The sequence below is a fragment of the Carcharhinus amblyrhynchos genome, chromosome 35 (genome assembly GCF_965287045.1).
Source record: "Carcharhinus amblyrhynchos chromosome 35, sCarAmb.v2.hapA, whole genome shotgun sequence".
Taxonomy (NCBI): Eukaryota; Metazoa; Chordata; class Chondrichthyes; order Carcharhiniformes; family Carcharhinidae; genus Carcharhinus; species Carcharhinus amblyrhynchos.
In genome coordinates this window covers 6,068,431-6,356,788 of record NC_137358.1, presented here as the reverse complement: position 1 = coordinate 6,356,788, position 288,358 = coordinate 6,068,431, and the positions used below count along the sequence as shown (strand labels likewise).

Sequence of the window (288,358 nt, the reverse complement as noted above, 5' to 3'; positions counted from 1 at the left end):
TGCAATGAAGTTACTGTGAATATTCCCCTACTCGCCACACTCCAGCGCCTGTTTGGGTACACTGAGGGGCAGTTCAGCATGGCCAACCCACCTAACCTACACATCTTTGGGCACAAAGGGGCAATTTAGCGCAGCCAATCCACCTAATCTACACATCTTTTGACATGAAGGGGCAATTTAGCATGGCCAATCCACCTAATCTACACATCTTTTGACATGAAGGGGCAATTTAGCATGGCCAATCCACCTACTCTACACATCTTTGGACACTAAGGGCCAATTTAGCATGGCCAATCCACCTAATCTACACATCTTTTGACATGAAGGGGCAATTTAGCATGGCCAATCCACCTAATCTACACATCTTTGGGCACTAAGGGGCAATTTAACATAGCCAATCCACCTAACCTACACATCTTTTGACATGAAGGGGCAATTTAGCATGGCCAATCCACCTAACCTACACATCTTTGGACACTAAGGGGCAATTTAGCATGGCCAATCCACCTAACCTACACATCTTTTGACATGAAGGGGCAATTTAGCATGGCCAATCCACCTAACCTGCACATCTTTGGACACTAAGGGGCAATTTAGCATTGCCAACCCACCTAACCTGTACATTTTTGGACACTAAGGGGCAATTTAGCACGGCCAATCCACCTAATCTACATATCTTTGGACACTAAGGAGCAATTTAACATGGCCAATCCACCTAACCTGCACATCTTTGGACACTAAGGGGCAATTTAGCATTGCCAACCCACCTAATCTACATATCTTTGGACACTAAAGTACAATTTAGCATGGCCAATCCACCTAACCTGCACAGCTCTGGAGTGTTGAGGGACAAGTGTTGGCTAGGAAGAATTTCTCTCAAATGCCCACCTGAGGGGGGGGAAATGAGGGCACACATCCCCTCGATGTAACATGCTGGTTAAAGAAAAAATGGTATGCCATCTCTCATTGCACTGCACTGGAATGCAAGCCCAGATCTCGAGTGCCAGTCCCTGGGTTACGGGGCTCGAACCCACTTCTACCTCGCAGTGACCCACTGAGGCACGGTGTAAACTACACTTCAGAAAGAGGCAAAGAGCTTTGGGACGTGACGGGAATGAGAGAAGTACTCTGTAAATGCGAGTTTCTTTCCATCTTTTTGCACCCAGCAAGCTGCAGCTCCTATTACAAGCAGCAATTAACCTGGTCATGACCTCAAAATCTATTTAAATCGCTTCTCCCCGGGGGGGTGCCTCAGCAGCGCTCTTAAAGGGCCAGGCCGGGTCAAATACTTGACATCTCAGCGCACTCTCCAGGGCCAATGCCACCCCAGGCGCAGGCTCCCCAGAGAGCAGCTCGCGATATGAAACAGGGCTGCAAAGAAATCTCACTGAGGGGAGTCTAATTCCAGTTACCTCGCAGCGTGCATGTGGTTAGCACTGCTGCCTCACAGTGCCAGGGACCCGGGTTCGATTCCCGGCTTGGGTCGCTGTCTGTGTGGAGTCTGCGCATTCTCCCCATGTCTGCGTGGGTTTCCTCCGGGTGCTCCGGTTTCCTCCCACAGTCCGAAGATGGGCAGGTTAGAGTTGATTGTTTAAAGTTTCAAGTTGTTATTTACTCACATCACAAGGTTTCCATTAACACTGCAATGAAGCTACTGCGAAAATCCCCTAGTCGCCACACTCCGGCGCCTGTTCAGATACACAGAGGGAGAATTTAGCACGGCCGATGCATCTAACCAGCGCGTCTTTTGGATTGTGGGAGAAAACTGGAGCTTCTACACAAAGGAAGACTTGCGTTTATACATCCGTGGCACAGTGGTTAGCCCTGCTGCCTCACAGCACTAGGGACGTGGGTTCGATTCCCGGCTCGGGTCACTGTCTGTGTGGAGTCAGCACATTCTCCCCGTGTCTGTGTGGGTTTCCTCTGGTTGTCTCCCATAGTCTAATTAGGTGGATTGGCCATGCTAAAATTGCCCCTTAGTGTCAGGAGGATTAGTTGGGGTTATGGGGATAGGGAATGGATGGGATGGTGGTCAGTGTAGACTCAATGGGCCGAATGGCCTCTTTCTGCACTGTAGTGATTCTGACAAAGGGTCATCCAGACTCGAAACACTGGCTCCATTCTCTCCCCATGGATACTGTCAGACCTGCTGAGATTTTCCAGCATTTTCTGTTTCAGATTCCAGCATCTGCAGTGTTTTGCTTTTATCTTAGGTTTACCAGGATGCTGCCTGGATCAGAGGGTATGAGCTGTAAGGAGAGGCTGGGCAAACCAGGGTTGCTTTCGCCGGAGTGGCGGAGGCTGAGGGGAGACCTGATAGAAAACTATAAAATTATGACAGCCACAGATCGGGTTGAGGGTCGGAATCTTTGAAAAGTCTAATACTAGGGGGCACGCACTTAAGACGAGAGGGGGAAAGTTCAGAGGAGATATGAGGGGAAGTTTTCTTTACACAGAGAGTGGTAGGTGGCTGGAACGCATTGCCAGGGGTGATAGAGGCAGATGCAATAGGGGCTTTTAGATAAGCACATGAATTTGCAAGGAATAGAGGGATACAGACTAAGGGCAGGCAGAAGGGATTAGTTTCATTTGGTGTCATGCTCGGCACAATATTGTGGGCTGAAGGGCCTGTCCCTGTGCTGTACTGTTCTATGTTCAGATCATAGAATCCCTACAGTGCAGAAGGAAGCCATTCAGCCCACTGAGCCTGCACCAACAACAATCCCACCCAGACCCCATCCCCTTAACCCCACACATTCACCCTGATAATCTCTCTTCCGGGTCACTAACATGGCCAATCAACCTAACCCGCACGTCTTCAGACTATGGGAGAAACCGGAGCACCCGGAGGAAACCCACGCAGGACACGGGGAGAATGTGCAGGCTCACACAGACACTGACCCAAGCCGGGAACTGAACACGGGTCCCTGGCGCTGTGAGATACAGTAAGAAGTCTCCAGTACCAGGTTAAAGTCCAATAGGTTTATTTGGTAGCACGAGCTTTCGGACTGCTGCTCCTTCATTAGGTGAGTGGGAGTTGTGTTCACAAACAGGGCATATATAGACACAAACTCAATTTACAAGATAATGGTGCGTAATTGGAGTCTTTGCAGGTAATCAAGTCTTAAAGGTATCAACAATGTGAGTGGAGAGAGGGTTAAGCATAGTTTAAAGAGATGTATAACGTCTCCAGCCAGGATAGTTAGTGAGATTTTGCAAACAACAGTTACAAACATCAATGTAGAATGTGGTCCCAGAGGAATCCAAACTCAGGTTCAAAGAAATAAAGGCAATTCTCTCCGAAATCCAACGCTGCAACTTTCTCCGAAGAATAATTGGAGTGGGGGTTACAGAGAGTGTGACATGAACTGTAAGGCAGCAGTGTTCACCACCGTGTCACCGTGTCACAGGGCTGATGTGAACCAATGCTACTACATAAAGGTACAGCTGACCTGTAGGAAGGATGAAAGGGGGAGATTGCACCTCACAGATGTTCAAGTATTGCTTAAACTGACAGAAGCAAAGCGATCATTCCTTTCACAAGCTTTAATCAGGCCAGAAGAAGCAAAGTATGGTGGCACAGTGGTTAGCTGCCTCACAGCGCCGGGGATCCAAGGTTCGATTCCCGGCTTGGGGTCACTGCCTTTGCGGAGTGTGCACATCCTCTCCGTGTCTGCGTGGGTTTCCTCAAGGTGCTCCGGTTTCCCCCACAGTCCAAAGGACATGCCGGTTGGGTGCACTGACCGTACTAAATTCTCCCTCAGTGTACCCAAACAGGTGCTGGAGTGTGGCGACTAGGGGATCTTCACAGTAACTTCACTGCAGTGTTAATGTCAGCCTACCTGTGACACTAAGAAATAAACTTTGAAATAATTTGAGATTCATCGCAGCCCCTTTCGCAATCTGAGGATGCCCTTTAACCAGGTACCTCCGAAAGTGGTGTCACTGATGGCGTAGTAAGTGTGCCTGGAAAGGTGCCCACACACTCCAATTATTCTTCGGAGAGAGTCCCAGCGTCGGATTTCGGAGAGAATTGCCTTTATTTCTTTGAACCTGAGTTTGGATTCCTCTGGGACCACACTCTACATTGATGTTTGTAACTGTTGTTTGCCTCTCTCACACAGCGCTAACTCACATGACGATGAAAGATGTTGTTCCTTGTACATAATTCATAACATTCGCTCAACTATTCCCCACATTCTGCTCCTTTGAATCTGCATATCCTCCACGGTTATTTTCATGTAGATTTTGTCTTTGATCCCTGCGTTTAGCTCCAACATTGCCGTCTCATTCACAAGGGTCGGTTAACATTTTGTTCGTACAAGATCTGTTTCCAGCCTGTGGGCCACCTTCATAAGGCACAGGAGCAGAATTAGGCCACTCGCCCATCGAGTCTGCTCCACCATTCAATCATGGCTGATGTTTTTCTCATCCCCATTTCCCTGCCTTTTCCCCGTAATCCCTGATCCCCTTATCAACGAAGAACCTATCTATCTTTGTCTGAAAGACATACAGTGGTTAGCACTGCTGCTTCACAGTGCCAGGGACCTGGGTTCGATTCCTGGCTTGGGTCACTCTCTGTGTGGAGTTTGCACGTTCTCCCCATGTCTGCGTGGGTTTCCTCTAGGTGCTCCAGTTTCCTTCCATATTCTGAAAGGCGTGCAGGTTGATATTCTTCTGCACCCCATCTCTAGTTGCCCCTGCGGAGGCGACACAGTGGTTAGCACTGCTACCTTAATTTCTATTACAGCCAATCCCTCGAGTGCAGGAGGAGGCCATTTCGGCCCATCAAGTCCTGCATCATCCAGGCTCTATCCCCAGAGCCCTATGCATTTACCCTGGCTAACCCCCCAAGTACTAAGAGACAATTTAGCACGGCCAACGCACGTAACCCACACACCTTTGGGGCTGTGGGGAGGAAACCGGAGCACCCGGAGGAAACCCACGCAGACACGGGGAGAATGTGCAGGCCTCCATGCAGACCCAAGCCGGGAATCGAACCCAGGCCCCTGGCCGCCGTGAGGTAGCCGCGCCAACCGCTGTGTCGCCCCCGCAGGGGGCAACTAGAGATGGGGTGCAGAAGAATATCAACTCTGCCGCATGGCGAGAGAGCAGTTAATAAATAAAAAGGAATTAGACTGCTTGTTGCAGAGGTGGGTTAACCTGGGCTGTGACACAGTGACTGGAACCATTAATATAACCCTCGCCGACAGGCAAGCTAATTGTCTGCGTTTATCTCCTGGATGTTTCAGAGTTGGATTATCAGAAAATTGTTGGAACATTGAGTTCATGCTCCCAAGGTGGATTACGCTGAGGCAGGAGGTTCAGAAGGAGAGGGAAAATCTTGGCCTTGCTTTTTTTTTTAAAACTGTACTGCTGAAGATCTGATGGATTCTCAATGACTGGATGAGGCTTCAGCGTTCTAATTGCACAGTAATCACGGGTAATTATAGTAATACTGCCCGCAACATGGGAGTGCTTGACTTTCTAGAGCTCTCGAGAATGCAACGCTGAGCGTTATCTGCTGGGACCACACAATTGCCAGGTCCTTGCAGGCAGGGAGAGGACACAAGGGCAGGCGATGGCCCAGTGGTTTTGTCGCCAGACTATTAATCCAGCTAAAGTTCTGGTGATCTGGGGTTCGAATCCCGTCACGGCAGATGTGGAATGAGAATTCAATAAAAGAAATATATCTGGGGTTAAGAATCTACTGATGACCCATTGTCGGAAAAACCCGTCTGATTCACTAATGTCCCTTAGGGAAGGAAATCTGCCATCCTTACCCGGTCTGGCCTACACGTTTATCGGTAGACTATTACTCCAGAAACTCCCGGGGACCCGGGTTCGAATCCCGCCACGGCAGGTAGTGGAATTTTAAATTCAATAAAAAAAATTAAAAATCTACAGATGACCACGAAACCATTGTCAGAAAAACCCATCTGGTTCACTGATGTCCTGCAGGGAAGGAAATCTGCCGTCCTTACCCGGTCTGGCCTACAGAGCCACAGCAAGGTGGTTGACTCTCAACTGCCCTTGGGCAACTAGGGCTGGGCAATAAATGCCAACCCCGGCAGAGAGGCCTGGGTCCCAGGAATGAATAAAATTAAAAAGATAAGAGGTTCCCCTGCTCAGCGCCTCCCCGGGACTGCCCCAGGCTGCTTTCAGAGATTAAGTCTGGTGTTTCGAGAGAAGATTTGCACAGGGCGGGTGGTTGGGTGGGGTGGGGAGGGAGGTGATGACGGAAAAGTTTCGGCTAGGATCAGCAAAAAGACAGAGACAAAAAGAAATCGATGTGCTTTCTTTCCCTTCCTCAATCTGTCAGAGAGCCTTAAATTGTCCAGATGGATTTATTAGCTGTTAAGCATATCCCTCTTTGATTAAATCGACGCGCCAGCCTGTCATTAGACGGGCGATTTTGCAAGTTCTCGGCCTTGAGAATGTGTGTCAGGGATTTAAGTCATTCTGAGTGTCAGCGAGATTTGTTCCCCTTTTGATAGGCTGCGTTGCAAAGCAGCACGGCATCGGGAGAGAAAGCTTCACTAATCACTCAATAAAAGAGCTGCAGTCATCGGAATCACACAGTCCCTACGGTGCAGAAGAGGCCACTCGGCCCATCGAGCCCGCACCAATCAGGCCCTAACCCCCTAGCCCCATACATTTTACCATAGCTGGTCCCACTGCAACTAAGGTGCAATTTAGCATGGCCAATCCACCTAACCTGCACATCTTTGGACACTAAGGGACAATTTAGCATGGCCAATCCACCTAACCTGCACATCTTTGGACACTAAGGGACAATTTAGCATGGCCAATCCACCTAACCTGCACATCTTTGGACACTAAGGGGCAATTTAGCATGGCCAATCCACCTAACCTGCACATCTTTGGACACTAAGGGACAATTTAGCATGGCCAATCCACCTAACCTGCACATCTTTGGACACTAAGGGGCAATTTAGCATGGCCAATCCACCCTAACCTGCACATCTTTGGACACTAAGGGGCAATTTAGCATGGCCAATCCACCCTAACCTGCACATCTTTGGACACTAAGGGGCAATTTAGCATGGCCAATCCACCTAACCTGCACATCTTTGGACACTAAGGGGCAATTTAGCATGGCCAATCCACCCTAACCTGCACATCTTTGGACACTAAGGGGTAATTTAGCATGGCCAATCCACCTAACCTACACATCTTTGGACAGTAAGGGGCAATTTAGCATGGCCAATCCACCTAACCTGCACATCTTTGGACAGTAAGGGGTAATTTAGCATGGCCAATCCACCAAAACTGCACATCTTTCAGACTGTGGGAGGAAACTGGAGCATCCGGAAGAAACCCACGCAGCCACGGTGGGGGGAGAACATGCAGACTCCGGACAGACAAGCCGAGATTCGAACCCGGGTCCCTGGCGCTGCGAGGTAACAGTGCTAACCAATGTTCCACCCCAAGATCGGGTATGAAGCCTTCATTTGTCAGGCTGCCTAACAGCTGCCTGCCTGGCTGTGTGACTCAAAGGGTAAGGGGGGCTGTGGGGTTTACTGCAACCATTTACAGGAGGATGGAGTGTGAGGCAAAGGAACAAAGAAAATTACAGCACAGGAACAGGCCCTTTGGCCCTCCAAGCCTACACCGACCATGCTGCCCCGACTGAATTAGAACCACCTACCCTTCCGGGGACCATATCTCTCTATTCCCATCCTATTCATGTATTTGTCAGGACACCCCTATCATACCTGTTTCCACTACCTCCCCTCAACCGTGAGTTCCAGGCACCCACTGCTCTCTGTGTAAAAAATCTGCCTCGTACATCTCCTTTAAACCTTGCCCCTCGCACCTTAAACCTGAGCCCCCTAGTAATTGACTCTTCCACCCTGGGGAAAAAGCTTCTAACTGTCCATTCTGTCCATGCCCCTCACAACCTTGTAGGCTTCTATCAGGTCATCCCTCAACCTCTGCCGTTCCAGTGAGAACAAACCAAGTTTCTCCAATCTCTCCTCATAGCTAATGCCCTCCATACCAGGACAACATCCTGGTAAATCTTTTCTGTACCCTCTCCAAAGCCTCCACATCCTTCTGGTAGTGTGGTGACCAGAATTGAACACAATATTCCAAGTGCAGTCGAACTAACGTTCTATAAAGCTGCAACATGACTCGCTGATATTTAAACTCAATGCCCCGGCCGATGAAGGCAAGCATGCCGTATGCCTTCTTGACTACCTTCTCCACCTGCATTGCCACTTTCAGTGACCTGTGTACCTGTACACCCAGATCCCTCTGCCTATCAATACTCTTAAGGGTTCTGCCATTTACTGTATATTTCCTATCTGTATTAGACCTTCCAAAATGCATTACCTCCCATTTGCCCAGGATTACATCGCACTTGTCCGGAAAAAGTCTCCCATTTCCAATGCTGTAAGCGGGCAGCCCACTGATAGTGAACAGATATTCTGTTGGGAACTACAAAAGGTTGTGAATGTAGCCCAACCCATCTCGCAAACCAGCCTCCCATCCATTGACTCCGTCTACACTTCCTGCTGCCTTGGCAAAGCAGTCGGCATATTAAGGACCCCCACGCATCCCGGGCATTCTCTCTTCCACCTTCATCCGTCGGGAAGAAGTTACAAAAGTCTGAGGTCACGTACCAACCCACTCAAGAAGAGCTTCTTGCCTATCAGACTTTTGAATGGACCTACCTCGCATTAAGTTGGTCTTTCTCTACACCCTAGAGATGACTGTAACAGTACATCCTGCACTCTCTCCTTTCTTTCTCTATGAATGGTATGCTTTGTCTGTATAGCGCGCAAGGAACAATACTTTTCACTGTATTTTAATACATGTGACAATAATAAATCAAATCAAATCGAAGGATTAACCTGAATATTGTCCTGTATTGATCTGCTGTGTTTGCAATTTTGAGCCAGCATTTGACGCTCGTAACCAAGGGAGAGAGTTAAGTCCGGGTGCTATTGATCGGAATCTACATGTGGGTCAGCATAGACCAGAATAAATCTGCATCTTTCTAAATAAAGAGTCTAACCCTTCGGAGGGAATGAGTGTGGCCAGCTTGGGGAATGCAGCTCCAGCCTGTCTGACAGGTGAGACCTTTCCTGTTCAAAATGTTCACAGGGAGGTCGATTCACCTTGGCAGCACTTCAGCCAATGACAGCCCATCGCATTGCAAAGAGCGGCGACTCCAGGATAATTGGGAATAGCGATCGAGGAGAGATTACAGAGTGTGCGGAGAGAGAGGGAGAAAAATCAGGGCCTAACTCAGCAGGACAGCACTCATGTTCCAGACAAAGGGAGAGAGAGGGCAAGAGAGGATTGAAAGGAGACAGAGAGGGGGGAAGAGTGGGGGGAGAGGGAGAGGGGGGGAAAGAGGGGGTAAGGGAGGGGGGAGGGAGAAGGGGAGAGAGAGGGAGGAGTGGGGGGGGGAAGGTAGAGGTGGGAGAGAAAGGGGGAGAGAGGGGGAGGGAGAGGGGGAAGGGAGAGGGGGAAGAGAGAGGGGGAGAGAGAAGGGGGAGATCATGGGGGTGAGAGAGAGGGGAGAGAGAGGGGGGAGAGAGGGGAGAGAAAGGGGGGAGAGAGAGGGGGAGGGAGAGGGGGGAGCGAGAGGGGGGAGGGAGAGGTGGGGAAGAAAGGGGGCAGAGAGAGGAGAGTGAGAAAGGGGAGCGAGTGGGGTCAGGGAGTCGGCAAGAGAGAATTGAAAAGGGACAGAGAGAAGGGAGAGGGAGGGGGGGGGAGGGAGAGGGGGAGGAGAGGAAAGAGGAGAGAGAGGAGGAGGGAGAGGAGGAGGGAGAGGGGAGGGGGGGTGGGAGGGGGGTGGGAAAGGTGGAGGGAGAGGTAGAGGGAGGGATAGAGAGAGATAGAAGGAGGGATAGAGAGAGGGATAGAGGGAAAGATAGAGGGAGAGATAGAGGGTGAGAGAGGGAGAAGGGGAGGGAGAAAGGGAAAGGGAGAGAGAGAGAGATGAGAGACCAACAGAGGGAGAGATGGAGGAACGGGGCGAGAGAGAATGAGGGAGTGAGTGAAACAGAGAGCAAAGGAGAAAATGAAAGAGAGAGTGAGAGATGGAGCAAGCGATAGAGCGAGAGAGAGAGAGAAAGAGAAAGGGTGGCACAGTGACACAGTCCCAGGAACCAGGGTTCGATTCCCGGCTTGGGTCACTGTCTGTGCAGAGTCTGCATGTTCTCCCCATGTCTGCATGGGTTGTCTCTGGGTGCTCTGATTTTCTCCCACAGTCGAAAGATGCCCTCGTTTGGTGCATTGGGATCGGACCTGAGTAAGACACTTTATCAGAGAGGCAGTGCAGACTCGATGGGCTGAATGGCCTCTTTCTGCACTGTAGGAATTCTATGATCAAGACCCTAGAGAGGCAGAATGTAAATTAAGCAGGAGAAGAATCGTGGCTAATCTTTTAAGAACATAAGAACATAAGAAATAGGAGCAGGAGTAGGCCATCTAGCCCTTCGAGCCTGCCCCGCCATTCAATAAGATCATGGCTGATCTGTCGTGGCTCAGTTCCACTTTCCCGCCCTCTCCCCATAACCCTTAATCCCTTCTCTTATCAAAAACCCATCAACCCGCGTCTTAAAAATATTTAGCAAGGCAGCCTCCACCACTTCAGACATTAGTGACCACACTATTCCCATAATCCCTCGATTCCCTTAATGTCCAAAAATTAGCCAGTCTCAGTCCTGAATGTACTCAAAGAATATCCAGGTCTCGCAAGAGAATTCCAAAGATTCACAACCCCCCGAGAGAAGATACCTTTCCTCATCGCTCAGTCCAAAATGGCCGACCATTGCTCCTTTTCTCTGACCAGAGAAACTGGAGAGAGAGGAGGAGGAGAGAATGCGGAGGGGTACCCGGGATAGAGGAAGAGGCGCAGGGTAGGGAGGAGAGAAGAGGGGGAAAGATGCAAGAGAAGCCAAAAAAAGGAGAGAGAAAACGGAGAAGAGAGATTGAGTGATTAACAGAATGGGAGGAGAGAGAGAGAAATAAATGGAGTAAGGAGAAATAGGAAAAGCTGAAAGGGAGAGTTTTTTTTATTCATTCATGAGACATGGGCATCACTGACTAGGCCAGCATTTATTGCCCATCCCTAATTGCCCCTTGAGAACATAGAACATTACAGCGCAGTACAGGCCCTTCAGCCCTCGATGTTGCGCCGACCAGTGGAACCAATCTAATGACCCTCTAACCTAAACTATTCCAATGTTATCCTTATGCCTATCCAATGACCATTTGAACGCCCTTAAAGTTGGCGAGTCCACAAGAGAAGGTGGTGGTGAGCTGTCCTCTCGAATCGCTGCAGTCCACGTGCTACGGGTTGACATGCTAGGGAGGGAATTCCAGGATTTTGACCCAGAGACTGTGACGGAACGGCCGATATATTTCCAAGTCAGGATGGTGAGTGACTTGGAGGAGAACTCGCTGCTGGGGGTGTTCCCATGTATCTGGTGCCCTCGTCCTTCTAGATGGAAGTGGTTGTGGATTTGGAAGGATCTTTGGTGAGTTGCTGCAGTGCGTCTTGTCGATAGTACACACTGCTGCTACTGAGCGTCGGGAGGTGGAGGGATTGAATGTTTGTAGATGTGATGCAAATCAAGCGGGGCTGCTTCGTCCGGGATGGTGTCGAGCTTCTTGAGTGTTGTTGGAGCTGCACCCATCCAGGCAAGTGGAGAGTATTCCATCACACTCCTGAGTGTGCCTTGTGAACAGGCTTTGGGGAGTCAGGAGGTAAGAGAAAGGAAGAGATAAAGACTAGAAAGGAAATAGGGAGGTGAAGTGTGATGGAGAGAAAGAGGGAAAGAAAGAAAAAAATAGACTTATTGAAGATGCAGAGAGTGGAGGAGAGGTGCAGAGGGGATTCACTCGGTTGATTCTGGAGTTGTGAGGGTTGGCTTATGAGGAGAGATTGAGTAGACTGGGGCTACGCTCATTGGAATTCAGAAGAAGATCTTATAAAAAATGTAAGATTATGAAGGGAATAGAGAAGATAGAAGTGGGGGGGGGGGGGGAGGTGTTTCCAGAAACCAGAACTAGGGGGCATGGCCTCAAAATAAGGCGGAACAGATTTAGGACTGAGTTGAGGAGGAATTTCTTCAGCCAAAGGGTTGAGAATTCCCTGCCTAGTGAAGCAGTTGTGGCTACCTTAATGAGATAGGTCAATGTTTGAACAGTAAGGGAATTAAGGGTTATGGTGAGCGGGCGGGTAAGTGGAGCTGAGTCCACGAAAGGATCAATAATGATCTTATTGAATGGCGGAGCAGGCTCGAGGGGCCTGGTAGTCTACTCCTGCTCCTAGTTCTTATGTTACTGCACTGCGTGACAGAGATGGGGAGCTCTCAACAAAGCAACACATTCATTGCCAAACACCCAGACCAAAACTTGGCTCGGGCAACCAGTCATAGAAACCAGCCAACTCAACTGGAACTGAAAGACAAACCATTCCTCCAGCAGGCCGGACAATCTGGTGACCCCACCCCCTCCCCATGCGCACAGGGGTTGGCCACCCACAGGAACCAGCTTTCATGCGATGCCTTCCATAGTGTAAGAGCTTTCCAATGTGCACCACCAGAATGGAATAATAAATGGTCCGCTAGCATGGAACTTACTCTGGGCAGGTTGGGTGAGAGTTGCTCCTTGTACTTACATGAGGGCATGTCCGTGCTTGGCCATTTGTTTTGCATCAAGCATTGGGCGATTGGGATGCTTAGAAGAATTAGAATGCTTAGAATCCCGACAGTGCAGATAGAGGCCCTTCGGCCCATCGAGTCTGCACTGAACACAATCCCACCCACTTCCTACCCCCATATCCCTACGTATTTTACCCACTAATCCCTCTAACCTATGCATCTCAGGACACTAACGGGCAATTTTTTAGCATGGCCAATCAACCTAACCCTCACACCTTCAGACTGAGGGAGGAAACTGGAGCACCCGGAGGAAACCCACGCAAAGGGAAGCTCTTCACAGAAGGACACGGGAAACGGGAAACTGGATCAAAGTGCCCCCCCAGCCTGCTCTGCCATCCAATACCATCATGGCTAATCTTTGTCTTCAACTCCACTTTCCCGCCTGACCTCACAGTGGGTTAGCACTGCTGCCTCTCAGTGCGAGGGACCTGGGTTCGATTCCCAGCTTGGGTCACTGTCTGTGTGGAGTTTGCATGTTCTCCCCGTGTCTGCATGGGTTTTCTCCGGGTGCTCCAGTTTCCTCCCGCAGTCCAAAGATGTGTGGATTAGGTTGATTGGCCGTGCTAAAATTGCCCCTTGGTGTCCTGCGATGCTTAGGTTAGAGGGGTTAGTGGGTAAAATGTGTAGAGGTATGTGGTTAGGTCCTGGGTGGGATTGTGGTCAGTGCAGACTCGATGGGCCAAAGGGCCTCTTTCTGTACTGTAGGGTTTCTATGATTCCTTCTCACTCTTCTAAACTCCAGTGAATATAATCCTAACCAATTTAGTCTTTCCTCATATGACAGACCTGCCATCCCAGGAATCAGCCTGGTAAACCTTCGCTGCACTCCCTCTATAGCAAGGTCATCCTTCCTCAGATAAGGACACCAAAACTACACACAATTCTCCAGGTGTGGATTCACCAACACCCTGACAATCATATATCTATGGCCCTGGTTCCAGCACTCCCTACAAATGGAAACCATGGTTGGGATTTTCCATTCCCTCCGCACTCCGTGTGATGTGTTTCGTGGTGACGGAAGTGACCTGCCATTGGCTGGAGGTGGGATCTTCCAGTCCCGCCCTTGTCAGAGGGAGTTTCCTTCGGCTCGCATCCTCTGCGGCCAGGGAACCCTCGGCAGGGGCGAGACTGGAAAATCCTGCTGGCGGGATGAGCTGGAAAATTCCCGCCCTGACCGTCTACATCCATTCCATCAAGCCCTTTCATGGCCTTCCCACATTTCCCTTCAAAGGGTGGCACTGCCAAGGCTGATGTTCGCTGCCCATCCCTGATACCCACAATCGGGATGGCTTGCTCGACCCAGGGCAGTTGAGGATCACCCACATCGCTAGGGCAGGATGGCAGATTTCCTTCCCTAAGGGAACCAGATGGGTCTTGACAATAATCCAGGAGTCTCACCATCACCCGACACTTGCTTCTCAATCCAGGATTCTTCAATGAACAAAATTTAAGCCCCTCCGTTGTTGTAAGAACATAAGAAATAGGAGCAGGAGTAGGCCATCTAGCCCTTCGAGCCTGCCCCGCCATTCAATAAGATCATGGCTGATCTGAAGTGGATGGGATTGTGGTGGGGTTCGAACTCACGGAACGGGTTTTTTGCCCCAAGTCCTGGAGACCCTGTGGCGGCACAGTGCCCAGCACCGCAGACTCACAGTGCCAGGGACTTGGGTTCGATTCCCAGCTACAGTCCGTGTCCGCACAGAGTTTGCACCCTCGTGTCTGCGTGGGTTTCCTCCGGGTGCTCCGGTTTCCTCCCACAGTCCGAAAAACGTGCTGGTTAGGGTGCATTGGCCGTGCTAAATTCTCCCTCAGTGTACCCGAACAGGAGCCGGAGTGTGGCAACTAGCGATTTTCACAGAAACTTCATTGCAGTGTTAATGTAAGCCTACTTGTGACAATAATAAGTAAAACTTTAAGAATGGGGGCAGGGTCTGGATTCGGAAATCCTGCCCCCATTTCCAATCGATTGCATTTCCCCCAGTAGGTGTGACTCACACAAGGGAACCCACAGAACTGGGCCCCGTTCTCCGTCCTGTAAATTCCGCAAGTGACCTGACTGACTCTTCACTTGCGCTTCCCTGTGGCTGTGGGGCCTAATTTAGCACAGGTCAAAGGTCAAGCAGACTCCATCCCACACCCGGTCTCCCCCAGCCCAGAGTCAGAATCATGCCAATCAGGGAACTGTCCCTCCCCAAAGATGTGCAGGTTAGGTGGATTGGCCATGCTAAATTGCTCCTTAGTATTCAAAAATGTGCTGGTTAGGGGAATTGGCCATGCTAAATTGTCCTTAATATCCAAAAATGTGCTGGTTAGGTGGATTGGCCATGCTAAATTGCCCCTTAGTATTCAAAGATGTGCTGGTTAGGGGAATTGGCCATGCTAAATTGTCCTTAATATCCAAAAATGTGCTGGTTAGGTGGATTGGCCATGTTAAATTGTCCTTAATATCCAAAAATGTGCTGGTTAGGTGGATTGGCCATGCTAAATTTCCCCCTTACTATCCAAAGATGTGTGGGTTGGGTAGATTGGCCATGCTAAATCATACCTTAGCGTCCTTAGTATCCAAAAATGTGCAGGTTAGGTGGATTGGCCATGCTAAATTGTATCTTAGCAGCCAGGGGGATTAGTAGGGTATGCATATGGGGTTACGGGGATAGGGCCTGGGTGGGATTGGGGTCAGTGCAGGCTTGGTGGGCTGAATGGCCTCCCCTTCTGCATCGTAGGGATGCTACGATTCGAACTCTGTTTGCATTCCATGAATGGACAAAAAAGAAATTAAAGAGGCTTTGCTTCAATTCATCATTTCAAAACGATAAGGTTTTTGTAATCGCTTTGTGAGCAAAGACAAAGGACTGCCTTTGGCACGTTGTAATAACGGTATAGTATCTTTGCTTAGTAAAGCTTCATTATCCCTTCGAATCTCTGCATAACCCTGCGTTTCTAAATAACCCCTCGGCTGCAATGTGGCACATGCGGTCTCCCGGGGGCCAATTACAGACCAAGGTCCAATTATGCCTCACATTCCATTGGCGGCTCCTGGTTCCCAGCTCCTGCTGAAACTGCTTTCTGCCCTTCCCCAGTGGGGCTGCTGCTAATGAAGCCAAACTGCGGAACATCAAATCAAAACCGTAGCCCAGAACAAAGGAAATCCATAAGCCAACCTGAAGCGGTTGCTAGGAGACACGGCTCCCATCGCTGTGCAGTCAGGCAGCAGAGAATGTGCAACGCCAGCTGATGGCCGGAGCAACGGGTTCGCGCGGCGACGCCAGGCCTCGAGTAGAGACTCTCCCCATCAGCCTCCTCCACCCCTCACAGAGACGCAAGGGTTTGATTTGCCCCCAGTGACCGACGTTCGCAAAGTGCTCCGGGCGCCGGGTAGAGTGTGACCCACACAAGGGGCCTCACCAAGGCAGGTCCAGTTACTCGCTCGTGGGGGTGTCGAAACAAGCAGCGGAGGAGCAGGCCCTCCTCGGCCTGCCCCGCCATTCATTTCGATCTGGGACGACCGCCACGTTCGATCGGCGAGATTTTACGGTTTTGGGACGAGCGAGGCCATAAAATCCCACCCGAGGTTAACGGGACCACAGACTGCCTCTCGCCCCCTTCCAATTGCCATGGTAGGCAGGAAGGCAGAATTCCGGCCAATATCCTGATCCCCCCCCTCCCTTCTCCCCGACATCCCTTGATCCCTTTAGAGCTATATCTCATTTCTTCTTGAAATTGCACATTTTCATAGAATCATAGAGGCCTACAGTGCAGAAAGAGGCCCTTCGGCCCATCGAGTCTGCACCAAACACAATCCCACCCAGGCCCTACGTCCATATCCCTACATATTATACCCACTAATCCCTGCTCGGGGCAATTTCTTAGCATGGCCAATCAACCTAACCTGCACATCTTTGGAGTGTGGGAGGAAACCGGAGCACCCGGAGGAAACCCACGCAGACACGAGGAGAATGTGCAAACTCCACACAGACAGTGACCCGAGCATGAGAATCGAACCCAGGACCCTGGCGCTGTGAAGCAGCAGTGCTAACCCACTGTGCTACCGTGCCGCCCAACTACTTTCTGTGGGAGTGAATTCCACACATTCACCATCCTCTGGGTGAAGAAATCTCCTCACCTCAGTCCTAAAAGGTTTACCCCTTTTCCTCAAACTATGCCTCCTAGTTCTGGGCTCCCCCCACCATTGGGAACATTCTTTCTGAATCTACCGTGTCTAACCCTGTTAGAATTTTATCAGCTTCTATCAGATCCCCTCTCACTCTTCTAAACTCCAGTGAATATAATCCTAACCGACTTAATCTCTCCTCATACGTCAGACCTGCCATGGGCGTTGCTGGCTGGGCCAGCATTTATTGCCCATCCCTAGTTGCCCTTGGAGGGCAGTTGAGAGCCAACCACATTGCTGTGGTTCTGGAGTCACATGTAGGCCACACCGGGTAAGGACGGCAGATTTCCTTCCCTAAAGGACATCAGTGAACCAGATGGGTTTTTCTGACAATGGTTTCATGGTCATCTGTAGATTTTTAAAGTTTTTTTATTGAATTTAAAATTCCACTATCTGCCGTGGCGTGATTCGAACCCGGGTCCCCAAGAGTTTCCGGAGTAATAGTCTAGCGATAAACGCCACTCGACCATCACCACCGACATCAAATTAGTTAATACATGGTCAAAGAGGTAGGTTTGAAGGAACATTACGCAGGAAAACAGGGAGAGGCGGAGGGCTTTAGGAAGGGAATCCCTGGGCTTAAGGCATTGTTGACTGAAGGTTTAGTGAGTGAACGTCTTGTACAAAGTGACACGCTACAGTCAACACTCAGAATAATGATTAATCACAAAAGGATTTATTTCAAATGGCGATCGTTGGGGAAGAGCTGGAAATTTTGCTCCTAATTTGCTAACGAGGATAGTGGGATGGGCCCCGCGTCCATCTGAACGAGACGTCAAACCAGCTCATTTGCCTCAATCTAACATCCCCTCAAACGGAATGACAATTGCCTACTCTGTTTTGGGTGGCGCGGTGGTGCAGCGATTAGCACTGCTGCCTCACAGCGTGAGGGAACCAGGTTCAATTCTGGTCTCGGGTGGCTATGTGGGTGCCCCCATCTGTGTGTGGGTCTCCTCTGGGTGGACCAGTTTCCTTCCAAAGTGCAAAGATGCGCAGTTAGGTGGATTGGCCATGCTAAATTGCCCCTTAGCATCCAAAGATGTGTAGGTTAGATGGATTGGCCATGCTTAATTGCCCCCTAGTGTCCAAAGATGAGGAGGTTTGGTGGATTGGCCATGCTAAATTGCCCCTTAGTATCCAAAGATGTGTAGGTTTGGTGGATTGGCCATGCTAAATTGCCCCTTAGTATCCAAAGATGTGTAGGTTAGGTGGATTGGCCATGCTAAATTGCTCCTTAGTGTCCAAAGATGAGGAGGTTTGGTGGATTGGCCATGCTAAATTGCCCCTTAGTATCCAAAGATGTGTAGGTTTGGTGGATTGGCCATGCTAAATTGCCCCTTAGTATCCAAAGATGAGGAGGTTAGGTGGATTGGCCATGCTAAATTGCCCCTTAGTGTCCAAAGATGAGGAAGTTAGGTGGATTGGCCATGCTAAATTGCCTCTTAATATCCAAAGATGTGCAGGTTAGGTGGATCGGCCTGTGCATCTTTCTCTGCACAGTTGGGATTCTATGATTCAATGATTCTCTGACATATTCCTGGAGATTCAGTCAGGTGACATTTGACTGCAACGTGAGATCATGTGACAGCTCATCTGATGTTTAATCAGTTGACGTTTGCCCACTCTTTGCAGATGTCTGTGACATATAATTGAGTGTTTCTGTGTTATCAAGCCCCGAATAAATCATCTGACATTTTGTTATGTACTGGAGTCAGTGACACTGTTTGTACTTTATCAAAGAGAGGCAAAAAGATTTAAGGAGAATTAAAATAAAAGTAAGAACAGGCTCTGTGACATTTCGACTGAATTGATGACACTGTAGAACATGGGGAGATGATGGCCTCGTGGTATTATCACTGGACTCTTAATCCAGAACATAAGAACATAAGAAATAGGAGCAGGAGTAGGCCATCTAGCCCTTCGAGCCTGCCCCGCCATTCAATAAGATCATGGCTGATCTGTCGTGGCTCAGTTCCACTTTCCCGCCCTCTCCCCATAACCCTTAATCCCCTCTCTCATCAAGAACCCATCAACCCGCTTCTTAAAAATATTTAGCGAGGCAGCCTCCACCACTTCAACGGGCAGAGAATTCCAGAGATTCACCACCCTTTGAGTGAAGAAGTTCCTCCTCAACTCCGTTCTAAACCGCCTCCCCTTTATCTTGAGGCTGTGCCCCCTAGTCCTACTGTCTTTTTTGAGCGGGAAGAGTCTCTCCACCTCTATCCTATCCATCCCATTCATCATCTTATACGTCTCAATGAGATCTCCCCTCATTCTTCTAAACTCTCTGGCGACCCGGGTTCGAATCCTGCCACAGCAGATGGTGAAATTCGCATTCAATAAAAAAAATCTGGAATTAAGAATCTACTGATGGCCATGAAACCATTGTCGATTGTCCCATCCGGGTCACTGATGTCTTCTAGGGAAGGAAATCTGCCATCCTTATCCTGTCTGGCCTACATGTGACTCCAGAGCCACAGCAACTCTCAACTGCCCTCTGAACAAGGTGGTGGCACAATGGTTAGTATTGCAGCCACGCAGCACCAGGGACCTGGATTTGGTACCTGGCTCAGGTCACTGTCGGTGTGGAGTCTGCATGTTCTCCCTGTTTCTGCATGGGTTTCCTCCGGATGCTCCAGTTTCCTCCCACGCTGGGTTAGGTGGATTGGCTGCGCTAAGTTGCCTCTTAGTGTCCCAAGTTGTGCAGGTTAGGTGGATCGGCTGTGCTAAATTTCCCCTTTGTGTCCAAAGATCTGTAGGTTAGGGTGGATTGGCCATGCTAAATTGCCCCTTGGTGTAACCAAGCAGATGACAGAGTGTGGCAACTGGGGGATTTTCACAGTAACTTCATTGCAGTGTTAATATAAGCCCACTTGTGACACTAATAAATAAACTTTAAAACCAAGGATATTTTGGAATGGACAATAAACACTGGCCAGCCAGCAATGTCCACGTCCCACAAATGAATTAAAAAGACACTGATACAATTAACGGATCACTGGAAATACATTCCGACGGAGATTTGTTGCAGTTCCCTCACTTTCTATAATCGAGTCAATTAACCTAATTCAATCCTCGGACTCCCACACACCCTCAATGACACCAGCCTCATGGGGTTTGACGTTCAAAAGGCCACCCAGTGCCTGGGCTTGAGGATATTACACGTTTCAGGTTAACACTCTGTCGCCCACCCACTGTTTGCTACTTCTCTTCCTCTCCCTCCTCACTCGCTATCTCTCCATTCTCCCCACATTCTCTGACACTCTTTCACAGAATCCCTTCAGAATGAGGCCAGTCGGCCCATCGAGTCTGCACCGACTCTCTGACAGATCATCTCACCCAGGTTCCCCTCTGCAAAGGAGACAGAGAGCGAGGGAGGGGGAGAGCGAGGGAGGGGGAGAGAGCGAGGCAGGGGGAGAGAGCGAGGGAGGGGGAGAGAGAGAGGGAGGGGGAGAGAGAGAGCGAGGGAGGGGGAGAGAGCGAGGGAGGGGGAGAGAGCGAGGGAGGGGGAGAGCGAGGGAGGGGGAGAGAGTGAGGGAGGGGGAGAGAGCGAGGGAGGGGGAGAGAGAGAGCGAGGGATCGGAAGAAAGAGCGAGGGAGGGGAGCGAGAGAGAGCGAGAGAAGGGAAGAGAGAGAGCGAGGGAAGGGAAGAGAGAGAGTGAGAGAAAGGAAGAGAGAGAGCAAGGGAAGGGAAGAAAGAGCGCGGGAGAGGGGAGAGAGAGCGAGGGAGGGAGAGAGAATGAGAGAGGAGGAATGCTTGGGGAGAGACAGCAAGGGAAGGGGAGAGAGCAAGGGAGAAGAAGAGACCGAGGGAGGGGAGAGAACGAGGGAGAGGGAGAACGTGAGGGAGGGGGAGAGAGCGAGGGAGGGGGAGAGAGCGAGGGAGATGAGGAGGGAAAGGGGAGGGAGATGAGGAGGAAAGGAGAGGGAAAGGGTGTGGGGGAGGGTGTGGGGGTGAACAAGGCAGAGAGAGAGTGAAGGAGAGGAAGAGTGAGGGAGGGAGAAAGGGAGGTGAAGAGGATGAGAGAAGGAGAGGGAGAGAGAGGAGGAGGGAAAGAGGGAGAGAGAGGGAGAGGTGAGCAAGGAAGGGAAAAGGGAGAGAGGGAAGGAGGGGGAGAGGAGAGGGAAGAGGAGAGAGGGAGGGAAGGAGGAGGAGGGCAGAGAAAGTGGCATTGTTGGTTAGAAAAATGCTGAGGGTTCAGGACGAGGGCAGAGACCCGACACAAGAGTCAGCCCCTGTTCCGGAATATCAGAGACCTGGAAAGCTTCATGTGAAGCTTCAATCGGATTCTATAACCGTGCGATCAAAGTCTATCCCTCAAAGCGGGGGCCTATTGAGTCAGGCAAAAGACGGCAAGCCTAACTCCAATCTGGGAGCGTTCCACACAACAGAGAAACCAACTCCCAAACTTCATCGGAGACCCTCCAGGAGCCGAGCGCACCGTGCTCACAACACAAAACTGATGAAAGCTCAGAGCATTAAAAATTCAATGGCTGTTTCTCTGCGTGGCTGCCCGCGAGACACTCGCAACTGAGGCTATGTGTACAGATAATTGAGGACACGGATTACATCCAGGCCACATGGGACCAGGAGCTCCAGTATGACAGTGGGGAAGTTAGAGTCTGCAGCTAGAATTATACTCCGGGCTGTTAAACCCAAGGTTGGACAAGGTGGTGTTCACTTGAAGTCTGGGCTTTGAAGTAGGACAGGTGGATTGTTGCTTTATATTGACCTTGGCTTCCAATAACCTTGCCAAGGATGTACGGATGAAACAATCCAGACCTCACCATCAACATCCACGTCACCAGCATGGTTTGAATGGGTCTAAGATTGTCTGATCTTCTCTCGCTGGATCTTATTATCCCTGCTATCTTTTTTCTCATTCATTTGTGGGACCCCTGGTTGGGCCAAGCACTTGTTGCCCTCGAGTCCGTCTACACTTCCCGCTGCCTCGGCAAAGCATTCTCTCTGCTGGTATCACAGCTTGGTACGGGCTCCTGCTCTGCCCAAGCCCACAAGGAACTAAAAGGTCGTGAATGTAGCCCAATCCATCAGGCAAACCAGCCTCCCATCCATTGACTCTGTCTACACTTCCTGCTGCCTCGGCAAAGCAGCCAACATAATTAAGGACCCCACGCACCCCGGACATTCTCTCTTCCACCTTCTTCCATCGGGAAAAAGATACAAAAGTCTGAGGTCACGTACCAACCGACTCAAGAACAGCTTCTTCCCTGCTGCCATCAGACATTTGAATGGGCCTACCTTATAAGTAAGCTGATATTTTTCTCCACCCTACCCACAATTGCAATACTACATTCTGCACTCTCTCATTTTCTTCTCTATGAACGGTATGCTTTGTCTGTATAGCGCGCAAGAAACAATACTGCATGTTAATACATGTGACAGTAATAAATCAAATCAAATCAAATCAAAATCAATGTCGTTTGGAACCAGGGTGTTGTACGCACATCCCTACCAGCTCTGGAACTGAAGAGGCTTGTAGGTGCTGAAGTTGAGGGACCACAGAGATAGTCTCAGCCTGTGCCATGATGGAACCACCCCACTTCCCAAAATTGCACCTCCTTCTTAACGGTGGCACAGTGGTTAGCTCCAGGGACCTGGGTTTGATTCCAACCTTGGGTCACTGTCTGTGCAGAGTTTGCACGTTCTCCCCGTATCTGTGTGGGTTTCCTCCCACACTCCAAGGAGGTGCAGGTTCGGTAGATTGGCCATGCTAAATTGCCCCTTAGTGTCCAAAGATGTGCAGGTTAGGTGGATTGGCCATGCTAAATTGCCCCTTAGTGTCCAAAGATGTGCAGGTTAGGTGGATTGGCCATGCTAAATTGTCCCTTAGTATCCAAAGATGTGCAGGTTTGGTGGATTGGCCGTGCTAAATTGCCCCTTAGTGTCCAAAGATGTGCAGGTTAGGTGGATTGGCCATGCTAAATTGCCCCTTAGTGTCCAAAGATGTGCAGGTTAGGTGGATTGGCCATGCTAAATTGTCCCTTAGTATCCAAAGATGTGCAGGGTTGGTGGATTGGCCATGCTAAATTGCCCCTTAGTGTCCAAAGATGTGCAGGTTAGATGGATTGGCCATGCTAAATTGCCCCTTAGTGTCCAAAGATGTACGGGTTAGGTGGATTGGCCATGCTAAATTGCCCCTTAGTGTCCAAAGATGTGCTGGTTAGGGGGACTAGCGAGGTAAATATGTGAACTTACAGGAACAGGGCCTGGGTGGGATTCTCTGTTTGAGAGTCAGTGCAAACGTGATGGGCTGAATGGTGTCCTTTTGCACTGTGGGGATTGTATGATTGCTGTGGTGCTTGCAGTGGGGTTAGCAACCCTGTCCCTGTGCTTAGGGTTCGAATCCCACCCCAGGACTTGGCGGCTGAGGAAGTTGGGTTCATAACGCGGCCAAACAGGTGGAGTCTCAACCTGCAAGATCCTTCCAAACACACCAATGGCTTTCTCTAAGACCGGGAGAGACTCCTAGACAGGTGGAAAGAACAGTGGAGCCTCGACCATCGCTGTCTCCAGGGCTGCAACGTGTAGAATTGTATGTTGCCACGGCAACTCGGACTCTCTGACCGGTATGACGCCACCACAGAGTCTGTAGCCCAGATGCACCCAGCCCAGTTCCTCATCAAAAGCCATTACCAGTAGCGCAAATACTGTACTCTCCCCGAGCTGGGATGGAATTGGGAGCTTGCCTCTTGAAAATCAGCGCCAGTTCCTTCTCGCTGCCTCCAGCCAGCCACTTCACACTGGGATAGGCAGGACATGGAGAGAAAAGAGAACTCTTCCTTGTAATGGCTCCAGGCAAAGTGAGCGTCTGCCTCTCCTGCTTCTCAAGCGAAAGACGGCAGGAATTGAGCAAGTGTGAGCCTATCCAAGAGACTCGTACTGATCGCACTTAAACCCTTCAAGTTAATCTCCTGTTCTGTCTCACACCCTGCAGTTACAGCTCTTAACTTTTAAGAGCACGCTTGTAACTTAAGGTTCACTACACATGTTCAGACTGCGCGCACAGCAATAAAGAGATTTATTTGGTTCAGTTTGGTATCGTAGAGCCCGTGACTCTTGGGGTCAGCTGCTGCACATGTATCCCACACTCAACAGCAAACATGATCAACTCCTTGCCATTTAGTTCTGGCCCACCTCTGGGTAGCTTAATGCAGGCTGTAGCATCTGCATCATTGTACATAGGGCGGCACGGTGGCACAGTGTTTAGCACTGCCGCCTCACGGCACCAGGGGTTCGACTCCCGGCTTGGGTCACTGTCTGTGTGGACTTTGCACATTCTCCCCATGTCTGCGTGGGCTCCCTCTGAGTGCTCCGGTTTCCTCCCACAGTCCCAAAGTAAAGTATATTTATTAGTTACAAGTAGGCTCACATCAACACTGCAATGAAGTTACTGTGAAAGCCCCCAAGACGTGCGAGTTAGGCGCATTGGCCATACTAAATTCTCCCTCAGTGTACCCAAACAGGCGCCAGACTGTGGTGACTAGAGGGTTTTCACAGTAACTTCATTGCAGTGTTAATTAAAATAAGCCAACTTGTGACACTAATAAATCAACTGAAGCTTAAGAGAGACTCCTTCCTGCTCTCCTATTGGCCCCTGCTGTACAAATGGATCGAACCCCCAGCAACAGCTGCTGGAATGAAATTCAATTAATATCTCTGCACTAAAACTAGTTCCAGTAACGCAATTACCATCAATTGTTGGGGAAACCCATCTGGTTCATTAGTGTCCCCTTAGGGAAGAAAATCTGTCGTCCTTACCCACTCTATCCAATGTGTGACTCCAAATAGAGGCAACCTTGGAGTGGAATTCATAGAACCCCTACAAATGCAGAAGGAGACCATTCAGCCCATCGAGCCTTCACCAACAACAATCACACCCAACCCCATAACCCCACGTATTCACCCTGCTAATTCCCCTGACACTAAGGGGCGATTTAGCATGGCCAAACCACCTAACCCGCACATCTTTGGACTGTGGGAGGAAACCAGAGGAAACCCACGCAGACACGGGGAGAATGTGCAAACTCCACACAGACAGTGACCAGAAGCCAGAATCAAGCAGCTAAATTGTCCCTTAATGTCCAAAAACGTGTAGGCTAGGTGGATTGGCAATGTTAAATTGCCTCTTGGTGTGCAAAGATGTGTAGGTTAAGTGGATTGGCCATTCTAAATTGCCCCTTAGTTCCAAATATGTGTAGGTTAGATGGACTGGCCATGCTAAATTGCCCCTTAGTGTCCAAAGATTTGCATATTAGGTGGATTGGCCATGTTAAATTGCCACTTATTTAACTTTATTGCCCCTTAGTGTCCAAATATATGTAGGTGAGATGGATTGGCCATGCTAAGTTGCCCCTTAATGTCCAAAGATTTACATGTTATGTGTATTGGCCATGCTAAATTGCCACTTAGTATCCAAAGATGTGCAGGTTAGAAGGATTGACCATGCTAAATTGCCCCTTAGTATCCAAAGATGTGCAGGTTAGAAGGATTGACCATGCTAAATTGCCCCTTAGTGTCCAAAGATGTGTAGGTTAGGTGGATTGGCCATGCTAAATTGCCCCTTAGTGTCCAAAGATGTGTAGGTTAGGTGGATTGGCCATGCTAAATTACCCCTTAGTGTCGAAAGATGTGTAGGTTAGGTGGATTGGCCATGATAAATTGCCCCTTAGTATCCAAAGAGGGATGACGGGGATACAGGTGGAGTGTTCTGTCAGAGAGTCAGTGCAGATTCGATGGGCCGAATGTCCTGCATTGTAGAGGTTCTACGAAATATAAAATGCATTGCTCCCGTTACAGCAAAACTAAAACCCAAAAAGACACTTGGGTCTTGCATAGTCGTAGCCAAGTCTCTGTTTTGCAAGAATGTCCCAGTGACTAACCTATAATGTATTATCCTCCAAAAAAGCATCTCTGCTAACTCAGGCTTGTTCCATCAAAATCTAACTGCTATAAATAGATCGCTGGTTGATTAGAGTTGGATTGCCATTACTGAGGGATGTTTGTCGGTTGCCAAGTGCTTGTACATTTCTGGCTCCGACTCAATTTGGACCAAAAGGCTTTGGCTCCCCCTCAATGTTACTGACACTTCAAGCCTGCTAAACAGCAATCAGTTCTGTTCATCTCTTCTCACTCTTTGATGGGATGTGGGTGTCGCTGGCTGGCCCAGCATTTATTGCCCATCCCCAGTCGCCCTTTGAGAAGGTGGGTGAGCCACCTCCTGGAACCCGCTGCAGTCCCTGAGGTGTAGGTGCACCCACCATGCTGTGAGGGAGGTAGGCCATAAGATCATAAGACACAGGAGCAGAATTAGGCCACTCGGCCCTTTGAGTCTGCTGTGCCATTCAATCATGGCCGACATTTTTCTCATCCCCATTCTCCTGCCTTTTCCCTATAACCCCTGATCTCCTTATTAATCAAGAACCTATCTATTTCTGTCTTAAAGACACTCAATGACCTGGTCTCCAGGATTTTGACCCCAGTGACAGTGAAGGAGCGGCTGAGATATTTCCAAGTCAGGCGTGGCTTGGAGAGGAACAGCAAAGAGAATTACAGCACAGGAACAGGCCCTTCGGCCCTCCAAGCCTGCACCGATCAGGTTTAGTTGATCAACTAGACCAACCACTTCTATCCCTCGATTTCCCATTTGGTCATATGCCTATCAAAATAAGTTTTAAATGTGGCAAACATAACTGCCTCAACTACATATTTGGCAATGCATTCCAGGCCCCCACCTTCTTCCATGTGAAAAAACTTTCTCCCACACATCTCCACTGAACCTTTGCACCCTTACCTTGAACTTGTGCCTTCCTTGTAATTGTCAGTTCTGCCCTGGGAAAAAGCTCCCAACTGCTCATCCTATCTATACCCCTCATAATTTTATAAGCTTTGATCATTCCTTCAGCCTCTATCTTTCCAGGGAGAACAATCCCAGTTTATTTAATCTCTCCTCGTAACTAATACTGTCCATACTAGGCAACACCCTGGTAAACCTTTTCTGTATTCTCTCCACGACCTTCTGGTAGTGTGGTGACCAGAATTGGACGCTGTATTCCAAATGTGGCCCAACCAATGTTTTATACAACTGTAACATATTTTGCCAATTTTTATACTTGGTGTTCCCATGTTTCCGCTGCCCTTGTCCTTCCAGGTGGCAACACTTCTGGGTTCAGAAGGTGCGGTCTAAGGAGCCTTGCTAAGTTCCTGCAGGGCATCTTGTAGATGGCACACACAACTGCGTCAGTGGTGGAGGGAGTGAACGTTTGTGGATCTGATGCCAATCAAACCAAAAGAGAAATCGCTGGAAAATCTCAGCGGGTCTGGCAGCATCGGTACGGAGAGAAAAGAGCTGACGTGTCCAGTCCCAGGTGACCCTTTGTCAAAGCTAAAAGGCGTAGAAAGTGGGAGATGCAGGGTGTGGGAATGGAAGATGAGTCATAGCCACAGAAACTAGGGGAAAGGCTGCTAATGGCAGCCCACAGAGAGAATAGAAGGTGCGAATGGCCAAATGGCAGAGAGGCTGAAATGTGAGCTGTGGCAGGTGGGGATGTGGGGGGAGCGGGCAGGTGGGTGGGAGAAATTGAGAAGAAGGTGGAAAGGGGAAGCAAAGGGGGAGAAAAGGTAAGGAAAAGGGGGAATAAAATAGCAAGAAAGAGTGGGGGGGGGGGAGAAAAATAAAGAAAGACAATAAATAAAAGGTAGAGAACAGTTAAAAATGAAATGAGATGAAAAAAAAGGGGTGGAGGTGGGGTAGAGCTAATTATCTGAAGTTGTTGGATTCGATGTTGAGATGGGAAGGCTGTAAAGTGTTGAGCCGGAAGATGAGAGGCTGCTTCTCCAGTTTGCGTTGAGCTTCACTGGAACTTTGCAGCAGGCCAAGGACAGACACGTGGGCATGGGAGCAGGATCGTGTGTTAAAATGGCAAACAACGGGAAGGTCAGGGTCCTGACTGAGCACAGACCGAAGGTGCTGAGCAAAGTGATCAGCCAGTCTCCACTTGATTTTGAATTGATCTGATTTCTTATTCTCACATGTATTAGTATACAGTGAAAAGTATTGTTTCTTGCGCGCTATGCAGGCAAAGCATACTGTTCATAGAGAAGGAAAGGAGAGAGTGCAGAATGTAGTGTTACAGTCATCGCTAGGGTGTAGAGAGAGATCAACTTAATGCGAGGTAGGTCCATTCAAAAGTCTGACAGCAGCAGGGAAGAAGCTGTTCTTGAGTCGGTTGGTACGTGACCTCAGACTTTTGTACCTTTTTCCCATCAGAAGAAGGTGGAAGAGAGAAAGTCCGGGGTGTGTGGGGTCCTTAATTATGCTGGCTGCTTTGCCAAGGCAGCAGGAAGTGTAGACAGAGTCAATGGATGGGAGGCTGGTTTGCGTGATGGATTGGGCTACGTTCATGACCTTTTGTAGTTCCTTGCAGTCTTAGGCAGATCAGGAGCCCATACCAAGCTGTGATACAATAAGGAAGAATGCTTTCTATGGGGCATCTGTAAAAGTTGATGAGAGTTGTGGCTAACATGCCAAATTTCCTTTGTCTTCTGAGAAAGTAGAGCTGTTGGTGGGCTTTCTTAACTATAGTGTCGGCATGGGGGAGACCAGGACAGGTTGTTGGTGATCTGGACACCTAAAAACCTGAAGCTCTCAACTATTTAAAATGTCGGTATCCACGGGTTAAGCGCAGGATTATTGGAGGATAGCTCATGTTGTTCTGTTGTTTAAAAAAGGCTCAAAAAGTAATCCGGGAAATTATAGGCCAGTAACTTTGACATCAGTAGTAGGTAAATTATTGGAAGGAGTACTAAGAGATAGGATCTACAAATACTTGGATAGACAGAGTCTTATTAGGGAGAGTCAACAAGGCTTTGTGCCTGGTAGGTCATGTTTAACCAATCTATTAGAGTTTTTTGAGGGGGTTACCAGGAAAGTAGATGAAAGGAAGGCAGTGGATGTTGTCTACATGGACTTCAGTAAAGCCTTTGATAAGGTCCGGCATGGGAGGTTAGTTAGGAAGGTTCAGTCACTAGGTATACACGGAGAGACAGGAAATTGGATAGAGAGAAGAGAGGGGGGGGGGAGAGAGAAAGAGAGGGATGGGGGAAGAGAGAGAGGGGGGGGGGACAAGAGAGAGAGGGGGGACGAGAGAGAGAGGGGGGATGAGAGAGAGAGGGGGGAAGGGGGGGGAGAGAGAGGGGGGAGGAGAGAGAGGGGAAGAGAGAAGGGGGGAAGAGAGAGAGGGGAAGAGAGGGGGGGGAAGAGAGAGGGGGGAAGAGGGGTGGGGGGAAGAGAGAGGAGGGGAAGAGAGGAGGGGAAGAGAGAGGAGGGGAAGAGAGAGGAGGGTAGAGGGGGGTAGAGAGAGAGAGGGGGAAGAGAGAGAGGGGGAAGGGAGAGAGGGGGAAGAGAGAGAGGGAGAGAGAGGGAGAGACAGATGGGGAGATGAAGAAAGAGAGAGAGGGAGAGAGAGAGATGGAGAGAGAGAGAGAGAGGAAAGACAGGGAGAGAGAGAGATGGGGAGAGAGATGGGGAGAGGGAGATGGGGAGAGGGAGTGAGACACAGCATTGTCAATAATCAGCACCAACCGAAGCTGGAAGCAATCAGAGGAGACGTCACTGGGATACTGGGTCAGGGTCGCTCGCTGTGCTGTGTAGTTGGCAGCACATTCGAACAAAGCTGGCATCATCGCAACTCAATCTGCTCCAAGTAGGCTGTGCTCGAGTTTCCAACCTCACCCTTTCTTCAATCAAAGAACAACCGTAATGAAAAATTTAAACCGGAATAGGCAGCCAGCGAAGAGAAAGTGCTGAGCGCCTGCCCCAGTTGGTCACCCTGTCACCGAACCCGGCACACAAATTAACCATTCTTCAGGGTAATGTCCGCAGCGGGTGTGACTGACTGCTTCCATCAGCACAGTGCACCAGACACACACACTCACATTCTCCTCAAATGACTATTTCCTCCCACCATTCGGTCATTTAATTCCTACTAGCACACTGGCAGCGGCCTTGCGGGACAGGGATTAGCTTCCCTAACACCGAACTAGGAGCTGCGGGATCCAGTCTCACTCCAGGATTTGATGGACGGTGCGCTGGCCACAAGAATTGATTCTAGAATCCCTACAGTGCAGGAGGAGGCCATTCGGCCCATCATCACCTGCACTGACTCTCCAACAGAGTATTTTACACAGACCCTCACCACCACCTCATCCCTGTAACCCTACACATTTAGCATGGCCAATCCACCTAACCTGCACATCTTTGGACACTAAGGGGCAATCTAGCATGTCCAATCCACCTAACCTGAACATCTTTGGACACTAAGGGGCAATTTAGCATGGCCAATCCACCTAACCTGCACATTTTTGGACACTAAGGGGCAATTTAGCATGGCCAATCCACCTAACCTGCATATTTTTGCACACTAAGGGGCAATATAGCATGGCCACTCCACCTAACCTGAACATTTTTGGACACTAAGGGGCAATTTAGCATGGCCAATCCACCTAACCTGCACATCTTTGGACACTAAGGCACAATTTAGCATGGCCAATCCACCTGACCTGCACATCTTTGGACTGTGGGAAGAAACCGGAGCACCCGGAGAAAACCCACGCCGATATGGGGAGAATGCACAGACTCCACACTGACGGTCAACCAAGCCAGGATTCGAACCTGGGTCCCTGGGGCTGTGAGGCAGCAGTGCTAACCACTGTACCACCTTGAAGGGTGATTTCTTTTGTTGGGGGAGTGTATGATGAGCGCCAACGCTTAACAGGATGAATCATTTTTAATGTCAGCCAACAGGAGTGATGGAAAGGGAGGACAAGTCGGTAATGGGGCAGAGAAACGTTTTAAAGTTTATTTATTAGTGTCACAAGTAAGGCTTACATTAACACTGCAATGAAGCTACTGTGAAAATCCCCCACACTCCGGCGCCTGTTTGGGTACACTGAGGGAGAACTTAGCAGCTGACCAGCACATCTTTCAGTGGGACTGTGGGAGAAAACCCACGCAGACATGGGGAGAACATGCAGACTCCACACAGATAGTGACCCAAGCTGGGAATCGAACCTGGGTCCCCTGGCGCTGTGAGACAGCAGCACTAACCACTGTGCCACCGTGGAGCCCAGGCTGGGGGGGGGTGGTGTTTGGTCTTTCAGCCGTGGCTACTGTACGGACAACAGAGGAGGCAACGAGATCCTCCAGGGTTGCGAGCACTTAAGAAGCAAGTCACTTCACTTCCGTTCCTCGTATGGATACCCGGTGGAAGGGAGAGGACGTCGAGGTCTAGATCCAGCTGAAGAACCAAGGGGCTTTTAATAAAGCTTCATTCGGCAGGGTAAGGGTTACGTGCTGTATAACTGTGCAGAGTTTCTGTTCCTTCTGTGGGCTGAAGGTTAATCAATGTGTGTGTGTGTGTGTGTGTGTGTGTGTGTGTGTGTGGGGGGGGGGGGGGGGGGAGAGTTCTCTCTCTCTCTTCTCTTTCTCACTAGAATGAATCAATGATTTTCTGCTCTCGTGGAAGGAATATTCTGCAACTCAGCAACTATAATAGCTGTAGGAATTATTAATGGCCTTGCCCTCTGTAAGGTGAATGCTGAGTGTGTTGGGGAATGCCGCACTCCCTGTTTTTATTCTACTCCCAGTTCAACGGATTAACATTAATCTTTAATTTAATTCATTCATTGGGACACCGGCATCGCTGGCTAGGACAGCATTTATTACCCGTCCCTAAGTTGCCCTCAGAGGGCAGTTGAGAGTCAACCACATTGCTGTGGCTCTGGACTCACATGTAGGCCAGACCGGGTAAGGACGGCAGATTTCTCTCCCTAAAGTGAACATATTCTTCCATGAATAGGATGGGAATAGAGGGATACGGTCCCTGGAAGGGTAGGGAGTTTTAGTTCAGTGGGGCAGCATGGTCAGTGCAGGCTTGGAGGGCCGAAGGGCCTGTTCCTGTGCTGTAATTTTCTTTGTTCGGATTTGTTTTTCCGACAATTGACAACGGTTTCACGATCATCAGTAGATTCTTAATTCCAGATTTCTTTTTATCGAATTCAAATCCCACCATCTGCCGTGGTGGGATTCGAACCCGGACCTCTGGAACGTTAGCTGGGTTTCTGGATTAATAATCTAGCGATAATACCATTAGGCTACCTCAAACGATATCCACGTTTCTCACCTTCCAGCCAACCTGGGACAAGTTGCTACGTTTGAGGGAGAATTTAGCACGGCCGATGCGCCTAACCAGCACATCTTTCAGAGGAAACCGGAGCACCCGGAGGAAACCCGCGCAGACACGGGGAGAATGTACACAGACCCAAGAAAGGAATCGAACCCAGATCCCCGGCGCTGGGAGACAGCAGTACTAATCACCATGTATTTTTGATTCGGTTGGTACGCGATCTTGGTATGCTTTTCCCGATGGAAGCGGGAATGTCCGGGGTGCATGGGGTCCTCCATTATGCTGGCTGCTTTTTCGAGGCAGGGGGAAGCGTAGTCAATAGATCGGAGGCTGGTTTGCCAGATGGACTGGGCTACGTTCTTGCGGTGTTGTGCGGAGAGGGAGCTCCTGTTGGTTAGGGAGGGTGGTGAGTGGTTGAACAGGATCAAACCCAGTGCCTAGGCCTGAAAGGAAGATGTATCGACCGACTGAGCACGGAGATGTGCCTCACATTCGGGGGAATGGGACTGCTATTAAATCCAGTCCCGTGAGAATGGTGCGGTCACACGACAATAGTGAGAAAAACCATCCCGGTATATTCTTACCGATAATTCTCAACATTCCCACCTCGTGGCATCCAGATCTGCAGGTGAATCATTCCATAGTTTGTGGCCTCACTTCACCATCCCGGAATCCGATTTCCCGTGCTCAACGCGCACTCTGTGGAGAAATTCCCGACATCACTGCATTTTACTCATTTCAACCTGTTCCTCCCTCCCCCAGTTCCCTCCCACAATTTAATTTAAAGCAATAACTATCTCCTCAAGATACTTATCATCTCGAATATACCTTCCCACCCCCTCCAACACCCACAAGGTTGGTCAACCAAAATTTCATTGACTCTGGGGCCCACAAGCGCTTGGAATTCATTTATTAGTCTCACAAGTAAGGCTTACATTAACACTGCAATGAAGCTACTGTGAAAAATCCCCTACTCGCCACACTCCGGTGCTACATTGAGGGGCAATTTAGCATGGCCAATCCACCTAACCTATACATCTTTGGACACTAAGGGGCAATTTAGCATGGCCAATCCACCTAACCTATACATCTTTGGACACTAAGGGGCAATTTAGCATGGCCAATCCACCTAACCCTCACATCTTTGGACACTAAGGGGCAATTCAGCACGGCCAATCCACCCTAACCTGCACATCTTTGGGCACTAAGGGGCAATTTAGCATGGCCAATCCACCCAACCTACACATCTTTGGACACTAAGGGGCAATTTAGCATGGCCAATCCACCTAATCTACACATCTTTGGACACTAAGGGGCAATTTAGCATGGCCAATCCACCCAACCTACACATCTTTGGACACTAAGGGGCAATTTAGCATGGCCAATCCACCCAACCTACACATCTTTGGACACTAAGGGGCAATTTAGCATGGCCAATCCACCCAACCTACACATCTTTGGACACTAAGGGGCAATTTAGCATGGCCAATCCACCTAACCTGTACATCTTTTGACAGTGGGAAGGAACTGGAGCGCCCGGAGGAAACCCACGCAGTCACGGGGGAGAACGTGCAGACTCCACACAGTGACCCAAGCCGGGAATCGAACCCAGGTCCCTGGCACTACGAGGCAGCGGTGCTAACCACTGTGCCACCGTGCCGCCCACTGACCTCTACTGCAAAGCAGATGGGACAGCCCCCCAAACGCCCACCCCCGGCGAACTTTTCAGCCAAAAGACGGAACCTCCGGCAGCGCGGCAATCCCCTCAGCACCGTCCCGGTGAGTTGTCGGCCTCTGTTTTTGCACTTAGTTGCTGGAAGGGGGGTGGGGAGCGGGTGTGGGACTTGAACCTGGAAGTTGGTGAGTTAGAGGGGTGGTGGGGCAGGGTGGGGAAGTGGGGGACGGAGGGGGGGGTTGGTGGTGTATGGAGGGAACAGAGAACTGCCAGACATGAGACAAAGAACTGGACAAGTAGGAACCAGAAACAGGACCTTTACTGACTGCCGGAGGGGTTAAGAGTTCCTCCCTGCCCGGCGCTTCGGGTCCCCTCCCGGTAACACCCCACCTCCCCAGGCACTGCCAGAGGGCTGCAGCACTCCATGGACATGAATGAACTGGAAGAGCTGCCTGTTTGCTACGAGTGTGAGCAGAGCAGCTGCCGCCTCCCCGAGGTGTTCTCACTTCCTGCTCCCCAGGCTCTCGGCAGATGGAGACGCTTTTCCAGCTCTTTTCACAAGTTGCTCGCTGTACACAAGCGTTCCCACAGCCTGGCGGCACTCCGGCCTGTGCCAGGCTGGCCCTCACCTCTCGCTCGATTAACAACTCTCCCTGCTACACGAGCCAGGGAACCTTTAAAACAAACAATCGTCCTTTTTATTTTCTTTGAACAGGACGTAGCCGTCAATTGCAAGGCAAGCTCACAATTTAGGAACTAGAAGCAGGAGGAGGCTATTCAGCCCTTCGAGCCTATCCCCCATTCATGGCTGGCCATCAAATACCATATCCTGATTCTGTCTCCCCTGCCGCACCCTCCCTCCATATCCGTTGATCCCTTTAGCCTCAAGAGCTTAAGAAAGGTAGAAACTGGAAGCAGGAAAAGGCCATTCAGTCCTTCAAGCCTGCTCCGCCATTCATTCTGACCATAGTAAGAAGTCTCACAACACTGGGTGAAAGTCCAACAGGTTTATTTGGAATCACGAGCTTTCGGAGCACTGTTCCTTCATCAGGTGAGTGGGGGAGCAGCGGCGCTCCGAAAGCTCGTGATTCCAAATAAACCTGGTGTTGTGAGACTTCTTACTGTGCCCACCCCGGTCTAACACCAGCACCTCCACATTATGATCATCAAATTCAATATCCTGATCCCCACCTTCCCCCCATGTCCCTTGATCCCTTGAACCCCAAGAGCGATATCTAATTTCTTCTTGAAATCACACAATGTTTTGGCCTCAACTACTTTCATGTGGGAGTGAATTCCACACATTCACCACCCTCTGGGTGAAGAAATTTCTCCTCACCTCAGTCCAAAAAGGTTTACCCCTTATCCTCAAACTCTGACCCCTCAGTCAGCATTTATTGCCCAACCCGAGTTGCCCGTGAACTGAGTGTCTCACTTGTCCAGTTCAGAGGGCAGTTGAGAGTCAACCACATTGCTGTGGCTCTGGAGTCACATGTAGAATTTACAGTGCAGAAGGAGGCCATTCAGCCCATCAAGGTCTGTACCAACCACAATCTCATCTACACTGTATCCCCATGATCCTAGCCAGTCTCCCTGACACTGAGGGGCAATTTTAGCATGACTGAGCAACCTGACCCACATATCTCCAGACTGTGGGAGGAAACCAGAGCACCTGGAGAAAACCCACACAGACATGGGGAGAACGTGCAAACTCCACACAGACAGTGACCCGATCTAGGAATCAAACCCAGGTCACTGGTGTTGAGGCAGCAGCGCTAACCACTGCACAGCCCTAATTTTTCCTTCAAAAGGAAATTAGGGATGACCAACATCTCAAGAATTTAAAAAGACAGAAAGATGTTCCTTGATCCCTTTAACCCCAAGAACTATCTAACTTCTTGAAAGCATGAAATGTTACTTCCTCATTCTGCAGGATGCACAACCTGCATTGAAATACTGTGATACCACAAGCTCTCGAGCAATATTATTTGTACAAACGTATTTAAGAATTTAAAAAGTGGACAGGTCCCCAGGCAAGGTCAGACCGGGTAAGGATGGCAGATTTCCTTCCCTAAAGGACATTAGTGAACCAGATGGGTTTTTCCGACAATGGGTCTTAATTTTTTATAGAACTCAAATTCCACATTAATGAACGAGGTAAGGTTTTTAGAACAATCAAAGATAGTTTCTTTTTCAGCCAAACCAAGCTTCACATCCCAGGTTTTTTTAAAAATTAGTCAAATTTAAAATTACACCAGCTGCGATGGTGGGATTTGAACCCATGCCCCTTGGATAATGCGCTAGAGCCTCGGGATTACTAGCTCAGAGACGTTAACACAATACCACCATCTCTTTTCGAAATCCCCAACCAAATAGCACCCTCTACCACCCCACCCGGGCCCCAGTGTTGTGTGTGTCACTCCACAAGGAAGCCTGGGAGTGTTGCTGGCCCCCTCCTTATTAACATTGTCCCTCCATACATGGATTTTGAAGGGGTTGTGCATAGTGGCACAGTGGTTAGCACTGCTGTCTCACAGCGCCAGGGATCCGGGCTTGATTCCTGGCTCGGGTCACTGCCTGTGCGAAATTTGCACCCTGTCCCCATGTCTGCGTTTTTTCCAAGTGCGTTGGTTTCCTCCCATAGATGTGCAGGTTAGATGGATTGGCCGTGCTAAATTGCCCCTTAGTGTCCAAAGATGGGCAGGTTAGGTGGATTGGCCATGCTAAATTGCCCCTTAGCATCCAAAGATGTGCAAGTTAGGTGGATTGGCCATGCTAAATTGCCTCTTAGCATCCAAAGATGTGCAAGTTAGGTGGATTGGCCATGCTAAATTGCCCCTTAGCATCCAAAGATGGGCAGGTTAGGTGGATTGGCCATGCTAAATTGCCCCTTAGCATCCAAAGATGTGCACGTTAGGTGGATTGCCCATGATAAATTGCCCCTTAGTGTCCAAAGATGTGTGGGTTAGGTGGATTGGCCATGATAAATTGCACCTCAGCGTCCAAAGATGTGCCGGTTAGGTGGATTGGCCATGATAAATTGACCCTCAGTGTCCAAAGATGTGTGGGTTAGGTGGATTGGTCATGATCAATGCGTACAGTTATGGAGAAAGGGAGGGGGGGAGGTGAGTTGAGGTTGAGTGATATTTCAGAGGGTCGGTACAGACCCAATCGGCCAAATGGCCTCCTTCTGCTCTATAGATGTTTCGAAGCATCTGGAACAGTGATATGAACATAGGACTTGGGAGCAGGAATAGACCAATTGGCCCACTTGGCTAAATTCAGGCTAACCTGATTGTGGTCTCAACTCAACTTTCCTGGGTCTCCGCCAATCCCCCCTTCACCCCTCCCCGCCCACCACACTCATACCCTCGAATCCCTTCATCTAATATCTGTTGTGTAAGCCTCAAATAGCCCAGTCCTCTGAGAGAGAGAATCTATCCATCTATATATAGATCGCAGCTAAAACCTTCCAGTTCCCACCTGAGCCAAACACAGCTCACGAGTGAGTGAAATGCTAAGCGGGTGATGCAAAGAATTAGCGACTGCAGGCTCCAAATTTGACACGTACCTCAGCAAATTAGCACAGCCGTGTGCGCAAGTTCTATCACCCGATGTTCCATTCTCCTGTGTTGCATCAACCCAGGCCTAGAACAACTCTCCCCTCCGTGCATGCTCAATGCCACCCAGCCCCAAAGTAACACTTCAACCCCCCTTCCCAAATCTAACACCTGATTTGTCAGGGTGTGGGGGTGGGGGGGGGGGGGGGCAGGGAGGGGGAAGGAGGAGGCCATTCAGCCCATCGAGCCTGCACCGACAACTAACCCACCCAGGCCCCATCACTGTCACTCCATATATTTACCCTGCTAATCCCCCTGACACTAGGGGGCAATTTAGCATGGCCAATCCACTTAACCCACACATCTTTGGATGCTAAGGGGCAATTTAGCATGGCCAATCCCCCTAACCCACACATCTTTGGATACTAAGGGCAATTTAGCATGGCCAGTCCACCTAACCTGCACATCTTTGGATACTAAGGGTAATTTAGCATGGTCAATCTACTTAACCTGCACATCTTGGAACACTAAGGAATAATTTAGCATGGCCAATCCACCTGACCCGCACATCTTGGGACACTAAGGGGCAACTTAGCATGGCCAATCCACCTAACCTGCACATCTTTGGAGTGTGGGAGGAAACTGGAGCACTCGGAGGAAACCCATGCAGACTTGGGGAGAACATGCAGATTCCACACAGACAGTGACCCAAAGCTGGGAATCAAACCCAGGTCCCTGGCACTGTGAGGTAACAGTGTTAACCACCGTGCCACCATGCCAGAGCGGCAGGAAGCAGTGAATTAGTTTGTAACCCGGGCTGTTTCAGCTGCTACAGACTGCTATCTGAGACTTAGTATTAACTCCAACGCAAATTACAATGGGATGTACCTATGTAAACACCTCGCGTGACCTTTTGTCATCTCTAATCTCTGCCACCTTAACAACGTCAACCTCGCTCATGTGTTTCATCAGTGCTTTACACACACACACACTCCCTCACACACACACACACACACACACTCCCTCACACACACACACACACACACACACTCCCTCACACACACACACACACACACACACACTCCCTCCCTCACATCTCTCTGCCATCCCAGTCATTTCAAATAAACACTCACCCTCACCAGCGCTTAACCCTTAACACTTTGCACTCTCAGAATCCTCTTCTGTCCCGTAAATCTTGCTCCTCCAATGTAAAATAAAGTGTTTAACATCCAAGGTCAGGGTCTGATACCCACCCCCATGCCCCATTTACCGGTGTAAATCACTACACACGGAGCTGGGCGATCTGAAGGGCTGAATTCCCTTCCGCTGGAATTCTGCTTGACAAAGCCAGCTGAAAATCAGCACAAAGAAAACCCAGTGAGCAAGTTCCAAATGTGGGCGCTGTAACCAAGAACTTGTCCCATGAGCACGGAATTACCAGATTCACGTGAAGGAACAGGAGGGAGGAGATCCTCAGCTGGGGATGGTACAGGAGATATTACAATGAAGAGATGGGGACTGCTGCCAGCCATGCCATCTTAGTACAGCCCACCTAACCAACATCCCTGTCTGGAAAAGCACACACACACACACAGGTGCACACACAGGTGCACACACACACACACACAGGCACACACACACACACACACACACGGACCACATACACACACACACAGGCACACACACACACACAGGTGCACACACACACACACACAAGTGCACACACACACTCACACACAGGCACACACACACACACAGGCGCACACGCACACACACACAGGTGCACACACACACAAGCGCACACACACACAGGCACACACACACACACACAGGCGCACACGCACGCACACACACACACACACACAGACACACACACACACTCACACACAGGCACACACACACACAGGCGCACACGCACACACACACACAGGTGCACACACACACAAGCGCACACACACAGGCACACACACACACAGGCACACACACACACACAGGTGCACACACACACACACACACACACACACAGGTGCGCGCACACACACACAGGTGCGCACACACACACACAAACACGCACACACACACACAAACACAGATATACACACAGAGATACATATACACACATAGGCATATATATACACAGATACCGATATACACACACAGATACAGATGTATACACATGGAGATGCAAGTATACACACATAGGCACAGATGCACAGATACACACCTCACACACATACACGGGCACACAGAGACACTGAGACAGACACACAGATATATACACGTACAGGGGCACACACAGACAGAAACAGAGACATATGCACAGATACAGACACATACACAAGCACACAGAGACACTGAGACAGACATACAGATATACACACATACATGGACACATATATGCACACATACATGGACACACACACACACAGCTGTTTAAGAATCTGACACATTCAAATAGCATTTCCCCTTCAACCTCCGCTTTGCATCTTCAATGCAATGACAAAGTGTGAATGTTGAAGCAATAATTCATGTGTAATAGTGGAAAAGAGAGGGGAGGGTATGATCCGCTGTAACAAGAGCACTCCTGCATGAATACCCCAGATAACCCACTCTCAATAAGAAATCCAATGGCATATATTCATTACACACATGATGCTTTTTTTAAAAATAAAAAAATCAGTTTAACCCTTAAAGTGCCGCGTTCAAGCGTGATGAGTTTCCCAAACTTCCAAAGGGGGGAAAAGAGACTAAAGGAACACAGAAGGTGGAATTTATTCATTCACAGATATTAATAAACTGCTCCCCACCCCCCTCCCCCCTGCAATATTCTCTCCCGCCCCAATGAAGACAATTTCAATTAATAAAAAAAGGTTGGATGACACAATTTCTTACCTGCTTCGATATCAAAATGTTTTTTTTCCTCTCCTTTCTCTCCCCCCTCCCCCCCCCTTTCCCACAGAAATAAATGGTTGCGTTTAGTAGCTCCTTCCCTCCCTTCTCAGAGAGAGAGAGAGAGAGAGTAAGAGACAGAGGGAGAAAAGGGATTCTCGCCTGGAGAGCGACAGATGATACGGTAGTGAATAAAATATCCCGATCACAATCCTGGTACTTTAACAATGGAACATCTCCCTCTGTCTCTGTCTCTGCTACAGAAATGGGGGTGTGTTGGGGGGGAGGGGGGAGCTGAAACCCCCTCAGATTAAGGGAGGCAAGAGGTTCACCGTAGACATTGACACCAAGAAAAAAGAGGGGTGGGGAGAGAGAGGGAGAGAGACAGGAGATTTCAGCGACCCCTCCTAGTCGCATCCCTTTGAACAGAGCTGTGTCTGTACAATTCAGCGAAGAACACCTGAAACCCCGCGTCAAAAACCCTTTTTCCCCAATAATGCACACCAGATCCAAACAAAAATGAAATACAAGCGATTTAAACACAAAAGTTTTGTTTTTAAAAAATGTAGCAAAAAAAATGTAGCAAAAACATGTAGCAAAAAAAAATGTGGCAAAGAAATTGACACATCTTCAGCAAATTAATAATCAGGAAATAATTACCTCTCCTCCAGACTCTTGGGCAGTATTTTTTTTTAATTTTTAATAAGACGGGAAAATAAAATGGGGAGGGAGGCAGAAATTCTTAACTTCCATCAGGCAGCGCCGGGATCCGAAACATCGGCAGTGATCAGAGGCACCATTCATTCCCTGGGCAAAGTTACACTGAAATTGACACACTCCCTTTACTTGCGTGAAACGAGGTCAGAAAGAGACTGTGTGCGAGGCTTGGGCTCCCGGGATGGTGGTGGAGGAGTGGGGGGAGGGTGGAGTAACAGGTCTGACCCACATTTATTCCCAAATAGGTTGATTCAGAAAAGGAATGCGCCCATACAAAATAAAATGTCCATTTAAATTCAAATCAAATCAAATCAAATCCAATCATACAGTGGGTTCTTTTTATTTTGTGGTTGTTTCCTCACAAGGTCCATCCCACCCCCCCCGCAGTGCCCCTCCTCCCCGGTTCAATTCCGGCCTCGGGGGTCGCAGAGTCTGCACATTCTCCTCATGTCTGCGTGGGTTTCCTCCCACACTCCAAAGACGGGTCAGGTGGATTAGCCCTGCTTAAGTTGATCCTTAATGTCAGGGGGGTTAGGAGGGTAAATATGTGGGGTTACAGGGATAGGATAGGACTGGGTGGGATTGTTGGTGGTGCAGGCTGAATGGACCGAATGGCCTCCTTCTGCACTGTAGGGATTCTATGATTTCTAAAGAACAGACCCCCTCCCCCCTCCTCAATCCTGGATGACAGTTTATAACCTTCCCAATTTGTTATCATAGAATCTACAGTGCAGAAGGAAGCCATTCGGCCCATCGACCTGCACCAAGAACAGTCCCACCCGATCCTGTCCTATCCCCGTAACCCTACTAATTTACACCGGTAATCCCCCTGACATTAAGGGTCAATTTAGCATGGCCAATCAACCCAGCCCACACACCTTTGGACTGTGGGAGGAAACCAGGACACCCGGAGGAAACCCACGCAGACACGGGGAGAATGTGCGGGCGCCACACAGACAGTGACCGGAATTGATCCTGGGTCCCTGAGGCAGTGGTGCTAACCACTGTGCCTGGAATTATTCCTGCACCTTCTCCATTTCCTTTGGAACAGAACTGTGTCATTCTCCCTAATTGAGTTTTCCCATTATTGAAGGAAGGTAGGAGTGGGCCAGGTGGAGTGGGGGGGGGAGGGTAATGGGATCTTTGGTTTTGGCTGCCTCCCCACACTCCCACATTTCCCCCACCCGCCAGTTTTTATCTGGTTCATTTGTGGGGCGTCGCTGGCTGGGCCAGCATTTATTGCCCATCCCTAGTTGCCCTTAGAGGGCAGTTGAGAGTCAACCACATTGCTGTGGCTCCAGAGTCACATGCGAGGCCAGGCCAGGTAAGGATGGCAGATTTCCTTCCCTAAAGGGACATTAGCGAACCAGATAGGATTTTCCCAACAATGGTTTCACAACCATCAGTAAATTCTTAATTCTAAATATTTTTTTAATTCAAATTCCACCATCTGCCGTGGTGGGATTCGAACCCTGGTCCTCAGGACATTAACTGAGTTCCTGGGTTAATAGTCCAGCGATAATACCATTGGGCCATCGCCTCCGCTATCATTGATTAGCTTTCAGTGGCATGGTGAAGGATGAGTCAGTCAGTTGACGCTGATTAGCCTCCTAATGGCTGAGTCCACCAGCTCCTGGAAGCCCTCATCAATCATGCTCCTGTGTGGCTGACAGGCAGGGCACAGGGGAGGGGGAAGGGCCAGATTAGGGGTGGGCATAGTGGCACAGCGGTTAGCACTACTGCCTTACAGCACCAGTCTCTCATCCATTGACTCTGTCTACACTTCCTGCTGCCTCGGAAAAGCAGCCAGCATCATTAAGGACCCCACGCACCCCGGACATTCTCTCTTCCATCGGGAAAAAGATACAAAAGTCTGAGGTCACGTACCAACCGACTCAAGAACAGCTTCTTCCCTGCTGCCATCAGACTTTTGAATGGACCTACCTCACATTAAGTTGATCTTTCTCTACACCCTAGCTATGGCTGTAACACTACATTCTATGCACTCTCTCCTTTCCTTCTCCCCTATGTATTCAATGAACGGCATGCTTTGTCTGTATGGTGCAAAAAACAATACTTTTCACTGTATCCCACTATAAGTGACAATAATAAATCATATCAAATCAATAAATCAGGGATCCAGGTTCAATTCTAGCCTTCGGTCACTGTCTGTGTGGATTCTGCACATTTTCCTCAGAGTGTTCTGATTTTGTCCAAAGATGTGTAGGTTAGGTGGATTGGCCATGCTAAATTGTCCCTTAGTGTCCAAAGATGTGTGAGTTAGGGGGATTGGCCATGCTAAATTGCTCCTTAATGTCCAAAGATGTGCAGGTTAGGTGGATTGGCCATGCTAAATTGTCCCTTAGTGTCCAAAGATGTGTGAGTTAGGGGGATTGGCCATGCTAAATTGCTCCTTCGTGTCAGGGGGATTAGCAAAGTAAATATATGGGATTATGGGGTTAGGGGATGGGTGGGATTGCTGTCAATGCAGGCTGGATGGGCCGAATGGCCTCCTTCTGCTCTGTGTGAAAAACAACTGCAGGTCTGTGTTTAGGAATAAAGTGTTGCTCCTTTAAGATGGAGATGAGGAGAATTTCTTTCTCTCGGAGGGTGGTGAGTCTCTGAAACTCCTTTCCTCGAAAGGCAGTGGAAGTAGAGGCTTTGAATATTTTTAAGGCAGAGATGGAAAGGCTCTTGATCAATGAGGAGGGAGGGATGGAAGGTTATTGGGGGGGGGGTGGTAGGCAGGAATGCGGGGTTGAGGTGACAATCAGATCAGCCGTGACCTTACTGAATGGTGTGTCTGGCACAAGGGACCGAGTGGCCTTACTCGTGCTGCTGACTCGTATGTGAGAAGAATTCCATAGCGAGGACAGGAATCAGCAAACTTTCCGCCTCATTCAGTAGTTGTTACTCCTAATGGAATCAATAGAACTCAACAATCAACCCAGATTACATTAGCTTCTAAGATGCATTGAAATTGAGAGATATTGGGCAGGATTTTGCTCGGGCGAAACCGGGAATTTCCACCTGATGGAGATATCCGTTGTCCGACCCTCACCCGATTCCACGGTGGGCGAACTGATAGAGTTCCATCTGATTTGATTTGAATTGATTTGATTTAATTTATTATTGTCACATGTATTAACATATAGTGAAAAGTATTGTTTCTTGCGTGCTGTACAGACAAAGCATATCGTTCATAGAGGAGGAAATGAGAGAGTGCAGAATGTAGTGTTACAGTCATAGCTAGGGTGTAGAGAAAGATCAACTTAATGCAAGGTAGGTCCATTCAAAAGTCTGACGGCAGCAGGGAAGAAGCTGCCCTTGAGTTGGTTGGTACGTGACCTCAGGACTCTTTTTCCCGATGGAAGAAGGTGGAAGAGAGAATGTCCGGGGTGTGTGGGGTCCTTAATTATGCTGGATGCTTTGCCAAGGCAGCAGGAAGTGTAGACAGAGTCAATGGATGGGAGGCTGGTTTGTGTGATGGAACTGGGCTACATTCACGATCTTTTGTAGTTCCTTGCAGTCTTGGGCAGAGCAGGAGTCCATACCAAGCTGTGATACAACCAGAATGAATGCTTTCTATGGTGCATCTGTAAAAGTTGGTGACAGTCGTAGCTGACATGCCAAATTTCCATGGCCTTCTGAGAAAGTAGAGGCGTTGGTGGGCTTTCTTAACTATAGTGTCGGCAATGTCGCAATTAACAGCAGATTCTCCGCCCAGACTGTTATTGATTATCTGCTTAAAATTCTGAGCTGAATAACTCACATCCTGACCCCACTCCCCACACTCCTCCGCTCCCTGCATCCCCCCACAAAGCTTGTCCATCATCTACAAGTCAGAAGTCAGGAGTGTGATGGAATACTCCCCACTTGCCTGGATGGGTGTAACTCCAATGCTCAAGAAGTTCAAGAATGTGACTCACACCCCCACCTTCTCACAGGGCAATTTAGCATGGTCAATCCACCTAACCTACACATCTTTGGACGCTGAGGGGAAATTTAGCATGACCAATCCACCTAACTGCATATCTTTGGGCACTAAGGGGCAATTTAGCACGGCCAATCCACCTAACCACACATCTTTGGGCATTAAGGGGCAATTTAGTATGGCCAATGCACCTAACCTGCACATCTTTGGACTGTGGGATGAAACAGGAACTTCTGGAGGAAACCCACACAGACACGGGGAGAATGTGTGGAAATGTTGACCTAGCCAATGAAACCTATATCCCAAAAAACAGATAATAATAAAATAGAGAAACACGAGAAGGTTTGGTGATATGAAAGACTGTGGAAAAACTAAATATTTTATTGCTTTGGATTGACGAGATGCATTAAATTCCGAGATGTGTCCTTTCCCCCCTCTGTACATGATTCTATTAATATGCAAATTTTTCATTCAGCTGTGATGAACAGATGAGAAGGATTAACCTGTTTCTTTCTATCTATAGATCGCGACGGATCCACAGTGGATCTTAATCTCTTTCTTGTCGTCTGTCCCACTTTGAAGCCAGCTGGCCACAAAACTGACCTCACAGCTGTTCCTGCACAAAGACAGCCTCATTTCTTCCTGTCTCCCAGGCAAAGTTCTTCAGGTGACTCAAGGTGACACGTTTTCGAGCATCGGGAGGTTCAAGGCCAATCCCAGGGAATTTAGCATGGTCAATCCATCTAACCTGCGCATCCTGCACTGATAGGTCTCTCCTCCCTGGAGAGATGAAGGATGAGAGGCAACCTGATAGAGGTTTATAAGATGTTGAGAGGTATAGATAGGGTGGATTCTCGGAGGCTATTTCCCAGGACTGAAACGGTCGCTACAAGAGGACACAGGTTTAAAGTGCTGAGGAGTCGGTACAGAGGAGATGTCAGGGGTAAGTTTTTCACTCAGAGGGTGATGGGTGAGTGGAACCATCGGTGGTGGTGGAGGCAAACTCGTTGGGGTCTTTTAAGAGACTTCTGGATGAGTACATGGGATTTAATGGGATTGAGGGTTATAGATGGGCCTGGTAGGTAGGGATATGATAGGCGCAACTTGTGGGCCGAAGGGCCTGTTTGTGCTGTAGTGTTCTATGTTCTATCTTTCAGACTGTCGGAGGATTCTGGAGCACCCGGTTGAAACCCACGCAGATACGGGGAGAACATGCAAACAGCACGCAGTCTCCCAAGCCAGGAATCGAACCCGGGTCCCTGGCGCTGTGAGGCAGCAGTGCTAACCACTGTGCCACCGTGTCGCCCCTGTAGTCATGTATAGTGTGTAGTCTTAGCTGAGAGTTGTCTACATGCTTGCCGCTACACACATCTCCGTCCAGTGCAACACAACCCTCTAGACTTGGGTCACCCGTCCCTTTGCTTCACACTGTGGGCAGGTACTGCATCCAGTGCCACATTAACCCTTTCAATGCTGGATCCTCATTCACCTGATGAAGGAGCAACGCTCCGAAACCTCGTGCCACCTAATGAACTTGTTGGACTTTAAAGTGGTGTTGTGAGACTACTTACCGTGCCAATCCCAGGGAACAGAGTGTGTAATCTAGGCCAGCTTTCCCCCAGCAGTTACGAGGAACTGCCCTTTAACTGAGGCCTTACCCACAATCTTGGGCGGATGTTCAGGATCCCACGGCACTATTTTGAAAAGCAAGGCAGTCATCCATTTGATGTGATTTGATTAAGATGATAAATGGTAGGGATAAAGTAGACTTGGAGCGGATGCTTCCTCTTGTGGGGTGTTCTAGGATGAGAGGTCATAGTCTTAGGATAAGGGGTAGCAAATTTAAAACAAAGTCGAGGAGAAACTACGTCTCCCAAAGAGTTGTGAATCTGTGGAATTGGCTACCCCAAAGTGCAGTGGACACTGGGACAGTGAGTAAATTTAAAGAGGAGTTAGACAGATTTTTAATTGGGAATGGGGTTGAAGGGTTATGGGGAGAAGGCAGGAAAATGGGGATGAGGAACATATCAGCCATGATCGAATGGCGGAGTGGACTCGATGGGCCGAATGGTCTAATTCTGCTCCTATATCTTAAGAACTTATGATTTATTGTTGTCACATGTATTGGTACACAGTGAAAAGTATTATTTCTTGAGCGCAAGACAGACAAAATGTACCATTCATAGAGTAGTGGGCTGCACGGTGATTAGCACTGTTGCTTCACAGCATCAGGGACCCAGGTTCAATTCCCGACTTGTGTCACTGTCCGCGTGGAGTCTGCACATTCTCCTCGTGTCTGTGTGGGTTTCCTCTGGGTGCTCTGGTTTCCTCCCACAGTCCAAAGGTATGGTGGTTAGGATGCATTGGCTGTGCTAAATTCTCCCTCAGTGTACCCAAACAAGTGCCAGAGTGTGGCGACTAGGGGAATTTCACTGCAGTTTTAATGTAAGCCTACTTGTGACTAATGAATAAACTTTTTTGACTTTTTACATAGAGAAGAAGGGAAGGATAGAGTGCAGAATGTAGGGTTACAGTCATAGCTAGGGTGTAGAGAAAGATCAACTCAATATATGGTAGGTCCATTCAAAAGTCTGACAGCAGCAGGGGAAAGATGTTCTTGAGTCGGTTGGTACGTGAGCTCAGACTTTTGTATCTTTTTCCCGACAGAAGGTGGAAGGGAGAATGTCCGGGGTGCGTGGGGTCCATGATTATGCTGGCTGTTTTGCCAAGGCAGCGGGAAGTGTAGACAGAATCAATGGATGGGAGGCTGGTTTGTGTGATGGACTGGGCTACATTCACATTTTGTAGTTCCTTGCGGTCTTGGGAAGAACAGGAGCCCACACCAAGCTGTGATATAACCAGAAAGAATGCTTTCTATGGTGCACTGGTTAAAGTTGGTGAGAGTCGTAGCTGACATGCCAAATTTCCTTAGTCTTCTGAGAAAGTAGAAAAATTGGTGGGCATAATGTTCTGGTCAACATTTCTCGTTGAATCCAACATCAGATAAGCAGATTATCTGGTCCTTATTGTAGTGTGAGGATCCGGCATCGAAAGGGTTAATGTGGCACTGGGTGCAGTACCTTCACATAGTGTGATATAAAGGGGTACATGACACGTGTCTAGAAGGCAACTTTGCACTGGGCAGAGATGTGTGTCGTGGCAAGCATGCAGACAGCTCTCAGCTAAGACGATATAGTATACATGACTACAGGGGTGACAGGGTAGCACAGTGGTTGGCACTGCAGTCTCACGTGTCTGTGTGGAGTTTGCACATTCTCCCCATGTCTGCGTGGGTTTCCTCCGGGTGCTCCGGTTTCCTCCCACAGTCCAAACAATGTGCAGATCAGATGGATTAGTCATGCTAAATTGCCCCTTAGTGTCCAAAGATGTGGCACAGTGGTTACCGTTGCTGCCTCACAGCGCCAGGGACCTGGGTTCAATTCCTGGTTTGGGTTAGTTTCTGTGTGGAGTCTGAACATTCTCCCCATGTCTGCGTGAGTTTCCTCCGGGTGCTCTGGTTTCCTCCCACAGTCCGAAAGACGCGCTGGTTAGGTGCGTTGGCCGTGCTAAATTCTTCCTCAATGTACCCGAACAGGCACCAGAGTGTGACGACGAAAGGATTTTCACAGTACCTTCATTGCTGTGTTAATATAAGCCTATTTGTGACATGAATAAATAAACTTTAAAGAAGCTTCTTCTGACTCCTGTGTAAGGTTTCCTGATGACGATCTCCAAACTAACACCCTCTGTTTTGACTGCTTCCTACAACTGACAACATTGGCCCAAAGCTGCCAATCTCCATTTAGCCGGAGATCGGACGTTCCCCTCAAGGCGCACTTTGGGACTCCAATAAACATAGAATCCCTACAGTGCTGAAGAAGGCCATTTGGCCCATCAGGTCTGCACCAACTCTCTGAAAGAGCACCTTACCTAGGCCCTATACCTATAACCCAATGTATTTGCCACGGCTAGACCCCCTAACCTACGCAGCTTTGGACACTAAGGGACAATTTTGCACGGCCAATCCATCTAACCTATACATCTTTTGACATTAAGGGACAATTTGGCATGGCCATCCACCTAATCAACACATCTTTGGGCACTAAGGGGCAATTTAACATGGCCAATCCACTTAACCTGTACATCTTTGGACACTAGGGGCAATTTAGCATAGCAAATCCACTTAACTTGCGCATCTTTGGACACTAAGGGGCAATTTAACATGGCCAATCTACCTAACCAGCACATCTTTGGACACTAGGGGACAATTAAGCATGGCTAATCCACCTAACCTGCACATCATTGGACATTAGTGACAATTTAGCATGGCCAATCTCCTAAACAGCAGGTCTTTCGTATTGTGGGAGAAAACCGGAGCACCCAGAGGAAACACGCACAGACACAGGGAGAACATGCAAACTCCACTCAGACGGTCATCTGAGACTGGGAATCGAACCTGGGTCCCTGGCGCTGTGAGGCGGCAGTGCAAACCACCATGCCACCCTACACTATCCTCCTTTACACAGAGAGTGGTGGGGATGTGGAACTCGTTCCCACGTGGGAGTGGTTAAAGCCAATGGTGTGGGCGGATGTGAGGGAAGGTGAGATGGGCATTTCTGAGGGGGGAAAGGAATCGGGGAGGGAATGGAGTAAAACTGATGAGGCAGTACGGGAGGAGGCTGGAATGGACCGGCTAGGCTGAATATCAAGTTTCTGGGCTGCGTATTCAGTAGCTCAGGAGGCAGAGCGCTGAGATAACTTTTCAATCTCACACTATCAGCCAGAGAAGAATTGACTTTTAAACTCAACAGAAAATAAAAAACTGGGTCAACCCAAACCCTGTCAGAAATATCAAATTGCGTGTCCCACATACGAGGGCTGGTGAGCAGTGTGTATGTGTGTGTGTGTGTGTGTGTGCGCGAAAGCTCAGCTTGCTCTGACCCAGATGTAGAAACAGAAGGAAGCTACAAAACGCCATCAATCCTGCTCCTCTCACAGCCCCCTGCCTGATCCACTTGGGTTCGACCCAACCCAGTTAATCTCCTGGAGAAGAATTCTTCCCTCCTCCCCATCTCCCTCCAGACCCTGAGCTTAGCCGGAAGTTACACCCCGTAGTGTCCCCTCGCCCAACTTGCCCCTGAGTGTCGGAGGGACGACCGGGAGTTACGGGACAGGGCTTGGACGGGATAGTATTCAGTGCAGGCTCGATGGGCCAAATGGCCTCCTTCTGCACTGGAAGGATTCTATGACCTAGTACCTTCTGCGTAGATAACCCGTGGTATTATTCCTTAACGTCTGCAATGATGAACAGCAGAATGTGTGAGTGACACTGGGCTGCGCTTGCTGTGTCACTCTGCTGTTGTGACTGTCACTTTATGAGTCCCATTTGCTCAGTCAGGATCAGGGATAGAAGGATTGGGACTGGGGATATGATTGGATTTGGGAATTCTCAGGGCGGGTTTTCCATGAAAACCAAACCTGTGGAATCTATTTTGTTCATTTACGGGCCAGCGTTTATTGCCCATCCCTAATTGCCCCTTGAGGAGGTGCCGCCAGCTTGAACCCACTCCAGTCCCTGTGGTGTAGGTACACCCGCAGTGCTGATAGGGAGGGAATCCCAGGATTTTGACCCAGCCACTGCTCAGGAACGGCCGATAGATTTCCAACTCGGGATGGTGAGTGGCTTGGAGGGGAATTTGCAAGTGATGGTGCTCCCATGTATCTGCTGCCCTTGTCCTGTTAGAAAAGTACAAGTTTATTTATTAGTCACAAGTAAGGCTGGCATTAATATTTGCAATGACGTGACTGTGACAATCCCCTAGTCGCCACACTCCGGGGCCTGTTTGGGTACACTGAGAGAGAACTTATCATGGCCAATGCACCTATCCAGTGGTCACAGATTTGGAAGGTGCTGTCTAAAGGATCTTTGATGAATTGTTGCAGTGCGTCTTGTAGATGGTACACACTGCTGCTACTGAGCATCGGGGGGGTGGAGGGAGTGGATGTTTGTGGATGTGGTTCCAATCGAGTGGGGCTGCTTTGCCCTGGATGGTGTTGAGATTCTCGAGTGTTATTGGAGCTGCCCCCATCCAGGCAAGTGGGGAGTATTCCATCGCACTCCTGATTTGTGTTCTTGTCGAGGGTGGACAGGCTCTGGGGAGTCAGGAGGTGAGTTACTCGCCGCAGGATCCCCAGCCTCTTGACAGCCACACTATTACCAAATGCAATCATACCCTAAGCATGACAGAGCTGCACCCAGCGCTCCGAGTGTGGTCTCGCCAACCGGGGGCAAACCCGCCCAACTTTTAACTTCATTCTTCTTGCCACCAATAAACGCCACCATCCCGTCATCGACCAGCAGACTAACTTTCTACTGTTTCGTGTGCCAGGCACGAAGTTAGTTTAGTACCAGGGCTGCAGCCAGCTCGGTAGTGCCATCTGAGGTCTCTCAGCAGTACTGCAGCAGGTAACATGGACAACCGTACTCATCAGAATCACAGAATCCCTACAGTGCAGAGGCCATTCAGCCCTTTGACTCTGTACTGACTCTGTCTCCAATAAGGCCTGTCCCTCTCCCTCACCCTATCTCTGTAGACTCGTGCATTTACCCACTAATCCCCACTAATTTTGGGACTCTAAGGGGTGGCATGGTGCTGCCTCACAGCACCAGGGACCCAGGTTCTATTCCCGGCCTTGGGTCACTGTCTGTGTGGAGTGTGCACGTTCTCCCCGTGTCTGCGTGGGTTTCCTCCGGGTGCTCCGGTTTCCTCCCACAATCTGAAAGATGTGCGGGTTAGGTGGATTGGCCGTGCTAAATTGCCTCTTGGTGTCAGGGGGACTAGCTGGGGTAAATGCACGGGGTTATGGGAATAAGACCTGAGTGGGATTGTGCAGACCAGATGGGCTGAATGGCCGGCTTCTACACTGTAGGGATCCTATGATTCTAAGGGAGAATTTAGCATGGCCAATCCGCCGAACCTACAACATCTTTGGACTATGGGAGGAAACCGGAGCACCCAGAGGAAACCCACACAGACATAGACAGTGATCCAAGGCTGGAATTGAACCCATGTCCCAGGCGCTGCGAGGCAGCAGTGCTAACCACTGTGCCACTCTACCATACAGCACTTTATTAAAAAATTCATCTTAATGCACGTGGGCATCGCTGGCTGGGCCTGCATTTATTGCCCATCCTTAATTGCCCCTTGAAAAGGTGGTGGGTGAACTGCCTTCTTGAATCGCTGCAGTCCCTGAGGTGTAGGTACACCCACAGTGCTGTTAGGGTGGGAGCTCCAGGATTTTGACCCAGCGACTGCGAAGGAACGGCCGATATATTTCCAAGTCAGGAGAGTGAGTGACTTGGAGGGGAACCTCCAGGTGATGGGTGCTCCCAGGTATCTGCTGCCCTTGTCCCTCTAGATGGTAGGGATCGTGTGTTTAAGCAACATTGGTGAATTGCTGCAGTGCATCTTGTAGTTGGTACACACTGCTGCTGTGTGTCAGTGGTGGAAGGAGTTTGTGGAAGGGGTAACAATTAAGAGGGGCTGCTTTGCCCTGGATGGTGTCGAGCTTTTTGAGTGTTGTTGGAGTTGTACCCATCCAGGCAAGTGGGGGCTAGACCATCCTGACTTGTGCGTTGTAGACGGTGGACAGGCTTTGGGGAGTCCAGAGGTGAGTTACTCACCGCAGATTCCCAGCCTCTGATCTGCTCTTGTAGCCGCAGTATTTATATGGTTAGTCCAGTTCAGCTTCTGGTCAGTGGTAACTCCCCGTGGTGGTAATACTAAACATCATGGGGCGATGGTTAAATCCTCTCTTGATGGAGATGATCATTGCCTGGCATACGCGTGGCATGAATGTTACTTGTCACTTGTCAGCCCAAGTCTGGGTACTGTGCAGATCTTGCTGCATTTGGACATGGGCTGTTTCAGTATCTGAGGAGTGGCGATTGGTGTAGAACGTGGTGAAGTCTTTGGCGGACATCCCCCACTTCTGACCTTATGATGGAGGGAAGGTCACCGATGAGGCAGCTCGTTGTGCCAAGGACCCTGAGAGACTCCTGGAGGGATGTCCCTGGATTGGGACCTCCAACCACTCATCATTACTGTGATAAGAGAGTCTTTCCTCTCAGTGGAAATTGCGAGTGAGAGATGGTGTAAATGTTCCAGTCGCTGCGCAGGGCGATCACCTCTGATGTATTTTATGCAGTAATGATTCAACCTTCAATCTATCTCTTTCTTTGAAGGAAGGAGCTGCTTCCTCCCAGGGTTAGGCTCCAAGGGCAGTAACAGGCCTCACCAAGATGGCCTTTCTTCACGCCCGCGCCCAGAGATTGCGTTGCGGGGGGTGGGGGGGGGGGGGGAACAGAAGTTTCACAGCCCACAAATGAATAAAAAATAAAATGACCTTCTCTCCCATCACTACAAAACACAAGGGTTCAGAGGAAGTGAAAAGTGGTGCACATTTCATCTTCACGCTGATGATTTTTCTCAAAGATCAAAGAAAATTACCTCACAGGAACAGGCCCTTCGGCCCTCCAAGCCTGCACCGACCATGCTGCCCCAACTGAACTAAAACCCCTGTCCTTCTGGGGACCATATCCCTCCATTCCCATCCTATTCATGTATTTGTCAAGACGCCCCTTAAAAGTCACTATCATATCCGCTTCCACTACCTCCCCCGACAACAAGTTCCAGGCACCCACCACCCTCTGTGTAAAAAACTTGCCTCGTACATCTCCTTTAAACCTTGCCCCTCACACCTTAAATCTGTGCCCCCTAGTAATTGACTCTTCCACCCTGGGAAAAAGCTTCTGACTATCCACTCTGTCCATGTCCCTCAGAATCTTATAGATTTCTATCAGGTCGTCCCTCCACGTCCATTGTTCCAGTGAGAACAAACCAAGTTTCTCCAACCTCTCCTCATAGCTAATGCCCTCCATACCAGGCAACATCCTGGTAAATCTTTTCTGTACCCTCTCCAAAGCTTCTGGTAGTGTGGCGACCAGAATTCCAAACATGGCCTAATTAAGATTTGATAAAGCTTCAACATGACTTGCCAATTTTTAAACTCAATGCCCCAGCTGATGAAGAGAAGCAGGCCGGATGCCTCCCCTTGTGGTTTTCCTCCCACTGACCTCTTCAATTGCCAGAGACTCCAGGTCTGGTGCTGAGGTCTGCTTGGCTAACCCAGGATAGGCCTCAGGTCTGTGGCCCTGTCGCTCCCCGAGGCTGGCATTGGGTGGTGCAGATTTCACTGAGTCACTGGGATGAGTTTGCTTGTTGTTTGTGTAAACAGAGCAAGATGTGCTGGCTGGGTTGGTGAGGTGCAGAGAACACTGAAGTAAAAAACAACACAACAAACCCTGAGCAACCAGTCTGTGTGTTTGTGAGAGAGAGAGAGAGAGAGAGCATGTGTGTGTGTGTGTGTGTTTGTGTGTGAAAGAGTTTGTGAGAAAGAGAGAGTATGCGTGTGTGAGTTTGTGTGTGTGAGAGAGAGAGCATGAAAGAGAGTATGTGTGTGTGAGTATCTGAGAGAGTGAGTGTGTGTGTTAGAGTGTGTGTGTGTGTGTGTGTGAGAGTGTGTGCCTGAGAGAGTGTGGCTGAGTGTGTGTGTGTGAAGGGGAGAGTGTGTGTGTGAGAGAGGGAGTGTGTGTGAGGGTAAGAGTTGTATGAGAGAGAAAGAGAGTCTGTGTGTGAGAGAGTGTGTGAGTGTGTCTATGCGCGTGAGAGTGTGTATGTCCAATGATATGCAGATTAAATGGATTGGCCATACTAAACTTGCCCCTTAGTGTTGAAGGATGTGCAGGTTAGGTGGATTGACCATTAGAAATGAGCAGGGTTGGGGAATAGTGAGGGAGGCCTAATAGAGTGCTCTTCCGGAGGGTCAGTGCAGACCCGATGGGCCGAATGGCACTATAGGGATCCGTTGAGTTGCACTTTGCTACTGCACCCTGGTGTCAAGTCTTAGACTGGATAAAATGTATTGACCGTCCCCAATATGGGAATCACATGGAATCATTGCGGAACGAGAGAGTGAAAGGATTAGCAGGCCCCACAATACCCCTGAAAACACCCACAAATCTGTCCCCTTCAAGTCTGTATCCGATTTCTAATGTCCCTATGGAAACCTTTTCCATCAATGTTCAGGAAGTGTGTTCCAGGTCGTAACGCCGTCTGTGTGAAGGAATCTCCCCTCACTTCCCCTTCAGTCCCTTTGTCAATAATTTTTAACTTCTCTGGTGAGGAAGAGGATGTTCTGATGTCAGCTGTAGCTTACTTCCCATCAATGCCTCTCCTGTATTCAATAGGCCGGGTGCAGCAGAGGTTTACTAAACTAATTCCTGGGACGGCAGGTCTGTCATATGAGGAGAGACTAAGTCGGTTAGGATTATATTCACTGGAGTTTAGAAGAGTGAGAGGGGACCTCATAGAAACTTATAAAATTCTAACAGGATTAGACAGGGTAGATTCAGAAAGAATGTTCCCGATGGTGGGGGAATCCAGAACGAGGGCTCAGAGTTTGAGGATAAGGAGTAAACCTTTTAGGACTGAGGTGAAGAGAAATCTTTTCACCCAGAGGGTGGTGATAGTGTGGAATTCACTCCCACAGAAAGTAGTTCTCCCAAACATCACTCAAACCAGCCTCCCATCTATTGACTCTGTCTACACTTCCCGCTGCCTCAGAAAAGCAGCCAGCATCATTAAGTTGAAGTTTATTTATTAGTGTCACGAGCAGGCTTACATTAACACTGCAGTGAAGTTACTAGTGGAGTGCCGCAGGGATCGGTGCTGGGCCCTCAGCTATTTACCATTTATATAGATGATCTGGAGGAGGGGGCTGAGTGTAGGGTGTCGAAATTTGCTGATGACACAAAGATGAGTGGAAAAGCAAATTGTGCGGAGGGTTTAGAAAGTCTGCAGAGGGATCTAGATAGGCTGAGCGAGTGGGCGAGGACCTGGCAGATGGAGTACAATGTTAGCAAGTGTGAGGTTATCCACTTTGGCAGGAATAATAGTAGGAGGGATTACTATTTAAAGGGCGAAAAGCTGCAGCATGCTACGGTGCAGAGGGACCTGGGGGTCCTTGTGCACGAGTCGCAAAAACCCAGTCTGCAGGTGCAGCAGGTGGTCAGGAAGGCGAATGCGATGCTGGCCTTTATAGCGAGGGGGATTGAATATAAAAGCAGGGAAGTCTTGCTGCAGCTGTACAGGGTACTGGTGAGGCCGCAGCTGGAGTACTGTGTGCAGTTTTGATCACCGCACTTGCGCAAAGATATTTTGGCCTTGGAGGGAGTGCAGAGGAGGTTCACTCGGCTGATACCGGAGATGAGGGGGTTGGACTATGAAGAGAGACTAAATAGACTGGGTCTGTACTCGCTGGAGTTTAGAAGGATGAAGGGGGATCTTATAGTGACATATAAGATAATGAAAGGGATGGATAGAGTAGAGGTAGAGAGATTATTCCCACTCAGAAAGGACAGCAGGACTAGAGGGCACAGCCTCACGATAAGGGGGGGCAGTTTAGAACGGAGTTGAGGAGGAACTTCTTCACTCAACGGGTGGTGAATCTCTGGAATTCTCTACCCGTTGAAGTGGTGGAGGCTGCCTTGCTAAATATATTTAAGTCACGGGTAGATAGGTTTTTGGTAGGCAAGGGAATTAAGGGTTATGGGGAGAAAACGGGAAAGTGGAACTGAGCCACTTCAGATCAGCCATGATCTTACTGAATGGCGGGGCAGGCTCGAAGGGCTAGGTGGCCTACTCCTGCTCCTATTTCTTATGTTCTTATGTTCTGTGAAAATCCCCCAGTTGCCACACTCCGGCACCTGTTCTGATACACTGAGGGAGAATTTAGCATGGTCAATGCACCCTAACCAGCACGTCTTTCAGATTATGGGAGGAAACCGGAGCACCCGGAGGAAACCCACGCAGACACGGGGAGAACATGCAGACTCCACACAGGCAGTGACCCAAGCTGGGAATCGAACCCGGGTCCCTGACGCTGTGAGGCAGCAATGCTAACCCACTGTGCCTCCGTGCCACCCTCACACAGCTTGGACATTCTCTCTTCTACCTTCTTCCATTGGGAAAAAATACAAAAGTCTGAGGTTACATACCAACTGACTCAAGAACAGCTTCTTTCTTGCTGCCCTCAGACTTTTGAATGGACTTATTCTGTATCAAGTTGATCTTTCTCTACACCCTAGCTAAGACTATAACACTACAATCTGCATTCTCTCCTTTCCTTGTCTGTGAACGGTATGCTTTATCTGCATAGCACGCAAGAAACAATACTTTTCACTGCATGTTAATAAATGTGGCAATAATAAATCAAATCCAAAATCAACTTAGGACTGAGGTGAGGAGAAATTTCTTCACCCAGAGGGTGGTGAATGTGTGGAATTCACTCCCACAGAAAGTAGTTGAGGCCAAAACATTGTGTGGTTTCAGGAAGAAATTAGATCTAGCTCTTGGGGCTCAAGGGATCGAGGGATATGGGAGGAAGGTGGGATCAGATATTGAATTTGATGATCAGCCATGATCAAAATGAATGGTGGAGCAGCCTAGAAGGGCTGAATGGCCTCCTCCTGCTGTTGTTTCCTATGGTTCTCACTCCACCAGTTACTCCTGCTCACGTCCCAACATCCGTCTCACCAATAACCATGATTGGAGGAGGCTGAACCGCCGCTGGCTGGTCACCTTACGAGATCTTCGGGTAAGCCTCTGATCTTCGGGTAAGCGTTCTCCAAGACGGCCTTCACGACACACGACAACACAGAGTCACTGAGCAGAGACTGATAGCCAAGTTATGTACACATGAGGATGGCCTCAACCAGGATCTTGGGTTCATGTCGCACTATCTGTAACCCCCACAATTTGCCTGAGCTTGCAAAATCTTGCTAACTGTGCTGTCTGGAGACAATACACACCTCTTTAACCTGTGCTTGACCCTCTCTCCACTCACATTGTCTGTATGTTTAAGGCGTGATTACCTGTAAAGACTCGCATTCCAACCATTATTTTGTAAATTGAGTTTGCGTCCTTATATGCCTTGTTTGTGAACAGAACTCCCACTTACCTGATAAAGGGGCAACGCTCCCAAAGCTAGTGGCTTTTGCTACCAAATAAACCTGTTGGACTTTAACCTGGTGTTGTGAGACTTCTTACCACCTTAAGAGAGGCAGAGTTGAAATGTCAAAGGTCAACTGTGCAGGGATAACCTCAGGGCAGTAGAGGGCGACGGGGGAGAGAGGATAAGGTCAGTCACACCACAGGCTGTTGGGTGAGGGCCAATTTGTGTTTGGAAATTTCGAAGGCTGATGGACAGGTTGTGAAGGAAATAGAGATGCGCAAAATCAGAGCGAGGCAATCACCTCAGGCCTCGGGAACACCCTTGTGAGATTTGGCAACGTCAACAGCTGGCATCAGAGCTGACTCACCTGTCAGCCATGGTAGCTTGAATCCATTCCAGATGTTTGTACATGTGAACTGGGCTGACACTGCAGCGCAGAGGAGGTGCTGCACTCTCAGAGGTGTCTCTCGAATGTGAATCAAGGCCTAGTCAACTTTTCAAAATGGAGGCAAAGGATCTCATCGTCACCGCTGGGATCGAGAGCAGTTGGAGGGGGTGTGAGTTCTCCCCGGTACACATGAATATTTAACTTAAGAGATTGCACGTTCTCCCTGTGTCTGTGTGGGTTTCCTCCGGGTGCTCCGGTTTCCTCCCACAGTCCAAAGACGTACAGGTTAGGTTGATTGGCCATTTGAAATTGCCCCTTAGTGTCCTGAGATGCGTATGTTAGCAGGATTAGCGGGTAAAAATATATAGGGATTTGGGGGTAGGGCCTGGGTGGGATTGTGGTTGGTGCAGACTCGATGGGCCGAAGGGCCTCTATCTGCACTGTAGGGTTCTATGATCTATGATCTAAACCAAGAGTGTGGCACGGTGGCACAGTGGTTAACACAGCTGCCTCACTGCGCCAGGGACCCGGGTTTGATTCCTGGAGGATTTAGCATGGCCAATGCACCTAACCAGTCTTTGATATAGGAGGACTGTGGGTCACTGTCTGTGTGGAGTCTGCACATTCTCCCCGTGTCTGCGTGGGTTTCCTCCAGGTACTCTGGTTTCACATTACGGAATTATACAACCATAGAATCCTACAGTGCAGAAGGAGGCCATTCAGCCCACCGAGTCTGCATCGACCACAATCCCAAACAAGCCCTATCCCCATAACCCTGTTTACCCTAGCTAGTTCCCCTGACACTGAGGGGCAATTCAGCACCAATCAACCTAATCTTTGGGAGGAAACCAGAGCACCCGGAGGAAACCCATTCAGACATGGGGAGAATGTGCAGACTGCGCACAGACGGTGACCCACAGTCCAAAAGACATGCTGGTTAGGGTGTATTGGCCATGCTAAATTCTCCCTCAGTGTACCCGAACAGGTGCTAGAGTGTGGCAACTAGGGGATTTTCACAGTAACTTCATTGCAGCGTTAATGTAAGCCTTCTCATGACAATAATAATAAGTAAATGAACAGTTACATCCTGTCCACACGGTCAATAAAGCCATCCTAATGTTTCAGCAGCTGCAGTAGGTCTGAGGAGGACACTGGATAATTGTATAAAGATCCCAGAGGTGAAGGGAACCTTTCATTTACTGAGCTGTTGTGATCTGGAAGCAGATTCCACAGGAACTTTCAACAGGGGGATCGGATAAATATTTGATGGAGATGGAATTTTGGGATGGGGCAGAGGACTAATTGGACAGCTCTGCCAAAAGTGCCAGTACAGACACATTGGACTGAATGGCCTCTTGCGGTGTTGTACGATTCTCTGCTTCTAAGCTAATTACAATGAAAGGTGCTTTGAAGGTTAATGGCAATGTGAAATTCCAGTTAAAGCTTTGATTGCTCAGACTCAGCAGGTTTGACTGGGAACTGTTTCCATTCCCAGTTACAGAGCAAAGGCAGCTTCAGTTCAGTGAGTTGGTGACTGCAGCAGAGCTAACAGCACGAGAGTGTTCAAACTCTTCACTGGAGTATTAGAGACACACACACACACACTCACTCACATACATTCAGACACACACACTCACTCACTCACACACACACACACTCACACACTCACACACACACTCACTCACACACATTCAGATACACACACTCACTCACTCACTCACACACACTCACTCACTCACACACACACTCACTCACACACATACACACACACTCACACATACATTCAGACACACACACTCACTCACACACATACACACACACTCACTCACATACATTCAGACACGCACACTCACTCACTCACACACACACACTCATTTACACACACACACTCACACACACACATACACTCACACACTCACACACTCCCTCACTCTCACACACCCACACATTCACTCTTACACACACACTCAAACACATACACACTCACTCACACTCACACACACATACACTCAGACACTCACACACTCAGACACTCACACACACATACTCAGACACACACACACACTCGCACACACACACACCACTCACACACTCAGACACACACACACTCATTCACACACACACACACACAGATACACACACACTCACTCACTCACACACTCACACACACATTCACTCATACACACACACGCACACACAGACACACACGTAGACACACACAAATATATACACTCACACATTTACAGACACAAACACATACACATATACACACAAACATACAGACAATCACACACATTTATACACATACCTACAGACACACACATGTAGAAACACACCCATTTATGCATGTATGCACATATATATACACACATATTAACACTCACAAACAAACATATATACACATACATGCATACACACACATACATGTGCACATGCTACCCATTAACCTTCAAGTTGCCTTTTGTCCTGACAGCTGTAGCTGGGTGGGTAACAATCTCACTGAGGGAGGCAGGTGGCAGTGAGTGTAAATCCCACTGCAGAGAGTTGAGTGTGAAGATGGAGACTGAGATTATGCAGCAATATTGAGCAATGCTGCACTGCTGGAGAGCTCCACTCTCAGCTGCAATGTTACACAGAGCTTCCTATCCTACCAGCAGCTTGTGTACCTCCCTGTGGTGTTATCTGGAGGGGGAGCTGGCCGAGTTAATCCCCCGGTGTCCTGGCCAATATTCATTCCGCACCGCCCCCCCGACCCCCAACTCCTTTCCCCCAACCAACCAATCGGGATCTGTAAAACAGGTCACCTGATCATCAGCACAGTGGGATCTTGCTGTGCACACATTGACTGCTTTTTTTCCTAAAAAAAAAATAAACATTTCAACGATTCTCTTGAGGAGGTCCTGCGGAGGGTTAGCGTCGCTGACTCTGAGTTCTGAGCCAGAAGATCCGGGCTCGAGTCCCAACCCCAGGACTTGATGGCCGAGGAAGGCGGGTTCGTCAGGCGGCCAAAATCCTTCCAAACGCGTCAACGGCTGCTGGTAAGAGCGGGAGAGACCCCCTGGTCAGCCACGGATTGAGAAGAACTCCCCCACCATCTGCCTGCCTACAACAGGCAGGCGAAAGTACGCATTGCCGCAGCGACCCGGTCTCCGGGGGTAAGCTGCCGCACGCCACTTGCCACCACCCACCCCCCCCACTCAGGCTGCCCCTTCCTCCTGTGCCAGGGGGCATTCGTCCTTGCCCACTCCCTGACCGGCCTGAGAGCGCCGCAGCTACGGAACCACCGGGTGCCAGTGTTTGTGACCCTGGTCTTCCTGTGACTCAGGGAACGCTGGCGTCTAACAAGGTGCCGATGGGCACAAAAATGAATCCGTTCCAGAGGGTCTTCAGGCACTCAAATCCATCCCTGTACAGGCGGAACGCCCAAGGTTTAAAGGATAAAAAAGAAAGGTTTGCATTCGTACAGCGCCTTCGAGCGAATCAAGTACTTTTAATAGTAGCCGTATGAACAAGAAACATTAAGAGGCCATTCAGCCCCTTGAGCCTACTAGCCATTTAATAAGAGCAGGGTCGATTTTGATTTGAATGTAGAAGATAGGAGCAGGAGGAGGCCACTCGGCCCCTTCGAGCCTGCTCCACCGTTCATTACAATCACGGCTGATTGGCCAACTCAATAGCCTCATCCTCGCTTTCTCCCCATAACCTTTGATCCCGTTCGCCCCAACTGCTATATCCAGCCGTCACTTGAATACATCCGATGTTTTAGCATCAATTACTTCCTGTGGTAATGAATTCCACAAGGTCACTACTCTTTGTCCAAAGACGTGCTGGTTAGGGTGCATTGGCCATGCTAAGTTCTCCCTCAGTGTACCCGAACAGGCGCCAGAGTGTGGCGACCGGGGGATTTTCACAGTAACTTCTTTGCAGTGTAAGTTAGAAACATAAAAACTTTGAAACCCTACAGCACAGAAAGAGGCCATTCGGCCCATTGAGTCTGCACTGACCACCATCCCACCCAAACCCTACCCCCATATCCCCACATTCTTACCCACTAATCCCTCTATCCTACGCATCTCAGCTCATGGAGGGCAATTTTAGCATCAACCAATCAACCTAACTCGCACATCTTTGGACTGTGGGAGGAAGCCAGAGTACCCGAAGGAAACCCACGCAGACATGAGGAGAATGTGCAAACTCTGCGCAGACAGTGACCCAAACCAGAGCTCGAACCAGGTCCCTGGAGCTGTGAAGCAGCAGTGCTAACCACTGTGCCACCGTGCCGCCCCACTTGTGACTAATAAATAAACTTTTACTTTTCTTTGCTCTTTGGGTGAAGAAATGCCTTCTCACCTCCGTCCCAAATGGCCTACCCCGAATCCTCAGACTGTGACCCCTGGTCCTGGACTCCCCCACCATCGGGAACACCCTCCCTGCATCTACCCTGTCTAGTCCTGTTAGAATTTTATAAGTCTCTATGAGATTCCCCCCCTCATTCATCTGAATTCTAGCAAAAACAATCCTAACCAATCAATCTCTCCTCACATATCAGTCCTGCCATCCCTGGAATCAGCCTGGTAAACCTTCGCTGCACGAGAGCAAGAACATCCTTCCTCAGAAAAGGAGACCAAAACTGCACGCAATACTCTGGGTGCGGCCTCACCAAGGCCCCTGTATAATTGCAACAACACATCCCCGCTCCTGTACTCAAAACCTCTCACAATGAAGGCCAACATACCATTTACCTTCTTTATCGCCTGCTGCACCTGCATGCTTACCTTTGGCGACTAGTGCACAAGGACACCCAGGTCCCTCTGCACACTCCCCTCTCCCCATTCATTTGATTTGATTTGATTTGATTTATTATTTTCACATGTACTAACACACAGTGAAAAGTATTGTTTCTTGCGCGCTATACAGACAAAGCATACCATTCATAGAGAAGGAAAGGAGAGAGTCCAGGATATAATGTTACACTCATAGCTAGGGTGTAGGGAAAGATCAATTTAATGTGAAGTGGGTCCATTCAGAAGTCTGACAGCAGCAGGGAAGAAGCTGTTCTTGAGTCAGCTGGTACGTGACCTCAGACTTTTGTATCTTTTTCCCAACAGAAGAAGGTGGAAGAGAGAATGTCCGGGGTGCGAGGGGTCCTTAATTATGCTGGCTGCTTTTCCAAGGCAGGGGGAAGTGTAGACAGAGTCAATGGATGGGAGGCTGGTTTGTGTGATGGATTGGGCTACGTTCACAACCTTTTGTAGTTCCTTGTGGTCTTGGGCAGAGCAGGAGCCCATACCAAGCTGTGATACACCCAGAAAGGATGCTTTCTATGGTGCGTCTGTATAAATTGCTGAGATTCATAAGTGACATGCCAAATTTCCTTAGTCTTCTGAAAAAGTTGGTGGGGCTTTCTTAGATCTGATAGTATCTCGAATCTGCATCCGGCCCGCCCCCAACAACTGATCACCCGCGCCCCTGGCGCTGAGAGGGCAGCAGCGCCCGGAAGGTTTGGGGGGTTTTAGTTCTATCGGGCAGCGTGGAGGCTTGGAGGGCCAAAGGGCCTGCCCCTGGGCTGATTGAGACCTTGCCCAAAGATGGGTCACCAGGAACACAGCCCTCCTCTGTACCGATCGAGAACCCAGAAACCTTGGACTCCTGGTCCACTTCCATTTCGTATCTTATGAAGCGAGATTCTCTCATTACCTCGCTCTCCACTGCAGAGGATCAGAGGGCTAATTTCAGACTTTAATATGGGCAAGGAGAAGATGTTGATAACCACTGTGTTATTATAAACAGCCAGCTGACATGCTGTAAAGTATTATCAAATGCCTGCCTTTTGGGAACCTCTGCAGAGCAATCTGGCCTCCCTGTGTTAAAAAAAAGAAATTAAAAATTTATTGAGTTAACTCTCGTTGGCGGAACATTAGTTGGTTTTTCTACAAACGCTGATCCGCTGGGCACACACACGAGGAATTCCATCGGGCCCCCCACAACAAGAATTTGCATCTACATAGCACCCCTAACGTGGTTAAGAACCTCGAGAGGCTGTGCAGGAGCGTTCATCAAATGAAATTCAACTCTTGAGCAAGAAGTTGAGGCTAAAGCTTAATCAGAAAAGCAGAATTTAAGAGGTGCCTTAAAGGGAAAGAGAGGCTGGAGAGATTTGGAGGTTTAAAGAATGAGATCTGCAGATACAGACAGCAGCCAGCCTCCTGTCCATTGACTCTGTCGACACTCCCCGCTGCCTCGGCAACGCAGCCGGCATGGGGGAATTTCACAGTAACTTCATTGCAGTGTTAATGTAAGCCTTACTTGTGACTGATAAATAAACTTTACTTTAGAATAATCGCGCACCCCGGACATTCTCTCTTCCACCTTCTTCCATGAGGAAAACGCCACCAAAATCTGAGGTCACGTACACCCACCGACTCAAGAACGGCTTCTTAGAAACATAGGAAAACTACAGCACAATACAGGCCCTTCGGCCCACAAAGTTGTGCCGAACATGCTCCTACCTTAGAGATTGATTAGAGATTACCTATAACCTCTATCTCACTGAGCCCCATGTACTTATCTTCCCTGCTGCTGTCAGACTTTTGAATGGACCTACCTCATATTAAGTTGATCTTTCTCTACACCCTAGCTATGACTGTAACACTATATTGTGCCCTCTCCTCTCCTTCTCTATGAACGGTATGCTTTGTCCGTACAGCGCACAAGAAACAACACTTTTCACTGTATGTTAATACATGTGGCAATAATAAATCAGGTCAAAAGCAGTTGATGCTGAGGGGAATGGAAAGAGTGAATCAGGAACAGCTATTCCCCAAGGTTAAAGTGTCAATCGCAAGGGGAGATAGGTTCAATTTTGATATGATTTGCTTTATTTGATTTAGGCCTTTCGAGCTTGCTCTGCTATTCAATAAGATCATGGCATATCTGACTGTACCCCAACCCCACATTCCTGTGGGCACAGTGGGGCACAGTGGTTAACAGTGCTGCCTCACAGCGCCAGGGACTCGGGTCACCGTCTATGCAGAGTTTGCACATTCTCCCCGTGTTTGCATGGGTTTTCTCCGATTCCTCCTGTTTCCGCCCACAGTCCAAAGATATGCATGTTAGGTGGATTGGCCATGCTAAATTGCCCCTTAGTATCCAAAGATTTTTGATTTGCTTTATTATTATCACATGTATTAATATATACATGTGTATATTAATACATGTGTCAATATGCTACACAGACAAAACATGCCATTCATAAAGAAGGAAAGGAGAGGGTGCAGAATGTAGTGTTATTGCCATAGCTAGGGTGTAGAGAAAGATCAACTTAATGCAAAGTATCATAGAAGCACTACAGTGCAGAAAGTGGCCATTTGGCCCATCAAGTTTGCACCAACCACAACCCCACCCAATCCTTACCCCCGTATCCCTACATATTTACCCACTAATCCCTCTAACCTATGCATCTCAGGACACCAAGGGGCAATTTTGGCACGGACAATCAACCTAACCCGCACATCTTTGGAGGAAACCGGAGCACCCGGAGGAAACCCATGCAGACATGAGGAGTATGTGCAAACTCCACACAGACACAAGCCGGGAATCGAACCCAGGCCCCTGGAGCTGTGAAGCAGTGGTGCTAACTACTAATGGCCACTAATAACAACTAATAACCACTAATGAGCAGTGCTAACCACTTAGCTAACTACTGAGGTAGGTCCATTCAAAAGTCTGACAGCAGCAGGGAAGAAGCTGTTCTTGAGTCAGTTGGTACGGGACCTCAGACTTTTGTATCTTCTTTGTTCACGGGGGGGATGTGAGGGAACTTGTGTTTACCCAGAGGGTGGTGACGGTCTGGAACGTGGTGGAGGCAGGATGCCTCACATCCTTTAGAAAGTACCTGGATGAGCACTTGGCACACCGTAACATTCAGGGCTATGGGCCTAGTGCTGGTAAATGGGATTAGGCGGAAGGTCGGGTGTTTCTCACATGCAGACCCGATGGGCTGAAGAGCCGTTTCTGTTCTGTATGATTCTGGAGAAGCCAGTTAGCCCAACTGGCCAATGCCAGCGTTCAGACCCAGAGGGAAAATCAAAACAGTAATAACAAGAAATAAGAATACTGGTTTGAACTGGTGCTGGTTCATTAAGAGCCTCCTCCCCACCTTCTTCTGCCTCACCCTATCATCAGAATATTCCATTCTTTTCTCCCTCATGTGTTTATCTAACTTCTTTTAAGAGCATCTATGCCATTCCCCTCAATCAATCCCTGGAGTAGTGAGTTCCACATTCATTCGTGGGACATTGGTGTCTCTAGCTGCCCATCCAGGACAAAGGTGCCCCCTTGATTGGCACCACTTTGGCAAACATCCACCCCCTCCACCACCACCACTCAGCAGCAGCATTTATTGCCCATCCCTAGTTGCCCCTTGAGGAGGTGGCGGTGAGCTGCCTTCTTGAATCGCTGCTAAGGGTTGACCCGCAGTGCCGTTAGGGAGGGTATTCTAGGATTTTGACCCAGCAACTGTGACGGAACAGCCGATATATTTCCAAGTCGGGATGGTGAGTGGCTTGGAGAGGAACTTGCAGGCGGTGGTGTTCCCATGTATCTGCTGCCCTTATCCTTCTAGATGGAAGTGGTCATGGGTTTGGAAGGTGCTGCCTAAGGATCTTTGGTGAATTGCTGCAGTGCATCTTTAAGATAGTACACACTGCTGAGCATCAGTGTGGAGGGATTGAATATTTGTGGATGTGGTGCCAATCAAGTGGAGCTGCTTTGTCCTGGATCGTGTCAAGCTTCTCAAGTGTTGTTGGAGCCGCACCCATCCAGACAAGTGGGGAGTATTCCATCACACTCCTGACTTGTACCTTGTAGATGGTGGACAGGCTTTGGGGAGTCAGGGGGTGAGTTACTCACTGCAGTATTCCCAGCCTCTGACCTGCCCTTGTAGTCACTGTGTTTATGTGGTGAGTCCAGTTGAGTTTCTGGTCAATGGTAACTCCAAGGATGTTGACAGTGGGGTATTCAGTGATGGTACCACCATTGAATGTTGAGGGGTGGTGGTTAGAGTGTCTCTTATTGGTGATGGTCATTGCCTGGCATTTGTCTGGTGCAAATGTTACTTGCCACTTGTCAGCCCAAGCCTGGATATTGTCCAGATCTTGTCGCATTTGAACATGGACTAGATCTCTATCTGAATAGTTGCGAACGATGCAGAACATTGTGCAATCATTGGCGAACATCTCCACTTCTAACCTTCTGATGGAGGGAAGGTCATTAATGAAGGAACTGAAGATTATTGGGCCTCAGACACTCCCCTGAGGGACTCCTGCAGAGATGTTCTGGAGCTGAGATGACTGACCTTCCATAACCACAACCATCTTTCTTTGCACCAGGTATGGGGCGGCACGGTAGCACAGTGGTTAGCACTGCTGCCTCACAGCTCCGGGGGACCTGAGCTCGATTCCTGGCTTGGGTCACTGCCTGTGCGCAGTTTGTACATTCTCCTCATGTCTGAGTGGGTTTCCTCCGGATGCTCCGGTTTCCTCCCACAGTCCAAAGACGTGTGGGTTAGGTTGATTGGCCATGCTGAAATTGCCCCTTAGTTTCCTGAGATGCGTAGGTTAGTGGGTAAATGTGTAGGGATATGGGGGTAGGACCTGGGTGGGATTGTGGCCAGTGCAAGGGGGGAGGGTGGGGGGAGGAGGGGGCGGGGGTGGAGGAGTGGGGGGGGGCGAGGGGGAGTGGGGTGAAGGGAAGAGAGGGTGAATTTGTCTAGAGAATCATGGCCAAAATCTTTCACTGTTCCCTCTGATTTGCCAGCTGCGGTAACATGGGAGATCTGTAATGGGGAGCGATAGAAAGTGATAGAGAAAGACAGGAGGAGAATGAATCATGGCCACTGGAGAGGAATCTACAGCGAGTGACCCAGCCTGTCTCCTGTCCCCTGCTTTCAGTCACAATTTACTGAGAAAATTAAATCAGGATTAATTCCCAAGAATAAATAGCCTCCCCGCCAGCCCTGACCGATCCAGAATGAGAAACCAGCTATCAATGACCCACTCCTTAAATGGCAAAATGTCCATAAATTATTGACCCAGACGGCTGAATCAATTAGCCAGCGATCAGCTTAAAATCCACGGGAGGCTCAGATCGATTAGCTACTGTGTCCCGCACAAGGAAGACTTGCCTTTGTCAATCATTAGACAGGGTCAAAGGAGGTCGTTCAGCCCATCATGGAAGAGTTAGCCCATTAACAGCAACTCTCCTGCTCCTGTCCACGTCCCCGCGTCTGGGTCATCTAGACTCAAAACGTTGGCTCTGTTCCCTCTCCACAGATTGCTGTCAGACCTGCTAAGATTTTCCAGCATTTTCTGTTTTTGTTGTAACAAAAAAACATCCTTCAGGGATGGAAATCTGCCATCCTTCCCCAGTCTGGCCTACAGGTGACTCCAGAACCATTGCTATGTGGTTGACTCTCAACTGCCTTCTGAAATGGCCTAGCGAGACATTCAGTTCAAGGGCAGTTAGGGATGGACTGGCCCAGCCAGAGACACCCACATCCCACAAATAAAGGAAATTAAATGCAGGATTAGAAAGAGTCGATGCAGGAAGGATGTTCCCAATAATGGGGGAATTCCAGAACCAGGAGTCACAGTCTGAAGGTATGGGGGAAACCTTCTTGGACAGAGAGGAGGAGAAATTTCTTCACCCAGAGACTGGTGAATCTGTGGAATTCACTGCCACAGAAAGCAGCTGAGGCCAAAATACTGAATGTATTCAAGAAGGGGTTAGATACAGCACCAGAGGCGCATGGGTCAAAGGCTAGAGAGGAGAAGGCAATGGCCTAGTGGTATTATCACTCAATTATTAATCCAGAAACTCAGCTAATGTTCTGGAGACCGGGTTCAAATCCTATCACAGCAGATAGTGGAATTTGAATCCAATAAATATCTGGAATTAAGAATCTATTGAAGACCCATTGTCAATTGTCGGAAAAAACCCAGCTGGTTCACTAATGTCCCTTCAGAGAAGGAAATCTGCCGTCTTTACCTGGTCTGGCCTACACAGCCACAGCAATGTGGTTGACTCTCAACTGCCCTCGGGCAACTAGGGACGGGCAATGAACGCTGGCCCAACCAGCGACGCCCGTGTCCCACAAATGAATGAAAAGTAGGTTGAGTGATCAGTCATGATCATAATCAACGGTGGGATAGACTTGAAGGGCTGAATGGCCTACTCCTGCTCCTATTTTCTCCCCTCCCTATCTCTCCCCAGTGCTGACTGTCATTGCGGTTCTGGTAAGGCACAATGCCAGACCCAACCCTGCATCCAATGGTCCCTGCCCTTTGCCAGTGGAAGGGTGTGACCAATTGGCATGACCTGGGTAAATATGAAGTGTTCCTGCTGTTGTCACAAATTTTTGTACTGAGATGACCCACCCCTTGGCCAAGTATTTCCAAAGGGTGTTCAGTGACTCACCTGTCACTTGAATACGTAATTTTGGGTGTCAGTTTCAGGCTGGAACCTATTTAAAGAATATGATGTTTCCTTTGTCAGGATAAATTCTTGGGACTAGATCATGAAGATTAAAGGACATACCAGCCTTTGTGTATTTCACATAGTAGGTGTGGCCGTGTGCAGGAGGGGCCTTTGTAAACATTACAAAATAGTGAGTAACTGTAATATCTTGCACTATCTGCAGGAGCATCACAGAATCTCTTTACCAGCCAGAAAGTGCCATGCGGCCCATCATGTTTGCACCACCTCTCCAAAAGAGCACCCTACCCAGACTCTATCCCACCAATCCACCTAACCTACACGTCTTTGGACACTAAGAGGCAATTCAGCATGGTCAATACACCTAACCTACACATCTTTGGACACTAAGGGGCAATTTAGCATGGCCAATCCACCTAACCACACATCTTTGGACACTAAGGGGCAATTTAGCATGGCCAATCCACCTAACCTGCACATCTTTGGACACTAAGGGGCAACTTAGCATGGCCAATCCACCTAACCTGCACATCTTTGGGCATTAAGGGGCAATTTAGCATGGCCAATCCACCTAACCTACACATCTTTGGACCTTAAGGGGCAATTTAGCATGGCCAATCCACCTAACCTGCACATCTTTGGACCTTAAGGGGCAATTTAGCATGGTCAATCCACCTAACCTGCACATCTTTGGACACTAAGGGGCAATTTAGCATAGCCAATCCACCTAACCTGCACATCCTTGGACACTAAGGGGCAACTTAGCATGGCCAATCCACCCAACATGCACAGCTTTAGACACTAAGGGACAATTTAACATAGTCAATCCACCCAACCTGCGCATCTTTGGACACTAAGGGGCAATCTAGCATGGCCAATCCACCTAAACTATACATCTTTGGAGTATGGGAAGAAACCGGAGCATCCAGGGGAAACCTACGCTGACACGAGGAGAACATGCAGACTCCGCACAGACAGTGACCCAAGCCAGGAATTGAACCTGGCACTGTGAGGCAGAAGTGGTAACCGCTGTCTGTGTGGCGTTTGCACATTCTCTCTGTGTCAGCGTGGGTTTCCTCTGGGTGCTGCTGTTTCCTCCACAGTTCAAAGATGTGCAGGTTAGGTGGATTGGCTGCACTAAATTACCCCTTAGTGTCAGGGGACTATCGGGGTAAATATGTGGGGTTACGGGGATACGGCCTGGGTTGGGATTGTGGTGGATGCAGACTCGAGGGGCCAAATGGCCTCATTCTGCACTGTGTGGACACTATGATTGCAGAAAGTGAATGAGGCCAAAACAAATGTTTTCCAAAAGCAGTTAGATAGGATACTTGAGGTGAAGGGGATCAAGGGATATGGGGGAAAGGCAGAATCAGGATATTGAATTTGATGATTAGCCATGATCATAATGAATGGGACAGAACAGGCTTGAAGGGCCAAATGGCCTCCTCCTGCTTTTATTTTCTATGTTTTTAAGTTTGTGAAGCCTTTTGCCTCTCTCTCTTTCTCTATCTCTGTCTCACTCTCCGTCTCTTTCTCTTTTTCTCTCTGCCTTTCTTCCTCTCTCTTTACCACTGTCTCTCTTCTCTCTATCTCTATCTCTCTTTCCCTATCTCTGCCTCTCTCTCTCTCTATTTCTTGCTTGCTCTCTGCCTCTCTCTATTTCTCTGTCTTTATCTCTGTATCTATCTCTGTCTCTATCTATCTCTCTTTCTTTCTCTCTCTCTCTCTCCTGCTCTCTATCTCTGTCCCTACCTCTCTCTCTCCCACTCTCTCTCCATCTGTGTCTCTATCTCTCTCTCTCTCTATCTATCTCTCTCTCTCCCGCTCTATCTCTCTTTCTCACTCTCTCTCTCTCTAGCTCTGTCTCTCTCTCTCTCCCACTCTCTATTTCTGACTCTCTCTCTCTCTCTCCTGCTCTCTCTCTATCTGTGTCTCTATCTCTCTCTCTCGCTTTCTCTCTATCTGTGTCTCTATCTGTGTCTCTATCTCTCTCTCTCGCTCTATCTCTCTCTCTCACCCTCTATCTCTGTCTCTCTCTCTCTCCCTCCTTCTCCTGCTCTTTATTTCTGACTCTCTCTCTCTCCCGCTCTCTCTCTGTCTGTGTCTCTCTCTCTCTCCTGCTCTCTATCTCTGACTCTCTCTCACTCTCTCTCTATCTCTGTCACCACCTCTCCCTCTGTACCTCAGATTGACTCTCTCACACAAACAAATTAACTGTAATTTTTTTGCACACAGCAGGCAGGTAAATACAGTAACTCCTGATATCCAATCCTGTCTCACGTGGCAAGAATTCCACAGCCAGTCCTGTGACCCACACCCTTTCCAAACATGCACATACCCAGGTTTGATGTGAGGTATGTAAACATTCCCCGCATGTAAGTGACATTTAATCCTTCTGCACCCTGTAATTAACACAAAGGTGCTTTGCTCCTTTACCATTGCCACATTTACCCAGTCACCACATTCCCTGGATACTTTCTTGGGAGACTAAGGAAATTTGGCACGCCCGCTATGACTCTCACCAACTTTTACAGGTGCTCCATAGAAAGCATTCTTTCTGGTTGTATCACAGTTTGGTGTGGGCTCCTGCTCTGCCCAAGACCGCAAGGAACTACAAAGGGTTGTAGCCCAGTCCATCACGCAAACCAGCCCCCCATCCATTGACTCTGTCTATACTTCCCGCTGCCTCGGGAAAAGCAGCCAGCATAATCAAGGAACCCACGCACCCCAGACATTCTCTCTTCCACCTTCTTCCATCAGGAAAAAGATACAAAAGTTTGAGGTCGACTCAAGAACAGCTTCTTCCCCACTGTCATCAGACTTTTCAATGGACCTACCTTGCATTAAGTTGATCTTTCTCTACACCCTAGCTATGACTGTAACACTACATTCTGCACCATCTCCTTTCCTTCTCTATGAACAGTCTTCTTTGCCTGTGTGGCGTGCAAGAAGCAATCATTTTCACTGTATGCTAATACATGTGACAATAAGGGCAGTACGGCGGCACAGTGGTTAGCACTGTTGCCTCACAGCGCCAAGGACCTGGGTTCGATTCCCGGCTTGGGTCACTGTCTGTGTAGAGTTTGCACGTTCTCCCCCCGTGTCTGCGTGGGCTTCCTCCGGGTGGTCCAGTTTCCTCCCACACGCCAAAAATGCCCAGGTTAGGGTGCACTGACCATGCTAAATTCTCCCTCAGTATTACCCAAACAGGCACTGGAGTGTGGTGACTAGAGGAATTTCACAGTAACTTCATTGCAGTGTTAATGTAAGCCTTACTTGTGACATAATCTTTACTTGAACTCAGATCAAAAAGCAAATCAAAATTTCGCCCGCACTTCGAGCAAACCACGTGACCCCGCAGTCCTTGCTTGTGTGACTGAGTGTGTAGGGCAATGGTTCCCAACATGAAGTCCTCTCCCCACCACCCCTCCTCTGAAGTGTGCCGTGATTCTAAATTCACGCGATGAACGTAAGACTAATCTCTGGTTAGCCATCTCCAGGATCCGCTCAACCTTTGGCCAGGTTTGGCATGTGCGTTGTTTCGATATTTTGTTTCGGGGGGGGGTGGGGGGTGATGCAGCTGAAGGCAAAGGCCCCACACACACGCCCACACCGAAAAACCAAACTCTCAAAAAGAAGCGAGAAAGCCAGAGAGAAAGAGAGAGGTTCAAAAAGAACAGGCGAGAGGACAGGAACCAGGTTCCCAATCAGGGAAGAAGGCAGAGAAAATAGGTGTGCCTCAGAATATTTCTATAACACAAAGGTGTGCCGTCACATATAAAAGGTTGGGAACCATTGGTTTACAGTTCCTTTTTCCAGCTGACCAACCTCCCGTCCCATCTTCAGAACCAGACCTCACACAAGATGTAGAACCCCCACCATCTAGTTAAGAAAGCCCACCAACGCCTCTACTTTCTCAGCACTCTAAGGAAATTTAGCATGTCGGCTACGACTCTCACCAACTTATACAGATGCACCATAGAAAGCATTCTTTCTGGTTGGATCACAGCTTGGTACGGTCTCCTGCTCTGCCCCAAGACCACAAGGAAGTACAAAAGGTTGTGAACGTAGCCCAACCCATCGCGCAAACCAGCCTCCCGTCCTTTGACTCTGCCTACACTTCCCGCTGACTCGGAAAAGCAACCAGCATAATTAAGGACCCCACGCACCCCGGACATTCAAAAGGTACAAAAGTCTGAAGTCACATACCAACCGACTCAAGATCAGCCCCTTCCCTGCTGCCTTCAGACTTTTGAATGGACCTACCTCACATTAAGTTGATCTTTCTCTACACTCTGGTTATGACTGTAACATTGCATTCTGCACTCGCTCCTTTCCTTCTCTATGAACAGTATGCTCTGTCTGTACAGCGCACCAGAAACAATACTTTTCACTGTATCCCAATACAACGTGACAATAATAAATCAAGCCAAAATCAAGAATCTGCTTGGAAGTAAATATGAAAGAGTCCAGAAGGGGAGAAGCAGCCCTCAGGAGTCCTTGGGTGACACGATGGTACAGTGGTTAGCACTGCTACCTCACAGCGCTAGGGACCTGGGTTCAATTCCTGGCCTTGGGTCACTGTCTGTGTGAAGTCTGCACATTCTCCCCGTGTCTGCGTGGGTTCCCTCTGGTTTCCTCCCACAATCTGAAAGAGGCGCTGGTTGGCTATGCTAAATTCTTTCTGGGTGCGCCCGAACAGGCGCCAAAGTGTGACGACTCGGGGAATTTCACAGTAACTTCGTTGCAGTGTGAATGTAATGCTTACCTGCGACGCTAATAAATAACCTTGCTTTCCCCCCAGGCTGCCGGTTAATATTAAACCCGCAGGCTGAGGTGGGTTGCTTTTACAACTCTGATTGCGGAATGACAGGTACAGGTAAAGGGGCCCCCTTTTGTTCCAAAGCCTTGCGAGTGTTGGAATGTGGTTAAGAATCCAACAGCCAGCAAGATAAATGACAGGTCACTCGCCCTGTAAAATGGGGCGTGTATCTCTACACTGAGTCATGAGGTCACACAAAATCCACACCCTTCCTACGCCAACATAGAAAATAAGGGAGAAAAAAGTGTACACGCACGCAGATCAAAACAGTTCAGCCCCTCCGAGCAAAGCACTCGCGGATCCCTCCTCTCACCGCAGGTGTGTGCGTGGATTATTCTTACTGAGCTTGTTATAGACGGCTGCACTGATCGTAAGTTCGTATCTTGTGGAAAAACTCTTTAGCTCTCAAACCAGTTCTTTTACTCAGCAGAACTAAGTGACTGGCAAGCAGAGTTGTTCCTCTGCAGTGTGGAGGGGGGGAGGAGAGGGGGAGGGGGGAGAGTTTAACCCCCTCATGCTGCGAGGGAGGAACCTTTCGCTTCCCTGGTTCTGATTTTGATTTGATTTATTATTGTCACGTTGTATTGGGATACAGTGAAAAGTATTGTTTCTTGCGTGCTGTACGAAGCATACCGTTCGTAGAGAAGGAACGGAGAGAGTGCAGAATGTAGTGTTACAGTCATAGCCAGGGTGCAGAGAAAGATCAATTTAATGAGAGGTAGGTCCATTTAAAAGTCTGATGGCAGCAGGAAAGAAGCTGTTATTTGATTTGATTTATTATTGTCACATGTATTAGTATACAGTGAAAAGTATTGTTTCTTGTGCGCTATACAGTCAAAGCATACCGTTCATAGAGAAGGAAAGGAGAGAGGGCAGAATGTAGTGTTGTAGTCATAGGTAGGGTGTAGAGAAAGATCAGCTTAATGCAAGGTAGCTCCATTCAAAAGTCTGATGGCAGCAGGGAAGAAGCTGTTCTTGAGTCAGTTGTAGTATAGATGTCCATTCAGCCTATCATGTCTATGCTATCCTTAACTTACAATAAGAGCAATGCAGCTGAGTGAAGCTCCTCAACTTTTGGCCTGTGAACTTTTACTTTGCCTTTCTTTGCACGCCTCTCTAATTCCTCTTCAGCAGCCTCGAGGTGTCCCAGCCTCCAGCATTCAAAATCCAGACCACCCGCAGAAGAACCATTCTCCTCATCTCGCTGCCCTCAAATCGGTACATGCTGTCTTATCTCTCCAGCAGCAATGGGAGCAATCTCTCCCAATCTCTCCCGGCTTGATCCCATCTCAAAAAAGGCCTCTCCGCCCTCTCTTCCCTCAGGAGAACAGTCACATCTTCTCCATCCAATCCACATAGAACTCTTCATCACTGGCCACCCCCCTTGAGAAAAGTTTCTCTGCTCACTCCAACACCCTCACATTGTCCTGAGAGTGCACGTCACCAATAGACGATCACCTTTCCCCAGCCCCGAGGTGCTGACGGTAATCCTAACACCCAAACCAATGCTGGAGATCAAATCATAAAAACGTGCGGTGCAGAAGGAGACCCATTATTGTCAGGGACATTGCCCGTGGCACAGTGGTTAGCACTGCTGCCTCACAGCGCCAGGGACCCCGGTTCTATCCTGGCCTCAGGCGACTTTCTATGCAGAATCTGCACATTCTCCCCGTGTCTGTGTGGGTTTCCTCCAGGTGCTCCAGTTTCCTCCCACAGACTGAAAGATATGCAGGTTAGGTGGATTGGCCATGCAAATAACTCCTTAGTGTAAAGGTGTGTAGATTAGGTGCATTGGCCATGCTAAATTGCCCCTTAGTTCCAAAGATGTGCAGGTTAGGTGCATTGGCCATGCTAAATTGTCCCTTAATGTTCCAAGATGTATAGATTAGGGGGATTAGTGTGATAAAAATGTGGGGTGATAGGATAGTGTCTGGTTAAGATGCTGAAGAGTTGGTGCAGATTTGATGGGCCAAAAAGCCTGTTTGTGTACTGTGAGTATCCAGATGGCCTTATCTTACAACATCTCAACAGCTGGGGTATGGGGTATTTTGACCCAGCGACAGTGAAGGAATGGCCCTCTTGAAAAACCAGCGTGAGAATGTTGGGCGGAATGGCCTCCTTGGTATGTTTTTATGATTCAATTCCAGCAATGCCTCTGGGCTAAGGTAGGGTGATCGCTCATGAGATGACCTTTACAAATTAGGCTCATTTAAGGAGGCCTGGTCGTTAAACTGCTTGTTAGGAAGGATCTCAAGTCCTTGGGGCGGAAAGGAGATTGGCTGGGCAGGAAGGTGGTCTCAGTGTGCCATGGACAGAGTAGTGGAGCTGGGATAGTCCTCCTTGAAGCAGAGAGAGTCATGGGGAGATTGAATCGAGGAGTCCACAGCAAGGAAAGGTTGCAATAGAATAAGTTGTCCGCAGGGGGTTTGGTAACCAGAGGGACACAAATTGGGAGCGATTGGCCGAGAAACTGATGGGGAGATGAAGAGAATTATTTTAATGGCATGAGTAATTGTGATCTGTCTGTGTGGAGTTTGCACATTCTCCCCGTGTCTGCGTGGGTTTCCTCCAGATGCTCCAGTTTCCTCCCACAGTCCAAAGATGCCCAGATTAGATGGATTGGCCATGCTAACTTATGCCCTGGAGTTCAAAGATGCGTAGATTAGGTTGGTTGGCTATATTCAATTGTCCCTGAGTGACCCAAGATGAGCAGATTATGTGGATTGGCAATGCTAAATTATCCCATTAGAGTCCCAAGATGTGTAGTTTGGGTGGATTGGCCATGCTAAATTGCCCCTTATTGTCTAAAGATATGCAGTTTAGGTGGATTGGCCATGCTAAATTGACATTAGTATCCATATATGTGCAGGTTAATTGGATTTGCCATGGGAAATGTGTGGGGTGGCAAGGATAGGGCAAGGTGGAGAGAGGGGCAGGAAAACATACTCCATCAGAGAGTCGGTGCAGTCTCAATGGGCCAAATGGCCTCTTCCACACAGTAGGGAATCTATGATTCTATAAATTTATAAACATAAAGAAACATACGAACGAGGAACGGGAGTAGGCCATTCAGCCCCTCGAGCCTGTTCTGCTATTTGGGTAAGATCGTGGCTGATCTGAGAGCAACCTCAAATCTCCTTCCTATCTCCCAATAACCTTTCACCCCTGTTGCTTGCCAAGAATCTAACCACTTCCACTTTAAACATTTTCAAAGATTCACCACTTTTTGAGGAAGAGGCAACACTCTGAAAGAGGGAAAAATTCTCCTCATCTCCGTTTCAAATGGGGAGAATGCCTTATTTATAAACAGTGACCCCTTGGTTCTAGATTCTCCCAGAGGAGGAAACACCTTTTTGACATCCAGCTTGTTAAGACCCCTCAGGTTTCGAACAAATTGCCTCTTACTCTTCAATACTCCAATGGAAACAAGTCTAACCTCGTTGACCTTTCCTCACAAGACAATGGTGGAAACAACCTCAATCATGAGGGTAAATTTTTGCCAAGACAAGATTTCTCGGGGCAAATGGGAACAGTAGAGTGGGATTAATTGGATTGCCCTTTCAAAGGGCTAGCATGGGCTCAGGGCCTGAATGGCCACCTCTTGTATGGTTTCAGCTGGAATGTCTACAGGTAAACACGAGGATCAGAGGGAGTTTTCACTTATATAAGGTTCTCAGGCTTGATCAGCCAGTGACGCAAGTTGGAAATATCGTCGCTGCTTTTGTTTAGTCAACATTACAACATTCAACAGCCACCAACACAACACATGACATGCTGATTTGACCCCTTTACCCAGTGCTGCAGGTTTAGGAAGGAATCAGAAGGTTTAGTATCCTGGGATCTTTAACAGACACTCTCACCGCTTGAGGTGGCACGGTGCCACAGTGGTTAGCACTGCCTCCTCACATCGCCAGGGATCCGGGTTCGATTCCAGCCTCGGGTGATTGTCTGTGTGAAGTTTGCACATTCTTCTCGTGTCTGCGTGGGTTTCTTCCAAGTGCTCTGGTTTCCTCTCACTGTCCAAAGATGTGCGGGTTAGGTTGATTGACCATGCTAAAATTGCCTCTTAGTGTGCTGAGATGTGTAGGTTAGAGGAATTAGCGGGTAAAATATGTAGGGATATGGGGGTAGGGCATGGGTGGGATTGTGATTGGTGCAGACTCGATGGGCCAAATGGCCTCTTTCTGCACTGTAGGGTTCTATGATTCTTTGTACAAGTTAGCTGGATTGGCCATGCTAAATTGCCCCTTAGTGTGCAAAAATGTGCAGATTAGGCAAATTGGCCATGCTAATTTGCCCCTTAGTGTCCAAAGATGTGTAGGTTAGGTGGATTGGCCATGCTAAATTGCCTTTCAGTGTCCCGTGATGTGCAGGTTAGGTGGATTGGCCACGCTAAATTGTCCCTTAGTATCCAAAGATGTGCAGGTTAGGTGGATTGGCCATGCTAAATTATCCCTTAGTGTCCAAAGTTGTGCAGGTTAGGCAAATTGGCCATGCTAATTTGCCATTTAATATCAGGGGACTAGTTAGGTAAATGCATGGAGTTACAGGGATAGGGCCTGGCTGGGATTATTGTCAGTGTGCACTCAATTGGCTAAATGGCCTCCTGCTACACTCTAGGGATTCTATAATTCAGTGAAAACAGGGCCTATGTTTGAGGATTTATTAGAGAGATGGCACCTCAGGCAGTGCAGCACTCCTTCACTACGGCGCTGGAATGTCAGTCTAGACTACAGGCTCCAGTTTCTTCAGAATCGCATGTGCAAGTTGGCACAGACTGGTACTGTTATTAGGGCTGGCGTGTTGGTGGCTGACGTGGGAACGGGGGCTCCGTCTGGGTGATGGAAGGGAGCGGGGGAGGCATGCTGGAGATGCTTTCAAAATTGCCGCTAACAGCACATGTTTGGGGAAGAGAAGGGAGGGAGAGAACATGGAACAGTACAGCACAGAAACAGGCCTTTCAGCCCACGATGCTGTACCGAACATGATGCCAAATTAAACTAATCCCTTCTGCCTGCCCTTGCTCCACATCACTCTATTCCTTGCAGATTCATGTGTTTATCTAAAAGCCCTTTAAAAGCCCCGATTGTATCTGTCTGCCTCACTACCCCTGGCAGCATGTTCAAGACACCTACCACTCTCTGTGTAAAAAAAAACTTACCCCTCACATCTCCTTTAAACTTCCCCCTCTCAGCGCACAGTGGTTAGCACTGCTGCCTCACAGCGCCAGGGACCCCCGGGTTCGATTCCCGGCCTTGGGTCACTGTCTATCCGGAGTTTGCTCATTCTCCCCGTGTCTGCGTGGGTTTCCTCCAGGTGCTCCGGTTCCCTCCCACAGTCTGAAATTCCCTTCCACGCTCTGCTGACTAGATGCGTTGGCCTTGCTAAATTCATACCAAGTGAGGCTTACATTAACACTGCAATGAAGTTACTGTGAAAATCCCCTAGTTGCCACAATCCAGCACCTGTTCGGGTAACACTGAGGGAGAATTTAGCATAGCCAATGCACCTAACCAGCACATGTTTCGGACTGTGGGAGGAAACCAGAGCACCCAGAGGAAACCCACACAGACACGGGGAGAATGTGCAAACACCACACAGACGCTGACCTAAGCTGGAAATCGAACCTGGGTCCCTGGTGCTGTGAGGCAGCAGTGCTAACCACTGCGCCATAGCCTGTCAAATCCACCTAACTTGGACATCTTGGGACACCAAGGAGCAATTTAGCACGGCCAATTCATTCAATCAGCACATCTTTCGGACTGTGGGAGGAAGCTGGAGCACCCGGAGGAAACCCACGCAGACATGGGGAGAATGTGCAGTCTCCACACAGACACTGACCCAAGCCGGGAATCGAATCTGGGTCCCTGGCACTGAGAGGCAGCAGCGCTAACCCACTGTGCTACAATACTGCCCTAACTGGAGGAAACTCATGCAGACACGGGGAGAACTGGCTCTGCACAGCCGGTGACCCAAGCCAGTGATCGCAATGAAATATGAAACATTCTGAAGGGTTACCTCCATCCCTAACCAAAAGGCACAAACTCAAAAATCTCCTGGGAATAGATGTCTTCTTAGAACAAATTTGCACAGTACACCAAGAACACACTCGCTTCAGACTCAGAATTCTGCCAAGGCACATAGTGTGTTTACATTTCTCCACACTGATAGCTCCATCTATTTAATTAAACAGATCTAATAATTAATTAATCTCACCAACATTTCCCACTGATATCTCAATTCTGCTTTCCACTTTGCAGTTTAGTGTAAAAACCCTCCCATCTTATCTCAGAGAATCTGAGGGAGGGTTCAGTGGCACAGTGGTTAGCACTGCTGCTTCACAGTGACAGGGATCCGGGTTCGATTCCCAGCCTCAGGTCACTGTCTGTGCGGAGTCTGCACGTTGTCCCTGTGTCTGCATGGGTTTCCTCCAGGTGCTCCGGTTTCCTCCCACAGTCCAAAAGATGTGTAGGTTAGGTGGATTGGCCATGTTAAATTGCCCCTTAGTGTCCAAGATGTACAGGTTAGGTACATTGGCCATGCTAAATTGCCCCTTAGTGTCCATGAGTGTGCAGGTTAGGTGGATTGGCCATGCTAAATTGTCCCTTAGTGTCCAAAGATATGCAGGTTAGGTGGATTGGCCATGCTAAATTGTCCCTTAGTGTCCAAAGATATGCAGGTTAGATGGATTGGCCATGTTAAATTGTCCCTTAATGTCCTAAGATGTGCAGGTTAGGTGGATTGGCCATGCTAAATTGTCCCTTAGTGTCCCAAGATTTGTAAATTAGGGGGATTAATGGGATAAATAGATGAGATTGGGTTGTGGGCAGGGTCAGTCTTGGGTAAGATACCTCGTCAGAGAGTTGGTGCAGACTTGATGGGCCGAATGGCCTCCTTCTGCACTGTAGGGGTTCTGTGGGAATCTGGAACAAGTGGGGGACACAGTTTCAGGGTGTGGCATCGGTCATTTTGAACTGAGATGAGGAGATCGTTCTCCAGAAGATTGCGAATCTTTGGAATTCTCTCCTCACGGCCTGTTGTGGGTGCTGTTCTGGACAAGGGGAGCACTCTTGCCCCTTTTCTCCCATCTCGCAACTGAACCCAACTGGATGTAATATTTTTGAGGGAATGTTTTAACCCCTTGAGGATGCTGTGACCTTAAAACAAAAAGAGACAGGACAGGTTTTCTTGTACATTTGAATCTCACACTGAACAAATACAAATTGAGTACTGTCTGCAGTTTTGAATTGATTTATTATTGTCGCATGTATTAACATAGAGTGAAAAGTATTGTTTCTTGCGCGCTATACAGGCAAAGTATACCATTCATTGAAAAGGAAGGGAGAGGGTGCAGAATGTAGTGTTACAGTCATAGCTAGGGTGTAGAGAAAGATCAACTTGATGAAAGGTAAGTCCATTCAAAAGCAACGAAGAAGCTGTTCTTGAGTCAGTTGGTATGTAATCTCAGACTTCTGTATCTTTTTCCGAATGGAAGAAGATGAAAGGGAAAGTGTCCGGTACATTGATTCACTAATATCCTTTAGGGAGGGAAATCTGCCTTCCTCACCCGGTCTGGCCTACATGTGTCTCCAGAGCCACAGCAATGTGGTTGACTTAACTGCCCCAACTAGGGATGGGCAATAAATACTGGCCCAGCCAGCGATGCCCATGTCCCACAAATGAATAAACAAAGTCCTTGATTATTCTGGCTGCTTTCCCGAGGCAGCGGGAAGTGTAGGCGGAGCCAATAGGTCTCCTTATCTAAGAAAGGATGTAAATGCGTTGGAGGTCATTCAAAGGAGGTTTACTAGATTGATACAGGGGATGGGAGGAGGTCTCGGATCAGCACATGGGAGAACCCAGCCTGGTAATCTTTGACCAGGGAACCAGAAAGTGCCGCTTGCCAATTTCAGCACAGAGAAGGGAGAGTAAAACCTTTCAGTGTGGAGCCTTGGAATTTCCAAATCAAGGATTGATTGTAGGAGTGACATTATAGAACATACACATAGAACAGTACAGCACAGTACAGGCCCTTCGGCCCTCGATGTTGTGCCGAGTTATGTCCAAACCCAAGATCAAGCTATTCCACTCCCTGTCATTCTGGTGTGCTCCATGTGCCTATCCAATAACCGCTTGAAAGTTCCTAAAGTGTCCGACTCCACTATCACAGCAGGCAGTGCATTCCACACCCCAACCACTCTCTGAGTGAAGATTCTACCTCAGACATCCTTCCTATATCTCCCACCATGAACCTTATAGTTATACCCCCCTAGTAACAGCTACATCCACCCGAGGAAATAATCTCTGCACGTCCACTCTATCTATCCCCCTCATCATCTTATAAACCTCTATTAAGTCACCTCCCATCCTCCTCCGCTCTAAAGAGAAAAGCCCCAGCTCCCTTAACCTTTCCTCATAAGACCTACCCTCCAAACCAGGCAGCATTCTGGTAAATCTCCTCTGCACTCCCTCCAATGCTTCCACATCCTTCTTATAGTGAGGTGACCAGAACCGAACACAATATTTCAAATGTGGTCTCTCATTTGGACTCTTTAATGTATCTAAGTGCATAGTGCATCATTTCTTGTGTGCCTGGGTGTGTGTATGTGTGCAAATGCATGTGTGTGCATGCATGAGTGTGTATTCGCACCCTTGTGTTTCGCATGTGTGTGTATTTGTGCCTATGTGTCTGCATATGTACGTGGGTGGCACAGTGGTTAGTACTGCTGCCTCACAGTGCCAGGGACCCAGGTTCAACTCCGGCCTCAGGTCACCATCCCTCTGATGAGGGAAGGTTGGACAGACTGGGATTGTTTCCCCTGGAGTTCAGAAGAGTGAGGGGGGAGTGACTTGATTAAAGTTTATAAGATTCTCAACAAGGTGGACATTGAAAAGGATGTTTCCTCTTGTGGGTGAATCTGAACTAAAGGACGCTGATTTAAAATTAGGAGTCACCTTTTTAGGACAGAGACAAGGAGAACTTTTTTCTCTCTGGGAGGTCTATCCAACCTTGGAACTCTCTACCTCAGAAGGCGGTGGAGGTGGGGGTCACTGAATATTTTTAAGGCGGAGGTTGATACACTCTTGTTAAGGAAGGGGATCGAAGGTTATCGGGGGTAGATGGAAATATGAAACTCAACACAAACTAATCAGCCATGATCTTATTGAATGGTGGAGCAGGCTCGAGGGGTCGAATGGCCTACTTCTGCTCCTATTTTGTATATTTGTATGTTTCTAAATGAAAAGATAAGCATTCATTCATCCCAACACCTGGGATGTAAACACAAGAACACACCTACTCCTCACCTAGACAAGGCGCGTACAACACACACGTGCACACATGCATATACACACACACACACACGCAGGCACACATGTACACCTGTACCTGTGTATACACACAGGCATAAAAACACACTCTTGTGTGCACAAACACACACATATCATAGAATCCCTACACTGCAGAAGGAAACCTTCAGCCCATCAAGCTTGTGCCAACTACAGTCCCACCCTGACCCTATCCCCATACATTTACCCCTCACACCAAGGAGCAATTTAGTATGGTCAACCCACTTAACCATCTTTCAGAGACTGTGGGAGGAAACTGGAGCACCCAGAGGAAACCCACGCAGATATGGGGAGAACATGCAAACTCCACACAGATAGTGACCCAAGGCTGGAATTGAACCTGGGTCCCTAGCACTGTGGGGCAGCCGTATTAACCACTGTGCCACCCAGGTACACGTGCTGACACACAGGCACAAATACACACACATGCAAACACACATGGGTGCAAATACACACTCGTGCATGCACACACATGTATTTGCATACATGCACACACACAAAAAAACGATGTACTGTGCACTTAGATACATTAAAGGGTCAACAATGTCACTCCTATAATCAGTCCTTGATTTGGAAATTCGAAGGCTCTATGCTGAAAGTTTAGTCTCACTTCTCTGTGCTGAAGTTAGTAAGCGGCACTTTCTGGTTCTCTGGTCAATGATGACCAGGTTCTCCCCTTTGCTGATCCAAGACCTCCTGCTCCCAGGCCAAAGTGTTTATTAATCACAAACTGCCTTCGTCCTGTGACCATCCCCACACCATCACTTGACATAGAACACTACAGCACAAACAGGCCCTTCGGCCCACAAGTTGCGCCGATCATATCACTACCTACCAGACCATAGAACTGTCTATAACTCCCAATCTCATTAAATCTCATACACTCATGCAGAAGTCTCTTAAAAAACCCCAGCGAGTTCGCCTTGACCACCACCGACAGCAGCCGATTCCAATAACTCACCACCCTCTGAGTGAAAAATTAAAATTTTGTGCCATCATCCACACCCCAGTCATGAATACCAACAGAATATCCTTGCATATAGTTTTACGCGTATAGGACTAATAATAATGCTCCATCGTAGATATCTAAGAATTGAGATTGATTATTGATCTCTCAGGGAATTAGGTGATATGGGGAGTGGAGGAGTCAGTGGAGTTGAGGGAAAAGACCAACCTTGATCATATTGAATGGTAGAGCAAGTTTGAGGCCTAGTTCTTGAGGCCTGGTCCTTGAGGCCTGGTCCTTGAGGCCTGGTCCTTGAGGCTGGTCCTTGAGGCTTAATTCTTGAGGCCTAGTCCATGACATCTAATCCTTGAAACCTAGTCCTTGAGCCCTAGTTTGCGAGGCCTAGTTCTTCAAGCCTAGTCCTTGAGGTTTTGATTTGATTTGACGTATTGTTGTCACATGTGTTAGCATACAGTGAAACATATTGTTTCTTGCATGCTATACAAAGTATACCCTTCATAGAGAAGGAAACAAAAGAGCGCAGAATGTAGTGATACAGTCATAGCTAGGGTGTAGAGAAAGATCAATTCAGTATGAGGTAGGTCCATTCAAAAGCCTGATGGTAGCAGATAAGAAGCTGTTTTTGAGTCGGTTGTACGTGACCTCAGACTCTTGTATCTTTTTCCTGATGAAAGAAGGTGGAAGAGAGAATGTCTGGGGTACGTGGAGCTCTTAATTATGCTGGCTGCTTTTCCAAGGCGTGGGGACATGTAAACAGAGTCAATGGATGCATTATGGACCGGGCTATGTTCATAACTCTTTGTAGTTTCTTGCAGTCTTGGGCAGAACAGGAGCCATACCAAGCTGTGATACAACCAGGAAGAATGCTTTCTATGGTGTATCTGTAAAAGTTGGTGGAGTCGTAGTTGACATGCTAAATTTCCTTAGCCTTCTGATAAAGTACAGGTGTTGGTGGGCTTTCTTAATTAGAGTGTCAGCATGGGGGGACCAGGACAGGTTGTTGGTGATCTGGACACCTAAAAATTTGAAGCTCTCGACTATTTCTACTTCGTTCCCATTGATGTAGATAGGGGCATGTTCTGCATTAAGGCCTGGTCTTTGAGGCCTGGTCTTTGAGGCCTGGTCTTTGAGGCCTGATCTTTGAATCCTAGTTCTTGAGACCTAGTCTTTGGGGCCTAGTATTTGAGGCCAAGTCTTTGAGGCCTAGTTCTTGAGGCCTAGTCCTGCTCCTGTCTCTTATGGTCCTACGGTGATGATATGTACTCTTCATGCTGCATCTCCACAATTAATATCAATTTTTGAGCAATAACCTTTCCAACCTGTTTTTTTAAAATGAAGGTTCAATTTGTGTCAGCATTTCAGATGGACATGGCTGCCTGGTTTCCATGGCAATGCTAATTCTGTCAACCCGGGAGTATGAATAAACACCTCAAGGGGACCTGATTGGCTGTGAAGTTGCTTCACTGAGGTGGGAAAGGGCCCTGTTTAAATTTCTAATTGAGCTCCAGCGAACGGCAATGTCAGGGCCTAGACAGGGGAGAGAGCCACTGGTTGCCATGGGGACGCAGTGGACACTCGGAAACAAGAAGATAGGGGAATGACTCACTTCCCCAAAATATCTGAGCCGTGTTTTATCAAGCTGAACTTTGAACTGCCCAACAATTGGGTCATTTGGCCAAATAGAATCACTCCCACCTAATGCAACCACATCATGTTGACAGGACTGTTCAGAGGCTACTGTGTATTTTCCACAACTGGATTGCAAAATCTCAGCCCTCTTGGGTGTAATGAACCTGAAACGTTGAGTCCAATGTAGCATTTCACTCAGTCCCTTCTGTTTCATCACTCCTCACTTGCATTGCCACCACACCCTATGCCTCGAGGTGTTTGCTCGGGAGAAAATTCTATCTGTGAGAAACAATTCACTCGTATGTGGCCCAGTGTCAGCTCCCAGAGTGTGTACAGTAAACACCAGGTACAAAAGGAATCGTTCACTCCCATCTGGTGATGTGTCTGAGCTTGCCACTGTTCTAAATCAGACAACAGGACCACCCCCACCCCCAGGCTCATCCATTAAGCGAATGGAATGTTGACATTTGTAGCTAAAGGAATAGAATGTAAAGGTAAGAAAGTATTGTTGCAACTATACAAAGCTGGAGCCCGATTAGAAAGTTAAACACACTTGGAGTTTCGGTCCCCTGATTTGAGGAAAGTTATACTGGAGGCAGTTCAGAGGAGGTTCACTAGATTGATTCCAGGGATGAGGGAGCTGTCGTACAAAGAGAGATAGAACAGATAAGGCCACCCGTGTCTGCGTGGGTTTCCTCCGGGTGCTCCGGTTTCCTCCCACAGTCTGAAAGACGTGCTGGTTTGGGTGCATTGAACCCAAACGGGTGCCCAGATATGGCGACTAGAGGAATTTCACAGTAACTTCATTGCAGCGTTAATGTAAGCCTTACTTGCGACTAATAAACTATTTCTCCCAAAAGGTTGTGAATCTGTGGAATTCACCTCCCCCAAAGTGCGGTGGATGCTGCGAATAAATTTTAGGAGGAGTTAGACGGATTTTTAATCGGTAACGGGTTTATGGGGAGAAGGCAGGAGAATGGGGATGAGGAGCCTATCAACCACGATCGAGTGGCAGAGCGGACTCGATGGGCCGAATGGCCTAATTCTGCTCCTATGCCATATGAATTTATTAAATATCACGCCACGAATAACTCTGAACAGTCAATATTTACACAGCTGGATAAGAAAGTGGTGAGTTCAGGTCCTACTCCCAAGTGTGAAATCTCAGCATTGGGTAAATAGTTCCACTGTTGTCTTCAGGCTAAAAACACCAAGTCAGATTTATTTACCAATGGCATAGATACAAAGAAGTAGAAAAATATTCAAAAACTGGCACTGCACAAAAATAATAAGGAGAAAATCATATCACAAGATTTCAGTAATATTGGGTGGCACAGTGGTTTACACAGCTGCCCCACTGCGCCAGGGACCCAGGTTCGATTCCCAGCTGGGTCAGTATCTGTGTGGAGTCTATCGGTTTCTGTATGAGTTTCCTCCAGGTGCTCCGGTTTCCTCCCATAGTCCACATGCTGGTTAGGTGTATTGGCTAAATTCTCCTTCAGTGTTACCCGAACAGGTGCTGGAGTGTGGCAGCCAGGGGATTTTCACAGTAACTTCATTGCAGTGTTAATGTAAGTCTACTTGTGAACTAAAAAAAGCTTAAAACAAATTTCTTTAGCCTGTTTGATAATAATAAGGCTTACATCTGTCAGAAATCATCATCAAAAAATCATAAAATCTAAACAGTGAAGAAGAGACCACCCGGCCCATCGATTCTGCACTGGCTCTCTTCCTCCTCCACCCCATCCCCATCCCCATCCCTACAAACCCACACATTTCCCATGGCCAATCCACCTAACCTGCACATTTGGGACACTAAGGGACAATTTAGCATGGCCAATCCACCTAACCTACACATTTGGGGCACTAAGGGGCAATTTAGCATGGCCAATCCACCTAACCTACACATTTGGGGCACTAAGGGGCAATTTAGCATGGCCAATCCACCTAATCTGCACAACTTTGATCACTAAGGGACAATTTGGCATGGCCAATCCATCTAACCTGCACATCTTTGGACACTAAGGGACAATTTAGCACGGCCAATCCACCCTAACCTACACATTTGGGGCACTAAGGGGCAATTTAGCATGGCCAATCCATCTAATCTGCACAACTTTGATCACTAAGGGACAATTTAGCATGGCCAATCCATCTAACCGGCACATTTTTGGACACAAAAGGGCAATTTAGCATAGCCAATCCACCAACTTGCACATCTTTGGACACAAAGTGGCAATTTTGCATGGCCAATCCACTTAATTTGCATATCTTTGGTCAATAAGGGGCAATTTAGTATGGCAAATCCACTTAACTTACACATCTTGAGGCACTAAGGGGCAATTTATAATGGCCAATCCACTTAACCTGCACATCTTTGGAGGAAAGCAGAGCACCTGGAGGAAACCCACACAGACAAGGGGAGAACATGAAAACTCCACACAGGCAGTCACTGGAATTGAACCCTGGTCCCTGGCGCTGTGAGGCACTGCGTTTCTAACCACCAAATTCAAGGACATCCTGAGTTCATAGCTACAGGTGGACAATGAGGCCATGGCAGATTCAAATAAAAATTGAGATGGACTAAATATTATTCTAAATAATTAAATTCTTACTCAAATTGCTTTCAATCTCAAAAACAGTGTCGACCCCTCAGGAATAAAAATGTAATGTGAAAGATAGGACAGTACTTCAATAAATAAGTTAACACCCATTTTCAGAGTCATGTTTCCACCAAGTTTCACACAGTGTGCATCTGAACCTGTACAGAATGATGGCTTAATCTATTTAATTACCAGATCTATTAAATAATTAATTCATCTGCCCAGCATCCCTATAAATAGCTCGAAGATCACTTTTCCGTTTTGAAATTGAAATCACACAAAAAAAAATCCCCTTCCTGATGGGCGCGTCTAAAAGCCTTCTCCCCAAACAAGAACGTTTCTGTTTCGATTCGAGATCAAAGTTCTGCTTTTGCGATAGGGCGATTGCGAATCTGTGCTGTGCAGTCACTGCTCTCCTGCTAAGACGGGCGTTGTGGCACAGTAACAGTCTAATCAGCCCATGCATCAGAATGAAATGCACACGCAGTTCTCAATAATGAAACGTGACTTGTTTTTCTAGAACGTCCGCTGTCTGCGGGAATGATATGAGGCTGGGATTAGCCGCTCTCTGTATGATGTACAGTGTACAGGCCTGCAGGAAATTCAATTTAGCGCGAGTGAATGATGGGACTTTTTATCCATTAGGTCTTTTCCACAATGACAATTAATCTCATTTTTCAAAAGGCATTTCTATTGTGCCTTTCACAATCTATAAAATGTCCCAAACCGCTTATCGGGTAATCAGTTACTTGTGAATTGTAATTACTGTTGAAATATATATGGGAGGTCATACAAATTAGGAGCAGGAGTAAGGCCACTCAGCCCCTGTTCTGCTGTTCAATAAGCTCATGGCTTATCTAACTGTAGCCCCCACGCCACATCCCTGGTAGCACAGTGGTTAGCATTGCTGCCTCACAGCGTCAAGGACCCGGGTTCGATTCCCGGCCTCAGGTGACTGTCTGTGTGGAGTCTGCGCATTCCCCCCATGTCTGCGCGGGTTTCTTCCAGGAGCTCCAATTTCCTCCCGTGGCCCAAAGATGTGCGAGTTAGATGAATTGGCCATGTTAAATTGCCACTTTGTGTCCAAAGATGTGTAGGTTAGCTGGATTGGCCATGCTAAGTTACCCCTTGGTGACCAAAAATGTGTGGGCTAGGTGGATTGGCCATGGTAAATTGTCCCTTAGTGTCCAAAGATGTACAGATCAGATGGATTAGGCATATAAAATTGCCCCTTAGTGCCCAAGGATGGGTGGATTGGCCATGCTAAATTGCCCCTTAGTGTCCAAAGATGTACAGATCAGATGGATTAGGCATATAAAATTGCCCCTTAGTGTCCAAGGATGGGTGGATTGGCCATGCTAAATTGCCCCTTAGTGTCTAAAGATGTGCAGGTTAGGTGGATTTTCACAGTAACTTCACTGCAGCGTTAATGTAAACCTACTTGTGACACTAATCGATAAATAAATAAGATCATGGTTGATCTGACTGTAACTTTAACCCCACATTCCTGCCTACCCCCAATAACCTTTCACCTCCCATGGTTAATCAAGAATCTTTGGAGAGGGTGCAAAAGAGGTTTACCATGATACTGCCTGGATTGGAGAGTGTGAGCTACAATGAGAGGCTGATAAACTAGGGTTATTTTCTCTGGAGCGATGGAGGCTGAAGGGAGATCTGATAGAAGATTATAAAATTATGACAGGCACAGATAGGGTTGACAGTCAGAATCTTTTTCTCAGAGTTGAAAAGTCTAATGCTAGGGAGCACACACTTTAGGTTAGAGGGGAAAAGTTCAGAGGAGATTGAGGGATAAGTTTCTATTCGCACAGAGAGTGGTAGGTAGGAATGTGTTCCAGGGAGGGTGGTGCAGGCAGATGAGATAGGGGCATTTAAGGGCCTTTTAGATCAGCACATGAATATGCGAGGAATAGAGAGATATGGACAAAGAGCAGGCAGAAGGGATTAGTTTAATTTGGCGTCATGTTCTTTTGCTTAAAGTTTATTTATTAATCACAAGTAGGCTTACATTAACACTGCATTGAAGTTACTGTGAAGTTCCCCAAGACGCCACACTCCAGTGCCTTTTCAGGTCAATGCACCTCACCAGCACATCTTTCAGAGGGCAACATCATGGGCTGAGGGGCCTGCTCTATGTTCTCTCTGACTCAGCCTTAAACATATTCAAAGTTCCGCTTCCACCACCTTTCTGAGAAAGAGAATTCCAAAGGATTTCGACCCTCTAGAGAATAATGTATCATAGAATCATTACAGTGTAGTAGGAGGCCATTTGGCCCATCGGGTCAATACCGACCACAATTCCACCCAAGCCCTATCCCCATGCATTTATCCTAGCTAGTCCCCCTGACGCTACAGGGCAATTTAGCACGGCCAGTCCACCGATCGCGCACGTCTGTGTGGAGTCTGCATGTTCTCCCCATGTCTGCATGGGTTTCCTCTGGGTGTTCTGATTTCTTCCCATGATCCAAAAGGTATGCTGGTTAGGGTTCATTGGCCATGCTAAATTCTCCCTCAGTGTACCCGAACAGGTGCTGTAGTGTGGCGACTAGGGGATTTTCACAGTAACTTCACTGCAGTGTTAATGTAAGCCTACTTGTGACTACCAAATAAACTTTATCTTTGGACTGTGGGCGGAAACCCACATAGACACGGGGAGAACATGCAAACTCCATATAGACAAGAATCGAACCCGGGTCCCTGGCACGGTGAGGCAGCTGTGCTAACCACTGTGCCACCCGTTTCTCCTCATCTCTGTCTCAAATGGGTGACTCCTTATTTTTAAACAGTGACCCCCTAGTTCTAGATCCTCTCATAAGAGGGAACATTCTCTCCACATCCACCCTGTCAAAATCCCTCAGGATCTTAAAGGTTCCGATCGACTTGCCTTGATCAGAAAGGAAGCAACCAAATTATACACAGCAAGCCCCTACAAATGCACCACGACAATAATCAGGTTCAGTAATGTTGGTTGACAGAACTTCCTTTCTCTTCTTCACTCTCGGGTCTTTTACGTTGCCTGAAAGTATAAAAGTTATATTCCAGCATATGTTTCTTGTGCACTATACAGACAAAACATATTGTTCATAGAGAAGGAAAGGAGAGAGTGCAGAATATAGTGTTACATAGCGAGGGTGCAGAGAAAGATCAACTTAATGCAAGGTAGATCCATTCAAAAGTCTGATCGTAGCAGAGAAGAAGCTGTTCTTGAGTCGGTTGTTACGTGACCTCAGATTTTTGTATCTTTCTCCTGACGGAAGAAGGTGGAAGAGAGAATGTCCGGGGTGCGTGGGGTCCTTAATTATGCTGGCTGCTTTGCCTAACTCTAACCCTAACCCTAACCCTAACTTTAACGGGAAGTGCGGATAGAGTCAATGGATTGGAGGCTGGTTTGCGTGATGGATTTGGCTACAATCACAACCTTTTGTAGTTTCTTGCGGTCTTGGGCAGAGCAGAAGCTGTGATACAATCAGAAAGAATGCTTTCTATGGTGCATCTGTAAAAGTTGGTGAGAGTCGTAGCTGATATGCCAAATTTCCTTAGTCTTCTGAGAAAGTAGAGACATTGGTGGGATTTCTTAACTATAGTGTCAGCACGGGTCTGGGGGGCGGTGGTGGGGGGGTGTGGGGAGTGGTGTGGATGGTAAATTGTTAGTGAGCTGGATGCCTAAAAGTTGAAGCTCTCAACACTTTCTACTTTGTCCCCGTTGATATACAGTAAAAAGTCTGACAACACCAGGTTTTAGTCCAACCGATTTATTTGATAGTAAACTTACAAGCTTTTGAGGGGACTGCCTCTTCGTCAGGTGAATGGAGAGCTCTGGCCTCAGACAGAGCATATAAAGCACAGACAGTTTAGAGATTACTGATTAGAATGCAAATCTTTACACCTAACCTGCTGTTCAAGTCTTAAAGTGGCCAACAATGTGTGTGGAAGGAGCACTGATCACAGGTTTACAGAGATGTGTATTGTCTCCAGACAGTACAGTAAGTGAGGTTTTGCAAACCCAGGCAGGTCACGGGGGTTACAGATAGTGCGACATGAACCCAAGATCCCTGTTGAGACCGTCCTCATGTGTGTGGAACTTGGCTATCAGTCTCTGTTCAGCGACTCTGCGCTGTCGTGTGTCGTGAAGGCTGCCTTGGAGAATGCTTACCCGAAGGTCAGAGGCTGAATGCCCGTGACCACTGAAGTGTTCGCCAACAGGAAGGGAACAGTCTTGCCTGGTGATTGTCGAGCGATGTTCATTCATCCGTTGTCGTAGCGTCTGCATGGTCTCCCCAATGTACCATGCTTCGGGACATCCTTTCTTGCAACGTATCAGGTAGACAATGTTGGCCAAGTTGTAAGAGTATTTACCGTGTACCTGGTGGATGGTATTCTCACATGTGATGATGGTATCCATGTCGATGATCCGGCATGTCTTGCAGAGGTTGCTGTGGCAGGGTTGTGTGGTATTGTGGTCATTGTTCTCCTGAAGGCTGGGTAGTTTGCTGCGAACAATGGTCTGTTTGAGGTTGTGTGGTTGTCTGAAGGCAAGAAGTGGGGGTGTGGGGATGGCGCTGGCGAGATGTTTGTCTTCATCAATGATATGTTGAAGACTCCAGAGAAGATGTCGTAGCTTCTCCACTCCGGGGAAGTACTGGACGATGAAGGGTACTCTGTCCACTGTGTCCTGTGTTTGTCTTCTGAGGAGATCGGTGCGGTTTTTCGCTGTGGCGCATCGGAACTGTCGATCTATGAGTCGAGCGCCATATCCTGTTCTTATGAGGGCATCTGTCAGCGTCTGGAGGTGTCTGTCACCATCTTCCTCATCTGAGCAAATCCTGTGTATACGGAGGGCTTGTCCATAGGGAACGGCTTCTTTAACATGTTTAGGGTGGAAACTGGAGAAGTGGAGCATTGTGAGATTGTCTGTGGGCTTGCGGTACAGTGAGGTGCTGAGGTGACCATCCTTAATGGAGATGCGTGTGTCCAAGAATGCAACTGATTCTGGGGAATAGTCCATGGTGAGTCTGATGGTGGGATGGAACTTGTTGATATCATCATATAGTTGTTTCAGTGATTGTTCACCATGAGGCCAAAGGAAGAAAATGTCATAAATGTATCTAGTGTATAGCATCGGTTGAAGATTCTGTGCAGTGAAGAAGTCTTGTTCGAACCTGTGCATGAAGATGTTGGCATATTGAGGTGCAAATTTGGTCCCCATGGCTGTTCCATGTGTCTGGATGAAAAACTGATTGTTGAAGGTGAAGACATTGTGGTCCAGGATAAAGCGGATGAGTTGTAAAATTGCATCTGGAAACTGGCAGTTGTCAGCATTGAGTACTGAGGCAGTCGCAGCAATGCCATCGTTGTGGGGGATGTTGGTGTAGAGCGCCGAGACATCCACTGTGACGAGGAGTGTCCCTGGTTCAACTGCTCCATGTGTGATGAGTTTCTATAGGAAGTCTGTAGTGTCGCGACAAAAGCTGGGGGTTCTTTATACAATGGGTTTCAGGATGCCCTCGACGTAGCCAGAGAGGTTCTCACACAGAGTCCCATTGCCCGATACGATGGGACGGCCAGGTGTGTTTGCCTTGTGTATCTTTGGGAGGCAGTAGAGATCTCCAATGCGGGGAGTACGTGGAATGAGAGCACGGAGGGTGCTCTGAAGGTCCGGATCAAAGGTCTTGATCAGATTGTTGAGTTGACGAGTGTGTTCTTTGGTCGGATCTGTGGGTAACTGTCTGTAGTGTTCCTCATTGTTTAGTTGTCGGTACACTTCTTTACAGTAATCCGTTCTGTTCAGTATGACGATGGCCCCTCCTTTGTCTGCTGGTTTGATGACAATGTTGCGGTTGGTCTTGAGAGCGTGGATGGCGTTGCGTTGCGCTCGGGTGTAAGGATTCGCATTCTAATCAGTAATCTCTAAACTGTCTGTGCTTTATATACTCTGTCTGAGGCCAGAACTCTCCATTCACCTGATGAAGAGGCAGTCCCCTCAAAAGCTTGTGAGCTTACTATGAAATAAATCGGTTGGACTAAAACCTGGTGTTGTCAGACTTTTTACTGTGTTTACCCCAGTCCAACGCTGGCACATCCACATCATGACCCGTTGATATAAACAGGGGCATGTTCTCCTTTACGCTTCCTGAAGTTGATGATAATCTCTTTAGTTTTGTTGACACAGAGGGAGAGATTATTGTCACCGCAGCCGGTTGACCCGAATCTCTATCTCATTCCTGTACTCTGTCTTATCATTGGTTGAGATCCGACCCATTATGATGGTGTCATCAGCAAACTTGAAAATTGAGTTGAAGGGGAGTTTGGCCGCACAGTTATAGGTGAATAAGGAGTATAGTAGGGGGCTGAGAACACAGTCTTGTTGACTGTTGGAATGGGTGAGGTGGGAATTGGTAGGGTTTTCTGTGCCCCTCGATGAGAAACTGCCATCCAAGTTTAACGGACCTTTGAACGATCTGCCAAGTTTTCTGTCTCGCCCCTACAATTCCCGTAGCAGATGAAACAGGAGGTTCCCAGCTCATGAGTTTGACCAGAGGTGCATCCATTGGGAATGAACGGATCTGTTCAAAATACAGAGGGTAGAATTGAACGAACCGGAGTGAGCCTTTTGGGATTCTGCATGTTGGGAGCCAATGGGAACGGATTTAAGAATGTAGGCGTGCCTCAAAAGTGCTTGAGAAGGAATACGATGGGTGGGATTTTCCAGCCCTCCCTGCCAGCAGGAAGAGTTTGAAACCGGCGGGACTGGAAGATCCTTCTGCCAGCCAATGGCGGGCACCACCACAAAACGAACCGGAAAATCTCGCCCAATTTGTTCTGATCCAGAGGGAAGGAGCGGGATGAGATGGCTGGTATGGTGGCACCGTGGTTGGTACTGCTGCCTCACAGCGCCAGGGATTGGGGTTCAATTCTCAGCTTGGGTCACTGTCTGTGTGGAGTTTGCACATTCTCCCCATGTCTGCATGGGTTTCCCCTGGGTGCTCCGGTTTCCTCCCACAGTCTGAAAGATGCCCTGGTTAGGGTGCATTGACCCAAACAGTTGCCAGAGTGTGGCGACTAGGGGATTTTCACAGTGATTTCATTGCAGTGTTAATATAAGTCTTACTTGTGACTAATAAATTTCTTTACTATTCCATTCACTATTCCAAACCGAGGAATGAATGAAAAAGCGGTTTGGTCCATTGGGATCCTGGAATCTGTGACTGGGTCGACTGGGTGTGAAACAACTGAACGAAAAGATGTGAGAGAGTCTGAGAGCGGCTATCAGTCTGCAGTTGCAGTGACCCAGATTCTCCGATCTACTCCTGCTGCCAGTGAGATCAGAATTTGGTGCTTAGCCAAAACTGCATTCACTGCTGCGGGACTGGAGAACCCCAGCCCGGGGTGAGGTTGAAGAATTCCAGCCCAGAAGCTGTTTTAAAGTTTATTTATTAGTGTCACAAGTAGGCTTACATTAACACTATAATGAAGTTCTGTGAAAATCCCCTAGTTGCCACATTCCAGCGCCTGTTTGGGTACACAGAGAGAATTTAGCATGGCCAATCCACCTAACTTGTACATCTTTGGACACTAAGGGGCAATTTAGCATGGCCAATCCACATAACCTATATACCTTTGGACACTAAGGGGCAATTTAGCATGGCCAATCCATCTAACCTGCACATCTTTGAACACTAAGGGGCAATTTAGTATGGCCAATCCATCTAACCTGCACATCTTTGGACACTAAGGGGCAATTTAGTATGGCCAATCCACCTAACCTATATATCTTTGGACATTAACATAAGAACATAAGAACATAAGAAATAGGAGCAGGAGTAGGCCATCTAGCCCTTCGAGCCTGCCCCGCCATTCAATAAGATCATGGCTGATCTGTCGTGGCTCAGTTCCACTTTCCCGCCCTCTCCCCATAACCCTTAATCCCCTCTCTTATCAAAAACCCATCAACCCGCTTCTTAAAAATATTTAGCGAGGCAGCCTCCACCACTTCAACGGGCAGAGAATTCCAGAGATTCACCACCCTTTGAGTGAAGAAGTTCCGCATGGCCAATCCACCGAACCTGCACATCTTTGGACATTAAGGGGTAATTTAGCATGGCCATTGCAAGTCTTTCAGACTGTGGGAGGAAACCGGAGCACCCGCCGGAAACCCACGCAGACACAGGGGGGACATGCAGCCTCCACACAGACAGTGACCCAAACTGGGAATCGAACCCAGGTCCCTGGCGTTTGTGAGGTAGCAGTGCTAACCACAGCGCCGCTGCCGCTCCAGGTGTCTGATACAAAATCAACTCGCTAACCTGTGAAACAGAGTTCTGTACAAGTGCCTGACGTACAGACATACCCCAAATTCCAACCTACACCAACGCCCCAAGTTGGAATTCGTAAAAACCAGAAACAAAGGTTCTCCTGTTCTTCAGATTGCCCACACATCGCTGATAAACATACTTCAGCCTTGTAGCGGGAATTGTGAAATTGGAAAATTTCTTTATCTGGATTAATGTGAATGAAAGTGCATGCCAACTGACACTAGTTACAAAACAGAGCAATGTCTAAAGCAAAACCAGAAATGGATTTAGGGATTGGTAAGCTGTGTTGAAATCAAAGCCCTACCTTTCTGTCTCATTCCTCCTTAGCAGCAATGTTCAAACTATCATTCTCCGTGTACTTCTTAATGTCCCAACCACTTCTGTTTCACGGTGGCACAGTGGTTAGCACTGCTGCCTCACAGCACTACTCGATTCCCGGCTTGAGTCACTGTCTGTGTGGAGTCTGCACATTCTCCCCGTGTCTGCGCGGGTTTCCTCCGGGTGCTCCAGTTTCCTCACACAGTCCAAAGGTGTGTGGATTAGGTGCATTGGCAATGCTAAATTGCCCCTTAGTATCCAAAGGCGTATAGGTTAGATGGATTGGCCATGCTTAATTGCCCCTCAGTGTACCCGAGCAGGTGGTGACTCGGGGATTTGCACAGTAACTTCATTGCAGTGTTAAAGTAAGCCGACTTGCGACTAATAAATTAACTTTTCCACCCGTCTAATGGCTACAACATTCTGGGGGGTGACCTTGTAGAGGTCTATAAAATAATGAGGGGCACAGATCAGCTAGATACTCAATATCTTTTCCCAAGGGTAGGGGAGTCTAAAACTAGAGGGTGTAGGTTTAAGGTGAGAGAGGAGAGATACAAAAGGGTCCAGAGGGACAATTCTTTCACTCAGAGGGTGGTGAGTGTCTGGAACGATAGTAGTAGAGGCGGGTACAATTTTGTCTTTTAAAAAGCATTTGGACAGTTACAGGGGTGTAGAGGGATATGGGCCAAATACGGGCAGCTGGGACTAGCTTAGGGGGTTTAAAAAAAGGGGCAGCATGGATAAGTTGGGCTGAAGGGCCTATTTCCATGCTGTAAATCTCTATGACTCTATTCCCTCTTATCCTTGATATTTCTCGGTTTCACTATTCCCACTCCAGCCTGGCCTTCAGCACTCGAACTGTCCACCTCCTCCTGAAATAAGATTAGTTCCCGACATCCCTTGCACTCTGTGGGAGTGAATTCCACAGACTCACTACCCTTTAGAGTCACAGGCCGGAAATCTACCACTATGCCCACCACGGAATCGACGCAGGCCAGGGACCATCATCAGCAACCTCCATCGATCTCGGGCAGGAGTTTCCGGTCTTAGAGCTTATCTGTTAAGGCTTACATTAACGCTGTAATGAAGTTACTGTGAAATTCTCCTCGTGGCCACAGTCCGGTGCCTGTTTGGGTCAATGCACCCTAACCAGCGCGTCTTTCAGAACGTGGGAGGAAACCGGAGCTCCCCCCAAAACCCACACAGACATGGGGAGAATGCGCAAACTCCACACAGACATTGACCCAAGCCAGGAGTTGAACCCAGGTCCCTGGTGCTGTGAGGCAGCAGTGCTAACCACTGTGCCACCCCAAATGGTCTTGCCCGATCAAGGCAGTAAGAGTCACAGAGGGTTTACATATGGAAACAGGCCATTCAGCCCAGCTTGTCCATGCCACCCAATGTTTAACCGCCGATCATAGAATCCCTACAGTGCAGAAGGAGGCCATTCGGCCCATCGGGTCTGTACCGAACATATTCCCACCCAGGCCCCATTCCCGAAACCCCACGCATTTGCCCTGTTAATCCCCCTGATCCTAGGGTCAACTTAGCACGGCCAATCCACCTAACCTGCCCATCTTTGTACCATAGGAAACCCACACAGACACGGGGAGAATGTGCAAACTCCACACAGACAGTGACCCGAGGCTGAAGTTGACCCCAGGTCCCTGGCGCTGTGAGGCAGCAGTGCCAACCACTGTGCCACCGTGCCGCCCTTAACTCTTGTTCCAAGAGTCTTTCCTGTTCACCTAACGTCAGGGCTTTTGTTTAAATGATAACAAAGTTAAATGTTAAAATCTAGTTACTTTGAGTTGCCAAAGTCTGCTGTGCAGAAACAGACCATTTGGCCCATTCAACCCCACACTGGTCCTTAGGAGCCTCCTTTCGCCCCTCTTATAGAATCATAGAAATATACAGTACAAAAGAGGCCCTTCGGCCCATCAGGTCTGTACCAACAGGCAAGAAACACCTGACCTCCCACCTAATCACACATGCCGGCACTTGGCCCATAGCCCTGATTGTTACAATGTGCCAAGCGCCCATCCAGGTACTGTTTACAGGATGTAAGGCATCCCGCCTCCAGCACCTTCCCAAGCAGCGCATTCCAGACCCTCACCACCCTCCGAGTAAAAAAGGTTTTCCTCACACGGTGGCACGGTGGTTAGCACTGCTGCCTCACAGCGCCAGGGACCTGGGTTCGATTCCCGGCTTGGGTCACTGCCTGTGTGGAGTTTGCACGTTCTCCCCGTATCTGCATGGATTTCCTCCAGGCAGTCCGGTTTCCTTCCACAGTCTGAACCAGTGCTGGTTAGGGTGCGTTGGCCGTGCTAAATTCTCCCTCAGTGTACCCGAGCAGGTACCGGAGTGTAACAACCACGGGATTTTCGCAGTAACATCATTGCAGTGTTAATACAAGGGACATTTCCAGAAGGCGTTTGATAAGGTGCCTCACAAAAGGTTGCTGCAAAAGGTTAGGGTGCACAGAGTTGGGGGGTAAGGTGTTAGTGTGGATAGAGGATTAGCTGTCTAATAGGAAGCAGAGAGTTGGAATCAATGGGTGCTATTCTGGTTGGCAGTTGGTGACTAGTGGAGTGCCGCAGGGATTGGTGACTAGTGGAGTGCCGCAGGGATCGGTGCTGGGGCCTCAACTGTTTACCATTTACATAGACGATCTGGAGGAGGGGGCTGAGTGTAGGGTAACGAAATTTGCTGATGACACGAAGATGAGTGAAAAAGCAAATTGCGTGGAAGGCACAGAAAGTCTGCAGAGAGATCTGGATAGGCTGAGCGAGTGGGCGAGGACCTGGCAGATGGAGTATAATGTTAACAAGTGTGAGGTTATCCACTTTGGCAGAAATAATAGTAGGAGGGATTATTATTTAAAGGGTGAAAAGCTGCAGCATGCTACGGTGCAGAGGGACCTGGGGGTCCTTGTGCACGAACCGCAAAAACCCAGTCTGCAGGTGCAGCAGGTGATCAAGAAGGTGAATGGGATGCTGGCCTTTATAGCGAGGGAGATAGAATATAAAAGCAGGGAGGTCTTGCTGCAACTGTACAGGGCACTGGTGAGGCCACAGCTGGAGTACTGTGTGCAGTTTTGATCGCTGCATTCGTAAAAGGATATATTGGCCTTGGAGGGAGTGCAGAGGAGGTTCACTAGGCTGATACCGGAGATGAGGGGGTTGGACTATGAAGAGAGATTGGATAGATTGGGTCTGTACTCGTTGGAGTTTAGAAGGATGAGGGGTGATCTTATAGAGACATATAAGATAATGAAGGGGATGGATAGGGTAGAGGTAGAGAGATTCTTTCCGCTTAGAAAGGACAGCAGAACTAGAGGGCACAGCCTCAAGATAAGAGGGGGCTCAGTTTAGATCGGAGTTGAGGAGGAACTTTTTCACTCAAAGGGTGGTGAGTCTCTGTAATTCTCTGCCCGTTGAAGTGGTGGAGGCTACCTCATTGAATATATTTAAGTCACGGGTAGATAGGTTTCTGACAGACAAGGGAATTAAGGGTTATGGGGAGAAAGTGGGAAAGTGGAACTGATCCACTTCAGATCAACCATGATCTTATTGAATGGCGGGGCAGGCTCGAAGGGCTAGATGGCCTACTCCTGCTCCTATTTCTTATGTTCTTATGTTCATTTTTAGCATGGCTAGTCCACCTAACCTACACATCTTTGGGTTGTGGGAGGGAACTGGAGCACCCAGAGGAAACCCACACTGACATGGGGAGAATGTGCAGACTCCACACAGACAGTGACCCGAGGCTGTAATTGAAGCTGGGTCCCTGGCGCTGAGAGGCAGCAGTGACACTGATTTTAATTCATCCATTCCACTCCCAATGTTGACAGCACTCCACTTTTTGCCCTCTCTGTCATTGTGGTTTGACAGCATTGCTGGTTTCTGTCACATGAGCACACCTGACATCAATCACATCTACCTGACTCAAACAATAAATAATTCACACTTTAACCATCTAAAATCTCAACAGCCTACCACAACTTACATCGAGGTATCAATCACCTGGACACAGCCACGCCTAGGGCAGGTTAACCACAATTCTAGGCTGCACAGCGGTTAGCACTGCTGCCTCACAGCACCAGGTATCCGGGTTCAAATCCAGGCTCAGATGACTATCTGGAGTTTGCACATTTTCCCAGTGTCTGTGTGGGTTTCCTCCCATGGTCTGAAAGGAGTCGGAGTGTGGTGAGTAGGGGACTTCCACAGTAAATTCATCGAAGTGTTAATGTAGCCCACTTGTGACACTAATAAATAAACTTTAATTTGAAGCTCCTGTTCAATCAATTAAATCACTCTGTGTAACAAATAGTAAAGCTCCCTCTACACTGTCCCCGTCAAACACTCCCAGGACAGGTACAGCACGGGGTTAGATACAGAGTAAAGCTCCCTCTACACTGTCCCCATCAAACACTCCCAGGACAGGTACAGCACAGGGTTAGATACAGAGTAAAGCTCCCTCTACACTGTCCCCTGTCAAACACTCCCAGGACAGGTACAGCATGGAGTTAGATACAGAGTAAAGCTCCCTCTACACTGTCCCCATCAAACACTCCCAGGACAGGTACAGCACAGGGTTAGATACAGAGTAAAGCTCCCTCTACACTGACCCCCCATCAAACACTCCCAGGACAGGTACAGCACGGGGTTAGATACAGAGTAAAGCTCCCTCTACACTGTCCCCCATCAAACACTCCCAGGACAGGTACAGCACGGGGTTAGATACAGAGTAAAGCTCCCTCTACACTGTCCCCCATCAAACACTCCCAGGACAGGTACAGCACGGGGTTAGATACAGAGTAAAGCTCCCTCTACACTGTCCCCATCAAACACTCCCAGGACAGGTACAGCACGGGGTTAGATACAGAGTAAAGCTCCCTCTACACTGTCCCCCCATCAAACACTCCCAGGACAGGTACAGCACAGGGTTAGATACAGAGTAAAGCTCCCTCTACACTGTCCCCCATCAAACACTCCCAGGACAGGTACAGCACGGGGTTAGATACAGAGTAAAGCTCCCTCTACACTGTCCCCCATCAAACACTCCCAGGACAGGTACAGCACGGGGTTAGATACAGAGTAAAGCTCCCTCTACACTGTCCCCATCAAACACTCCCAGGACAGGTACAGCACGGGGTTAGATACAGAGTAAAGCTCCCTGTACACCATCGCAACAGACATTCCTGGGACTGGGACAACAAGTGTAAAATATAATTCTCGGTTCTCTAACCCCAGTCTAAATAAACAGCTGTCACTAAATCAGAGTGTTTTCCCACCGATTTCTAAACCTGACCACAGTACAATCAGCAGGATAAGGTTGGGAAAATCCCAGGATAAACCTGTGGACGGTGAGTATTTTGGGATGGAAATGGAGATTGGAGTGCGAGTTGCTTTCAGATTTATTATTTGTTCTAATTGAAGTCCCTTTCTTTATTTTTCTTCAGAATTTAGTCAATCAGAAGATCAACAATGAACTATGGCTACAAGGATTTGCAAGTTCTCCCGCATGGGTAGGTGGCCCCTTTCATTCCTCACTGTTGTATCTGCCGTGGTAATCAGTGAGTCTTCCCAATATACAGAGAGAATGAGTGGCATCATGTGCGCACTCAACCAAGCCTCTCTCTGTGAATGTGTTGATGTAGAATTAGACAGTATTAGATGGTGTGTGTATATATATCACAGCGATTAGCACTTCTGCCTCATAGCACCAGGGACCTGGGTTCAATTCCTGCCTTGGGTCACTGTCTATGTGGAGTCTGCACATTCCCCCCATGTCTGTGTGGGTTTTCTCTGGTTTCCTCCCACATTCTGAAAGACGTGCATTGACCCAAACAGGCACCAGGCTGTGGCGATGAGGGGAATTTCACAGTAAGTTCATTGCAGTGTTAATGTAAGCCTTACTTGTGACTGATAAATGAATTTCAATGTGAGTGTGTGCGTCTCGAGAATCAAATGTGGTTAAATTAACATTCAATTAAGGACGGCAGATTTCCTTCGCTAAAGGACATTAGTGAACCAGATGGGTTTTTCCAACAATGGGTCATCAGTAGATTCGTAATTCCAGATTTCTTTTTATTGAATTCAAATTCCACCATCTGCCGTGGAAGGATTCGAACCCAGGTTCCAGGGACATGAACTGAGTTCCTGGATTTAAAGTCTACCTATATATAATACCACTAAGCCATCACTTCCCCATGGACTCAGTGAGACCTCGATGTCCTCGTGCATCAGTCAGTGAAAGTAAGCACGCAGGTACAGTAGGCAGTGAAGAAGGCAAATGGTATGTTGGCCTTGATAACAAGAGGATTTGAATACAGAGATAGGGATGTGTTGCTGCAATTGTACAGGGCGTTGGTGAGGCCACACCTGGAGCATTGTGTGCAGTTTTGGTGTCCTTATCTGAGGAAGGATGTCCTTGCTGTAGAGGGAGTGCAGTGAATGTTTACCAGGTTGATTCCTGGGATGGCAGGTCTGTCATATGAGACAGGACTAAATCGGTTAGGGTTATATTCACTGGGGTTTGGAAGAGTGAGAGGGGATCTCAGTGAAACTTATAAAATTCTAACAGGGTTAGACAGGATAGATTCAGAAAGAATGTTCCCAATGGTGAGGAAATCCAGAATTGGGGGTCACTGAATCCCTACAGTGCAGAAAGAGGCCATTCAGCCCATTGAGCCTGCACCAACAATGATCCCACCCAGGCCCAATCCCTGTAACCCCACACAATTACCCTGCTAATCTCCTTGACACTATGGGGCAATTTAGCATGGCCAATCTACCTAACTTGCACATCTTTGGATACTAAAGAGCAATTTAGCATGGCCAATCAATCTAACCCACACGTCTTTCAGACTGTGGGAGGAAACCCACGCAGACACGGGGAGAACATGCAGACTCCACGCAGATAGTGACCCAAGCTGGGAATCGAACCCAGTTCCCTGGCTAACCACTGTGCCACCAAAGTTGTGGTAGAATGGGGTGGGGTGGGGAGCATGCAAAGGCCTGTTGACTTCAAGTGGGATTTTCTGGGTTTGGTGCGATTGCGGGTGGTAAATCCCACCGGATATTTGAGAAATAAGCACCGCAATGCGGAGAAAAACCGCAGAGAATAAAATCCTTTGAGACATTTCTGATTGACGGTATAATGTGTCATGCAAATGAATCCTCCCCTTATTTAAATTGACTTAGGAATGATTGATGCGATGTATTACGTACGATACTCAAACTCGGGAGGGGCGGGAGGAGTGGAATAAACTACCAAGCATCATCTCACCTTCCTATTACCTGTCAATCCATATGAACCTTCCTCACCTTCCACACCCAGTCTTTATTGGATCAAATGCTTGACCTGTGCAGTCACTCTACTTGGCACACGGCCTGGTTTCAAGGCTGGAGGCATATTTCATGATGAGAGCTGCTTCCTTCCATCTTTGTGACTCATTGCAACAGTAGCACCAGATAATAGTCTGAAGTTGCAGATATTTGCGAGGACAGTCCCTGAGATGCCTTCTGTTAATGGGGCCGGAGGGTTGGCACAGTTAGGCTTGCCAAATCTGGTCAGGCCCTCCTGGAAGTTTCTAACCTCCCACCCTCAACCTCTCTGCACCCCCACAAATCTGGAGGCATGTCCGCTAAACCTGTCACCAACCTTTACAGACGCACCATAGAAAACATCCTTTCCGGATCTATCACAGCTTGGTCTGGCTCTTCATTAACCATAGCACCAGCGTGGAGGGGCCAGGACAGGTTACTGATGATCTGAACACCTAAAAAACTTAAAGCCCTCGACCACTAGGGCGGCGCTGTGGCACGGTGGTTAGCATTGATACCTCACAGCCAGAGGCCTGGTTCGATTCCGGCCTCGGGTCGTTGTCTGCGTGGAGTCTGCACATTCTCCCCGTGTCTGCGTGGGTTTCCTCCGAGCGCTCCGGTTTTCTCCCACAGTCCAAAGATGTGCGGGTTAAGGGGATTACCAGGGTCTACTGGTCTTGTTTAAAAGTTTACATTAGGTTTACATTAACACTGCAATGAAGTTACTGTGAAAATCCTCTAGTCGCCACACTCCGGTACCTGTTCGGGTCAATGCACCATAACTTTTGGACTGTGGGGGAATCCGGAGCACCCGGAGGAAACCCACGCAGACACGGGGAGAACGTGCAGATTCCACACAGACAGTGACCCAAGCCGGGAATCGAACCCGGGCCCCTGGCGCTGTGCAGCAGCCCCAGGTCACGTGCCAACCGATTCAAGGTGGATTGGCTCCTTAGTGTCCCAAAAAGTGTAAATTAGAGGGATTATCAGGGTAATTCCATGGGGTTATGGCAATAGGGCTTGGGTAAGATATTCTGTCAGAGAGTCAGTAATTTTATGATTGTGGTCGGTACAGACACGATGGGCCAAATGGCCTCCTCCTGTACTGTACAGGTTCTATGATTCCCTGTTCTATGATTCTATAATCAGTCATGACTGTATTGAACGTTGGCGCAGGCTCAATGGGCCAAAGGGTCTACTCCCACTCCATTTCTTGTGTTCTGCTGACACTGCGTTGAGTCCTGCAGCAAACAGGCCTCCCGGGGGCAGCACAGTGGTCAGCACTGCTGCCCCACAACAGCACCCGGGACCCGGGTTGGATTCCCGGCTCGGGTCACTGTCTGTGAGGAGTTTGCGTGTTCTCCCCGTGTCTGCGTGGGTTTCCTCCGGGTGCTCCGGTTTCTTCCCACAGTCCAAAGATGTGGGGGTTAGGTTGATTGGCCATGCCAAGTTTGCCCCTTTAGTGTCCTGAGATGCGTAGGTTAGAGGGATTAGCGGGTGAAATATGTCAAGATATGGGGTTGGCCCTGGGTGGGATTGTGGTCAGCACAGACTCGATGGGCCAAATGGCCTCTTTCTGCAGTGTAGAGTTCCGATGATTCTACCTGTTTCAGACAGGAAATGCCTGTTCCAAATACCCCTGGAAGCAAAATGTGACAAAAAAAATTGGATTATTTTTGACCAAAATCAGAAGTAACTTTATTTTTAAAAAACCATTTGTTTCATGTTTCAGGGAGAAGCTACCAAAATCCAGTGGCAGATCCTTATACGGTAAGTTGCAACGCAATCAATCCTCAATATTGGTTTCATGGGCATCAGTAGACTCTTAATTCCAGGCTTTTTTAATTGAATTCAAATTCCACCATCTGCCGTGGCAGGATTCGAACCCAAGTCCCCAGAACATTAGCTGAGCTTCTGGATTAATAGCCTAGTGATAATACCACTAGGCCATTGCCTCCCCTAAACTCCAGGCTTTCAACAGGGCTGACGGAGCAAGACAGGAGACCACGCAAACTCAGGATGGTAATGCTGGAAAAATCATAGAATCCCCTACATTGCCCAAGGAGACCATTTGGCCCATTGACTCTCTACATAAGAACATAAGAAATAGGAGCAGGAGTAGGCCATCCAGCCCTTCGAGCCTGCCCCGCCATTCAATAAGATCATGGCTGATCTGTCGTGTCTCAGTTCCACATTCCCGCCCTCTCCCCATAACCCTTAATCCCCTCGCTTATCAAAAACCCATCAACCTGCGTCTTAAAAATATTTAGCGAGGCAGCCTCCACCACCTCAACAGGCAGAGAATTCCAGAGATTCACCACCCTTTGAGTGAAGAAGTTCCTCCTCAGCTCCGTTCTAAACCGCCCCCCCTTTATCTTGAGGCTGTGCCCCCTAGTCCTACTGTCCTTTCTGAGCAGGAAGAGCCTCTCCACCTCTATCCTATCCATCCCATTCATCATCTTATACGTCTCAATGAGATCTCCCCTCATTCTTCTAAACTCTAACGAGTACAAGCCTAGTTTATTCAGCCTCTCCTCATAGCTCAACCCCCTCAACTCCGGTATCAACCTCCTCTGCACTCCCTCCAAGGCCAAAATATCCTTGCGTAAGTACGGCGACCAAAACTGCACACAGTACTCCAGCTGCGGCCTTACCAATGCCCTACACAGCTGCAGCAAGACCTCCCTACTTTTATATTCAATCCCCCTCGCTATGAAGGCCAGCGTCCCATTCGCCTTCCTGACCACCTGCTGCACCTGCAGGCTGGGTTTTTGCGACTCATGCACAAGGGCCCCGAGGTCCCTCTGCACTGTCGCCTGCTGCAGTTTTTCGCCCCGTAAGTAATAGTCCTTCCTACCATTATTCCTACCAAAGTGGACGACCTCGCACTTGCCAACATTAAATTCCATTTGCCAGTTCCTGGCCCATTCGCCCAGCCTATCTAGATCCTTCTGCAGACTCTTCACACCCTCCGCACAATTTGCCGTTCCACCAATCTTGGTGTCATCAGCAAATTTTGACACCATACACTCGGTTCCCTCCTCCAGATCATCTATATAAATGGTAAATAGTTGAGGCCCCAGCACCGACCCCTGGGGCACTCCACTAGTCACCCACTGCCAATCCGAATAGCACCCATTAACCCCCACTCTCTGCCTCCTATTTGACAACCAATCCTCTATCCACGCTAACACCCTACCCCCAACTCCATGTCCCTCGACCTTCTGCAATAACCTCTTGTGAGGCACCTTGTCAAATGCCTTCTGAAAATCAGGGAAGACCGCATCCACCGGCTCTCCTCTATCCACCGCCCTAGACACATCCTCATAGAACTCCAGTAAATCTGTCAGACACGACTTCCCCTTAACAAAACCGTGCTGCGTCTGCTCTATCAAGCAATTCCCCTCAAGATGCCTCGCTATTTCCTCCTTGATGACGGATTCTAACATTTTACCTACAACAGACGTTAACCTAACCGGCCTATAATTCCCTGCCTTTTGCCTAGCACCCTTCTTAAACAACGGTGTAACATTAGCCGCTTTCCAATCTTTCGGCACTTCCCCGGAATCCAGCGATGTCTGGAAAATAACCACCAAGGCATCCACTATCACCTCCGCCATTTCTTTCAGAACCCTCGGATGCATTCCATCCGGTCCTGGTGACTTGTCCACAATGCTCTACTGACTGAGCATCTACCCACTGCCTGCCTGATCCCTGTAACCCCTAATCCAATTTACCTACAAATGTTTGGACACTAAGGGGCAATTTAGCACAGCCAATCCACCTAACATGCACATCTTTGGACACTAAGGGGCAATTTAGCATGGCCAATCCACCTAACCCGCACATCTTTGGACACTAAGGGGCAATTTAGCATGGCCAATCTACTGAACCTCTGCATCTTTAGACACTGAGGGACAATTTAGCATGGCCAATCCACCTAACCTGCACATCTTTGGACACTAAGGGGCAATTTAGCATGGCCAATCTACTGAACCTCTACATCTTTAGACACTGAGGGACAATTTAGCATGGCCAATCCACCCTAACCTACACATCTTTGGGCACTAAGGGGCAATTTAGTATGGTCAATCAATGTAACCCGCACATCTTTGGACTGTGGGAGGAAACCGGAGCATCCAGAGGAAACCCACGCAGACACAGGGAGAACATTGAAACTCCGCACAGACAGTGACCCAAACCAGGAATTGGACCCAGATCCCTGGCACTGTGAGGCAGCAGTGCTAACCCCTGTGCCACCGTATCACTCCTTTGCAGTCACAAGAATTGGCAATCACCGATTTAGCGTGTTCACTTGAGGCTGGCGTCGACTGCTCTTTGTGGGAAAGGCTCCCACGTTGTGGCCACTTTTTCCTAACTTCTAGAGACATAGGGCAGAATTTTACCGGCACACACACCCACCCCAATTCCGCGGGCAGGCTGGGCTCGAAGAACAGTATTCTCTATCGGGCTGGGTCGCATGAACCTTGGGTAGACACGCCGGGAGAATTCCACCCAGAAGGCAGGAGCTCTTGGCCACATTCACGCGGGGGCTGGAAAATCCCACTAAGGTCAACTGACCTTTGCGTGATCCGTGCTCTGCCTGCTGAGATTCCAGATGTGGGTGGGGTGGGATCCTTAATGATGCTGGCTACTTTTCCGAGGCAGTGGGAAGTGTAGACAGAGTCAATGGATGGGAGGCTGGTTTGCCTGATGGATTGGGCTACGTTCATGACCTTTTGTAGCTCCTTGCGGTCTTGGGCACAGCAGGAGCCCAGACCAAGCTGTGATACAACCAGAAAGAATGCTTTCTATGGTGCATCTGTAAAAGTTGGTAATCCCGTCTCCTTTGCATGGTCCATCCCCAACCCACAGTGAATCCCACGGTGGGTGGGATGGGAAAACTCCCCCCTATTTAATTGTGTCACAAGTAGGCTCACATTCATAGAATCCCTACAGTGCAGAAGGAGGCTATTCGGCCCATCGAGTCTGGACCGACAGCAATCCCACCCAGGCCGTATCCCCGTAACCCCACATAGTTACTCCACTAATCCCCCTGAAACAAAGGGAGAACTTAGCGTGGCCAATCCACCTGAACTGCACAGCTTTGGACTGTGGGAAGAAACTGGAGCACGTGGAGGAAACCCACGCAGACATGGGGGGGAGAACGTGATGACTCCACATGGACAGTGACCCAAGTTGGGAATTGAACCCAAAATCCCTGGAGCTGTGAGGCAGCAGTGCTAACCACTGTGCCACCCGTTATCATATTAACGTTGTATGATGTTACTGTGAAAATTTCTTAGTTGCCACACTCCGGCACCTGTTTGGATACACCGCGGGAGAATTTAGCATGGCTAATGCACCTTAACCAGCACGTCTTTCTTGTTGTAACTCAATCTACACAGACCCAATAATTTCCCACCCGCACCAAGGTCAAAATTAAGTTTATTTATTAGTCAGAAGCAGGTTCACATTAACACTGCAATGAAGTTACTGTGAAAATCACCTCATCGCCACACTCTGGCACCTGTTCGGGTACACTGAGGGAGAATTTAGCACCCTAACCAGCACATCTTTTGATCTGTGGGAGGAAACTGGAGCGCCCGGAGGAAACCCACGCAGACACGGGTGGGGGGAGAATGTGTAGACTCCACACAGACAGTGACCCGAGGCTGGAATCGAACCCAGGTCCCTGGCGCTGTAAGGCAGCAGTGCTAAACACTGGGCCACCGTGCCGCCCCAAATCAGGGGCAGTCCTGTCCGGGGTGGGGGGGGGGGGGCAGGAGGGTGAGGGGGCTGTGGAACGTGGCTATCGTTAATGTATCCCTCCAGCTCACTGCACGGTGAAGAGAGAACCAAGACAAGAGGATGGCATTCATGGGGTTAACTCTCGATTCCAGCCTCATTTCCTTCTGATGAAACTGAAAATAGTTTCTGCACGGAAAGAAAAAAAATGAGGTGATGAAATCCTTCATTGCCACTTGGCGAGGAACCTCCTGCCGCAGGGAGTGCAGAACCTCCGTGCCCAAAGGAACAGATCTCACACAGTTTCTCCCAGGACACCTGAGACTGGCTGGTCACAGAGCAGAGAGGTTTAGCGAGCGCGGGCCAAGGGATTCTGTGCTGCCCTGGAACAGGTAAAGAATGCGACTCTGTCACACTCGTGATCTTTTCAAGTTTCAGCCGAGGGAGGCAAAGACAAAAGGGTTTCAGAAAATGTGAAGAAGTTGCACAGGCATTCACCTAATCCCTGGCAGCGCTGCTCTTACTTCCCGGCCCAGAAGGGTCTTTTCATTGTTTTGGGTAGGGCAGAGGATTATTTACAGTGTTTGCCCTGAGATTTAATATGTGTTTGCTGCTTTGTTGGAATGTTAGGCTCCAGTCGAAAGCCCCACCTGCAAAGGCAGGAGACAGAGAGAGAGAGAAAGAGAGGGAGGATACGCTTATCGTCATGGTAAATGTCCCCCTAGTGTCCAAAGATGTGCAGGTTAGGTGGATTGGCCATGCTAAATTGTCCCTTAGTGTCCAAAGATGTGCGGGTTAGGTGGATTGGCCATGCTAAATTGTCCCTTAGTGTCCAAAGATGTGCGGGTTAGGTGGATTGGCCATGCTGAATTGCCCCTTAGTGTCAGGAAGACTAGCTAGGGTAAATGCGTGGGGTTATGTGCATGGGGACTGGGTGGGATTGCGGTCAGTGCAGGCTCAATGGGCCAAATGGCCTCCTTCTGCACTGTTGGGTTCTATTATTCAAGGTCAGCCCTTTGAGTCCCTCCACCATTCAATCAGATCATGGCTGATCTCTCCCTGGTCTCAGATCCATCTCCCCACCTGCTCTCCATATCCCTTTAACCCTTTTTTCTCAGAAATATATCCATCTCCTTCTTGAAACCATTTAATGATTCAGATTCCACCGTGCCACGGGGCAACGAGTTCCACAAACTCACCACCCTCTGCAAGAAGTAATTTGTCCTCATCCCAGTTTTAAATCTACCGCCTCTCGACCCATACCTGTGACCTTCTTTCTATTCTCTCGAAGGACTGCCATTTTTAAAGTTTACTTATTAGTCGCAAGTAAGGCTTGCAATGAAGTTACTGTGAAATTCCCCTGGTTGCCACACTCCGGCGCCTGTTCTGGCCAATGCACCCTAACTGGCACGCCTTTCAAACTGTGGGAGGAAACCGGAGCAGCCGGAGGAAACCCACGCAGACACGGGGAGAACATGCAAACTCCAGTGACCCAAGCCGGGAATCGAACCCGGATATCTGGTGCTGTGAGGCAGAACGACTGTGCCACCGTGCTGCCCTTTCGCCCTGTTTTTGTGGCTGTGACTCATCTTCCATTCCCTCATCCTGCAGTATAAATATCTCCCACTTTCTATGCCTTTTAGCTTTGACAGAGGGACATCGGGACTCGAAACATCAGCTGTATTCTCCCCTTACAGATATTGCCAGACTTGCTGAGATTTTCCAGCATTTTCTCTTTTGGTTTCAGATTCCAGCTTCTGCAATAATTTTCCTTCATACCTTCTTCTACCTGGATTATGCGCTCGGTCTTTCAATTTTTGATTTGATTTATCCTCAACACCGCTGCCCCACAAGACTGTGTTCTCAGCCCCCTACTATACTCCTTAGTCACCTATGACTGTGTGGCCAAATTCCCCTCCAACTTGATTTTCAAGTTTGCTGGTGACACCACCATAGTGGGTCAGATCTCAAACTGTGACAAGAGAGAGTACAGGAATGAGATAAAGAATCTGGTGAACTGGCGCGGTGACAATAATCTCTCCCTCAATGTCAACAAGATGAAGGAGATTGTCATTGACTTCAGGAAGCGGAGTGGAGAACATGCCCCTGTCTACACCAACGGGGATGAAGTAGAAATGGGCGAGATCTTCAAGTTCAGATCGTCAGCAATCTGTCCTGGTTCCCCCCCCCGGCAATTTTGCTTAAGAAAGCCCACCAACGCCTCTACTTTCTCAAAAGACTAAGGGAATTTGGTATGTCAGCTATGACTCTCACCAACTTTTACAGATGCACCATAGAAAGGATTCTTTCTGGTTGTATCACAGCTTGGTATGGGCTCCTGCTCTGCCCAAGTCCATAAGAAACTACAAAAGGCCATGAACGTAGCCCAATCCATCATACAAATCATCCATCCATTGACTCTGTCTACTCTTCCTGTTGCCTCAGCAAAGCAGCCAACATAATCAAGGATCTATGGACATTCTCTCTTCCACCTTCTTCCATCAGGAAAAAGATACAAAAGTCTGACGTCATGGACCAACCAACTCAAGGACAGCTTCTTCCCTGCTGCTGTCAGACTTTTGAATGGACTTACCTCGCATTAAGTTGATCTTTCTCTACACCCTAGCTGTGACTATAACACTACATTCTGCACTCTCTCCTTTCCTTCTCTATGAACGGCATGCTTTTGTCTGTATGATGCGCAAGAGCAATGCTTTGCATTGTGTACTAATACATGTGACAATAATGAATCAAGTCAAATCATATGAAGTGGTGTCACTGCAAAATAACTGCAAGAGGAGATGGTGGAAGTAGATCCTACAGCAGCATTCAAGAGGCATCTGGATAGATACATGAACAGGCTGGGAATGGAGGGATATGGACATAAAGGCAAGAAAATATTAGATTAGAGAGGCGCCTGTGTCAGCACAGACATAGTGGGCCGAAGGGCCTGTTCTTGTGCTGTAATGTTCTTTGTCCTGTAACTCGCCAACCAATTTGTGCACAGAAAGCTCACACAAACAGCCAATTCATTTCCAAGGTACGTGTAAGCCTCTTTTCAGAGAGTCCACTTACAGCAGACCAGGGAACTAGAATAATTAGACGGCGGGGTCAATTTATTTCCCAGGATTTCAAGATTGCTGGTGATGGAAGAGACCATATTCCAATTTATTCACAGAGCCAAACATTACGAGCGTGTAATTCCTAACCCTGAAACATGCACAGTGCTTAGCACTGCTGCCTCACAGCACCAAGGATCCAGGTTCGATTCCCCGGCTTGGGTCACTTGTCAGCGTTCCTGCCTCTGAGCTGGAAGCTCCGGGTTCGAATCCCACTCCAGGATGTGGCAGCTGAGGAAGGTGCGTCCATAACACGGCCAAACAGGTGGAGTGTCAACCTGTAAAATCCTTCCAAACACGCCAATGGCTGGCGGTAAGAGTAGGAGAGACTCCTGATCTGCCACATTTGATATGGAGTGGCACCCCCCCAAAGCTATAAGCCCCCCTGGCCACAGATTAGTGACTTGTTCCGGGAATTGAGAATCTACCAATGACCCTGAAACCATTGTCGGGAAAACCCATCTGGTTCACTCATGTCCTTTAGGGAAGGAAATCTGCCGGTCTGGCCTACATGTGACTCCAGAGCCACAGCAATGTGGTTGACTCTCAACTGCCCTCGGGCATCGAGGGATGGGCAATAAATGTTTGCCAGCCAGCGATGGCCATGTCCCATGGGTGAATAAATATAGAAACCAGCCACCAGCGGAACAAAACGAAGACAGGAGGAGATAGCGGTGGTTAAAAATGTTCATTGTGCCAGCACTTTGCAGGAAGCTGGCTAGGCGACACAATAGAGGGGGTGTCGCGTTCCACCGACACAGGTTGCCTATTGAAATTGGACACTGTCTCCTCCACAAACGATAGATTTTGAGTGCATCGGCAAATCGGTTCCTTTCAGTCGACAGCAGATTGACTGGTGTCGGTTTCGAGGACAGTTTCGCACGGCCGGTCCACCCTAACCAGCACGTCTTTCAGACTGTGGGAGGAAACTGGAGCACCCGGAGGAAACCCACGCAGACACGGGGAGAACATACAGACTCCGCACAGACAGTGACCCAAGAAGGGAATCGAATCCGGGTCCCTGTGAGGCAGCGGCGCTAACCAGTGCTCCGTCGGGTTTAAAATAAAAGTTTGATTTATTTGTCACAAGGAAGGCTTACATTCATAAAAGCAAATCACTGCAGATGCTGGAATCTGAAACCAAAAGAGAAAACGCTGGAAAATCTCAGCAGGTCTGGCAGCATCTGTAAGGAGGGAAAAGAGCTGACGTTTCGAGTCCAGATGACCATTTGTCAAACCTTTGACAAGGCTTACATTAACACTGCAATGAAGTAACTGAAATTCCCTCGTCGCCACAGTCCAGTGCCTGTTCAGGCCAATGCACCCTTAGCAGCATGTCTTTCAGACTCTGGGAGGAAACCGGAGCACCCGGAGGAAACCCACGCAGGCACAAGGAGAACGTGCAAACTCTACACAGACGGTGGCCCAAGCCAGGATTCGAACCTGGGTCCCTGGCGCTGTGAGACAAATCCCATGTCGATCCAACACCTTCATGGGGTCAGAGTTTGATTTTGATTTGATTTGACTAGATTTGATTTATTATTGTCACATGTATTAACATACAGTGAAAAGTGTTGTTTCTTGCACACTATATAGTCAAAACATACCATTCATAGAGAAGGAAATGAGAGAGTGCAGAATGTAGTGTTATAGTTAGAGAGAGATCAACTTAATGTGAGGTAGGTCCATTCAAATGCCTGATGACAGCAGCAGGGAAGAAGTTGTTCTTGAGTTGGTTGGTAAATGACCTCAGATCTTTGTATCTGTTTCCTGATGGAAGAAGGTAGAAGAGAGAATGTCTGGGGTGCGTGGGGTCCTTAATTATTCTGGCTGCTTTGCCGAGGCAGCGGGAAGTGTAGACGGAGTCAGTGGATGGGAGGCCGGTTTGCCTGATAGATTGGGCAACCTTTGGCGCAGTGGTGGGTTGGATGTGGCAATGGGGCAGCGAACGAAGCCATGTGGCGAAATGTCAAGGGGGGGGGGAGGCAAGGAAACAATCGGAGAGGTCACTCCATGACCCTTCACCCCCCCCCACACCTTCCGTCCAAACCCCAACCCCTCCCACCGCTGGGTGAAATCCATATTCAGCAAAAGGAGGAGGAAAAGATTTCCTCTGAAGATATCCCAGTCCCTGCCCAAACGCAGAAGCAGGAAGCGGACAATCTGGTTGAACAGGTAAAGTTAGTTCCGCAGAAAGCTGAGAGAGAGAGAGAGAGGGATCTGTGCTTCATCCCCTTTGAGATCCCTGAGAAAGGTCATTATCCGTAAAGGGCCAATTTAATCCAATTTCCAGTGAGTAGCTGGTAAAAGCAAAACCTTCAACCAGAGAGAGGGAGAGTGGGGGGGGGGTGGTTGGAGTGAAGCAAGAGTAAATAGGGAGAGAAAAGGTCATGAAGGAAAGACAAAGGATGTTAAGAATCAGACTTTGAATAAGAGTTTCACATTTAATGGGCCACGCCCGCTCTCACAAGCAGCAGGTCGGCACCGAGCCAGCCTGCACTTGTCGCTCTTACCAAGTCTGGGTGTCAATCTCCCCTTTATTTTCTCTTACAGAACAGAGGAAGAAATATTCAAATTCCAACTTTATAATGGACGATCGATCACAGTACCACGTGAACGTAAGTCATCTCTTTCAGCAGTACCCGCTTCCTTTGCGTAGCTAAAATTAGGTTAACAGGGTGGCACGGTGGGTTAGCACTGCTGCCCCCACGGCGCCAGGGACCCGGGTTCGATTCCCGGCTCGGGTCACTGTCTGTGCGGAGTCTGCACATTCTTCAGCTGAGGAACGGCCAATGTGTTTCCAACTCAGGGTGGTGGGGGGGCTTGGAAGGGGAACCCCCATATCTCCAGGTGGTGGCAATCCCAGCTTTCTGCTGTCTAGTTGGCAGAGGTCAGGGGTTTGGAAGGTGCTGTTCACAGTAGCACTGCTGCCTCACAGCGCCAGGGACCCGGTTCGATTCTCGGCTCGGGTCACTGTCTGGGTGGAGTTTGCACATTCTCCCCATGTCTGCGTGGGTTTCCTCCGGGTGCTTCGGTTTCCTCCCACAGTCCAAAGATGTGCGGCTAAGGTGGATTGGCTATACTAAGTTGTCCCTTAGCGTCAGAGGGACGGGCTAGTGTAGGGCCTGTACGGGGATAGGATCTAGGTGGGATAATGGTCGGTGCAGACTCGGTGAGACAAGATAGCCTCCTTCTGCACTGTAGGATTCTCAGTGTCACAAGTAGGCTTACATTAACACTGCAATGAAATTAGTGTGAAAATCTCATAGTTGCCACACTCCAGCACCTGTTCGGACACACTGAGGGAGAATCTAGCATGGCCAATGCAAATATCCAGCACCTCTTTCAGACTGTGGGAGGAAACCGGAGCACCCGAAGGAAACTCACACCGACACGGGGAGAACATGCAGACTCCACACAGACAGTGACTCAAGCTGGGAATCGAACCCTGGTCCACGGCGCTGTGAAGCAGCAGTGCTAACCACTGTGCCACTGCGTCACTCCATTCTCTTCTGTTTTTAGACCGAGGGCTTTATTTTGTTCTTTAATTATTCCATTACACCCGAGTGCCCTCCCCCGCCAAACCAATACCCTCCCGGGTTTTGTCTATACAACAGATGGCACCCATCCAGATTCTCACACCAGCGCTATGGGCAAAGGCTGTCTCTGATCCCATGCTGGAGTTGGTACGATGGTATGGACGTGCGGCACCACTAAGGTGGCCTATTTCTGCCTCGATTATCAGAATTCACCTCTGGCTCAGCCTTACCCCTCCTCTGTTACTTCTAGACCTGACTAGGAGCGGCACAGTATTTAGCACTGCTGCCTCACAGCAGCAGGGACCTGGGTTCGATTCCCGGCTCGGCTCTGCACATTCTCCCCATGTCTGCGTGGGGTTCCTCCGGGTACTCCAGTTCCCTCCCACAGTCTGACAACTAGGGGGGATTTTCTCAGTAGCTTCACTGCAGTGTTCATGCAAGCCGGCTTGTGACACTAATTAATAGACTTTAATTGCAAGGTTAACGTTGCGATGTCACCAGTTATTCTCCTTCCTCTTCCATTCGAGTTTCCTCTGAGTTCTTTAACCCTCTGGCCCCCTGCAGCACCTGACCACCTTCCCACTGGGTCCTGGAGAGGAGACGCAGACAGTCGAAGAGTCCATTCAGAAACTGAAGACCATGGACAGCAAAGGGAGGATCTGGACGCAGGAGATGCTGTTGCAAGTTAACAGCTCAGCCGTCAGCCTGGTGGACATTGAATCCAAGGTACGTCAAGTGGTCTGATGGGATGAATTAACGTGTGATGCGAGGGCCGACAAGACCATGCCTGTCCCTCATTGCCCCGGTAGGTCATAGAATCGATACTGTGCAGGAGGAGGCCATTCAGCCCATCGAGTCTGTACCGACCGCAATCCCATCCAAGCCCTATCCTGGGCCAGCGTGGTGGCACAGTGGTCAGCAATGCTTCGGGTAAGCGTTCTCCAAGGCGGCCTTCACAACAACACAGAGCAGAAACTGATAGCCAAGTTCCGCACACATGAGGACGGCCTCAACTGGGATCTTGGGTTCGTGTCACACTATCTGTAACCCCCCATGACTTGCCTGGGCTTGCAAAATCTCACTAACTGCCCTGGAGACAATACACGCCTGTGCTTAACCCTCTCTCCACTCACATTGCCTGTACCTTTAAGACTTGATTACCTGTAAAGACTCGCATTCCGACCATTATCTTGTAAGTTGAGTTTGTGTCTATATATGCCCTGTTTGTGAACACAACTCCCACTCACCTGAAGAAGGAATAACACTCCGCAAGCTCGTGCTACCAAATAAACCTGCTGGACTTTAACCTGGTGACGTGAGACTTCTTACTGTGCCTCACAGTGCCAGCGACCTGGGTTTGAGTCCCGGTTTGGGTTACCGTCTGCGTGGAGTCTGCACATTCTCCCCGTGTCTGTGTGGGTTTCCTCCCACTGCCCTCAAGGTGTACTAGTTAGGGTGCATTGGCCGTGCTAAATTCTCCCTCAGTGTACCCAAACAGGCACCAGAGTGTGGCAACTAGGAGATTTTCACAATAACTTCATTACAGTGCGAATGTAAGCCTACTTGGGACTAATAAATAAACTTTATTTTTACCCTAGCTAGTCCCCAGGCACTAAGGGGCAATTTAGCATGGCCAATCAAGCACGTCTTTCAGAGGAAACCGGAGCATCCGGAGGAAACCCACGCAGACACGGGGAGAATGTGCAGACTCCACAACGACAGTGACCCAAACCCGGGTCCTGGCGCAGCGGTGCTAACCACTGTGCCACCGTGCCACCCACATTCACCAGAAAACCTCCAGCCTTGCCCACGGCTGGGATTCTCCAGTCCCGCTGCTATGTGTGGAGTTTTGGCTGAGTGCCAAGTTCTCTGTTCTCACTGGCGGCAGGGGGGGTGTATAAGGCCGGAGAAACACACTGTTAACTTTGTTTCGCCCCACTGATGCTGCTGAGTGTCTCCTGCAATTTTAGGTTTGATTTCTGATTGAATTAATTGCCCAGTTACTGAGGTGAGGTTTGAACCTGTGTCCCCGGATCATTAGGTCAGGTCACTGCAGCACTGCTTCATTAACCTCACCACTACACTGCCATGTTTCTATCGGCGCTGCCCACTGACTGTCAGGCTGCTACAGATGGCCACTCAGTTAATGCTTGTTAAACTGGAGGGTTTGCCGCTTTGAAAAGGGTGGCGCGGTGTCACAGTGGTTAGCACTGCTGCCTCACAACGCTAGGGACCTGGGTTAGATTCCCGGCTTGGGTCACTGTCTGTGTGGAGTTTGCACATTCTCCCCGTGTCTGCGTGGGTTTCCTCCAGGCGCTCAGTTTCCTCCTGCAGTCTGAAAATGTACAGGTTAGGTGGATTGGCCATGCTAAATTGTCCCTTAGTGTCCAAAGATGCGCAGGTTAGGAGGATTGGCCATGCTAAATTGTCCCTTAGTATCCAAAGATATGCAGGTTAGGTGGATTGGCCATGCTAAATTGTCCCTTAGTGTCCAAAGATGTGCAGGTTAGGAGGATTGGCCAGGCTAAATTGTCCCTTAGTGTCCAAAGATGTATAGTTTAGGGGGATTGACCATGCTAAATTGCCCCTTAGTATCCAAAGATATGCAGGTTAGGTGGATTGGCCATGCTAAATTGCTCCTTAGTGTCCAAAGATGTGCAGGTTAGGAGGATTGGCCAGGCTAAATTGTCCCTTAGTGTCCAAAGATGTATAGTTTAGGGGGATTGACCATGCTAAATTGCCCCTTAGTATCCAAAGATATGCAGGTTAGGTGGATTGGCCATGCTAAATTGCTCCTTAGTGTCCAAAGATGTGCAGGTTAGGAGGATTGGCCAGGCTAAATTGTCCCTTAGTGTCCAAAGATGTATAGTTTAGGGGGATTGACCATGCTAAATTGCCCCTTAGTATCCAAAGATATGCAGGTTAGGTAGATTGACCATGCTAAATTGCCCCTTAGTATCCAAAGATATGCAGGTTAGGTGGATTGGCCATGCTAAATTGCTCCTTAGTGTCCAAAGATGTGCAGGTTAGGAGGATTGGCCATGCTAAATTGCTCCTTAGTGTCCAAAGGTGTGTAGTTTAGGGGGATTGGCCATGGGAAATATGTGGAGTTACATGGATAGGGCCCGGGAGAGGGACTGAGTAGGGTACTCTGTCAGAGGGAGAGTCAGTGCAGACTCAATGGGCCAAATGGCCTCCTTCTGCGCTGAGGGGATTCTGTGATGATTTTATGAAGTGGTAAATATGCATGGGGCAACGGCGTCCGAGGCAGGGGAGCCATCACCTAATCTTCCTCTAATTGGATGTTCTTCCTCACTCAGGAGGAATTGGAGATGTACCCACTGACTGCAATCGAGCTTTGCGACTCACTGCTGAACAACTGGAGATTTAACTCCATCCTCATCCTCGTCTGCAAGGAAGCTCACCAGGCAAAACCCGATATCCACTTCTTCCAGTGCTCCGAGGTTGGGGTGAGTACGAGAGCCAAGGCAAGGAAGACACAACCCCCTTTTTCTCTTTGCTGTCACAATAGAACATAGAACATAGAACATTACAGCGCAGAACAGGCCCTTCGGCCCACGATGTTGCGCCGACCAGTTAAAAAACAATGTTGAAGGATAGTGCAGGGTGGGGTTCTGTGACATTGGCCTTGCCAGCCTGCTGTGCCATCCTGCCCCAAATGCAGGCCCGTCATCCTAACCATGGTTGTCACCGTTCAATCGTTCCGTGTTTGATTAGATGTGTCTGTTGACTGATCGGTGCTCGATTGTTTAAGTCTGGATGTGGACTCCGAGGAAAGTAAACAAACTGCAAAAAAGTGCTGGGAGGTTGAGTGGCCTTGGGTTGTTTTCATTGGGGCAGAGAAGATTGAGGGCGACCTGATTGAGGTTACCAAGATTATGGGCGGCACGGTGGCACAGTGGTTAGCACTGCTGCCTCACAGCACCAGGGATCCAAGTTCGATTCCCGTCTTGGGTCACCGTCTGTGTGGAGTCTGTACATTCTCCTTGTGTCTGCGTGGGTTTCCTCCAGATGCTCCCACAGTCCAAAAGATGTATGGGTTAGGTTGATTGGCCATGCTAAATTCTCCCTCAGTGTCAGGGGGACTAGCTAGGGTAAATCTGTGGGGTTACAGGCCTGAGTGGAATTGTGGTCAGTGCAGACTTGATGGGCCAAATGGCCTCCTTCTGCACTGTAGGATTCTATCTATCTATCTATAAGTTATGGGGGTGGGGGAGGGGGCGCGTGGACAGAGGGGATAAGGAGCTGTTCCCTTGAGTCGAAGGGTCAAACTTGAAGGGATATAGATTCAAACTGTGGAGGCAGGTTGTTTAGGGAGGTTTGAGGAAAACCTTTTTTACCCAGAAGTTGGTGAGGGTCTGGAATGCACTGCTACCTCACTGCACCAGGGACTCAGATTTAATTCCGGCCTCGAGTGACTGTCTGTGTGGACATTGCACATTCTTCCCATGTCTGCTTGGGTTTCCTCCGGGTGCTCCGGTTTCGTCCCACACTCCAAAGATGCGTACATCAGGTGGATTGGCCATGCTAAATTGCCCCCTAATGCCCAAATCCACCTAATCTGCACATCTTTGGACACTGAGGGGCAATTTACCATGGCCAATCCACCTAACCTGCACATGTTTGGACACTGAGGGGCAATTTACCCTGGCCAATCCACCTAACCTAAAAAATCCTTGGACACTAAAGACAATTTTAGAATTTGCATGTTCTTCCCATGTCTGCGTGGGTTTCCTCCGGGTGCTCTGGTTTCCTCCCACAGTCCAAAGATGTGGGGGTTAGGTTGATTGGCCGTGCTAAAAATTGCCCCTTAGAGTCGTGAGATGCGTAGGTTAGAGTGATTAGAGGGTAAATATGTGGGGATATGGGGGTAGGGCATGGGTGGGATTGTGATCGGTACAGACTTGATGGGCTGAATGGCCTCCTTCTGTACTGTAGGGTTTCTATGATTTCTATGAATTTAGCATGTTTAATCTACCTAACCTGCACAGCTGGGACAGTATGGTGCAATTTAACATGGCCAATCCCCCTAACCTGTGTATCTTTGGACACTAAGGCACAATTTAGCATGGCCAATCCACCTCACATCTTTGGACTGTGGGAGGAAACCAGAGCATCCAGAGGAAAAAGTTTAAAGTTGATTTATTAAAGTCACAAGTCGGCTTACCTTAACACTGCATTGAAGTCACTGTGAAAATCCCCTAGCTGCCACACTCCGGTACCTGTTCGGGTATCTTGAGGGAGTATTTAGCCTGGCCAGTGCATATCTTTGGTGGGAGGAAACCGGAGCACCCGGAGGAAACCCCTCCAGTCACGGGGAGAATGCGCAGACTCTGCACAGGCACACATTCAGCTGAGGCAGGAATCGAACCCGGGTCCCTGGCGCGGCGAGGCAGCAGCGCTCAGCACTGCGCCACCCATGCCACCCAAATTGTGCACTAACGGGGTACGCATCAGGCACTGAGGTCAGCTGTGGGCGCTGACAAGCAAATAATCAACGGTCTCGACATGTTTGGAGACTGATATGCAAACTACGCAATACCAGAGGGGAAGAAACCATTCCCAGTTCCCTCGTATCGCTTTGGAGAAGCAATTAGTGCAGAATGTTGTAGAGATTAAATGACAAGTGTTTATGGTTATTGAAAATGTATACAGGATGTAAACGCGAGGCTGGGGTTGCTGCAAACTAAACATTGATGTCTCCTTGCTGTGTTCTATTTCTGTAGGCTGACCTTATTAATTCCGACATCAGCAGTGCGATCACAGACCTGAAGCACGGAGGAAGGACAGAGAGACCAAACGCACTCCGGTGAGCCCCTGGGGCAGAGGGAACGGGCAAAAGCTCTGACAAAGGGTCATGCAGACTCGAAACGTTGGCTCCATATTCTCTCTGCGCAGATGCTGTCAGACCCGCTGAGATTTTCCAGCATCTTCTATTTTTGTTTCTGGTTCCTGAATCCGCTGTGTACACAGTAAAGGGGGTAAAAGGGTTTTTATCTCATTCATTGGTGGGACATGGGCATCGCTGGCTGGGCCAGCATTTATTGCCCGTTACCCGAGGGCAGTTAAGAGTCAACCACATTGCTGTGGCTCTGGAGCCAGATGTAGGATAAGGAGATGGATTTTCTTCCCTAAAGGGACATTAGTGATCCAGGTGGAATTGGCAATGGGTTCATGATCACTAGTACAAAGAAATGTACAGCACAGGAACAGGCCCTTTGGCACTCCAAGTCTGTGCCAAACATGATGCCCTAAGTAAACTGAAAAACAGTAAGAAGTCTCACAACACCAGGTTGAAGTCCAAAAGGTTTATTTGGTATCACGAGCTTTCGGAGCACTGCTCCTTCTCCCTATGGCCACTCACCTGATGAAGGAGCAGTGCTCTGAAAGCTCATGATTCCAATAAACCTGTTGTACTTTAACCTGGTGTTGTGGGACTTCTTACTGTGCCCACCCCAGTCCAACGCTGGTATCTCCACATCTAAACTAAAAAAAAACTCTGGTCTTACTCGGTCCGTAACCCTCTATTTCACCCCTGTTCATGTACCCACCCTCTTAAGTGTTACTAATAAAGAACAAAGAAAAGTTTTTTAATTCCATTTTTTTTATTGAATTCAAATTCCATCGGCTGCCGTGGCGGGATTCGAACCTGGATCCCCAGAATATTTTAGATAATAGCAATAATACCATTCGGTCATCATGTCCCCTTGTGAGAGGTGGGCGGGTCAAAGACAGAATTGAGTGTAAAACTGTTTGCTACCTTTTTATTTCTTTATTGTCTTCATTTTTCTTTGCCCCCCCTACACTTTCCCACTATTTTATCTCCCTTTTCCTTACCTTTGCTCCCCCTTTGCTTCCCTTTTCCACTTTTTCTCAATTTTACTTCTCTCCCACACATCTCCCCGCTCCCCCCACATCCTCAGCTGTCTCCAGCTACCCTCTGACACTAGCTTATCTGCCGTTTGGCCATTCTCACGTTCTATTCTCTCTGTGGGCTGCCATTAACAGCCTTTCCCCTTGTTTTTGTGGTTATGAATCACCTTTCATTCCCACACCCGACAGTATAAATATCTCCCACTTTCCATGCCGTTTGGCTTTGACCAAGGGTCATTCCTACTTCCAGATGCAGCCAGGATGGGTGAGATTTTCCAACATATTCTCTTTTGATTTGTTTTGATTTGATTTGTTATTGTCACGTGTATTAGCATACACGTCTCTTGACTGTTAATCAGGCAAAGCATACCGTTCATGGAGAAGGAAAGGAGAGAGTGCAGAATGTAGTGTTACAGTCATAGCTAGGGTGTAGAGAAAGATCAACTTAATGCAATGTAGGCTCATACAAAAGTCTGATGGCAGCGGGGAAGAAGCTGTTCTTGAGTCAGTTGGTACGTGATCTCAGACTTTTGTATCTTTTTCCCGAAAGAAGAAAAGAGAATGTCCGGGGTGTGTGGGGTCCTTAATTACGCTGGCTGCTTTTCCCGAGGCAGCGGGAAGTGTAGACAGAGTCAATGGATGGGAGGCTGGTTTGCGTGATGGATTGGGCTACATTCACAACCTTTTGTAGTTCCTTGTGGTCTTGGGCAGAGCAGGACCCCACACCAAGCTGTGATACAACCAGAAAGGACACTTTCTATGGTGCATCTGTAAAAGTTGCTGAGAGTTGTAGCTGATGTGCCCAATTTCCTTAGTCTTCTGAAAAAGTGGAGACATTGGTGGGATTTCTTAACTTTCCAGTTAAAGGTTATTTATTAGCCATCTTACTGCAATGAAGTTACTACGAAAGTCCCCTAGTTACCCCACTCCAGCGCCTGTTCGGGTACACAGAGAATTTAGCACGGTCAATGTGTCTAACCAGCACATCTTTCAGACTGTGGGACGAAACCGGAGCATCTGGAGGAAACCCACACAGACACAGGGAGAATGTGTAGGCTCCACACAGACAGTGACCCAAGTCGGGAATCGAACCTGGATCCCTGGCGCTGTGAGGCAGCAGTGCTAACCACAGTGCCACTGTGCCGGCCTGTATACGGTATGCTTTGTCTGTATAGCGTGCAAGAAACAATACTTTCTACTCTATCCCAATACGTGTGACAATAATAAATCAAATCAGATCCCGCCCAGCAGGAAGGGTCTGGAAAATCTCACCCCAGTGGGAAGGGTCTGAAAAATCTCACCCCAGTGGGAAGGGTCTGGAAAATCTCACCCCAGTGGGAAGGGTCTGAAAAATCTCACCCCAGTGGGAAGGGTCTGGAAAATCTCACCCCAGTGGGAAGGGTCTGGAAAATCTCACCCCAGTGGGAAGAGTCTGGAAAATCTGCAGAGTGGCTTCCAAAAGCGAATTCTGAAAGTCGTGGGAAGGTTGTGTGGGGGGAAAGGATTGGGATTAATGGGAAAGCTCTATCATAGGGCTGGCACAGGCCCAATGGGCCCAATGGCCTCCTTCTTCACTGTATGTTTCTGGTGATCCATTAATGTTATTCTCCCTTCCAGGTTTAACCAGGAGAGGATGAATGAGCAGAATAGCTCCCCACCCTCCCCACCCTTGAAGATGGCTCCCAAAGCACCAGCGACGTACAATCCCACAATCCTCAGCAAGGGGACGACACCATCACCACCATCGCACGTAACCGCCACCGCAGCAGGCAACTCGGGTGAGTTACAAAGCGCAATTTCCTTCCCATTTCACTCCAGTCACATCCGTCCTGCTCAGATTTTTAGGTGTCCAGATCACCAACAATCTGTCCTAGTTCCCCCCCCATGCCGACACTACAGCTAAGAAAGCTCACCAACACCTCTACTTTCTCAGGAGTCTGAGGAAATTTGGCATGTTAGTTATGACCTTCACCAACGTTTACAGATGCACCATAGAAAGCATTCTGTCTGGTTGTATCACAGCTTGGTATGGGCTCCTGCTCTGCCCAAGACTGCAAGGAACTACAAATGTAGCCCAATCCATCACACAAACCAGCCTCCCATCCATTGACTCTGTCTACACATCCCGCTGACTCAGAAAAGCAGCCAGCATAATCAAGGACCCCACAGACCCCGGACATTCTCTCTTCCACCTTCTTCCTTCGGGAAAAAGATACAAAAGTTTGAGGTCACGTACCAACCGACTCAAGAACAGCTTCTTCCCTGCTGCCATCAGACTTTTGAATGGATCTACCTCGCATTAAGTTGATCTTTCTCTACACTGTAGCTATGACTATAACACTACATTCTGTACCGTCTCCTTTCCTTCCCCATGAATGGTATACTTTGTCTGTATAGCGTGCAATACTTTTCACTGTATACTAATACATGTGACAATAATAAATCAAATCAAATCAAATCAAAATCCAATTTCTATAAACCTTGAGTTTATTCAAAAGTCTTCTGCCTGTGTCCTCAATCACACTGAGAATTGTTCAAATTGACACTCAACTAAGACCCTGCAGCGGGACTGGAGAATCCCAGCCATTGGCGAGGTCGGAGAATACATGCCCCTCAGCATCTTTGACCGAGCCTTTGGTCCCCTGTTCTAATACGGCTCCACATTTTCTTTGATAACGCCTCTGTGAAGTGACTCGCTGTTAACATTTTTTCCAGACCAGTTGGTGAAGTTACGATCCAGACATTAAGGGTGAGATTCTCCAGCCACCCAGCCATGTATTTCCTGCCGGCAGGAGGTAGCGCATTGTTTGCTCATGGTGGGATTCTCCAGTCCCGCTGCTGTCAATGGGGATTCCCATGGGAAACCCAGAGGTGGGGATGTGCTGTCGGCAGGACTGGAGAATCCCATTGGCGTGAACAGCCGGAGAATTCCAGCCTCAAACGTTCCTTGATAATCGGTTTATTTACACAATGCAGCATCACTTACGCCTGCTTCTGACTGAACAATGACCCCAAGTGTTGAAGCAGTCTCTCTATATAAGTGAGAACAATTCCCCATAGCTAATCCAACTAACCTACACATCTTTGGACACTAAGGGGCAATTTAATTTGGCCAATCCACCTAACCTACACATCTTTGGACACTAGGGGCAATTTAGCATGGCCAATCCATCTAACCTACACGTCTTTGGACACTAGGGACAATTTAGCATGGCCAATCCACCTAACCTACATGTCTTTGGACACTAGGGGCAATTTAGCATGGCCAATCCATCTAACCTACACATCTTTGGACACTAGGGGCAATTTAGCATGGCCAATCCATCTAACCTACACGTCTTTGGACACTAGGGGCAATTTAGCATGGCCAATCCATCTAACCTACATGTCTTTGGACACTAGGGGCAATTTAGCATGGCCAATCCATCTAACCTACACGTCTTTGGACACTAGGGGCAATTTAGCATGGCCAATCCATCTAACCTACACGTCTTTGGACACTAGGGGCAATTTAGCATGGCCAATCCATCTAACCTACATGTCTTTGGACACTAGGGGCAGTTTAGCATGGCCAATCCACCTAACCTGCACATGTTTCGATACTAAGGGGCAATTTAACGTGGCCAATCCATCTAACCTGCACGTCTTTGGACTGTGGGAGGAAGCCAGAGTACCCGGAGGAAACCCATGCAGACACAGGGAGAACGTGCAGGTTCCGCACAAACAGTGACCCAAACTGGGAATTGAACCCGGGTTCCTGGCGTTGTGAGGCAGCAGTGCTAACCACTGTGACACCACTGTGCCTCAAGTGAGTGACTGATTCTCAGTCAAGTTTGCCAAGTACGTATATCGTTCATATCTGAGCCCCGGGGTAACAAGTGAGGGTGCATGCTGAGAATCTGAGATCTTGCTTAACTTCAGTTTTTCAAGTTTGGAGATTATTTTGTGGTGTTTCTGCCCACATCACTGGAACACAGCCGCTGTGGCAACTGGTTGTGTGTGTCCCCTTCAAAAAATATACTCGATGCCATATGCTTTAAATGGGTTGGCAATCTGTACCATTCTAACCTGCCCCCACGGACACACCAAACCCTCACAGGCTCTCTGAGCAGTCAACCTAGAGAGCGCAGCAGGAAGGACAGAGGGAGAATGAGTGAGGTGGAAAACATCTCAGGTAACGCGTGAGAGAGAGAGGGAGAGACAGAACGAAAGAACAAGACAGAGGAAAGAGTGAGGAAGGGTCAGAGAGAGGATGACAAATGTAGGTGAAAGAGAGAGAAGGTGAGAGGGAGAAAGAGAGAGAGAGAGAGGGGTAATGGGCGATTGAGAGGAAAAGACTTTATGTTAAAGAGAAAGAGGGATCAGTGACAGATCAAAAAGGATGGAAGGATTAATAGTGAGTGCATGAATGAGTGTGAGTGAGTGAGCGAGTGAGCAAGCAGTGAGTGAGTGAGCGAGTGAGCAAGGAGTGAGTGAGCGAGTGAGTCAGTGAGTGAACGAGTCAGGAATCAGTGAGTGAGGGAGTGAGTGAGGGAGTGAATGAGCTTTGGAGTGAGCGAGTGAGCAAGCAGTGAGTGAGTGAGCGTTGGAGTGAGTGAGCGAGTGAGTCAGTGAGTGAGCGAGTCAGGAATCAGTGAGTGAGGGAGTGAATGAGCTTTGGAGTGAGCGAGTGAGCAAGCAGTGAGTGAGTGAGCGTTGGAGTGAGTGAGCGAGTGAGTCAGTGAGTGAACGAGTCAGGAATCAGTGAGTGAGGGAGTGAATGAGCTTTGGAGTGAGCAAGCAGTGAGTGAGTGAGCGTTGGAGTGAGTGAACGAGCGAGTGAGTCAGGAATCAATGAGGGACGGAGGGAGGGACGGAGGGACGGAGGGAGTAAATGGGTGGGATTTTCCAGCCGCGCTTGCCCCAAAACCGAAAAATCCTGCCCGAGTTCAATCCTTCCATGATCCGCTCCCCTCGCCCACTCCGATTCCCGTGGCAGGCGGGACAGGAAAATCTGCCCTAAAGGGTTAGAAAAGGGGAGTGAGAGAGCGACAGAGAGCAAGAGAGAGAATAAGAGAAAGCGGGACAGTGTCACTGGGTGAAACAAAAGCTCTGCCTATCCAATCCCAGTAACCCTGATCCAAGCCTACGCCATTCCCACTCCAGTTCCATCCAATTCCAATCCAGTTCCATTCCAAAGCGGCACGGTAGCACAGTGGTTTGCACCGCTGCTTCACAGCTCCAGGGTCCTGGGTTCGATTCCCGGCTCAGGTCACTGTCTATGCAGAGTTTGCACATTCTCCCCATGTCTGCGTGGGTTTCCTTCAGGTAGTCCAGTTTCCTCCCACAGTCCAATGACGTGCAGGTTAGACCATGCTAAGAAATTGCCCCTTAGTGCCCAGGGATGTGTAGGTTAGAGGGATTAGTGGGTATAATATGTAGGGATATGGGGGTAGGGCCTGGGTGGGATTGTGTTCGGTGCAGACTCGATGGGCCGAAGGGCCTCTTTCTGCACTGTAGGGTTTCTATGATTCTATAATTCAAAGGCATCAACATTCCCTCAAATCCCAAACCCCGGAGTGAGCTGTAACCCCAATTCCAGCCCAGACTCAAACCCACTCCCAAGCTGGATGGTGGGGCATGACAGATCGTGACCCTGTCGCCATTGTGTGGTTAGACTGGGCAGAGAGGTCTTACCACCCAGCCTTGGCCCAACCCTGGTGCCCACCGCCCCGAGGGGCATTGTTCTCATAGGATCCTTGTTGGACACCTATGGCCCGTGAGCCATGAGGACCTTCAGGTTGCTGTGGTTGATATTGAATTCAGTTTATTCACACTGACTTCATCAGTTGTGCCCTACTTTTAGTCAACTATTAATACTTGTGGACATTATTTTTTCCTTCTTGTAGAATCCAACGAGATAAGTGCAGCAACACAGGACACAGCTGAACAAAAGGCATCTCGTGACGTGGTGAGTTATCCCTTTGTTAACTCCAGGACTAATCAGCCATTCTTTAACCGAACTCTCATTCTCAATGGTCACCCTCACTTGGGCTATTGTCGAAGGAACATGAGGCCATTCAGCCCCTCGAGCCTGCTTTGCCACTCGATCAGATCAGGACCCATCTGTATCCATTTAGTTCATAAATTCATAGGATATAGGAGCAGAATTAGGCCATTCGGCCCATCGAGTCCACTCTACCATTCAATCATGGCTGATATGGTCCTCATCCCCATTTTCCTGCCTTCTCCCCACAACCCTTCAACCCATTACCAATTAATATAGACTTAACCCTAACTCTAGTTCGATAATCCTGAGTACAAACAAATGATTATTCTCCATTTAGGCTTTTTTCAGTTACCCCCCACCGAGCCGCGAGAGGGCTTTTGAGGGAGAAAGTTCTAGATTTCCACCACCCCCTTGTGTGAAGAGGTGTTTCCATGAATCACCCCTGAATTTCCTGGATCTAATTTTAAGGCTATGTCCCAATCGTTCCTTGCTCCTACAAAAGGAAATAGTTTCTCTCTAACTATCCTTCATTAAATCAGTAGCACAGCGATTAGCGCTGCTGCCTCACAGCCGCAGGGATCCGGGTTCAATTCCAATCTTGCTCAACTGTGTGGAGTTTGCACTTTCTCTCTGCCTGAGTTTCCCCTGGCTGCCCTGGTTTCCTCCCACAGTCCAAAGATGTGCAGGTTAGGTGGATTGGCCGTGCTAAATTGTGCCTTAGTGTCCAAGGATGTGTAGGTTAGGTGGCCCTCAAAAACCAGAGCACTTGGAGGTAACCCACGTAGACATGGGGAGAATGTGCGAACTCCACACAGACAGTGGCTCAAGCCGGGAATCGAACCCACGTCCCTGGCGCTATGGGGCAGCAGTGCTGCCAGGCACATGAAGAGATGTGTTTGGGCTTGAGGGGAAAGGGCTGGCTTATAGATGGTATAAAGGGGGCATCGAGAGAGGGGAAGGGATGCCAGATTGGGGAGGGGTTATGGAGCTGGGTCCAAGTAGCCAGGAAGTATCGTTTACTCAATTGTCTTCATTGCCGAACGCTTACTCAGCCCCTTTTTTGCACTCCCTCCTCCAGGCAATTCTCAATCACACCTTTGACGATATTGAGGCCTTCATGGTCAGGCTTCAGAAAACGGCAGAGGCCTTCAAGATACTGGACCAAAGGAGGAAGGGCCGGATGGGGAAGAGGAAGAGTACAAAAGAGTCTGGAGGTACGTGGAATGGAGGCTTCCCCCTGCGACTGGAGTCCTAGATGAGGAAATAACTCCTTGACAGAAAAGTTGCCCAGTCCCAAGTCAAAGGCCTCGACTGAGGTACCAATTAAGGCTTCACAACTGGCCACCATTACCTAGGTTGGGTGGAGATCATGTGGCGCAGTGGGGTTAGCGTCTCTGTCTCTGAGCCAGTAGCTCCGGGTTCAAATCCCACCCCAGGTCTTGATGACCGAAGGAAGTGCGTTCGTAACGCAGCCAAGCAGGCTGAGTGCCAACCTGCCAAATCCTTCCAAACACGCCATTGGCTGGCGGTGAGAGCAGGAGAGACTCCTGGGCAGTCAATGTAAGGGAAAGAATGACGCTTTCCATAGCCCCGGATTACAACAAGTGTGGAAAAGTGCTTGTTCATAGTTTATTTATTTATGCCCCCTTCTTTGGAGATGCAGCACAGTGGTTGGCACTGCTGTCTCACAGCGCCAGGGACCCAGGTTCAATTCCGGAACTGGGTCACTGACTTTCTCCCTGTGTCTGCGTGTGTTTTCTCTGGGTGCTCCAGTATCCTCCAACACTCCAAAGATGTGTAGGTTAGGTGGATTGGCCATGCTAAATTGTGCCTTAGTGTCCAAAGATGTGCAGGTTAGGTGGATTGGCCAGGCTAAATTGTGCCTTAGTGTCCAAAGATGTGCAGGTTAGGTGGATTGGCCATGCTAAATTGCCCCTTAGTGTCCAAAGATGTGTAGGTTAGGTGGATTGGCCAGGCTAAATTGTGCCTTAGTGTCCAAAGATGTGTAGGTTAGGTGGATTGGCCATGCTAAATTGTGCCTTAGTGTCCAAAGATGTGCAGGTTAGGTGGATTGGCCATGCTAAATTGTGCCTTAGTGTCCAAAGATGTGTAGGTTAGGTGGATTGGCCATGCTAAATTGTGCCTTAGTGTCCAAAGATGTGTAGGTTAGGTGGATTGGCCATGCTAAATTGCCCCTTAGTGTCCAAAGATGTGCAGGTTAGGTGGATTGGCCATGCTAAATTGCCCCTTAGTGTCCAAAGATGTGTAGGTTAGGTGGATTGGCCATGCTAAATTGCCCCTTAGTGTCCAAAGATGTGTAGGTTAGGTGGATTGGCCATGCTAAATTGCCCCTTAGTGTCCAAAGATGTGTAGGTTAGGTGGATTGGCCATGTTAAATTGCCCCTTAGTGTCCAAAGAATTCACTAGGCCCATCCAGCTTGCACTGACCACAATCCCACCCAGCCCCTATCCTCGTAACCCCATGTATTTACCCTAGCTAATCCCCCTGACACCAAGGGGCAATTTAACATGGCCAATCCACCTAACCCGCACATCTTTCGGACTGTGGGAGGAAACCGGAAGCACCCAGAGGAAACCCACACAGACACGGGGAGAACGTGCAAACTCCACACAGATAGTGACCCAAGCAGGGAATCGAACACAGGTCCCTGCCGCTGTGAGGCAGCAGTGAGGACTAACAGTGGCATCCGGTCTTCTGTTTACACCTCGAATCAATCTCCGTCTCTGTTTCAGAGGGATTGCTGACACTGCGAGCTCGTCCCCCGACACAGGAAGAGTTTATCGATGTCTTTCAGAAGTACAAATACTCCTTCAGTCTGCTGGTAAGTAAGACATCAAACAGAGAGAGCCAAGTGTCTGTACAAAAGGGGTTTGGCCACATCGACCGTCAGTTCTGTGTGCCATTGGCAACAGAGTGAGACGCATGTGTACAGTGCAGAGTAAAACATTCGGACTGAATTCTATACTCGGGTGTGTCCATTCAAACCCCTGTGGGTTTAATGTCTTTTAACTGAAAGTAACTCAGCTTCTCATTGAACAGAGAAACTAGACACAGGCGTAGGCCATTCAGCCCTTCGAGCCTGCTCTGCCCCTCATTTTGATCATCGTAAATGATCAGAGACTTGGAGTGCATGAACTGTAGGAGTGATGTTGAACAGTTGATCAGGTAATAGAGGTCATCTCTTTCATTCATTCCTGGGACACAGGCATCGCTGGCTGGACCAGCATTTATCGCCCATTCCTAGTTGCCCTTGGAGGGCAGTTGAGAGTCAACCACATTGCTGTGGCTCTGGAGTCACATGTAGGCCAGACCGGGTAAGGACGGCAGATTTCCTTCCCTGAAGGACATTAGTGAACCAGATGAGTTTTTTCGACAATTGACAATGGTTTCATGGTCATCAGTGGATTCTTAATTCCAGATACTTTTTATTGAATTCAAATTCCACCATCTGCCATGGTGGGATTCAAATCCTGGTCCTGAGTTTCTGGATTAATAGTCTAGCAATAATACCACCAGACCATCGCCACCCTGATCCTATGTTTGATGGAGACAGTGTAGAGGGAGCTTTACTCTGTATCTAACCCCGTGCTGTACCTGTCCTGGGAGTGTTTGATAGGGGAACAGTGTAGAGGGAGCTTTACTCTGTATCTAACCCCGTGTTGTACCTGTCCTGGGAGTGTTTGATGGGGGGACAGTGTAGAGGGAGCTTTACTCTGTATCTAACCCCGTGCTGTACCTGTCCTGGGAGTGTTTGATGGAGACAGTGTAGAGGGAGCTTTACTCTGTATCTAATCCCGTGCTGTACCTGTCCTGGGAGTGTTTGATGGGGGTCAGTGTAGAGGGAGCTTTACTCTGTATCTAACCCCGTGCTGTACCTGTCCTGGGAGTGTTTGATGGGGGGACTGTGTAGAGGGAGCTTTACTCTGTATCTAACCCCGTGCTGTACCTGTCCTGGGAGTGTTTGATGGGGGTCAGTGTAGAGGGAGCTTTACTCTGTATCTAACCCCGTGCTGTACCTGTCCTGGGAGTGTTTGATGGAGGGACAGTGTAGAGGGAGCTTTACTCTGTATCTAACCCCGTGCTGTACCTGTCCTGGGAGTGTTTGATAGGGGAACAGTGTAGAGGGAGCTTTACTCTGTATCTAACCCCGTGCTGTACCTGTCCTGGGAGTGTTTGATAGGGGAACAGTGTAGAGGGAGCTTTACTCTGTATCTAACCCCGTGCTGTACCTGTCCTGGGAGTGTTTGATGGAGGGACAGTGTAGAGGGAGCTTTACTCTGTATCTAACCCCGTGCTGTACCTGTCCTGGGAGTGTTTGATAGGGGAACAGTGTAGAGGGAGCTTTACTCTGTATCTAACCCTATGCTGTCCCTGTCCTGGGAGTGTTTGATTGGGGTCAGTGTAGAGGGAGCTTTACTCTGTATCTAACCCAGTGTTGTACCTGTCCTGGGAGTGTTTGATGGGGGTCAGTGTAGAGGGAGCTTTACTCTGTGTTGCATGTTAACAGTATTAACACTTCCGACGTAGCACAAGGAATCAAAGACATGGGAAGAAAATCGCTATGTGGAGTTTGTGAGTGAATGTGGTGCTTGGGGAATGCTCGGGATGTTGGAAGAACACAGTTCAATCCGAGATAAACATTTTGATTCAATCTCTCCTTATTTACAGGCCCGAGTGAAGAATCACATCATTAATCCCAGCGCAACCGAACTAATCCACTTCCTGTTCGGACCCCTGGACATGGTGAGACGGTGGCTCTCGATAATTCCTGCATCATCCCAGTGCTATCCTGTCCCCCGCCCCCACTCCTCCAGTTTCCCAACGGGATTGCACTCAATTGGTGCAGTCTCCACCCGGTGCTGAGCCAAGAGGGTCTTGTGGTCCTTTCCCTAATGACAGCTCCGTATCGGAAACACCTTCTGCCTCAGGGATGGGCCGGGGAGTCGATGGTTTGGAGGGTCATGTCCCACAGACTCCTGTTCGAGGGACACAAATTCAACCAATCAAATCTAGGTCAGCGTTTATTGCCCATCCCTGATTGGTGGTGAGCTGCCTCCTCGAACACGTTGCAATCCATGAGGCGTAGGCACACCCGCAGCGCAGTAAGGGAGGATTTTGACCCGGCAACAGTGAAGGAATAGCTGATACATTTCCAAATCAGGATGGTGGGGGAGCCTGGACGGGGAACCTCCAGGCGGTGGTGTTGAGGAGAGGCTGAATAAACTGGGCTTGTACTCGTTGGAGTTTAGAAGAATGAGGGGAGATGTCATTGAGACGTATAAGATGATGAATGGGATGGATAGGATAGAGGTGGAGAGACTCTTCCCGCTCAAAAAAGACAGTAGGACTAGGGGGCACAGCCTCAAGATAAGGGGAGGCGGTTTAGAACGGAGTTGAGGAGGAACTTCTTCACTCAAAGGGTGGTGAATCTCTGGAATTCTCTACCCGTTGAAGTGGTGGAGGCTGCCTCGCTAAATATTTTCAAGAAGCGGGTTGATGGGTTTTTGATAAGAGAGGGGATTAAGGGTTATGGGGAGAGGGCGGGAAAGTGGAACTGAGCCACGACAGATCAGCCATGATCTTATTGAATGGCGGGGCAGGCTCGAAGGGCCAGATGGCCTACTCCTGCTCCTATTTCTTATGTTCTTATGTTCTTATGTATTTTTTGCTCTTGTCAGCTAGATGGTAGAGGTCGCGGGTTTGGAAGGTGCTTCCCAGTGGCACGGTGGTTAGCAATGCTGCCTCACAGTGCCAAGGACCTGGGTTCGATTCCCAGCCTTGCGTCACTGTCTTGTGTGGAGTTTGCACTTTCTCCCCATGTCTGCGTGGGTTTCCCCTGGGTGCCCCGATTTCCTCCCACACTCCAAAGATGTGCGGGTTAGGTGGATTGGCCGTGCTAAATTGCCCCTTAGTGTCAGGGGGATTAGCAGGGTAAATACATGGATAGGGCCCGGGTGGGATTGTGGTCGGTGCAGGTTCAATGGGCCGAATAGCCTCCTTCTGCACTGTAGATATGAGAACAAAGAAAATTACAGCACAGGAACAGGCCCTTCGGCCCTCCAAGCCTGCACTGACCATGCTGCCCGACTGAAGTAAAACCCCCTCCTTCCGGGGACCATATCCCTCTATTCCCATCCGATTCACGTATTTTCAAGATGCTCCTTAAAAGTCACTGCTGGCAGCGAGTTCCAGGCACCCACCACCCTCTGTGTAAAAAAAACTTGCCTCGTACATCTCCTTCATACCTTACCCCTCACACCTTAATGATTCTCTGACTATTCCAGGAAAGAGTCTATGCAGTGAACCTTGTAGATGGTGCACACGGCTGCCACTGTGCGTGGGTGGTGGAGGGAGCATATGTTTAATGTAGGGGTAGAGATTTGTCTTGAGAATGCTGGAAGAGCCTTGGCGTATCTTGTAGGAGAGACACACCATGACTCCTCCCCACCCTGATACACAATTCTAGGCAAAGCCCTGGTGGATTGGAGCTGAGGTTTTTTGACGCTTTTTTTTTTACTCCCTTTGCCCCTGTGCAGATGGTGCAGACGGCAGGCTTGGACATTGCCAGCGCCGTTGCCAGTCCATTCTTGACCAATGATGCCATCCAACTGTTGAGCAACACCCTCGATGAGACAGAAATGAAGCAGTGGCAGTCTCTGGGAGACAACTGGACCAAAGCCAGGTAGGAACCACCCACTATAACACCTCCACTTTCTCAGGAGACGAAGGAAACTTGGCATCGCCGATATCTCTCTCACCAACTTTTACAGATGCACCATAGAAAGCATTCTTTCTGGTTGTATCACAGCTTGGTATGGGCTCCTGCTGTGCCCAAGACTGCAAGGAACTACAAAAGGTCATGAATGTAGCCCAATCCATCATGCAAACCAGCCTCCCATCCATTGACTCTGTCTACACTTCCCGCTGCCTTGGAAAAGCAGCCAACATCATTAAGGACCCCATGCACCCAGGAACATTCTCTCTTCTACCTTCTTTCATTGGGTAAAAGATACAAAAGTCTGAGCTCACGTACCAACCGACTCAAGAACAGCTTCTTCCCTGCTGCCATCAGACTTTTGAATGGACCTACCTCACACTGAGTTGATCTTTCTCTACACCCTAGCTATGATTGTAACACTACATTCTGCACCCTCTCCTTTCCTTCCTCTATGAACGGTATGCTTTGTCTGTATAGCGCGCAAGAAACAATACTTTTCACTCTATGCTAATACTTTGTGACAATAATAAATCAAATCATTGCTTTTTCCACATTGGAGCACAGCTCCAGTCCGCAGCGAGCGAGCCAGAGTACTCCAGCCTTACCTGCATTCTCCAGTCCCACCGCATGGAACGGAGCTTTGACTGAGCGCCAAATTTTCCAACCCCGCCGACAGCTGTAGTTGGCCGTGCAAGGCTGGAGAATCCCATTCTACAACTGTGAGAGAGAGAGAGGAACTGGGGAAAGTTCAAATCAAAAATGGGTGGAATTCTCCGGCCGGACTGGTCTAAACGCCGGAAATTTCCGCCCGACTGTCAATGGTGTTTCACATTCTCCGCAACCTGCCTGCTAAAATTCCAGTGGCGGGCGGGACGCCGAGAATTCCAGCCAATGACTCCGGAACTGGAAGGTCAAAACGAACAGGAAAGATATGGATTGGGATTTTCCAGACCTGGGAAGGCAAATGGATGGCTAACTGGAGATCTTAAGAAATATGAAAGGGTTTAACAGGGTAGACAGAGAAAAAGTGGCTGCTTGATGTTTTTGATGGCTGGCACAGACAGAATGACGGACTGATATTTGAAGAGAGATTAAGGTGGTTCGGGTTATATTGGCTGGAATTCAGAGGAGCGAGAGGGGTTCTCATGGAAAGCTATAAAATTTGATATGATTTATTATTGTCACATATATTAGCATACAGAGAAAAGTATTGTTTCTTGCAAGCTATACAGACAAAACATACCATTCATAGAGAAGGAAAGGAGAGGGTGCAGAATGTAGTGTTACCGTCATAGCTGTTAATCCTCAGTTTCAGTCCAGTAATAAAAGATGATGCAATTCCAGCTTCTTCACAAAGTCATTTTATTCTCATGTACAACTCCACATACACACACACACACCCAACACCCAGTGCCACCTGTAACCCCTTTATATATCCCGGTGAGTACCATTAAACAACTGATATACAAATTAGCTCTAAAGTGGGAGATTGCAGTAAACGCATTCCTGATAGGAGCCAGAGTGTGGAGAAAGATCAGCTTAGTATAAGCTTAATATAATTAATACACAGTGAAAAGTATTGTTCCTTGCGCACTATACAGACAGAGCATACTGTACATAGAGAAGAAGAGGAAGGGGTGCAGAATGTAGTGTTACAGTCATAGCTAGGGTGTAGAGAAAGATCAACTTAATGCGAGTAGGTCCATTCAAATATCTGATGGCAGCAGGGAAGAAGCTATTCTTGAGTTGGCTAGTATGTAACCTCAGGCTTTTGTATTTTTTTCCCAATGGAAGAAGGTGGAAGAGAGAATGTCCAGAGGTTCTTAATTATACTGGTTGTTTTGCCGAGGCAGCGGGAAGTGTAGACAGAGTCAATGGATGGGATGGGTTGGGCTACATTCATAACTTTTTGTAGTTCCTTGCGGTCTTGGGCAGAGCAGGAGCCCATACCAAACTGTGATACAACCAGAAAGAATGCTTTCTATGGTGCATCTGTAAAGGTTGGTGTGAGTTGTAGCTGACATGCCAAATTTCCTTCATCTCGTGAGAAAGTAGAGGCGTTGGTGGGCTTTCTTAACTATAGTGTCAGAATGGAGGGACCAGGACAGGTTGTTGGTGATCTGGACACCTAAACACTTGAAGCTCTCGACCCTTTCTACTTCATCCCCGTTGGTGTTGACAGGGACGTGTTCTCCTTTACGCCTCCTGAAGTCGATGACAATCGTTTTGTTGGCATGGAGGGAGCGATTATTGTCGCTGTACCAGTTCACCAGATTCTCCATCTCATTCCTGTACTCTGTCTTATCATTGTTTGAGATCCGACCCACTACGGTGGTGTCATCAGCAAACTTGAAAATGGAGTTGGGAGGGGAATTTGCCCACGCACTCACAGGTGTATAAGGAGTGTAGTAAGGGGCTGAGAACACAGCCTTGTGGGGCACCGGTGTTGAGGATGATTCCAGATAATTCCAAACTGATTGGACCCTCTTCTTCCCGCTGTGCAGGTTGGAATGGCCTGCGGAGTACTGGGGAGCCCCATACAACATCCAGTTCCGATCCGGGTGGCAACCAGACTACCTCGACCCCAGTGGCGTCCCGTGGGAGGATCCCGTGGAGCTACAGCATAAGCATGAGTTTCTCCGGATGCAGGTAGGTAGGTGGTGGGGGAGGGGGAGTGTGTGGAGGGGGCATTATCAATCCACTTAACCTGCACATCTTTGGACGCTAAGCGGCAATTTAGCATGGCCAATCCACCTAACCTGCACATCTTTGGATATAAATGCAAGAGAATCACAGTTGCGCTCGCTCCTAAATGTATCCCAAGTTCCCATCTGCAGTTTCTACTTTAGATATAGCTAGGAGAGACTTGATCAGTCTGCGCAGTTCGCCCACCCAGTCTAGTCTACCCCTGGGCGAGAACCAAGCTGTAGTAGACAGCGCAAATATTATCATCAGATTTATCCACTATTGCTTTGTTTTTGTATAATTTGGGTGCTGGTAAGGGGGTTAGATTATCTCTGTTTGATTTAATGGAAACATTGCCAACATAATTGGCTCTTTACAAAGCGGAGAATAGATGATTTGCTCAGATGCTACTGGGACTTGATGGTTTGAGTTATAAGGAGAGGCTGGATAGACTGGGACTTTTCTCCCTGGAGTGTAGGAGGCTGAGGGGTGATCTTATAGAGGTCTATAAAATAATGAGGGGCACAGATTAGCTCGATAGTCAATATCTTTTCCCAAAGGTAGTGGAGTCTAAAACTAGGGGGCATAAGTTTAGTGTGAGAGGGAAGAGATACAAAAGTGTCCAGAGGGACAATTTTTTAACACAGAGGGTGGTGAGTGTCTGGAACGAGCTGCCAGAGATAGTAGTAGAGGCGGGTACATGGTTATAGAGGGATATGGGCCAAATGCAGGCAACTGGGACTAGCTTCGGGGTTTAAAACAAAGGGCGGTATGGACAAGTTGGGCCAAAGGGCCTGTTTCCATGCTGTAAACCTTTATGAGTTTATAAGTCCGCATGGACCACAATCACATCCCAGGCCCTATTTCCTTAACCCCACACATTCACCCTGCTCATCACCCCATCAATTGGGGTCAATTTAGCAAAGCTATAGGGGCAGTATGGACAAGTTGGGCCATGACTTTCTGTTGTCCATGCGACCTGGTGAAGGCTTTTGATGCTCCATCGTTGACATCCGGTCCTTCAGTCGCCTGGGCTTAAATCTCTGGAATTCATAGGAAGGCCATTCAGCCCCTCGAGCCCATTCTGCCATTCAATGAGATCTGGCTGTTCTGTGGCCTAATTCCATATAGAATCCCTACAGTGCAGAAGGAGAGTATTTGGTTCATTGAGTCTGCACCGAACACAATCCCACACAGTCTCTATCCCCACAACCCCACGTATTTATCTTGCTAATCCTCCAACACTGGGGTCAATTAACCTAAACCCGTGCATTTTTGGACTGTGGGAGGAAACCGGAGCACCCGGAGGAAACCCACGCAGACACAGAGAGAACACGCAGACTCCGCACAGACAGTGACCTAAACCGGGAATCGAACCCAGGTCTCGGCGCTGTGTAGCAGCGGTGCTAACCACTGTGCCACCAAATATCTCTTCTGAAGGGTCTGGCTCTAAGTTTCAGGCTATGCCCCCTAGTTCTAGAACCTCCTTCCTTCAAACTCCGTCTCCTGCATCTTAACAGCAAACCTCTTTAATCGGAAATTTCCCCAAAACATCTCGTGCTGCTCAGCGTCCAGCTCTGATGTGGTGTGAAGCATCTTGCGAAATTCCACAGCGTTTCTTTCTGGCAAATCTTCGCTCTCAGATTGTTGGATATCCTTTGGGGAAGAACAAAGGACAGTACAGGAACAGGCCCTTCGGCCCTCCAATCCTGCACTGGTCCTGATGCCTGCCCAAACTAAAACAGTACGCACTTACGGAGTCCATATACTTCCATTCCCGTCTTATTCATGAATTCTTCTAGTTGCCCCTTAAATGCCGCTATCATATTTGCCCCCTGAGCAGCGCAATCCAGACACTCACCACCCTCCGTGTAAAGAACTTGCCTCACACATAAGAACATAAGAAATAGGAGCAGGAGTAGGCCACCTAGCCCTTCGAGCCTGCCCCGCCATTCAATAAGATCATGGCTGATCTGAAGTGGATCAGTTCCACTTTCCCGCTTTCTCCCCATAACCCTTAATTCCCTTGTCTATCAGAAACCTATCTACCCGTGACTTAAATATATTCAACGAGGTAGCCTCCACCACTTCAATGGGCAGAGAATTCCAGAGATTCATCACCCTTTGAGTGAAGAAGTTCCTCCTCAACTCCGTTCTAAACTGCCCCCCACCTTATCTTGAGGCTGTGCTCTCTAGTTCTATTTTCCTTTCTAAGCGGGAAGACTCTCTCTACCTCTACCCTATCCAGCCCTTTCATTATCTTGTAAGTCTCTATAAGATCCCCTCCTCAGCCTTCTAAACTCCAACGAGTACAGGCCCAGTCTACTTAATCTCTCTACATCTCTTCTCAAATCTCCTCTAAACTATTCCCCGTGCGCCTCGGAAGGATTTGTGTGGAACTGCATTGTGAATGCTCCCTCCTACCCAGGCCAACAGGCCCTGGCATTGGGCCTCGCTGGGAGATGTAATGGCTGCAACATAAACAGATACAGCCCTTACCCCAGATATTGAAATGTGTACAGAATGGCAGCTAAACAGGGTCATCGGTTCAGGAGTGACTGAGGGACAAGGCATGGTCTTGTCTCAATCCCACCCCTTGTTCAGAAGGAACACACAGTGCTTTGCAACGGCAGCTACAGTTCCAGCCATCCCCTGCAGACGGCGATACCGAGAACTCCATCGCCCTTCCTTAAGCTCGCCACTGCCACCAACTGGGGTTTAGTGGTAGTGTAGCTCAGAAAATGTCAACGTCAAATTAATCGCACACTGGGGGCAGAAAAGTTCCCCCTACCCCCCCCACACAACTAATAGAGACCCAAAAAGAAGTGACATTTTCTACTGCTCCCCCCCAACTAACAGAGCCCTTCTTATATTTAATAATTCACCCTAAGAATCGTTTAAAAGAGTTATTTCACAAGCAGTTATTTAAACAGTCCAAAGATGTTCGGGTTGGGTGGATTGGCCATGCTAAATTGGGCAGCAAGGTGGCACAGCGGTTAGCACCGTTGCCTCAAAGTGCCAGGGACCCGGGTTCAATTCCCAGCTTGGGTCACCGTGTGTGTGGAGTTTGCACGTTCTCCCCGTGTCTGCGTGGGTTTCCTCCCACAGTTCAATGATATGCATGGATTGGCCGTGCTACATTGCCCCTTAGTGTCCAAAGATGTGTAGATTAGGTGGATTGGCCATGCTAAATTGCCCCTTAGTGTCCAAAGATGTGTAGATTAGGTGGATTGGCCATGCTAAATTGCCCCTTAGTGTCCAAAGATGTGTAGATTAGGTGGATTGGCCATGCTAAATTAACCCTTGGTGTCCCGAGATGTTCAGGTTTGGTGGATTGGCCGTGTGATGATTATTATTGTTATTTGTTCATGAGAAGAGGGGTGTGTCTGGCTGGACGCCCATCCCTGAGAGAATTTAAGAGTCAACTACATTGCTGTGGCTCTGGAGTCACATATAGGCCAGACCGGGTAAGGACAGAAGATTTCCTTCACTGAAGGCCATTAGTGAACCAGATGATTTTTTCTGACAATTGTTTCACGGTCATCAGTAGAATCATAGTTTTAGATTTTTATTGAATTCAAATTTCACCATCTGCCGTGTCAGGATTCGAACCCCAGTCCCCAGAACATTACCCAGGGTCTCTGAATTACTAGTTGAGTGATAATGCCATTGCCTCCCCTGACTTTCAGCAAGGTTCAAGTATTTTTTAAAGAAAAAATGTTTATTAGCGTCACAAGTAGGCTGACATTAACACTGCAATGAAGTTGCCGTGAAAATCCCCTAATCGCCACATTCCGGCACCTGTTCGGGTACACTGAGGGAGAATTTACATAGAATAGACTCCCTGCAGCACAGGAGGAGGCCATTCAGCCCATCATGTCTGTACTGACCATAATCCCACCCAGGCCCGATTCCCTTAACCCTATGCATTTAACTTGCTAATCCCCCTGACATGAGGGTCAATTTAGCATGGCCAATGCATCCTAACCTGCACACCTTTTGGAGGAAACTGGAGCACCTGGAGGAAACCTGCATAGAGATGGGGAGAATGCGCAAACTTCACACAGACAGTGACCCAAGCTGGGAATTGAACCCAGGTCCCTGGCACTGTGAGGCAGCAATGTTAACCACTGTGCCACTCTATGGCTTTGTAAAGAATCAGTTTATCTGGTTACCTTCCAGCATCGAGTTATGTTGAGAACTGATTATTTACGATGTTTTTTTAACTATCCAATCTGCTTCCTCCCAGCAATCAACTCCGCAGACTGCTCCGATTGGTCAAGTCAATGGGTGAGTAACACTTCAGTTTAATACATTTACTAGAAACAGGCTGGGAACTCCCATCTCCCAGTGACACGGATATATCCTCATCAACTCTCCACCAGCAGACTGAAGGGCCCCTGTCTCCAGACATACTGACCAGTGGCTATCAGGGTCAAATGGAGAGATTGGGGCTGTTCTCCTTGGAGAGAAGGCGGCCAACAGGAAATTTGACAGGAGGTGTTGGAAATCCAGGAGGGGCACCGACAGTGTAGACGGGGAAACAGTTCCTCTCAAGAGTACATCAAGAACTGAGGGGCACAGATTCAAAAGAATTGGGTGGCACAGTGGTTAGCACTGCTGCCTCACAGTGCCAGGGACCCGGGTTCAATTCTGGCCTTGAATAAATGGCTATGTGGAGTTTGCACATTCTCACTGTGTCTACATGGGTTTCCTCAGGGTGCTCTGGTTTTCTCTCACAATCCAACGATGTTCAGGTTAGGTGGATTGGCCATGCTAAATTGCCCCTTAGTGTCCAAAGATGTTCAGGTTAGGTGCATTGGCCATGCTAAATTGCCCCTTACTGTCCAAAGATGTTCAGGTTAGGTGCATTGGCCATGCTAAATTGCCCCTTAGTGTCCAAAGATGTTCAGGTTAGGTGCATTGGCCATGCTAAATTGTCCCTTAGTGTCCAAAGATGTTCAGGTTAGGTGGATTGGCCATGCTAAATTGTCCCTTAGTGTCCAAAGATGTGCAGGTTAGGTGGATTGGCCATGCTAAATTGCCCCTTAGTGTCCAAAGATGTTCAGGTTAGGTGCATTGGCCATGCTAAATTGCCCCTTAGTGTCCAAAGATGTTCAGGTTAGGTGCATTGGCCATGCTAAATTGCCCCTTAGTGTCCAAAGATGTTCAGGTTAGGTGCATTGGCCATGCTAAATTGTCCCTTAGTGTCCAAAGATGTTCAGGTTAGGTGCATTGGCCATGCTAAGTTGCCCGTTTGTGTCAGGGGGACTAGCAAAGTAAATAAGTGGGGTCACGGAATAGGGCTTAGTGTTGTCAGTGCAGGCTCAATGGGCCAAATGGCGGCTCCTGCACTGTAGGGATTGTATGAAAAGGGGTAGCAGTGATGTGAGGAAAATTTATTTCATGAACAGAGTGGTTAGGGACAGGAAGAAACCTCCTGAGGGAGTGGTGGAGGAAGTTCGATTGAGGTATTGGAAAGGGAATTGGATTTCTTTCTGAAAAGGGCACATGGGATAAGGCAGGGGAATGGGGCTGGATAGAATGCTCTTCCAGAGAGCCAATGCAGATGGGCCGAATGGCCTCCTGCTGTACGGTATAGGTTCTGTGATCCCAGGAGAAAGTGCTGGAAAATCAGGTAGCATCTGTAAGGGGGGAGAAAGAGCAGACGTTTCGAGTCCTGAATGACCCTTTGTCTAAGCTTTGTGTTAATATTGGTAGGCTGCTGGGAATGGAGGCAGCAGGGTCAAGGAAGGGAAGGGAAGTATCTGGGATGGACCAGGTGAGGGTGGTGGAGACCGGAAGCCAAGTTGATGAATTTTGAGGTCTGGATGAGAGCATAAAGCGACACCAAAATAGTCACCGATGAAGGAGTTGTGTGGGAGGGGAGCTGGGCGGGTCTGGAACAAGGAATGTTCCACATATCCCATAAAAAGACAAGCTAGAACCCATAAAGGTAGCCATCGCTACCCCTTTGATTTGGAGAAAATGGGATGAGTTAAAGGAGAAGTTCTTGAGAGATAGAACGAGTTCAGCCAGGCGGAGGAGAGTGAATTGTTCAGGCCTCTTTTTTCCCATTCTGAGATGCTCTAACGAAAGGAAAGGGACTGATAAAGGGGACATGCAAGTCTCGGGATGATGCATGCCAGTGTGCCAAGTCTACGGTTAAAGGTTTCTAGCGCGTGGCACAGAACACAGCGGAGCCTACGTGCCCTCCGACTGGGGAATCGAGCGACCCCACCACCTGGCACTCCTGTGAGTAACTGGGCTCATTCTTCCTTCCTGCAGAGATAACCCGGTGGGCCACAAACACATGAAATGCAGTTACGATTTTGTGGCCCGGAACAGCAGCGAGCTCTCCGTCCTGTCCGGGGAAGTGGTGGAGGTAAGTTCGCCGATTGGAGCTCCTTGGGTTGCGAGTTGTGGGCAGGTGGAGGGGGAGGGGTGGTCAGGATCCTGTTGAGGTGGAAATGAGCCATAGGCTTGAGGGGCTGAGTGGCCTCCTCCTGTCACCAAGGATCATTGGAATTGAATTCAGTCACCCATCCAAGCCGTTTGCTAAGGCTTCTCGCTCGCCTCCGATGGGCCGATGGGTCTTGCTGCTATCCCGCTCTGCTTGACGTGGCCTTTCTCTCTCCCCAGGTGCTGGATGATTCTAAACGGTGGTGGAAGGTTCAGAATCAGAGCGGGCAAGTTGGCTACATTCCCTTCAATATCCTGGAACCCGTTCCTGCACAGGACGTGGTCGATAGCAGCATAGTATACGCACAAGTGGCCCCCAAGGTAACCTACACAACAATCAGCAATGCTGGGGAGGTGATGGCCTAGTGGTATTATCGCTAGACCATTAATCCAGAAGCTCAGCTAATGTTCTGGGGACCCGGGTTCGAATCCCGCCACGGCAGATGGTGGAATTTGAATTCAATAAATAAAAATCTGGGATTAATGACCCATTTTTGATTGTCAGGAAACCCATCTAGTTCACTCATTTCCTCTAGGGAAGGAAATCTACCATCCTTACCCGGCCTGGCCTACATGAGAATCCAGAGTGAATGCAATGTGCTTGACCCAAGCCTATCCTATCCCTGTAACCCCATACATTTATCATGGCCAATCTGCCCAACCTACACATCCTTGGCAGCACGGTAGCACAGTGGGTTAGCACTGCTGCTTCACAGCTACCAGGTCCTGGGTTCGATTCCCAGCTCGTGTCACTGTCTGTGTGGAGTTTGCACATTCTCCTTGTGTCTGCGTGGGTTTCCTCCGGGCACTCCCACAGTCCAAAGATGTGCAGGGTTAGGTTGCTTGACCGTGCGAAGAAATTGCCCCTTAGTGTCCAGGGATGTGTAGGTTAGAGGGATTAGTGGGTATAATATGTAGGGATATGGGGGTAGGGCCTGGGAGGGATTGTGTTCAGTGCAGACTTGATGGGCCGAAGGGCCTCTTTCTGCACTATAGGATTCTATGATTGGACACAAAGGGATAGCAATGGCATGGCCAATCCACGTAACCTGCCCATCTTGGGGCACTAAGTGGCAATTTAGCATGGCCAATCCACCTAAATAAAAATCCATCTGGTTCACTAAAGACCTTTAGGGAAGGAAATCTGCCGTCCTTACCCAGTCTGGCCTACATGTGTCTTCAGAGCCATAGCAATGTGGTTGGCTCTAAACTGCTCTCCAAGGGCAGCTAGGGATGGGCAATAAATGCTGGCCAGCCAGCGATGCCCATGCCCCACAAATGAACAAGTTAAAAAACATCATTCTGTAACCAATCAGAAAATTAGTCCAGTTAAAGACTGTCCTTTGACAAATCTTCTCACAAGCTTGGTCTTTTCCCTCTTCGCTATGAAATCTGTCCTTGTGAAAGTTATCTGTTCAGCCTGAGGCTTGTAGAACTAGAACAACACAAACTGTTAACATGGATCTCTCTTTATTATAATATGATCACAGCAGACTCCCTCTGCTGGTACAAGTGTGCATGGTAGCCCCAAGTTGGCAAAATGCACAATGCAATTTCCAGTTCGCTACAGCCTCTTATTGACGCGCTTTTGTTGACATCAGTTGTGGTTCAGTGGGCAGCACTTCTGTCTCTGGCTTCAAAGGTTGTGGGTTCAACTGCCACTTTGAGAGTATGAGGAGCAAACTTTTGGATAACACCTACCTCCATTAGCAGTGCCAAGAGAGAGCTGCAATATCAGAGGTGCTATCTTTGGGATAGAGTGTTTAACAGCCTGGGTTGGAAGTCAAAGATTCCATGGCATTATCAGGGTGGGGTGGTTTCCCAGTGTAATGGACAATGTTAATTCCTCAACCAACATCACTGAAACTGACGATCTGGTCGTTAGCACGTCGTCATTTGTGGAATCTTGCTGTGCGCAGTTTGTTTTTAAAATTTTAGGCTTATTTATTAATGTCACAAGTCGGCTTGCATTAATACTGCAATGAAGTTCCTCTGAAAATCCACTTGTCACCATACTCCGGTGCCTGTTCGGGTACACTGAGGGAGAACTTAGCAGCCAACGCACCCTAACCATCTTTCGGACGGTAGGAGGAAACCCGCACAGGGAAGGAAGGTGCAGACTCCACACAGGCAGCGGCCCAAGCCGGGAATCGAACCCGGGTCCCTGGCACTGAGAGGCAGCAGCGCTAACCACTGTGCCACCGTGCCGCCCTGTTTCCATACTTCTGTTACAATTCTCTTTCCGCACCTAATGGTTCACTAAGGCAGACTCTTGTCCGTTTCCATAGCTAGTAATTCCCAGAGCAGGTCATTATCTGTCACCAGGGGGCTTATAGCTTGAGGGGGCGCCACTCCACACCAAGCCTGGCTGACCAAGAGCCTCTCCCACTCTTACCGCCAGCCATTGGCGTGTTTGGAAGGATTCTGTAAGTTGAAACTCAACCTGTTTGGCTGCGTTATGAACACACCTTCCTTGGCCATCCTGAGGTGGGACTCGAACCCGGAGCTACTGGCTCAGAGGCAGGGACGCTAACCCCGCTCTAACACCAGACCTACTCTCTAAATGTATTTCATTGGCTTTTTTTTTTAATTAATTCATGGGACACGGGCTTCGCTGGCTGGGCCAGCATTTATTGCCCATCCCTAGTCGCCAAAGGTTATCGAAACTCAACCACATTGCTGTGACTCTGGAGTCACATGTAGGCCAGACCGGGTAAGGACGGCAGATTTCCTTCCCTAACATTAAGTTTTCATTATATTTTAATAATGTCACAAGAAGACTTACATTAACACTGCAATGAAGTTACTGTGATTGGTAAGGGGATCAAAGATTACGGGGAAAAGGTGGGAAACTTGGGTTGAGAAATGTATCAGCCATGATCAAAGGGCAGAGCAGACTCGATGGGCCGAATGGCCTAATTCTGTTCCTATGTCTTACAGTCTTCAGCCTAAGGGAGGGACACTGGTCTACTGGGTTATTGCTGGAGTTTTAAGTAATAGTGTCACAAATAGGCTTACATTCACACTGCAATGAAGTTACTGTGAAAATGCCTGAGTCGCAACACTCCAGCGCCTGTTCAGGTACACTAAGGGAGAGTTTAGCACCTACCCGACATCTTTGGGAGGAAACCCACGCAGACACGGGGAGGACATGCAACCTCTGTACAGTGGCCCAAGCCGGGAATCGAACCCAAGTCCCTGGCGCTGTAAGGCAGCAGTGCTAACCACTGTGCCACCCCTAAAAGACATTAGTGATAGTTATACCTCTAGGCTATCTTCTCCCTGCTTTGGAATGTCTTGAGATTGTAAAAGACACCATTCAAATGAGACTCCTTTATTTTCGGAGAGTTGGGGAGTAAGGTCTCCGGGTGAGACAGAGCGCACTCACACTGACCCTACAGACTGCGATACCTCGATATTCTCCATCATTCAGCGTTCCTTTGTGTTTTGCAGGAAAGCCGGCGGGTCCCGAAGGGCACACCACCCCCCACCCTCCCGAAAAGGGCGGTCCAACCCAACAGTGTGCAATGGGAACCAAACACTGAGCCGCTCACCATGAGTCAGAAAGAGAAAGGTGATTTATTGATTTGATTTATTATTGTCACATGTACTAACATACAGTGAAAAGTATTGTTTCTTGTGCGCTATACAGACAAAGCATACTGTTCATAGAGAAGGAAAGAAGAGAGTGCAGAATATAGTGTTACAGTCACAGCTAGGGTGTAGAGAAAGATCTACTTAATGCGAGGTAGGTCCATTCAAAAGTCTGACAGCAGCAGGGAAGAAGCTGTTCTTGAGTCAGTTGGTATGTGACCTCAGATGTTTTTTTCCCCGACGGAAGAAGGTGGAAGAGAGAATGTCCGGGGTGCGTGGGGTCCTTAATGATGCTGGCTGCTTTGCCGAGGCAGTGGGAAGTGTAGACAGAGTCAATGGATGGGAGGCTGGTTTGCGTGTTGGTTTAGACTACATTCACTACTCTTTGTAGTTCCTTGTGGTCTTGGGCAGAGCAGGAGCCCAGACCAAGCTGTGATACAACCAGAAAGAATGCTTTCTATGGTACATCTGTAAAAGTTGGTGAGAGTCGTAGTCAACATGCCAATCTTGTCGTGCATCTTGTAGATGGCACAAGTGGCTGCCACCCTGCGTAGGTAGTGGGAGTGAATGCTTAAGGTGGCAGATGGGGTGTCAATTAACTGGGGCTGCTTTGTCCTCTTGATGTGGGTATGCCGGCGTTGGACTGGCGTAAACACAGTAAAAAGTCTGACAACACCAGGTTTTAGTCCAACCGATTTATGTCTATTATCAAATAAATCGGTTGGACTAAAACCTGGTGTTGTCAGACTTTTTACTGCTTTGTCCTCTTGACCCAGTTGAGCTAAGCCAAACGGCCAAGTGGGTGGTGAGTCTGGATCTGGTTGGTGGCAAAGATCAGTGAGCAATGCATTTAACCACCAGGCCAGCAGGAGGCGCACACTCAGAGTCCGTGCAGTCCACTGTGGCAGTAATTTAAATTGTCTGTTCCTTCTCCAGAGCGTAATGCCCAGATTAATGTCATGAATGAAGAACTGTTACTGAGGATAGCCAATGGGAGGACCACACAGCACAAGACGTTCCAGGTCCACAAGACCCTTGACACCTTGCTCCCTCTGAACTATGATTCCTCTCCGAGCGAGGTCAAGACTTGGCTGGAGGCCAAAGGCTTTTCTCAGACGTAAGTTGGGCCTGCCTCCCTCTACTGGACTGCGCCGGGCACTGCAGGGAGTAAAGATGCTTCAGCTGAACCCTGATGTGAGGTTACAGTTTATTAGCCTCACTGCAGTGAAGATACTGTGAAAATCCCTGAGTCGCCACACTCCGGCGCCTGTTCAGGTACACTGAAGGAGAACTTAGCAGCTAACCAGCACACCTTTCAGAAACCGGAGCGCCCGGAGGAAACCCACGCAGACACGGGGAGAACGCGCAGATTCCACACAGACAGTGACCCAAGGCCGGAAATCAAACCCGAGTCCCTGGCACTGTGAAACATCAATGCTAACCACTGTGCCACCAAGCTGGCCCACTGTGTGGGAAATAATGGTGGGGGTCGGTGGGAGGATGGGTCGAAACTTTTGGGGGAAGGGAGTTGACTCAGAATTCAAGAATCGTCAAATTTAGTTATGAGGAACATGCTTGCTTGTCCTGGGAAGGTGGGTCATAGTGAGGAGTGCCAGCTAGCTATTAGCAAGAGTGTGAGGATGGGGGGTTGGTTAGGGGACGGGGTTTGGGCACAGCAGGGGGGGTGGGGGGGAGGCAAGGGCAGGGGCACTGGGGAAGGATGTTGGTACAAGGCGAACATTCATTCCGAAACTGTGCCTCCCCCCACTTCCCGCAGCTCTAGATTTTTCAATTTACCCTATTTGGGTGATGTGGTGGCACAGTGGTGCCTCACAGTGCTAGGGACCCAGGTTTGATTCCAGCCTCGGGTCACATTGTGGAGTTTGCACGTTCTCCCCCCCCGTGGCTGCGTGGGTTTCCTCCGGGTGCTCCGGTTTTCTCCCACAGTCCAAAGGCGTGTAGGTTAGGTGGATTGGCCATGCTAAATTACCCCTTAGTGTCACAGTATATACATGGGGATATGGCTTGGGTGGGTTGTTGTAAGCGCAGGCTAAATGGGCCGAATGGCCTGCTTCTGATCTATAAGGATTCTGTGATGGGACTGGAACATTCTAAGCTGGTTTAACTTAAAATTAAGTCCTTGGTTTCTTAAGGGGCAAAGATGATGTTCAGTTGATCTGTGTTTGATTATGTGGGCCTACTTACAATTGATGTTCACTGGGCCCAATTGGTTGAGCCTGGACGTGGACTCAGAGGAAAGCAAAGTGGAGAAAGTGCTGAAAGGCCAGAGCTCGGAACAAGGAGCAGGGAATTTCATAGCACTGGGAAGATACCTGTGGTACACCTACATAAGGTGGGATTCTGGCGTGGCACAGTGGTTAGCGCTGCTGCCTCACAACGCCAGGGACCTGAGTTCGATTCCCAGTTTGGGTCACTGTCTATGTGGAGTCTGCACATTCTCCCCTTGTCTGCGTGGGTTTCCTCCAAGTGCTCCGGTTTCCTCCCGCAGTCTGAAAGACTTGCTGGTTAGGTGCATTGGCTGTGCTAAATTCTCCCTCAGTGTACCCGAATAGGTGCTGGAGTGTGGCAACTAGGGGATTTACACAGCAACTTCATCGCAGTGTTAATGTAAGCCTTCTTGTGACACTAATAAATAAAACTTTAAAACTCCAGTGATAACACACTAGGCCATTGCCTCTCCCTTAGGATTAAGGCTATAAGACATAGGAGCAGAATTAGGCCATTTGGCCCATTAAGACTGCGCCGCCATACAATCATAGCTGATGTGTTTCTCAATCCCACTCTCCCGCCTTTTCCTTGTAACCTTTGCAATGAAGTTACTGTAATCGGTAAGGAGATCAGAGTTAATCTAAGCCTATCTGTGACTAATAAATAAATAAATTCTCCAATCTCATTGGTGGTGGGACCCACTTGCCAGCAAGAATGGAAAATTTGGTGTTCCAGCCCAAAACTCTGTTCTCTTGCAGCGGGAATGGAAAACATCAGCCTCGGACAGAGATGGAGGATCTCAGTTGTAGGACTGGTGTCATCTCTTCATATCTCTGATCTCTCTGTCCGTCTTCCTCTCCCAGGACGGTCAAGTCTCTCGGGATTCTGACAGGCGCTCAGTTATTCTCCCTGCAGAAGGATGAATTGAGGTCAGTGAGTCCAGAGGAAGGCTCTCGTGTCTACAGTCAGATCATGGTCCAGAAATCACTGCTCGAGGTAAGGGGATATTCTTGTTGTTTTATTTTTCCGGGGGGGGGGCCAATCAGCTGCAATGGGACATTCCCGGGAGACCGAATGAAAGAATTTCAGATAACCCCTGGGTCTGTCAGGAGAGGTTTTCTGATGGCAAGGGTGAGGGGGCATTTGGAGAGAGGTGTCTGTGAGAACATGATCCCCGCGGGGTGGCACGGTGGCACAGTGGTTAGCGCTGCTGCCTCACAGCACCAGGGACCTGGGTTCGATTCCCGAGTTTGGGTGACTTTGCGGAGTTTGCGCATTCTCCCCGTGTCTGTGTGGGTTTCCTCTGGGTGCTCCGGTTTCCTCCCACAGTCTGAAAGACGTGCTGGTTAGGTTGATTGGCCGTGATAGATTGCCCCTTAGTGCCAGGGGAATTAGCAGGGCAAATGTGTGGGGCTATGGGGATAGGAGCTGGGTGGAAATGTGGTCGGTGCAGGCTCGATGGGCCAAATGGCCTCCTTCTGCATTGTAGGGATTCTATGATTCTAGTGTCACAAGTAGGCTAACATTAACACCGCAATGAAGTTACTGTGAAAATCCCCTAGTCGCCACACTCCTGTTCGGGTACACTGAGGGAGAATTTAGTACAGCCAGTGCACCCTAACCAGCACGTCTTTCGGATTGTGGGAGGGAACTGGAGCACCCGGAGGAAACCCACGCTGACATGGGGAGAACATGCAGACTCGCCACAGGTAGTGACTCAAAGCCAGGAATCGAACTGGGGTCCCGGGTGCTGTGAGGCAGCAGTGCTGATCACTGTGCCACCGTGCCTCCCCATGTATATACAGCCCACACTCAGGCACCCACAGGCCACACAGAACCAAATACCAAGGAATCAATCACTTTTGTCATTTTGGCCATGCCAAATTCTCCCTCAGTGTACCCGAACAAGCGCCAGAGTGTGACAGCTAGGGGATTTTCACAGTAACTTTATCGCAGTGTTAATGTAAATCTACTTGTGACACTGATAAAACATAAACTTTAAAACTGGTCGGAGGATCAAGGAAATAAGTTTAAGTTTATTCATTATTGTCACAGGTCAGTTTACATTAACACTAAAGTCCACATTGCTACCCAGTGCCTGAGCACCGCCTGCCAGAGGTACACTAAGCTGCGCTCAAAACAGCCTGAGCTAAAACAAAATCGAGTCATAGAGGTTTACAGCATGGAAACAGGCCCTTCGGCCCAACTTATCCATGCCATTCTTTTTTTTTAAAACCCGTAAGCCAGTCCCAATTGCCCACATTTGGCCCATATCCCTCTGTACCCATCTTACCCATGTAACTGTCTAAATGCTTTTTAAAAGACAAAATTGCATTTGCCTCTACTACTACTTCTGGCAGCTCGTTCCAGACACTCACCACCCTCTGAGTGAAAAAATTGCGCCTCCGGACCCTTTTGTATCCCTCCCCTCTCACCTTAAACCTATGGCCTCTAGTTTTAGACTCCCCTACCTCTGCAAAAAAGATATTGACTATCTGGCCTACCTATGCCCCTCATTATTTTATAAGATCATCCCTCATCCTTCAAATCTCCAGAGAAATAAGTCCCAGTCTATCCAGCCTCTCCTTATAACTCAAACCATCAAGTAGGATCCTAGTAAATCTTTTCTGCAGTCTTTCTAGTTTAATAATATCCTTTCTATAATGTATGGTGTACTGGCCTTCGTTAATCGAGAGATTGAGTTTAGGAGTCGGGAGGTAATGCTGCAACTTTATAAGACCCTTGTCAGACCCCACTTGGAGTACTGTGCGCAGTTCTGGTCGCCTCACTACAAGAAGGATGTGGAAGCTATTGAGAGGGTGCAGAGGAGATTTACAAGGATGTTGCCTGGATTGGGAGGCATGCCTTATGAAGATAGGTTGAGGGAGCTCGGTCTCTTCTCCCTGGAGAGACGAAGGTTGAGAGGCGACCTGATAGAGGTTTACAAAATATTGAGAGGAATAGATAGGGTGGATTCTCGGAGGCTATTTCCCAGGGCTGAAATGGTCGCTACGAGAGGACATAGGTTTAAGGTACTGGGAAGCAAATACAGAGGAGGTGTTAGGGGTAAGTTTTTCACTCAGAGGGTGGTGAGTGAGTGGATTCGGCTGCCATCGGTGGTGGTAGAGGCGAACTCGCTGGGGTCTTTTAAAAGACTTCTGGATGAGTACATGGGATTTAATGGGATAGTTCTATGGCTCGGTAGGTATGGATGCGATCGGCACAATTTGTGGGCCAAAGGGCTTGTTTGTGCTGTAGTGTTCTTTGTTCTATAATAGGGTGACCAGAATTGCACACAATATTCCAAGTATGGCCTTACCAATGTCTTGTACAACCTCAACAAGATGTCCCAATTCCTGTATGGTGGAATTAACATTTCAGTGAGTAAGGGACGGGTCCCTCACTCATCTAGTCCCTCCCTGACTTCTATTCACTCAAGTCTGAAGCCCACAGGCCAGAACAGATCCACACACCTGAAGAGAAAGGCAAAATAATCTGCGGATGCTGGAATCGGGAACAAAAACGGAAAATGCTGGAGAAACTCAGCAGGTCTGACAACATCTGTGGAGAGGGAGTAGAGCTAAGGTGATCCAGACTTGAAACATTGGCTCTATCCTCTCTCCACCAATGCTATCAAACCTGCTGAGTTTCTCCAGTATTAGCTGAGCGAGTGGCCAGTCTGTGGAACGCGATCTCTAGAGAGAGACTAAGGTTGACCTTCATGTAGGTCAGACCCAGGTAAGGACAGCAGATTTCCTTCCACTAGGCATCGCCTCACCCTCGGGCTTACATTTACCCCCTCGATCCTTCTGTCCATCAAGAATGGAAGGCCCAGTTGGGCCTAAGCGGGTCTTTTCCAATTCCTAAAGAGTGTTCCTGTTGACGGATTTCTTACAGGACGAAAGGACCATTACTGAGTTGGAGGCCATCATGGAAAAGCAGAAGAAAAAGGTGGACTCGGAAATAAAGATGTCAACCTTGTGAGAACGGGGAGGGGGAAATCTTCTTCCAAATGCATGGACTTGAATTGTTGTCAGGCACATCCTTGGACACCTCAACTGCCATGATGGAGGCGCGCAGATGTGCGGCATTAGTATTGTAAGATTCGTAACACCAAAAGTGACCAAAGAATAATTGTACATAGGATGTAGATTGGTTCTCACTTCCACGCATATTTCCTTTTGATAAGAATTAGCCATTTTGGGGGTTAAAGTTGTACGGATCCAGAATTGGTGTCTGATTGGAAAGTGCAATGGAACAGCTTCAAGTCTGATCACTGGGGAACTGCGACCAAATCTGCGTCCTTGAACAAAGGTAGCACTATTTTATTTTTGTAAACTTTTCTCTGGCGGTTTTCGTCTCGTAGGGGGGCCCGATCATCTACCCTACCCTCCAAGAGCCGGCAGGCATCTAACTGAAAACCTTGGACGGGGTTATCCAGCCTTATTCGCCCCCCGGGACTGGACAATCCGTTGACCTGTATCAAAGATCAACGGACCTTTGCATGGTCGGTGTCCCCGATTCCTGTGGTGGGCGAGACGGGAATGGAGAGAGCCTTCCATTTTATCTCTGCGCCCTCGAGTAAACATGGAGGACAGGAGGTCATGAAGGGATAAAATACAAATAACTTCTAAAGTTTAAAAAAAAGTAAAGTTTATTTATTCGTCACAAGTCGGCTTACATTAACACTGCAGTGAAGTTACTGTGAAAATCCCCTAGTCGCCACACTGAGGGAGAATTTAGCATGGCTAATGCACACTAACCAGCATCTATTCGGACTGTGGGAGGAAACTGGAGCACCCGGAGGAAACCCATGCGGACACGGGGAGAATGTGCAAGCTCCACACAGACACTGACCCAAGTCGGGAATCGAACCCAGCTCCCTGGCGCTGTGAGGCAGCAGTGCTAACCACTGTGCCATCCTTATTGTTTTCATAGAATCCCTACTGTGCAGAAAGAGGCCATTTGGCCCATCAAGTTTGCATCGCCCACAATCCCACCCAGGCCCACCCAACCCCGTGCATTTACCCTCGCTAATTCCCCTGACACTGAGGGGCAATTTAGCGAGGTAAATCAACCTAACCCGCACATCTTTGGACTGGGAGATGAAACGGGAGCACCCAGAGGAAACCCACGCAGGCACAGGGAGGACATGCAAACACCACTCAGAGAGTCAGCCAAGCCTGGAATCAAACCTGGCTCGCTGGGCGCTGTGAGGCAGCAATGCTAAACCACTGTTGCCACCCGTATGGTTTTAAAACAATACCAAGCCCTTGGAGGGTATTGTAGAAGATAGGGCCTCCCTATGACTATGAGTTGAACCTGCCAGAGGAAGGTTTAGAACATAGAACATTACAGCGCAGTACAGGCCCTTCGGCCCTCGATGTTGCGCCGACCAGTGGAACCAATCTAATGACCCTCTAACCTAAACTATTCCAATGTTATCCATGTGCCTATCCACTGACCATTTGAACGCCCTTAAAGTTGGCGAGTCCACAACTGCTGCAGGCAGTTACTACCCTCTGAGTAAAGAACCTACCTCTGACATCCGTCCTATAATTACCACCCCTCAATTTAAAGCTATGTCCCCTCGTGTTAGTTTACGAATAGAGTATACTGCTTCCTTTACTCTAGGCCGCAGACTGGTGACTGTTCCCCCGGTGACCAAACGTGAATCCGTTCTATTGCGCTGGAGAGGCGGCCATTTTCTAATCTGACACCAATCTCAGATCCGTATGATTTCATCCCGTGTGGCCATTATAAAAGCTTCTGATAAGGTTTTGATATATACAGAAATGCATTTTTATGAAGGTACGCTCATTTAGTTATAAATATATAATGAATTTTGAAACCTGTGCAATGCAGGGTTGATGAAGATTTCTATATATGGTGTTGAATGTTTACAGCAGCAAGATCCTTCTTGTTTAGAAAAGCCTTCCCCCATTTTTGCTGCTTGCAGCTATTGGTGGAGGGAACTGAGATGTAACCTTACACTTGCCTGTACCGTTACCCCATCCATCGTTGCCCTTAGAGGGCAGTTGAGAGTCGACCACACTGCTGTGGGCCTGGAGTCACATGTAGGCCAGACCCAGGTTGGCAGATTTCCTTCCCCAAAGGGACATTAATGAACCAGATGGGTTTTTCCAACACTCGTCAGGGTGGCACGGTGGTTAGCACAGCAGCCAGGGACCCGGGTTCGATTCCCCGGTGTGGATCACTGCACGTTCTCCCCATGTCTGCATGGATTTCCTCCAGTTGCTCTAGTTTCCTCCCACAGTGCGAACAATGTGCGGTGTTAGGTGGATTGGCCATGCTAAATTCCTCCTCAGTGACTAAAGGTGTGCAGGTTAGGTGGATTGGCCATGCTAAATTGTCCCTTAGTGTCCAAAGATGTGCAGGTTAGGAGGATTGGCCATGCTAAATTGCCCCTTAGTGTCCAAAGATGTGTGGGTTAGGTGGATTGGCCATGCTAAATTGTCCCTTAGTGTCCAAAGATGTGCAGGTTAGGAGGATTGGCCATGCTAAATTGCCCCTTAGTGTCAGGGTGAGTGGCAGGGTAAGTGAGGGGTTATAGGGAGTGGGCCTGGGTGGGATGGTGGTCGGTGCAGACTAGATGGGTTGAATGGCCTCCTTCTGCGCTGCAGGGATTCTGTGATTTCGATGACTCTAACCCTGTTATGTAGCCAAGATGACTCCTGCCTATTTATTGCTGAACAGTAACTCATAATCGGGCGTTGAAATCAATAACTAGAAGGTAGTGTTGAGCTGGGAAATTTTTGTGGTAGGGTTCAGCGATGGCCTGGCATGAAGGGGTGAGCTTACCGTCTCTCCTTGTGCTGCTGCTCCTTTAGTTTGGCGATTTGTTACGGATGTAAACCTGAATGGACGCCTAAGTTCGCCCTAATTGACGGTAAATGGATTGTTGCCAGCAAACATGATTGCTGCTATTTATTTTTCAGTTTCCAAAGCAGGATAGGTGTGTATCAGTATCCAGTCTGCCTCTTACTGTGTAATGTCAATAAAATGTACAGTGATATCCAATGGAAATGGGTTGTGCGTGCTTTGGTGTTAAAATGTGGTCACCACTCCAAATACCTTCATTGTTTGCAAATCTCTTTATCTTCTCTCCTGTTAATCGAAGAGCAGAACTTGATTTATTACTGCCACGTGTATTGAAATACAGCGAAAATTATTGTTTCTTGCTCTCTATACGGACAAAGTTTTCATAGAACGCATAGGAGAGAAGGAAAGTTAGTTTGTTCAGTCACAAGCAAGGCTTACATTAACACCACAGTGAAGTTACTGTGAAAATCCTCTAGTCGGCACACTCCGGAGACTGTTTGGGTACACCGAGGGAGGATTTAGCACGGCCAATGCACCCTAACCAGCACGTCTTTTGGACTGTGGGAGGAAACCGGAGCACTTGGAAGAAACCCACGCAGACATGGGGAGAACGCGCAGACTCTGCAAAGACGGTGACCCAAGCCGGGAATCGAACCCAGGTCCCTAGAGCTGCGAGGCAGCAGTGCTAACCACTTCACCACCCTGCCGATTGTTGGAAAAACCACATTCCTAAGGCAGTCGCCTCACCATCTGTACCTCTGCTCTGCCAATCACGCATCCTGATCACTTAATGGACACTTTTGGCACCTTCTCAGCCTTCCGTATCCTCATTTATATTCCCTTCAGAATTATTTATCAGTCACAAGTAAAGCTTACATTAACACTGCAGTGAAGTTACTTTGAAATTCCCCTGGTCGTCGCACTCAGATACCCATTTGGATCAATGCACCCTAACCAGCACGTCTTTCAGACTGTGGGAGGAAACTGGAGCACCCGGAGGAAACCCACGCAGACATGGGGAGAACGTGCAAACTCCACACAGACAGTGACCCGAGCCGGGAATCGAACCTGGGTCCCTAGCACTGGGAGGCAGTGGTGCTAACCACTGTGCCACCATGCTGCCCGACATCCCTCTCAAGAAAGTAAAGTTATTTCAACAGTGAATTGATAAAATAAGCTGGTTAATTCCTGCATGAAGAAACTCGGGAGCCTAAAGTTTTCACTGGTTATATTGCAGAGTGTAATCTCAAAGCTTAGACAGAAGGAATACCTTCTTGTCTCTCTCTCTGGCTTGTAGGAATTATGAAAATGAGAATGAAAATGCCTTATTAGCCTTCCAGAATGATCCATTCTAAAATGAGAAGGCAATAGACTAGTGGTATTATCGCTGGACTATTAATCCAGCTAATGCTCTGGGTTCAAATCCCACCACGGCAGGTTTGAATTCAATAAAAAATATCTGGAATTAAGAATCTACTGACAACCCATTGTCGGAAAAAAACCCATCTTGTTCACTAATGTCCCTTTAGGGAAGGAAATCTGCTGTCCTTACCCGGTCTGGCCTACACATCATTCCAGAACCACAACAATATGGTTGACTGTCAACGGCCCTTGGGCAACAAGGGAAGGGCAACAAATGCTGGCCAGCCAGCGATGCCCGTGTCCCATGAATGAATTAAAAAGACACCTCATTGAAGTAAAATATGTGGAAATGGGGGGAAGATGGAAGGGAGAATTCACGGTCTGAAGTTGTTGAACTCAGTGTTCAGTCCGAAAGGCTGTGAAGTGTCCAATTGGGAGATCAGTTCCTCCAGTTTGCATTGGGGGATCGCTAGAACATTGCAAAAGGCCAAGGGTGGACAGGAGAGCAGGGTGGCCTTGAAGAGGCAAGCGACAGGAGGGTCAGGGTTCTGCTTGCGGATGGACTGAAAGTGTTCAGCAAAGCGATCACCTGGCCTGCGTTTGATCTCCCCACGTACGCCTTGAAGAGATTGAACACACATCCGTCTACATCACTGCGTGCACAAAGGAAAATAATGTGTGCGCTCAATGCAAATCCTATAACCAGGGTGGCACAGTGGCACCAGGGACCCGGGTTCGATCCCCGGCCTTTGGTCACTGTCTGTGTGAAGCTTGCACCCTCTCCCCGTATCTGCGTGGGTTTCCTCCGGGTGCTCGCACAGTCCAAAGATGTGCAGGTTAGGTGGATTGGCTGTGCTAAATTGCTCTTTAATGTCGGGGGATTAGCTAGATTAAATGCATGGGGTTATGGGGATAGGGCCAGTGCAGACCCAATGGGCTGAATGGCCTCCTTCTGCATTTCTGTGACTCTATGATCTGGGTGCCCATGCCATTCAATTGATGGACAACAGATGCAGGCCTAGGATTTAAATAGAATCCCTGCAATGCAGGAGGAGGCCATTCAGCCCATTGGGTCTGCATTGACCACAATCCCATTCAAGCCCTATGCCCGCAACCCCATGCTTTTACCCAAGCTAGATCCCCCGACATCCCCCCTGACACTAAGGAGCAACTTAGCATGGCCAATGCACCTAATGAACAATTGTACAGACTGGGAGAGGAAACTGGAGCACCCGGAGGAAACCCAAGCAGACATGGGGAGAATGCGCAGACTCCACACAGGCAGTGACCCCGAGCCGGGAATCGAACCCAGGTCCCTGGCGCTGTGAGGCAGCAGCGCCAAGGATATTCCTTAAAAGAACAGTTGCTTCAAGTCACAAAAGAATGGAGAAGTTTCCAGGGACAGATCAGCACCGAAATGTTTATTGGAACCACACAGAATGACAGCAGGAACACTGGGAGTACAGTACATGGTGCAGGTCACCCAGGGCCGCATAGCTGCTACCAACTACAGAACTGACACTACAGCCTGATACTTTATAAAGACGCACACACACACACACACTGGATGATGAGAACCAACTCCCTTCAAGAAGCCCTGTCAGTCCAGTGAGAGACGTGATGCCCCTACTCCCCCTCTCGCCCACTGCCCCCATGTCTGGTGTTGCATCTCACCCTTGCTGCGTTACTCTGGCACGTTCAACCAAGGGAAACAGCAACACAAAAGCTCTGGCTTTTCCCATAAGGATTCTTTTCCTGTTTTTTTTCCCCCTGTATCCAGTGGCGAGGCAATTTAGCACGGCGAATCAACCTAATCCACCTGTCCTTTGGATGGAAACCAGAGCACCCGGAGGAAACCCATGCAGACACGGGGAGAACGTGCCCACACAGACAGTGATCCGAGCTGGGGATCAAACCCGGGTCCCTGGCGCTGTGAGGCAGCAATGCTAACCCACTGTGCCACCCAGGTACAATGGGTGGAATGGACACCTACTGTTGTGTAGGGTCCCGGGACACCCCAAGGTTTATACAGAGGGGGAGAGGCAAGGCTTTTCAAAGAACAAAGAACAAAAACAGCCCAGGAAACAGGCCCTTCGGCCCAACGAGCCCACACCGCCATTTTAACATTACCAGTCCCCTCTCCACCCAGGACCCTTATCTATGATTATGGCATTCACATTGAGGGAAACTAATTTAGGGAAGGCACCTCCTTCCTTTTGGATCCAGTCTCCAGCTCCCTTTAATCGCAGCATCCCAATTAGCCCTCAACAGATTCCAAGAGTCGAGAATCAGTCCCTGTTTGTCGATCGCTTTTCCCGTACATTTTCTTTCTAGGCCAACTCATGCCCTTTCACATTGTTGCTCAGATTGACATCGCATTCCCCTCTCTGCACTAGCTCAGACTCTTAAAAGGTTCCTCCTGCCAAGGCCGTGGCCAATCCTTCCTCAGATGTGAACCTTTTACTGAGTTCACACTGACGCCCAGTGCGAGTAAAGGTTATCCTAAAACGTGCTCCAGCATCCCGAGATCCGAACCCACATCTGGCGGCTGCTACAAAGCCTGACTCAACGTGCTAGCCAAGGCGCCATGACAGCAATTGAGGACGTCCTTCCCATAATGCACTACGGGGTTAAAGAAGCAACGGCCTCACCTTGGCAACGAACGTCCATCGTTCTCCTTCACCCAGTGCCTTAGGATTCATCAGGTCTAACTAAGCAACTCAAAATTTACAGCAGATTGGGACCAAAATAAAAAGAAACTTGCGTCTAAACAATATGATTGGAATTATGTACAGACACATCTTCAGCTTACATCAATTAAATTCAAGTAATACATTTAACAACACACACATACACATATATATATGTACACAATTTCACTATTGCTTCCTTTCTCTCGCACTTTCTTGGCTCAGTTAATTATTGCGCCATTCCTCCCTACTCTCTCTCTCATCGAGATGTCAGTCTTTCCCCGCAAGATTTAAGCACTCGAGGGTTGCCAACTTGACTTGGGACACCTTCTTAGCTCTGGCTGCCATTGGTCACTCAACCTTGACCCCGATCACCACCCACCCCTGTCCAATTGAAAAGCAAATCCCGCCTCGGGGCGGAATTTTACAACCTCGCTTGTCCCGGTACCATAAAATCTCGTCGCCCAAAGTCAACAGATCTTTCTGCGATCCGTCCCTTGCCCGCTCCGATTCCCATGGCAGGTGGGGCAGTAAAATTATTTCAGTTACCCTATGTCCCATCCCTTAAGCCCAAACTCATAACCTCCAAACAGAGGTGAGTACGGCGACTTCAAGAGAAAACACCATTTCTAAGCCCCAGTTTCTCGAAGCAGGATCTCGGATACTCAAAGGGTGATCTTGGAGTGTTAACAACCCAAATCTGTACTGAAGCTCTTCCTTCATAAATCTTAATGCGGGAACTCATGTGACAGACCTTACAAACAATATGAGTTAGTCATCTAACACTGGAACTGACTAAGTACTTTGTAAAGTGCCTCTACTTAAAACTAAAGGGTTTTTTTTTCGCTCTCTAAGAAGGGAAAATACTTATTTTAAAAAGTTACATTATTCCTTCTCTCCATTTTTCCCCCTCTCTTCAAATGCTTTTTCCTTATCACAGTTGGGCAGTGTTTTCGTTTCATCGCTATTGAAATCCTCTGGTTCCTTTAGGTCTCCGGATTCATCCTCGTCTTGTTCAGTACCGTCATACTTGATGTCTGTGGTCTGTAAGAAGATATTACCATAAGCAATAATCAGTAACGCTCGTGCCACAGGGGGAAAGGCGATGGCCTAGTGGTATTATCGCTAGACTATTAATCCAGACGCTCAACTGGGGACGGGAGTTCGAATCCCACCACAGCAGACTCTGCACAGGCTGTGACCCGAGCTGGGAATCAAACCCCGGTGCCGGGTGCTGTGAGGCAGTAGTATTAAACCACTGTGCCACCCACTGCTGGGCTTTTAATCTAGAAGCTCAACTAATGCTCCGGAGACCCGGGTTCAAATCCCACCACAGTAGATGATGGAATTCGAATGCAATAAAAAATATTTGAAATTAAGAATCTACTGATGACCCATTGTCGGAAAAACCCATCTGGTTCACTGATGTCCCTTTAGGGAAGGAAATCTGCCGTCCTTATCTGGTCTGGCCTACATGTGACTCCAGAGTCATGTTAGCCATTGTGCCACTGTGCCATCCCACAACGGGCTGAAAGGATTTATTTGGGCAAGAACTGGGAGTCCTGTTTGGTATCCTACCCAATATTTATCCCTCAGGCGACATATAACACACGTTAACTGGTCATTGGCACACTGCTGTTTGTTAGACCTTGAGATTCAAGCCACCAGAAGACTGCATTGCTGCATCGCACCTTGGGAGGTCCTAAGATCGTGAAAACCGATATCTAAAAATCTATCCTTTCTCTGGTAGGCACAACCAATCCTTGGGCATTTGATATAAAATAAATCAAAAGGAAACCTTACTTCGTAATCTTCAGTTGGTATTGAGTTGTATCCTCCGTAAGGGAGCAGGGTTGGGATCTCCATCTTGTAAACCTTCTCATCATCGAGCGATGGTCGGAGTTTAATCATCTCCAGGTCGTTTTGATCCGAATGTTGGGCGTCGATGGCTGCCAGTTCCAATTCGGAGAGATGGTTCACTATCCCAGCCCCGAACGAATCACCCACCACATTGACCGACGTTCTCATCCGATCGCTGCAAATATCACAAAAACTTGACGTTGAAATTTGTGGCAGGTGAAAGGACACAAGACAAGATCCTCGCTAATCACAATTAAACCAGGACTGTCAGACTAAACCCAGCAGAAAAAGCAGAACAGGCTGGTTTCTCTGGAAAAGAGAATACTGAGGGGTGACCATGAGGTGATGGCGCAGTGGTTAGCGCTGCTGCCTCGCAGCTCCAGGGAATTGGGTTCAATTCCGGCCTCGGATGCCTGTCCGTGTGCAGTTTGTACCTTCTCCCCGTGCCTGCGTGAGTCTCCTCCAGGTGCTCCAAATTCCCCCCACACTCCAAACGTGTAAGTTAAGTGGATTGGCCATGCTAATCTGCCACTTATTGTCCAAAGGTGCACAGGTTAGGTGGATTGGCCATGCTAATCTGCCACTTATTATCCAAAGATGCACAGGTTAGGTGGATTGGCCATACTAAATTGCCCCTTAGTGTCCCCTAATGTGTAGGTTAAGTGAATTGGTTATGATAAATTGCCCCTTTCTAGCCAAAGATGTGCAGGTGAGGTGGATTGGCCATGCTAAATTGCCTCTTAGTGTCCCAAGATGTATAGTTTAAGGGGATTTGTGGGGTGAATATGCTAGATTATGGGGATGGGGCCTGGATACCTCTCTTGTCGGAGAGTCAGTGCAGACCCGACGGGCCATAAGGCCTCCTTCTGCACTGTAAGGATTCTGTGAACGTAACAAATAAACAGGACAGCGCACAGCTCAGTCCAACCTGCCATCCCAGGAATCAACCTGATAAACATTCACTGCACTCCCTCTATAGCAAGGTCATCCTTCCTCAGATAAGGAGACCAAAACCGCACACAATTCTCCAGGTGTGGCCTCACCAACACCCTGTACAATTGCAGCAAAACATCCTGATCCAGTTCAGAGGCAGCTCAGAGGAGGTTCACCAGTTTGATTCTGGGGATGGGAAGGAGTTGACATTTGAGGAGAGGCTAAACAGTTTGGGCTTGTACTCACTGGAGTTTAGAAGGATGAGAGGGGGAATCTGATCAAGGGATATAAAATTTTCAAAGGATTGATAAAATAATGGTGACTAAAGGTTTCCCCTTGCTGGGCAATCTTGAACAAGAGGTCACAGGTATAGGTTGAGAGGCGGTGGATTTAAAACTGAGATGAGGAGGAACTATTTCTCGCAGAGGGTGGTGAATTTGTGGAACTCGCTGCCCCATAGCGCGGTGGAATCTGAATCATTGAATGGGTTCAAGGAGATAATTATATTTCTGATTTTAAAAAATGGGTAAAGAGATATGGGGAACAGATGGGGGGATGGATTTGAGACCAGGGAGAGATCAGTCATTATCTGATTGAATGCTGGAGCAGGCTGGAAGGACTGAATTTGCCTACTCCTGCCCCTCTGTTCCATGTTCCTAACAGGTCTGTGGGTCTGAATGCCTATCCCTGGTCCCTTTGCTCCCATGTTCATTCCTCTGCCTCCATGCTCATCCTCCAGATCCACACTACACTATTAGATCGATCCTCCAAAATTTCCCTGCTCAGATGGGTTGTGATATCACTTGAAGAAATGATACACTCATGAGGAAGTAGCCAAGATGTAAGCCAGGTGACTAGCAGAGAAGCCTTCAGGTTAACTTACGTGAAGGATTTGCTGCTGCCCCTTCCTGTTACCAATAGCTGTCAAAGCTTTATAGTAAATCAGTCTGCTGGTTATGATGTGGAGTTGCCGGCATCGGACTGGGGTGGGAACAGTAAGTAATCTCAAAACACCAGGTTAAAGTCCAATGGGCTGTAATCCCCATGACTTGCCTGGGCTTGCAAAACCTCACTAACTGTCCTGTTTAGAGACAATTCACACCTCTTTAACCTGTGTTTAACCCCCTCTCCACTCACATTGTCTGCATCTGTATTTGATTTGATTTGATTTATTATTATCACATGTATTAATATACAGTGAAACGTATTGTTTCCTGCGCATTACACAGACAAAACATAGAGAAGGGAAGGAGAGAGTGCAGAATGTAGTGTTACAGTCACAGCTAGGGTGTAGAGGAAGATCAACTTAACGCAAGGTAAGTCCATTCAAAAGTCTGACAACAGCAGGGAAGAAGCTGTTCTCGAGTCGGTTGGTACGTGACCTCAGACTTTTGTATCTTTTTCCAGAAAGAAGAAGGTGGAAGAGAGAATGTCCGGGGTGCGTGGGGTCCTTAATTACACTGGCTGCTTTGCCAAGGTAGCGGGAAGTGTAGACAGAGTCAATGGATGGGAGGCTGGTTTGTGTGATGGATTGGGCTACATTCACAACCTCTTGTAGTTCCTTGCAGTCTTGGGAAGAGCAGGAGCCCATACCAAGCTGTGATACAACCAGGAAGAATGCTTTCTATGGTGCATCTGTAAACGTTGGTGAGAGTCATATCTGACATGTCAAATTTCCTTAGTCTTCTGAGAAAGAAGAGGCGTTGATGAGCTTTCTTAACTATAACGTCAGTATGGAGGGAACAGGACAGGTTGTTGGTGATCTGGACACCTAAAAACTTGAAACTCTCGACCCTTTCCACTTCATTCCCATTGATGTAGACAGGGGCATGTTCTCCTTTACGCTTCCTGAAGTCGATGACTATCTCCTTCGTTTCGTTGACATTGAGGGAGAGATTATTGGCGCCGCACCAGTTCACCAGATACCCTATCTCATTCCTGTACTCTGTCTCGTCATTGTTGGAGATCTGACCCACTGCGGTGGTGTCATCAGCAAACTTGAAAATCGAGTTGGAGGGGAATTTGGCCGCACAGCCATAGGTGACGAAGGAGTGTAGTAGGGGCCTGAGAACACAGTCTTGTGGGGCATCGCTGTTGAGGATGATCATGGAGGAGGTGTTGTTGCCTATCCTTACCTCGCATTCCAACCATTATCTTGTAATTGAGTGTGTGTCTATATATGCCCTGTTTGTGAAACAAATCCTGCACTCTGAGGAAGGAGCGGTGCTCCGAAAGCTCGTGTTACCAAATAAACCTGTTGGACTTTGCCCTGGTGTTGTGAGATTCCCCACTGTGTCTGCTGAGCAGCGCATTTACAAGTGAGCCGCCCCCTATGTTTGGTTGACCAGTCCTGTGTGAGATGGACATCTTTGTATGAAGCCAACACGGAAACGCCACAGGGTTTACTCACAGGAGCCAGTCGACTGCAATGAGGAGGCTGACGTCTTGGGTGGGCAGCCCGACTGCTGTTAGGATCAGGAGCATTGTCACAAGGCCAGCACTGGGAATGCTGGCTGCACCCACACTCGCCAGGGTAGCGGTCAGGCTAGCGATGGGGGGAAGAGAAAGAACAAGGAATAAAACTTAGCAAAAGATTACTTACACATTCCTGCCCCATCTCCTTCTACTGCACCCAATGAACCTGAGACAGGGACTCACTTCCAGCTCCTTGTTCAAATGAGTAACAGTGGGATATTCCTCTGTGGGGGCATCACAGCTGCTGGGCTTACCATACAATCCATAGATTCTCCGCACTGCAAGAAGGATGTCATTCAGCCCATAAGGCCAACCTAACGCTGCAAAAGAGTATCTTACCTAGACCCCCACCTTCCCTCACACTATTCCCATAACTATGCGCATTTACCTAGGGAATCCAGCTAACCTATGCATCTTTTTGATACTAAGGGGCAATTAAGTATAGCCAATCCCCCTAACTTATACATCTTTGGACTCTAAAGGGCAGTTAGCATGGGCAATCCAGTTAACCTGCACATCTTTGGACACTAAGGGACAATTTTGCATGGCCAATCCAGCTAACCTACACACCTTTGGACACTAAGGGGCAATTAAGCATGGCCAATCTCCCTAACCTATACATCTTTGGATACTTTGGAGTTTGCACATTCTCCCCATGTCTGCGTGCGTTTCCTCCAAGTGCTCCAGTTTGGTCCCACATGCTGGTTAGGGTGCATTGACCCTAACAGGCACTGGGGTGTGGCGACTAGGAGAATTTCACAGTAACTTCATTGCAGTGTTAATGTAAGCCTTACTTGTGATGAATAAATAAACTTTAACTTTTAACTAAGGGGCAATTTAGCACGGCCAATCAACCCTAACTCTTTGGGTTGTAGGAGGAAACCCACGCAGACACGGGGAGAGTGTACAAACTCCATACAGAGGGTGACCCAAGCCTGGAATTGAACCGGGGTCCGTGGGGCTGTGAGGCAGTAGTGCTAACCACTGTGCCACCACACTGCCCCTCTCAAAATGAATGATAACATCACACTTGCGTTCCTAATGAGCAACTCAACCTATGGAAAGAAGTCGGGTGTTATCAGAGAAGGGGAGAGTGGCCGATTCAGAGATAACCAGATGTACGTTTGTGTGAGAGAGATAAGCGAGTCCCTCAGTCCAACTGGGGATGGATTCAAAGGCTGGACACTACCCCTCCCTCACCAATGATGCCCCACATCCCACTAGGAAATAATAAAACGGTAATGGAAAGGATCACTTACCTCACAGTTACTATCTGCCCAGGATCCAGGACCACCCCATTCATCTGAGCAATAAAGATGGCCGCCACAGCTTCGTATAAGGCCGTCCCATCCATATTTATCGTGGCCCCAATCGGAAGCACAAATCTAGTCACCCGCTTGTCGATGTGTAGGTTTTCTTCAAGACATCGAAATGTCACGGGTAAAGTACCTGCACTGTTTGAAAGAGACAAAATGAGAGTTACTGTCATGGCTGCCCCAGAGATTAGATACAGATTAAAGCTCTCTCCGCACTGTCCCCCCATCAAACACTCCCAGGACAGGGACAGCACAGGGTTAGATACAGAGTAAAGCTCCCTCTACACTGTCCCCCATCAAACACTCCCAGGACAGGGACAGCACAGGGTTAGATACAGAGTAAAGCTCCCTCTACACTGTCCCCCCATCAAACACTCCCAGGACAGGTACAGCACGGGGTTCGATACAGAGTAAAGCTCCCTCTACACTGTCCCCATCAAACACTCCCAGGATAGGTACAGCACGGGGTTAGATACAGAGTAAAGCTCTCTCTACACTGTTCCCCCATCAAACACTCCCAGGACAGGTACAGCACGGGGTTAGATACAGAGTAAAGCTCCCTCTACACTGACCCCCATCAAACACTCCCAGGACAGGTACAGCACGGGGTTAGATACAGAGTAAAGCTCCCTCTACACTGTTCCCTCATCAAACACTCCCAGGACAGGTACAGCACGGGGTTAGATACAGAGTAAAGCTCTCTCTACACTGTTCCCCCATCAAACACTAGCAGGACAGGTACAGCACAGGGTTAGTTACAGAGTAAAGCTCCCTCTACACTGACCCCCCATCAAACACTCCCAGGACAGGTACAGCACGGGGTTAGATACAGAGTAAAGCTCTCTCTACACTGTTCCCCCATCAAACACTAGCAGGACAGGTACAGCACAGGGTTAGTTACAGAGTAAAGCTCCCTCTACACTGTCCCCCCATCAAACACTCCCAGGACAGATATCATTTGGGGTGAACCTTACAAGACACACCATTTCTTCCTGTGATAGTTGCCGCAGACACAGGAGTGGGTTTATACCTCGACGCTGTTCCGAGAGCTGTGATCCAGGCTTGAAATATTCCTCCGCAGAAGGTGAGCGGGTTCTTCCTAGTAATGATAAAATAAATGAAGGGGAGGATGATCGCCCCGTGGATGAGGAGTCCAACCATCACCGTCACCATGTACATCCCCAGCTGCCGGGCTACCACCTCCAGGTCCTTGATCTCTGCGATCTTCCCGCAGATCAGAGAGGCAATTCCCAACGGCGAGTACCTGCCAAACACAACACACCAGCTCTCAAGGCCCTGTTGTCAATGCTGCCCGCTGGCAGGACCAGGGACACGATGGGCAAGGATGGTGAGTGGGGAGGCACGTGGGCACAGCAGGATTCCGGATGCTTCCTTTGCTCAAGGCAGATTCACCATGGACCGTCATGGCCTATCACACACCAGCACCACACCTTCTGAAGGGCAAACCTTTTGTTGGCTGTATCTCATTGGGTTTCGCTCTCGAAGCAAGAGATTGGAACACTTCAGAGATTCTCTACAGTACAGAAGAGGCCATTCGGCCCATTGAGTCTGCACTGCCTTCCTGACAGAGCATCTTACCTAGACTTATCCTATCCCTGTAACCCCACACATTTATCATGGCCAATCCACCAAACTTCTTAAAAAGTTTACTTATTCGTCACAACTTACATTAACACTGCAATGGAGTTACTGTGAAAATCCCCCCCCTAGTCACCAAACTCATGTTTGGGTACACTGAGGGAGAATTTAGTGCGGCCAATGCACCCTAACCAGCATGTCTTTCGGACTGTGGGAGGAAACTGGAGCACCCAGAGGAAACCCACGTAGAAACGGGGAGAATGTGCAAACTCCACACAGACATTGACCCAAGCTGGGAATTGAATCTGGGTCCCTGGTGCTGTGAGGCAGCCGTGTGCCACCGTGCCATGCCAACTTGCACATCTTTGGGCACTGAGGGGCAATTTAGCATGACCAATCCAACTAACCCACACATCTTTGGACACCAAAGGAACTTAGCATGGCCAATCCACCTAAATAAAAGCCTATCTGGTTCACCAATGTCCCTTTAGGGAAGGACGTCTGCCATCGTTACCCGGTCTGGCCTACATGTGACTCCAGAGCCACAGCAACGTGGTTGACTCTCAACTGCCCTCTGAACAAGGGCAACTAGGGATGGGCAATAAATGCTGGCCCAGCCAGCGATACCCCTGTCCCACAAATGAATAAAGAAAAACAACAGGTCCGACTGCAGAGGAGGCCATTCGGCCCATGGTCTCCATGTTTATTATCCGTAAATCAGGTCCCAATCCACTTCCCAGTCCTGGGTCTGCCTTACAAAAGGCTCAGGCAACAAGTTCTAGCTGGGCAGGACACTGCCTGTTACCAGGGGAACTTGTACTCAACCAGCCCCACAGGGAGATCAATTAGCAATTTCCCTCCATGGATCTCGTGGGGGTTATCACAATGGTGTGAATCATTGTGAGTGGTGTGAACAATTGTATGTGGTGTTTACCATTGCATGTAGTGTGAATCATCCCATGTGAATCATTGTGTTGGTTTGAATTACTGCATGTGGTGTGAATCATCCTATGGCAACCACTGTGCGTGGTGTGAATTGTTGCATGTGATGTGGAGCATTACATGTGATGTGAACCATTGCGTGTGGTATGAGCCATTGCATGTGTGGTGTGAAGCGTTGAGTATGTGGTGTAACCGTTGCGTGTGGTGTGAACCGTTGCGTGTAGTGTGAACCGTTGTGTGTATGATGTGAACCATTGCGTGTGGTGTGAACCGTTGCGTGTGGTGTGAACCGTTGCGTGTGGTGCGAACCGTTGTGTGTATGATGTGAACCATTGCGTGTGGTGTGAACCGTTGCGTGTGGTGTGAACCATTGTGTGTATGATGTGAACCGTTGCGTGTGGTGTGAACCGTTGCGTGCGGTGTGAACCGTTGCGTGTGTGGTATGAACCGTTGCGTGTGGTGTGAACCGTTGCGTGTGGTGTGAACCGTTGCGTGTGTGGTGTGAACCGTTGCGTGTGGTGCGAACCGTTGTGTGTATGATGTGAACCATTGCGTGTGGTGTGAACCGTTGCGTGTGGTGTGAACCATTGTGTGTATGATGTGAACCGTTGCGTGTGGTGTGAACCGTTGCGTGCGGTGTGAACCGTTGCGTGTGTGGTGTGAACCGTTGCGTGTGGTGTGAACCGTTGCATGTGGTGTGAACCGTTGCATGTGGTGTGAACCGTTGCGTGTGTGGTGTGAACCGTTGCGTGTGTGGTGTGAACCGTTGCGTGTGGTGTGAACCGTTGCGTGTGGTGTGAAGCTTCCTTACCACATGATCATTAAAACCAGCTTCATGATGATCTCATTGAGAACATTGAAGAATTCGGCCATGATGTGTGCTCGTTCTCCCATCTTCCCCATGGAAATACCAAAGGCAATGAAGAAGCCAATCAGGCCTAGGAAGCAAATGACACAAAATTCAGATCATTGGAATTAGAAATACAGACGGTCATAGAGATCGAGTATCGTCCGGCTAATACATCTCCTTCCCTTCATCTCTTACCCAACATCTTAAATCTGGGGCAGCACAGTGGTTAGCACTGCTGCCTTACAGCGCCAGGGATCTGGGTTTGATTCCCAGCCTTGGGTCACTGTCTGTGTGGAGTCTGCACATTCTCCCCATGTCTGCGTGGGTTTCCTCCTGGTGCTCTGGTTTCCTTCCACAGTCTAAAGATGTGCAGGTTTAGGTGGACTGGCCATGCTAAATTGCTGCTTAGTATCCCAGCATGTGTAGGTTAAAGGGATTAACAGGATAAATGTGTGGGGTTACGGGGATAGGGCCTGAGTAAGATTGTTGTCCATGCAGACTCAATGGGCCAAATGGCCTCCTTCTGCACTGCAAGGATTCTACGATTTCTGTGTTCCCCTAATCCTGGTATCATCAGCTAAATTTTGGAGTGGCACAGTGACAGAGTGGTTAGCATTGCTGCCTCACAGTGCTAGGGAGCCGGGTTTGATTCCTGGTTTGGGTCACTGTCTGTGTGGAGTTTGCACATTCTCCCCGTGTCTGCGTGGGTTTCCTCCGGGTGCTCCGGTTTCCTCCCACAGTCTGAAAGACGTTTTGGTTAGGCCACGCTAAATTCTCCCTCAGTGTACCCGACAGGCGCCAGAGTGGGGGATTTCCACAGTAACTTCTTTGCAGTGTTAATGTAAGCCTACTTGTGACACTGACAAATAAACTTTAACAGGGATAGTTTTTGTTCTTTGTCTGGCTCCCTGTGTCATAATCTGGGTCAAATCTCCCCTGGGTGTTCTTTGGTTGAAGGGGAACAGACCCAGCTTCCCCAGCCCAGACTGGTAACTGAGCACCCCTATCACTTTACCTATTCTGGTAAATACCTTCTACACCTCATCAAGAAGCCTTTCATCCTTCTCAAAGTGTGGAGGGCGGCGCTCAAGGAACCTTTATCCTGAATCTAACTGTCGGTCTTCACACACAACTATTCAACGGGTAATGTGCCCCAAGAATTACACTGTGTTCCAAGCACCATATATTGGAAGAAATTGAATGAGTTGTAATTTAATTTTGGAACGCGGATTAAATTGTATTGTAGAGATTTTTATTGCACCGGTGTCTGTGCAATCACTGCATGCTTTACAATCCACGAACCCTCCAGTTACATATTCCCAATGATTACATGTCACATATTGCAATTGCCTCAGAAAGGGAATATTAATGTTATTCTCTGTACGGCCACCCCAGCATCACACTTAGAATTGCTACAGTGCACAATGGAGGCCATTTGGTCCATCGAGTCTGCACCTATGCTCTGGCAGAGCATCCCACCCAGGCCCTATCCCTGTGACCCTGCACATTTTCCATGGTCAATCCCCCTAACCTGCACATCTTTGGACACTAAAGGACAATTTAGCATGGCCAATCCACCTAACCTGCACATCTTTGGACACTAAGGGGCAATTTAGCACGGCCAATCAACCCAGCCCAAACTTCTTTGAACTGTGGGAGGAAACTGAAGCACCCAGAGGAAACCCAAGCAGACACAGGGAGAACGTGCAGACTCCACACAGACAGACACCCAAAGCTGGAATCGAACCCAGGTCCCTGGTGCTGTGAGGTAGCTGCGCTAACCACTGTACCATCTTGAAGTACTCTCCCATAAGGATATTTGTTCAAGCTGTGGCCCCAGTTATGGGCTCCATTAAAAACTGTTTCAGAAGAGAGAAAAAACACATTGGCTGGAATTTTCCACTCTCACACCCCCAGCTGCCAGCGAGGACGGTGAATTCAATGCTCGGTCAAATCTCTGTTCACAGCAGCGGGACTGGAGAATCCCAGCCACGGGCAATGTCGGAGAATCTGGCCAAATGTTGAGCTTAGAATTAACTCTTGATCCCTGTGTGAGTAAGTATTGGTCACATCCTTCCATCTGCTGATGTTTCTCTCCCTCAACACTGAAGGATCTGCCCACCATCCAATATGGCGCCATTGTTTCCCAGAATCCCTCTGTGAAAGCAATCAGCTAGTGACTCTCACCGAGAACATTCATTCCCCATTTGAGTTCCAGATGTTTCTTCGTGATGAAGATCTGTCGGGCATTGGCAGGATGAAGGGTTCCATTCGCGAAGGAAGAGTTTGCCAAGAGGCCGTGGGTCAGGTTGTCAGCCTTGGCGTCATCGGGGATAGGGACCGGAACCTTCTTTGACACGGTTTGTACCTAAATAATCCAAAACAAGTCGGTTAGCAAAAATAAACGTATCAGGGAAACATTTGCCAATCTCAGCGATTGTTTTTAAACATATATTTCATATTGTGCCTCGCCAGGTGCATGCTGGGATTGCTTAATCCATTCAGGGACCTGATGGGTAACCCTGGCAACGGCGGAGCAAAAGTAGGCCAATCCAATTGATTTTGCTTTGAAAGAACTCAGTATGTGGAAACGGCAACACAGAATCCTACAGCGCTGAAGGAGGCCATTCAGCCCATCGAGTCTGCACCGATCACAGTCCCACTGAGGTCCTATCCCCAAAACCACATGCATTTCCCCTAGCCATTCCTCCCAATACTAAGGGGCAATTTAGCATGGCCAATCCACCTAACCTACACATCTTTGGACACTAAGGGGCAATTTAGCATGGCCAATCCATTTAACCTGTACATCTTTGGACACTAAGGGACAATTTAGCATGGCCAATCCACCTAACCTGCACATCTTTGGACACTAAGGGACAATTTAGCATGGCCAATCCATTTAACCTGCACATCTTTGGACACTAAGGGACAACTTAGCATGGCCAATCCATCTAATCTACACATCTTTGAACACTAAGGGGCAATTTAGCATGGCCAATCCACCTAACCTACACATCTTTGAACACTAAGGGGCAATTTAGCATGGCCAATCCTCCTAACCCGCACATCTTTGGACCTAGAGTCAATTTAGTGTGGCCAATCCAACAGACCTGCACATCTTTCAGACTGCAGGAGGAAACCGGAGCACCTGGAGGAAGCCCACACAGACACGGGGAGAATGTGCAGACTCTGCGCAGACTGTGACCCAAGCCAGGAATCGAACCCGGCTCCCTGGCGCTGAGAGGCAGCAGTGCTAACCACTGTGCCACCCTAAGCATTGTTTAGACATCAAACAACTCATGACAAGGATGATATAGGGCTAGATTCAGGGTCTCCTCAACCCCCCACACCACTCCCCTTCACCTCTTGCATGTCATGGTGACGAGCCCCCACCTTCCTGTCCACCTCCGATCCGGTCCTCATAATTGGTGGGGAGGGAGAGAGGAAAGGGGGAGCATTCATGAGACCACCTGTCTTTCGGTCATCTGGGGGGGGGCGGGAAGTGGTCTGAATGGGCCAATTACTGGCCACTTCGAGCCCCCAATCCACCTCCGCATCATAACGAGCCAGTCAGCGACAGGCAATGGTGGGAAGGTCATTCTTTTTAACTGCTTTGTTGAAAAGGTGAGACTGGGGATAGGGTACAACACTTGGGGGAGGGGGAGTGGGGATATCACACTTATATTGTGGGCAGGACCCTCAAGATGTTCGACCCCACCCTTTGAATGTCGCTGCCTGGCTTCCAAAATTACCCCCTCACCCACCTTAGCCACCAACTCCCACCTGCCCCCAGCCCACCCACCACAGTGCCTGATTTCACCCCTCACCCATCCGCACCCAGCTTCAAAGTTCCAAGACTGAAATGTGTCCCATTCCCTTCCTTGATTTTTCTGGGCTTGCTTGCAGCCAGCCTCGCTCGCTATTGAGTTCTGATCAAACATGGCCGATCATCTTCCACAGTTTGATAGGGCGGGGTCTCCCTCGCACTGACGGGTGGAGGTCTGACCCTCGGGAGCTCGTGATCGCTCTGGGACGGCCTTTTTTAAAGGTGTGGATTTGAGGTTATGGGACAGCTCGGTGATTAGCATTGCTGCCTCAAAGCGCCAGGGACCCGGGTTCGATTCCGGCCTTGGGTCACTGACTGTGCGGGTCTGCATATTCTCCCCGTGTCTGCGTGGGTTTCCTCCGGGTGCTCCCGTTTCCTCCCACAGTCCAAGCATGTGCGGATTAGGTGGATTGGCCGTGCTAAATTGTCCCTTAGTGTCCCCTAATGTGTAAGTTAGGCGGATTAGCCATGGGAAATTGCGTCTTCGTGTCCCCAGATGTGTAGGTTAGGCAGACTGGCCATGCTAAATTGCCCTTTAGTGTCCCAAGATGAGCTGGTTAGGCAGATTTTCGATGCTGAATGGTCCTTTAGGTTCCAGGGATAGGCAGGTCAGGTGGATTGGCCATGCTAAATTGCCCCTTAGTATCCTGCGATATTTAGATTAGCAGCCTAAATAATTGACGTTATGGGGAGGGGACAGGCTGCTCTGTCAGAGAGCCAGTGCAGACTCGATGGGCTGAATGGCCTCTTTCTACACTGTAGGGATCCTACGAAGGGGCAATCATCACTGGAATAGGGCAGGAAAGAAATCTACGGGAGGTTGCGATGTATTGGCGAGACAGTAGTGCAGAGAAATATTATCTTGCAGCTAATTTGTGTTGTAACTCTGGTGGAAATGGTCTGATGGAACAGCGTACACAGAGCAACAATATCCACACTAGTCTGGTGCCACTGGGAATGCTGTGTGGGACAGCGTTAAGGGACCGTTACTCTAACTCAGCGGTGGGCAACCTGGGGGCCACATCTGTGTTCTGAGCGCGGTCCTCTGAGACATTTTGTTGACTGTTTCCCACGGGCAGTGTTGCCGCCTCCGTGTAGCTTTCCTGCCGGTGTGAGTGAAGGGACTCGTGCGTAAAGTGAGGGTGAGTGAAGTGAGGTGGGTGCTGATTACTCACGACGCTGACTGTGAGAGCCGTCTGCACTCCCTCTGTGTCCAAAGCGTCAATATTTCTTTGGTTTTTACGACTTGAAGTTGACGATGGTTTCTATTAATACTCGTTCTGAAATATTCGGCCTGTATTAAATGGATTTAATCTCATTCACGGGGTCACCATTAGTGAACAAGCCCAATTCCAATCCTGTGGCCCATTGAGGTAAAGGAGGGTCACTCACTGGTTCCGGTTGCCCAGTGCTGCTCTAGTTCGTAACTGGTACATTGTTGTTTTAATTCATTTGCAGGACATGGATGTCGCTGGCTGTGCCCGCATTTATTGCCCATCCCTAATTGCCTTTGAACTGAGCATCTTGTCCGGCCACTTCAAAGGGCAGTTGAGAGTCAACCACATTGCTCTGGAGTCACATGTAGGCCAGATCACGTAAGATTTCCTTCCCTAAAGGGACATTAGTGACCCAGATGGGTTTTTCTGACAATTGGTCATCAGTAGATTCTTAATTCCAGCTTTTTTTTTATTGATTTCAAATTCGACCATCTGCCGTGGTGGGATTCGAACCCCAGTTCCCAGAACATTAGCTGAGTTTTTGGATTAACAGTCCAGCGATAATACCATAAGGTCATTTATCTTGTGCTCTAGCTGGTCTGAGGGTGGATCAGGGGACATTTGTTACAACCTGACTTGAGGGCTGCTTAACAAGTGGCCGTTCCCCCTGGCTCTTGTGTCAAGAGGCCATGGGTTAAAATTACACTCCGGAGAGCTGAGCACAAGTTCGAGGCTGACACTCCCTACACAACAGGAGTCGAGATGTCAGTCTGAGAGACCCTATTGCTCTGCCAGATGGATGTAAATGATATGTAAACGGGGTGGCACAGTAGTAAGCACTGCTGCTTCACAGCTCCAGGGACCCGGGTTCGATTCCCGGCTTGATTCACGGTCTGTGTGGAGTTCGCACATTCTCCCCATGTCTGCGCGGGTTTCCTTCGGGTGCTCTGATTCCCTCCCACATTCTGAAAGAGGTGCTGGTTAGATGCATTGATCTGAACGGACATCGGAGTGTGGCGACTAGGTGGATTTCACAGTAACTTCGTTGCAGTGTTAATGTGAGCCTTACTTGTAACTAATAAATAAACTTTAAAACGATGTCACAGCAAATGGGCAGAGTCTCCCCAGTATCCCTCAACCAATATTGCTAACGAATCAATTATCTGGTTGCTTTCATGTGTGTTGCTTATGGGAGCTTGCTGTGCACTATGTGGCTGTCAAGTTTCCTGCTCAAAAAGTATTTCAGTGGCTGGTGAGACAATACTGTGCCTTTAAGAAATGTATTTGAGCCACATTCTTCTGTAGGATCTTGTGGTAGTTTTATGCACTCGGATCCATTCTGTCTAAAACCAGCATCAGTTATTGTTACTATAGCAACATAATTGCTCCTAATGACTAGAATGTTGGGTTCAATCTGAAGATATGCTGTTCTGCTGATTTCCCATGGGATTTTGTAGAGTGGGGCTTCATTGGGCAGGCACGATCATGTGACAAGGAAGCTGGGCTCACACGGAATATTCAAGCTTAGATGTTGATTTTGAGTTAAGAGAGAGCAGTCTCTCTCTCTCTCTTCTACCCCTTCCTGAAGCCTGGAAACTGGAAGCTGCCAGAGACTGAGGCCGGAATTCTACCATGCTGCCCGCCACGGAATTGGAGCGGGCGAGGGGCGGACAGTGGGAATGTCCGTTGACCTCGGCGGGATTTTACGGTTTTGGGACAACCAAGCCCATAAAATCCCATTCTAAGTGTGGAATCTTCCTGTTCCACATGCCATAGGAATCATAGCAAGTGGTAGGGGCGGCAGACTTTGCAAAGGACTTTGGGTGGGATTATCTGGTTTTTGGGAGCGAGCCAGCCAGAAAATCCCACCCTGAGCTTTCCTCTCTGAGATATTGCCCTTTGGAGACTGTATCCTTCTTTGGAAACTGCTGTCAGATCTCTGTCAGGAAGTGTAAGAAAACTGAAAATCCGTATCACATGTTTTTGCGCTAAGTAACTCAGAAGAAGGGCGCATGTCTTTGGGAGCATTGCTTTAACTTGGAACAACAGAGATAGCTAGCTGTTAAGAATTATACTGGGTCATGTTAAAGTCTTCTAAGTGGTAAAAGTTATACTAATTCTTTATGTTATATCCTAACTGGGTTCTTAAGTAAACTTTGCTTTGATAAAAAAAACTCCCTAGTTGAATTATTCCTGGAGTGAGAAACTTTATGTTCCACAATGCCAAAATCAAATGTAAAACCATAGGGTGAAGAGTCATAGAGGTTTACAGCATGGAAACAGGCCCTTTTGTCCAGCTTATCCATGCCTCTCAGTTTTTGCCACTAAGCTAGTCCCAACTGGGACTAGCCCATGTTTGGCCCATATCCCTCTATACCCATCTTACCCATGCAACTGTCTAAATGCTACTTAAATAACAAAATTGTACCCGCCTCTACTACTACCACTGGCAGCTCATTCCAGACACGCACCACCCTCTGTGTGAAAAAATTGCCTCTTTGGACCCTTTTGTATCTCTCCCCTCTCACCTTAAACCCATGCCCTCTCGTTTTAGATTCCCCTACCTTTGGGAAAAGATGTTAATCTTATCTATGCCCCTCATTATTTTATAGACCTCTATAAGATCATCCCTCAGCCTCCTACGCTCCAGGGAAAAAAGTCCCAGTCTATTCAGCCTCTCCTAACATAACACTATTCACAACAAATAAACTTAAAACTTTAACGGAAACATTGAGGAATTTTAAGTAGTTTAAACATTTAACACTCCCCAAAAGAAGATCACCACCCTGTTAGATTCCCCTACCTTTGGGAAAAGGTGTTAACCTTATCTACACCCCTCATTCTTTTATAGATTTCTATAAGATCATCTCTAAGCCTTCTACACTCCAGGGAAAAAAGTCCCAGTCTGTCCAGCTTCTCTTTATAACCCAAACTAGGCTAACTTCGCAAAACAACCTGGAGTTTCTGGCTTGGGCCTCAATAACGGTCAAGCCTCTCGAGACATCCAGTGGTCAGGGAAGGCTCTCTGTCAACGTGAGTCAGGATGAGATAATCCCACTGCTGCCAAAATGAGTGACTGATAAATCTGGAGGGAGGTCACCTGTTGGAAACACGCTTGCACGAGGTTTTCCGGGAATAGATTCCGGATGAGGTCCAGGAAGGCGTCCAGACTCGACACTTCGGGATTCCTGGCTGCCGTGCTTATCTGCTTCCGGAGCTTCCGGTTGCCGGGGTGGATGGCGATTACCAGGATCACACCCAGAGCGGCGGCGATGATGGTCGTGGACATGTAATAAATCAAGGCCCGCGAACCCATCCTCCCACTCGATTTGGCATCCAGGCTGGAGAGACCTAGAGAGAGAGAATGAGAGTGTGAGAGAAAGAGAATGAGTGACAGAGAGAGAGAAAGAGAGAGAAAGAGAGAATGAGTGACAGAGAGAGGGAGACAGAGAGAGAGAGAGAGAGGGACCAAGAGAGAGGGACCAAGAGGGACAGAGAGTGACAGGAAGAAGAGAGTGAGTGAGAGAGAGAGACAGGGAGACCGAGAGGCAGAGGCAGAGGGAGAGAGAAAGAGACAGAGACAGAGAGAAGGACACACAGTGAGACAGAGAGAGACAGAGAGGGTGAAAAGAGAGATGCAGACAGAGAGACAGATAGAGATAGAGAGACAGGGAGCAACAGTCAGAGAGAAAGACGCATAGCAAGACAGAGAGAGACAGAGGGAGTGAAAGAGAGAGACAGACAAAGAGAGAGAGAGACAGAGAGCGAGAGACAGAGAGAGAGAGAGACAAAGAGAGAGACAGAGAGCTAAACAGAAAGTGAGAGACAGAGAAAGAGAGAGACAGACAGAGAGAAAGACACGCAGTGAGACAGAGAGGGTGAAAAGAGAGATGCAGACAGAGAGACAGATCGAGATAGAGAGACAGGGAGCAACAGTCAGAGAGAAAGACAATTCCAGCCTTGGATCATTGTCCATGTGGAGTTTGCACATTCTCCCCGTGTCTGCGTGAGTTTCCTCTGGGTGCTCTGGTTTCCTCCCACAGTCTAAAAATGTGCGGGTTAGATGGATTCGCCATGTTAAATTGACCCTAGTGTTGGGATTGACAGGGTAAATACGTGGGGTTACAGGAATAGGGTCAGGGTAGGATTGTATCTCTTTATCACAATTTATCACAAATTTATCTCTCGTTCATCTCAGATAATCCCCCTGGAAGTGAGTACCACATTCTAACCACAGTGAAACTTTTCCCGAACTTTCCATAGGATTCCAGGTGATTGTATTGGACTTGTCTTCTGGTCGCTAATGGAACCAGGTTGTCTAAGATAACCATTGAGATCCCAGAGTGGAAATGTTGATTACTAGGGGACAAGCATTCAAGTTAAAAAGGGAGAAAGTTTACAGGAAATGTGTGAGGCAAAGTTTTTTTACACAGGGGGTGGTGAGCGCCTGGAATGCGCTGCCAGAGGAGGCGGTAGAAGCAGATACAACACAATGGTTAAGGGCAGCATGTGGCACTGTGCTTCGCATTGCTGCCTCACAATGTCAGGGACCCGGGTTCGATTCTGGACTCCTTCTGTGTGGAGTTTTCACATTCTCCCCATCTCTGCGTGGGTTTCCTCTGGGAGCACCAGTTTCCTCCCACAGTTCAAAGGTTGTGCAGGTTAGGGGGATTAGCCATGCTAAGTAGTCCCTTAGTGTCCAAAGAGGTGCAGGTTAGGTGGATTGGCCATGCTAAATTACCACTTAATGTCCAAAAGTGAGTAGGTTGGGTTGATTGACCATGCTAAATTGCCCCTTAGTGTCCAAAATTGTGTAGATTAGGTGGATTGGCCGTGCTAAATTGTCCTTTCATATCCAAAGATGTGCGGGTTAGATGGATTGGCCATGTGAATTAGTATGATAAATGCTAGATTAATGTGGTAAATATGCGGGGTTGCGGGGATAGGGCCTGGGTGGGATTGTTATTGTTGCAGGCTCGATGGGCTGAATGGCCTCCTCCTGCACTGTAGGGGTTTTATGAAGAGGTATCTTGACAGACACATGAATAGGCTGGGGATGGGGAGATACAGACCACATAAAGACAAAAGTCTTTAGCTTAGAGAGGCATCATGTATCGGCAGGCTTCGTAGGCCAAAGGGCCTGTTCCTGTGCCATACTGTTCCTTTATCTTGGTGTTCAAAGGAGAATTCTGGAGAAATTTCATCACCCAGAGCATGGTTACAATGTGGAACTGATTAGGTTTGGGAAGGTAAACACAGAGAACATAGTTCCATTGATAGGAAGTTAAGTGGCCACACAGGTAGGCAGGATAGTAAAGAAGGCCTATGGCACTCTTGCCTTCATTGATCAGGGATTGAGTATAAGAGCCAGGATGTCATGTTATAAAACTTTGGTTAGGCCACATTTGGAGTATTGTGTTCAGTTCCGGTCACCACATTACAGGAAGGATGTGGAGGCTTTGGAGAGGGTACCGAAGCTGTTTACCAGGATGCTGCCTGGATTGGAGAGTGTGAGCTATAAGGAGAGGCTGGACAAACTAGGGTTGTTTTCTCTGGAGCAGTGGAAGCTGAGGGGAGGTCTGATGGAAGTCTACAAAATTATGAGAGGCAGAGGTAGTGTTGACAGTCAGAATCTTTTTCCCAGAGTTGAAATATCTAATACTAGGAGGACATGCGCTTAACATGAGAGGGGGAAGTTCAAAGGAGATATGAGGGGTAAGTTTTTTACACAGAGAGTGGTAGGTGTCTGGAATGTGCTGCCAAGGGTGGTGGTGGAGGCAGGGGTTTAAGGGGTTTTTAGATAAGCATAAATATGCAAGGAATAGCGAGATATGGACCAAGGGCAAGTAGAAGGGAATAGTTTAATTTGGCATCATTTTCGGCAGAACGTAAGATCATAAGACCTAGGGGCAGAATTAGGCCACTCAGCCCATCAAATCTGCCCCGCCATTCAATCATGGCTGATATTTTTCTCATCCCCATTCTCCTGCCTTTTCCCCATAACCCCTGATCTCCTTATTAATCAAGAACCTATCTATCTCTGTCTTAAAGACACTCAATGACCTGGCCTCTACAGCCTTCTGCGTCATCATGGGCTGAAGGGTCTGTTCCAGTGCCGGACTGTCTATGTTCAATGATCTGCTTCCACCCTCTGCAACTCCTTCCGTACTTTTAAAGCTTCCATGGGTTGACACTTTGCCCCTCCTTTTCTAAGGAGCCCCCGACTTTCCTGCCAATTATTCCTTGCTAGTTTATTATCAATCGGTAAAGCAGTCAGGAGTAAATCTGAAAGAGGAAGAAATCTAGGAAGAAGATCACATAAGCATCCGCAAAATTTTTCCTAATTTCATTCATTAGGATCTCGGGACTGGCAGGGCGTGGGAGGGGTAGGGAGGAACAAGAGGCTTTTTAACCGTGCATTTGAGGATGAGAGTGAAATCTCTGAGAATCAGTTGGAAATCACAACCAATAAAACGCCCCCAATTTAATTATCTCCACTTTTCTCCCCTCACATTTTTTTGTTTATTTATTCATACACAGGATGTAGGCGTCACTGGCTAGGCCAGCATTTATTGCCCATCCCTCTTTGCCCCTTGAGAAGGTGGTGGGTGAGCTGCCTTCTTGAACACACCACAGTCCCTGAGGTTTAGGTACACCCACAGCGCTGTTAGGGAGGGAGTTCCAGGATTTTGATCCAGCGATCGTAAAGTCATGGCTGATATATTTCTAGTTCGGGATGGTGAGTGGCTTGGAGAGGTGCTTAGAAGAATCAGAATCCCTACAGTGCAGAAGAAGGTCATACAGCCCATCGAGTCTGCACCAATACTCCTAGCCCAGGTCTTATCCCCACAAATTTACCCCATTAATCTCTCTAACCTACACATTCCCCCGACACCGAGGGGCAATTTAGCGCGGCCAATCAATCTAACCCGCACATCTTTGGAGTGTGGGAGGAAACCCATGTAGACATGGGGGGAATGTGCAAACTCCGTACAGACTGCGACCCAAGTCAGGAATCAAACCCAGGTCCTTGGCGCTGTGAGGCAGCAGTGCTAAACACTGTGCTAGCATGCTGCAAGTACTTGAAAGAGGTGCCAGTCAAGTAGGGATGCGCTGACCTGGATGGCTTCGAGCCTCTCGAATATTGTTGGGAGCCACACTCATCCGGACAAGTGTAGAGAATTCCATCACACTCCAGACTTGTGCCTTGTAGATGATGGACAGGCTTTGGGGATTCGGGAAGTGAGTTGCTTGCTGCAGGATTCTCAACCTCTGGTCTGCTCTGATAGCCATAGTGTTTATATGGCTGGGTCCAGGTCAGTTTCTAGTCACTGGTACCCCCAGGATGTTGATAGTGGGGGATTCAGTGATGGCAATGCCATTGAATGTCAAGCGGCAATGGTGAGATTCTCTCGTGTTAGAGGTAGTCATTATCTTGTTTGGAGCACATTTCTGGGTAGATGCCAGTGTTGTAACGGTACTGGAAGAGCTTTGGCAACACAAGTCTTCGGGACTACTGCCTGGTCCCATAACCCTTGAGGGGCTTGGAGAGGAACTTTCAGCTGGTGGTATTCCACGTTTCTGCTAATCTTGTCCTTCTTAATGGTCGCGGATTTGGAAGGTGCGGCCTAAGGAATGTTGGTGAGTTGTTCCAGTACATCTTGTTGATGGTACAGGTGGCAGCCACTGTGCGTCGGTGCTGGAGGGATATATTTGTGGATGTGGTGCCAATCAAGTGGGGCTGCTTTGTCCTGGATGGTGTTGAGCTTCTTGAGTGTTGTTGGAGCTGCACCCATCCAGGCAAGTGGGGAGTATTCCATCACACTCCTGACTTGTACCTTGTAGATGGTGAACAGGCTTTGGGGAGTCAGGGGGTGAGTTACTCTCCACAGTGTTCCCAGCCTCTGACCTGCTCTTGTAGACGCTGTTTTTTTTAATTCATTTGTGGGACATGGGCATCACTGGCAGGCCAACATTTATTGCCCATCCCTTGGAGGGCATTTGAGAGCCAACCACCTTACTGTGGCCCGGGAGTCACATGTAGGCCAGACCGGGTAAGGACGGCAGATTTCCTTCCCTTAAGGGACATTAGCGAATCAGATGGGCTTTTCCGATAATCGACAATGGGTCATCAATAAATTCTTAATTCTAGATTTTTTTTATTGAATTCAAATTCCACCATCTGCTGTGGCGGGATTCGAACCCGAGTCCCCAGAACATTAGCTGAGTTTCTGGATTAGTCTAGTGACAGGGCGGCATGGTAGCACAGTGGGTTAGCACTGCTGCTTCACAGCTTCAGGGTCCTGGGTTCGATTCCCGGCTCGGGTCACTGTCTGTGTGGAGTTTGCACATTCTCCTCGTGTCTGCGTGGGTTTCCTCCCACAGTCCAAAGATGTGCGGGTTAGGTTGATTGGCCATGCTAAGAAATTGCCCCTTAGCATCCAGGGATGCGTAGGTTAGAGGGATTAGTGTATAATATGTAGGGATACGGGGGTAGGGCCTGGGTGGGATTGTGTTGGTGCAGACTTGATGGGCCGAAGGGCCTCTTTCTGCACTGTCGGGTTCTATGATAATACCACTGGGCCATTGCCTCCCGTTTATGTGGCAGGTCCAGTTGAGTTTCTGGTCAATGGTAACCCCAGGATGGTGAGGGTGGGTGTGCCGCAGCTGTCTTCTGGTGTTGTGAACTAGCCGGGATCAGGAGCGGGGAAGGGTAGAGCGCGGACAATGTTACTGTGCTGCTTCCTCACCTGAGATTAGGCTGGAGATGATGAGCGGGAGAATCAGCATCTTCAACATCCGCATGAGGAGGTCACCGGGGAAGGAGACGAGGACGAGGAAGTTGGGGCCCAGGTCAGGCACCATGCGCAGGAGACACCCAAATACTGCCCCCAGGATTACACCTGAAACACCAAGCGGATATCACACTGCAATCAGATTCTCAAATGTGAAAATGTAGACTCACACTCTGCTCACAGGGGCACAGCTGGGCACAAAGTGATGTTCCCTCCCTCTGTGGATAGCTGCTCAATTAGTAATAAACCATTCCCTAAAATGAGGAATCAGGTAAACATTTCCATTTGGTAGATGTTTTGGTAGGAAGAATAAGGGGACCACATGCTTCTCGAGAAAGAGTCTGAGGCCGTGTACTAACCAACTCAAGAACAGCTTCTTCCCGCTGCCATCAGACTTTTGAATGGACCTACCTCGCATTAAGTTGATCTTTCTCTACACCCTCGCTATGACTGTAACATTACATTCTGCACTCTCTTGTGTCCTTCTCTATGAATGGTATGCTTTGTCTGTACAGTGCACAGGAAACAATATTTTTCACAGTATCCCAATACATGTGAAAATAATAAATCAAATCAAATCACACACACACTCACATACACACTCACACACTCATTCACACACACACGCTCACATACTCACACACACTCATTCACTCACTCACTCACACACACACACACAGTCATTCACACACACTCATTCACACACACTCATTCATTCACACACACTCATTCACACACACACACTCATTCACACACACTCACACACATACACACTCATTCACACACGCACTCACACACACTCATTCACTCACTCACACACACACACACACACAGTCACACACGCTCTCACTCATTCACACACTCACACACACAGACACACATTCACTCACTCACTCACACACACACATATACACACTCATTCACACACACTCACTCACTCACACACGCACACACTCACACACACACACACACTCATTCACTCACTCACTCACACACACACACATACGCACTCATTCACACACACTCATCCACTCACACATGCACACACTCACACACACACGCACACACACACACACACAAACACTCATTCACTCACACACAGTCACATACTCATTCACACACACTCATTCACTCACTCACTCACTCACACACACTCTCGCTCATTCACTCACTGTGAATGGGAGATGGGGCCTGTGTGAGATGCTCGGTGGGAGAGTCGGTGCAGGCTCGATGGGCTGAATGGCCTCCTTCTGCACTGACGGGATTGTATGGCCTCGGTGGGACAGGCAATGGTGGGAGTGGCTGTAAAATTCCATCCCAGGATCTTCCGACTCTGAGGCGACAACATCCATCTTATATCGAGAAAGTACCCGGGGAGAGAGTGGGATTAGAGCTGATTCGATAGGAGATCCAATCTGATACTTAGATTCTTAAACCTTCTTAATGAAGAATATGGAGATTCATCCCTGGGTGAATTACGCGCATGTTTAAGTGCATGACTGAGATGTAGATTTGTGACACAGTGGCTTTGAGTCAACCATCTTTTCTCCGCAGTCAAAGACTGAGCTGAGGTTGATTAAAGTGAAAAAAAAAGCCAGCAGCAGCCGTCCGAGGGATTTGCTCTCAGTTTAATTTCTTATTTACCTGGGATTTACGCAGGAACATTGAGGTTCTAATGAAATCCCAATCCCTTCTGATCAAGAAGCAATTACAGGATCATTGGAGAGGTCAGAGGAAAGATGAATTAACAGAGCACTGTCTGTTTCCAGAGAGAGCATGTGACGCTGTCTCGGGTTCAATTCCATCCTTTTAATCTTCTTTTCAAGAGAAGCTCTGGTCTTGAAAATTGCAACCTAATCTTCCACATTAAAACAGGGAGATGTCTGTGCAACCAATTGGCAACACCTCGTCCACAAGACCATAAGATATAGGAGCAGAATTAGGCCATTCAGCCCATCAAGTCTGCTCCGCCATTCTATCACGGCTGACACATTTCTCAATCCCATTCTCCCACCTTTTCCCCGTAACCTTTGATCCCCTTACCAATCAAGAACTTATCTATCTCTGTCTTAAATACACTCAATGACCTGGCCTTCTCTGCGACAATGAATTCCACACATTCACCACCCTCTGGCTGAAGGAATTCCTCCTCATCTCGGATCTAAAGAGTCATCCCTTTACTATGAGGCTGTGCCCTCGGATCCGAGTCTCTCCGATTAATGGAAACAGCTTCCCCATGTCCACTCTATCCAGGCCTTTCAGTAAGTTTCAATGAGATCCTCCCCTCACCCTTCTAAACTCCACTGAGTACAGACCCAGAGTCCTTAGACACTCCTTATACTTCAAGCTTTTTATTCTCGGGATTAAGAACCTATTTATATCTGTCTTAAATGCACTCAGTGACCTGGCCTCCTATGTGGCAATGAATTCCACAAGTTAGGTGGATTGGCCATGCTAAATTGCCCCTTAGTGTCCAGAGATGTGCAGGTTAGGTGGATTGGCCATGCTAAATTGTCCCTTAGTGTCCAAAGATGTGCAGGTTAGGTGGATTGGCCATGCTAAATTGCCCCTTAGTGTCCAAAAATGTGTAGATTAGGTGGATTGGCCATGCTAAATTGCCCCTTAATGCCCAAAGATGTGCAGGTTAGGTGGATTGGCCATGCTAAATTGCCCCTTAGTGTCCAAAGATGTGCAGGTTAGGTGGATTGGCCATGCTAAATTGCCCCTTAGTGTCCAAAGATGTGCAGGTTAGGTGGATTGGCCGTGCTAAATTGCCCCTTAATGTCCAAAGATGAGCAAGTTAAGTGGATTAGTAGGGTAAATGTGTGGGGGTACAGGATAAGCCTGGATATGAATAGGTACAGACTCGACTGGCTTCCTCCTGCACTCTCAGGATCCTATGTATATATAACCTCAACATCCGTCACTATAACAGATTATCTGCTCATTTTGCACATTCGACTGGTCTAACCTGGATGTTGTGTTTCTTACATCACAACAGTAATTACATTTTGGAAGCATTTCATCGGTGCCGAAGTACTTTGGGACATCCAGAGGTTGGAAACGGTGCTATATAAATGCATGTTCTTTTTCCTGTTTCCGCCTGAGAAACATTCCAATCCCCGCTCCCAACAAAGGGGGGAAAGAAGGGACAGTCCAAAGCGCGTGGTAATCCCAGCTCCACAAACCCCCCAGCCACAACAACAGAATCAAACCTTTCCAGGAATTTCACTCAGATTATGAAATCAAATATACCGTGGTTATATTTACCTTGCAGTTTCATTGCAAACTGCCCTACATTTGAGGGAACCACAAGCTTAATCCTACAAATAGAAGCTTTTAACTGTGGTGCAAAGCATAACAGGCACATGATCATATACAGCTGCAGTGTTAGTCAGACAGAACAATGAGAAGCTGTCACCTTTCTTAGAAAGCTGCAACCATGTCCACACACACAAACTCACACTCACACACACATACACACATACACACACACAATCAGACACACACATACACGCACACACACTCACACTCAGACACACACACACACACACAATCAGACACACACATACACGCACACACACACTCACACTCAGACACACACACACACACTCACACACACATACACACTACACACACACAATCAGACACACACATACACGCACACTCACACTCACACACTCACACTCAGACACACACACACACACATACACGCACTCACACACACATACACACACTCACTCACACACACACACACTCACACACACTCACACACACACACACACACTCACACACACACACTCATACACTCACACATACACACTACACACACACATACACCCACTCACACTCACACGCTCACACACAAACCCACACATTCATGCACTCACGCATACCTACTCACACACACACACACACACATTCACACGTGCAGGCACCCCTGCATACGCACACATAACAAACAGCTGTACACACCCACATGACCACTCTCTCACAGACACACAAACACATGTGCGCACACACGAACACATTCACACGTTCAAACACATGCATGCACACACACACATCTTCACACAAACATACACACCTTCACACAAACATACATGCACACAAACACACATATGCATGAACACATGTATGCACACATGGGTAAACATGCATGCAAAAACATGCACATGGACAGGAACACATGCACAAACAAGATACACATGCACACACATGGCTGCATGCAAGCACACATGCAAAAACATGCAAGCACACACGCGTGAACACACAACATTAAGTGTGCACACACACGAACACATGCAAGTGCACACAAAAATACGCACACATTAACATATGCATACACATGTAAACATGCACACAGACACAAACATATGAAAGCACGTATACACACTCAAACACACACGTACACATGCACAGTTATTGAGAATAGTGCACACCAAGGAGTGAATATTAGACTGGAAAAGAAACAAAAACCAGCAGTAAAACTCAGCAGGTCTGGCAGCCTCGCTGCAGGGAAAAAATCGAGCTAACGTTTCCAGCGCAACATGGTTCTTCTTCTTTCTCTTCGGAAGCTGAAGAAGAGTCATCCAGATTCGAAACAGTAACACGATTTCTCTCCCTCCAGAGCTGCCGAGATTTTCCAGCATTTTCTGTTTTAGTTTCAGCGCCCGCAGTATTTAGCCGCAGTTTTAGTGCTCCAGACTGGAGTCCATTGAGGAGATTTGGGTGGTTTATATATAGAAGAACAGATTACCAGCAGCGAGTAGCCAGGTTGGTCGGGAGGATTTGGATGGTTTATGTATATTTCCTACCTGAGAGTCATAAATCACATCAAATCCACTCTAAAGCAATCCTTCAAAACATTCCACAGAATGCCAACTGTTTAACTGAAAGCATATTTTTCTCCACAGTTTAGAAGCAGAAGTTTATTTATTAGTCACACATAGGCTTACACAAAGTTATTGTGAAAATCCCCTAGCCACCACACTCCAGCGCCTGTTCGGGTACACTGAGGGAGAATTTAGCACGGCCAATTCACTGAACCAGCACATCTTTTGGACTGTGGGAGGAAACTGGACACCCGGAAGAAACCCACACAGACACGGGGACAATGTGCAGTCTCTGCACAGACAGTGACCCAAAGCCGGGAATCGAAACTGGGTCCCTGGAGCGGTGAGACAGCTGCACTAACCACTGTGCCACCGTGCCCCCCCCCCCCCAGTTTTGGGCACTAGACAGAGTAGGAACTTCTATGGACAAGAACCTGTTCTCGGAGTCTCAGTCACTGCTGGTGAGTGAAGTGCAGAGGGATCTGGGTGTTCTAGTGCATGAATTACAAAAAACTATTAATTAGGTCCAAGAAGTAGTTAAGAAGGCAAACCTCAAAGGGGTTGGAGTTTAGAAATAGGGAGGTTTTGTTTCAATTGTACAGGGTGTTGGTGAGGCCTCACCTTGCAATACAGTGTACAGTTTTGGTCCCCTTACCTAAAAGAATGGAGATAGTAACATTGGAGGCAGTCCAAAGGAGGGTTGTCCTATCATAGTCTGGGTCATAGAAACATAGAAATTAGAAGCAGGAGTAGGCCTTTCAAGCCTGCTCCACCAATCATCATAATCATTGCTGTTCGTCCAATTCTGAACCCCACTTTCCCCCCCAGATCCCTTTAGCCGCAAGAGCTATATCTAAATTCTTCTTGAAATCACACAATGTTTTAGCCTTAATTACTTTCTGTGGGAGTGAATTCCACACGTTCACCACCCTCTGGGTGAAGAAATTTCTCTTCACCTCAGTTCTAAAAGGTTTTAGGCTGATTGGTGTTAACAAATTGTCCCTAAATTAGACCTCCCTTAATCTGGCACACATATAATTCTGTAAGTTTGCACACCTTTCTCGTGGAGTCCAAGAGGCGTAGACAAAAGTGGTAGGTAGAGGAAGGATTGGAGTGAGGCGCTCACTGAGTGTTAAAATGGGCAGCATGGGCTTGTAGGGCAGAAGGGCCTGTTTCCTGGGCTGTGTTGTTCTTTGATCTTTGTTCTTTGTATCCTCATAACCTCTAGTTCTAGAGTCCCCCACCATCGGGAACATTCTTTCTGGATCTACCCTGTCTAACCTCGTTAGAATTTTATAAGTTTCGATCCCTCCTGCCCTCATTCTTCTAAAATGGGGAAGGGGTTTCAGGATGTTTAATTGGATGATCAGAATGAATGGCACAGCAGGATCAAAGGGCCGAATGGCCTACTCCTCCTTCTAGTTTCTAAACTGCAGTGAATATCATCCTAACCGCGTTAGTCTCGACTCACATGACAGACCTGCCAATCCCAGGAATCAGCCTGGTATTCCTCGGAGTTTAGAAGAGAGAGGTGGTGACCTTAATCAGACATATAAGATCCTGAGGGGGGGTTGACAGAGTAGATGGTGAGATGTTTTCACGAGTGGGAGAGTCTCAAAACAAAGGGACATAGCTAGAAAATAAAAGGGCGGTCATTTAAAACTGGGGTGTGCAGAAATTTCTTCTCACGGAAGGTGATCTCTGCTGGTGGCTGGATTAGAAGTATTTAATATGAAGGCGGATAAATATTTGATAGATCGAGGAGTAGAGGGCTGTGGCGAAATGGCACAGAAAAGGAGTTGATGTTGGCATGGATCAGTCATCTTAGTATTGAAGGGTGGATGGGCCAAATGGCCTACTCTTGTTTCTACGTCTTGTGTTGGGCTTAGCTTCAGCGACCGGACAGAGGAAGATGTGTCCCATTGTATCACAGGCTCTGGTGTAATCCCAATCGATTTAATTAGTCTGTCATCAAACTTTCACAGGGTTGTGGAGGCCTAACTGTGACATCGCTCGCTTTGAGGAAACAAGATTTAGGCAGTAAAGTATGGAACTGCTCACAGATTTTTAAGAATAGGTTTAGTCACAGAGCGCAGCATTAGATATCTCTGCCTCCCTGTCAACAACCAACACAGTACCCCAACAATCCCTATTATATCCGCTCAAGATAGAATAGAATCCCTACCAAGTAGAAGGAGGCCATTTGGCCCATTGAGTCTGTACTGACTCTACAAAGAAGCTTCCCACCCAGGCCCTATATATACCCTTTGCCATAAGCTATAAGTCTGTGCACTTAGCATGGTCAATCCACCTAACCTGCACATCTTTGGACACTAAGGGACAATTTAGAATGGCCAATCCATCTAACTCACATATGTTTGTACACTAAGGGGCAATTTAGCATGGCTAATCTACCTAACCCGCACATCTTTGGGCACTAAGGGGCAATTTAGCATGGCCAATCCATGTAACCTGCACAATTTTGGAGTGTTGGAGAAAACCGGAGCACTCGGAGGAAACCCACACAGAAACGGGGAGAACATGCAGACTCCGCACAGACAGTGACCGAAGCCAGGAATCAAATCTGGGTCCCTGACGTGGTGAAACAGCAGGCAGAGCAAGCTCAAAGGGCCGAATGGCCTACTCCTGCTTTTAGTTTTGTTTCTATGCAATGTTAAGTACTTCATTTGCTATGCAGTGATTTCTCTGAGGTTGTGAAAGATAATTTATAAATGTAGGGTCCTTTTATTCTATCCCTTGGGTGGTCCTGTTGGAGGATAGGTGGGGTGAGTGTTCCCTGCTCTGGTCTGTATTGGGATGAGATAGGTGGCACGATGGCACCACGGTTAGCATTGCTGCCTCACGGTGCCAGGGACCCAGGTTCAATTCCCGACTTGGGTCACTGTCTGTGCAGAGTCTGCACATTCTCCTCATGTCTGTGTGGGTTTCCTCCAGGTGCTCCGGTTTCCTCCCACATGGCCAGTGCTGGTTAGATGAATTGGCTGTGCTAATTCTCCCTCACTGTACCCCAACAGGCGCCACAGTGTGGTGACTAGGGGATTTTCACAGTAACTTCATTGCAGTGTTAATGTAGGTCTACTTGTGACACAATAATAAATGGAATCGAAACTGAAACTTAAGGAGCTGAATCATCAGTTACAATCACGACGCATTCTTACCCAGAACAGTCAGCAGCAGCAGCAAGTTTCTCTCCAGCCAAGTGCAGTGTTTTGAGAAGGGCGGTTTGGGGAGTTCATCAAGGCTCGGGTGACGGTCTGAGATATGAATGTCTGACTGGTTGGTCATCTCGGTAAACACACTGGGAGACTGGGCAAAAAAGAAAAGCATTGCGGAATCCATATCATACATGGTATCGTGGTAAGATCATAGAACACATCCTTCAGACCCAACACTCAGTAATATCCCCCACTCCCTTCAGAGTAACACTCAGTAATATTCCCCACACCCCTCAGAGTAACACTCAGTAATATTCCCCACACCCCTCAGAGTAACACTCAGTAATATTCCCCACACCCCTCAGTGTAACACTCAGTAATATTCCCCACACCCCTCAGAGTAACACTCAGTAATATTCCCCACACCCCTCAGAGTAACACTCAGTAATATTCCCCACACCCCTCAGAGTAACACTCAGTAATATTCCCCACACCCCTCAGAGTAACACTCAGTAATATTCCCCACACCCCTCAGAGTAACACTCAGTAATATTCCCCACACCCCTCAGAGTAACACTCAGTAATATTCCCCACACCCCTCAGAGTAACACTCAGTAATATTCCCCACACCCCTCAGAGTAACACTCAGTAATATTCCCCACACCCCTCAGTGTAACACTCAGTAATATTCCCCACACCCCTCAGAGTAACACTCAGTAATATTCCCCACACCCCTCAGTAGCACTCAGTAATATTCCCCACACCCCTCAGAGTAACACTCAGTAATATTCCCCACACCCCTCAGAGTAACACTCAGTAATATTCCCCACACCCCTCAGAGTAACACTCAGTAATATTCCCCACACCCCTCAGAGTAACACTCAGTAATATTCCCCACACCCCTCAGTGTAACACTCAGTGATATTCCCCACACCCCTCAGTAACACTCAGTAATATTCCCCACACCCCTCAGAGTAACACTCAGTAATATTCCCCTCATCCCTCAGAGTAACACTCAGTAATATTCCCCACACCCCTCAGTGTAACACTCAGTGATATTCCCCACACCCCTCAGTAACACTCAGTAATATTCCCCTCATCCCTCAGAGTAACACTCAGTAATATTTCTCACAGAGGGTGATGAATTTGTGTAACTCGCTGCCCCATAGCGCGGTGGACTCTCAATCATTAAATGGTTTCAATAAGGAGATAGATATATTTCTGTTAAAGAAACAGGTTATAGGGGTAAGGGGAACAGGTGGGGAGATGGATTTGATGCAAGAGAGAGATCAGCCATGATCTGATTGAATGGCAGAGCAGGCTCAAAGGGCTGAATTTGCCGACTTCTGCTCCTAATTCCTATGTTCCAATTATCTCAATTAACCCTGGTTTATTCAGCATTGATTATTATTTGAGTTGAGTTCTCAATGATAAATGGTTATTAAGCCCCTTCATTTATAATAATTGATCAGGATTTGATTTGATTTAATTTGATTTATTACTGTCACGTGTATTCAACGAAAAGTATTGTTTCTCGCGTGCTATACAAAGCATACTGTTCATAGAGAAGGAAAGGAGAGAGTGCAGAATGTAGTGTTACAATCATAGCTGGGGTGTAGAGAAAGATCAACTTAATGTGAGGTAGGTCCATTCAAAAGTCTAATAGCAGCAGGGAAGAAGCTGTTCTTGAGTCGGTTGGTACGTGACCTCAGACTTTTGTATCTTTTCCCCAACAGAAGAAGGCGGAAGAGAGAATGTCCAGGGTGTGTGGGGTCCTTAATTATGCTGGCTGCTTTGCCGAGGCAACGGGACATGTAGACAGAGTCAATGGATGGGAGGCTGGTTTGTGTGATTGATTGGGCTTCATTTATGACCTTTTGTAGTTTCTTGCGGTCTTGGGCAGAGCAGGAACCCATACCAAGCTGTGATGCAACCAGAAAGGATGCTTTCTATGGTGCATCTGTAAAACTTGGTGAGAGTCGTAGCTGACATGACAAATTTCCTTAGTCTTCTGAGAAAATAGAGGCGTTGGTGGGTTTTCTTAACTATAGTGTCAGAAGGATAGGACCAGGACGCGTTGTTGGTGATCTGGACACTTAAAACCCTGAAGCTTTCAACCATTTTTACTTCATTCCCGTTGGTGTAAACAGGGGCATGTTCTCCACTACACTTCCTGAAGTCGATGACAACTTCCTTCGTTTTGTTGACATTGAGGGAGAGATTATTGCCGTCGTACCAGTTCACCAGATTCTCTAACTCATTCCTATACTCTGTCTCATCATTGTCAGAGATCCGTACCAGTACGGTGGTGTCATCAGCAACCTTGAAAATTGAGTTGGAGGGGAATTTGGCTACACAGTCATAGGTGTATAAGGAATATTTGGGGGCTGAGAACACAGCCTTGTGGGCACCAGTGTTGAGGAAGATTGTGGAGAAGGTGTTGTTGCTTATCTTAACTCATTGTGGTCTCCCAGGAGTCATTAACAACTTGGCACTCAGCAATGTGAAGTGATCTTAGGACAGGCGACCAAAAACTTGGTCAAAGAGGCAGATCATAAAGAAGGAAATCCAAGCTTTTTGATGCCCAGATCACCAACAACCTCTCTACGCCAACACTAAAGCCTTTCCTTTCTCAGAAGGATAAGGAAATTTGGCGTGTCTGCACACATTCGGCATACGTCATTATCACAGCTTGGTATGGCTCCAGTCCAAGAGGGTCTCTGTAGATCCCAAAATTCCTGCTCAAAGTCAACAGACATTTTGCTCGTCCTTCATATTGAATCATAGAATCCCTGCAGTGCAGAAGGAGGCCATTCAGCCCATCAGGTCTGCACTGACAACAATTCCACCCAGGCCCTATAGCCATAACCCCAAGAAACTACAGCAAGAAACTACAAAAGTTCATGAACGTAGCCCAGTCCTCCCATCCATTGACTCTGTCTACACTTCCCGCTGCCTCGGAAAAGCAGCCAGCATAATCAAAGAGCCCACACACCCCGGACATTCTCTCTTCCACCTTCTTCCGTCGGAATAAAGATACAAAAATCTGAAGTCACGTGCCAACCGACTCAAGAACAGCTTCTTCCCTGCTGCTACCAGACTTTTGAATGGACCTACCATATATTAAGGTGATTTTTCTCTACACCCTGACGATGACTGTAACACTACACCCCAATGTAAGCAGGATTATGGTTTTCTAATCAGTGTGGGGGCTGTTTAAGATGACCAATCCCTTCAAGAACATAAAGGGATAGACTTTATTCCCTTTCGGCAGAGGGGGCAAATTTCCAATCCTGTTGTTGCCGGCTCACTGGGGTGAGGGGGGCTGGAATGTAGATGGGGATGGGGTGTGAGGGAGGGGGGCAGTTGAGCGACATCGCTGTCCAATTATGGATCCATTGACTTTCAGTGGTACAGGGCGGCATGATGGCACAGTGGTTAGCACCCCTACCTTGCAGTGCCAGGGACCTAGATTCACTTCCTGACTTGGGTCACTGCCTGTGTGGAGTCTGCACTTTCTCCCCATGTCTGTGTGGGTTTCCTCCGGGTTCTCCAGTTTCCTCCCACAGTCCAAAGATTTGCGGGTTAGGTGGATTGGCCCGGCTAAATTGCCCCTCAGTGTCAGGAGGATTAGCAGGGTAAATGTTTGGGGTTATGGGGATAGGGTCTGGGTGGGATTGTGGTCAGTGCAGACTCGATGGGCCGAATGGCCTCCCTCCGGACAGTATGGATTCTATGATTCTGCAATCTCAATGGCGGGCAGGATTGGAAAATCCTGCCAGAGTGGTTGAAGGTGCGGGTAAACTCATTCAATCAGGCTCTGTGCCATCTTCCCACCTAACTCCTTGACAACCCATTGGGACACTTAGATGGACAATTCTTGTCCTCTGCAACTTCCTCTCCTTCAGGGACAGTTGTAATCCCAGGACTGCCCACTGCTCAATTCTGGCACCACTGAGAACATACAGATATGAAGCAGGAATAAGGCCACTCAGCCCCTTATGCCTGACCCGGCCATTCAGTTGGATCACGGCTGACCCCACCGCGCCTTGGCGCAGTGGTTAGCACAGCTGCCTCACAGCGCCAGGGGCACGGGTTCGATTCCCGGCTTGGGTCACTGTCTGTATGGAGTTTGCACGTTCTCCCCATATCTGCATGGGTTTCTTCCAGGTGCTCCGGTTTCCTCCTACAGTCCAAAAAACTTGTTGCTTAGCTGTATTGTCTGTGCTAAATTCTGCCTCAGTGTACCTGAACAGACGCTGGAATAGGGGAATTTTCACAGTAACTTCATTGCAGTGTTAATATAAGAAGTCTCACAACACCAGGTTAAAGTCCAACAGGTTTATTTGGAAACACGCATTTTCAGACACTGCGTTGACTCATCTGAGGAAGGAGCAGCACTCCAAATAAACCTGTTGGACTTTAACCTGGTGTTGTGAGACTTCTTACTGTGCCCACCCCAGTCCAATACTGGCACCTCCATATCAATGTTAATATAAGCCAACTTGTGACACTAATAAATAAACTTTAATCTTAAACATTCCTGCATAACTGTTCACCCCCTCGTTAATCCAGAGCTAGAAAGATTCTAGGTTAGAAATATTCAGCGTCTCTGCTTCCACTGCCTTTTGAGAAAGAGAATTCCAGAGACTCACCACCCTCTGAGAGAAACACATTCTCATATCGGCCTTAAAGAATTGACCCCTTGGTTATTACAGTGACCCCTGTTCGCCATTCTGAGGACCCAAACATTCCCGCCCAAACTCAACGGGCGTTTTTCTGGCCCTTCTCATTTTCTGTCTCAATCTGAGACAATTCCTGTGGCAGGCGGGATAAGAAAACCTAGCCCCAGAAAGGAATGTTGTTTACAGAATCATAGCAACCCTACAGTGCAGAAGGAGGCCATTCGGCCCATCGATGCTGCACAGAAAACAATCGCACCCAGGCCCTATCCCTGTAACCCCACGTATTCATCCCACCAAGCCCCCTGATACTAAGGGACAATTTAGCATGGCCAATCCATCAAGTCTAGTCATCTTTAGACATTAAGGGTCAATTTAGCAATGCCAATCCACCTAACCTACACATCTTTGGACACTAAGGGGCAATTTAGCATGGCCAATCCACCTAACCTGTACATCTTTACACTAAGGGGCAATTTAGCATGGCCAATCCACCTAACCTGCACATCTTTGGACACCAAGGGGCAATTTAGCATGGCCAATCCACCTAACCTGCATATCTTTGGACACTAAGGGGCAATTTAGCATGGCCAATCCACCTAACCTGCATATCTTTGGACACTAAGGGGCAATTTAGCATGGCCAATCCACCTAACCTGCATATCTTTGGACACTAAGGGGCAATTTAGCATGGCCAATCCACCTAACCTGCATATCTTTGGACACTAAGGGGCAATTTAGCATGGCCAATCCACCTAACCTGCATATCTTTGGACACTAAGGGGCAATTTAGCATGGCCAATCCACCTAACCTGCATATCTTTGGACACTAAGGGGCAATTTAGCATGGCCAATCCACCTAACCTACACATCTTGGGCTCAGGGGAGGAAACCGGAGTGCCCAGGCGAATCCATGTACACATGGGGAGAACGTGCAGACTCCACACAGACGGTGACCCAAGCCGGGAATCGAACCTGGATCCCTGGCGTTGTGAGGCAGCCGTGCTAACCACTGTGCCGCCGTTGAGGTCAGTGCTGAAAGGGTGTTGGCATCTGCCCCATGCCCACGGGGCAGGGTCAGTTTTGTAATGGAGCTTCGGTGTCACCTCACCCGGTAACCCAGAAGCCTCGGCCTCGGCAGCGGCCATCTTGAAGGAGGGACGTCGTCCTCAGGGCGGGCCTGCCCTCCCAGCCGGGTGTGAAAGACCCCATGGCCTGTATTCCGAGGAAGAGGAGGTGCGTTCTCTCCCCCGCCCGCCTTCCCTGGCAGACCCCCTCCCCACTCCCGCAAACCTCCCCTCTAGCTCCCTCCTCCTGGAAGCCCCCTCTCCCCACTGAAAACCCTTACCCCCCCCTCCCCTACCGACCCCTCCACACTCCCCCGCCCCACCATCACCTCCATCCCAGTGTCCTGGTCAACACTGATTCCATTTGAGGAGTTTTAAGCCGTTTAAAGCCCCCCCTCAAGGACATTAAGGTGAAGTTTATTTATTAGCGTCACGACTAATAATAATTTGTCGGTGTCATTTTAATTGTGGGATCTTGCTGTGCGCTGATTGCCACAACTCCATCGTGGCAGCGGTCACACTTCAGAATAAAAAAAGAAGCGCTCCGTTGGTTGAAAAGTCCTGAGACGGATGATTAAATGTTAGTAATCCTGTCCGAAAGGATAAAATATTTTTTTGTTCCGTAAAATGGTTAAGTGTAGCTCCGAAGGAGTTTCGCTTGCCTCGCCAGAGGGAGATGTCCTGTGAAGGTTCGCGGCATCAGGGGCAAGGCCTGGTTTGCTCCGAATAGCAACAGGATTAGATTGACTCGAGCATAAAACCGACAGTAGCATCTGGGAGCGGGACAATGCCACACTGATCCTCATTAAGAAAGCTTTTCATGTTCCCCCCTCCACAACATTTTAAATAATCTGCAAACTAATCCTGGCCATTGCAGCTCTTAAAGGGCCAGTCAGTCCTCCCTATTCCGTTTCAGGGAGAGCACAGACGGAAACTAGAAGCAGGAGTAGGCCATTCAGCCCTTCGAGCCTGCCCCACCTTTCACTTTGATCGTGGCACGGTGGCACAGTGGTTAGCACTGCTGCCTCACAGGGCCAGGAACCCTGGTTCAATACCCAGATTGGGTCACTGTCTGCGTGGAGTTTGCACCTTCTCCCCGTGTCTGTGTGGGTTTCCTCCCACAGTCCAAAGCTGTGTGGGTTAGGTGGATTGGATGGGCTAAATTGACCCTTAGTGTCAGCGAGACTAGCGAGGGTAAACATGTGGAGCTATGGGGATAGAGCCTGGGTGGGATTGTGTTCGGTGCAGACTCAAAGGGCCAAATGGCCTCCTTCTGCACTGTAAGGATTCTATGGCAGACCACTGAATTTAATATCCAGACTTCCTCCCCTATCCCTTAATCCTTTTAGCCCCAAGAGCGATATCTAATTTCTTCTCGAAATCACACAATGTTATGGCCTCAACTACTTTCTGTGGGAGTGAATTCCACACATTCACCACCCTCTGGGTGAAGAAATTTCTCCTCAATTCACTCCTAAAAGGTTTACCCCTTATCCTCACAGTGGTTAGCACTGCTGCCTCACAGGGCCAGGGACCCAGGTTCAATACCCAGCTCGGGTCACTATCTGTGTGGAGTTTGCACATGCTCTCTGTGTCTGCGTGGGTTTTCTCTGGGTTTTATGGTTTCCTCCCACAGTCCGAAAGGCTCGATATATCGGCCGCGCTAAGGTCTCCCTCGGTGTACCCGAACAGGAACCAGAGTGCGGCAACTAGGGGATTTTAGAATCATAGAATCCCTACATACAGAGGGAGGCCATTTGGCCCATCAAGTCTGTACCGGCCACAATACCACCCAGGCTCTTTTCCTGTAACCCAACATATTTACTCTGCTAATCCCCCGACACTAGGGTCAATTTAGCATGGCCAATCAATCCAACTTGCATATCTTTGTGGGAGGAAACCGGATTTTCTCAGTAATTTCATTACCGTGTTAATGTAAGACTACTTGTGACAATAATAATTAAACTTCAATACTTTAGTTCTGGACTCTCCCCACCATCGGGACATTCTTTCTGAATCTATCCTGTCTAACCCTGTTAGAATTTTATAAGTTTCTATGAGATCCCCTCTCACTCTTCTAAACTCCAGTGAATATAATCCTAACCGACTTAATCTCTCATCATATGACAGACCTGCCGTCCCAGGAATCAGCCTGGTAAACCCTCGCTGCACTCCCTCTACAGCAAGGACATCCTTCCTCAGATAAGGACACCAAAACTGCACACAATACTCCAGGTATGGCCTCACCAACGCCTTGTTCAAGTGCCAAGAACACCAGAGATGATTTAAAAACTTGCGCCTGTCTCTAACACAACGCTAAGGGCGGAATTCTCCAATTGTCCTGGTCTAAATGCCGGAAATTCCCATTGACCGTCAATGGCGGTTCACATTCTCCGCAACCCACTTGCTAAAATTCAAGTGGCAGGTAGGATTCTGGCCTGTGTCTCGGTGGGTTAAGTTACAAGGTCAGGTTGCACATGCTTGCCTGAACGTCCCTCGGGCATTGTGGGATGATCTGATATTAAAAAGGATTTGATAAGGTGGGTGCGAAGATTATTTCCTCTGTCGCAGAAACTCAACATGTGGGGTTCACCTTGTCCAAAGTCTAGCCACTGGTGGCATGGTCATAAAGTCATAGGGCGGAACACACTATCCCATCTGCCACGGGAATTATCGCGGGCAGGACAGGTACCATGCTAATGCCCAATGATCTCAGTGGGATATTCCCCAGGGGTTCACCAGGGGTTCCGGTTTCCTCCCACAGTCCAAACATGTGTAGGTTAGGTGGATTGGCCATGCTAAATTGCGCCTTAGTGTCCAAAGATGTGCAGGTTAGGGGTGTTGGCCATGCTAATTTGCCCCTTAGTGCCCAAAAATATACAGGTTACGCCTCACTAATGCCTTACAGATATCAAAGACATGTCTCAGAGTGCCAGGGACCCGGGTTCGATTCCGGCGTCGGGTCACTGTCTGTGTGGAGTGTGCACGTTCTCCCCGTGTCTGCATGGGTTTGGTCCGGGTGCTCCGATTTCCTCCCACGGTCCAAAGATGTGTGGGTTGGGTGGGTTGGCCATGATAAATTGCCCCTTAGTGTCAGGGGGATTAACAGAGTAGGTACGTGGGGTTACGGGGATAGGGCCTGGGTGGAATTGTTGCCGGTGCAGTCTCGATGGGCCAAATGGCCTCGTTTTGCACTGTAGGGTTTCTATGATTTCTATGAAATATACAGGGTTCTGTGGATAGGATCTGAGTGGGATTGTGGTTGGTGAAGGCTCGATGGGCCAAATGGCCTCCTTCTGCACTGCAGGGATTTGATGATTCTAAATGCCCTAAGGGACAGGCAATAAATGCTGGCCCAGACATCGATACGCACATCCCATGGACAAATTAAGGTTAAGAATCAAATGTTATTTATGTCCATCCATAGGTTGGCACATTTTCAGGCTGATCTCTTGATTGGAAGGACACTAGTAATGGAAAGCAAGTTAGACAACATTAGCCAGAAAATCTTATATGGTTTGGAAACAGATTCTCTTTTTGCTTGCCAGGATTCTCAAATGGAGAATTCAAAACTTCATGTTGACTCAAGACTAACATTCCTGAGTTCATGTTCAGTCAAATACTAAATTCCGATGCTTATGCTTTCAACAATTTGGTTCACGTTAATCAGTATTTAAAATTCTTGTTAAACCATGCTGTAATAAATCTACGGAGACAAAGGTCCCTTTATTTTCAAGGCATACTATACAGTAGAGTGTTTTCTGTGTGCTCCCTGCTTCAGCAGGCAGAGAGACTGACACACTGGCTTTAAATAGGGGACATGAGGCTCCCTGATTGGGCCATCAATTAGGAGTTCATACTCTAGCAGGCCAACCTCAGTTGCCTGACTGAAGTCATCACACGTACTTCATTGTCAGGTTCTCGAATGCCAAGTGGTGAAGGATAGAACCAGTGCCAATCTTTGCCCACCGCATTTATTTACAGAGCTACATGCTATAAGCTCATATCTCCTAACCCAACAACAGTTTAAGTCTATTCCCATTGCCAGCACCACAATTGAATTCATAGTTAATGACTACCAGTGGACGGTACATGGTACAGTGGTTAGTATTACTGCCTCACAGCGCCAGGGACCCAGGATTGATTCCCGGCTTCAGTCACCATCTGTGTGGAGTTTGCATGTTTCGCCCCGTGTCTGTGTGGGTTTCCTCCGGGTGCTCCGGTTTCCTCCCACAGTCCAAAGATGAGCTGGCTAGGTAGATTGTCCATGCTAAATTGTCCCTTAGTGTCCAAAGATATGCAGGTTAGGTGGATTCGCCATGTTAAATTACCCCTTAGTGTCCAAAGACATGCAGGTTAGGTGGATTGGCCATGCTAACTTGCCCCTTAATGTCCGAAGATCTGCATGTTAGAGGGATTACACATGCTTAGTGTCCAAAGATACGCAGGTTAGGTGGATTGGCCATGCTAAATTGCCCCTTAACGTCCAAATATATGCAGTTTAGGTGGATTGGGCATGCAAATTGCCCCTCAATACCCAAAGATGTGCTGGTGAGGTGGATTGGCCATGCTAAATTGCCCCTTAGTGCAGGGGGGCTAGCTAGGGTAAATGCATGGTGTTATAGGGATAGGGTCTGGGTAGGATTGTGGTCAATGCAGACTTGATGGGCCAAATGGCCTCCTTCTGCTCTTTTGGGACTCTATCATTCTAACTGCATTTAATTAAACATAATTAAAACACAATTGACATTTAGCTCTGGTCATTCTTAGCCATATTTAAAGTCATATTTTCAAAGATTATATACAAGTTAAGTCCTACTGTTCTCTAACCATGATAGGTCATACTTAAAATTCCTCAATGTTTGTGTTAAAGTTTTAAGTTTATTTAGTAGTTTTATGAGTAGGCTTTCTTAGGAGAGGCTGAATAGACTGGGACTTTTTTCTCTGGAGCGTAGGAGGCTGAGGGGTGATCTTACAGAGGTTAGAAAATAATGAGGGGCGTAGATCAGCTAGATAGTCAATATCTTTTCCCAAAGGTAGGGGAGTTTAAAACTGGAGGGCATAGGTTTAAGGTGAAAGGGGAGAGATACAAAAGGGTCCCGATGGACAATTTTTTCACACACAGGGTGGTGAGTGTCTGGAACAAGCTGCCAGAGGTAATAGTAGAGGCGGGTACAATCTTATCTTTTAAAAAGCATTCAGGCAGTTACATGACTAAGATGGGCGTTGAGGGGTATGGGCCAATTGCAGGCAATTGAGATTAGCTTAGTGATAAAACTTGGGTGGCATGGACAAGTTAGGTAGAAAGGCCTGTTTCCATGCTGTAAACCTCTATAACCCCATGACTACATCAACAATGCAATGACGTTCCTGGGAAAATCCCTGGTTGCCCCACTCTGATGCTTGTTCGGGTGCACTGAGGGGTAATTTAGCATGGCCAATGCACCCTAACTGGAATGTCTTTCAGACTGGGGGGAAATCCAGAGTGCCTGGAGGAAACCCACACAGACACGGGGAGAATGTGCAGACTCCGCACAGACAATGACTCAAAACCGGAATTGAACCTTGGTCCCTGGCACTGTGAGACAACAGTGCTAGCCACTAGTACCACCGTATTTATTATATTAATCTTTAATAATACTTAAAAATCCAGAGCTTTTATTAAATCACATTCTATTATCTTAATCTTAAATCATACTTCTTTGCTAAGTCTAATTTTACTTCCCACAATCTCTTCGTTGTGACTGCACTCAAGTTTTAACCCCTTAAAGGCAACAAAAAATTATTTAATTTCCATTGGAAGCTTTGATGGCTCGGTGTAATCCTCTGATTGCCACTGTGTAATGTTCAACATCAAAACTCCGCACTGAACATGAGGAGAAAAATCGAATCGATGCCTGGGTGCTGGAGAGGGTCCATCGGACACATCATCGTCTCAACTGGAACCCTCTCAGCTCCTGTCCCTCCCTTCCCCTCTTTCTTTCTTTCTCTCTCTCTCTCCTCCTCTGTCTCCCTCTTTCGCTCCAACTGAAATCTGTCGCTCCTCACCCAGATTCATAGAATCAGTGCAGTGCAGAAGGAGGCCATTCGGCCCATTGTGTCTGCACTGACTCCCTGACAATGGAATACCTGACCCAGACCCCATGCCCTTTTCCCATAACTCCACATATTTACCTTGCTAATCCCCCTAATCTACACATTGTTGGACACTAAGGGGCAATTTAGCATGGCCAATCCACCTAACCCGTACGTTTTTGGACACTAAGGGGCAATTTAGCATGGCCAATCCACCTAACCTGCACGTTTTTGGACACTAAGGGGCAATTTAGCATGGCCAATCCACCTAACCTGCACGTTTTTGGACACTAAGGGGCAATTTAGCATGGCCAATCCACCTAACCTGCAGATAGAATCATAGAATCCCTATAATGCAGGAAGAGGCCATTTGGCCCATCAACTCTGCACCGAACACAATCCCACCCAAACTCTAGTCCCATAACCCCACATATTTACCCTGCTAATCCCCTTGACATTACGGTCAATTTTTAGCTTGCCAATCCACCTAACCTGCGCATCTTTGGACTGTGGGAAGAAACCAGAGCACCTGGAGGAAACCCACGCAGACATGGGGAGAACATGCAGATTCCACACAGACAGTCACCCGAACCCGGGTCCCTGACGCTGTGAGGCAGCAGTGCTAACCACTGTGCCACCGTGCCACCCGGTATCTACCCGAACCTCTTTAAATCTGTACGTCATCTGTTCGCAGGATTAACGTTCCCGACTGGAGTACTGCAAACGCGGACAATGTATTTTGTTCTGGCACCCCACTCCCCTCCACCACCATGCCCTACAACACCCCCCTCCACAACACCCACCTCCCCCCTCCACACAATCCCCCCCTTCCCGCCATCTCAACCGAAGCTTGAGCTGTCACAGCACGTGGGCAAGAATGTCTTCCATCTCCTCGTCACTGATGTCCCCATCACTTGGCAACCTTTTGAATGTTGGACCATTCCTCAAGGGTCGGGGTTGGTGGGGCAAAAGTGGGACTGTTACCCTTTCCCCCTGGGTCCAGACTTTCCCTCCTGGCACAACACCAACGATGAATCAACTCACCTAGGCCGCTCTCTGGGTTCGTCCGCCGCGCTGGCAGGCTACATTCCAGATGTGAGGGCAAACGGAGGACAAGCTCGGCATCAAATAACCACTGGTGTTTACGTCAGCCGACACACATGCTCATAAACGTTAATCCAAATCAACTTGGAAAGTCGCCGAAATCTCTGAAAACTCCCGGTTCCCTCCCCCACTCGCTGGGTGAGTTTCTGACGGGATCTGGGCACCTTACGGGCCCTCTGGGTGGTCCCACCTCTCAGCCAACAGTGACCTGGATTGAATTGGGTAGCAACTTAATCAGACCGGGGGATTGTGCCCATGGAGAGTGTGTGTGTGTGTGTGACGGAGAGCTAGAGAAAGAGAGAGAGAGAGAGGCGGATAGATATAAAATTGAAAGGATAGGGACACTGACAGGGTAGGCAGATGGATACGGTTGATGAATCAGGGATTAAATGGGAAGATTAAAGTGCAGTGTGTACAGATTAATAGCGGAACAATGCCATGGAGCGTGCATGGATTGTGGGTGAAAGTGCTCCGCTCGATCACAAAGGGGCATCCGGAAAAATCCCAAATAGATTCCGAGCTTGGACTTTGCTTCCAAGGCAGGCAACAGGGTCAAAGAGAAAGAGGGGCGATGAGATAACACAGAGAGTCAAGAACACAGACTACCTAAAGCAGGTATAACAATGAAACTGAAAGGAGAAGATCATAGAATCATAGAAAAACTACAGCACAAACAGGCCCTTCGGCCCACAAGGTGCACCAATGATATCCCTACCTACTAGGCTTACCTATAACCCTCAATCCTATTAAGTCCCATGTACTCATCCAAAAGTCTCTTAAAAGACCCTAATGAATTTGCCTCCACCACCACCGACGGCAGCCGATTCCACTCACCCACCACCCTCTGAGTGAAAAACTTATCCCTGATATCTCCTCTGTACCTACTCCCCAGCACCTTAAACTTGTGTCCTCTTGTGGCAGCTATTTCAGCTCTGGGGAAAGGTCTCTGAGAATCCATCCTATCTATACCTCTCATCATCTAATACACCTCAACCAGGTCCCCTCTCATCCTTCGTCTCTCTAAGGAGAAAAGATCGAGCTCTCTCAACTTATCCTCATACAGTATGCCACCCAATCCACACCCTTGTAAATCTCCTAAGATATGTCTAAAGATGTGTGAGTTAGGTTGATTGGCCATGTCAAAAATTGCCCCTTAGTGTCCTGAGATGCGTAGGTTAGGGGGATTACTGGGTAAATTTGTAGGGATATGGGGGTAGGGCCTGGGTGGGATTATAGTCGGTGCAGACTCGATGGGCCAAATGGCCTCTTTCTGCATGGTAGAGTCTCTCTCAACTCTCTCTCTAAGATCAGAAAAGGGTATGGACCTGGGACTTGGTGCTATAGGTTAAGGGGAAGTGGAAATAACTGCACAGAAAGAGATGCAGGTCCATTTTCACTGTTACATATTCTCTGGGCATCACTGAGTATTTTTTATTCAAAAGTAAAAAGTATAGTTTATTTTTGATTTGATTTGATTTATTGTTGTCACATGTATTAACAAACAGTGAAAAGCATTGTTTCTTGCGTGCCATACAGACAGAGCATACTGTTCATAGAGAAGGAAAGGAGAGTAGAATGTAGTGTCATAGTTATAGCTAGGGTGTAGAGAAAGATCAACTTAATGCAAGGTAAGTCCATTCAAAAGTCTGATGGCAGCCGGGAAGAAGCTGTTCTTGAGCCAGTTGGTACCTCAGACTTTTAGTCACAAGTAGGCTTACGTCAACATTGCAATGAAGTTACTGTGAAAATCCCCTAGTTGCCATACTCCTGTTCAGATACACCGAGGGAGAATTTAGCATGGCCAATACACCCTAACTGGCACATCTTTGGAGGAAATCGGAGCGCTGGGAGTAAACTCACGCAGACACGGGGAGAATATGCAAATTCCGCGCAGTGACACAAGCCGGGAATCGAACCTGGGTCCCTGGAGCTCTGAGGCAGCAGTGCTAATCACTGTGCCACTGTATTCATGGGATGTGAGCATCGCAGGCAAGGTCAGCATTTATTGTCCATCCTTAATTGCCCTAGAACAGGGCAGCAGGGTGGCACGGTGGCTAGCCCTACTGCCTCAGGGTGCCAGGGACCCAGGTTCGATTCCCAGCTCACCATCTATGTGCAGTTTGCACAATCTCCCCATGTCTGCGTGGGTTTCCTCTGGGTGCTCCGGTTTCCTTCCATAGTGCAAAGATGTGCAGGTTAGGTTGATTGGCTATGGTAAATTGCCCCTTAGTGTCAGGGGCGTATGCAGGGTAAATATGTACGGCTAGGGGAAAGGGTGGGATTGTTGTCAGTGCAGACATGATGGGCTGAATGGCCTCCTCCTGTACTGTAAGGATTCTAACTGAGTGGTTTGCTAGCCCATTGAAGAGGATAGTTGAGAGTCAGCCAACCACATTGCTGTGACACTAAATGCAATTCGATTTCAATAAAATATAACTGGAATTGGGAATCTACTGATGACCATGAAACCATTGTCGAAAAAACCCATCTGGTTTACTAATGTCCTTTAGGGAAGGAAATCTGCCGTCCTTACCTGGTCTGGCCTACATGTGACTCCAGAGCCACAGCAATGTGGTTGACTCTCACCTGCCCTCCAAGAGCAACTAGGGATGGGCAATAAATGTTGGTCATGATATAGAGATGCCAGTGTTGGACTGGGGTAAACACAGTAAGAAGTCTCACAACACTAGGTTAAAGTCCACCAGGTTAAAGTCCAAATTAACCTGTTGGACTTTAACCTGGTTTTGTGAGACTTCTCACAATAAGTCACCAGCCAGCGACACCCCTGTCCCACAAATGAATAAAAAAATGTCCAAATGCTTTTTAAAAAACAAAATTGCACCCACCTCTACTACTGCCTCTGGCAGCTCGTTCCAGACACTCACCACCCTCTGTGTGAAAAAATTGCCCCTCTGGACACTTTTGTATCTTTCGTCTCTCACCTTAAACCTATGCCGTCTAATTTTAAACTCCCCTATCTTTGGGAAAAGATATTGACTGTCTAACTGATCTATGGCCCTCATTATTTTATATCACTCTAAGATCATCCCTCTGCCTCCTACGCTCCAGAGAAAAAAGTCCCAGTCTATCCAGCCTCTCCTTATAACTCAAACCATCAAGTCCCGGTAGCATCCTAGTTAATCTTTTTTGTACTTTTTCGAGTTAAATAATATCCTTTCTATGATAGGGTAACCAGAACTGTACACAATATTCCAAGTGTGGCCTTACGTATGTCTTGTACAACTTCAACAAGTTGTCCCAACTCCTGTATTCAATGTTCTGACCTTGTGACAATAATGAATCAATTCAAATCAAGTCAATGCTTCGGAATAAAAAAAGTGGGAGTCACACCATTGGGAGTATACTCAAACTCCCAAATAATGATAGGGAAATACGAGAACAAATATGATGGCATATTAATGCCTGTAAGTACAATAACAGTAGGGAACTTTTAAGTGCCTCATGGAGGGAACAGGCCCTGCATAATGTTGATGGAAGGGCAGGGGTGGGTGAGGCCTACCATGCACAAGGAGGCCATTCAGCCTACACCGACAACAACCTCACCCAGGCCCGATCCTCAAAACCTCATGCATTTACCCTGGCTCGTCCCCCTGATACTAAGGGGCAATTCAGCACGGCCAATCCACCTAACCGGCACATCTTTCAGACTGTGGGAAGAAACCGGAGCACCCGGAGGAAACCCACGCAGACATGAGGAGAATGTACAAACTGTGCACAGACAGTGACCCAAGCCGGGAATCGAGCCCTGGTCGCTGGCGCTGTGAGGCAGCGGTGTTAACCACTGTGCCACTGTCCCACCAGGGGAATTAGCCAGAAACGTGCATGGGGTTACAGGGGTAGAGGCTGGGTAAGATGCTCTGTCGGAGAGTCGTGTAGACCTGATGGGCTGAATGGCCTCCTTTTGTGCAGGAGGGATTCAAGGAACCTCCAACCTAGACCTGACCTCATACGTTTTAAAATAGTTACCCCTGGCGCTACTGAACCTATTTGGAACAAGCATTAAATGGAATGGAATGTATTCATTGGAAAACTCCTGTGAACTCCGGGATCCAGGTTGAGGTAGCTAAATGGATATTAAATTGCCTTGATGACAGACCCACAGGGTAGTTGTGGAGGATTGTTTTTTCAAACTGGAGGCCTGTGACCAGTGGTGTGTGTCGGGGATTGGTGCTGTGAGGCAGCAATGCTAACCACCCAAGCCTACTGCACCTGCTATTCCCAGGTGGTCTCCCATCCAAAAACTCACCAAGCTTGAGTCTGATGGTTTCCGAGGTCAAATGAGCATTTTCAGACGGCTGCGGGCAGATGTGTTCTGTGCTGGCATCGTGGTGGAGTTGGAGGAAATGGCGGGGGACGATCCTCTGAATGTGAAGAGGATCTGTATCATAGCTGTGTTGAAGAGCAGAAGGACCTTTGGATCTGGGTCCATAGGACTCTTAAATCGGCCTCGCAGGTGGAGGAGGTGGTCAAGAAGGCGTATGGTGTACTGGCCTTCATCAATCGAGGGAGTGAGTTTAGGAGTCGGGAGGTAATGCTGTAACTTTATAAGACCCTTGTCAGACCCCACTTGGAGTACTGAGCACAGTTCTGGTCGCCTCACTACAGGAAGGATGTGGAAGCTATTGAGAGGGTGCAGAGGAGATTTACAAGGATGTTGCCTGGATTGGGAGGCATGCCTTATGAAGATAGGTTGAGGGAGCTAGGTCTTTTCTCCCTGGAGAGCCGAAGATTGAGAGGCGACCTGATAGAGGTTTATAAAATGTTGACAGGAATAGATAGGGTGGATTCTCAGAGGCTATTTCACAGGGCTGAAATGGTCGCTACGAGAGGACACGGGTTTAAGGTGTTGGGGAGCAGGTACAGAGGAGATGTCAGGGGTAAGTTTCTCACTCAGAGGGTGGTAAGTGAGTGGAATCGGCTGCCGTGGTTGGTGGTGGAGGTGAACTCACTGGGGTCTTTTAAGAGATGTCTGGATGAATACATGGGATTTAATGGGATTGAGGGTTATAGATAGGCCTAGTAGGTATGGATATGATTGGCGTAACATGTGGGCCGAAGGGCCTGTTTGTGCTGTAGGGTTCTATGTTCTATGATTCTGGGGGTGAGAGGAAGGGGAAGGGCAGAGCTGTAAGAGATGGAGTGGACATGAACCGTCACAGTACTCCCCACCCCACATCTGCCCCTTGTTAATAAAAAGATAGAACATTACAGCACAGTACAGGCCCTTCGGCCCTCAATATTGTGCCGAGCTATGTCCAATCCCAAGATCAAGCTATCCCACTACTGTTCTTTAGTTTTGCTTTCATTAAACACCAATCCTTGTTCTCCTGTTTACACAGTCGGTTATCTCACCTTTTTATCCCTATCAGCACCTTCCAGAGTCCCACTAACACCTTCTTTATCTCGTGTCCGCCCTCCTACCTCACACCAATCACTGACTTTCTACTTTAGATAAACCTCCCTGTTAGTCAAATAAACACAGTAAGAAGTCTCGCAACACCAGGTTAAAGTCCAACAGGTTTATTTGGTTACACGGGCTTTCGGAGTGTCACACAGGTGAGTGAGGAGCTGTGTTTGCAAACAGGACATACATAGACACAAACTCAACCCCACATCATGTCAAATAAACTCCAAAGCAGAAGAAATGGCTGTCATTGTGTGAAAACACCACCAGAGGTCCCGCATGAGACCTTTTTTAATCTGTGCCTTCAAGAGGAGGCGAAGGCCAAGTGGTGTTAAAGCTTAAAGTTTATTTATTAGTGTCACAAATCGGCTTGCATTAACACTGCAACGAAGTTATTGTGAAAATCGCCACACTCCAGCGCCTGTTCAGGTACACTGAATTTAGCACGGCCAATGCACCCTGACCAGCGTGTCTTTCGGACTGTGGGAGGAAACCAGAGCACCCGGAGGAAACCCACGCAGACATGGTGAGAACATGCAGATTCCGCACAGACCCAAGCTGGTCCCTGGTGCTAAGTACTAAACCACTGTGCCACCGTGCTGCCCATCGCTGGGCTGGTAATCCTAGAAACTCAGCTAATGCTCTGGGGAGCCGAGTTCAAATCCCGCCACGGCAGATGGTGGAATTTGAATTCAATAAAAAAAAGCTCCCACAAAAAGGACCAAGGGCAACACAAGAACATTCTTAGACGTTGGTTGAGGGATAGATATTGGGCAGGGCACCAAGGAGAATGCATCTCTCCTCTTTAAAATAATGGGAGTTCCTGTCCTTAGAGGCAGATGAAGCATTGGTTTTATGCCCCATCTGAAATACAATCTACTGACGACCGTGAAACTATTATCGGAAAAACCCATCTGGTTCCTTAATGTCCTTTAGGGAAGGAAATCTGTCATGCTTGCTTGGTCTGGCCTACATGTGACTCCAGAGCCACAGCAATGTGGTTGAGTCTCAATGTGGATTGACCATGCTAAATTGACCCTTAGTGTCCAAAGATGTGCGGGTTAGGTGGATTGGCCATGCTAAATAAGCGGGGTGACAGGGGAGAGAATTTGGGTAAGATACTCAATCAGAGAGTCAGTGTAGACTCAATGAGCCAAATGACCTCTTCAGCACTGTAGGGTTCGCATGAGAATAACAGCCATGATAGTGACGGATGGAGGGGTTGATTTGAGGGCCTGAATGACCTCCTGTTCTGAGAGGGCTCACCATCAAGCACTGAGCTCCCAGTGTGGGGTCTTTAAATAAAGGCCAACACTCAAACCAAATACTGAAAGCATGAAAAAAATCTCAAAGTTAAATTGTTCAGGCCTGACTGATTTCATATTTAATCCGTAATAAATCAGGCAGAGGAAAAGCAAACGCAGCCTTCGAAATAAGGAGGCAATGATTAAGAGAAAGAAAGTGGATCGAAACTGTCAGTGTCTTTTATGTGTTGCAAGAACACCCCCACAAAGAACGGATATGGATAAGGAAAGTGGGGGTTGGACAATGACAGGCACCAAGTGAGGAGGTGAGCCAGGAATAGAAGCTTCTAGAATCATACAACCCCTATAGTGCTGAAGGAAGCCATTCAGTCCATCGAGCCTGCACCAATCACAATCCCACTTAGATCCTATCCCTGTAACCCCATGAATTTATGTTGCTAATCCCCCTGACGCATAGGGGCAATTTATCATGGCCAATAATCCACCCTAACCTGCACATCTTTGGACACTAAGGGAGAATTTAGCATGGCCAATCCACCTAACCCACACATCTTTGGACACTAAGGGAGAATTTAGCATGGCCAATCCACCTAACCCACACATCTTTGGACACTAAGGGAGAATTTAGCATGGCCAATCCACCTAACCCACACATCTTTGGACACTAAGAGGCAACTTAGCATGGCCAATCCACCTAACCTGCACATCTTTGGACACTAAGAGGCAATTTAGCATGGCCAATCCACCTAACCCACACATCTTTGGACACTAAGAGGCAACTTAGCATGGCCAATCCACCTAACCCACACATCTTTGGACACTAAGAGGCAACTTAGCATGGCCAATCCACCTAACCCGCACATCTTTGGACACTAAGAGGCAACTTAGCATGGCCAATCCACCTAACCTGCACATCTTTGGACACTAAGAGGCAATTTAGCATGGCCAATCCACCTAACCCACACATCCAGGGCAGCACAGTAGCACAGTGGTTAGCACTGCTGCTTCATAGCTCCAGGGACCCGGGTTTGATTCCCGGCTTGGGCCACTGCCTGTGTGGAGTTTGCACATTCTCCCCGTGTCTGCGTGGGTTTCCTCCAGCTGGCCCGGTTTCCTCCCACTGTTCAAAGATGTGCGGGTTAGGTTGATTGGCCATGCTACAATTGCCCCTTAGTGTCCTGAGATGTGTAGGTTAGAGGGATTAGCGGGTAAATGTGTAGGGATATGGGAGGTAGAGAATGGGATTGTGAGTCAATCTCAAGATGTGTGGATTACCGTGCTAAATTGCCCCTTAGTGTCAGGGGGATTAGCAGGGTAAATAGGCGGGGCTACGGGTATAGGGTCTGGTTGGGATTGTAGCCAGTATAGTCTCGATGGGCTGAACATCCTCTTTCTGCGCAGTAGGAGTTCTATGACTCCATGAACCGCACGGAGAGTACCTGAGACGGGAATCGAACCCGGGTCCCTGAGGCAGCGGTGCTAACCACCGTGTGGCCCAATTAAAATGTCACATTTTAACAGAGTCGAACTAGAGTGCACTGTGACAAGTCGAAGGGAATGACCAGGGGAATGCCCAGATGGGATTTGTGTGTGTTGGGGGGGGGGGTTGGTTTGTTGCCTGGGTGACTGTTAAGTTTGCCAACCCACACGCGAGGAACTGAAGACTTAACTCTTTAACTCCCAGGCCGTCAGAGAGAGCAAAACCTCGGAGAGAAAGGGTGCGGCGTCTCAGTTCCTCTGAAAATCGCAATAAAAATGTCGGAGATAAGGGAGGGAGGGAGGGGGAGGGGAGGATGTTGCTTCGCCTGGAATTCATGGAGCCACCCTGAATTCCAGGCGAAAGTTGAAAGTTTCTCCTGAAAGTTGAAAGTTTCTCCTGATGAGATAACTGTAACCAGGTACCTGCTGCAAGTTAACATGAGGGGCAGGAGTGGGGGTGGTGGAGGGGTGGGGGGGGGGGGGGGGTGAGGTGCGGTGACTGTTACATGGGTATAGAGGGATATGGGCCAAATACAGGCAACTGGGACTAGCTTAGGGGCTTAATGTAAAGGGCAGCATGGACAATTGAGGAAGGGCAAGAGAGACTTGAGGTGGAGGTGCGGCGCAGGCTGGAGCTCTGCTGGTTATACTTCCAGCAATACCTTGCTGGCAAACGTTATGTGACGGAACAATTGGCGACCTTTGTACCCGGTTCGAGCTGATTGCGGGTGGCACGAGGCCGGGAAATAGCATTTAAAAGCTACTTTCTTGTGTCAGAACAGAGGCCTTTGGGCTTTCCAGGGGGTTGATCGCATCAAAGCCGGGCCGGACTGTCAGCCCGATCCCTGTTTGCAATGGGAAAATCAGGAACAGCTCAGCAAATCCGGCAGAGTCTGTGCCGAGGGAGAGAGTCGAACATTTTGGATCCAACGTGACTGTTCGTCAGAACGGTTCACGCATTCCTCTGAGGAAACCAATATCCATTATCTCTCCGTACTGCCTCACCCCCGCACTGGCTTCAACATCCTCCCACCCAAATACCTTGCTCTCTCAGACTGATGAACACGATGGCACAGTGGTTAGCACTGCTGCCTCACGGCGCCAGGGACCTGGGTTCGATTCCCGGCTTGGGTCAATGTCTGTGCAGAGTCTGCACATTCTCCCCATGTCTGCGTGGGTTTCCTCTAGGTGCTCCTCCCACCGTCCGAAAGACAAGAGTGCATCGGCCGTGCTAAATTCTCCCTCAACGTACCCCACCAGGCACTGGAGTGTGGCGACTTGGGGATTTTCACAGTAACTTCATTGTGGTGTTAATGTAAGCTTACTTGTGGCGCTAATAATTAAACTTTATTAACATTTTTAAAATTTCATTCACTTAATGCGGGCATCGCTGGGGCAGAATTTGTTGCCCACCCCTATTTGCCCCTGAACTGCGCGTCTCACAATTCAGAGGGCAGTTAAGAGCCGACCAGGTTGCTGTGGGTCTGGAGTCACGTGGTTTTTATTTTTCATTCCTGGGACATGGACGTCGCTGGCTAGGCCGGTATTTAGTGCCCAGTTCACGTGCTGTGAGTTGACCCACAATGCCGTTAGGGTGGGAATTCCAAGATCTTAACCCAGTGACAGTGAAGGAACGGCCGATATATTTTAAAGTCACAGAGTCATGGGGTTTACAGCATGGAAACAGACCCATCGGCCCAATTGTCCATGCTGCCCTTTTTTATTAAACACCTAAGCTAGTTCCAGTTGCCTGCATTTGGCCCATATCCCTCTCTACCCATGTAACAGTCACCTCCCCCCCCATGTCAATTTGCAGCAGGTACCTGGTTACAACTGTCTCATCAGGAGGAACTCTTCAAATGCAGACAATAAAAATAGCACAAAGCTTACTCCAACTGATAAATCAAAGAAAGGGTTTAACAAAAAAACTCCATTACTCCAAATTTGGGGCCTGACCCTCGGCCACTCCAAGCTCTCCACAATTCCAAACATGTTCTTATTTATAGTCAGTCAGCTGGTCAGCTGATTATTACATCATTCTGCAATTAATTCCATGGTTTACTGGGTCAGCTGACCCTTACATCTTGTTACCACTGGTCACATTACATCCAATAGAAAGTTGTCACTGTTTACACTCTAACAGCAGGCACCTAAAACTCATTATCTGGGGATGAGTGAGACTTCCCGCTCTGTCTGTGGGGCCCTCATGGGTGGCGTGGTGGCACAGTGCTTAACACTGCTGCCTCACAGTGCCAGGGACCCAGGTTTGATTCCTGGCTTGGGTAACTGTCTGGGTGGAGTCTGCACGTTCTCCCCGTGTCTGCGTGGGTTTCCTCCGGGTGCTCTGGTTTCCTCCCACAGCTTGAAATACGTGCTGGTTAGGGTACATTGACCCAAACAGGTGCCGGAGTGTGGCGACTAGGGGAATTTCACAGTAACTTCATTGCAGCGTTAATGTAAGTCTTACTTGCGAGTAATAAATAAAATGTAACTTTACTTTTACTCTTGGCATTGGGAGCATGACAGCTGCCGAGAGGTGGCACCCAGTGGGGATAGACTGTTGGTGGAAAGGGAGGGACGGGTTGTTGGGGAGCCCTGCATCAGGATATATGTGAGGTTACTCCTTTCTCCAGCTTCCTGCCTACAGCTGGGACCACATCCTGCTCTGGAGGTAGGTGGAGAGGGGCGGGGGAGTTCCGCAAAATCGTACCATCATCTGCATCCACCTTTTAAGTTGGGATTTGTAGAAGTGGCTACATTCCTCAAGATGAAGGAGCCTTCTCTCTCCCTCAACTGCCGCTCCTTCCGTACAAGACTCTTTGGCATGGTCTGGCAGTTTCATGCACCAGGTCTACCATCCTTAATTTACCGGGAAGCCCGCCCCTGACTCGTGATTAAGGCAAAATTATGTCTGACTGTTTCAGTCATGGCGCAGGGTTAGGACATTTGTTTGACCCCCCCCACGCCGGAATCCTGACCGCAAAACCCCAAATCCTTACCCCATAGCCTCCTCAGACAGGCAAAATTCAAATGGTCGAAAGCGTCAAGTTTTTAGGTGTCCAACAACCTGTCCTGGTCCCCCCATGCCAACACTACAGTTAAGAAAGCCCACCACTACTTTTTCAGAAGACTAAGGAAATTTGACATGTCAGCTACAACTCTCACCAATTTTTATAGATGCATTCTTTCTGGTTGTATCACAGCTTGGTATGGGCTCCTGCTCTTCCCAAGACCGCAAGGAACTACAAAAGGTTGTGAACGTAGCCCAATCCATCCAGCCTCTCATCCATTGACTCCCTCTACACTTCCCATTGCCTCGGGAAAAGCAGCCAGTATATTCAAGGACCCTACACATCCCGTACATTCTCCCACCTTCTTCTGTCAGGAGAAAGATACATAAGTCTGGAATCACATACCAACTGACTCAAGAACTGCTTCTTCCCTGCTGTCGTCAGACTTTTGAACGGGTTATGAATGAAACCCAGTCCATTACACAAACCAGCTCCCATCCATTGACTCTGTCTACACTTCCCACTGCCTTGGAAAAGCAGCCAGCATAATTAAGGACCCCACACAACCCGGACATTCTCTCTTCCACCTTCTTCCGTCAGGAAAAGCATACAAAAGCCTGAGGTCATGTACCAACCGACTCAAGAGCAGCTTCTTCCCTGCTGCCGTCAGACTTTTGAACACACCTTCCTTGTATTAAATTGATCTTTCTCTACACCCTAACTATGACTGTAACATTACATTCTGCACTCTCTCCTTTCCTTCTCCACGAACGGTATGCTTTGTCTGTATTGCACGCAAGAAACAATACTTTTCTCTGTATGCTGATACATACAACAATAATAAATCAAATCAAATGGATGAAGAAAACCTCGAAAAAAAATAGTCAGGGTTAATAAGTGAAGGAATACTTGGAAACATTGGCTTCCCATCCTTTGAGAAAACCCAATCAGTTGGAAAGATAACACCAATCCAGAATTACCTACATTTAGATTAGACAAATTAGGCCTTTATTCTCTTGAATTCAGAAGGTTGAAGGGCAATCTGATAGAAGTCTACAAGATATTTATAGGGAAGGACAGGATGGATAAGGATAAACCATTTTTTCTGTTGAAGGTTCTAGAACCAGGCACAATAAATCTAAAACATAACGCCAAACCATTCAAGAGAGACGTTAAAAAACATTTCTACACACAGGGAGAGGGAGAGGTTTGGAACTCCCTTCCTCAAATGATGACGGACGCTGATTCAATTGTTAGGTTTAAGTCAGAGATGGATACATTTTTATCATGACGTGAAGATGCCAGCGTTGGACTGGGGTAAACACAGTAAGAAGTCTCACAACACCAGGTTAAAGTCCAACAGGTTTATTTGATAGTAAACCCACAAGCTTTTGGAACAACCTGGTGTTGTGAGACTTGTTACTACATTTTCATTAATCAGGGGTGTCAAGGAATATGGCCCAACTGTACCTATGAGCCTCAGAACATGGAGTTCATAGAATCGTAGAAATCCTACAGTGCAGAAAGAGGCCATTTGGCCCATCGAGTCTGCACCGACCACAATCCCACCCAGGCCCCAGCCCCATATCCCTAAATTTTTACCCACCAATCCCTCTAACTACGCATCTCAGGACACTAAGGGGCAATTTTTGCACAGCCACCAACCTAACACGCATATCTTTGGATTGTGGGGGGGAAACCCGGAGGAAACCCACAGAGACTCGAGAAAGATGTTCAAACTCCACACAGATAGTGACTCAAGCTGGGAATCGAACCCAGGTCTCTGGAGCTGTGGAGCAGCAGTGCTAACCACTCTGCCACCGTGCCGCCCACCACTGTGCTACCATGCTGCCCACTACCGTGCTGCATGCTATATATACAGTTAGGCCACAGATCAGCCACGATCTTGTTCAATGGCAGGGTGGACCTGAGGGGCTGAATGGTCTCCTCCTGTTCCTGTGAGCTCGGTGGCACAGTGGTTGGCACTGCTGCCTCACAGTGCCAGGGACCCGGGTCCAATTCCTAGATTGGGTTACTATCTGTGTGGAGTCCCCCCCCTATCTGCGTGGGTTTCCTCTGGACGCTCCTGTCCCTTCCCACAGTCCAAAAGATGTGCTGGTTAAGGTGCGTTGACCCAACCAAGTGCCGGAGCATGGCAACTAGGGGAATTTCACAGTAACTTCATTGCAGTGTTAATGTAAGCCTTACTTGTGACTAATAAATAAGCTTTTACTTTAAACTGGAGAATCTGGCGATATGCTGCAATGACAATAATCTTCTCCCCCAGTGTCATTCAAAACACTACCAGAAGGATGTTGATTCATTGGAAAGGGTGCAACAGAGATTGACCAGGATGTTGCCTGGTTTGGAGGACATGGACTATGAAGAAAGGTCAAACAAACTTGGATTGTTTTCATTGGAGGGTCGGAGGATGAAGGGGGAACCTGATAGAGGTTTACAAGATTATGCCGGGCTTGGATAGAGTGGACAGTCAGAGTCCTTTTCCCAAGGTCAAAGGGTCAATTACTCAGGGGCGTAGGTCGAAAGTGAGAGGGTGAAAGTTTAAAAGATGTAAGGGGCAAGCTTTTCACACAGAGGGTGGTGAGTGCCTGGAACGAGCTGCCAGAAGAGGTGATGGAAGCAGATTCTATAATAGCGTCCAAGGGGCATCTGGATAGATAGATGAATAGACCGGGAATAGAGGACCACATAGTGGCAAGAAAATATTAGATTAGAGACGCATCTATGTCAGCACAATTGTGTGGGTCGAAGGGCCTGTTCCTGCGCTGTATTGTCCTTTGTCCCTTGTTTTTTCACATGTCTCAACAGAGATAAAGTGGAAATGGTCGAGAGCTTCAAGTTTAACATAAGAACATAAGAAATAGGAGCAGGAGTAGGCCACCTGGCCCTTCGAGCCTGCCCCGCCATTCAGTAAGATCATGGCTGATCTGTCGTGGCTCAGTTCCACATTCCCGCCCTCTCCCCATAACCCTTAATCCCCTCTCTTATCAAAAACCCATCAACCCTCTTCTTAAAAATATTTAGCGAGGCAGCCTCCAGCACTTCAACGGGCAGAGAATTCCAGAGATTCACCACCCTTTGAGTGAAGAAGTTCCTCCTCAACTCCGTTCTAAACCGCCCCCCCTTTATCTTGAGGCTGTGCCCCCTAGTCCAACTGTCCTTTCTGAGCGGGAAGAGTCTCTCCACCTCTATCCTATCCATCCCATTCATCATCTTATACGTCTCAATAAGATCTCCCCTCATTCTTCTAAACTTCTAGGTGTCCAAATCACCAACAATCTGTCCTGGTTCTCCCCAAGCCAACACTAGTAATAGTTAAGTGCTTTTACTTTATGCCTTTACTTTCTCAAGATACTAGGGAAATTTGGCATGTTCGCTACGACTCTCACCAACTTTTACAGATGCACCATAAAAAGCATTGTTTCGAGATGCATCACAGCTTGATATGGCTCCTGCTCTGACCAAGACCACAAGAAACTACAAAGAGTTGTGAATGAAGCCCAGTCCATCACAAGCCAGCCTCCTGTGTCTACACTTCCTGCTGCCTCGGCAAAGCAGCCAGCATAATTAAGGACCGCACGCACCCTGGACCTTCTCTCTTCCACCGTCTTCCATTGGGAAACAGATACAAAAGTCTGAGGTCACGTACAAACCAATTCAAGAACAGCTTTTTCCCTGCTGCCATTAGACTTTTGAATAGACCTACTTTACATCAAGTTGATCCTTCTTTACATCCTAGCGGCATGGTGGCACAGTGGTTAGCACTGCTGTATCATAGCGCCAAGGACCTGGCTTTGATTCCCGGCTTGGGTCACTTTCTGTGTGGAGTTTGCGCATTCTCCTCATGTCTGCGTGAGGGTGCTCCAGTTTTGTCCCATAATCCGAAAGATGTGCTGGCTAGGGTGCATTGGCCGGGCTAAATTCTCCTTCAGTGTACCCAAACAGGTGCTGGAGTGAGGCGACTGGGGGATTTTCACATCAAATTCATTACAGCGTAATGTAAGCCAACTTGTGACTAATAGCTAAACTTTACTTTTAGCTATGACTGTAACACTGTATTCTGCACCCTCTTTTTCCCTTCTCTCCTATGTACTCTATGAATGGTATGCTTTGTCTGCAGAACACGCAAAAAAACGATGCTATTCACTGTATCCCAATACATGTGCCAATAATAAATCAAATCAAATCAAAAACTTAACCTCTGGATTATATAGTTCTGTTCCAATCTAAAGGTCCCTCTCAAAGGAAACTTCTAGAGCCACCTCTGTAGGCTGGATAATGCTAAATATACTGATCTCTGGGCAAATCGATGCCCACTTTTGGGTCCTAAAATGGCATTATAAACCCCTCATTAACCTATTCAAGAGGCCCCATCGCACACTGGGGTTAATGTCCCTGCCTCTGAGCCAGAAGCTTTGGGTTCAAGTCCCACCCCAGGGCTTGACAGCCAAGGGAGGTGTGTTCACAACACGGCCAAACAGGTTGAGTGTCACCCTGTGACATTCTTCCAACATGCCAATGGCTGGCGGCGGGAAAGACTCCTGGTCAGCCACGCTTGACGTGGATTGGCGCACCCTCAAGCTACAAGCCCCTGATGACAGGCCGTAACCTGCTCTGGACTGTGGGAAGAAACTGGGGCACCCGGAGGAAAGCCCACGGGGAGAACTTGCAAACTCCACACAGTCGCCCGAGGTCAGAATAGATCCTGGGTCCTTGTGAGGCAGCAATACTGAGCACCATGCCTCCCGTGCCTCTGGATTACCCATCCAATTGCATTGCCATGGTGACGTCTCCTGCATCCTTCTAGCTGGTGGAGTTTGGAAATGGGCTAATGTGGCAACATGGAGACTGACGTGTATCGAGTGCTGAGAGCGAGGCTTTGTTGCAACTTTTTTAGTTTGACCTCTTTGCATCTGTCTTTCATCCAGAAACTAGTTACAACAGGATGCGGTTTTGCAAGTCTGGGTCTGTCCAATCCCACCATTCGCAAAGAAGGGACAAGAAAGAGAGAGAATCGGATAGCAGAGGGAACCTTGAACCCCGAGCATTGCCTTTCTTTAGATTCGAGTTCAAGTTAATCCAAAAGGGTCATGAAGCCCAGAAAAGAAAAAAAACCCACATTCCTGATCCCCGTTTAATTGGGAGATTCAGCGAATTCAGCACTAAAACAGGAACTTATGACACTCTGGGCCTTTCACATCCGGAACGTAGGCACAGAGCCAATGCAGCAGATATTTTGGCTGGGACTGTCGAAATTAGTCCCAATCACTTCCTCCCCAGTGAAAACATTAGAAGTAGGAGACAGAGTCAGCCATTTGGCCAATACATTCTCTACCTCAACTCTACTTTCATAGAATCCCTGCAGTGCCGGAGAGGCCATTCAGCCCATGGATTGTGCACTGGTTCTCCAACAGTGCATCTTACCCAAGCACCATCCCCGCCCTATCCCCATAACCCCACACATTTAGCATGGCCAATCCCTCTAACTTTGCACATCTTTGGACACTAAGGGACAATTTAGCATGGCCAATCCCCCTAACTTGCACATTTTTGGACACTAAGGGATAATTTAACATGTCCAATCCACCTAACCTGCACATCTTCGGACACTAAGGGACAATTTAGCATGGCCAATCCACCTAACCTGCACATCTTTGGACACTAAGGGACAATTTAGCATGGCCAATCCACCTAACCTGCACATCTTTGGACACTAAGGGACAATTTAGCATGGCCAATCCACCTAACCTGCACATCTTTGGACACTAAGGGACAATTTAGCATGGCCAATCCACCTAACCTGCACATCTTTGGATATTATTGGGCAATTAGCATGGCCAGTGAAACCATTGTCAATTGTCAGAAAAATCCATCCGGTTCACCAATGTCCTTTAGGGAAGGAAATCTGCCACCCTTACCCGGTCTGGCCTACATGTGACTCCAGAACCACAGCAATGTGGCTGACTCTCAACTGTCTTCCAGGGGCAACTAGGGGTGGGCAATAAAAGGTAGGCAGCCAGTGACGTCCATGTCCCATGAATAAAAAGAACATGCGGGTGTTAAAACTCCCTCTGATGTTTAGGGCACCAAACCTTTAGGTCTGAGATGAGGAAAATTTCTTCCCTCAGAGAGTTGTCAATCTTTTGAATTCTCTCGGCGAAAGGCTCAGTTGGTGACTGCAATCAAGGCTGACGTTGATGGGTCCTTGGCAATCAAGGGATCCGGAGGATTCCTGGTACATTCACAAGGTGTGCAGATTAGGTGGATTGGCCATGTTAAATTGCCCCTTAGTGTCCAAAGGAGTGTAGGTTAGGTGGATTGGCCATGCTAAATTGCCCCTTAGTGTCCAAAGGAGTGTAGGTTAGGTGGATTGGCCATGCTAAATTGCCCCTTAGTGTCCAAAGATGTGCAGGTTAGGTGGATTGGCCATGTTAAATTGCCCCTTATTGTCCAAAGATGTGTAGGTTAGGTGGATTGGCCATGCTAAATTGCCGCTTAGTGTCCAAAGATGTGCAGGTTAGGTGGATTGGCCATGCTAAATTACCCCTTAGTGTCCAAAGATGTGCAGGTTAGGTGGATTGGCCATGCTAAATTGCCCCTTAGTGTCCAAAGATGTGCAGGTTAGGTGGATTGGCCATGTTAAATTGCCCCTTATTGTCCAAAGATGTGTAGGTTAGGTGGATTGGCCATGCTAAATTGCCGCTTAGTGTCCAAAGATGTGCAGGTTAGGTGGATTGGCCATGCTAAATTACCCCTTAGTGTCCAAAGATGTGCAGGTTAGGTGGATTGGCCATGCTAAATTGCTCCTTAGTGTCCAAAGGACTGTAGGTTAGGTGGATTGGCCATGCTAAATTGCCCTTAGTGTCCAAAGATGTGGGGGTTAGGTGGATTGGCCATGCTAAATTGTCCTTTAGTCTCAGGCGTCTGTTCGGATTCACTGAGAGGGAATTTAACACCAGTCACCAGTGGAGTGCCCCAGGGATCTGTTCTAGGACCCTTGCTGTTTGTCATTTTCATAAATGACCTAGATGAGGAAGTGGAGGGATGGGTTAGTAAGTTCGCCGATGACACGAAGGTCGGTGGTGTTGTGGATGGTCCGGAAGGATGTCAGAAGTTGCAGCAGGACATAAATAGGATGCAGGACTGGGTGGAGAAGTGGCAGATGGACTTCAACGCGGATAAATGTGTAGTCGTCCATTTTGGCAGGACCAACGGGATGAACGAGTACACTATCAAGGGCAGGAGTCTTAGTAGTGTTGAAGAGCAGAAGGATCTTGGGGTCCGGGTCCACAGGGCTCTTAAATCGGCCTCGCAGGTGGAGGATGTGGTCAAGAAGTCGTATGGTGTACTGGCCTTCATTAATCGAGGGATTGAGTTTAGGAGTCTGGAGGTAATGCTGCAACTTTATGAGACCCTTGTCAGGCCTCACTTGGAGTACTGTGCGCAGTTCTGGTCGCCTCACTATAGGAAGGACGTAGAAGCTATTGACAGGGTACAGAGGAGATTTACAAGGATGTTGCCTGGATTGGGAGGCATGCCTTATGAAGATAGGTTGAGGGAGCTGGGACTCTTCTCCCTGCAGAGGCGTAGGTTGAGAGGCGACCTGATACAGGTTTATAAAATGTTGAGAGGAATAGATGGGGTGGATTCTCAGAGGCTATTTCCCTGGGTTGAAATGGTCGCTACGAGAGGACACAGACTTAAGGAGAGGACACAGACTTAAGGTGCGGGGAGGCAAGTACAGAAGTGATGTTAGGGGTAAGTTTTTCACTCAGAGGGTGGTGAGTGAATGGAATCGGCTGGCGTCAGTGGTGGTGGAGGCGAACTCGCTGGGGTCTTTTAAAAGACTTCTGGATGAGTATATGGGATTTAGTGGGATTGGGGGTTATAGATAGGTCTGTGGATTGGTAGGTGTTGATGTGATCGGCGCACCTCGTGGGCCGAAGGGCCTGTTTGTGCTGTAGTGTTCTATGTTCTATGTTAACACCTAACCAGCACGTCTTTCAGACTGTGGGAGGAAACCGGAGCACCCGGAGGAAGCCCATGCCGACATGGGGAGAACATGCAGATTCCAGTGACAGTGACCTAAGCTGGGAATTGAACCTGGGTCCCTTTGAGGCAGCAGTGCTAACCACTGTGCCGCCCACTATAAAAGAGGAATTGAAAGCAAGTCCCTATTGCTGTGATGACGATCTCAAGGAGCTGCCAACACTCAATTGCCTGTCGTGTTAATTGAATAATTTTGGCACTCTTGTGGAATTACCCCAAAGCCTGATGCAATTTATCATTAACCACAAACAACTTCCTGTTCCTAAGATCAGTGTTTATTCCTGTATGCTTTCATTCTTGTTTATGAGTTTGATTGTTTAATCCGATTGTTAAAGATTTCTTTTATGACGTGTGGGCACTGCTTAGCATACAGCATCACTGAAACTCGACACTGCAACAGGAGATCATTTGGCCCATCGAGCCTGCAATCCCACCCAGGGCCTAACCCTTAACACCATTTGCTAACCCCACTGACACTAAAGGGAAAATTAGCACAGCCAATCCATCTAATCTACACATCTCGGAGCATTAAGGGCAATTTAGCATGGCTAATCCACTGAAGCTACACATCTCAGAACAATAAGGGCAATTTAGCATGGCCAATCCACTTAAACTGCAGATCTTTGGGGACTAAAGGGTAATTTAACATGGCCAATCCACCTAACCTACACATCTCAGAACAATAAGGGCAATTTAGTGTGGCCAATCCACCTAACCTGCATATCTTTGGACACTAAGGGCAATTTAGCATGGCCAATCCACCTAACACACACATCTTTGGACACTAAGAGGCAATTTAGCACGGCCAATCCACCTAACCTGCACATCTTTCAGATCGTGGGAGGAAACCGGAGTACCCAGGGAGACACACAGACACAGGGAGAAAGTGCAAAGTGCACACAGACAGTGACCTGAGGTCGGAATTAAACCCAGGACCCTGGCGCTGTGAGATAGCAGCGCTAACCGCTGTGCCACTGGGCCGCCATGGCTTATGATCATGGATCAAAGAACTCCTGGTGGAGACAAGTTTTGAATTTGCTTGGGTGGCTCCACTATTCCACTTGAATCAGCTACAAATTACTCGCGCCGATACTCTCGTCTCTGTTTTAGCGCGCTCTCCGCACCTCCCACTCAACGGACCCTTCAAGAATTTTTGTTTTGGTACGGTTCCAAGTGCAGTTCAAACTTGTACTCAAATTTGCAGCGAACAAAAAGATTTGCGCTTTGTCAGCAGGAAGAAAACATTAGTCAATACTTCTTCCATTGACAGACGCTTAAACGAATGCCCTTCTAACAGTCTGCTACTTGACATTATTCCAAATACTTAAGAACCTTAGGACAATTTCCAGCAATATGCTGGCACTGTTCTACATAACTCTATCTTGAAAAGCAACTGCTTGTTTCTGCGACCAAAAAAAAACCTGAGGGTGTGTGGAGAGACTGGCGCACTTTGCCTTAAAGCAGACGGGAGAAGCGTTGAAACCCAGGAATAGGTTTGATGCAGAGATGTCGGTGTTGGACGGGGGTGGGCACCGCAAAAAGTCTCCCAGGTTAAAGTTCAACAGGTTTATCTGGAATCAAGAGCTCTCGGAGAGCTGCCCCTTCATCAGGTGAGTCAATAGGTTTGATGGGAGAAATTAAGTGGAATCAATCACCCAGTGATATTATTAATTCAGAAACTCAGCTTACATCCTTGGGGACCTGTTGACTCTGTCCATCACCAGACCTACCATGACTGTTGCCAACTGCCTTTGAGTCTCCAGTTACTTTCTTGTTGGCTAGCAGAGGCAATAGCCTCATGGTATTATCGCTAGACTATTAAACCAGAAACTCAGCTAATATGCTGGTGACCTGGGTTCGAATCCCACCACGGCAGATGGTAGAATTTGAATTCAATAAAAAATATAAGTATCTACCGATAACCATGAAACCGTTGTCGGAAAAACCCATCTGGTTTACTACTGTCCTTTAAGGAAGGAAATCTGCCATCCTTACCCGGTCTGGCCTACATGTGACTCCAGAATCACAGCAATGTGGTTGACTCTCAACTGCCAACTAGGGAAGGGTACAAAGACTGGCCAGCCAGCAATGCCCATGTCCCAGGAATAAAAAAAAGGATAAATCTGGGATAAAAACCCAGAGTCCATAATGATAACCAAGAAACTGATGGATTGTCATGGAAACACACCCAGGTTCACTAACATTCCTTTAGGGAAGGAAATCTGCCATCCTTACCTGGTCTGGCCTACCATGTCGAAGGACAAGGGTAACAGATACATGGAAACCTGTGAGTTCCCTTCCAAGCTACTCACCATCCTGACTTAGAAATATATCAGCCGTTTCTTCGCAATCGCTGGGTCAAAATCTGGAATTCCCTCCCTTACGGCATTGCGGGTCAACCCACAGCGCGTGGGCTGCACCAAATCAAGATGGCAGCTCACCACCTCCTTCTCAAGGGGCAACTAGGGATGGACAATAAATGCTGGCCCAGCCAGCGACGCCCATGTCCCACAAATTAATAAAGAAAAAAAAATCATAATGACTCCAGAGCCAATGGTTTCATGGTCATCAGGAGATTCTTAATCCCAGATATTTTTTATTGAATTCAAATTCCACCATCTGCCATGGTGGGATTTGAACCCTGGTCCCCCAGAATATTAGCTGAGTTTCTGGATTAATAATCTAGTGATAATACCACGAGGTTATTGCCTCTCCTAGTCAACAAGAACATAACCGGAGACTCAAAGGCTATGGGCAACAGTCATTGTAGGTCCGGTGATGGACGCAGACTCAACAGTTCCCCAGGACATTAGTTGAGTTTCTGGATTAATAGTCTAGAGAGTAATACTATGAGGCCATTGCCTCTCCTAGCCAACAAGAAAGTAATGTGTTGAGTCTTAAAGAGCTTCTGAAATTTTCATTAATCGAGGGATTGAGTTTAGGAGTCGGGAGGTAATGCTGCAACTTTATAGGACCCTTGTCAGACCCCACTTGGAGTACTGTGTGCAGTTCTGGTTGCCTCACTACAGGAAGGATGTGGAAGCTATTGAGAGGGTGCCGAGGAGATTTACAAGATGTTGCCTGGATTGGGAGGCATGCCTTATGAAGATAGGTTGAGGGAGCTCGGTCTCTTCTCCCTGGAGAGACGAAGGTTGAGAGGCGACCTGATAGAGGTTTATAAAATGTTGAGAGGAATAGATAGGGTGGATTCTCGGAGGCTATTTCGCAGGGCTGAAATGGTCGCTACGAGAGGACATAGGTTTAAGGTACTGGGAAGCAAGTACAGAGGAGATGTTAGGGGTAAGTTCTTCACTCAGAGGGTGGTGAGTGAGTGGAATTGGCTGCCATCGGTGGTGGTAGAGGCAAACACGCTGGCGGTCTTTTAAGAGATGTCTGGATGAGTATATGGGATCTAATGGCATTGGAAGTTACAGATAGTTCTATAGCTTGGTAGGTATAGATGTGATCAGCGCAACTTGTAGGCCGAAGGGCCTGTTTGTGCTGTAGTGTTCTATGTCCTATGTTCTATGAAATGGCCTAGCAAGCTACTCAGTTCAGAGGCCAATTAGGGGAGAGCAATGACTGTGGTCTGTGATACAAGAAAAATGAAGGCTTTCTGTAAGAGACACACACCCCCTTAGAATAATGCTTTAAAAGAAACGTGGACACACAGCAATTAATAGTGGAAAACTTGCCATGAAGATTGGGAAATATGGTTTCGAACAGTTTACATCCATTTACTGAGGTCATAAAGTCTGACTCAAGGGCTGATGTTGCAATATTTTTAGAGAACTAAAACCAATGCAAAACAGACAGTTCCAGTCGCTAAGATTTTTCTAAAAAAAAAGTGTGTTAATCTGACCAGATAGCAACGGCTGTAAAGATATTGGAGAACATGTGGGGCTAAGAGGTGATTTTTAAAGACAGGGAATCAGGCCCAGTCCTGATATTGTAGTGACTGCAAATGCAATCTATCAAACCCTTACTCTCCACGCTGCTCCCCCTTCGCACGGCATCTAAATATGACTTCAGGAAGGCTAGAGAAGGACATTCCCTGTCTATATCAACGGGGATGAAGTGGAAATGGTCGAGAGCTTCAAATTTCTCGATATCCAGATCACCTGGCTTAGACCCCCCATGCCAACACTATAGTTAAGAAAGCTCACCAACTTTCTCAGAAGGCTAAGGAAATTTGGCATGTCTGCTGACAACTTTCACCAATTTTTACAGATGCACCATAGAAAGCATTTTTTCTGCTTGTATCAGAGTTTGGTATGACTCCTGGTCTGGACAACACAGTGGTTAGCATTGTGGCCTCACAGTGCCAGAGACCTGGGTTCAGTTCCCAGTTTGGGTGATTAATTGTGATGAGACTGCTCGTTCTCTCCGTGTTGCATGAGTTTGCTCCGGTTTCCTCCCCAGTCCGAAAGACACGCTGGTTAGGTGCATCAGCTATGCTAAATTCCCTCTCTGTGTACCCAAACAGGCGCCGGAGTATGGCAATAAGGGGGTTTTCACAGTAACTTCATTGCAGTATTAATATCAGCTTACTTGTGACATTAATAGATAAATTTTAACTTCAGAATTCAAGACTGCAAGGAGCTACAAAAGGTCATGAATGAAGCCCAATCCATCACTCAAACCAGCCTCCCATCCAATGACTCCGTCTACACTTCCCGCTGCCTCGGCAAAGCAGCCAGCATCATTAGGGACCCCACGCACCCCGGACATTCTCCCTTCCACCTTCTTCCATCAGGAAAAAGATACAAAAGTCTGAGTACATGTACCAACCAACTCAAGAACATCATCTTCCCTGCTGCCATCAGACTTTTGAATGGACCTACCTCACATTAAGTTGATCTTTCTCTACACCCTAGCTATGATTGTAACACTACGTTCTGCATTGTCTCCTTACCTTCTCTATGAACAGCTTGCTTCGTCTGCAGAGCGCAAGAAACAATACTTCCCCTATATGTTAGGGCATGTGACAATAATAAATCAAATTAAATATGGGAATATAGGAGCAGGAGTAGGCCATTCAGCCCATCGAGACTGTTCCACTGCCATTCAATATGATCATGGTGGGGCAATTCAGTATGGATAAGCAACCTAATCTGCTCATCTTTGAAGTGCGAGTGGAAACCAGATCACTGGGAGGAAACCTACACAGACACAGGGAGAACGTGCAAAACGGACAGTCTCCCAAGGCTGGAATAGATCCCAGGTCCCTGGCGCTGTGAGGCAGTGCAATCTATCAAACCCCTATCCTCCACACTCCTCCCCCTTCATGGGGCATCTAAACATGACTTCATGAGGACATGCTCTTGTCTACATCAATGAGTCAAAGTGGAAATGGTCGAGAGCTTCAAGTTTTTAAGGTGTTCTGAACACCAACCTGTCCTGGTTCCCCCCATGCCGACGCTATAGTTAAGAAAGCCCCACCAATGCCTCTACTTTCTCAGGAGATTAAGGAAATTTGGCATGTCCACTCGAACTCTCACCAACTTTTACAGATACTCCATAGAAAGCGTTCTTTCTGGTTGTATCTCAGCTTGGTATGGGCTCCTGCTCTGCCCCAGACTGCAAGAAGCAACAAACGGTCATGAACGAAGCCCGTCACACAAACCGACAATGTGGTTTACTCTGAAAAGCCCTCAGGCAACAAGGGATGGGCAATAAATGCTGGCCCAGCCACTCCCCCTGAACGAATAAAAGAAAACTGAGAGTCAACCACGTTGCTGTGGCTCTGGAGTCACATGTAGATCAGACCAGGTAAGGATGGCAAATTTCCTTCCCTAAAGGACATTAGTGAACCAGATGGGTTTTTTCTGACAATGGGCTATCAGTAGATTCTTAATTCCAGATATTTTATTGAATTCAAACTCCACCATCTGCCGTAACGGGATTCGAACCCGGGTCCCCAGAAAATGTGCTGAGAATTTATAGATTAATAGTCTAGCGCCAATACCACTCCACCATCGCCTCCCCCTTCAATAGAATTATGGCGTCCTTACAATGCAGAACGAGGCCATTTGGCCCATCGAATCTGCAAGTCTTTTGGACTGTGGGAAGAAACCAGAGCACCCGGGAGGAAACCTACGGGGGAAGAACATGCAGACTCCACACAGACAGACAGTGACCCAAGCTGGGAATCGAACCCAGGTCCCTGGCGCCGGTGAGGCAACAGTGCTAACCACAGTGCCACTCCCTCCAAATCAAACTTGCACAGGCCCTGTTCCCTGTACTCCCCCCACCTCCACATGTTTACCCTGCTAATTCCCCCCAGGGGGACCATTTAGCATTGCCAATCAACCATTTAGCATATCAGCGCTTAACCGCTGCCACATTCCATTAGCCCTGGGAGAATGAAAAAGAACCTCTTCCCAATAATTGGAAACAAATCATCTGTCATTATTAAAATTGACTTTTATTTTAAAAGAAAGAAAAATAAATATTCTCTTTTATAAGCTCACATTCTCCGGACATGGTACAGCATAGCCGTAATACGTACATATATTTAAAAAAAATTAAGCCCCCAATGAGGTTACATTTCTCTATCAACGATACCTGACAGGAGAAAGGTACATTTCAGTTGTGTCAGAGTCACAGACTTACATTTGTATTCCAGTAGTTTCTATTAAAAAACATGGTTAATGATGATTTTTTTGCTTATTGAGGGAGAGGGATTGGGATTCTATTTCTAAAATAAAAACAGTCCACCATATCAGGACCCTTGGTTTAATATCTCATTAGCACCTCCAGCAGTGCTGCCCCCTCCAGCACTACACTGCTGCGTCTGCCTTGATTTTCCTGCACTCAAACCTGGAACCTTGAGGCTCAGGAGATGAGGGCGTCACCAACTGAGCCACAGCTGACACCAGTGCGCTGGACTTCAATATCCAGACCTAACGTGCAGTGGCGGTCCCAGTTAGACAGGAAAGGCATGTGGGTCTGTGACAGGCACCAACTGGTTTGAATTCTTCATATCCCTGGAAACACGATGGAGACATTCGGAGCGTTTGTGTGTGTGTGATGGGTGCATGCGAAGGTGTTGGGGTGGGCTGTGGGTCATGCGTGCATGTGTGAAGGTTGTGTTTTTGGGTGTAGTAGATGCACATGTGTGTAGCAGGATGGTGTTGTGTGGTGGGTGTGGGGAGAGGGATGCTACATATGGGGGCTGGTATGTGTGTGCGTGCGCACGTGCCCAGAATGGCTCGTCTGTCCACCGACATCTCAAATCAGGGCAACATATTCCATGCGAAATAGCAAGTACAAATACAATTCATTCTTTAAAACAAGTAGCTTACATCTTTGCTCCTCTGCTCGTCCCCCTCTCAGACTTTTGTCAGGAGATGGAACTTCTTCCACTGTTTTCTCTGACCCTTCCCCAATGCCAACCCCTGCACTCCTCCTAAACTCTGCGACTCCCTCGGAACCCTCCCTCCTCACGATGCCCTACTCTCTTGCACCATTCCTCTGCCAGGAACTCCCGCACCCTCACTTGCCTGAAAGCAGTCCTAATCCAGTCAGGAGCTGCCTCCCTCGCCGGTTTCCCCTCACTAACAACCCCCCACCCCTGTCCACCTCCCTCAGCCCTCCCCTCACTCCAGACCGAGCGACTCAGGTGCCTTCCGTAGGATCCTGCCCCAGGGGGTTACTCGCTGGTCGGAGGAGAACTCAAGGTCAGAAGCCGTGAATAAAAAAAAAGAGGAAATCGCAATGAATAACTGGCACAAAAGATAACAAATAATAAAATCATAAAACACAAACAAACACAGTAGGCAAGAAAGTCAAGAGTCCAAATATCTTCAGTGCTTTTCTCCGGGTCACAGTTCAGCCGGGCAAATTCTTGTGGGTAACGATGTACAGAACGTCAATAAGCATCTGGGCGTCAACGTTCCGTACAAACCCTCGCTCCAATGATGGGCCGAATGGCCAGTCTCTCTGCTGTACTCAAGACATTGAGGTCCTTCCCTACCCCTGGTTGGGGTTGACGGAGGGGTCACATTCCGACTCGATGGCAGATAACGTTGGCGTGGCCTCAGGGGGAAGCAGGAAATGGCCCCTTGCTGACAGCCTTACTGTCGGGAAGCGGGAACAAGTCGTCAACTCTCTCGGCCAAGGGCAACCAGCCAGGGTTACCGAAGGGGCCACAAAACCGTTCGCTTGTGGGCAAAGTTCACGCAATTTTTTTTAAAAAAAAAAACCCTCCTTCCCTCCCCATCCCATCTTCCCCGAATCGAGCGACTGTCTTTCCGATCCAAAAACGCAAAGCTTCCCCCAACTTGGCTGCCCGATGGAGAGTCCAGTTTGCAATTTGAGGCAATGCACGGTGTGTGTAGGGGAGAGGGGGTGGGAGCAGTGGAAAGGGGGCAAGGGGGCGATGAGACAATACGCCGAGTCAGAACAGCAACACAAGATATGGACCAGACAATGCACGCTGAGACGTTTACACATGGCGCGAAGCAGGACTCGGTCAAAGTACAAAGCCCTTGGGCTGTCACGTGACTCTTCACATTTTCTGTAAGAACGAACAAAACCTGTGTCAGTTACCATGACAAAAAGCATCGCCCCAGTAACCAAGGAGGCAAAATCCTCGGCAGCAAGGAATACGAGTGACATTTGCCAAAAATACAAGGCTGAGTTATACCGACTTAATGTTCGCATCGCCTCAAACTTTCGCTTGCTTGGCAATAAGTTTACAACCTTCCTCATATAGTGGCCAAAAATTTTATGCCATAGCCACTTCCCTCACCCGAACCCTGATAGGTGCTGGTAACGGTTCTCTTTTTGCCACGGCACGTTGGCACCGTGGTTAGCACTGCTGACTCACAGGGACCCAGGTTCAATTCCCAGCTTGGGGGTCTGTCTGTCCGCATGGAGTCTGCGCATCCTCTGGTTTCCTCCCACAGTCCGAAAGATGTGCTGATTAGGGTGCGTTGGCCGTGCTAAATTCTCCCTCAGCGGTTAGGGGATTGAGTTTATTTATTTGTGTCACAATAAAATTACTGTGAAAAAAAGATTAGCAGACTGGATTTTCACAGTAATGTCATCGCAGCATTAATGCGAGCCTACTTTTGACACTAATAAATAAAATTGTAAAACTTATAAAAATTTATTTATTATAATAAATAATGGTTTACTTTCTCTGTTGTGCAAATCACAAGGATGGTGCCTTCTTCAGGGGAGCTTTGCAATTTTATTATTCCATTCCACTCTCCGACTCCCTCCAGTTCGAGTTGGTAAGCCGCGCAGAGCTTGTAAGCTCAAGTTAGAACATGCTCGCTCTCCCTCAAAACTGTTGCTGATGGCGTGTCCTGTGCCTTCACTGAACAACCTGCTTAACTGAGCCACGGGAGCAGGCTGTGGCTCAGAGGCAGGAAAACTAAATCCGCCAAGAGGTTCCACTTCAGATCCCGGTCCCCGCAATGCTTTCCCTCCCTCCCTCCCAAACTTAGCGTGGTGGGACTGCAGATCGGGCGATGCAAGTGGCGTTGGAGGGATTTAAAAATGATTTGGATGGGGCTGAGAGGCCACGAGATTTCCCCTCACCCCTGTGACAGTCAATATCCTTAAATTGAAAAGGGTGAATAGAACCCTATATTCTCTCACACACTCATTGAAGCCACCAAAATTCTTGTCGCTCGAGCAAACTGGCATCTTACCACGGGAACGCGTGTAGACACAGTCCCCTTCTTTTCTACCCCCCCCAACCCCACCCCCCAAACTCCTAAACCCATTCAGTAAATTCATTCAGAGCCCGTGAGAGAGGACAGGATTCACTATTGTGAAATCGGTGACTCGGTCCTATTCATGCAGATCCCTTGGCAGCGGTTGCCAAGGGAGACGGGGGAGCTGAGCTGCCATTATACACGCACTTGCAAAGTGAAAAAAGGACCTTTGCTGGCGAGCGCTTTTGACGACGTCATTAGCCGCCCCACAAAAGGGGGCAGAGGTTTAATGTGTTCCTCGCAAACCCCAAAGCAAGGGAGGCTGAGTCCTTGGGCAGCACGGTGGTTAGCACCGCTGCCTCACAGCGCGGGGGACCCGGGTTCGATTCCCGGCTTGGGTCACTGTCTGTGCAGGGTCCGCACATTCTCCCCGTGTCTGCATGGGTTTCCTCCCACAGTCCAAAGATGTGCAGATAAGGTGGATTGGCCCTTAGTGTCAGGGGGACTAGCTAGGGTAAATGTATGGGGTTATGGGGATAGGGCCTGGGTGGGATTGTGGTCAGTGCAGACTCGATGGGTCTCACTCTGCACTGTAGGGATTCTACAAAATAAAAAACTCTCCTTGAAACTATTAGTTTAATCATTTAAAAACCCATCTGGTTCACTAATGCCCCCGTTAGGGAAGGAAATCTGCTGTCCTTACCTAGCCTGGCCTACACAGTGGCATAATATTTAGCACTGCTTCCTCACAGTGCCAGGGTCCTGGGTTCGATTCCCAGTTTGGGGTCACTATATGTAGAGTTTGCACGTTCTCCCCGTGTCTGCGTGGGTTTCCTCCCACAGTCTGAAAGATGTGCAGGTTAGGGTGTATTGACCCGAACAGGTGCCAGAGCGTGACGACTTGGGGAAATTTCACAGTAACTTCATTGCAGTGTTAACGTAAGCCTTACTTGTGGCTAATAAATAAAAACTTTTTAACTTGAACACGTGACTCCAGAGCCACAGCAATGACTCACAACTGCCCCTTGAAACTGGCCTAACTAGCCACTTGGTTATATTCAAGGCCAGCATGCCAGCCAAACCCACAGTCCAGAAATGAAAATATTTTTCCAATACCGTTCTCAAGGACATTTCAAGGTGGGCAAAAAACGCTGACCTAGAGGTGAAATTTCTTCACCCCAAGAGAGTGGTGAGTGTGTGTGAAAAAGTAGGTGAGATCAAGACATTGTGAGATTTGAAAAAGAAATTAGATTTGGTGGCACAGCGCTGCTGCCTCACAGCGCCAGGGACCCGGATTCGATTCCCAGTTTGGGTCACTGGCAGTGCGGAGTCTGCACGTCCTCCCCACGTCTGCGTGGGATTCCTCCAAAGATGTGCTGGTTTATGTGCTAAATTCTCCCTCAGGTGTACCCGAACAGGCGCCAGAGTGTGGCCACTAGAGGATTTTGCAGTGTGAACGTAAGCCGACTTGTGACACTAATAAATAAATTTTATACATAGATCTAGGGACTAAAGGGATACGGGAGGTGGGGGGGGAGAAAGAAAAATCAAGTTTTGAATTTGATGATCAGTCACAATTAAAAATGAATGGCAGAGCAGGCTCGAAGGGCCAAATGGCCTCCTCCTGCTACTAGTTTCCATGTTACCCAAGAACGAATGGAGGGGAGAAAAAAATTATATATAACCTGCCCTTGATTTTGCGGAGATGGTGCTTTCGAAAAAAATCAAAACTCACCTCCTTATGCCTTTCCAAGGCTGATCCCCCTATGTCTCGGAAACCTCCACTCTGGCCAATGGCAATGGCTCCAATTCGGTCATATGTGGGGGGGCCTACGTGACACAAAGACAGCCCTTTAAAGATCACCGAACTAAGAGTGGCACAAGTTCTTGGCACAGAAAGACCAGTGACGAGGGACGGGAGGACACCAGTGGGCGCCCCCCGCCGCCTCGAGCCATGGGGTGGTGGCAGACTTCTGTCTTCATGCCATCCCAACACCACGATTCCACACCCTCACTCAACCAAAAGGCTGCCAGTCCCAAATGTAAAAACCGTCAACTTACAACCCTCAGGTTTTTTTTTTGAAGGGAGATGGCCACAAGTCCGTGTGTGAAGCGATGGCCCAGTGTTATTGTCATGAGACTAATCGATCTAGGAAATCAGCTAGTGTTCTGGGGACCTGGTGTTCGAATCCCGGCCTGGACGGACGGTGGAATTTGAATTTAATTTTAAAAATCTGGAATTGAGAAATCTACTGATGACGATGAAACTATTGTAGGTGAAATTGGAGTTCAGTAAAAGTTTAAAGATGGTCGTGAAACCATTGTGGATTTTGCCAGCATCCCCACCCCACCAAGAGTTCGTAAAGGCCCTCACTGGCACACATTCAGACACAGGGACCTGTCCTCCGCAAACAAGAGGAAATGAGTTCAAGCCTCTTTTGGAATTATCGGGGGAGCTTGGGGAACCCATAGTTCCCCGCTGCTATCTCTGTGGCAACACGTCAGCCAATCAAGAGTTGACTTGCCAACCAGTAGCCCCATTCCCTCCTGGATTAGAAGTGATTGTGATCATTTGAAATTTGACATTCCTGCGCTTGTCCTGATGAGTGCAAGGCAAAAAGCTTCAGCAACATGTCTCTCTTCTTGACAATCTTCAAGTTTTATTCTCGCACACCACCTGATTCCATACACGGTAGCCATCGCACAAACTAGAATGTTGTAGTTTTACTGAGAGCTCCTCTAAAAAGGGGTAGCAGAGTGGCACAATGGTTAGCACAGCTGCCTCACAGCGCCAGGGACCCAGGTTCAATTCTGGCTTCAGAACTCTTGTGGAGTTTGCATGTTCTCCCCATGTTTGCGTGGGTATCCTCTGGGTGCTCTGGATTCCCCCCACACTCCCAAAGATGGAAAGGTTAGGGGGATTAGCCACGCTAAATTGCCCCTTAGTATCTCAAGACGGAGAGGTTAGGGGGATTGGCCATGCTAAACTGCCCCTTAGTATCTCAAGATAGACAGGTTAGGGGGATTAACCATGATAAATTGCCCCTTAGAGTCTCAAAATGTGTGGGCCAGGAGGATTGGCGGGGTAGATAGACAGGTTGCTAACCACTGTGCCCTTGTGCCACCCTCTTCACTTCAAACACTCGCTGAGGGAGTGAGTTCCCCATTCTCACCGCTCTCCGGCCAAAGAGGTTTCGTCTGAATTCCCCTATTTCTTGGCGACGAGGTCATATCGATGACCTTCGGGGGGGGAAACAGAAAACAGAAACTGCTTGGTGGTTCAAAGTCTGGCTTGAGGTCTGACACTTGCTAAAAAAAAGTTTTGGTTTTTTAAAAAAATGCATCCTCACACACGCTTGGGGAAATAGCGGTGGAAGGATTCCAAAACAGATCATCTTGTGGAACCCGTGTCACGAATGCTCCTTCCATGACCAAAGTGTGGAACTTCAAACCCTCGCGCTCTGAGTCCAGAGGCCCCGCACGCCCCCATTTTGAATGAAGTGAAATGTTTTGGCGTTCAGTTAAGTGGCTAAAACGCTGTGGCGGTGTGTAATAGGGTCCAACAAGTGCCAAATTGGAACAAATTTCACATTTATTCATTCATCAGCCCAAAACTAGACTTAAATTCACACTGCAGTGCAGTTACTGCCATCCTTATGAATGAAAAGGAATCTGCTGTCCTTACCCGGTCTGGCCTACATGTGACTCCAAAGGCACAGCAACGTGGTTGACTCTCTTGGGAATAAACTAGGAATGGGCAATAAATTTTGGCCAGCCAGCAACACCCATGTCCCACAAATGAATTTTAAAAAAAAGAGAGGCTTCGGCCTAGCAATATTACAATTTATTAGCATCACTAGTAGGCTTCCATTAACACTGCAATGAAGTTGCTTTGAAAATCCCCTAGTCGCCACACCCCAGCACCTGTTCGGGTACACGGAGGGAGAACTTAGCACAGTAACCGGCGCGTCGTTCGGGCTGTGCGAGGAAGAGGAGAACGTGCAGGCTCCGCACAGACAGTGACCCAATCCGGGAATAGAACCCGGGTCCCTGGCGCAGAGAGGCAGCAGTGCTACCTACTGTGCCAGCCATAATTTTGCTTTGAAAAGCGGAGGAGCCGCAAAAGACTAGACTCAGATGTCGCTTGGCTGAGGGAAGAAAATATTGGCTACTCACCAGCCTCCTGTTCCTTCTGATTAAGCACCCCAGGAGGAACATATTTACAATGATGCTGATGACGAGGATGAGCATCACCATTTGAGTTGCAAGTGGGGCAATTATCGGAGAGGGTTCAGTGTTGCACCCGAGCGTCGCCGCCATTTTGGCATCGTCTGGATAGATCAGCGGCGTGGCATCGGTCCGGTCGGTTGCGGTTGCTTGGCCGCCATTGCTTGGCACCGGAATGGGGGTGGCTCCAATGCTCAGGTCCCCGAGGCGGGCACTGGTCGGGGGTGGAATCGGGCTGGTCAGGTCGACATCCGCTGGCCTGCCGTTGGCCAAGGTTAGATTGGCATCGCCGGTTCTATTGGTCAAGCTGCCATTGGTTGAGGGCACGGGCTGATTGGTCAGGTTGCCCTGGGTCGAAGCTGGAGAGGGGCTGGTTGGGGTGGCACCGGCATTTGGGTCGTGGGTTCCATTGGTGGAGACACCCGATTCCAAAGGTGTTATGGCATCTGTCACTGTTGCTGACGTTGTTCCAATGAATCCTAAAGGGGTTGCAAGAGAAAAAAAAGTTATGAATGCCCTTCTGACTAAAAAGTGCAGCCAATAGAGCATGTGTGTCAAATCATAGAATTCCTACAGTGCAGAAGGAGGCCATTCAGCCCATCGAGCCTGCATCGACAACAATCCCACCCAGGCCCTATCCCTGTATCCCCACATAATTACCCTGCTAATCTTCCTGACACTCACGGGCACTTTAGCATGGCCAATCCACCTAACCCGCACACCTTTGGAGAAAACCGGAGTGCCTGGAGGAAACCTATGCAGACACGGGGAGAAAGTACAGATGCCACACAGGCAGCCGCCCGAGGCCAGATTCGAACCCAGGTCCCTGGCGCTGTGAGGCAGCAGTGCCAACCACTGTGCCACCATCCAGTGTAGGGTGGGGAGTGATGCAAGGTACAGGGTACATTCTTCAGACATTGATTCTCGATTTGAGCTAAAGTTTATTTATTCATTAGTGTCACCAGTAGGATTACATTAACACTGCAATGAGGTTACTGTGAAAAGTTCCCTAGTTGCCACACTCTGGCGCCTGTTCGGGTACAAGGGAGAATTTCGCGCTGCCAATGCACCCTAACCAGAGCATCTTTTCGGACTGTGGGAGGAAACCGGAGCACCCGGAGGAAACCCACACAGACACGGGGAGAACATGCAGACTCCGTACAGACAGTGACCCAAGACGGGAATCAAATCCGGGTCCCTGGCACTGTGAAGCAGCGTTGCTAACAACTGCGCCACCATTAAATTTTGGTTTAATTACTTATGTCTCCTTTGATGTGTGTGTTTTGGTTGCAGTGTCCATCCCCCTCCCCCCACAACCCCAGGGGCCGTCACCTCTGCCTTATCCCACTTGGATTTATTGATTAGTGGTTTTGTTAAAAGTGCGTGTGTATGAGGCAGAGAGTAAAAAAGAGCAGAAACTATGAGATAGAGGATGGGGAGTGAGACTGATTGGATATTTGAGATCTGGCACAAGCCCTGTGGGCTGAATGGCTTCCAATCTGTGCTGTACGGTTCTATCACTGGATAACACTTGGTACCGAAACCCAAGCCAGCTCCCCCCAAGTGTGGAAAAACATGGTGCCCGCTCTATGTTACCATGACCCTGACGTGTGAAACACAACCTGAAAGGGTTAATAGTCACTTGGTTAAAAATCACACAAGCTGCATCTCAGGGAAAGCTATGTGGTAACCCTATGTCTTGGCTAAAGCAGACTCAAAGAAGAGCCAAGGACCATTTAATTGAATGATGTCCAGCCGCAGATCACGTTTGCCCATTAGAACGAAGAACAATGGAAAGGGAGATTGATATACCATGGTCAGAGATATTGCTATCGTCACTTGATGATATAACAAGTTATAATTGGACTCTTATGTATGATGTAACCTTAATCAATAATTGTGAGTGGATAGACAGAACTCCTATACTTTGTTTGACAAATGCCAATTATTTGTAATCGAATTTAAAACTACAACTGCTTGCGTATTTCTGAATTTGGCACACTTGCTGAGCCTAAAGGTTCGGTCAGGAAGCTGTAGCCACAGTAATAAATCATCTGAAACTACTCCATCTGGCAACTTGAGGGCAATGGTAGTTTTAACTACAAGAAAGAACATGATTGCAGCCCCATTACAGCACCCTCCCCACAAACTGTCCTGCTCCCTCCATGCCGACACTGTAGTTAAGGAAGCCCACCAACACCTCTACTGTCTCAAGGGACTAAGGAAATTTGGCATGTCCACTATGGCCATCACCAACTTGTATAGATGCACCATAGAAAGCATTCTTTCTGGTTGTATCACAGCTTGGTATGGGCTCCTGCTCTGCCCAAGGCTGTAAGACACTATGAAGGGTTGTGAATGTAGCCGAATCCATCACGCAAACAATCCTCCCATCCATTAATTCTGTCCACATTGCTTTTCCAAGGCAGCAGGACAGTCAGTATAATTAAGGACCCCATGCACCCCAGCCATTCTCTTTTCCACCTTCTTCCACTGGGAAAAAGATACAAAGATCTTGAGGTTACGTACCAACAGCTTCTCCCCTGCTGCCACCAGACTTTTGAATGGACCTCCTCGCATAAAGTTGATCTTTCTCTACACCCTCGCTATGACCGTAACACTACATTCTGCACTCTTGCCTTTCTTTCTCTATGAACGGTATGCTTTGTCCATTATGGCGCACGAGAAACAATACTTTTCACTGCAAACCAATACACGTGACAATAATAAATCAAATTAAAGAATACATGAAGTGGGGGGCACTGTTTACCTGGGCGGCAGGTATATAAAGTGCACTGGCCAAAGTCGCAAACATTCTGCTGGTATTTAGCAACAAAGAAGCTGAATTGTTGCGTCAGGTTCTGAAGAAGGTGTGAGGAGCTCATTCGTACCATCTTACAGCTCGAGGATTCCTGGAGTGAGAAAAATCACAATCAGCGGAAGGATACACAAATTCACTTCCTTATTTTAAGGGTTCCTCAAAACAAAAGTGAGGTGTCAGCCATGACCCGGAAGGCTCCCGAAGTTGAACATAAGAAATAGGAGCAGGAGTAGGCCATCTAGCCCTTCGAGCCTGCCCCGCCATTCAATAAGATCGTGGCTGATCTGAAGTGGATCAGCTCCACTTTCCCGCTTTCTCCCCATAACCCTTAATTCCCCTGTCTGTCAAAAACCTATCTACCCGTGACTTAAATATATTTAGCGAGGCAGCCTCCACCACTGCAACGGGCAGAGAATTCCAGAGATTCACCACCCTTTGAGTGAAGAAGTTCCTCCTCAACTCCGATCTAAACTGCACCCCCCCTTATCGTGAGGCTGTGCCCCCTCGTCCTGCTATCCTTTCTAAGCGGGAAGAATCTCTCTACCTCTACCCTATCCATCCCCTTCATTATCTTATACATCTCTATGAATCCCCCCTCATCCTTCTAAACTCCAACGAGTACAGACCCAGTCTATTTAGTCTCTCTTCATAGTCCAACCCCCTCAACTCCGGTATCAGCCTAGTGAACCTCCTCTGCACTCCCTCCAAGGCCAAAATATCCTTGCACAAGTGCGGCGACCAAAACTGCACACAGTACTCCAGCTGCGGCCTCACCAGTGCCCTGTACAGTTGCAGCAGGACCTCCCTACTTTTATATTCTATCCCCCTCGCTATAAAGGCCGCTATGAGCACATGATCTGGGTGGATATTCCCAGTGTGGTACTGAGGCAGCAATGCACCGCAATTGTACAGGGCATTGGCGAGGCCAACACTGTATTGGGTGCAATCTTGGTGTCCTTATCGCTGCGGAAAGATACTCTTGCTTATACACGGAGTGAAGATTTACCAGGCTGGTTCCTGGGGTGGCAGGTCTGTCAGATGAGGGGGGACTAAAACGTTTATTTATTAGTCACACAGAAGGCTTAACATTAATACTGCAATGCTGTTCCTGTGAAATCTGCGACACTCCGATACCTCTGTGGGATAATGCACCTAACCAGCACACCTTTCAGACTGTGGGAAGAAACAGGAGCACCTGGAGGAAACCCATGCAGGCACGGGGAGAATGTGCAAACTCTACACGGACAGTGACCCGAGCCGGGAATCAAACCCAGCTTCCCTGGTGTTATGAGGTAGCAGTGCTAACCACTGTGCCACCGGTCAGTTCGGATTACATTCACTGGAGTTTAGAAGAGCGAGAGGGGATCTCATTAGAAACTTATAGATTTCTAACAGGGTAGATTCAGAAAGCATGTTCCCCATGGTGGGGGGAATCCACAGGTAGGGGTTTGAGGATAAGGGGTAAAACTTGTAGGACGACACATGATGGAGATGTCAGGGGTAAGTTTTTCCACTCAGAGGGTGGTGGGTGAGTGGAATCGGCTGCCGTCGGTGGTTGTGGAGGTAAATTCGATAGGGTTTTTTAAGAGACTTCTGGATGAGTAGATGGGACTTAATAGGATTGAGGGTTATAGGTAAGCCTAGTAGGTAGGGATATGATCGGCGCAACTTGTGGGCCGAAGGGCCTGTTTGTGCTGTAGTTTTTCCATGTTCTGTCTTAGGAAGGAAGGAGAAATTTCTTCACCCAGAGAGTGGTGAATGTGTGGAATTCACTACCACAGAAAGTAGCCCAGGTCAAAACGTTGTGCGATTTCGAAAAGAAATTCGATAAAGCTCTTGGGGCTAAAGGGATATGAATCTTAGTGCAGAAGGAGGCCATTTGGCCCATCGGGCCTGCACCGACCACAACCCCACCCAGGTCCTGTTCTTCATATTTACCCAGCTAATGCCCCAGACACTAAGAGGCAATTTAGCACGGCCAATCCACCTAAGCAGCACATCTTCGGACTGCAGGAGGAAACCGGAGCACCCGCAGGAAACCCACACAGACACGGGGAGAATGTGCAAACTCCACAACGGATGGTGACCAGAAATCTCAGCAGGTCAGGCAGCATCTGTACGGGGAGAAAGGCGGCACTTTGACAAAGGGTCATCTTTCCTCAAGTCAGGATGATGCTTTGTCAAAGGGTCTCTTTTCTCTCCTTACAGACACTGCCAGACCTGCTGAGATTTTCCAGCATTTGCTCTTTTGGTTTCAGATTCCAGCATCTGCAGTAATTTGCCTTTATTGAATTCGATGATCAAAATGAATGGCGGAGAAGTCTCGAAGGGCCAAACAGCCTGTTCCTGTTCTAGTTTCTAAAGGTACCGTCCTCCAGAAGAGGCAGGGCAGACAGATTGCAAGCAATCCAGCAACGGGATCCAATGGGGTAGTTCCTTCCCAGCTAGTGAACTTTGAACTCTCCCTTCTCCCGGGAAAACTTACACAGGTTGGGCAATCGTTCAGGAATTGCAACTCCGTCAAGACTTCAGAAGTCATTTTTTGGAGTGGGCCCAAGGAGTGGTGGCGCAGGTGCCTGATTGCCCGCTTGAACTCCAACATCGCCTGCAGCTCGACGCAACAGCTGTCCTGTGGGTAAAACAATAAGGCCAAAAGGTTATTGGTTGGAAGTCAACTATTGCCATGAAATAAACTGTCAGCACCCTATCCCTGTGGATTAAATTCTCATGCCGAATTAATCGGCACCCTTTTTCTCCTCTGACATAAATTGTGATTGTTTCAAATTCTTGCATTTGTCCTGAGGAGTGCAAGATGAAAAACTTCAACATGCCTCTCTTTCAAACAATATCAAAATTGGGAATTGCCAAGATCCCATGGCACAATAAGTGCTGGAAAATCGCATCCTGACCAATATTTTTAGGGTGGCACAGTGGTTAGCACTGCTGCCTCACAGCACCAGGGACCCGAGCTCAATTCCCAGCTTGGGTCACTGTCTGTGTGGAGTCTGCACGTTCTCCCCATGTCTGCGCGGGTTTCCTCCAGGTGCTCTGGTTTCCTCCCACAGTCCAAAGAAGTGCGCATTAGGCTGACTGGCCGTGCTAAATTGCTTATAGTGTCCTGGGGTGTGAAGGTTAGAAGGATTAGTGGGATAAATGTGTGGGGTTGTGGGAGACGGCCTGGAGTCAGATTGTTGTCGGTGCAGATTCGATGGGCTGAGTGGCCTCCTGTGCACCGTAGGGTTTCTATGAAATAAATCACAGACATTATGATTTACCCTTACATGACTCGGTTATCGCAAAGGGAGGCGATGGCCTAGTGGTATTATCGCAAGACCATTGCTCCGGAAGCTCAGCTAATGTTCTGGGGGACCCGGGTTCGAATCCCACCACGGCAGATGGTAGAATTTGAATTCAACAAAACCTATCTGGAATTGAGCATTTACTGATGACCATGAAACCATTGTCAGAAAAACCCATCTGGTTCACTAATGTCCTTTAGGGAAGGAAATCTGCCATCCTTACCCGGTCTGGCCTACACGTGACTCGAGCCACAGAAATGTGGTTGACTCTCAATTACTCTCTTAAATGGCTGAGTGAGACACTCAGTTCAAAGGCAACAAATGCTGGTCTAGCGTCCCACAAATAAATTTTTTAAAAAAGTTAAAATTCCACCGAAAATGGCTGCCGTCAGACATGCAGCCTGCAAGCTCCACTTAAAAAAATTATTTATTCGTCACAAGTAAGGCTTACATTAACACCGCAATGAAGTTATTGTGAAATTCCTCCCGTCGCCACACGGGTCAATGAACCTAACCAGCACATCTTTCGGACTGTGGGAGGAAACCGGAGCACCCGGAGGAAACCCACGCAGACATGGGGAGAATGTGCAGACTCCACACAGACAGTGACCCAACCCAGGAATTGAACCTGGGTCCCTGGAGCCGTGGGGCAGCACTGCTAACCGCTGTGCCACCTCTTTTAACAACTTGAAATGCAAATTGGCAACACCCTGCTGCCGTTCCGGCAATTTTCCTTTTACAATAATTGGCACACACTGACAACAAGTAAAGCTCTGTCCTTCACTCCACGCACGGCCACACCTACTCAGCAAGTAGCCAGAAATGACTGGAACTGAGGAACACGTTTGAGAAAACAAAGGGAAAGCTTTGCTGCGCTCCCTTTGATAATTTGCCCAGTGTCGATTAGTCTTTACTTGCCAAGACTACATTCTGGCACCTAATCCCAGCAAGGATTCCTCCTTCAGTTAACACTCCCAACTACCTCACTCAACACAAACCCCAAACTGGAGAGTCAACAGTTGGTAAAAGCCTGGATTCTCCTTTCTCCACATTTGACTTGCGACTCTTAATACAAAAGGGTTGGGTACAATACAGGGTTAGATACAAAGTAAAGCTCCCTCTATACTATCCTCCATCAAACATTCCCAGGACAGGTACAGCACAGGATTAGATACAGAGTAAAGCTCCCTCTACACTGTCCCTCCATCAAACACTCCCAGGACAGGTACAGCACGGGGTTAGATACAGAGTAAAGCTCCCTAGACACTGTCCCCCAAACACACTCAAGACAGGTACAGCACGGGGTTAGATACAGAGTAAAGCTCCCTCTACACTGTTCCCATCAAACACTCCCAGGTCAGCATGAGGTTAGATAGATAGGGTGACCAACTCTTAGCAATAAAAATAAAGGGGTCCTTTGGAATGGAGGTCACACGAAGGGTGGGATTGCTGGTGAACCAAAGAGAATTGGATGGGGCGGGGGGGAGGTTTGTGATGAATATGCATGAGTGCAGAGTGGGAATGGGAGTTGGGGGTGGGTGGCGGATCTATGGAGCAATCATAGAATCAAAAGGAACAAAGTTGGCAGATTCAGCCCTTCGAGCCTACTCCACCATTCTATCAGATCACGGCTGATCTCTCCCTGGTCTCAAATCCACCCCCCCCACCTCTTTCCCATAGCCCTTGAACCTGTCTTATCAGAAAGATATCGATTGATCATAGAATCCCTACAGTGCAGACAAGGCCACTTGGCCCATCAAGCCTGTACCAACAACAATTCTCTTAACCCCACATATTCACCCTGCTAGTCCCCTTAGACCGAGGGGCAATTTTAGCACGGTGAATCCACCTAACCTACACATCTTTAGACTGTGGGAGGAAACCGGAGCACCCAGTGGAAACCCACACAGACACGGGGAGAACATGCAAACTCCACACAGACAGTGACCCAAGGCCGGAATTGAACCTGGGTCCCTGGCGCTGAGAGGCAGCAGTGCTAACCACTGTGCCACCCAAGGAGAGGGAACCAACCTGACAGCTAGGATCAGACACAAAGCGTGAATCTGAAAGGTTTCAGAGTGTCGGAGCAGGAGGAGGCCATTCAGCCCTTCCAGCCTGCTCTGCCATTCAATTTGATCATGGCCGATCATCAAATTCAATATCCTGATTCCTCCTTCCCCCCCCATATCCCTTTAGCCCCAAGAGCTATATCAATCCATCACACAAACCAGCCTCCCATCCATTGACTCTGTCTACACTTCCCGCTGCCTCGGCAAAGCAGCCAGCATCATTAAGGACCCCGTGCATCCCGGACATTCTCTCTTCCACCTTCTTCCATTGGGAAAAAGATACAAAAGTCTGAGGTCACATACCGACTGACTCAAGAGCAGCTTCTCCCTGCTGCTGTCAGACTTTTAATGGGCCTATCTTGCACTAAGTTGATCTTTCTCTACACCCTAACTATGACTGGAACACTACATTCTGCACTCTCTCCCTTCCTTCTCTATGAACTGTACTTTGTATAGCGCGCAAGAAACAATACTGCATACTAATATATGTGACAATAATAAATCAAATCAAATCCTTCCACAAGAGGGAACATCCTCTCCATGTGCACCCTGTCTGTACCTTCAAGTTCTTAAAGGTTTTAGTGAAGTCATCTTTAAGTCTTCTAAACTTCAGTGGATACTAATGCATGTGGCAATGATAAATCAAGTTCTAGAAACCATGCAATGTTTTGGCTTCAATTACTTCCTCAAACAAGGACATCCAAACTGCATACAACACTCCAGCTGTGGCCTCACCAAATCCCTGTACAATTGCAACACAACATCGCTATCCCTATACTCCAATGTTTTGGCCTCAACTACTTGGTGGGAGTGAATTCCACACATTCACCACCCTCTGGGTGAAGAAATTTCTCCTCACCTCAGTCCTAAAAGGTTTACCTCGTATCCTCACACTATGACCCCCTAGTTCTGGACTCTCCCACCACTGGGGACATTCTTTCCAAATCCATCCTGTCTAATCCGGGATCCCCGTCAGCATACAACAGGAAAGGCCCAATTTAAAATATAGCACTGTCTATCTCTCGTCTGGTGTGGAGATGCTGGCGTTGGACTGGGGTAAACACAGTAAGAAGTCTCACAATGCCAGGTTAAAGTCCAACAGGTTTATTTGGTAGCAAAAGCCACTAGCTTTCGGAGTGCTGCCCCTTCATCAGGTGAGTGGGAGTTCTGTTCACAAACAGGGCATATAAAAAGACACAAACTCAATTTACAAAATAGTAATTGGAATGCAAGTCTTTATAGGTAATCAAGTCTTAAAAAGGTACAGACAATGTGAGTGGAGAGAGGGTTAAGCACAGGTTAAAGAGATGTGTATTGTCTCAGACAGGACAGTAAGTGAGATGTTGCAAACCCAGGCAAGTCAGGGTTACAGATAGTGTGACGTGAACCCAAGATCCCGGTTGAGGCCGTCCTCATGTGTGCAGAACTTGGCTTTCACTCTCTGCTCAGCGACTCTGCACTGTCGTGTGTCGACATCTTTGTCTGTATCTTTAAGACTTGATTATCTGTAAAGACTCACATTCCAATCATTATTCTGTAAGTTGAGTTTGGGTCATTATATGCCCTGTTTGTGAACAGAACTCCCCACTCACCTGACAAAAGGGCACCACTCAAAAAGCTAGTGGTTTTTTGCCACCAAATAAACCTGTTGGACTTTAACCTGGTGTTGTGAGACTTCCTACTGTATCTCTCATCTGCCAAGGGATTGTAAATAAGGCAAGGGAGGAAATGAAGAACACACCTCATGTCGTAATCAGAGATAAATCATCGCAAAAAGGAAAAAAACATTAAACTTCAAGCAGCTCATTCTCGTAATCTGGTGCACAGAAATGCAATGGATTTTTTTTTAAATCTGTTTTGCAAATTTACATGAAAGATCCCACGTAGCAATCGAGGCTGTGATGATCGCTGCAAGATTTGGCAACTGTCCAGCAATGGCCTAGTGGTATTATCGCTAGAATATTAGTCCAGAAACTCAACTAATGTTCTGGGAACCGGGTTCGAATCCTGCCACGGCAGTTGGTGGAATTTGAATTCAGTTACAAAAAAAATCTGGAATTAAGGATCTACTGATGATCCATTGTTGGAAAAACCCATCTGGTTCCTTGAGGGAGGGAAATCTGCCGTCCTCACCCAGTCTGGCCTACATGTGACTCCAGAGCCACACCAACGTGGTTGACTCTCAATTGCCCTCGGAGGGCAACTAGGAAGCATTCTGGGCATTGAATTAATGGGCACATTTCCCTTCCAATTGGCTGACCTCACTTGCCCTACCCGACAGAAATTTCACGTGACCCTTTTATCTTGTTTGCTTCTTTCCACATCCACTCCCCTGCTATCCCCCTCCCTCACACCTCCAACCTGCTCCCCCACCTCTCCCTCACCCCCACCTCCTGCCCTCTCCCCCACCCCCACCTCCACCTCCCGCCTTCTCCCCCACTCCTCGCCTCCCCCCACACCTCCACCTCGTGCCCTCTCCCCCACCTCCACCTCCTATCCTCTCACCCACAGTAAATGCAAGCCTACTTGTGGCTAACACAAACTTTACCACCCCCACCCCCATCTCATTCTTCAAATCAGGCATTTACGGTTTAACAGAGTCACTGGAGTTTAGGAGAGTGAGCGGGGATCGCATAGAAACTTATAAAATTCTAACAGGGTTAGACAGGGTGGATTCAGAAAGAATGTTCCCAGTAGTGGGGGGAGTCCAGAACTAGGGAGCAGAGTTTGAGGATAAGGGGATAAACCTTTTAGGACTGAGGGGAAGAGAAATTTCTTCACCCAGAGAGTGGTGAATGTGTGGAATTCACTCCCACTGAAAGTAGTTGAGGACAAAATGTTGTGTGATTTCAAGAAGAAATTAGATATCGCTCTTGGGACTAAAGGGATCAAAGGTTATGGAGGGTGGGGAAAATCAGGAAATTGAATTTGATGATCAGCCATGATCATAATGAATGGCACAGCAGACTCGAATGGCCTCCCCCTGCTTCTAGTTTCTATGTTGGAATGAACTGGTTTTCCCAGCCACAGGTCAGTGGTCATATTCGATCTAAATAAAGTTTTTAAAGTTTAAGTACTTGATTCAACTTTGGGCGAGGTTTTTCGGTTCCACCGAGAAGGGTTTGGCCGTTGAACTTTCCGTTCCCGTGGGAATGGAAAATTCAAGCCATTAACTCATGTCTCACAGCACAGCCGAGGGGATTACTGCCCAACACTCTGCTGTTTTCACATTATTTGGAATTCCGAGCCAGAATAAACGTGTAGAGAGCAGAAACGTCCTTGCAAAGAGTCACCAGAGTGCAAATGTGCCAGCGTGTTAACCCCGTCTGTCAGATAAAAAGATTTGTCTTTTATACAACGTCATTCGCAGCCAAATACCCCAAAGCACTTTGTAGACAATGAATCAGAGAATCCTGGCAGTGCAGAGGGAGGCCATTTGGCCCATCGAGTCCATACTGATTCTCCAACAGATCATCTTACCCAGGCCCAAAATCTCCATCCTATCCCTGTAACCCTCTTCATTCACTATAGCCAATCCACCTAACCTGCACATTTTTGGACACTAAGAGGCAATTTAGCATGGCCAATCCACCTAACCTGCACATCTTTGGAGTGTGGGAGGAAATCCACGCCGACATGGGGGGTAATGTAAAAATTCAGACAGTGACCCCAGCGGGGAATCGAACCCAGGTCACTGGCACTGTGAGGATGCAGCGCTAACCACAGTTAGCTTTTTTTAAAAAAAGGTTTTTGTCACGTCGGAAATGTGGTGGGCAATTAATTCACAGCACGCTTCCCCCTGCCCCCTAAGAATTATTTCATTTTCCTTTTCACGAAACAGGATGAACTGAAACTCACCTGAATGGTCTGGTCTAGCAGGAAGACAGTGAGGTTGTAGTCTGTAGGAAGATGGTTTCTCTGTAAAATGAGGAAAAAAAAAGAGATTTAAGGACCATCTCACTTTGCAGCATTGCTCCTGAAGTTAAAAGGCAAGTGCTTTTGTTGAAAAATAAAACTATATTTTGACAAATGGGAGTCATAGAATTCCAGCAGGGAAGAAGGCAGCCATTCAGCCCATCAAAGATGCACTGACAACAATCCGAGCCAGGCTCTATCCCAATAACTCCAAATATTTACCCTGTTAATCCCCCTGACACTTAGGGAACAATTTGCCAAGGCAAAACCACCTAACATGCACATCTTTGGACACTAAGGGGCAATTTAGCATGGCCAATCTGCCTAACCTGCACATCTTTGGAGACTAAGGGGCAATTTAGCATGGCCAATCCGCCTAACCTGCACATCTTTGGAGACTAAGGGGCAATTTAGCATGGCCAATCCGCCTAACCTGCACATCTTTGGAGACTAAGGGGCAATTTAGCATGGCCAATCCGCCTAACCTGCACATCTTTGGAGACTAAGGGGCAATTTAGCATGGCCAATCCACCTAACCTGCACATCTTTGGAGACTAAGGGGCAATTTAGCATGGCCAATCCGCCTAACCTGCACATCTTTGGAGACTAAGGGGCAATTTCGCATGGCCAATCCACCTAACCTGCACATCTTTGGAGTGTGGGAGGAAACCGGAGCATCCAGACAAAACCCACGCAGATACGGGGAGAACATGCACACTTCACACAGACACCCAAAGTGGGGAATTGAACCTACATCCCTGGCACTGTGAGGCAGCAGTGCTAACCACTGAGCCAAACTGCAAGCTTTCATTTCCCAGCTTTATCCAGAAAGCAATCCATTCATTTTCACAACCGATTTTGCAACTGACTGAAGTTAAATTGAAGCATTGCTTCATTCGCAGGAAACATTGGAGGGTCCAGAGGGGCAATTTCTTCACAGAGGGTGGTGAGTGTCTGGAACAAGCTGCCAGAGGTAGGAGGAGAGGCAGGTACAACTTTGTCTTTTAAAAAGCATTTAGACAGTTACATGGGTAGGATGGGTATAGAGGGGTGTGGAGCCAAACAAGCAATTGGGGCTAGCTTAGTTGTTTTAAAAAAAAAGCGGAATGGACAAGTTGGGTCGAAGGGCCTGTTTCCCTGCTGTAAATCTCTATGCTGTATAGGACGGAGCAGGCCATTCAGCCTTTGAGCCTGCTGTTCCATTCAATATGATCATGCTCGATCCTCAATCTCAACATTCCCCTTTTGTCCCCAAACCTCTCTGATCCAAAATTTGATCCTTCAAGAGATGAACACCGTCCAAATAATACCAACACCTATACCCGATTCCAAATAAACCTGTTGGACTTTAACCTGGTATCGTGAGGCGTCTTAGTGAACCCTGACTGGACTATCCCACATCCTGATTCCTGCTTCCCGATTAGTCCGGCACTCTTCGAATTACCTTCCAATGGAATCTCCTCTCATCCTCCTACACTCCAGTGAACACAGACCCAGTCAAACCAACCTTTCCTCTGGAGGATAGTGCTGAGGTGATGTCTGGGTGTTTGCCTCATGGGTGGGTCCCCCTTCTCCAAGTGGTGGGAGGTGGGGGAAAATGGCTTTTCCCTTGCTAGCAGGGGTGGGGGCAGTCCCATCCTCTGTGGCAAGGGTGGGATTGGGTGGAGGGAAAGAGAGCCTTAAGTTTAATTTTGAGATCAGAGCCTGCCTTTAAAAAAAGGCCCCACAATCCCCAGACTCACCAGTAACTCGATACGCCAATCATAATCTGTCGTGTAAGGAACAAAGTCATCAAAGTTGCAAGCCAGACAGCTCCCTGATAAAAATATAACGAAGGAGAAAACCACCTGATAGAGAGAGAGAGAAAAAAAACAACTTTTACAACAATTAGCCTAGTTTTAAAAAAAAATTGACAGGACCTTGTGTTCCCTGATGCTAACAATTCCCAGATCTCCAAGCAACCAGAGACTCCTTGCTTCACGGAACCGTTACAGTGCAATAGACCCCGACAGCACAGAAGGAGGCCATTTGGCCCATCAAGTCTGCACCAACTATCCCATCCAGGCCCTTTCCCCATAACCCCATGCATTTATCCTAGCTAGTCCCCCAACACTAATGGGCAATTTAGCATGGCCAATCCACCTAACCCGCACACCTCACATCCGGACTGTGGGAGGAAACCCGAGCACCCGGAGGAAACCCACGCAGACATGGGGAGAATGTGCAAACTCCACACAGGCAGTGACCCGAGCCGGGAGTTGAACCTGGGTCCCTGGTGCTGAGAGGCAGCAGTGCTAACCACTGTGCCACCATGCCACCCTAGGAGGCCATTTGGCCCATCGTGTCTGCACTGGCTCTCCAAATGAGAAGCATAAGTGCCATTCCCCTGCCTCTCTCCCCTTGCCCCCCGTAACCTTGCGTGTTATCCCTTTCCACATTCTCTGTCCTCTCTGGGACATAAAAGCTCATTCCGCAATCCACCCCCCTCCCCGTGTTCTGATTCCCTTCCGCCCACCCCCCCCTTCCCCAACAATACCCAATAACATTGCTCCACTCCCATAAGTTAGCACTGCTGCTTCACAGCGCCAGGGGTCCAGGTTCAATTCCGACCTTGGGTCGCTTTTTGTGGAGTTTGCATGTTGTTCTCTTGCCTGCATGGGTTTCCTCCCACAGTTCGAAAGACCTGCTGGTTGGGTGGATTGGCCGTGCTAAATTGCTCCTTACTGTCCAACGTTGAGTAGATTAAATGGATTGGCCATGGTAAATTGCCCCTCAGGTGTCCAAAGATGTGCAGGTTAGATGGATTGGCCATGGTAAATTGCCCTTTACTGTCCAAAGGCACGCAGATTAGGTGGATTGTTCATGGCCCCTTCTGCACTTTAGGGATTTGATGCATCGAGTTGTGATTTTGGGCATGGCTCCTATCTCTACCTACCCCTCCTGTCTCTACCTACCCCCCATGCCCGCACCCCCTCAAACCTTTACCCCAATCCCACAAACAGTCCATCCAAATTCCTCCCCCTGAAGGCAACAGCTTGCCCAACTTCTGGAAGTTTCTATCCATTACATAAGGCATTCTTTATGGGGGAGATTGGCTGGGGAGTTAAACCCACGGCAGGAGCCCACTCTCCTCACCGTCATCCGGCCACACTCAAAGGCCAACGGGTTTTCCACAATCGATGACGTGATAGGAATCCTTCTTACTTTCTCCCAATCCCTAGTGGGGGGGAGGGGGGTGTGAGTGCGGTGGGAAAAGAGATTAAGCCAAAGCTTGAAGAAGGATTCGCATTTAAATAGCGCCTTTCACGTCCAGCAGATGTCACTTACAAGCAAAACCCTTCGGCTTTTTGTAGTCACCGCTGTGATGTAGGAAACATGACAGCTAAATGGCCGCACAGCAAGATCCCAGAAACAGCAATGTGACAATGGCCAGATGTTGATTAGGGGACAGGTTGACCAGGTCAGCAGGGATAAGCTTTCCCTCTTCAAATAGCGGCCGTCGGATATTTTGCGGGATAGCTGGAGCCCCTCGGCCCCGCTTGACGGAGGGCACCTCTGACAGTATCGCACTCCCTCAGTGGAGGGTCAGCCTCGAGTCTTGTACTGAAGCCCTTGGAGTGGGATTTGAACCCAGAACCTTATGGTTGAAGAGTGTTACTGACGGCAGTCACATCCTGAGGTCAGTCAGCTCAACACAGAGCACAACTGAATGCAAGGCGGTTACGATCGAGTGGATGGAAAGCAAGGACCATTCATCTGGGTAAAGACAGAGCGAGGGAAGTACAACTCGTATGGATCAGAAAGCTGGTCTATCACAGTTTCAAATTGGAATGATGTTTGTACACTGACTCTGAGGACATCAGTCATCACTACAATTGGCCACAATGTTATGGGGCATTCACTATTGATAATTCGACTTTCCAGAGCTGGCTCAATATATTAAGTTCACATCACATTTAGGGAGGATGGCACAGGGGTTAGCACTGCTGCCCCACAGCTCCAGGGACCTGGGTTCGATTCCCGGCTTGGGTGGCTGTCTTTGATTTATTATTGTCACGTGTATTAACACACAGTGAAAAGTATTGTTTCTTGCGCGCTTTACAGGCAAAGCATACCGTTCATAGAGAAGGAAACAGAGTGCAGAATGCAGTGCTACAGTCATAACTAGAGTGTAGAGAAAGATCAACTTAATGCGCGAGAGAGGGGTCCATTCAAAAGTGGAGTCTGAAAGATCCCCCTCCCCCCCGTCTCATCCTCACATCATATTTTTGCATTAGCTGATGGGCCTGATTGAAAATAATTACACTAAGAAGTCTCACAACACCAGGTTAAAGTCCAACAGGTTTTATTTGGTTGCAAAAGCCACTAGCTTTTGGAGCGCTGCTCCTTCGTCAGGTGAGTGGGAGTTCTGTTCACAAACAGGGCATATAGAGACACAAACTCAATTTACAAAATAATGGTTGGAATGCGAGTCTTTACAGGTAATCACGTCTTAGAGGCACAGACAATGTGAGCGGAGAGAGGGTTAAGCATAGGTTAAAGAGAAGTGTATTATCTCCAGCCAGGACAAGCAGTGAGATTTTGCAAGCCCAGGCAAGTCGGGGAGATTACAGATAGTGTGACACGAACCCAAGATCTCGGTTGAGGCCGTCCTCACGTGTGCGGAACTTAGCTATCAGTCTCTGCTCAGCCTCTCTGCGTTGTCGTGTGTCGTGAAGGGCGCCTTGGAGAACGTTTACCCGAAGATCAGAGGCTGGGCATTCCAACCATTATTTTGTAAACTGAGTTTGTGTCTTTATACGCCCTGTTTGTGAACACAAATCCCACTGACCTGATGAAGGAGCAGCACTCTGACAGCTAGTGGCTACTGCTATCAAATAAACCTGTTGGACCTTAACCCAGTGTTGAGAGAATTCTTACTGTGTTTACCCGCCAGCGTCGCCACATCATGAAAATAATTAGGCAGGCTTATTTTTTTGGGGGCAGCATGGAGGCCTAGTGGTTAGCAGTGCTGCCTCACAGCGCCAGGGACTCGGGTTCGATTCCCAGGTCCTTATCTGCGTGGGCTTCCTCCGGGTGCTCCGGTTTCCTCCCACAGTCCGAAAGATGTGCAGATCAAGTGGATTGGCCGTGCTAAGGTGCCTTTTAGTGTCAGGGGGGCTATTTAGCGTAAATGCATAGGGTTACAGGGATAGGGTCTGGGTAGGACTGGGCTGGTGCAGACTCGATGGGCCAAATGGCCTCCTTCGGCACTGTGGGATTCTATGATTTAAATAAGCTTTTACAGATGCACCTTACAAAGCATTCCTTCTGGGTGTATCACAGTTTGGTATGGCTCCTGGTCTGACCAAGGCTGCACCAATTAGCCTAACCTCTCCACAGAGCAGTTGGTCACTTGCCGATATCAGTATTCCCATTTCTGAAGAGGATTTGGAGAAACCTCACACAAAAAAATGGAATTAGATACATGCTTTCAAAAAGAGAGATTTGTAGGGCCCTGGGGAATCAAGTGGGGGTGCTTTCCAGAAAGCTGGCAGAGACATAGCAGGCCAAATGGGCCTCCTGTCCTACCAAAGACAGCAAAACAAAGCACTTATTGCTTATAAAAATACAAACTAGAAGCAGGAGGAGGCTATTCAGCCCTTCGAGCCTGCTCCACCATTCATTTTGATCATGGCTAATCATCAAATTTAATGTTCTGATTCACCCCCCCAACCACAATATCCCTTTAGCCCCAAGAGCTATATCTAATTTCTTCTTGAAATCACAACGTTTTGGCCTCAACTGCTTTGAGGGAGTGAATTCCACACATTCACCACCCTCTGGGTGAAGAAATTTCTCCTCACCTCAGTCCTAAAGAGGTCTTAAGTTTTTACATTTATTTATTACTATCACAAGTAGGCTTGCATTAACACTGCAGTGAAGTTACTGTGAAAATCCCCCAGTCTCCACACTCCCACACCTGTTTGGGAAGACGGAGGAGAATTTAGCAGGGCCAATGCACCTAACCAGCACATCTTTGGACACAAAGGGGCAATTCAGCTCAGCCAATCCACCAAACCTACACATCTTTGGACACTAAGAGGCAACTTAATATAACCAATCTTCCTAACCTGCAAATCTTTCAACTGTGGGAGGGAAACCAGAGCACCCGGAGGAAACCCATGCAGACATGGGGAGAACATACAGACTTCACAAATTGACAAGGCCAGAATTGAACCCGGGTCTCTGGCGCCGTGAGGCAGCAGTGCTACCCACTTATCCTCAAACTATGCCTCCTAGTTCTGGACTCCCCCACCATTGGGAACATTCTTTCTGAATCTACCCTGTCTAACCCTGTTAGAATTTTATAAGTTTCTTATAGAAACTCTTCTAAACTCTAATGAATACAATCCTATTTAAAGTTTATTTATTAGTCACAAGTAAGGCTTACATTAACACTGCAGAGAAGTTACTGTGAAATTCCTGTGGTCACCATACTCCGGCACCTGTCCGGGTCAATGCATCTTAAGCAGTGCTTCTTTCAAACAATGGGAAGAAACCGGAGCGCCCGGAGGAAACCCACACAGACACGGGGAGAACACGCAGACTCCACAGAGACAGTGACCCAAGCCGGGAATCGAACCCGGGTCCTGAGATAGCAGCACCAACCACTGTGCCACCTTTGTAAGTCCTCCTGCCCTTTCATCATTTGCGATGACCAGGGAAGAGTCTCATCCCTTCACTGGAAAACCGGGGTGGGAATAGAGAGAGAGAGAGAGAGAGAGAGAGAAAAAAAGAATGAAAGAGGTACTCACAATCAGATCCGTCACGGTCCCGCGTTGTTCCTTTAATGAGTTGTGACATACGTGATAAAATTTCATCTCAACATCATCACGGTTTACATTCCACGCTTAAAGGCTTTTCATCTCCTGAAGACACAAGAATATTGGGTTACCCACTTAGCTTGATGCTTAGCTCTATTCGCTAGACTGCTGGCTTGGGGTGCGGGGGTGGGGTGGGGTGGGGTGGGGGGGGGGGAGGGGGTGCGTTGTGGAGTCAGGGTCACAGTTCAGATTAGCCGTGACCCTTATTGAGAAGCAGGGCAAGCTCGAGGGGCTGAGTGGCCACAGTCCCGTTCGTAATTTGGACGCTCCTGCACCCACCCGGTTGGCACCTTTGCCACCTACTTGCCATGAGAAGGTCAACCAGCCTAGTAACCTGGCACTGTCGTCACATTCTTTTGTGTTTTTGATCCTGCTCGGCTGAGAGCTTGTTACAAGTTCTTTGGAGAGAGAGAGAGAGAGAGAGAGAGGAAGAGAGACACACACGAGACACAGGAGAGAGGAATCGAAGAACGTTTTATGCATACCGCTTTTTTAAACAGTGAAACACTCCGAAAAGCACCAAGCAAGGGTTAAAGCCAGAGGGAACTCGGGAGAAAAAAAAAAGAGTCTTTGTCAAGGATGACTGGACCTGCCCATTCATTCAAGCCCCTTGTGCAGTGGGGAATGAAAGAGAATATCATTAAAAGCGGATTTAAAACGCGCAAGGAGAAAAAAAGGGACGGTGACAGAGCTTTGGAATACTCCACCAGCGCCGCCGGGTTGTAATATCGAGGAGGTTAAAATGTGCAACGTGAATGAGCCCCTTGAATATTTATTCGAATTAGACGCTCGCATCATTACTGAAAACAGGTCAAGATGGCGTCAAGGGAAGGAACTGGGATTGGGGAGGGGTGGGGAGCAGGGGGGAGGGAGAAGGTGGGATTGAGGGGGGGGGGGTGCGGTGGTCAGCGGAGAGTGCACCAACCCCAGCGCCATGCCCATTTTGGAGGCCTTTGTAGATTTGATCGAGGGGTCACTCGTCACCGCTTTGTAGATTGCGGACTGCGCGTTGCGCGAGCAGGATTTTACAGCCGTGCTCATCCCAAAACCAGAAAATCCCACCAGGTCAACTGACAACCGCGTGGTCCGTTCTGCCCTCCCTCCCGTCACCCGCGATGGCTCCCGTGGCAGGCAGAAGGGGAAAGTCCCCCCCCCGCCACACCTGAGTATTTGTTTAATACATTTGGAGGACACGGGCATCGCTGGCTACGCCCACTGTTTATTGCCCATCCCTAATTGCCCCTTGAGAAGGTCATGGTCAACCACTTCCCCGAGCCTGAGTCGGAGGACCACCCACACGGCTGTTGGGTTTGGGGGGAGGGGTGTAGTTCCAGGATTTTGACCGAGTGGGCAATGCGTTCTCCTTCCTGCAGCATCCACCCACCCTTCTATTTCCATTCCCAACACCCTGGGAGTGCAGGAAGTGCACATCTCCAAAACCCTCCAATCCCCATCGCAGATACTTGACTACACAAAAACCAACGGTGGCACAGTGGTTAGCGCTGTTGCCTCACAGTGCCAGGGACCCTCCCGGGTTCAAATCCTGGCTTGGGTCACTGTCTGTGCAGAGTCTGCACATTCTCCCCATGTCTGCGTGGGTTTCCTCCGGGTGCTCCTCAGTCCAAAGATGTGGTTACGTTGATTGGCCATGCTAAATTGGCCCTTGGTGTCCCAAGATTTATAGGCTAGGTGGATTGGCCATGCTAAATTGCCTTTTAGTGTCCAAAGATGTGCAGGTTAGGTGGATTAGCCGTGCTAAATTGCCCCCCTAGCATCCAAAGGTATGTTGGGTTAGGTGGATTGGCCATGCTAAATTGACCCTTAGCATCTAAAGATATGTTGGTTAGGTGGATTGGCCATGCTAAATTGCTCCTTAATGTCAAAAGGTGTGCAGGATGGGTGGATTGGCCATGCTAAATTTCCCCTTAATGTCAGGGGAATTAGCAGGGTAAATATGTTCGGTTATGGGGGTAGGGCCCCAAGTGGCACTGTTGTTGGTGCAAGCTTGATGGACCGAATGGCCTCCTGCTGCACTGTAGGGATTCTATGATTCTAATGCAATGTATGGTCTTTTCCAGAGAGGCTTTGAAGGGGTTGTTGCAGAATGCGTATGTCCACCTAGCCACCCCTATCCCCGGGTCATTTTCTTACAGGCAACCCTGCAGGGAATCCCGTTGATTATTTGGGTCGGGTCAGGAAAAGGTTTAATTTTTTTTCTGGTGATTTCCCACCAGACAAGGAAGGAAGTGTGTTGCACAAGTCAAAGTTCCAGCTGCTGCCAGAATAATGCTTTAAGCAAATCACCCGTTTTCAGCTGTAACTCGCAGACAAAATATCCACAAATACCTGCTCTCAAAGCAGAAAGCAAATATTTGCCAATTGAAAGCAAAAGTTAATGCCTCCCAGCTCAGGTGAAACCAAATGGTATCTCTTGGCAATGGTCCAGGGGAGAAAACAAAATCCCAGATTTTATCATCTACACCACCACTGTACTTCATGGGAATGTATTTCAGGGTGGGGTAGCGGTTAGAGGTGCTGCCTCACTGCACCAGGGATCTGGGTTTGATTCCTGGCTTGGGTCACTGTCTGTGTGGAGTTTGCACGTTCTCTCCATGTCTGCGTGGGTTTCCTCTGGGTGCTCCGGTTTCCTCCCGCAGTCCAAAAGATGTGCTGTTTAGGTGGACTGGCCAAGCCAAATTGCACCTCTGTATCAGGGGGACTAGCTAGGGTAAATGCATGGGGTTAAGGGGATAGAGCCTGGGCGGGATTGTGGTCAGTGCGAACAAGATGGGCTGAATGGCCTCCTTCGGCACTGTAGGATTCTAAACCTCCTGAGTTTATTTCCCTGAAGTGATAATCTAATTTTCGCTTTAACAACCCAGGTGGGCAGCAAGTTTCACGTCGTTACCCCTGACTGCTTAACTGTCGTAACTGAAGTCACGCGGATCATTTTTGAGTCACTCACTCGGGAAGGAATGTTCAAGTGCGGTCATTCTGTTACCTACCTTTCTAAATTCCACAGTTGAAGCATGACATAATGTGTGGGGGGGTCACCATCTCTATAGCAAGAGGACTCAGTCATTCAGTCCCCCAAGTCTGTTCTGACATTCAGATTTTGACCGTACCTCCCTATGCCATTAACTTACATTCTCTTTTCCACTACTCCCTGAGCAATCACAACCTTTTGTGGGGGGGAGAGTGGAATTCTAGAACTCTATCTCTTCCCGCTTTAAACAAACACACTGCTTGGCACTAACTTTCATATTGCGTCCTTTTGTTCCAAAATTCCCGTGGGAGTAAATAGTCACAAAAACAAAATCCATCTAAGAAATCAACCTTTTAAAAAGGACTTGCAATTACATGTCAGCAGCGCGGAACAATGATTAGCACTGCTGCCTCACAGTGCCAGGGATCTGGTTCACTGGCTGTGGGAAGTTTGCACATTCTCCCCGTGTCCGCGTGGGTTTCCTCCAGGTGCTCCGGTTTCCTCTCAGTCCAAACATGTGCAGGCTAGGTGGATTGGCCATGATAAATTGCCCCTTAGTGTCCAAAGCTACTGTGTGGATTTTGCACATTCTCCCCATGTCTGCATGGGTTTCTTCCCACAGTCCAAAGATGCACGGATTAGGTGCATTGGCCGTGCTAAATTGCCCTTTAGTGTCCTGAAATGCATAGGTTAGGGGGTTCAGCGGGGTAAATAAGTGGGGTTACGGCCTGGGTGGGATTGTTGTCGGTGCAGACTTGAGAGGCCGAATGGCCTCTTCCTGCAATGTAGGGATTCTATAATTTTTATGTCTAGGTTCGGTGGATTGGTCATGGCAAATTGCCCCTTAGTGTCCAAAGATGTGCAGGTTAGGTGGATTGGCCATGCTAAATTGCCCCTTAGTGCCCAAAGATGTGCAGGTTAAGGGGGGTGAGTGGGATAACTATGTGGGGATAGGACGAGGCTGACATGTTTCATTGGAGATCCGGTGCAGACCCGATGGGCTGAATGGCCACCTCCTGCACTGTGGGAAATTCTATGAACGTAGCACCTTTCACACAACTCGGGACTTTCCAAAGCATTGCCCAGCCAATGAAGAAGCGTCGCCAGTGTGTAATGCCAGAAACCACTTGGTGCACAGCAAGATCCCATAGACAACAATGCAATAACGGCCAGGTTAATCAGTTTTCACGACGTTGGCGCAGGAGGAAAATATTGGCCAAGACCGCAGTGGAACAAACTCCCCAAAATCCCTTTACCCGAATGGTTCACGGCCAGAACACAGCACCTCCGAAAGCAGTGCTGGGTAGACTGGGCCAAGGTTGCGTGCTGAAATGTCTGACTCAGGTGAATTACTCACCCAAATTGGACACTGTACAAACGTACACAAGAGATATTTCACACTCCCTCCTGTTAACCTCACATTCTGGCACAAAATTACACGTGCGCCCTTGCCGAGATATTACATATTGATACAATTCCCACAGCGCTGACTGCAGTTGATTCGAGGGAAATACCACAATTATTGTTCAACTGTTATTGCATAGAGCTGATATGACTGGAAGGCAGTCTTAATCTGTGCAAAGATTTACGATCTTATTGTGATGATATTAATCAGGTCATTGAAGTCAATTTACTGGAATCTTAACTGACATTGCTTAGAACTGTAGCATGTCTTCAGAGGCAGAAGTCCCTTTATTCACAATTCCAACTGCAGTACAGAGTGCTATCCGTCAGCAGTTGGCCTTTGGGGATGCCAATTGATGAAGGAGCCAATTAATGGGCCAATCAGGGAGTCTTTGCCTTGTATTTAACAGGAGCGCCGGTTCCTCTGGCACCCCCCCTGCAATGCCAGTTCCTCTGTCACCTCCCGCAGTGCCAGTTCCTCTGGCATCCCCGAAGGTTAAGGGATCGACACTAAACATCAGAAAGTACTCCAGACCTGGGGTTCTTCAACCTCGCCCGCGCGGCTGGGATTCTCCAGTCCCGCTGTGGTGAACGGAGTTTCGGCTGAGCGAGGCTGGAGCATTCCGGCCAGCGTTCCCATCACGCAACCACCGCGCCCCCCCGCACCGCCACCAAAATAGTGGGATTTTGTTCGCATTCACCCAAGACTCCCTGGGGTTTCTCTGGGAAAGAGAGACACGCTCCGATGTCGCGGCCAATGAGGATAGAGAATACGGCCAAATCTCCGTCTGCTGCAGCGGGGCTGGAAGATCTCAGCCTCGGGCTAGGCGGGAGAGTTCTGGCCCAGACCTCCCGCATGAGGAGCGTCGGAGGAGTTTCGGTGCTGGGGTCTGCGGGGGAGTGAGACCGGAAGCCCATAAATTTCCGATTCTAAAGACGAGGGTCTGTGCAGTGAATCAGCTTTTGAACACCAACATCTTACTGTTTTAACAGCTGGAAAGTTGGTCGTGACAATGCAAGCAGTGTTACAGAGATAGTTCCGTGACCACCGGACCTGCCTCTGCTTGTACATCTTTTGGGAGTACATGTGCAGCATTTGTTTATGCCTTTTGCAGATGCCTCGCCAGTTCTTGCTTTGCATTGCAATCTCACTTCCTGTGCCAGTCACCCCATGCGACCTGGCAAGCACCTAGAGGGCGGCACAGTGGTTAGCACTGCTGCCTCACAGCTCCAGGGACCTGGGTTCGATTCCCGGCTCGGGTCGCTGCTTGTACGTTTTCCCCGTGCACGCGTGGGTTTCCTCCGGGTGCTCCGGTTTCCGCCCACAGTCTGAAAGACGCGCTGGCTAGGTGATGCCACATTCTCCCTCAGTGTACCCGAACAGGTGCCAGAGTGTGGTGACTGGGGATTTTTCCCATTAAGTTCATTTCAGTGTGAATGTAAGCCTGCTTGTGACTAATAAATAAACTTTAACTAAGTATTCGATTACAAGGGGGCACAGGTTCAAAGTGAGGTTGCGGGGGGGGGGTGGGTGGTGGGGAGAGAGTTTAAGGAAGATTTTTCCATGCAGAGAGAGAGTGATGGGTGCCTGGAACGCACTGCCAGAGAAGGTGGTGGAAAAAATACATTTAAGAGGCATCTGGATGGGCACATGAATAGGGAGGGAATAGAGGGATATCAACTGAGTAAGGGCAGAAGGTTTTTTTCAAGTTTAGTTCAGGCATCATGATCAGCAGATGCCTGGAGGGCTGAAGGGCCTGTTCCTCTGCTGTACTTATAATATGGGTTGGTGGGAGGAGTGGGGGGGTGGGAGGGGTTAGTGGGAGGGGTGGGAGGGGGCAGCATGGGCAAGGTCAGCAATAAGTACCATCATAACTGTCCTCAACAAAGTGACGCGAGCCAACTGATTGAATAGAGCTGGCTATTTCTTGACTGGTCAACCACATTGCTGTGTGTCTGGAGTCAGATTTAAGCCAGACCAGGGTAAGGATGGCAGATTCCCTTCCCTAAAAGGGGACATTAGCGAACCAGATGGGCTTTTACAAGAAATCGACATTGGGGGCAGCACGGTGGTTTAGCAGTGCTGCCTGACGGTGCCAGGGTTTGATTCCCAGTCACTGTCTGTGTGGAGTCTGCACATTCTCCCCGTGTCTGCATGGGTTTCCTCCCACAGTCCAAAAACGTGCGGGTTAGGTGGATTGGCCATGCTAAATTACCCCTTGGTGTCAGGATGATTAGCAGGGGTAAACGTGTGGGGTTACGGGGGATAGGATTGTGGTCAGTGCAGGCTTGATGGGCCAAATGGCCTCCTTCCGCACTGCTATGGCAATGGCATCATTAGACTTTTATTTTTATTGAACTCAAATTTCACCATCTGCTGTGGTGGGATTCGAACTCGGGTCCCCAAAGCATTTCTCTGGGTCTCTAGATTTGAATTGAGTGACAATACCACTCACTCCCCTTGACAGTGCTTGATCATAGAGATCACCAGAAGCTCATCCTCACTCAAGGTCGGTTAGTTGGTAACTCCCAACAGGATGGATAGTGGGACCAGGAGCAGAATCGCCTCAGTCTGCACCACACCCCCTCCCCCCTCAGTCCTCTCCCCTCCAGAGCCTGGGATGCAATGTCAATAACAATACAATTGCTCTCACAGCACTACCCTACTCCTGAACCCTTGCACAGTTTAGCAAACAGCTTAGACTCAACCACCACATTGAACATCAAAGCGAACAGCTCACTGAAGTGCAGGGCGTGAATATTTAAGTGGTTGATCCAGTAGATAAAGCAAAATTTCTCGGAGCTAACATGTCAACATGTCACACTACACATCAGGGAACTCAAATACACCGGGTGAGGTAACTAGTCCACGGCTATTGTCATTTCTCTCTGTTACAGGCAATTAGGTAGTTCTTTTTGTGTAGCAACCAAATAAACAACATCAAATTAACTGAGGGATATGGCAGAATTGAACCACTCTGTCGCTAGACAGCTAAAGCCTGCACCCCAGACCACTGAGGGTTATCCAAACAAAAGGATTCATCAGGTAGCTCTTTTTGCATACCCAAACAAGTAAACAAACTCAAGTTAACTTAGGGACAAATTAAAAAGGGGCAGCCTTTTTAAAAAAGGGGGGATGGCCCGAACAGAAACCAAAGTCCAAAGGAAACTTAAAACATTAAATCAAAATGTGGTTGTGAGGGTCTATAACGCACACCAGCCCCTGCGGTGCCCAACGGGCGCGGAAGGCGTCGACTGCACCCGTGGACACCACATGCTCCCTCTCCAGGGACACCTGGCCACGAACGTAGCCGCAGTAGGGGGCAGGCAGTCGGGATGGATGGACCTGTCGATCGCCCGCTGAGAGGCAATTAGGGATTTCGTTTGTTTCCGCATCAAACATGGAGCAAGTCGAGGAGAGGCAACAAAGAACAAAGAAAATTACAGCACCTTATTAATATCCTTCCTGTAATTAGGTGACCAAAACTGCACACAATACTCTAAATTCGGCCTCACCAATGTCTTATACAACCTCACCATAACATTCCAACTCTCATACTCAATACTTTGATTTATAAAGGCCAATGTTCCAAAAGGACTCTTTAGAACCCTATCTACCTGTGATGCCACTTTTAGGGAATTATATATCTGAGCTCCCAGATCCCTCTGTTCTACTGCACTCTTCAGTGTCCTACCATTTACCTTATGTGTTCTACCTTGGTTTATCCTTCCAAAGAGCAATACCTCACACTTGTCTACATTAAACTCCATCTGCCATTTTTCAGTCCATTTTTCTAGCTGGTCCAAATCTCTCTGCAAGCTTTGAAAACCTTCCTCACCGTCCACTACTCCTTCCATCTTTGTATCATCAGCAAATTTACTGATCCAATTTACCACATTATCATCCAGAGGATCGATACAGATGACAAACAACAATGGACCCAGCACCGATCCCTCTGGCACACCACTAGTCACAGACCTCCACTCAGAGAAGCAATCCTTCACTACCACTCTCTGGCTTCTTCCATTGAGCCAATGTCTAATCCAATTCCCTACCTCTCCGTGTATACCTAGCGACTGAACCTTCCTAACTAACCTCCCATACTGGACCTTATCTATCAGGGCCACTGTGAACTATTACAGCAGGCACAGAGATCCAACCTGTACCACTGGCATCCACCTGCACCACATTCTAACCCACTGACCAAACAGAAACCTGGCCCCCCTCCCCAGGGCAACGGATGGAGCTGTAAATAAAAAGTCAGTGACGTTTTAGACAAATTTTCGCTGCCAAATTTCCTGTTCAAAGACTTAACAAACAGCGTTTGAGAGATTAGTCAGTCAGCCACAGATGTACCTGTGTCATACACCATGTGTGTACACAGGCATGGTTTACGCTTTGCACCCAAAGATCTACCTGTTAGCACCACAACAATTGGGGTGGGGGAGTGGTGTGGGTGGGGGTGGGGGAGTGGTGGGGGTGGGGGAGGTGGTGTGGGTGGGCGTGAGGGAATGGTGTGGGTGGGGGAGGTGGTGATGGGGGAGTGGTGTGGATGGTGTTCAGACCTTCCATACATTAGGGACGAGGCAGTGCAAAGTGTGCCCAGTTTGTCTTCTCTGCTTCCAGCATTAATAGTGACTTCAAAATTAACTTGGTTGGAATTTCCAAGGTCACCAAAGGTCATGCATTAAATCAGGCAAGATTTAACACACTTCTGCGAACAGGCACACACGCACACAGCAAAAGAATATTTGCTAACCTCCACAGGATCTCTAAAGTGCAGCAGCGGGCCATTCAACCCAGCAAGCTTGCACCAACCCTTCGAAAGAGCGTTCTACCCAGACCTATGTCCATAACCCTCAGCATTTCCACAGCCAATACACCTAACCTACACATCGTTGGATACTAAAGGGCAATTTAATGTGGTCAATCCACATAACCTGCACATCCTTGGACACTAAGGGACCATTTACCAGATCGATACACCCAACCCGCAGATCTTTGGACACGAAGGAGCAATTTAGCATGGCCAATCCATTTAACCTATGCATCTTTGGATACTAAGGGGGAATTTAGCATGGCCGATACACCTAACCTGCACATCTTTGGACAAAAGGTACAATTTAGCATAGCCAATCCACTTAACCCGTACATCCCTAGATTGTGGGAGAAGAGACAGCATGGTGGCACAGTGGTCACTGTGCGGAGTCTGCACGTTCTCCCCGTGTCTACATTAGTTTCCTCCGATTTCCTCCCACAGTCCGAAAGATGCACTGGTCAGATGCATCGGCCGTGCTAAACTCTCCCTCAGTGTACCCGAACAGGCGCCGGAGTGTGGCAACTAGAGGGTTTTTACAGTAACTTCATTGCAGTGCTAACATAAGCCTATTTGTAACACATAATAAATCAACATTAAACCAGAGCACCCGGAGGAAACCCACAAACGTGCAAACTCCACAGTCAGTCATCCGGGGCTGGAATCGAACCCAGGTCCCCAGCACTGCGGGAGTAGCAGTGTTAACCACTGTGCCACCACACCACAGTCAACAAATTATGCAACATGTGCACAGGTGAGAGACTAAACAAACTTGAAAATGTATTCAAAATTCTGGGCAAACTTTGGTGTGGGCACACAGTTCAGCCCAACCAGAATTTATTTTTTTTAAAAAAAAACATGTTCAGTTCGAAAGATTATGAGAAATAAGACTGCTTCCTTTCCAAAAGGTACTAACATCTGTGGAAGCTATGGCAGCAAGGCGACTGCTGTTACTAAAGTAAGCAAGAGTGAAATTAACAAATTATACTTTCACCCTCATTGACCATGAGTCAATTTCGTCTCGACATGGAAAGCGATGAGCTGTAAGGACATGGCTTTTAAATCCAAAAGCAAGAAAATAAACTTTTTGGCTATGAGGCACTGTTTGAAAAAAGTAAAATTTCAGGAGAGTTGTTCTTACCTGATTTAAGGAGTTGTGTGTTAACTCCAGGCTGCTTCGCTCAGCTATATCACAGCAGTTACCAGACACCACTGTACCCGCAAAGAATGCATCCTCTTCCTTTTTATTTTCTCACAAAACGTGGGTCCCGTCCCCACCCCCGCTCCTTTTACATTGAGAGTGGGTTGGGTCAAAGTCTGCGAAGGCTAGCTGACTGCTAGCCTTAACCGTCCACTCACAGGCTTGGGAGGCGGGTTGGGTTGGAAAAATTAAAAGGAAGTTCCTGTGATTCACTGTCCCGGTGCTCAGGGAACATTGGAGGGGGAGTTTAGCCTTTATTACTCATCCCTATTTGCCCCTGCTCTCAATCCATTTTTCAGAAGAGCGTTTTAAGATTCAGCCACGCGGCTCTGGGGTCTGGAGTTATGCGTAACAGGGATTCATCACAGAATTCCCTACAGGACAGATGTTTAAGTTTTGATGTCACAAGTCGGCTTACGTTAACACTTGTGGTGAAGTTATTGTGAAATTCCACTAAAAACGAATTTTCCATCGAGTCTGTGCTCACAACAATCTCACCCACGCCCTACCCCTGTAATCCCAAATATTTAACCTGCCAATTCCCCTGACCCGAAGAGGCAAATTAGTATGGCCAATCCACCTAACCTGCACATCTTTGGACACTAAGGGGCAATTTAGCATGGCCAATCCACCTAACCTGCACATCTTTGGACACTAAGGGGCAATTTAGCATGGCCAATCCACCTAACCTGCACATCTTTGGACACTAAGGGGCAATTTAGCATGGCCAATCCACCTAACCTGCACATCTTTGGATACTGAGGGGCAATTTAGCATGGCCAATCCAGCTAATCTGCACATCTTTGGATACTGAGGGGCAATTTAGCATGGCCAATCCACCTAACCTGTACATCTTTGGACACTAAGGGGCAATTTAGCATGGCCAATCCACCTAACCTGCACATCTTTAGACACTAAGGGATAATCTAACATGGCCAATCCACCTAACTCGCACATCTTTGGACACTAAGGGGCAATTTAGCATGGCCAATCCACCTAACCTGCACATCTTTGGACACTAAGGGGCAATTTAGCATGGCCAACCCACCTAACCTACACATCTTTGGACACTAAGGGGCAATTTAGCATGGCCAATCCACCAAACCTACACATTTTTGGACGGTGGAAGGAAACTAGAGCACGTGGAGGAAACCCACCCAGACATGACGTGAACTTGCAAAATCCACACAGCCAGTGACCTGAAACTGGAATGAAACCTGACTCCCTGGCACTATATATTAACCACCATGCCATCCGAATGAAGAGCAGGAGTGTGCAATTCAGCCATTTGAGCCCACTCCAGCATTTAACATGATTAGAGTTGATCTGACCCGGGTCTCAGCTCCACTTTCCTGCCTGCAGCCCTTTACCCTACCGTTCATTAGAAACATATCTATCTCTTTCTTGAGTCTGTTGATTGATTCTACGTCCACTGCACTCTGGGGCAGTGAGTTCCACAGATTCACAACCTTCTGAGAGAAGTAATTTAGGCCAGACCGGGTAAGGATGGCAGATTTCCTTCCCCAAAAGTAAAGTTTATTTATAAGTCACACGTAGGCTTACGTTCACATAGTAATGAAATTACTTTGAAAATCCCCTCGTCACCGCACTCCAGCGCCTGTTCGGTTACACTGAAGGAGAATTTAGCATGGCCAATGTACCTAATCCACACATCTTTGGACTGTGGGAGGAAACTGGAGCACTCGGAGGAAACCCATGCAGATACGGGGAAAATGTGCAAACTGCACGCAGACAGTGACCCAAGCCAGGAATTGAATCCAGGTTATTGACGATCCCGAGTTCCTGAGGGTAGTTGAGAGTCAACCACATTGCTGCGGATCTGGAGTTTCATGTAGGCCAGACCGGGTGAGAATGGCAGATTTCCTTCCCTTAAGGACATTAGTGAACCAGATGGGTTTTTCCGACAATAGCTTCGTGATCTTCAGTAGATTCTTAACTGCAGATTTTTTTTTATTAAATTCAAATTCCACCAGTTGCGTTGGCAGGATTCGAACCCCAGTCCCCAGAGCATAAACCTGGGTCTCTGGATTAACTAGCCCCATGATAATACTACTGCGCCACCTCAAGAAAGGCTCTTCTTTCTTGAGGCATAGATGTGAATTAGATAAACACACAAAGCAGTAGAAAGATTGTGTCAAACGCAAATTCCTGTGGATTCGGGAACCTGAAACAAAAATGCTGGAAAATCTCAGCAGGACTGACAGAACCTATGGAGAGAGAACAAAGCCAACGTCTTGAGTCAGAACGCTGATGAAGAGTCATCCAGACTGGAAACATTAGCTCTGTTCTCTCAAGAAAGATATTCTAGATTATTATTCACTCGTGGGACATGGGCGTCGCTGGCTGGGCCGGCGTTTATTGCCCATCCCTAGTTGCCCGAGGGCAGTTGACAGTCAACCACGTTGCTGTGGCTCTGGAGTCACATGCAGGCCAGGACGGCACGGTCACACGGTGGTTAGCACTGCTGCTTCACAGCTCCAGGAACCTGGGTTCGATTCCCGGCTTGGGTCCCTGTCTGTGTGGAGTTTGCACATTCTCCTCGTGTCTGCATGGGTTTCCTCCGGGTGCTCCAGTTTCCTCCCACAGTCCAGAGATGATTGGCCATGCTAAAAATTTGTCCCTTAGAGTCGTGAGATGCGTAGGTTAGAGGGATTAGTGGGTGGATATGGGGGTAGGGCCTGGGTGGGCTAATGGTCGGTGCAGATTCGATGGGCCGAATGGCCTCCTTCTGCACTGTAGGGTTTCTATAATTCTATAAAAAAGGACAGATGAGAGTGGCGGATTCCCAACCTCTGTCCTGTTCTTGGATGCACAGTACTGTGTCCAGTTCAGTTTCTGGTCAAGGGTAAAACCCCCAGAATGTTGATAGTGAAGGGATTCAGCGATGGTTATTGAGTGCCAAGGGAAGATGGTTCGATTCTTCCCTGTACTCCATCTTGTCATTGTTTGAGATCCGACCCACTATGGTGGTGTTGTCAGCAAACTTGAAAATCAAGTTGGAGGGGAAATTGGCCACACAGTCCTAGGTGGCAGCACTGCAGCACAGTGGTTAGCACTGCTACCTCACAGCACCAAGGACACGAGTTCGATTCCCGGCTTGGGTCACTATCTGTGTGGAGTTCGCACCTTCTCCCTGTGTCGGCGTGGGTTTCCTCTCACAGTCTGAATGACGCGCTGGTTAGGTGCATTGGCCGTGCTAAATTGCCCCCTTAGTGTCAGGGGAGATGGTCAATGCCTGGCACTTGCGTTTTAATTTTTTTTTATTCATTTATGGGACATGGGCATTGTTGGTTGGCCAGCATTTATTGCCCATCCTGAGTCGCCCTTGAACTGAATGGCTTTCCAGGCCATTTCAGAGGGCATTTGAGATTCAACTAACTGCTGTGACTCTGGAGTCACATGTGGTAAGAAGTCTCACAACACCAGGTTAAAGTCCAACAGGTTTATTTGGTAGCACAAGCCACTAGCTTTTGGAGCGTTGCCCCTTGAATGGGAGTTCTGTTCACAAACAGGGAATTAAAGACACTAACTCAATTTACAAGATAATGGTTGGAATGCGAGTCTTTGCAGGTAATCAAATCTTAAAGGTACAGACAATGTGAGTGGAGAGAGGGTTAAGCACAGGTTGGAGAGATGTGTATTGTCTCCAGCCAGGTCAGTTGGCCGGGCATTCGGCCTCTAATCTTTGGGTAAGCGTCCTCCAAGGTGGCCTTCATGACACATGACAACGCAGAGTTGCTGAGCAGAGGCTGATAGCCAAGTTCCTCAAACATGAGGACAGCCACAATCAGGATCTTGGGTTCATGTCACTACTTGCCTGGGCTTGCAAAATCTGACTAATTGTATTGGCTGGAGACAATACATATCTCTTTAACCAGTGCTTAACCCTCTCTCCACTCACAAGTAGGGCTTACATTAACACCTCAATGAAGTTACTGTGAAATTCCTCTTGTCATGTGGCACCTGTTTGGGTCAATGCACCAAACTAATATCTCTTTACCCTACTAATCCCCCTGACACTAAGGGGGCAATTTAGCACGGGCAATGCACCTAACCAGCGCGTCATTCAGACTGTGAGAGGAAACCCACGCCGACACAGGGAGAAGGTGCGAACTCCACACAGATAGTGACCCAAGCCGGGAATCGAACTCGAGTCCTTGGTGCTGTGAGGTAGCAGTGCTAACCACTGTGCTGCAGTGCTGCCACCTAGGACTGTGTGGCCAATTTCCCCTCCAACCTGATTTTCAAGTTTGCTGACAACACCACCATAGTGGGTCGGATCTCAAACAATGACAAGATGGAGTACAGGGAAGAGATAGAGAATCTGGTGCGGAAACAATAATCTCTCCCTCAATGCCAACAAAGCAAAGAAGATAGTCATCAACTTCAGAAAGTGTAGTAGAGGGCCCTGTCTACCTCAGTAGGGAAGTGGAAATGGTCAAGAGCTTCTGCTCTGCCCAAGACTTCAACAAACTACAAAGGGTTGTGAATGAAGCCAGCCAACTCCGCAATTTACCAGGATGCTGCCTGGTTTGGAGGGTAGGTCTTATGAGGAAAGATTGAGGGAGCTGAGGCTTTTCTCTTTGGAGCAAAGGAGGATGAGAGGCGACTTAATAGAGGTTTATAAGATGATGAGAGGGATTGATAGAGTGGATGTGCAGAGACTATTTCCTCAGGTGGATGTAGCTGTTACTAGGGGGCATAACTGTAAGGTTCATGGTGGGAGATATAGGAGGGATGTCCAAGGTAGATTCTTCACTCAGAGAGTGGTTGGGATGTGGAATACACTGCCTGCTGTGATAGTGGAGTCAGACACTTTAGGAACTTTCAAGCGGTTACTGGATAGGCACATGGAGCACACCAGAATGATAAGGAGTGGGATAGCTTGATCTTGGGTTTGGACATAGCTCGGCACAACATCGAGGTCCAAAGGGCCTGTACTGTGCTGTACTGTTCTATGTTTGATGTTCTATATATAATCCATAGTGCAAAACAAGATGGTTGAAGGAATGTCTTTCCAATGGAAATGTAATGGCCACAACTCACCATTTAAACCAAGTCAAACATATTTCAGAGGGAAGAAGTACAGGACAGTGGCACAGTGGCTGGCACTGCTGCCTCACAGCACGAGGGATCTGTGTTCAATTCCCGGCTTCGGTCACCGTCCTTGTGGAGTCTGCACGTTCTCCCCGTGTCTACATGGGTTTCCACCAGGGCTCCTGTTTCCTCCCACAGTCCAAAGATGTGTAGGTTAGGTGCATTGGCCATGCTAAATTACCCCTTAGTGTCCAAAGGTGTGCACCGACTCTTCAAAGGAGCATCCCTAACCTACACATCTTTTGGACACTAAGGGGCAATGTGACATGGTGAAACCTCCTAACCTACACATCTTTGGACACTAACCAGCAATTTAGCATGGCCAATCTGCCTAATCTGAACACCTTTGAATACTAAAGGGCAATTTATCACGGCCAATGAACCTAATCTACAAATCTTTGAATGCTAAGGGACAATTTAGCATGGCCAATCCATCTAACCTGCAAATCTTGGGAGGAAACTGCAGCACCCAGAGGAAATCTATGCAGACACAAGGAGAACTTGTAAACCCCACGCAGACAATCAGCCAGGACTGGAAATCGAACCCGGGTCCCCGGCGCTGGGCTTTAAGGAATGTCCAAAGGAAGGAGAGAGAGAGGGCCGCATGGTAGCACAGTTATAAGTATTGCTGCACCTGCCAGGGACCCGGGTTCGATTCCCGACTTGGATCACTGTGTGGATTTTGCACTTTCTCCCCATGTCTGGGTGGGTTTCCTCCAGGTGCTCCGGTTTCCTCTCGCAGTCCGAAAGACGTGCTGGTTAGGGTGCATTGGCCCTGCTAAATTCTCCCTCGGTGTAGCCGCACAGGCGCTGGAGTGTGGCGACTGGAGATTTTCACAGTAACTTCATTGCAGTGTGAATGTACTTGTGACACAAATAAATAAACTTTAAGAGAGGTGAACTTTAAGAGATTCAGCAGGAGAATTTTGGAGTTGGAAGCTGAGGGCACGCTGCCAACAGCAGAATAATCATAAAGGGGGAACGTGCAAGGAGAGAGGCATATCCTAAAAATAGTCAGATCTGGAGATAACCAAGATGTAGATAAGGACTTCATGTGAGGAATTGGAGGAATAGGTGATCATGGTCCAGGAGAAGGAGTTGGAAGCTTATCTCAGAGTCTGACAGCGTGCCAAGATTAAGGGCAGGCTTATCTATTTGTATCAAAGGAGAGTCTTGATATTCCCCTGGTTTGCCAACCTACTCCTGGGAGTGAGAACAACATTAACAGCCGAAGAAAATAAACTCATTTTGTATGATAAACACTTGGCGTGGAGACACACCAACTTAACCTGGATCGAATTACAACTCAAAGGACAAAGAAAATTACAGCACAGGAAAAGGCCCTTCAGCCCTCCAAGCCTCCACCGGCAATGCTGCCCCTCCGAACTAAAACCCCCTACCCTTCTGGGTCCGTATCCCTCAATTCCCATCCTATTCATTTATTTGTCAAGACGACCCTTACACTACTGTATCTGCTTCCACTCGCTAACACACCAGCGAGTTCCAAGCACCCATCACCCTCTGTGTAAAAAAACTTGCCTCGTACATCTCCTTTAAACCTTGCCCCTCACACCTTAAACCTGTGCCCCCTAGTAATTGACTCTTCCGCCCTGGGAAAAAGCTTCTGACTATCCATTGTGTCCATACCCCTCATAATCTTGTAGACTTTTATTAAGTCACCCTTCAACGTCCTTTATTCTAGTGAGAACGGCACGGTAGCACAGTGGGTAGCATTGCTGCTTCACAGCGCCAGGGTCTCCTGGGTTCAATTCCCAGCTTGGGCCATTGTCTGTGTGGAGTTTGCACATTCTCCTGTGTCCTCCGGTTTCCTCCCACATTCCAAAGTTGTGCGGGTTAGTTTGATTGGCCATGCTAAAATTGCCCCTTAGTGTCCTGAGATGCATAGATTAGTGGGTAAATATGTGGGGACATGGGGGGGTAGGGCCTGGGTGGGATTGTGGTTGGTGCAGACCTGATGGGCCAAATGGCGTCTTTCTACACTGTAGGGTTTCTATGATTCTATGAACAAACCAAGTTTCTCCAACCTCTCCTCAGCTAATGCCCTCCATACCAGGCAACATCCTGGTAAATCTTTTCTGTACCCTTCCCAAAGCCTCCACATCCTTCTGGTAGTAGTGCAACCAGAACTGAACACTATATTCCAAGTGCGGCCTCACTAAAGTTCTATAAAACTGCAACATGACTTGTCAATTGTTAAGTTCAGTGACCTGGCTGATAAAGGCAATATGTCCAAGTTCTCTAACATGCTCCAGTTATAGAGTTTTAGAGATACACAGCTTGGAAACAGGCCCTTCTGCCCAACACGTCCATGCTGACCAGGTTTCCTTAACTGAACTAGCCCCATTTGCCTTCGTTTGGCCCATATCCCTCTAAACCTTTCCCATCCATGTGCCTGTCCAAATGTCTTTTAAAGGTTATCATTGTACCCACCTCTACCACCTCCTCTGGCAGCTCATTCCATACATGCACCACCCCCTGTGTGAAAAAGTTATTTATTTATTATTTAACTGTCATAAGTAGGCTTACATTAACATCGCAATGAAGTTACTGTGGAAATCCCCTAGTCGCCACACTGTAGCGCTTGTTCGGGTACACTGAGGGAGAATTTAGCGCGGCCAATGCACCCTAACCAGCACGTCTTTCAGAGTGTGGGAGGAAACCGGAGGAAACCCACACAGACATGTAGAGAATGCGCAGACCCTACACAGATAGTGACCCAAGCCGAGAATCGAACCCGGGTCCCTGGCAGTGTGAGACAGCAGTGTTAACCACTCTGCTACCATGCTGCCCCTGGTGGCAAAGTGGGTTTTTGATTTGATTTATTATTGCCGCACGTATTAGCATACAGTGAAACATATTGTTTCTTGCGCGCTACACAGACAAAGCATACCGTTCATAGAGAAGAAAAGGAGAGAGTGCAGAATGTAGTGTTACAGTCAAAGGTAAATGTAATGAGTAAATGTTTATTTGCTCTTATCTTTCAGAGTGATAGGTAACGCAAGCCATGGAATCCAGCCATTTTCAACAGGAAATTCCCCCTGCTGTGCTCTTTGCTGAACCAAGGTCAAAAACAACGCCTTGTGAGATTTTCACACAGATGTCTTTCTCATCCTCATTAATTTGATTTGATTTATTATTGTCACATGTATTGGTACACAGTGAAAAGTATTGTTTCCTGCGCGCTGTACAGACAAAGCATACCATTCATAGAGAAGGAAAGGAGAGAGTGCAGAATGTAACATTACAGTCATAGTTAGCATGTAGAGAAAGACCAACTTAATGTGAGGTAGGTCCATTCAAAAGGGCCAAAAGGCCTAATTCTGCTCCTATAACTTATGGTCTATGTTGTATTCTATAGTCAACTAATCACTTTTCTGTGTTCTCTTTGGTTTGATTTGATTTATTATTGTCTCATGTGTTAGTATACGGTGAAAAATATTGTTTCTTGCACACTATACATAGTGTACCATTCATGGAAAAGGAAAGGAGAGAGCATAGAATGTAGTGTTATAGTCATAGCTCAAGTGTAGAGAAAGATCAGCATAGTGCAAGGTAGATCCTTTCAAAAGTCTGATGACAGCAGGGAAGAAGCTGTTCTTGAGTTAGTTGGTACGTGACCTCAGATTTTTGTGTCTTTTTCCACAAGGAAGAATGTGGAAGAGAGAATGTCCGGGATGCATGAGGTCCTTAATTATGCTGGCTGCTTTTCCAAGGCAGGGTGAAGTGTAGACTGAGTTAATGGATGGAAAGGCTGGTTTGCATGATGGATTGGGCTACGTCCACAAATCTTTGTAGTTTCTTGGGGTCTTGGGCAGAGCAGGAACCCATACCAAACTGTGATACATCCAGGAAGGATGCTTTCTATGGTGCACCTTTAAAAATTGGTGAGAATCGTAGTAGACACGTAAAATCCAAGCATTCAGATTTACTCATTACTCACTTCCCCTGGGATGTGTGTATATGGATAAGGACAACCTTGGACTGTGCTGCACTCGCCAGTCATTATTCAAATGAGAATGAGTGCTTGGATGCCGTCCCATTAGGCCTGCCGCTCAGTGAGAACTGGCACCATCAAGAAAGGAGAGATCTTGGATAGATGGTAATAGCAAAGAAGTTGGCTTAACTTGTGCTGCAAGTGACAGTTGTCTTCCATAAAACTTCAATGCCCTAAGTTACTACTGTAATTTGCACTTGTGATATTGAAGGCCTACCTACTAAAACTCATTGATGGCGTACCATTCCTTATTGCTATTTAAAATCTTAATCGAGTATCTCCTTTTTTTTTAAAATCAAGTTCTTTAGTTATTTGTCAAAACGTAGCCACACTATTTTAAAGTGCAGAGTAATAGTTAAATAGAAAAACGGACAGTAGGACTAAGGGGCACAGCCTCAAGATAAAGGGGGGGCGGTTTAGAACGGAGTTGAGGAGGAACGTCTTCACTCAAAGGGTGGTGAATCTCTGGAATTCTCTGCCCGTTGAGGTGGTGGAGGCTGCCTCGCTAAATATTTTTAAGACGCGGGTTGATGGGTTTTTGATAAGCGAGGGGATTAAGGGTTATGGGGAGAGGGCGGGAAAGTGGAACTGAGCCACGACAGATCAGCCATGATCTTATTGAATGGCGGGGCAGGCTCGAAGGGCTAGATGGCCTACTCCTGCTCCTATTTCTTATGTTCTTATGTAATTGGGTGGGAGGTGTCGCACACCGTTCTGTAATGAAGAATGAGGATTTTATTCATTAATGGGACATGGGTATTTATTGCCCCATCTCTCTGGCCCTGCACTCAACCCACGAACACCTAGATAACGAAGACACCTAGGGCCAGCCTTTATAGCCCATTTCTCAATGCCCTTGGAGTGTCTTGCTAGACCATTTCAGAGGGCAGTTGAGAGTCAACCACGTTGCTGTGGCTCTGGAGTCATAAGTAGATCAGAGCTGGCAAGAACAGCAGATTTCCTTCCCTAAAGGGACTTTAATGAACCAGATGGGTTTTTCCGACAATGGTTTCATGGTCATCAGTAGATTCTTAATTCCAGATTTCTTATATTGAATTCAAATTCCAGCATCTGCCGTGGTGGGATTCGAACCCGGGTCCCCAGAACATTAGCTGAGTTTCTGGATTAATAATCTAGCAATAATATCACTAGGCCATCACCTCCCCTGATGCACTAAGCGACAAGTGCTTTAGTAATATGTCCCCCCCCCCCCCCCCCCCCCCACTCCCTGCCCTTATGGGTGGGTATAAAAAAAACCTTGAGGCACTATTCAAAGTACAACAGAGCAGTTCACAATGGAATTCTCTATATAATCAATTTAATCAGTAATAATATACCATTTGTCAACTCAACTGAATGACACATCCAAATCCCTTACAAATCCTCCATCCTAGCTGGTCCCACTAACATGGCAAAAAATAAATTGAACAGAAATTTAAATTTAAAAATACAGAGGCTGGTAACTGAACCATTCCGTTTAATTACATCCAGGGATTGGATGGGCAATATGTATCCTCCCACAGGTAACTCTAAAAGCAGATTATTTGCTTAATTATCGCGTTCTGTTTGTGGGATCGTGCTGTGCACAAATTGTTATTTCTTCCCAAGTACATTGTTGGCACTGAGGCATTCCGAGAAATTGTGACTCCAGGAAAGGCACTATAGAAATGCATGTCTTTCTTCCCCTTTGCAAATCGTCATTCTGTAAGGAATTCTTCAAGATGTTTCTATAAGGGGCTAATTGCTATGTAACTACCTCCAGCTTTGGACAAGGAAAGATATTAAGAACATAAGAACTAGGAGCAGGGGTAGGCCATCTGGCCCCTCGAGCCTGCTCCGCCATTCAATAAGACCATGGCTGATCTTTTTGTGGACTCAGCTCCATTTACCCACCCGCTCACCTAACCCTTAATTCCTTTACAGTTTAAAAATTTATCCATCCTTGCCTTAAAAACATTCAATGAGGTATCCTCAACTGGGCAGGGGATTCCACAGATTCACAACCCTTTGTGTGAAGAAGTTCCTCCTCAACTCAGTCCTAAATATGCTCCCCCTTATTTTGAGGCTTTGCCCCCTAGTTCTAGTTTCACCCGCCAGTGGAAACAACTTCCCTGCTTCTATCTTATCTGTTCCCTTCATAATCTTACATGTTTATATGAGATCTACCCTCATTCTTCTGAATTCCAATGGGTATAGCCCCAGTCTACTCATAAGCCAACTCTCTCAACTCCAGAATCAACCTTGTGAATCTTCTTTGCACCCCTTCCAGTGCCAGTATATCCTTTCTCAAGTAAGGAGACCAAAACTATACACAGTACTCCAGGTGTGGCCTCAACAGCACCTTATACAGCTGCAACATAACCTCGCTGTTTTTGAACTCCATCCCTCTAGCGATGAAGGACAAAATGCCATTTGCCTTCTTAATCACCTGCTGCATCTGCAAACCAACTTCTTGAGATTCCTGCACCAGGACACCCAGATCCCTCTGCACAGCAGCATGCTGCAATTTTTTACCATTTAAATAATAACCTATTTTGCTGTTATTCCTACCAGAATGCATGACCTCACATTTACCAACATTGTACTGTATTTGAAAGAGACGCGGTGCAGATTTTTCAGGATGACACTGTAGTAAAAGGCATGGGTGATATTGCTGTCACTGGGGATTCAATGGGCCGAATGGCCTCTTTCTGCACTGCCTATGATTCTATGAATAAAGGATTGAGATCAGAGATAGACATGATGTTCCTTTATTTGTTCGTGGGATGTGGGTTCAACTAAGTGGCTTGTTTCAGAGTTTATAGTTCTAAAGTTTATTTATTAGTAGGCATAGAATCCCGACAGTGCAGAAAGAGGCCATTTAGCCCATCGAGTCTGCACCGACCATAATCTCCCCCAAACCCTATTCCCGCAATACATATTTACCCTGCTAATTCCCCTTGACACTAGGGTTAATTTAGCATAGCCAATCAATCTAATCCACACATCCTTGGACTGTAGGAGGAAACCGGAGTACGCAGAGGAAACCCATGCAGACACGGGGAGAATGAGCTAACTCCACACAGACAGTGACCTGAGGCCGGAATTGAACCCGGGTCCCTAGCACAGTAAGGAAACAGTGCTAACGCTACCGTGCACATTAACACCACAATAAAGCCGCTCTCCAGCATCTGTTGGATGGGAATAGAGGGATGTGATCCCCAGAAGGGCAGAGGGTTTTATTTGTCGGGCAGCATGGTCAGTGCAGGCTTGGAGGGCCGAAGGGCCTGTTCCTGCGCTGTAATTTTCTTTGTTCTTTTGTTCGGGTACACTGAGAGCAAATTTAGCACGGCCAATGCACCTAACCCACACACCTTTGGACAGTGGCTAGCACTGCTGCCTCACAGCGCCGGGGACCCGGGTTCAATTCCGGCCTCGGTTGACTGTCTGTGTGGAGGCTGGATGTTCTCTCTGTGTAGGTTTCCCCCGGGTGCTCCAGTTCCAGTTTCTCCGCACAGTCCAAAAGATGAGCAAGTGACTCACCTGATGAAGGGACAGTGCTCTGAAAGCTCGTGATTCCAAATAAAACTGTTGAACTTTAACCTGGTGTTGTGAGATTTTTTTAAATTTGAAAACTGGTGTTGAAGTCTTCAATTTGGACAGTAACTGACAAATCATCTTAATTAAGACCATTTACTTATCCTTAAAACTCTGGTGATTTCATTACTTCCAATTTCTTGGAGAGAGTGTGTTGCATAAATATTTTCTTATCTGCTTCCCCAATGAAACTTGTTGGGTGGGATTCTCCGACTTTCCAGCTGCCCATTGCCCACTGGCGAGAGGTGGCGCGCTGTTTGTTAGAGATGGGGTTTTCCAGTCCCACTGCCATCAATGGGAATTCCCACTGACGTCACCCCATGCTGGCAGGAAACATGCCAGCGGGACTGGAGAATCCCACCAGCATGACCTGGCTGGAGAATTTTGGACCTACGGAATCATTTGAAATGTCCAGCCTTCCCACACTGGAAGGACTTCATGCCCCCTGGTGGTCATTCCTGGTGATGACTTCTTTGCCCCCACACTAATGGTGTAAGCTTCTCAAAAATGGCTGCTGGGTTTCCCACCCTCTTGCCCATTTTGGTGGGCTTCTGGGTGGGTGTGTGAGAAACGCAGCTCACAGCCAAACAATTTAGTCAAGTCAAGTTCCGAAGGAGCAAGATATTTTATTTAACGTTCTTGCAAGACTGGGTGTCCAATAAAATAGGCACACCTTACATAGATTTGCAGCACATTTTATACTTTTTTACAAGCATTGTAATGGCTTTGCAATGTGTTGTTCTCCCCTAATTGGTGGTCCCTGTCCCATCTATGCGTTGTCATTCCCCTATTGGCTCGAGGTGCCCCAAGTTCCCATCCCCTCTACTCCCCATCTAACAACGTCTCCTGTTATCACAAGAGTGCATTAGTAAACTCATCCGTCTTACCTAACACTGTTACATGTCCAGTTCAGATCGGCGGTAATCAATCCTTTGCCAACTTAATCACTGCTGTCCCGACTATCTCAGTGACCTTTTTCCCCCTTTTAGGCTTAGTTGTAGAAACAACACATCTTGTATACCATTTGCTTTTTATAACTTGGACCTCGTACATTCCTTCAGGATGTGGTGTATGCTTCACTGCACACCACACATCTGGTGTTATTCCTACACCGCAGGCAGTCTTTTTATTGTCCCTGACTATTGCTCTGTTAGCAGCAGCGAATTTTATGCCCTATGTTTGTGACTAAAATCACAGTTGTTTCCGTAATGTGGGTTATCAATGTGTCTGACTATATCCAGTCTACCTAACTTTAGGCTATTTTTCTATGGTGTACAGATACATGTGTTAACAGCATCTTTACCTGTTGCTCACAGTTGGGGCTTCCTTCCAGAACTTCCAACTCTAGCCTCGCGGCGGAAACTTCAGGGCTCGAGGAAAAGCAGCGATTAATCAACTGATGCCAGCATCATCTCCACCTTACGAGGAATATATCCAGATCCTTACTCTATCAGATTTTCTTGCACTTTCAGATTGTGGTCCCGGCAGTGGAACCAATCGTCTGTTAGATTGGTGATCCCAGCAATGGTAATGCCAATGAACATCAAGGGGCAAAGGTTAGGTTCCCTCCCGCTCCTTCCACCATGTTTCAGGTGTTCATGGCGTCATTGTTAGCTTCTTGGTATGAGTGGCCTGTCATTAATGAGTAGCACGGTAGCACAGCACTGTTGCCTCACAGCAAAAAGTCTGACAACACCAAGTTTAAGTCCAACCGATTTATTTGATAGTAAATTCACTAGCTTCACAGCGCCAGGGACCCAGGTTCGATTCCTACCTTGGGTCACTGTCTGTGTGGAGCCTGCACCTTCTCCCCATGCCTACGTGCGTTTCCTCTGGATTGCTCCAGTTTCCTCATATAGTCCAAAGATGTGTAGATTAGGTGAACTGACCATGCTAAATTGCCCCTTAGCGTCCAAAGATGTGCAGGTTAGGTGGATTGGCCATGCTAAATTGTTTCTTAGTGTCCAAAGATGTGTAGGTTAGGTGGATTGGCCATGCTAAATTGCTCCTTAGTGCCCAAAGATGTGTAGGTTAGGTGGATTAGCCATGCTAAATTGTTTCTTAGTGTCCAATGATGTGCAGAGTAGGTGGATTGGCCATGCTAAATTGCCCCTTAGTGTTCAAAATGTGCTGGTTAGATGGATTGGCCATGCTAAATTGCCCCTTAATATATGCAGATTAGCCAGTAAATATGCAAGGTTATGGGGATAGGTCCTTGCTGGGATAGTTGTCAGTCCAGGCCAAATGGCCTCTTTCTGCGCTGTAGTGTTTCTCTGATTCTTATGCTGTACAGTGATAGTCTTATTGTGACACTTGTTTTGAATTGACTTGTGTATAAGTTCAGTTGCGGAATGGGTATGTCTCTCGTGCAAATTATTCCCTTCAGCTCCTCAGAGTCTGACATTCGTGTCACACAAGTGCCAGGCAATGACCATCTCCAATAAGAGAGAACCTAACCATCGCCCCTTGACATTCAATGGCATTACCATTGCTGAATCCCCCACCATCAGCAACCTGGGGGTTACCCTTGCCCAGTAACTGGACTAGCCTTGGACAGAGTGCATAGTCAGAAGCTTTTCCCCAGGGTGGAAGAGTCAATTACCAGGAGGCAGATGTTTAAGGTGCGAGGGGCAAAGTTTAAAGGAGATGTACGAGACAAACTTTTACACAGAGGGTGGTGGGTGCCTGGAACTCGCTGCCAGGGGAGGTAGTGGAAGCAGGTATGATAGTGACTTTTAAGGGGCATCTTGACAAATACATGAAGAGAATGGGAATAGAGGGATATGGTCCCCGGAAGGGTAGGGGGTTTTAGTTCAGCTGGGCAACATGGTCAGTGCAGGTTTGGAGGGCCGAAAGCACTGTTCCTGGTGCTATAATTTTCTTTGTTCTTTATATGAAAACGTGGCCACCAGATCTAGTCAAAAGCTAGGAATTCTGCGATGAGTAACTCACTTCCTGTCTCCCCAAAGTCTATCCACCATCTACAAGGCAATGTCAGGAGTGTGATGGAATATTCCCCATTTGCCTGGATGGGTGCAGTTCCAACAGCACTCAAGAAGCTCAACACCATCCAGGACAAAGCAGACCCACTTGACTGGCACTCCATCTGCAAACGTTCACCTCCTCCACCACCAACGCACAGTGGTAGCCGTGTGTACCAGCTACAAGGTGCACTGCAGCAACTCACCAAGGTTCCTTAGGTAGCACCTTCCAAACTAGCAACTACAACCATCTGGAAGGACAAGGCCAGTTGATACATGGAACACCAGCATGTGCAGGTTCCCCTCCAAGCTACTCACCATCCTGACTTGGAAATATATCGGCCATTCCTTCACTGTCACTGGGTCAAAATCCTGGAACTCCCTCCCTATCAGCACAATGGGTGTCCCACAGTGGTTGAAAAGGCAGCTCACCACCAAACGGGCAACTAGGGATGGGCAATAAATGCTGGCCTAGCCAGCGATGCCCATGTTCCTTGAATGAATAAAAAGACTTGTTACCTAATTGCCTTTGAACAGAGTGGCTTGAATGTCAATTTCAGAGGGCAGTCAAGAGTCAACCAGTATAGGTCAGGAGTCACATTTAGGGCAAACCAGGTAAGGATGGTAGATTTCCTTCCCAAAAGGACATTATGAATTAGAAGAGCTCCCATTGCATAAGAGATACAAACATAGGGCAGGCGATGGCCTAGTGCTATTATTGCTGCTTATTAATCCAGAAAGTGAGCTAAAGTTCTGGGCACGCAGGTTCGAATCCCACCACAGCAGATGGTGAAATTTGAATTCAATAAAAAAATTCTGTAATCAAGAGTCTACTCATAGAATCATAGAAATCCTACAGTACAGAAGGAGGCTCTTTGGCCCATCGACTCTTCACCGACAACAATCCCATCCAGACACTAACCACGTAATCCCCGCTAATTTACCCTGCTAATCCCTCTAACCTATGCATCAAGGGATGCTAAGAGGCAATTTAACTTGGCCAATGCATCTAACCGGCACATCTTTGGACTGTGGGAGGGAACCAGGGCACCCAGAGGAAACCCACGTAGACACAGGGAGAACGTGCAAACTCCACACAGACAGTGACCCAAGCTTGGAATCGAACCCCAGTCCCTGGAGCTTTGAGGCAGCAGAGCAAACCACTGTGCCAATGTGCCTTCTAGTGATCATGAAACCATAGTAGACTGTCAGAAAAATTCACTAATGTCCCTTTAGGGAAGGAAATCAGCCGTCCTTACCCGGTCTGGCCTACATGTGATTCCAGAGCCACAGCCAAGTGGTTGACTCTCAACTGCCATCCATGGGCAACCGGGGATTGGCAATAAATGTGGCCCAGCCAGCAATGCCCATGACTATTAATCGAGAAACTCAGCTAATGTTCCAGGAACATGGTTCAAATCCCACCACGGCAGATGGTGGGATTCAAATTAAAAAAAAGAAGTCTGGAATTAAGAATCTACTGATGACCATGAAACCGTTGTCAGAGAAACCCATTTGATTCACTAATGTCTCTTTAGGGAAGGGAATCTGCCATCCTTACCCAGCCTGGCCTACATGTGAAACCAGAGCCACGGCAATGTGGTTGGCTCTCAACTGCCCTCCAAGGGCAACTAGGGATGGGCAATAAATGCTGACCCAGCCAGTGACACCCATGTCCTATGAATGAATAAGAAAAAGGCAGATGAGTAGAAGATAAAAACTATCAATCTTTTCACAAAAAAATACTTATTTTCCTCAACACTGCCCTTTCCCCTTGAAGGGCCAATACTTCTGCTTCTATTTATTTTTTCCACTGACTTGAAAGTGAGTTGGAATTGCTTTGTATAAACACTTACCAGCATGTTCTAATCATCACTTTGAACACCAGATGAGACTTGTACACAGATTCAGGTTTCGCTCCAAGTGCACATCAATCACGCTCCAAAAATACAGTCTTTCAAACTCCAACCCTAATGTTTATAAACTGAATCTCCTTGTTCCTGAATAACTCTGGACTTTACTGAGAGTGAAAATTTGATGGCTTTGTACCTCACCCCTGCAGCAAGCAGGTACACATTAAGTTCACAAGTGACAGGAGAAGAATTAAGCCCTTTGGCCCACCCAGTCTGCTCCCCCGATCATGGTTGATAAACTCCTCACCCCCATTTTCCAGCCTTCTCCCCACACCCATCAACCCATTACCAATTAAAAATCTGTCTCGCTCCTCCTTAAATTTACTCCCTGTCTGTAATAAGTTCACAGAGGCAGAAGTTCCTTCACCAGAATCCCTTTATTCACAATTCTGACAGCAGTCCGCAGAGTGTTAT

At 48.2% G+C, this 288,358-nt stretch overlaps 3 protein-coding genes across 10 annotated transcripts; 1 reads left to right on the top strand and 2 right to left on the bottom strand.

The window, feature by feature from the left end:
- Window positions 1–74,864: 74,864 nt before the first annotated feature.
- Window positions 74,865–158,603, top strand: LOC145361682 (epidermal growth factor receptor kinase substrate 8-like protein 1). Of its 7 annotated transcripts, none has more exons than XM_080217584.1 (21): window positions 74,865–74,958; window positions 103,300–103,365; window positions 106,899–106,936; window positions 116,587–116,651; window positions 118,137–118,298; window positions 120,893–121,042; window positions 123,320–123,402; window positions 126,084–126,244; window positions 130,355–130,416; window positions 131,534–131,669; window positions 133,210–133,298; window positions 135,146–135,220; window positions 137,014–137,159; window positions 139,700–139,844; window positions 144,130–144,170; window positions 146,169–146,265; window positions 146,523–146,663; window positions 149,796–149,916; window positions 150,873–151,053; window positions 153,029–153,161; window positions 156,063–158,603. In XM_080217584.1, exons 2-21 carry the CDS (start codon window positions 103,325–103,327, stop codon window positions 156,147–156,149), a joined length of 2,154 nt encoding a protein of 717 aa, XP_080073710.1. In that variant the 5' UTR covers window positions 74,865–74,958; window positions 103,300–103,324; the 3' UTR covers window positions 156,150–158,603. The 7 variants fall into 7 exon arrangements, with proteins under 7 accessions (XP_080073710.1, XP_080073711.1, XP_080073713.1 ...); XM_080217585.1 differs by having other exon boundaries at window positions 74,907–75,010; XM_080217587.1 differs by lacking the exon at window positions 74,865–74,958 and adding an exon at window positions 87,057–87,078.
- Window positions 158,604–161,771: 3,168 nt separating this feature from the next.
- On the bottom strand, window positions 161,772–208,086 carry LOC145361683 (excitatory amino acid transporter 2-like). The gene is made up of 11 exons (XM_080217591.1): window positions 207,756–208,086; window positions 194,891–195,038; window positions 186,832–186,984; window positions 181,182–181,432; window positions 175,223–175,403; window positions 172,997–173,123; window positions 170,675–170,908; window positions 169,588–169,782; window positions 168,264–168,398; window positions 164,864–165,095; window positions 161,772–164,104 (listed from the first exon to the last, which is right to left on the bottom strand). Exons 2-11 carry the CDS (start codon window positions 195,015–195,017, stop codon window positions 163,946–163,948), a joined length of 1,794 nt encoding a protein of 597 aa, XP_080073717.1. The 5' UTR covers window positions 195,018–195,038; window positions 207,756–208,086; the 3' UTR covers window positions 161,772–163,945.
- A 26,572-nt stretch (window positions 208,087–234,658) lies between these two features.
- Window positions 234,659–270,540, bottom strand: LOC145361685 (uncharacterized). 2 transcript variants are annotated; one of them, XM_080217593.1, is made up of 9 exons: window positions 270,282–270,540; window positions 259,865–259,978; window positions 254,810–254,914; window positions 253,011–253,070; window positions 246,270–246,413; window positions 243,734–243,875; window positions 240,913–241,442; window positions 238,472–238,566; window positions 234,659–235,586 (listed from the first exon to the last, which is right to left on the bottom strand). In XM_080217593.1, the coding sequence occupies exons 2-8, from the start codon at window positions 259,928–259,930 to the stop codon at window positions 238,501–238,503; spliced, it is 1,113 nt and encodes a 370-aa protein (XP_080073719.1). In that variant the 5' UTR covers window positions 259,931–259,978; window positions 270,282–270,540; the 3' UTR covers window positions 234,659–235,586; window positions 238,472–238,500. The 2 variants fall into 2 exon arrangements, with proteins under 2 accessions (XP_080073719.1, XP_080073720.1); XM_080217594.1 differs by lacking the exon at window positions 238,472–238,566 and having other exon boundaries at window positions 270,282–270,539.
- Window positions 270,541–288,358: the final 17,818 nt, after the last annotated feature.

Coding starts and splice junctions, on each gene's coding strand:
- LOC145361682 (XM_080217584.1), top strand. CDS start 103,325: ATGAACTATGGCTACAAGGATTTGCAAGTTCTCCCGCATGG. Junction 123,403..126,083: donor GAGAGACCAAACGCACTCCG/GTGAGCCCCTGG, acceptor TCTCCCTTCCAG/GTTTAACCAGGAGAGGATGA. Junction 146,664..149,795: donor ACGCACAAGTGGCCCCCAAG/GTAACCTACACA, acceptor TGTGTTTTGCAG/GAAAGCCGGCGGGTCCCGAA.
- LOC145361683 (XM_080217591.1), bottom strand. CDS start 195,017: ATGACCAACCAGTCAGACATTCATATCTCAGACCGTCACCCGAGCCTT. Junction 186,985..194,890: donor GCTGCTGCTGACTGTTCTGG/GTAAGAATGCGT, acceptor TTGGTGTTTCAG/GTGTAATCCTGGGGGCAGTA. Junction 165,096..168,263: donor ATTGCAGTCGACTGGCTCCT/GTGAGTAAACCC, acceptor TGATATTTGCAG/CGATCGGATGAGAACGTCGG.
- LOC145361685 (XM_080217593.1), bottom strand. CDS start 259,930: ATGAAATTTTATCACGTATGTCACAACTCATTAAAGGAACAACGCGGG. Junction 253,071..254,809: donor ATTGGCGTATCGAGTTACTG/GTGAGTCTGGGG, acceptor CTCATTTTACAG/AGAAACCATCTTCCTACAGA. Junction 238,567..240,912: donor TCAGAAGGAACAGGAGGCTG/GTGAGTAGCCAA, acceptor TGTGTCACGTAG/GCCCCCCCACATATGACCGA.